This window comes from Chelonia mydas, chromosome 4, assembly GCF_015237465.2.
Source record: "Chelonia mydas isolate rCheMyd1 chromosome 4, rCheMyd1.pri.v2, whole genome shotgun sequence".
Lineage (NCBI taxonomy): Eukaryota > Metazoa > Chordata > Testudines > Cheloniidae > Chelonia > Chelonia mydas.
Genome location: NC_057852.1, coordinates 112,241,218 through 112,529,575, shown reverse-complemented (window position 1 = coordinate 112,529,575; position 288,358 = coordinate 112,241,218). Strand labels below are relative to the sequence as shown.

At 41.2% G+C, this 288,358-nt stretch overlaps 1 protein-coding gene and 1 long non-coding RNA gene across 11 annotated transcripts; one reads left to right on the top strand and one right to left on the bottom strand.

Moving 5' to 3' along the window:
• Positions 1-181,698: 181,698 nt before the first annotated feature.
• LOC114018359 lies at positions 181,699-193,588 on the bottom strand. 2 transcript variants are annotated; one of them, XR_003563730.2, is made up of 3 exons: positions 193,452-193,588; positions 191,459-191,761; positions 181,699-182,132 (listed from the first exon to the last, which is right to left on the bottom strand). It is a non-coding gene; the product is annotated as an uncharacterized LOC114018359 (long non-coding RNA). The 2 variants fall into 2 exon arrangements; XR_005225226.2 differs by lacking the exon at positions 193,452-193,588 and adding an exon at positions 191,856-191,996.
• On the top strand, positions 192,098-279,971 carry CPEB2 (cytoplasmic polyadenylation element binding protein 2). 9 transcript variants are annotated; one of them, XM_037898039.2, is made up of 12 exons: positions 192,258-194,045; positions 197,057-197,338; positions 213,667-213,757; positions 222,649-222,699; positions 237,477-237,500; positions 243,406-243,576; positions 245,966-246,055; positions 256,853-256,971; positions 257,274-257,388; positions 259,180-259,361; positions 261,934-261,981; positions 275,988-279,971. In XM_037898039.2, exons 1-12 carry the CDS (start codon positions 192,894-192,896, stop codon positions 276,213-276,215), a joined length of 2,553 nt encoding a protein of 850 aa, XP_037753967.1. In that variant the 5' UTR covers positions 192,258-192,893; the 3' UTR covers positions 276,216-279,971. The 9 variants fall into 9 exon arrangements, with proteins under 9 accessions (XP_037753972.1, XP_037753971.1, XP_037753967.1 ...); XM_037898038.2 differs by having other exon boundaries at positions 192,747-194,045; positions 197,057-197,347; XM_043544642.1 differs by lacking the exon at positions 237,477-237,500.
• The last annotated feature ends 8,387 nt before the right edge of the window (positions 279,972-288,358 follow it).

The window sequence follows — 288,358 nt, the reverse complement described above, 5'->3', positions numbered from 1 at the left end:
TTAAGTACTGAGAACTGAACACAATATTCCAGGTGCTTTTCTGCTTTTTATAAAGGTTGAATACTATATCTTTAATTTACGTTGAATGAGCCTATATGACATTATATATAACAATATACTTGTTTGATTTGGACACTTCTTTGTGAGAAAAAATGAAAGATCATAAAGGCACCGCATGAAATGTTTGCAGTGAAAACTCAAGAAACTTGGCCAATTTTGGCTTTCAGGGAAAAAAGAAACAATCAGACTATGTTCAAACAGTTCACTAAGGTTCATGAACTTTCTTGTGAATCTATCCAGTTTCAAGGATACCTAGGGTTCATTTAGAATACTGTATAAAAGTGTATAAAATGCATGGCTCCAACACAAAAGCAAGTGAAATTTGGTTTATGTTGGTTCCCTTTTCCTTTGAAATTGAATTTGTTCAAAGCCAAATCTTAGAGGAAAACTCCGGGGGGTGACAACTGACATGGACTGAAACCAAGAAATGTTCTCACAAAGCCAAAGACAATGTACAAGATTCTTCTCTCTTTACGACTTCATAGCAGAATGCCCAGTATTACAAACAAAAGGGTAATACTGAAAGACAATCCAATTCCAATTTATATTATTTAGTTTAAATTCAAGCACATACAGTGTAAGTTTAAAATAACCTCCAGGATTTAAAAACCAAAACCAAAAGAGAGTATTGTTCCCAGAATCCCTTCCCACTTCAGAGCCAGTGTCTAGACAGCAGAGTGAGCACAGTTGTTTCTGGTATCAAGAAAAGGTGAAGGTTTATTCCAGCCCAACAGAAATCCATCAGAGGCAGGTTGAGGCTTGAATGAATGTCATACGTTATCAAGTCCTACCGCCTGTATTAAGTGCAGGAGCTCCTCTAATTATAGTATTCCACTGATATTATGAATATTTATGAATCTAGGACCAAATTCTGCTTTCAGATACATACAAGTAACTCCATGGACATCAGTGGGAGTTATGCACACATAAATGGGATTACAGTTTGAACCACAGTATTTGAACATTACATGCCATATGCTGCTTTCTCTGTGCACTGAAAACTAACTGGTGACTAAGGCGGGCCTGTACTGTGTAATAGATATATAAGCATGATTATTAAAATCCAAAACGTTCTCTCAAAATATGTGCTGTAAACCCATAAAAGCAAGAAAGTCCTGAGCTGAAGTTACAGTAGAGCTTGGATAAAGGTGCTACAGCATGTGCTGCCAGGTCGAACCCCACATGATATTGAGTTTCTCCTGTAACCTCTATTGTCTAGAACTCCCATTGCTTTAGCTCCAGGGTCAGCAGCATGGAAGTAGTCTGGTTGTCAGAGGTGCTGAGCAGTCAACGCACCTACTGAGGGTTTTGATGGTGGTGCAAGGTTCTCTGACCAACAGACCATTACTAAATAGCTTTTTATCTTGAGTGGTTCATTATAAATCTATTGCAGTAACAGGATTCAAATATTGCACACAATAGTTACACACATTCACCTAACATATTCAACCCTTAAAGATGGAACATGCTCATATTGATAGAGTTTAACGTCATTATTTCATCAGTCTTCGGCATAGATATGCATTTACTGTAGCTCATTTGCCTCCATGTTTACATCCCACATAACTTCAAAGGCTTGATTTGACATGCTTTCATGTAGCTGCATTCCAGTGTTGTTTCTGCAGATACATACCGACAAATGTTTTGTTTAATACTGACATCCTAATATCTTCTCCATAAACTGGAAATGAAATCTGGCTGTTCTCTTGACATTTTACCGTAATCTGTACAGATTTACAATGACAATTTTGTTTAATCTTAAACATCATAATGTCCTTTGTCTTCAGTGGACAATGTGGAATAACCAATTAGATTAAGTTCCATTATAGTGAATGAGGGGTAAGAGTGTGTGTGTGTATTTATATATCTTTATTGTGACAAGGTCAGGCCAGATGGCTACAGGAGAGTGACAGAAGACAGATATATTAGCCCCAGGTTAAGGAGGTCCCTTTTCCCTGGGTAAGGTAACAATCAGGAACCTTCTGGAGACAATTAAGACAGACAGGCTGATTAGAACACCTGCAGCCAATCAAGAAGCTGCTAGAATCAATTAAGGCAGGCTAATCAGGGCACCTGGGTTTAAAAACGAGCTCACTTCAGTTTGTGGTGTGCGTGTGAGGAGCTGGGAGCAAGAGGCACTAGCAACTGAGAGTGAGAATGCAGACTGCTGGAGGACTGAGGAGTACAAGCATTATCAGACACCAGGAGGAAGGTCCTATGGTGAGGATAAAGAAGGTGTTGAGAGAAGGCCATGGGGAAGTAGCCCAGGGAGTTGTAGCTGTCGCACAGCTGTTCCAGGAGGCACTCTAGACAGCATTAAACATATATGAGACAGCATTCCACAGGGCCCTGGGCTGGAACCCGGAGTAGAGGGCGGGCCCGGGTTCCCCCCAAATCCTCCCAACTCCTGGTCAGACACAGGAGGAGTCGACCTGGACTGTGAATTCAGAAAAACGGCCAAGCTGAGGGCTGCCGTGAAGCTCCAAGGCGAGCAAATCCGCCAATAAGTGCAAGACCCACCAAGGTAGAGCAGGAACTTTGTCACAATATATATATACACATATACATATATATATACACACACACACACACACACACACAACATGGCTTTCTACATTCCCTTTTATATATATATATATATATATATATAGGAATGTCGAGAGCCATGTAGTATATATACTCTAGGGATCAGGCATGTAGGGCACTCCTCACCTAAGCCATGCCTCTCCATCTACACTACTATTCATACCCATGCTAGCTGAGTGTGCAGTGTCTGTACTCTACATGCCACCGTAAGTGTAGACATATCCACAGTTCAGAGTGTATCAATTGACAAATGTACATATTGCAAGCTAGAAGAAGATAAAATGTGAATAGTAAACCAAATTAACCCCTGATGTAACTTCTCTCATCTCATTGCAGTTACAGCAGGGATGAATTCATCCCAGTGTATTTAAGTTAGGGGTGGGCAAACTTTTTGGGCCAAGGGCCACATCTGGGTGGGGAAATTGTATGTAGGGCCAGGGCAGGAGGGAGGGAGGGAGTGCGGGGTGTGGGAGCACATTTGGTGGGCAAGAACGGGATCAGGGCAAGGGGTTGGGGCAGAGGAGGGGTACGGGGTGTATGAGGGGGCTCAGGGAAGGGGGTTGGAGTGCAGACTGCAAGAGGGAGCTCAGAGCAGGCGGTTGGGGTACACGGGGATGCAGGGTGCAGCAGGGGGCTCAAGGCAGGGAGTTGGGGTGCAGGAGGGGTCCAAGGTGCAGGCAGGGGGCTTAGGGCAGGGAGTTGGGTGACGGGGTGCAGGAGGGGTTCGGGCTCTGGCCCAGCACCACTTACCTAAAGTGGCTCCGGGGTGGCAGCAGCGTGCACCAGGGCCAGGGCAGACTCGCTGCCTGCCTGCCTGCCCTGGCCCCACACTGCGCTGCTCCGGGAAGCAGCCGGAATCACGTCCTTGCGCAGACCCTGGGGGTGGGGCGAGCACAGGGCTCCGCATGCTGCCCTTCCCACGCCTCCAGGTACCTCCCTCGAAGTGCCCATTGGCCGCGGTTCCCCATTCCCGGCCATGGGAGCTGCAGGGGGCGGTGCCTGGAGGTAAGGGCAACGCATGGAGCCCTCTGTCCCCTCCCCACTCCCCCGGGGCCCCAAGGATGTGGTGCCAGCCACTTTTGAGAGTGGCGCAGGGCCTGCGGCACCACGGGGGGCAATCCCATGGGCTGGATCCAAAGCCCCGAGGGGCCAGATCCAGCTCGTGGGCCGAAATTTGCCCACCCCTGATTTAAGTGGAGGGTCCAAAAGTTTCAAACCCAGGGTAACTCCTTTGTGTAACGAGTGATGAATCAGGCTGCTTCTCACATATGTTTAATCTGGATTCTGGGAGGCAATGAATTCTGATTTCAAAATACTGTTTTTAATTTGCTTTTGAAGCCCTTTTAGAATTCCGAAAACGGCTGCATGATCAGGCCGCATCATGACACACTAATGAGCACTGAACTATGCATCTCTGTCAAAACAGGCTAGCTAGAATGTTGGCTGCTGGGTTTTTGCAGCCACCGGCCTAACTTTGGCAACATGAAGAGGGGAGCCTGCAGGGAGGTCCAACAAGCGGTCTGCAAAAATAGGCCGTTAAATCTTAAAAAAAGACAAAGCATTCGTTTTCAATGGCACAACTACAAAATGAGATCTCAAAAGCCTTGCAAAAAGCTTTATTTAAAATGTTTATATTAAAGGTTTCTTTACAAGATGATGAAAAATAGACCTTGAAATGAAATGAAAATGAAGGTTCCTTTGATATTGTTAATCTCTTCAAGCCATAGACCCACCGATTTGCAATCCCTATGCAAAGTAAGGCACTCTAATGCTATCACGATGGGCCTTTTAGAAATCCTTAATTAATTAATTGCCTCTCTGAACTCCTTACTCATCTCTGTATACCCCTGACAATCCCAAACTGTATTTTGCCTGATCATTCTGAACAAGCTGGTAATGATGCTGGTGAGCTGGGAAAAAAAACTGCAAGATACAGCAAAGGTTACACCAGCCCCTCTTAGGCAGGGTATGTGCCCACCATTTGTGGTGGGTATACACAGACTAGGAAACTCGGTGGATTCTCAGCTGCTTCTAGATTATCAGGTAGCAGCAATGATCAGGAGGGCTTTTTAAAATCTATGTCTTGCCAGGAGCTTAGGAGTGTCTCTCTCAGAGGCAGACCTCAACTAGCACCAGGCCTTTGTCACCATTAGGTTAGATAACTGCCATGTTGCACCTTAAATCTGTTAGGAAACTAAAACTGTTACAGAATGTCACACAGCCCACTTGTTAAGTGCATTATCTCGCCTCGAGCATACAACACTAGTTTCCATGAACAATCACTGGTTGCCTCATGGTTCTGGTGTTTAAGGTGTTAGTTTTGACCTACAAAGCTCTAACTGGCTTGGTACCCGTCTGTCCAAAAGACCACTCTCTCCATGCAACACCGCTCCAGTGTCACTGTAAGTTTATATATAAAAAGAGTCAACATTTTTGTTGCAGAATCCATGAACACCATGCATATTCTCCATTACAGAAACACCATGGCCTGAATGTATTAGATTTTCATAGAATCATAGAATATCAGGGTTGGAAGGGACCTCAGGAGGTCATCTAGTCCAACCCCCTGCTCAAAGCAGGACCAATCCCCAATTAAATCATCCCAGCCAGGGCTTTGTCAAGTCTGACCTTAAAAACTTCTAAGGAAGGAGATTCTACCACCTCCCTAGGTAACACATTCCAGTGTTTCACCACCCTCTTGGTGAAAAAGTTTTTCCTAATATCCAACCTAAACCTCCCCCACTGCAACTTGAGACCATTACTCCTTGTCCTGTCCTCTTCTACCACTGAGAATAGTCTAGAACCATCCTCTCTGGAACCACCTCTCAGGTAGTTGAAAGTAGCTATCAAATCCCCCCTCATTCTTCTCTTCTGCAGACTAAACAATCCCAGTTCCCTCAGCCTCTCCTCATAAGTCATGTGTTCCAGTCCCCTAATCATTTTTGTTGCCCTTCGCTGGACTCTCTCCAATTTATCCACATCCTTCTTGTAGTGTGGGGCCCAAAACTGGACACAGTCCTCCAGATGAGGCCTCACCAATGTCGAATAGAGGGGAACGATCACGTCCCTCGATCTGCTCGCTATGCCCCTACTTATACATCCCAAAATGCCACTGGCCTTCTTGGCAACAAGGGCACACTGCTGACTCATATCCAGCTTCTCGTCCACTGTCACCCCTAGGTCCTTTTCCGCAGAACTGCTGCCTAGCCATTCGGTCCCTAGTCTGTAGCGGTGCATTGGGTTCTTCCGTCCTAAGTGCAGGACCCTGAAGCTTCCTGGAGCTTCCCTATGCACTACATCACCACCTGGAATCTCTGTCATTCTGTGCCAGTGCCCTATCCTGACACACCTTTAAAGCCCCTGGTCCCACCCCTCATACACACCCTATTCCAGAGCTTGTGAGGCATAGGGCTGTCTTCCGCAGTGTCTATGCTGGAGGCATTCTCCCATGACCGGATAGGGGATTTTTAGTCCCCTTTCACACCACTCTAGCCCTTTTCCCTTGTGTGAAGGGGCCGGAGTGAAGGTGAGGACCTCACTTTCAAGGCTTTTGCAGTTTTTCTTTACTTTTGAAAAGTATGTCTTTGTTTTTAATTGTAACAGTTCACAGATTTTAACATTTTTGCCTGACTATAGCCTTATTCCTGATAGCTAGGCGGTAAATCATTGATCCCAAGGAGCAGAGTTGGAAGCAAAATCAGGCAAAGATTCTGATTAAGACTAAATATACATCACAAATTAAGGAAGAAAAGTATAATCCTAGCACTTCCTTGTAGAGCAGAACATTTTAAAAAATCATGAAGTGAAACATAAGAACACTAGACAAATTTGGATTGGGGCATAAAATAATATAGAAGACACTGCTAATCTACAGTAAGTGTAAGAATCAATTTGGCTGATAGGCAGTGAATGACTTGTATTTTTTATATTGGAGTCTTTCAATCAGTATTTTCTGAACGTGCTTTTTCATTATGATAATGATGATGGGATTAATTATCACCATGAGAACAAGTGATAATGGTACTTTGAACTGTACTTGTCGCCATATGACACAGAATATCACTTGTTTTTACATTCTCAGGGGTGTGTGTGGGGGGGGGGTTGGAAGTATCTGACTTTCTCATTGAATGACAGAATAACGAGTGAAGGGATGTTGATGGAGGGCTACTGGGCTGTTGTGTTTTTTTTTTTTCAGACTATTCTGATTGGCTAGAATTTTTGAATAATAATTTTGTTTTGTGATCTCTCATCTGGGGGCTAGATTTCATGTTGTGCCTCTCAAGATTCATGCCTATGTACTTTTCCCCAACAAGCTGCTCCTGCCCTTTTACATTTATTTATGCTACAGAATAGCAAAAGGGTATCTGCAGGGGGCAAAATCTGGCCCCACACATCTAACTGACTACTTGCTACAGAGAGACAAGGTGGGTGAGGAAGTATCTTTTATTGGACCAACTTCTGCTGGTGAGAGAGTCAAGCTTCCTGAAGATGAGCTCTGTGTAAGCTCAAAAGCTTGTCTCTCTCTCACCAATAGAAGTTGGTCCAATAAAAGATAATACCTCACTCACCTGGTCTCTTTAATATCCTGGGACCAGCATGGCTACAACAACACTGCATATTTACTACAGAGATTGCCATAGAAAAGATAAGTTTGCCTTGCTCTGTCATGTTGAAAAGTACTCAGATACAGAAGTTAACATCAACGTTTACTTTAAACCAGCAAGAAAAAGTGCCCTTTTATTCAGGAAGGCTACCATCTATATTACCTTGTCCTTGCAATAGCCTGACCTCCTGCATCACTTTGAAAGATATATATCAACTGTCTTTTTTTCAAAATCAAAGCTCCTTATTCTGTAAGTGTAACTGTTTTCAAAGAGCAGTAATAGAAAACTTATATTTTGTTCTAGTATGTAAACATTCCCATTCAGGTGACAGGGAATTTATTGCAGCACTTACAGGGACTGTAATGGCTGTAGTAACCATGCAGTTAAGTGCTGTTTCAAAAAAAGAACTGGCAAAATATTTAATGAGGCACTTGGCTTTCTTTAAGACTAGAGGAGAGTACCCTGCTGTATGCCAAATCAATCTGATTTTGCACAACGTTCCCATTCAGTCAGCAACTGGATGAGGGAGAGCCAAGGGACTAGTTGTTACAGGCTACAGAGGAAATACCACTTCCAGATACAGTATTTGAAGTATTAAGAAGTACCATTTACTGGAAGACATAACAACATGCAGACAGGCACTGGATGGATTCTCTGAAAGTTCTTCTACATTTACTGAAAGGCTGCATGAATTTTGTTCATTGGTACTATTACTATTATTTGTCTTGCTCTATAATATCAATATTTAGCACAGCTAATTCACCATGAAATGGTGTGCTACTGTCCTACTGCGCAAAGTGAAACACCCTGGTCAACTATATGGCTAGGTACCAGCAACTAGCATTACTAAACTTTGAGAGTAGCCATTTTCCCCCCAAGCCAAATACCTCCTCCTTGGCCTATTCCATCTCAACGTCCCATTTCCAAATAATTCTCATGTGAATTTCAAGAGCAAAGATCTTGATATGAGAAATTACAGAGCTGCACTTGTGTCTTCATGGAGGATAGAAAAACATTATTGTCCAGCCTTCAAGAATCTCTTCCATAAAATGTTGTTCTAAGAATCAGTATAATTCTGCTAAAATGTTGCTACATATCTTTATCCCTCGAAACTGAGGTGGCTTTAGGAGCCAATGGATGTGATCAAATCAACCTAAGTTAATAATGGGTCCTTATAAAGCAGTCTCTTCAGCCATCACAGCAAAAGTCTCAATGTCTTCTAGAAAGCAAACTTTTTGTAGAGTGAACAAAATCAGCCCTGACAGGCAGAAAAGAAAACCAACGACATGTGCCTTGCTGAGAGCTGAAGTTACTGTGGTGCCATGCTGACAGCAATTGGGGTTATAAACTGACAGTTTCAGAAATATCACCACTATCATCTGCAGTGTCACCAGCATTTTTATCATCATCAGAGGTCCATGCTGGGCTGAACACTTATCAAATGGCATCACAGGGATGATGTGTTTAGATGGTGAGTGTTTCTATCCCTGTTTGTGATATTGTGATGCCCGCCAATCTTGGCTGACACCAAATGTTGAACTCTGGGGACCTCCAGAGTTAAAAGCTTGAGTCTCTATAGCTTGAACTACCGAGCCAGTTTCTGTAGCTGGGGGCCATAACAGAATCACATCCTCTGTGAACTGGACACAGAGAGGTGTGCGTACCATGCACTGAACAGTGGGTAACAAAATATGCGCAGAGGTCACATCAAGAATCAACTTTATTGCCATACATCACACAGATGATGTGGTGGGAACGCACAGCACCACCTGACATTTCTTTACTAGTCTGGCCCTAATTTGGGACTCATTGTGTCAATGGGAAGAGCCATTACATTTTTACAACCTTTGACACCCATTGTCCCAAGTGAGGATGACACACCAAACATCACAACAGCAGCACAAACCCTTTTTAGAGAAGGCAGCCCCCGAAAGCAATGATGGCACGAGTGGGTGTCATTAAGCGAACCCCTTCTTCCCACTGCACAGCAGCAAACAGCAGGGAAAACAGGTGGCACTGCAAATATGTAGTGGAACCTCCACCCAAAACATAGAAATCACTTAAGTGTACTCTCTTATTAGCCAAGCAAATTGCTAACTTATTAGTTGCAATTCTCTTACTTTCCAGGGCATCAGCTGGCAGAAATAGTACAAGAGATGGCATTAATACATAGCCACCCACAAATGGGAGCCACATGATCCTTTCCAAAGATTTTTAGAGTCGGACACTTGTAATAATAACCAATTATATGCTGCTGTTCAACTTCAAAGCATCAGATGATCATTAACCATGATAACAGGGTTCTGTAGATATTAAGGCAGGACTCTGCAGCAAGTGCAGCACAGAGAATGGCAGGCCACTATAGCCTTGTTTTATGTGACTGTCCTATATAATGGTGGAACAAGGGGTGCCTAATGCAACATTACATTACATGCCTTTTTAAAAAGTTTTAAAAAATGAAAGATTCTGGCACTGCCACCCCCAGCTCTGTTTCAGAACTCCTAGAATCCTTTTTATTTTAATTGGAAAGGATTTTTTTCATAGCCTTGTAACTTTTTTAACTACCCCTGTGTTTAATAATGTCCTCCTTTCTGGTCCACATCCACAAAACCTGTGTTTAATAAAGGCTGTTTCTTCTCCTTTTCTTCCCTCTGCCTTTTGCACAGCCTGTGAGTGTGTGTCTGTGTGTGTTATCAAAGGTTTTTTTTGCTGTCTTCCTCTTTGTTTTTCTCTTTTCTTCCAGATACCTTCAGTACAATTTTTGTCATCCAAGTTGAGAACTTATGTAGACTAGAACTCTTATGAGCAAACAGTTCTCAGATAACTTTTATCTCAAAAAGAAGGACAAACTGTCATTTCACTCCAGGGGGGAACTTGTGTTTTACTTCCTGGTTCAAAGCACAAGCTTTCATCCAAGAATTAGGTGCACACTTGGTCAAGTTTAGGAAAATGTAAGGAATCCAGAAAACCTCAAATATGTGGCCCAATTTGGAAACTATGAGGCCTAGCTGCATTCAGGCAAAATATGTTCACCTATCACTAAAAATAATTCTGGTGGCCCATATTTTATAAACAACATACTAGGATAGCTATAAGAATAAGTCAAAACTTCAAGATCACTTCCATAAGTCTCAGTATCTTGGACCATTTTTGTGGTATTTTCATTCTGGACAGGACAAAGACCAGCAGCAAAAGAGACTCCCTTTAGTGAAAATTTGCAGAAAAATGAAATTGGCTGAGTTCACCCCCAAGAAAAGGGGGGTTTTGACCTTCTTATCCATTATACTGATGTATGTTCCTTGAATGGTACTTTCAATATTTGTAAGACATAATGAAATTAAAAAAGCATAAGAGACAAGCGGAGGACCGACCAGGCAAGGACCTGCCAGACACAATTTTAACAGATAAATTAGATTTATAGTATTACTTTAGACAAATTAAAATAGAAGACATTCCCACTACTAGCACACATGGTACATAAGCTGGATGTTGACCACTGTGGTTAGCAAGACCAAAAAGAAGCAAGATTCAGTAGTAATAACTATTGTAACACTAAAGCTGTTGATCATTCTTTTCTTATGAATAAACTGAAAGATCTGAATGCAATGCAAAACGAAATGAAACAATGCCAACTTTTGCCTCCTGTTGCAACCAAACAATGGCTTAACTTTGGTGGGATTGCCCAGGTATAAATGAAGACTAAATGTGGCCCACCAGGAAGGAAATAATGTATCTGAGGTGTGAGATGTAGTTACCACAAAATTCAAAATGCTCAAAATTTTAGCCTTTGTGTATCTCTGGACAATCCACAACTGGTTCATTTCCATTAAAGTGTCTGACATGTTTCTCAAGCAAAAATAAGCCATTTTCAAGGAAAATTATTTTTACTTTGAAAACATGCACGGTTTTGCAGCCAAGTTACCATTAGCATAACATTTCACCAAAAAATGCAAAACTTCAGTGTGTACAAATATAAGCAAAATCAATTTTCAGAAGAAGTTGTGAGAAATGTCATGAAAAATTATCCACAATCTTTCCTCAGGCTCAAACAATATAGGCCAGATTCTGATATCCTTGCTGAAATCGAATATCACCTTACTCCTGGCATAGCCTCATTGACTGCAACATGAGTAAAAGTATCAGGATCTGCCTGTTTTGCTGCTGGTACTTCACACCCCTTACACTGTCTGCCGTGAACAGAAATTCCTTGCAAATAAAGATCTTGAGAAGTCTGCTTGCTAAGTGAATAAGTTACTATGAAACAAAACAAGTTACTCATTTCCATGTGTTCTCGCATTTTTCTCAATCATCCCTTCAAGAATTGGCAACTCTCTGTTTGAGTCTTATGCTATATTAAATCATCACAAGATAGATCAGGGATTGTTCTAATTTGCAAGTCTGTTTTTCCAAGTTGTCTTCTCCTTCCCACTCAACAGAGATTTTTAAAAATATACTGATTGCAAAAAAGAGTGACAAATATAAATAAGAGATTTAGGGCATTTTCTGTTTGCTCTCACAAACAAATGCAGCCTGATTCTGATTTCAAACTGATTTAACACTTGTATAGCTCCATGATTCCTGATATAGTCTCGTGTGAGATCAAAGCAGGCCTGTAAAAGGTAGCATAGCCAGGTGGACTAGCTACTCTTTAAAAACAAAGTTTTGGTTCCATATTTGCATTATTATTAGCAGCAGTTGTTCTATCACATATAGGGTGACCAGATAGCAAGTGTGAAAAATTGGTATGGGTGTGTGTGTGTGTGGGGGGGTAATAGGAGCCTATGTAAGAAAAAGCCCCAAATATCGGGACTGTCCCTATAACATCAAGGCATTTGGTCACCCTAATCACATATCACATTTCCTACCCTTTGGGTATAGAGCACTGCATCTCTAAATAGCTGCAAGTTACCGGTCTGGACTGTTGAATACAACTGAATGGCTTCTGTGTCTGCTAGGTGACTCTGGGCTAGATCAGGTTAGTTTTAAGTGTTGCAGAGTATGCTATGTTTGAAGTGTTTCCACCTATTTGATGACAAGAGACCGCAAGTATATCAGCTTCAGATATTAAGAGTACTATTACCTTGCACCACAGTTCCAACAGAAGCTCTATTTCATCATAGCCCTTGCAGCTTTGTGGATATCAGACCAAATTTCCAAAGCATTGTGTTCTACAGATGCATTTCATCAGGGGTAGTCAGTAGGCAGACTGATCAAATCCAGGCTGCCAGATGCTTTCGAATGGACTGTGAAATCTTTGTATTTACTTATTATTATCATTATTCTTATTGAGATGTGAAAAATGTTTCTCTGGAGTCTGGACCTTGACTATACCTGACCAAGATTTTTGGACCTTGACAAAAAATAATTGACTATCCCTGCATTATATGATACTACCACCAGTAAAGACATGCTAATAATAAACCTGTCTACCTCACACCTAACAAGCAGTGGATACTCAGGGTTCTTTTCTCAACGGTGAAGCGGGGGAAGCAACATTTTCCATTATCCATTCCCGTTGTGTTCTTGAAAGGAAGAGATATGGAAGGGTTGAGGGGACCGGAAAACACTGGATGTTGGAAAGTCCAGCTAACCAGTGGCCCTTCTAAAAAGGCCTGTCATCCGGTGAGAAGTATGTGTCTGGGAAAAAGGGAGGGGTAATTAAAAAAAAATCAAGTTCAGTTCAACTTTAGGGCAAAGATTTGGGGAGGTACTTAGAAAAGGATCACATTTTATCCAAGCCACTTTGTCCATCCTTAGGCTAAAACATTATTCATCTTATTAAAGATTCACAATTTATCAGGCTAACCAGTAAGTAAAGCACAGTAATTACACACCCATAACCATCAGAATAGTTGTCCAATTCCCAACCTATGGTATCACAAAAGCTAACTTTTTTCCTGCAACTGCCACCAATTTTCTTCCTCAGCAAGAGATGCAAACCCTCTTTCATGTTACCTGAGCACCTGCTATTGCAAACCTTCCCACTAAAGCAGTGGTTCCCAAACTTTAACAACCTGTGAACCCCTTTCACTAAAATGTCAAGTCTCACGAACCCCCTCCTAAAAATGAATATTTCCAGGGATTTTCTCCGTTACCTGAGTATAAATTATAAAAGCAATGATCTTGCAAATACAAAATTTGTTTTTATGACATGCTTATCACACACTATTTATTAATCATTACAGTATTTTTATTACATTATGAAAACAGCAACACTCTTCCAAGATCTCACTTTCGTAGCTTATATCACTTTGAATAAGCCAGTTATAAGACAAGGCTCCTATGTTTCATCAAGGAGTATCAGATGTGAAACATCATGAAGGTATTTAAGAAGCCAACTCAAAGAGTTCCTCCTACACAACCATTCAGGTCTTGAGCAGTCCAGGCAAACAACGCACATTACAACAAAGCTTAAACTTGTTCTTCATAATAATTTTAAAAACAACACTAGCTGCCTATTTAATTTTAAAATCAGCAAAAAATATCCACCTCCCTTTCCATTTCTTATAAGGAGTCTTGAAGTTTCAATCTCCTTACTGTGATAGATATGCTTGCTTTGATCTGCTTAGCTCTTGGAAGTCCAGGGGCTCTGGGCTGCTGGCCCCGTGCTGCCCAGGGTCCCTAGGGACAGCTCTGTCCGCCATTAGAGAATTTTTCCCAAGAACCCCCTGTAACATTTCACGAACCCTAGTTTGGGAACCACAGAACTAAAGGTATTTCTCCTTCCTGATGATACTCTTCTGCACTCACATACTGTACATTCACCTGCTATGCCACAGAAAACCCGGGTTCTAAAATACAACTCCCTGATTCAAAATATACATATTAAATGGAAAAAATCATAGTAACTAAGAGCTAAGGTTGCCCAGGGATAGCTCGTACCCTTCCAGAATGCTGAGATCTGCAAAACTCAGACTTTTGAAAAACCAGAAAATACAGAGTTAAGGTAACCCACCCCAGGCAACCTTAACTCTGACCCCTGGAGATGGCAACAGCCACTGGGAATAATCTGCGTGCACTCTAGCTGCATTTACTGTGGTGGACATAGCTGTATTGAATGACGCAGGAATAAAGTGGAGCAGCTTGGAAGAGTTGTGATTGTGACATGAGGAGATATGGGTCTGAGCCCCCCCATGTGCGTTATCAAAGGAAAGAGGTGCATGTGTACCATAAGGTTCCAGTCTGCATCATTTCAATTGTGTTCGTTGTGTCATTAGCAGGGCACTAGGATCTTTTTGCCATGGGTACTGTCAGTAGTGTAGAGGGATATGAAAGTAGTCCATGCATTTAATGCCAGGTACAGAGCGGATAACTATAGTATACCCTAGGAGCTCAGCAGCTGAGGCACAACTTGCTCAGATTGGCAAAAGGAAGGACACTGGGAGAAGCCTATGGCTTCCTGCAAGACAGTGGGCCAGGAATTGAATAGAGGGTGGAAGCTGACCTAGAGTAGCTGGAGGTGTTTATTCAGATCCAAAACTTTCCAGTTACTGTAGTAGCCTTGCAGAGGGACTCAAAGTTTCTGCCACCTAAGTGAAGGGCAAGGGAGGTCTTTGATTAGCTCCCTGAAGCCCGTTTGGTCAGCTCAACGCAGTCTTGGGTCACAGTCCGCTACTTAAGCGGCTTAGAGGCAAGCAGTGGCCTACTGTCTCTGGGGTGGCATTTTTATCAGAAGAAAAGTTTCCTTTTGGTATTTAATAGCAGATGTCACTGGTACTGCAATCATAGTTGCATGCATCAGATTCGTCAGTTTTGGTGCCTATTTTGCCAAGTTGTGGTGCACTCAATTATAGCCACAGAAATAAGTGGCTAGTGGCTTGACCAGAACTCTAACGGTTAGGGAATTCTGATCTGCCCTTGCAGCAGTGACTTGAAGGTCAGAGACTGTTGGGCAAGAAAATTATTGAATATGGAAATGTCCGGCTCTATAACATTTTGGTGCTTACTGTTTGAAGTATAAATCACCAACAATACTCCAACTTGCAGATTTTGTAAATTTCTACAAAAAAATAAAAATCCTTCCATAGGCTAGTAAGGTGACCTTTTGATTCAATGTGTTCAATAGGGCAGGATAAATGTATTATAATAAAGTCAAGAGCACTTTTAGCTCTCTGTGGAAGGCCCTCTTTGAATTGATTAAAGAATGGCTCTGTGGGATAGCTGACTTTCCACTGAATAGATGGGGAATCCTATTCTGACATCTTTTGAAATGGAACAGCAGCTCTGGTAAATAGATTATAGTTCCAGTAAGAGGTATAAGGCACTATGATTAAATTAATTAAAAAACTGACACACACAAAGTAGCAAACACAAAACAGGATGTGGTTTCAAGGTCTCCCAAGTTCCGTGATGATATCCATTTTTAAATATCAGATTTAAACATATTAGATCTGTTGATACCATTCAGAATAGTCTGACAGCTCATGCAAACAATTTCAGCCTAAGGGTTGTTCACAAAATGTTCAGTTTGACTATTCATTGTTTGTGGTGTCTGACTGGTCACATGGTACTGTTTCTGTTCCCTGACTAGAAGACTGATTTATTTTAAATGAGAATTATTTGTAATGAATAATACTACTTTGCTCTTACATAGCACTTTTCATCCAAGGATCACCAAGCTGTTTGCAAAGACAGGTAAATATCACCATCAATGTTCTAGAGATGGGGAAACCGAGGCCTAGATAGGAGGAAGCCACTTGCTGAAGGTGGTAAATTGCCCTTAGAAAATACTTGTTCACACATGAATATATTCATTCACATGCAAACAGAGCTAGATGCATGGGGCCTGATCCAAAGCCCATTAAGTTCAATGGCAGTCTTTAGAGTTAATAGAAAGCCATTTACTCCAATGGGACTTGGATCAGGCCCAGGAAGAACAGCTTTTCCATGAACACTGGTGTGACCAAAAACTCTATTTGTGGGAATGTTGGCAAATAGTGAATACAACATGTTTGGCCCAAACAGCCATTCAGTATTGGAATGCATGTTTGCTAACTCTGTTTTTGCAGCATAGCACATTCTATGATTTCTTAAGAAGACAGTCATTGCTCAAGTGGGAGGCTCCCCTTCAGGGGGGTGTATCTTTTAATAATTTTCTTTTAATATTTAGATCTCAATGATGTGTGCTAAAGAAACGTCAATAGTGACATAATATCTGTTCTTGTGTCACAAAGTTCCTGCTCTACCTTGGTGGGTCTTGCACTTATTGGCGGATTTCCTCGCCTTGGAGCTTCACAGCAGCCCTCAGCTTGGCCGTTTTTCTGAATTCACAGTCCAGGTCAACTCCTCCTGTGTCTGACCAGGAGTTGGGAGGATTTGGGGGGAACCCGGGCCCGCCCTCTACTCCGGGTTCCAGCCCAGGGCCCTGTGGAATGCAGCTGTCTAGAGTGCCTCCTGGAACAGCTGTGCGACAGCTACAACTCCCTGGGCTACTTCCCCATGGCCTCCTCCCAACACCTTCTTTATCCTCACCATAGGACCTTCCTCCTGGTGTCTGATAATGCTTGTACTCCTCAGTCCTCCAACAGTCTGCGTTCTCACTCTCAGCTCCTAGTGCCTCTTGCTCCCAGCTCCTCACATGCATACCACAAACTGAAGTGAGCTCCGTTTTAAAACCCAGGTGCCCTGATTAGCCTGCCTTAATTGATTCTAGCAGCTTCTTGATTGGCTGCAGGTGTTCTAATCAGCCTGTCTGTCTTAATTGTCTCCAGAAGGTTCCTGATTGTTCTGGAACCTTCCCTGTTACCTTACCCAGGGAAAAGGGACCTACTTAGCCTGGGGCTAATATATCTGCCTCTATTACTCTCCTATAGCCGTCTGGCCCGACTCTGTCACACTTGCCAGAGTCTAAACATGTCACTGCAAGCTATTTTTAATCAATATATTAATCATCTCTGGGTGCTACCATAATATAAAAAACAAATAATAATAATTATCATATGGCTGAAGCAATCTGAACTTCAGTAAAAACTATTTTAAAATACAATTGTATTGGTGCGTTGGAAATAGCAGAATAGAATGATTGTGTTTTCCCACTATTTAGACCCAAAACTTTTCCCCTCTACCCCCACCCGCCTAGGAATACCAAACATAGGAGAAGGGAAATAATGTGAGTTTCAACTCTGATTTTCCCATTCATTTTGCCAAGGGGGGCAGGATTTGCTCCTCCAAAACCCAACAGGTTAGGGGTCCCATTTCCAGAATGCAATGCTCTCTCAAGATCCACTGAAGTTGTGTATAATCCACAAGGATACACCCTTGCATCTTTTCATGGTCTGCCTCACTCCTCCAAATACCACCAGGCTGGAAAGTCCAGCTCCTACAGGATGGTAAGCCCCAGACCCTCTACCCAACAAGGCAGGATTCTGCAGCATTTCTGCCTGCTGTTCCCATTGTTTGGCCTTGGTAAGATTTCTGAGGAGCCCAGCCATCTCCAACACTGTGCTTCCTACAGGCCTTTGAAGCCCATGATCAGGAAGCAAAAGGAAAGCAATCTACAGAGGTTAATCTCTCCCTTCTGAGGGCACAACTCCCTTTCTGCAAAGACATACAGCAGAAGGGACAATGGAGCCCTCTGTTTTTAACTCAGTTCCTATTCAAACAAATGCCCACTGAAAATTGGAGTTTCATAGATTCATGGACTCCAAGGCCAGAAGAGACCATTGGGATTATCCAGTCTGCCCTCCTATATAACTCAGGCCATAGAACTTCCCCAGAATAATTCATAGAGCACATTTTTTAGAAAAACAGCCAATCTTGATTTAAAAATTGCCAGTGATGGAAAGTCCACCATGACCCTTGATAAATTGCTCCAATGGTTAATTACTCCCACTGTTAGCAATTTACACGTTATTTCCAATCTGAATTTGTCTAGCTTCAAATAGCCACACAACATCTGCTAGAAGGGCTAAGAGCTGAACAGGTGAAAAACCCTCTGCGCTGTGATGAGAACAAAGCCCTTTACTTATTAAGGGATGGATTGTGCGATCCTCACTTACTGGCTCACACAAATAATCCCACTGATGTCAATGAGGCCGCTTTTGTGAGTGACTGCTCACTACCATGAGTAAGGTTGTACAGTCTAGCTCTTCTGGCATGAAAATTGTTCACTGTGGTGATAACTCCCCACAGCAGGATGCTCTCCCACAACGCTCTGTTTTTGTTGATTACTATGCAGAAAACACACCTGCCTAGACATTTTAAAGGAATTTCATAGCACTTAATATTATGTTCATATGAGAGGAAGATAGGTAGTATTTGCCATAGTGGCCCAGGATATTGGTCCATTGATCCCAGTATCCTGCCATAAGCTGCCATCGATACATAATGCTATACAGAGGAGATGGAGGAAATTCCTTCTTAGCCCCCATAGGCAATTAGCTTATGCCCTGTAGCAGCAAGATACATATATAACTCAGAACAGTACTTATCACAAAATTATCCAACCCTCTTAATTAATCATTAGAGCCCTAACATTGACTATCCAATTCCAGTACCTGAACTAACATGCTTCCAAGTTCCCCAGGAACCTTTCAGTTGCCTAGCTTGCCCTGCGAGGCTGATTGGAAAAACAAACACAAACAACAGCATTAACATCTGAGTGACAAGTAATTTGTGCATAATGGTGAGATGAAGTCTCTCCAGTAACACAAACTGCTTACAAAATGATCCTGTGAAGATAAGTCAAACATCCAAGATAAATGTTTAATATTTCCTTATTAAGTCTACATCTTTTTCATGACTGACTACAAAGAGATACAGTATTTTAAGTTGATATATCCAATGAGCTCACTCTGCATTTTTCTGCAGGTTCTTTGTATAGTATGCAGTAATTCTAAACTGCATTTTTTTGTTTGTGTGTTTGATCTCCACGTTTTAAGCAAGCAAAGGATCATGAAAGCATTTTCAAGCATTCTTGGCCTTTTATTCAGTCACACTTTCTGCGCTCTGTGGTTTAAATTATTCATAGTAAATTGTGCAGATACAGATGTCAGCAAGTCATCTGCTAAATAACAAATATGAAAGGGCTGCAGGCATTCTCATAATATATCAGAGATGTACTGTACCTAGACAGTAATGATCATTCCTTTTCAAATAACGTTTGCAGCTGAACTCATTTCATTCTTTAATACCTTTAAAGCTACTTGAGGCTTTAAATACACAGGTACCAGGAGAACAGTCTATGTAAAACTGCCCTAAATGCAAAGAAATGACATTAGCAGCAGCAGTGGGCTTAATTGAAGATGCACTGATACATTCACACCCACCTATGCACTCTGTCAAACAGACCCTTCCAAACAGAGTGGCAAAAACTCTTCATGTTGCAATCCAAATGCAAGCATTTTGTTTTTCTTTTTACAAAACTTGACCCCAAACTAAACATGATCTAGATTCTGAGCAGTTCTTGTGTGGCTGCCCAGAGGGAGAACCATGAAGGGAGCCCTCCACTGCATGGTCAATGCAAAAATCACTGATAATAGCAGTCCTCAGCCTCTGATCCCCCTGGCAAACAAATTCTCCAGGAAGGGGGCAGAGAGGAAGTGAAGCCATGTCCCAGAAATTCCCCTCCACACCAGTCCATGAAACAAGGTGATAGAGTGGAACAGCAATCTGTTGCATTCTAATGGATGGAGCAGAGAGTGCACTGACCTTGGAGACACTGTGGTTTTTACAATACTTATGCACGTGCTTAGCTCATCACAGAAAACATGTAAGAAGAGATGCTGTCTACCCAGAAGAACTTATCATGTAAATGAAGGACCTGACAAACATTCCAGAGTATTTCATGCATCTGGGCAGGCTTGGGGATGAGGAAGGACATAGGTTACAAATATATAGTTGTGTCATTCCTTAGTTTAGGAGCATGCAGTTATGCTCATAAATGTGCATGCCTAACATATACCTAATGTGTGCACCCCAATCAGCTATTTGCACTGGGAGCATTGCTGGTTAGGCAACTTAACTGGTCACCCATGCACCCAAGCACGTGATTTGCATGAGTGCATTGGGTATTTGTATGTGTAAATTAGGCACACAGAGATGAAAGTACACAAACAATTGCACATGCCTAAGTTTGAAAATCCAACCCCCAGTTTGTAAAGAGTTTTGAGATTCCTCTGAGTGAAAGAATCTATAAATTTGCAAGTCATTATTACTGTCAGTTTCTGGTTCAGATATATGAGGAAATATGGGGATGCTGGGTATCATGCAAGGTGCTGAATGAATAGAAACTGAAGGAACTCATTGAGTCACAGAAGATGCTTAGCAATTCAGAGAACCAGATCCATAGCATTCAACTCAACACACATTAAAGTGAATAGAAAGACTCCCATTCAATTCAATGATAGCTGGAGCTGGCCCATAAAGAGCATGCACAATGTTTTGTTTTCTATCTTTCCATACCTTATTCTACACTCCACAAAGTCCACACTTTTCCCACAAACTTCTTTAGTCTATAATGAAACACAAAATTATCTTCTAAGATAGACTGACCAACACACGGAAACTATTCTAAGCACTATGACTGTGCTTGAGCTGTGACTGAATGCTCATCCTTATATTTAGCTCAAACCATGTGTAAGCTTCTGATGTCAAACAAATGTTCTACTTTCCACCAGTTTTGCAAAGTGCTACTAAATTTAACTCTGAGTCAACACTATGTAATGGCAAATCAAGTTAACCTGCATAGTCAGTTTATACATTTTTAAGGAGCTTTTGCTAATCCAACAGTGGTTGTAAATGCACGTTGCTGGAACAGTGATACTAATTTACCAATTATAACAACAGATAAAATTTGTTGGCTATTTTTGAGTGTTTGAAATGTGCATTTCCCATTAACATTAATAGGAGATGGGTGACTAAAACTGCATGGGTCCAACAGAGAATAAAACTCTTATGTTGACCTTTGATTACTTACTTCACTTACTCCTTCACTCTACCTGCAAATATGTCTTCTGTGGCCATCAACAGGAGTTTAGCACAAAAGTCGTTATAATTGGAAATTATTTATGGAGCATCATAAGCGTACACAGAGTTTAGAAAAACAAAAGTTGTGATCCTCGCATCGAGAACCTTACTATCCAATACCGAAAGTCAGATACAGGGCAAGAAATAAAAAATGACCAGGGGACAATGGCTATGGGGAAACTTTGGAAGGCTGCACAAAATAAGGGTGATTTAAGAAGGCTGGGAGGTTGCTGATTTAGAAGTGGGAGGCTGTTCCAGACATGTAGGGGCAGCAGGAAAAAGTGCAAATGGGAGACAAAGAGGAAGGCACAATTTAGGAGAGAGATGCCACCTTTGCTCAAAAGCTACTCCACTTTCACTTAAAAGTAAGTACATTTAAAACTTTTTTTTTAAATAGGAGTATTTTCATATTCATAGAAAAATCAGCAAATATATGATCTTGGTAGTTTTCTCCTTTATATTATTATTATTTGTATTGCAGAAGCACCTAGCAGCCCCAGCCAGAGACCAGGGACCATTTGCATCAGGTATTGTGCAGACATATAATAGAAAACATGATCTCTGTCCCAAAGAGTTTGCAGTCAAAGCAGTAAATATTTTGCACTGTCTGACTTCAAAGCTAATGGGTATCTAAAATCAACCACAACCAATTTTCTGAATTCATACATTTCCTGGTCTACTTTCCCAAAGCACCCTTGTGACAGCTAGCTACTATACATACTAAACTCTACCCTAAATATCTTTAAGTTCTATTTTAAACCACATTTTTTCCTGTCAGATACAATAGGCAGATCATTTCTTGAAGCAGGAACATTATCATTCAGCCATCTCTGCCACTCCCCGTCCTTATTTATTGTGTATATTCTTTTACTGAACTCTGCAACCCTGTATTTTAAATTCGCAGTTGCTGTCATAGTTTAATTAGGTTCCTTATTCTAATTATATACACAACCCATGAAAATGTTTTCAATATGAATAGTCTTGATACATGATTAAGACAGAGGTGTGGCCTTCTGCCACCCAAACTGCCCCTTAACACAAGAAAAGGGTAGGCAAGGAAATATAGATGCATACAATAATGCAGAGAAAATGAAGGTCAGAACCCTGCTGTCACAGGAAATAATTTAAAAAAAAGTAACAGTAACAGCTCCAAATGCCTTGGGAAGGTAGGGAGGAGAATTAGACCACTGGCCTATTGGGATTTTAGTCATTCTCTTGAAGGCACTCAGATACTCCAGTTACAGGCATCACTATAAGAATCTAAATTTCCTCCCAGTAAGTGCTATCTGAACCATATGCCCTAAAGAAGACAAGGGGCTCACGTATGTACAAAATGCCCATAAAAGGAACAGCCATAAAAGATGCTTTGCACATGGTTCAACTCAGCAATCCATATAGGAAACTATGGATCCCAGTTATCACATCAGTCTGAAGCAGCATCATACTAGTGCTGGAAAGGCAAACGTTATGATCAACAAACATGCAGCAGAACAGTAGTAGGCATGTAACGACAATGACCACAATCAGCAGAAGCCAACCCGTGGGCCCTGACAGGTTGCAAATAAGTATGGCTCACTTAGTTATCACCTGAACAATCTCTACAGAAGACATAGGTACATAGGAACATACACTAGTGTAGTGGTGGAAGAGAAAGCTGGCAAGTAGGAGGCACTCTCCCTGGGGATTAATCAAGACGCCATATCAGAAACTAAAAGCCATGGTTAAGTCAGTGGTGTAGTGACATTCAGGTGCCAACCAGGCAGTAAATCATAATGTAAACAAAGATATCTAACCAATCGATGCAGCAGCATGGTAGACATCACAATGGTTATTTGAATAGCATACTGATAGCAGCCCATTATTTGTGTAATTACCAAGAGCAGGCCATGGTACTGCTCGGGGACATCCATCAATACAAACAACTATTGGTGCATTCAGTTTTGCAAGATAAAACAGCCCCAACATGCTTTAACTTCCTTTCTTTGTATGTCTTTTCCCCAATCTCACATCTGTTTTGGTAACCACAGCCATGTATTTCCCACTACACATCTCCTGGAGGTGATGTTAGGATATGCAGTTGACATTACTAGTACCTACAGCACACTACTCCTGTGTACATTACAGTACCTATTTTCATGTACCTTGTTCGTGTTTCCTGGGCAAACTTTGTAAATTACACCTGTTAACCTACCACTTAGCACATGGGTCAATCAGGTCCACTGTGTATACAAATACGGACTCAAGATCCAAACCAGGACCCTCATGTTCTTCAGACATTGTTTTTTAATGAGTTAAAAGGTGCCACCTGCAAACCAAGATGGTAAAAACTGGCTAAAATTCTCCAGCTGGAAATCACATTCACAAACATAGGGACTATGCATTAAATGTGCCATTAATAATATGACACCATTAAAGCATCTTACAGAAGATTTAATAATACAATACACAGAAAAAAATAGCACCTTTTACCAGAGACAACACTTTAAATTTATGGCGATGTGCATAGATTCACAAAAGCGGCAAAGAGTCCTGTGGCACCTTATAGACTAACAGACGTATTGGAGCACAAGCTTTCATGGGTGAATACCCACTTATTCTCTTTCAGGCATTGGTTACATTTTTCTCTTTCTTGCTTTTTTTTAATCTGTAGATGGCTAATTTAAAACCTGATCCTGAGAGATGCTGAGTATCTACAAATCTTATGGAAATTAATAGGAGATGCAGGTTATTTTCTCCTTTATGAAGGATGAGGAGAGGTTAAGGGTTTTTGTTTTTTTTAATTCTAGTTTTCTATTTCCCTTACTGGTGGAGCACTCACTCACAAGAGCCAGAGAAGAGAATTGGGAGCTTCCTCAGCTCTCAAATGAAGGATGTGGGGAGGATTAGATTTGAAACAAAGAGATTTTCTTGCAAATGTTTGAAAGACATTAGAATGAAATCACTGACAACACAGAGAATCCAAAAAATTCTAAATAAAAAAATCACTTATTTCAATTAATCAGCTTTAGTCCTGGCTATCTGATGATATAAACCTATTATTTCTCCTATCATCCTCCAGGGAAAAGAGTGGACAAGAATTTCTAACATAAAAAATAGCAGAACTTTATTTTGTCTGGAAATAAAAAAGCCTTTTGGACATTCTTCGTACACCATAATGAAGAAAAGGAAAACAAACTCCAATTTATTACCTCCGCAGGTCACCTTTAAAACGGTAACAAATAATTATATATACTCCATCATACTGACTTCTGCATATCACATTGCTGGTCCCTGGTTCATATATCATTTACTTTGAGGATTCTAACATCCAGCAGACATGTGTCATCTATGATCCTGGGGATGACAGAAATCATTGTCAAGGGAACTCATTGACACTAGTTAATTAAATACCTTGAAATATTGCATATTATTTTGCTGTAACACCACTGAAAACAATGGTAATTACATGGTGACTTGTGAAATGTCAACACAATTATCAGTTCATATATCAACCAGGATTGACATGGAATATCACAAATAGAGCTAGATGAACTATTCATAATTAAACATTTAACAAGTTTAGCCCCTTTTTCTATTTGCAAAGGATTTGTGAAGACTTTAGAGAGACAAGGCGGGTGACATATCATCTTTCATTGGACCAACATCTGCTAGTGAAAGACACAAGCTTTCGAGAAGAGCCCTGTGTAAGCTCGAAAGCCTGTCTGTTTTACCAGCAGAAGTTGGTCCAATAAAAGATATTACCTCACCTACCTTGTCTCTCTAAAATCCTGGGACCAACATGACAACATAGCAAATAGCGAAGACTTTGATTTTTATGAATTTGTTCACTATTCAAAACTTTTCAAACTGTTTACACAAATATTTTTCAGCCAATGAGTGCTTGGAAACTTCCTTGGTATGGCTATTTTGACTGGTCACTACAGTTTCTGCTTCCTGCAGCTGACTCCCAAGCCCACAAAAAGCTTTCAAGATGGCTCACTAAACAATGCTGTCAAAAATACTCAGGGCCACACACAACTCTTTCCAAAAAGACAGATTTGCTCCTACAAACGTTCCCAGGAAGAATATGCATTCCTTGTTCTTCGATACTTTTTCAGTGAGAATTTTCTTTACCTCATTTGACGTCAGGATGACACGAGGCATTGTTCTGTCAGATATGTGTGCTGCTAGCTGTTCCCGGCTCTCATTAGAGATGTTCCCCTCCACGCTTGTGCTTCTCCATTCTCTTGAGGACATAGGAAGTCCTGTAGAACTCTAGAGAAGATCCAACCTCTGGCCTCACATCAATAAGGATGCAATTCCCTTTTTGTCATGGCTGCCCAGTTCCTAAAAAAAGTTTCCATGCAAACCAGCAAGAGTACATTTTACCATGAGGCTTGTGTCCATGGAGCCCTTTTGTAGGATACCATAAGTATGGATACCCTTTTACCTCTAAAAGTCAGTAGACATTCCCAAGAATATCACTTGATTTGTTCATTTCATTTGCAATGCCTGTTTATTTCTGAGAATTATGAATTATCTTTTAATTTCCTCCTGATCATGTGGTCTACTGATATTGGGGTATGTCACTCCAGTATGGATATCACTGAATACTTCCAGAATTTATATCATATAGAAATGAATCATAAAAATATAGAACTGGAAAGGACCTTGGTAGGTCATCTAATCCAGTCCCCTGCATTGAGGCAGGACCAAGCATTACATAGAGCATCCCTGACAGGTGTTTGTCTAACCTGTTCTTAAAAACCTCCAATGATGGAGATTTCACAACCTCCCTAGGCAATTTGTTCCAGTGCTTAGCAGTTAGGAAGTTTTTCCTAATGTCTAACCTAAATCTCCTTTGATGCAATTTAAACCTATTGGTTCTTGGACTCTCACACAACCAGTGTCTCCTAAAAGCTGTATTTCACTGCAGGGAGTGTCATGTACACAGAAGCATTTTCTCATGTGTCATGTTCCAAGATAAAAGCATGCAGCAGTTCAGAGGGATACCATCAGATACAGAAAATGCCCAACGGTGAGGGGGTGTTCACCCGACACCACCTCTGAAGGGGTTAAGGTGGCTCACAAGGGACTAATTAACCTGGAAGGCTGCACTTTGGGGGAAACTTGGGTTTTGCTGACAAGCACTAATTAAAGATGAAACCCATCTGGACAGGAGTAGGCAGGGGCTTGTATAAAGGTAGGAAGTGATAGCAGAAGGGTGCTGCAGTGCAGAGCTCTGCAGTCACTCTCTGGGCATAGTGAGGGAGAAGGAGGAAACCTGATGGGGACACAAGCCCTGGGATCCTAATCCTGATGAAAGAAGTTTACCCAAAGGAGTGATGGAGAAGAAAGCCTGCAGAGGGCAGAGTAGGAAGCCCAGGGAAACAGCAGTAAGGGGGTTGAGATGGTGCAGACCTTGGCTGCTGATTGTAGTGTCCCTGGGCTGGAACCCAAAGTAGCAGGTGGACCTGGGTTCCCCTACCAGCCACTGGGCAAGTGGCACCGTCTTGAAACAGGAAACTGCCTGGAATGGTATCTGGACAGCTGGTCTGGCGAGACTTTTTTTTTACCCCAGAAGGGGAAAACTGTATAGTGACCTAGCCAGAGGTGCAAGCTGCAAAGAGAGAGCATTGTGACTCCTGGAGAGAAAGAAGGGCCACGCACCAAGCGAGTGAAGGAAGTGGGTGTCAGACTGGGCAGAGCTATTGCCCAGATACAGCCACAAGGAGACGCTCCAATGGTAAGTGAACCCCGGTACATCAACCTACTAACAGACCTCTAAAGACCTCTGTTTCTGAAAATTCAAAATCACATTTCTTCTCAATTTTACTAGCTATAATTTCATGACATAAATATACATTAGTGCCCTCCAAGGTCTCCTTTGTACACTTTATTTCCATATGCTCTGAGGCTAATTTCCTCCTTTTTGTTTCTAAACTCTTACTGTCTGTAGCCCGTACTACAGCCTCTGCCATGTTTCAGTGAGCTCCCTGTATGTCTCTGATTCTTTATTTTCTCTGATATGCATCTGGCTTGGGAAACATTCTCTGAATTTCTGTTTCTCTCCCTTTCTCCTACTTTTTCTTTTCTTTTTCATCCTAAACCTTGCTATTCCCCCCACCGTGTTCAACCATCTACATAGTATAGCTGCTGTAGCTTTACCCTCACCTGAGTTCTGTACAGACTTTTCCGTTTTCACCACCTTCACCTACTAGATAGGTCTGTTTCAACTGCTCCTGGCCCCTGTCTAGTCAGAGTACATCGGTATCCCTCCACTCAACACAACATAACCATAACATGCATTTAAAAAAGTCCAATGCCAAATACATATCAAAATCTGCTTGTGCCAGCATTTTAACCAACTATCAGTCCACGAGGCCCTGAGCATGGTTTTGTCTGAGCATTGTCCACACTTGAAGTCTTTAAATCAAGACTTGATCTCTTTCTGAAAAATGTGCTCTCATTCAGCCATAAGTTGTTGGGCCAGATTTGGGAATCACTGGGTAAAATTTTATGGCCTGTGTTATACAGGTTACACAGACTACATGATCATAATGGCCCCTTCTGGCCTTAATCTATCAAGTGTACAGTTTTACTTTACAAACTATACCATATTGTAGCTTTACAAGATACATGTAGAGAACACTATATAGATTCCACATGCACAAGTGAAATCATAATTTTCCCTACCATTCCACACATTCAGGTTGTATAAATTGCAAGGAAATTTTATTTATTAAATCGAATAGCAGAAAGTAGCAAATTACAACGATAAGATTACTGCCAAGTGTGCTGAAAACATCCCAACTTTATCAGCAAATAGTGGGACAGCAGTTGATGATTTATGTCATAGCAGTTGAAATCTCTGAAGTCATACATCATTCATGGCAAAAGAAAAGTCAGTGCTTTGTGTCTTTAAAGAAGAGACATTAAAAAGTACAATGTTAAAAATAGCTGGTGTTCTATTAGAGATCATGATTATTTTAAAAGTTGGCAACTGGACTTTTTAGTTCCTAAAATGACCTTTCAAGATGAAATGAGTAAAAGGAAAGCTAAATTACGAGGAAGCAGCTATGAAAGATCCCTATGCATCAAGAAGGAATTTAGCTTTAGTCTGAGTTTCAATAAACTCTCCAGTGACTACAAGAAAAAAGTAAAATAACCTTACAAATCTTGTGCGTTGGCATTGTAGTTTTGTTGAATGACATAGCAATTTAGAACCTTATTCTGATTGAAACATGTACAGTAAATGTATATTTTGGAAAACCAAATCCTGTGCCAATCCAATAAACCAGAAATACACTGTACACTGAAGAGCATAATTACTGCAACAATGGAATATAATTTACATTTTTTGAGGTTTCTACATATATGATCAGTAAAAAGACTTTGGTTCATCTCCCTTAATCAATGTTCATTCTTCTGCTTAGTTTTCTACTGTGGAAAGTCTGTGCAAAAGTATTAATTGTGTTATATTTTAAATCAGCAGTAACAGTGTAATCAGCACTGGATGAATATTGGGCAAAATTATTCACAAAAGCTTTTACTAATTCTAAATTACCTTTCAATTCAGCCTGTTCATGCCCCTTTTGCTTCACTCATCTGCAAATGTTTATGCAAGTATTATTTGTATTATGGGAGCTCGCTAGAGGTGCCAATCAGGATCAAGGTTGTATTGTGCGAGATGCTGCAAAAACACTCAAGGAATGGCTACACAGCAAATAAAGGTGTGATTGTGGTACAGATTTGCATACCCATGCTAGCTTTATCTAGTTAGCATAAGTAACAATAGCAGTGTGGATGTGATGCCATGGACTGCCAGGCGCATTAGCAACCTGAGTATATACCCATGGTCCCCCGTGGGCTTGTACTGGGGCACCTAGCCAGCAACGAAGCCCGTACTGGCATGTCTTCACTATCATTGTTATCCATGCTAGCTAGATTACAACTATGGCAGGTACGCCTACCCATGCTACAGTTGCACCTTCATTTGCTGTATAGACATACCCTTAGTGACAGTGCCTGGACCAAAGAGCTTACAATCTAAATAAACACAACCCAACAAATGACCATGAAAAAGAAAAGGGAGAGGAGAAAGGAGGAAAAATGGTAATAGAACCATCTCACACAAATGTGGTTTGGTTGGCTTTTGCTGTGGTGGTTGTTTTGGTTTTTTCACTTTAAATATATCAGTGCTCCCTGACTGCTGCACAGCTAAGCCACCATAGGCTGGCTGACTTGTGGTAAGTGTCACAGCAGAGTAGGTTTTGAGGAGCCTTTGGAGGGAAGGTTAGTGTCCTTACACACTAGGAAAGCATCCCTATATCCAGGAAGGGTGTTTAAGCACATGCCTAAATCCTATTGAAGTCAATGCGACTTAAGCAAATGGACCCATTTAAGTGCTTTCTTATATACTGATACACTTAAGTACATGTTTAAGTGCTTTCCTGAACGATGATCTAATTCATGGAGGTCGTTGCCTTGATAAGGGGCAGCATGGAAGAAGGCACAGAGATGGGAAATGGCTGTTCTCTGGGCAAATACCCATATTCACTTACAAACAGAGCTGGCTGCATGCGAATACAGATACTTGTTTTATATTTGATACAGTAATATGAAATTTAATTATGTTAAATTGCCCAGAATATGTAATAGACACTTCCTTGTTTTTGCAAATCCAAATAATACCTTAAATAAATCTTTTCCTCTGAAGTGGTTATTCCATGTTTTTAACGGTCAGCTGTCCAATTAGGCAGTAAGAAAAATACCATCAATAGGCGACTAGCCTCAGAAAGATGGGTTCAGTGAACATCCATAGGTGGAAATATGTCTCTACAAAGCATTTGCCTAAACACAGATAAATGTGGGCAACCATTGTCAGGTAAATCAAAGAGGAAAAAAGGGCTAAATTGTCAGATCTATTATTCGCAATGCCTAGCTCACCAGACTGAGTGTAATGGTCCTAGTGCTGTGCTGGAAAGCATCAAAACAATATTTTTATTCTTGTTTTCAAAGACCAACAAGAATTATATATTTGGTTACTGGTGGTAAGCAGTACACAGAAAGTGATAAACATCACTTTAACAAAACAGTATTGCACCATCAGCTCTTGGTAACAGGTTTAATTTTTACTGAGGAAAGCAACAACAACAAATCAAGCTTCTTGTACCCCTTTAAATTCTTATGGTTACAAATGAGACTTCCAGCAGTTTAAACTCTTGGGTATGCAGGCTGCATGTTGAATCACTAATTACCTAAGTAGGTACCACATTCTAGTCTCCTTCTGTTAGAAAATCATAAATCAGACTGAAACCCTGAGCTGTGATTTGTACCCTTATTTAAATACCCTTGTCAGGTTCCTTTCTAGACCATTCAGAAGTTTCTGAAGAAAATTTAAAAAGCTGGTGCATTATCAGATGGTGGGCTTACCTTACCCTATGTGTCATATTTAGCAATGCACAGCAGTTCTTGCGCTCAAGTTCATCTTGAGTAGAGACTGGCCTAAGCTGCAAAGCTTGAATTTGAATGAGAGCTTTTCAAAAACTTGCAGGTGTTTGGATCCAAGGTACATAAGTTTCATAACACACTAAAATATGGCTAAAAATTCAAGTGGAGTCACACCCCAAACAAGTGGTAGAAGAGAGGCATGGCTATAGCAGGAGGCTTTGGAAGTTCACAGGGCTTGTAAGGCCAAAGCTTTGTTTCTAACTAATCTTAGCACAGGAGAGGAAGAGGTTCGCCTTGCCATTACTATTATTTATAATCTGTATTGCACTAGTGCTAGAGGCCCCAATCAGTGATCAGGGCCCCATTGTGCTAGGTACTGTTCAAACACACAACAGAATGAAAGTCTCTGCCCCAAAGAGTTCACAATCAATGGCCTTCAGCTCCTCTATTCTTACACAGGCATCATAAAGCTCCATCTACTCATTCCGTGCTGAAGAAGCAGTGTCAAACTACATATAGCAAATGGCTTGCTGTGCTTACCATCCTTTTCAAATCACATTCTGTAATTCATAAGGCTAAAGTATAATTTATGCATTTTATCAGACTGTGTATTATTTTAATAACATCTGCAAAGACTGAATTGCAACATGTTCTGGGAGATATAGTAATGCCCCAAGTTAATAAATGTTACGTTTTTCAGTTAGCTCTTCTGCAGTAGTTTCTTTATCATAAGCCTGCAGTTACCAGCAATTTTCTTTCCATCTCATTGGATCTGATTTCTAGTGATAAGAGTTACAAAGATCCTCCATCCCTGTTGCAAATGATCGGGTTATAGCTTTGTCAAGACTTTCTTCAGTCAACCATGAATAAAGGTTTAAACTAGGGCAGAACCAATTGCTGTACAAAATAATAATATGGGCTTTCTAATGGTTTGTATCTCCACCTCAGTCTCAATAGCACATAAATAAGGGATATTGCCAAACTAACGCTCTTCCTGAGTTTTGCCTTTATTCTTTAAGTAACAAAGCCCTAAAGGAGGCCTGCACTCAGGCATAAGCTTTTGTCCCCAAGCATCCTTGTGAACAGATGGAATGGAATTACTCCCTGCACCACTTACTTCCCTGGAGTGTTCTCTTGCCTCAAAGGGTATGTCTTCATTACAGCGTTAACTCAGGTGACTGGCACCCATGTTAGTCTAGCCTGGGTGTGAGCAGCCACACTGCAAAGCCGTACCCGAGTAACCATGCCCTCACTTGTGCTGCACTCTCTTGTGTGTGTCACTAGGACCTCTGAGTTCTCTGTGGTTCTTCATGGTTCTTTGTGTTCCAGTAAATTGAACCACTCAATGATTCTTTCCCATTGAATTATAAGACAACTCCTTTGTCATCCTGGGCACACAGTGGGAACTCTGGGAAGGCACTGGAAGACTATCAGCACTTGAATGGCTCAGCCTGTGTCAACCCTGCAAAGGAGGGAAATTACCAGCCTGAATGAAAGCGGCTAGTCTACACCCACAGCTGGGCCAGCCAGCCTGGGTTTGAAGCATCACCAAACTCGGGTGAGAGGGTTGTGTGTGGACGCGAGGCAACACCCAAGTAAGAACCAGAGTTCTGCAGTGAAGACTTATACTGAGTGAGGCTCTCTGCCTTTTAATTTCTGGGTGCAAGGCTTGAGATCCCCACGGTCTGGCTCCCAGAGGGGTCAACAGAATATCTCAGCATCTCTATATAGGGTCCTCCAGCTGACACTAGTTACAAAGCCATACAGTGGGAGATTTGGGATGTATTTCCTGATTGTTCAAAGGGTTTTGACTCAACAGGTGAAGAGTTAACAGAGCCATAACATAAACAGAGCCTGGTCAGCTAGGATACCATGCCCTGTTAAGGACTTCCCACCCTTTTCTCTGGCCTGGGCTGAACCTTCTGTTAGACTAGGAGAGAAAAAAAAAACCCCACAACAACAAAAAACTGCATTTATGCTCTTAAACATACTATGAATTGCATAGCCTCAAAAGTTTACAAGCCATTTACTCTTATGAGTCTACATTTCCCTTTCCCCACCTCCAATCTATGACTAAAATAACCAGAAACCTGACTCAAGGCATTATATGGGAAAAACTCCATAATATTGTATACACACTGAGTCTGTATACTACAATGAGGGCAGGATTAGCTTCGTAGCTTGCACTGACTACTGAGTGAATACTATGAATAATGTGTTTAATATATGGATAATTATGATGACTGCAATCTTATGTCAATCAGTAAGCAGCAAAATCACAAAAACAAATATAGGAGTCTTCATTGTGTAGCAGGATATTATTTGTATAGTTAATCTTTAAATAACTTTTAAAGATTTTAAAACCCTTAGGAAATTTTCTTGCCTCTAAAAATGTACGTCATAGTGCCATAATTTCTTTAATCTCCATGCATCATAAAATATATAAATATTTATATAAAGTGGCAATCCCACCTCAGGTTTCTGGTGGCCTACAAGCCAAGCAAACTTTGCTCTAGTTGTCCCAGAACCATATCAAATTACAACTGGATGTAATCTCTATGCACAGATTACCATACCTGTGTGGTTAACCCCATGTAACAAGATTGAGGGAAAGGAACATTACTTGTGATACTCCTGCAGTGTAAACAAAGGGTGGAAATGAGCTTATACTATGCACTATGCTACAGTTACCCTTCTTGGCTTTATTGATGGAAACCTGAGGTAAATCTGAAAATTTGCTGTGTGTTTACTGTTAGGGAAGACGAGGTGAAGGATGCACATCCAGTCTGGCTACCCCCAAATATTGACTAAACCTAACTAGAAGTGGGTGGGAAAAGGTAATCCATTTCAGGGGGGATTTACATATTTGGTTTCATGCTGATTCAAAACTAAAAATCAAAAATTTTGAAATTCTCCACTATGAAAGAGAATGAAGCCCCAGCAGGCAGCCTGAGAACTGCCTCAGAGCCATGGATATTCAAAGCCCTGGGGTCCCCAACTTGAAGACAATCTGCGTGGTAGGTTGCTCCAGAGCTGTGAACCCTCAAGACCAGGATTCCCAGCAGTCTGCCAGATGGGCTGCTGAGGAGCCAGGGGGCAAGCTAGCAAGGAAACCAGGCAGTCAGGTTTCTAAACCACCAGCTGCATGTGAGTGATTGGGTAAAAGGACAAATTACTGTAAAATTCTTTAAAACACCCATATGGCCTTGGTTGCTCTTAATGGAGACTAAATCTCTCATACAGAAACTCTACTTGAACTGACTGCAGTAGAAATGAAATTTGTGTCTGCTCAGTGGAGACTGGTGACAACTGAAATTAGATAGGCAAAATGAACAAATGTACTCTGAGAGTCAGTTTCAGGTAGGTCACTTAGGCCAAAATTTTAGAAGTAGGCTTTAATTTTGCATTCTTCAATATTTTGGCATCAAGCTTGAGATGCCCAAAACCAGAGGCACATAAAATTAGCAGACAGTTGAAACCGTTGGTTTATATGCCTCAGTTTCACCATCTGTAAAATGGGGGTAATAATTACACTCTCTCAGTTATGAAGTTTAATCCATTAATAGTATTAGAGCACAGAATTCCTCCAAAAGAAGGCCCTATACAAGTGCCAATCATCATCATACTGTAACCAATCAAAAAGTCATATCCTGCCAATCCTGAATGGCCTCCATTGTTTCTGCTCCAACTTCTTCATCTCAGCATAAAAATTACATGAGATCCAACTAGTACCACAACATTTCCACAAATGTAATAGAGCAGATAGATTAGACACAAAGGGCCAAACATAGGTCTCATACACCCACTGAACCCCCATCTGAAAGTAGAACTTGGCTCAGATTCAGTAGACAAAGTTTGTTCCACTTTCAGAAGAAACCCAAGCATGTAAAGTTTATAGGCACGAGTACGAGAATAAATCAATTTAAGTCCGTGTCACACCATTCTTTACAGTTTTGTAACAAGGTGTACTTTGTTAGATTTTAATCTGCATACATTTGAGACAGCAAAGCTCTTCAAAATCATCTTTTAATGGCATCGCAATTTATAGACAGTAACTAATTTCAAACTTCATAGCACTTGGCTTTTATGATTATTTCAAATCATTTAAATGCAAATGAATTTCCAGAGAGAGAAAACATCAAATGCCCTTGAGTGGCAACATGTAATAGAACTGCGAGCAGAAATCACAGTAGGAATTTGAAGCAGCCTGATAGGGTTTGACGGGAGGTCTGTATAAAAGTGTTTGCCTAAATCCAATTTACATTTCATTTCACATTATATTCTATTTACCCATTTTGTCATTTTAATATGATTTATTTACTTAATCCTACTTAGAAATCCAATCTTCTATCAGGAGCAAATGTGGAATTTTGGTAAAGATAGAACTTACATTTATTTAGCATTTTAGGACAATAGTAATATAGTCTCTAAAATAGCACTACCTCTTTTTTTCTCCCTGCAGTTAATAATGTTAGAGCATCATGCAGCCAAAAACATTCGTGCATGCCTTAAATAATTACATTTCTTTCAAGCTAAGCAATTGTTTGTCTACTGACAGAGTCATATTTCCTGGGAGGCATTGCTAAGCTACAGTACATACAAAATGTTTGGACAGAGGGGACTGAAAAAGATCTGAACTATGCTTAATGTGATTGCACTCAGAAGGATTGGAGCTATCATGGAAATCTCCATTCAGCTGCAGTTACAATGAAATACTGTTCAACAGTGTCTTCGTATTTCCAGCAAGCTGAACTAACATAAGACAACAAAAGCTGGCCAAACTACTCCCTGATGTCTTGGGTGCCTATGAAAGGAGTGGGAGGAAGGACCTATGTACACTTTGTTACTGTAGATTCTGTCTGTCCCATTCTTGAAATTTAGGACTACAATGTGACCTAGTCTATCCTGATCTGCTCCAATCCAGTGCAAGTTAAGACCTACGTTGTGAAGCAAAGTTAAATTGCATCATGTTTATGGAATGTAAGCAAGCAGAGGACATTCTGCTACCTGGACACCTTTCAAAATAACTTGGTTTTAGGGTGATCACCTTTTCAAAACGCAAAAGTGGGACACATGTAGGAGCCCCGGCCCCCTCCATGACCCCACCCCCTATCCCTCCTCTTCCCCCTGAGGCCCCACCCCTTGGCCAGGCCAGAAGCCAGAGCCAGGCCATGGTGATAGCTACCCAGGGGAGCCTGGGTCGCTGCAGGGAGCCCTGGACACTCCACCTGTCTTGGGCAGGGAGTTGGGGTGCCCAAGAGCAGCCCCCAGCCCTTGTCCCCACGCCCCAAGGGCACGCTTCCCAGCACTTGTGGAGGGTCCGGGTCTCCTCACAATGGCCCAGGCTCCACGGGAGCTCTTACTACTTCCTGGCTCCAGCTTCTGGCCTGGCCGGGAGCAGGGCCTCAGAGGGGAGAGAAGGAGCAGGGGGCCTTTTGGTGCTGGGGGGGCTAAGGCCCACCTCAGTCTCCCCTCTCCCACTGGGAAGAGACTGGCACCACCCCTGAGCCTCAGGCAGGTGCGGAGCAGTGCCACAGGGAATCTGGGACAAATGCTATCCCGGAGTCATTCAGCCTGGGACTGGGACTTGAACTCGTCTCACCCTACTTGGCCTTGCTTGACATCTAGAGTCAGATTTTCAAGTGTGTAAGCAGAGTGACATCTTGCACAAGAGTTTGAAGTGCAATAGCAGTGAAATACTGTCATAAGGATATATAGCAGTGGTGGGCAACCTGCGGCCCGCAGGCTGCATGCAGCCAGTCAGGGTAATCCATTGGTGGGCCACAAGACAGGTTGTTTACATTGACCGTCTGCAGGCACGGCCGCCCACAGCTCCCAGTGGCTGCGGTTCACCATTCCCAGTCAATGGCAGCTGCGGACGGTCAATGTAAACAAACTGCCTCGTGGCCTGCTAGCGGATTACCCTGACGGGCCGCAGGTTACCCACCACTGATATAAAGGTTACTAAAACTGTGCTGTCCCACTAAATCAATTTCACAATCAAGATGTCTTTTCTGTTATAAAAGCAATTTGATAAACCTTTTGTGCGTAAATGTCACTATTTTGTTTATTGCCCATTTCTATATTTATCTCATGACTGTTCCCTGCAGAAAGGGAATGTTTGCCCAGTTTGTTTTCTGAAAGCTTGATCTAATATTGTAAGTGCAATGATGTATTGCATTTTTGAAAACTACCAGTATTGCCCAAATCGTTAGACAGCTCATTAGATTTGAGAAAGCTAGCTCAAAGGTTAACCTAAAGGCCATAAGTTCTTAGTTCCACACTCTTTTTGCATTTGGGTAAAAGGATAATCATTCAAATAATCATTCAAACCACATCCTTCTAACTGAGTTGAACATAAATCCTTGACTCTTATCATCAACACAACAATACCTAGAGGTTCCAACTGAGATCAGACCCCACTGTGCTAAGTACTGTAGACATAGGGAAAGACAGTAACCTCTAAAGAACAGGGACTGTCTAAATAGACGAGACAGGCAAATGGAGGGAAAAGCACCTCCTCCAACACTCCCACAGCCTGATTCTGATTCACCTACACTCGTTTAAATAGGAAGCAATTCCAATGAACTCAAACAAGCTACACCAGTTTTACACTAGTATAGCTCCGCCGATTCCAATGGAGTTACTCCAGATATACACCTGTGGAAGTGAGAGCAGAATCAGGCCTCCTATTTTCTAAGTGGGCAGGTAAAATCTGGTCCATGATAAGAAGCTTTTACTGGGGGCTCCTATATATTAGAATCAATAGCAAAACCAGCAATGAGATACCGAATTTACCTTTGTCTATTAAAAGACAATACTGAATTCCCTCTATTTACTTCCTCCTATTAGTCTTTCCAAGCAGGAAAGGATAAGTCAGGTGCCTGCCTCTACAGATCATACTGCTTTGGGGGGAGCTGTTATATCCTGCAGCCAACTTTTGTTTGCCTGAATGTGTCACCGAATGACGAATGTTATCTCATTGAGGCATGCAGGATCCCACAGCCCAAAGAGGACTCCAAAGTCTGGCTGTATCACGCTACATGTCTACCGAGCACCAGAATGCTTCCGATAACACTGTAAGGACCAAATTTGTGGGGGTTTTGTTCTTTGTTTTGTCTAGGGACTTTTTTCTTTGATAGAGGAAAGATCTTTCTCCCTGGAAGAGACTAACATTTTTTAAATTTAAACTTGTATACAATAGTCCACAATGAATGTTTCTATTTTTGCTTTTATCAAAAGGGGGTTATGAAGGCTTTAGGGTTCTTCTATTGAATTAAAAGCCAAGAAACAGTAACATTAAACCAATGAATAGTTGCCTTGCCAACATTTGGTATAATAACTGAGGCTATTGCTTGTTTTTTTCCCCCCCTTCCGGATTTTTTAAATACCCATTGCCCTAGATTGCTCAGTATGCAATAGATCATTTTATTTGAGACATTACCACTTTGTACAAGTTCTGTATTTTAAAGCAAGTACTTTAACAGCTTTTATATTACAGCAAAGAAGAGAAAAATACAATAATGTAATTGCACTATAATCTTCACAAAGTAGTATGGCTGAGGAACAAATCCATTAGTTATGTTTTCATGACTGGACACAATACAATGGGGGAAATATCTATCACGTTTCTATCCTATAGACTAAATATTTTTGTGACGACAACCTAGACTGAATTGGTCCATATTAACCCAAGGCAAGGAAATAAGCAACTGTGCTATCTCAGCATAGTTTTGAGATCTAAATTAATGGACCTCCATAATATACACATACAGGCACTGTACACATTCTATGTCACTGAGACTATATGCATTAACAACTGCAAAATTGTCAAACATTTACTAGCTTGGGGAAAATATCAATTCACGCATCCTTTACCATGGGGATTGATTGTAATGTAACTACTAGTGATATTTTACTATCCCATCAAAGACCGTTCCCGTCACAAAAGTGGACAATTAGGTTTTCTTTAAGATATATCTGTATACGAATCTAGTTCTGTGCATGTATACATGAGAGTTCTGTGCACGTATACATAGATTCAATCATCTATTTAAAGACATTAGGACTTTTCTGCAGGTAAATCACAGTTTTCAGACAAGCTTGTAATTTAAATCAGCTCTATACTGCATCTCATATGGATGTTCCACTGGAAAATAATTAAAATTAACTACACTGCTTGCAACTCTTCCCATCAGAAATAGCCCACCATTGCGCATATACATTGCTAATCTTAGGTAATGAGATCTTGCAGAAAAGACTAGGAAGTGACACAGTAATTACCCACAGCAGGTGATTTCAACAGATGTAATGTAGGGCTGTTCCATCCTCACTCACTCTGCCTTGATCTCACCTGAACCCCTCCTCCTCCATGACTCACTTCCATTTCCTACACCTCCCTTTAGGATAATAACGAAAGTGGATCATAACATGTTTTCTGAAGAGATGGTATCTGTACGTTTTCAACAACAAGATGTTTTGGTTTGTCCATCAAAAAGTCTCAGCTAATTTAATCTCCTTTTTCAGTTCCTATACTTCCCTCTCAGGCTCATAGTCAAAGAATCTCATTCCTAAAATTATCATCCTCCTCTAAGCTAATATAGCACATATTTTTTGCCTTCCATGGGATGCTTTAGTGCCGAGAGAGAGAGAGCGCGCGCATACACATGACAGAGGGAGCGAAACAATCTTGGCACTTGTTCAGGTCAATGTGAAAAAAGCTCACTGCCAATGGGGATTTCCTCAGTAATAAGCCAGATGGCATCATTGGATGCTTGGGGAGATGGATTCTGTCTAATTCTCTTTAATGGCAAAAACTGCCTAGGCAGGTCCTGATTTTGTCAGAAAACCCAATGACTAGCTATTTTGCGTTCTTTTTATTTCTCATGACATGCTGTCCATACCTGTCGCTAATGCCTTTCAGATGCTGAGAGAACCTGACACCAATTTATCATTCCCCTTCCTCCTCCTGTCCACTACTAGATTCCAGCTAGTTCTCTTCCTTCTCGTGTGTATTGTCCCTCTGGCCAAAATGTTTACTTAGCCCCCTTAGGATCTGATTCAATATCTATTTTTTTTAATTATGAAACATTTCCATGTGAAAGTGGGAAAAACACCTGTGCATTTGTGGCGGCAGCCATCTTCGCCAACACACTGGGGACAGAACAAGGGAGCTTCTGGGCTAAAAGCATGAGCTGCTATAGCTCAAGTTATACCCTTTAGCTAGGGCTATAACAGACTCCTATCCTCTGCAGGTTAGGCATAAAGGGGGCCCTATGAACACATACACGTCCAGTGGGTTACACACTGTTTTCACTTGTGCTCACAATTGCACAGTATAACTACCAAGTTCTCAAGTTGTATTGCAAGGAAGAGGCTTCTTTGCTTCTGAAACGGCAATAAAATAGCAACAGTAGAGCCTCTTTTTCTACAAAAAGAAAAGGAGTACTTGTGGCACCTTAGAGACTAACCAATTTATTTGAGCATGAGCTTTCGTGAGCTACAGCTCACTTCATCGGATGCATACTGTGGAAACTGCAGAAGACATTATATACACAGAGACCATGAAACAATACCTCCTCCCACCCCACTCTCCTGCTGGTAATAGCTTATCTAAAGTGATCATCAAGTTGGGCCATTTCCAGCACAAATCCAGGTTTTCTCACCCTCCGCCGCCCCCCCCCCCCAACACACACAAACTCACTCTCCTGCTGGTAATAGCCCATCCAAAGTGACCACTCTCTTCACAATGTGTATGATAATCAAGGTGGGCCATTTCCTGCACAAATCCAGGTTCTCTCACCCCCTCACCCCCCTCCAAAAACCACACACACAAACTCACTCTCCTGCTGGTAATAGCCTATCCAAAGTGACCACTCTCCTTACAAAGTGCATGAAAATCAAGGTGGGCCATTTCCAGCACAAATCCAGGTTTTCTCACCCCCCCACCCCCATACACACACAAACTCACTCTCCTGCTGGTAATAGCTCATCCAAAGTGACCTCTCTCCCTACAATGTGCATGATAATCAAGGTGGGCCATTTCCAGCACAAATCCAGGTTTTCTCACACCCCCCCCCCCCACAAACTCACTCTCCTGCTGGCAATAGCTCATCCAAACTGACCACTCTCCCCACAATGTGCATGACAATCAAGGTGGGCCATTTCCAGCATAAATCCAAGTTTAACCAGAACGTCTGGGGGGGGGGGGGTAGGAAAAAACAAGGGGAAATAGGCTACCTTGCATAATGACCTAGCCACTCCCAGTCTCTATTTAAGCCTAAATTAATAGTATCCAATTTGCAAATGAATTCCAATTCAGCAGTTTCTCGCTGGAGTCTGGATTTGAAGTTTTTTTGTTGTAAGATAGCGACCTTCATGTCTGTGATTGCGTGACCAGAGAGATTGAAGTGTTCTCCGACTGGTTTATGAATGTTATAATTCTTGACATCTGATTTGTGTCCATTTATTCTTTTACCTAGAGACTGTCCAGTTTGACCAATGTACATGGCAGAGGGGCATTGCTGGCACATGATCGCATATATCACATTGGTGGATGTGCAGGTGAACGAGCCTCTGATAGTGTGGCTGATGTTATTAGGCCCTGTGATGGTGTCCCCTGAATAGATATGTGGGCACAGTTGGCAACGGGCTTTGTTGCAAGGATAGGTTCCTGGGTTAGTGGTTCTGTTGTGTGGTATGTGGTTGTTAGTGAGTATTTGCTTCAGGTTGGGGGGCTGTCTGTAGGCAAGGACTGGCCTGTCTCCCAAGATTTGTGAGAGTGTTGGGTCATCCTTCAAGATAGGTTGTAGATCCTTAATAATGAAAAAAATAAAAAAAAAGGGGGGGGGGTGAGAAAACCTGTATTTGTGCTTGAAATGTCCCACCTTGATTTTCATGCACGTTGTAAGGAGAGTGGTCACTTTGGATAGGCTATTACCAGCAGGAGAGTGAGTTTGTGTGTGTGGTTTTTGGAGGGGGGTGAGAGAACCTGGATTTGTGCAGGAAATGGCCCACCTTGATTATCATACACATTGTGAAGAGAGTGGTCACTTTGGATGGGCTATTACCAGCAGGAGAGTGAGTTTGTGGCGGGGGGGGGGGGGGGCGGAGGGTGAGAAAACCTGGATTTGTGCTGGAAATGGCCCAACTTGATGATCACTTTAGATAAGCTATTACCAGCAGGAGAGTGGGGTGGGAGGAGGTATTGTTTCATGGTCTCTGTGTATATAATATCTTCTGCAGTTTCCACAGTATGCATCCGATGAAGTGAGCTGTAGCTCACGAAAGCTCATGCTCAAATAAATTGGTTAGTCTCTAAGGTGCCACAAGTCCTCCTTTTCTTTTTGCGGATACAGACTAACACGGCTGCTACTCTGAAACCTGTCAGTCTATAGACTATTTGCTTACTTGATGAGCAGGAAAAACTTAGTTTTTCTGAGATACAGGATTTCCTGTGGATAAATTGTATGTATTTTTTTTGGGGGGGGGGGGTCTTCCGAGTCAAGCATATAGATTCCTTTACTCAGAAATCTCACTCATTCTGTAGGTGAACAAAGACCTAGATATGGATCTATATTGTTTCTCCTCCACAGAAGCAACCCCATCCATAACTGACATAGAGCAATGAAACTTTGACGACTGATTCTTAGTTCTGAGTAAAGGACTCTCCCCCCACCCCCAGCGTTGCTTCTAGGGATTTCTATCTTTTTCCGGCTCCATTTGTGGCCAATTGAGCCTCTGCTGATATGACACCAACACACTATGATGACTAAAAAAATAATCCAGCTTTTTGTTTGATGGAGCCAATAATCTGATAAAATGCCTATGGGGGTTACAAAACTTAGGATCCCATGGGAGCTGACAACAGAAAAACAACTATATCCGAACCTTGCAATGACAAAGGTGTAGATACCATCAGGCCATTGCTGGTCTCGGTAAGAATGCCTAAAAGAGCCATAAAATTAATATAATTTATAACCTTGTCAGAAACATGCTCATTGAATGTAATATCAATTTGGATAATCTAAAGAGAACCATTCTTTATATTTGCTTCCTCTGATTCACAGCAGCAATAGTAAGCCTTGCAGGATTTTCATAAGACATAATATTTTATTAGTTCTCGGAGGTATAAAGTAAACCCTTAGAGATAACTTTCTCAGCCTGAAAATGATAAGAGTGTCAAGATATAAAAACCATATCTTTTCGTGTAAATGAAATGAAATTGTGACTATAAATGCTCCGCTTTTGGCAAACAAACAAGAGTCCCATATTAGAAACATGCAAAATAAATGGCTTTATTGTTTTGATTTACGACAGGATATTTGAAGGCTCACAAATGGAAAGCATGGACCGAGCACTGCCTCTGGGTGTTTTGCACTGCCCCAGTGGCACAAAACAACCAGAAACCCAGAGGACATGGCCCCACATGAAGGAACCCATGCGAGTCATAGAACCACCACAGCAGCTACTATACTAACCCCCTTCCTGGCGCCCAGCATAGCGTGTCCAAGGTTCTTGTATATCCTGACAATATCTAGCTTCCAGAACACACTGCCTAGGCCACTGGTAGTGGATACAAAGTAGAACAGCCCTAATCTACTCCATTTTATGCTGGTGACCAGCCCAGCAGTTTGTCGGCCACAGAATTGGTGGGGCCTAAAGTTGATTTAACATAACCTTCGCCCAGTCCCTTCTGCTTAGCCCACGTGTTTAAATATGACACACATAGTCCCACTGTACCAATGGCATATTTTCTCACATCTGCATGTTGAATTTTGTTTTCTATTTACAACTAAACTATATTTTTCACAGCTCCATGCATCCACTACTGTCAACTAGGTCTGAGCTAGGACCCATATGAGCAGGAAATGCTTTTGCAAATTCAGGCAGGCAAATTGCCACAGTCAGTCCTCTGTACGTGCCGCTTTCCCTATGTTCTGCTGACTTCAGTGGGCATCCTGGTAGCATCATTGGGAGAAAGGGTATTCTTTTGCCCTGTGACTTTTAACCTCTGGGTTGGTACCTACCACCCTATTTGAAGTCAGGGATTAACTTTCCTTCTGTTCAGTATAGTCCCAAACAGTGTAGTTCCAAAATTATCATAAATCCAGGTTTACTCAAGTTAGAAAACAGAGACTTAAAGGAATGGAAGTTAAAGAAAACAGAACATGCTTGTTTACTCAAAGCCTTGGCTAGTTAGACAGTGGCTACTACCAGATGCTTCAGAGAACAGTGCAAGAAAACCTTGTAAGGACAATTAGGGAATAACCTTCCCATAGGAAGATCTCTTACCATTGATTTAAGCAAAAATACAAGTCTTATATCCTTAGGATTTGTCTGTATGTCCGTTTTAACTTTTAGAACCTCAGGGAGTGAGTCACAGCTCCCTAAGTCAGGGAAGGTCTCCCTGCGCTATTGTTTACATTCTGGACAGCCTTTGAAATAAAGGTGTGAACACCTTATTCACCATTCACCACACACAAACTCAGCTTTTGTATTTGTAGATAGACAATTTATTCTCTTTTTCCTTCAACTCCTTTTAAAGCTAATTATTATGTGTCCTTTGCAGAGCAATTTACAATTATATACAATATTTAATGAAACTCAGCCTTCCTAAATAGATGAGGGTTGGGTTTATTTCCATTTACTATCAACGTCACACTTCAAAGGAATACTTTGAACTTGGTTTTGAGTTTAGGGAGACCAACACCATCTTTTTTGCACACGTCACACTTCTTGACACTTCTTGAAAGACCGCCTGCTAAGACAAAAGTCTAGTTTCATGTTGATAGATGTTCCCTCCTCTTATATTCCCTGACTGATTGCTATTTTGCCTTGCTTAATTGTTAGTTTACCCTAAATACCATATGCATTCATTCTAATGTCTCCCTACAGTTTGTCTTGGATTGCTGTCACTCTGTCACATGGACTGTTCTTCCCTTGGAAAATAATGCCGTTATTTTGGATCAATAGCTGCATATCATAGAATGTCAGGGTTGGAAGGGATCTGAGGAGGTCATCTAGTCCAACCCCCTGCTCAAAGCAGAACCAATCCCCAGTTTTTGCCCCAGGTCCCTAAACGGCCCCCTCAAGGATTGAACTCACAACCCTGGGTTTAGCAGGCCAATGCTCAAACCACTAAAGCATAAGTAGTGGAAGCTACATGAATTGCTTGTGGACTTTTTTTAATACAAAATTAAAGCATCTCCACTAGCCTGCTTACTGTCAGAAAATTTGGGAGTCATAGAAATGTAAGGCTGGAAGGGACCTTGAGGTCATTTAATCCATCCCTCAGCACTGAGGCAAGATTAAGTATGCCTAAACCATGCCAGACAGGTGTTTATCTAACTTGCCACAAATTCCCGTGGAAGCCCATTCAAGAGCTTCACTACACAACTGATCACTGTCCTATTTTAATAGTCATTAATATATTTGAAGACTGTTATTATAGTCTTCTTTTCTCAAGACTAAACATACAGCAGTTTTTTTAACCTTGCTCCAGAGGTCGGATTTTCTGAACCTTTTATCATTTCGGTTGCTCTCCTCTGGATGTCTCCAATTTGTCCACATCAATCCTAAAGAGTGGCACCCAAAACTGGGGACACTAACTCCAGCTGAGTTCTCATTAGTGCCAAGAAGAGCAGCACAATTACCTGCCATGTCTTACATACGACACTCCTCTTAATATACACCAGAACAACATTAGTCTTTTTCACAGCTGCATCTCATTGTTGACTCATATTTAATTTGTGATCCACTATAATTTCCGGTTTCAGAGTAGCAGCCATGTTAGTCAGTATCCGCAAAAAGAAAAGAAGGACTTGTGGCACCTTAGAGACTAACACATTTATTTGAGCATATAATTTCCAGATCCTTTTTAGCAGTACTATCACCTAGCTGCTTATTTCCCATTTTGTAGCTGTGCATTTAAGTTTTCCTTCCTACATATAGAACTTTGCACCTGTCTTTATTGAATTTCATCTTGTTGATTAAAGACCAATTCTCCAGTTTATCAAGACCCTTTTTGAATTCCCATTTTGTACTCCAGAGTGCTTGCAACCCTTACCAGCTTGGTGTCATCCACAAAAGTTATAACCATACTGTCCACCCCATGGAGGAAGGATAGTCCAGTGATTGGGGCACGGGTCTGGTATGTGGGAGACCCAGGTTCATACGCTTTTCCACCATGGAGTTCTTGTGTGACCTTGGGCAAGTCACTTAGCCTCCCTGTGCCTCAGTTCCCCATCCATAAGTGGCCCCAGGATATGGGCAAGGATATGGGCAAGCTTGGATAATACCACCCACTGGAATGACATGAAACAATGCCCCTACAACCTAGCCAGTCATGGAATGCCTGGACTCTCCACCCCATTATCCAAGTCATTAATGAAAATATTGACTAGTGATAGACCCTTACCACCCCCCAAAAAAACTTCCTCCCCCCCCCCAAGTTTGACAGTGAACCATTGATAACTACCGTACTCTGAATACACTTTTTCAACCAGTTGTCCACCCACCTCACAGTGATTTAATCTAGTCCACATTTCCCTAGTTTGTTTATGGTGATGTCTCGGAGCCAGTGGGACTACTTGCAGAGTAAGGTAAAGTGATTCTCACTTCAAGTAAAAGTGACTTCAAGTCAAGAGACAAAGTGCCCTTTGTCTGTAAACTCCTCAGAGCTTGGACTGCATGTGTAAGGGCCCCTGGCTGACTGGGGCCTCTAGGCACTACGTTAATACAAATAATGAATAAAAATGTCTCCTCTGAGGCAGAATTGTGAAGAAGACAGAGATGCAGTTGCATTTTACAGCTTTCAAAATGCAATCCCGCCTGGTCATCCAGGGTGAGTAATTTTGACACGAGTAAATTATCATGAAGTTTTTCATCATCATCAAGGCAGGGCAAGCAAGAAGATTCCATGCCCAGGCTGGTAATTTTCATGATAGTTTTGCAAGCCACATTATCACATGACTAAAAGAGTTCCAAGCTGAACCAAAAATGAAAACAAACTGTTTTAAATTCTGTCCTCAGATGAGCCCCCAACAACCCTACTGAAATCAGTGGCATCCACAAGTATAATAAGTGAGAGCCAAATCTGTCCCTCTGTCTGCAAAAGTTGTTTTTCTGCCAGTTTCCAGACTTTGAGGTTTGCCTCATTTCAGTTTCAGAGAGTGAAAGCAAGAAGGAAAACCACAGAAGATAATACCCAAATGACTGTTTTAGTTCAACTCAGATTAGAGAGGATTTATTTTGATCTGCACAAATGTTCTAGACTAGTCTATTCTAGTCTTCATGACATGCTCAAACTAGCACTCAGTGGAATGGCATTCTAGAATTCCAGATTAATACTTGATTGTCTTAAAAATACATTTGTGAAAATAGGTTTCAGAGTAGCAGCCGCGTTAGTCTGTATCCGCAAAAAGAAAAAGGAGTATTTGTGGCACCTTAGAGACTAACAAATTTATTTGAGCATAAGCTTTCGTGAGCTACAGCTCACTAGCTCACGAAAGCTTATGCTCAAATAGATTTGTTAGTCTCTAAGGTGCCACAAGTATTCCTTTTCTTTTTGTTGAAAATAGTATCTCAAATTTTGTCCAGTGCAGGAAATTGCACATGCTTTTTTCAAAACTATCCAGTGAAAGCTACTCCTTTCTCTCCCATCTCTATACTTTCTCCCACTCCTCCATCATACAGTCTCCTCACTCATGTGGATGGCTACAGGCCCAAAAACTTTTATACATTTTTATCTGAGTACTTAGAACCTTACACTGGAAATATTTTACACTATGAGAGGACTGATTGAGATTAATTTATGCAGCAAAAGAATGACATGTACAATTTAACACAGATAGAGTAAAAAACAGAACTAAAAAGGGTCTGTATCTGAAGTCCCTTTACAAAGAAAGCACCAGAAAGATTCAGAAATAATTTGAAATTTAAACAAGTTTTGCAGAAGCCTCTTAAGATAAGAGTCTAAAACTGCCATAGTGAACTTTCCACATTTCCTCCTAAATCCCCATAGCTGTCAGATTTATTTTTTCAATTGTTTTCTTTAAAAAATTTTATCTTCAATAACTTCCACAGTAGGAATCAAAGGGAAAGATTTGAGCATCCAGCTTTTCTCCCTCTTCCTTTCTTTGCACAAAATGATGAAGATATTTCCTCAGTCATTAATCATATGCAAAGATAACATTTACATTTACTGTACTTGTATGCAGCCAAGGAAAACTGGCCTAGTGGTATGAACTAAAAGCAAGTTCAGGAGGGAGTGATTAAAATAATTAGGAGCAATTACTTCTAAAATTATGGTACTGAATGGGACTGTGTTTAATAATGAGAGGTCACAATTACTGGAATGCTCTTTTGTACACTCATTTGTTCTTTTAGTATTGTAGTCATTTCTGTTTTCCTCCTCCACAGTGGAACCCTCAAGTGAATTTATTTTTCTGTCAAAAGAACTTCATTATATACAAAGGTTCACCATGTTCAGAATGACAATCTGTGCATTCTGAATGCTTGAAGTAATATGGATCTTCAATCCATTTCTCTATAAAAGCAATTTCACTATATCTGACTTTCATTATCTTTGAATTTAGTTTACGCTACAAGTGTACGAGTTTTTAGGGAATGGGCAAACTGATTTGGATAAAGAAAGATTCAGACTTTCACCCAAACTCATACAGAATCAGAACCAAGCTTTCTATTCATTTTCAAATACTTTGACCTTGTTTACACTAGGAGGGTTTCACCAGTATAATTATATTGGTATAACTATACCAGCAAAACCTTGTAGTGTGGATGCGGGGCTATCAGTCTAAAAGTGCATGTAGAATAACACAACTGGAAGGGACCTCAAGAGGTCATATAGTCCAGTCCCCTGCACTCATGGCAGGAGTATTATCTAGATCAGGGGTTGATAACCTTTGACATGTGGCCCATCAGGGTAATCCACTGGCAGGCCGCAAGACATTTTGTTTACGTTGACCGTCTGCAGGAATGGCCCCCCACAACTCCCACTGGCACGGTTCGCCATTCCCAGCCAATGGGAGCTGCGGGAAGCGGCAGCCAGCACACCATTGCGGCCCACGCCGCTTCCCGCAGCTCTTATTGGCTGGGAACCACGAACCGCGGCCACTGGGAGCTGCGGGAGGCCTTGCCTGTGGACGGTCAACGTAATCAAAATGTCTCACAGCCCACCAGCGGAATATCCTGATGGGCCGCGTGCTGAAGGTTGCCAACCCCTGATCTAGACCATCCCTGATAGATGGTTGTCTAACCTGCTCTTAAAAATCTCCAATGATGGAGATTCCACAACCTCCCTGGACAATTTATTCCAGTGCTTAACTACCCTGACAGGAAGTTTTTCCTAATGTCCAACCTAAACCTCCCTTGCTGCAATTTAAGCCCATTGCTATTTGTCCTATCCTCAGAGGTTAAGAACAACAATTTTTCTCCCTCCTCCTTGTAACAACCTTTTATGTATTTGAAAACTTATCGTGTCCCCTCTCAGTCTTCTCTTTTCCAGACTAAACAAACCCAGTTTTTTCAATCTTATTTACTTCAGACCACTTCTCCAGTTTGTCCAGATCCTTTTAAATTATAATCCTATCCTCCAAAGCACTTGCAACATCTCCCAGCGTGGTGTCGTCTGCAAACAGACTGACACCAAGAACTGATCTCTCCGGGACCCCACTCGTTATGCCCTTCCAATATGACTGTGAACCACTGATAACTACTCTCTAGGAATGCTTTTGCAACCAGTTATGCACCACCTCATAGCAGCTCCATTTAGGTTGCATTTCCCTAGTTTGTTTATGAGAAGGTCATGTGAGACAGTATCAAAAGCTTTATTAAAGTCAAGATATACCACGTCTACTGCTTCCCCCCGATCCACACGACTTCTTACCCTGTCAAAGAAAGCTATCAGGTTGGTTTGACATGATTTGTTCTTGACAAATTCAAGCTGTTACTTATCACCTTATTATCTTCTAGATGTTTGAAAACTGGTTGCTTATTTCTTCCATTATCTTTCCAAGTAGAGAAGTTAAGCTGAGTGGTCTGTAATTCCCCGGGTTATCCTTATTTCCCTTTTTATAGATTGCACTATATTTGCCCTTTTCCAGTCTCCTGGAATCTCTCCTGTCTTCCCTGACTTTTCAAAGACAATCGCTAATGGCCCAGATGTCTCCTTAGTCAGCTCCTTCAGTATTCTAAGATGCATTTCATGAGGCCCTGGTGACTTGATGAATCTAACGTGTCTAAGTATTTTTAACTTGTTCTTTCCCTAATTTAGCCTCTGATCCTACCTCATTTTGATAGGCATTCACTATGTTAGATATCCAATCACCACAAACCTTATTGGTGAAAACGGAAACAAATATGTCATTAAGCTGCTCTGCCATTTCCATATTTTCTGTTACTGTTTCCCCCCCGCCTTATTGAGTAAGGGGCCTACCTGGTTCTTGGTCTTCCTCTTGCTTCTAATGTATTGTAGAATGTTTTCTTGTTACCCTTTATGTCTCTAGCTAGTTTAATCTCTTTTTATGCTGTGGTCTTTCTAATTGTTGTCCCTACATACTGGTGTTAATTTGTCTATATACATCCTTTGTAATTTGACCTAGTTTCCACTTTTTGCAGGACTTTTTTTTATTTTTAGATCATTGAAGATCTCCTTGTTAAGCCAGGGTAGTCTCTTTCCATATTTCCTATCTTTCCTACGCAGTGGGATAGTTTGCTCTTGTGCCCTGTGACAAAGTTCCTCCTCTGCCTTGGTGGGTCCTGCGCTTATTGGCGGATTTGCTTGCCTCAGAGATTCACGGCAGCCCTCAGCTTGGCCACTTTTGCTAGTGGCTCAAACCTGCCATTCACTCAGCTAACCACATCACTGGCCAGCATGGGAAAAAGGAAGGAAAACAATCCCCGCAGTCTCTGCTTATCCACCATGTGGGTCGGGGAACACACCAGAGACCTTCCCTTCTGGTGGAACCCACAGTCCAGGTCAACTCCTCCTGTGTCTGATCAGGAGTTGGGAGGTTTGGGGGGAACCCGGGCCTGCCCTCTACTCCGGGTTCCAGCCCAGGGCCCTGTGGAATGCAGCTGTCTAGAGTGCCTCCTGGAACAGCTGCGCGACAACTACAACTCCCTGGGCTACTTCCCCATGGCCTCCTCCCAACACCTTCTTTATCCTCACCACAGGATCTTCCTCCTGGTGTCTGATAATGCTTGTACTCCTCAGTCCTCCAGCAGTACGCCTTATCACTCTCAGCTCCTAGTGCCTCTTGCTCCCAGCTCCTCGCACCAACACCACAAACTGAAGTGAGGTCCTTTTTAAACTCGGGTGCCCTGATTAGCCAGCCTGCCCTAATTGATTCTAGCAGCTTCTTGATTGGCTCCAGGTGTCCTAATTAACCTGCCTGCCCGAATTTCTTCCAGCAAGTTCCTTCTTGTTCTGGAACTTCCCCTGTTACTTTACCCAGGGAAAATGGACCTGCTTAATCTGGGACTAATATATCTGCCTTCTAACACTCTCCTGTAGCTTGGTCAGGCTCAACTGGACCCTGACCGAACCAGTCAGCTTCGGGCAAGGAGTACGGCAGGGGTGCCCCCTCTCGGGCCAGCTGTATGCTCTGGCGATCGAGCCCTTCCTCTGTCTCCTCCGAAGGAGGTTGACAGGGTTGGTGTTGCGGGAGCCGGAGCTGCGGCTGGTCCTGTCAGCGTACGCCGATGACGTGCTCCTCGTGGTCCAGGACCCGGGCGACTTGGCACGGGTGGAGGATTGCCAAGCCATTTATTCGGCAGCCTCCTCCGCCCAAGTCAACTGGGTCAAGAGCTCTGGCTTGGCGGTGGGGGACTGGCGGCAGGTGAGCTCCCTCCCACCCGCGCTTCAGACCATCCAGTGGAGCGTGGATCCACTGCTCTACCTAGGCATTTACCTTTCTGCCACGCACCCTTCTCCGCCGGAGAACTGGCAAAATTTAGAAGGCGGGGTGATAGAGCGGCTCCGGAAATGGACGAGGCTACTCCGATGTCTCTCCCTCCGAGGGAGAGAACTGGTGCTTAACCAACAAATCCTGTCCACGCTCTGGTACCGGCTCAACACCCTGGTCCCGGCACCAGGTTTCCTGACCAACCTCCGGACATAGATTCTAGAGTTCTTTTGGTCAGGAATGCACTGGGCCCCTGTTGGGGTTCTTCATCTACCCCTGAAGAAAGGAGGGCAGGGCCTGAAGTGTCTGCACACTCAGGTCCGTGTCTTCCGCTTCCAGGCCCTGCAGAGGCTCCTTTATAGTGCAGGTAGTTCGACATGGAGCATACTGGCGCACACCTTCCTGCGCCGCTTCCAAGGGCTCCGATATGACCGGAAGCTCTTTTATCTCTGTCCAAGAGGTTTTCCGCGAGACCTCTCCGAGCTGCCGGTCTTCTACCAGGACCTCCTCAGGACCTGGAAACTGTTTTCAACGACCAGGTCCGTGGCGGCCACCGTGGAAGCAGATCTCCTCGCGGAGCCCCTGCTACACAACCCCCAGCTCCGTGTGCAGGTGGCGGAGTCCCGCTCGGTGCGCCAGAGTTTGGTCCTGGTGGAAGTCACAAGAGTCGGAGACCTCCTGGACTACGACCAGGGAGACTGGTGGATCCCCTGACGCTCGCTCGGCGCATGGGGCTCTCCAGACCTCGTACCCCCCGGAGCATACTTCAGGAGGTGAAGGCCGCCTTGACGCCTGCTGCTCGGGCTTATCTCAACCGAGCCCTGCGTGAGGGCGCACCCCGCCCACCCTCTACCCCAGGCCCGCCAGACCTTTCAATTGGGTCCCTACCCCGTAGATCCCAACAAACCCCTCACCCTTTCACTGCGAGCCGGCTGCATGAACTGCAGCCGGTCAGCTTCCAAATCGCGCCACGGAAACATCTATACACACTCATGCTTCACACCCTTCATGCCCACACCCTCGTGTCCCGCCCCGATATGAAGTGGTGGGACCTCCTGCCACCTTTGGAGGGTGAGCAGCCCCGGTGGGCCAGCCTGTATTCCACCTTGGTCCCGAGGCCCGTCGGGGACAATAGTTGGCGGCTCCTTCACGGAGCTGTGAGCACGGGCGTGTTTTTGATGCGGTTCACCCTCATCCCGGATACTTGCCCTTTTTGCAACATGAGGGAAACCCTGGCGCACGTATATTTAGAGTGTGCCAGGCTGCAGCCCCTTTTCTGGCTCCTCACGAATATTTTATTATGCTTTTGGCTACATTTTTCCCCTCACCTTTTTATCTACACACTCCCCATCCGTGGCCCCACAAAATCACGAGATCTCCTGGTTAACCTCCTCCTAGCCCTAGCTAAAACAGCCATTTATAAAACCAGAGAGGGGAGGTTGGCTAATGAAGCGTCCTGCGATTGTAGGGCCGTTTTCCAATCCTCAGTACATTCACATATCCAGGCGGAGTTCCTCTGGGCGGCGTCCACCGACTCCCTTGACGCCTTCGAGGAGCGGTGGGCGCTGTCCGAGGTTCTCTGCTCGGTGACCCTATCCGGTTCCCTCCGTCTGACTCTTTGATTGAGGGGAAGAGCGAGCGACCCCAGCCCCAGCCGTTGCCGCTGTGGATATCATCATCACCGTCACCTAGGAAGGGTCCTATCACACATAGGTGTACGTCCCCCCACCCCCAAACCGACCACCCCGCAGCCGTGCCCATCTTGTCGGGCACTCTCAGGAGAGGAATAATTGGTGACACTGGGCGTGGCACTAAGTAACTCGAGGGGGTGGAAGACCACGAGTGTCGAGGAAGCCCCCCCGCTCTAGGCCACCAGGTAACTCAGGAGGGTGGAAGACCATGAGTGTCGAGGAAGCCCCCCCGCTCTGGGCCCAGGCTAGCCTGAACACTTCTCCCTCCTGAAGGCTGCTGTGTTATACCTTGTGTTTGCTTTTGTTTTGTTGCATAGTTTTGTTTTTTCCTTTTTGGTGATTTTTTGTAAGTGTTATGCAAATAAAATTCTTTTCTGCTTCCAAAAAAAAAAACCAAAACAAAACACTCTCCTGTAGCTTGGTCAGGCTCAACGACCCTGACCAAACCGGTCAGCTTCGGGCGAGGAGTACGGCAGCGTTGCCCCCTCTCAGGCTAGCTGTATGCTCTGGCAATCGAGTCCTTCCTCTGTCTCCTCCATGAGAGGTTGACGGAGTTGGTGCTGCGAGAGCCGGAGCTCCGGTTGGTCCTGTCGGCATACGCCAACAATGTGCTCCTCGTGGTCCAGGACCTGGGTGACTTGGCATGGGTGGAGGCTTGCCAGGCCATCTATTCGGCAGCCTCCTCCGCCCGGGTCAACTGGGTCAAGAGCTCTGGCCTGGTGGTCGGGGACGGGTGGCAGGCGAGCTCCCACCCACCCGCGCTTCAGGCCATCTGGTGGAGCATGCGTCCGCTGGTCTATCTTGGCATTTACCTTTCTGCCACGCATCCGCCTCCGCCGGAGGACTGGCACGGTTTAGAGGGCAGGGTGACAGAGCAGCTCCAGAAATGGATAGGACTACTCTGGTGCCTCTCCCTTCGAGGGAGAGCACTGGTACTTAATCAACTAGTCCTGTCCATGCTCTGGTACCAGCTCAACACCCTGGTCCTGGCACCGGGTTTCCTGGCCAACCCCCAGACATCGATTCTGGAGTTCTTCTGGTCAGGACTGTTCTGAGTCTCTGCGGAGGTCCTCCATCTACCCCTGGAGGAGGGAGGGCAGGGCCTGAAGTGTCTACACTTCAGGTCCATGTCTTCCGATTCCAGCCCCTGCAGAGGCTCCTTTATGGTGCAGGTAGTCCAGCGTGAAGCGTACTGGCGCATGCCTTCCTGCGCCACTTCCGAGGGCTCCGAAATGACCGGCAGTTCCTTTATCTCCATCCGAGAGGTCTTCCACAAGACCTCTCTGGGCTGCCGGTCTTCTACCAGGACTTCCTCCAGACCCGGAAACTGTTCTCAGCGACCAGGTCCGTGGCAGCCATCATGGGGGCAGATCTCCTCGCGGAGCCCCTGCTACATGTGCAGGTGGCGAAGTCCCCCTCGGTGCGCCAGACGTTGGTCCTGGCAGAAGTCACCAGAGTCGGAGACCTCCTGGACTACAACCGGGGAGACTGGCTGGATCCCCTGACGCTCGCTCAGCGCATGGGGCTCTCCCGGACTTGTACTCCCCAACACGTACTTCAGGATGTGAGGGCCGCTTTGCCACCCGCTGCTCGGGTTTACCTCGACCGGGTCCTGTGAGAGGGCACGCCCCGCCCACCCTCCACCCCAGGCCCTCCGGACTTTTTCATCCAGCTCCTACCCCATGGACCCAACCAGCCCCCTCACCTCTTCACCGTGAGCCGGCTGCACGATCTGCAGCTGGTCCGCTTCCAGACCACGCCAAGGAAACATCTGTACACTTGTGTGCTCCATACCCTTCATCTCCTCACCCTGGCGTCCCGACCCTATACAAAGTGGTGGGACCTCCTGCCACCTCTAGAGGGTGAGGAGCCCCAGTGGGCCAGCCTTTACTCCACCTTGGTCCCGAGGCCCGCCGGGGATATCAGTTGGCGGCTCCTTCACGGGGCTGTGAGCACGGGCGTGTACTTGGCATGGTTTACCCCTATCCCGGACACCTGCTCATTTTGTGGCATGAGAGAAACCCTGGCACATATTTACCTGGAGTGCGCTAGGCTGCCGCCCCTATTCCGGCTCCTCTTAGACATTTTGTTAAGATTTTGGTTGCACTTTTCCCCTCACCTTCTTATTTATGCACGCCCTATCCGTGGCCCCACAAAGTCACAGGACCTCTTGGTCAACCTCCTCCTGGCCCTGACTAAAATGGCCATCTATAAAACCAGGGTGAGGAGGTTGGCAGATGGAATCTCCTGTGACTGTGCGGCCTATTTCCGATCTTCCATCCGTTCACGTATCCGGGCAGAGTTCCTCTGGGTGGCATCCCTTGATGCCTTCGAGGAGCAGTGGGCGCTATCTGGGGTTCTCTGCTCGGTGTCCCCCTCTGGTTCCCTTCGTTTGGCCCTTTGACCGCACTCCCGTCCCTGTTATTTCATTAGTTGTCCCCTGTAATCATTTGGTTTCCAGGTCCTGTGGATCCCCCCATTAGGCTGGGGGAGGATCCTTTAGCAGTGGGTGGGCTTTGTCCGCCTACCCCCGGATCCCAACAGGAACACTCTCCTGTAGCCATCTGGCCTGACCCTATCACAGCCCTTAATAATGTCTCTTTGAAAAACTGTCAACTGTCTTCAATATTTTTTCCCCTTAGACTTGTTTCCCAAGTGATCTTACCTACCAACTCCCTGAGTTTGCTAAAGTCTGCCTTCTTGAAATCCATTGGCTTTATTTTGCTATTCTCCCTCCTACCATTCCTTAGACTCATGATCTCTACCATTTCATGATCACTTTCACCCAAGCTGCCTTCCACTTTCAAATTCTCAACCAGTTCCTCCCTATTTGTCAAAATCAAATCTAGAACAGTATCCCTTGGTCAAGGAAGAAGTACTAGTATAAGGACCGTTATATAGCTATAAGTGCATCTACACTAGGACTTTTACCAACATAGCTATGCCAGTAAAAAATTTTATGTGTAGACCAGGCCTTAAGCACTTCTAGACCTGGGAAATTCCACAATGTTTTTATTTGTTTCATTCTAATGCAGAACAAAAACAAATAACTTTTCCTATGAAATAACATTTCTGGATAACAAATCATTTCAGGTCAATTTAAACTCTTTTTGATGGAATCAAAATGCTTTGTTTTGATTTTGGCATTTTTAAAATAAAATGTATTTCAAAACAAGAAGCCATTTTGAAATGAAAAATCAAAACAATGTTTTGAAAAATATCAAAATGGAGCATCCACCTTATCAAAAAGGTATTTTCTCCCCCTTCCCCTGCCAAAACCCAATTTTTTTCCCAAATTAACTATTCCTGGAGAAAGTTTGGATGTCAACAAAATGGCATTTTCAAACTGAAAAACATTCCATCTGAAAATTTTTGGCCAGATCCAGTAATTCCCTTGCTTCAGGTGGAAGCAGACACACCAGAATATCTTAGCATTTATCTTAGTTATTTTTGCCTTTTTTATAACCCAGAGAAAACAAGGAATTACTAGAAGTCTAATGAAAAGCCTGTTTGCAAGATACTCCCAGACAAATTAACGGACTAAAAAGCTCTGGACAAACAGCAGACTTCGATGTTCACTGATCTTCAGGCCTTTCAGAGCCTGATCCAAAGCCACTTAAATAAATGGAAAGACTTCCATTTTCCTTAATGGGCCTTTTATCAGGCCCTTATATCTGTTAGATAATAAAAAAAGATAGGCAAGCCCTGCTCAACCTTCATCTACAAGATAATGCTCTCACAGCACTTCTTCACTGTCCAAAGGTGGCATGGGCACTGTTATGACTGGGTAAACTAGACCATAAGAGAATGTCTTGTTAAAGTCAACATTCATATGGCTGAATCAGTATTAGAAAAACCTAAAACTGTCACTTTGCAGCTTCTGCCACTTCATCATGACTTCAAAGGTCACTAATTCCCGAGGAAGCTGCCATACATACCCTGCCTCTCATACAAGAATGTTCCACCAAAATTTTAACTTGGAACTACCTCAAATTTTCTGCCTGTGTCAGTGATACTTGAGATAATCCGTGCGGAAAGGGACATTCCTCTCTGGCAGGGTGAGGGTGACTAACAACCTCCTCTGGGCCTGTTTAACACCAATGAGACACACCTGCAAGGCTTGTTCTGCCTGGAGGGATGAGGGGAGCTTAAAAAGGAAAACCTGCCAAAGGAAGGGATGGTGAATAGGAAAAGGGCTGCCATGCGTCGCCTCAGACAGCAGAGACAGGCCTGCTGAAAGGGAGACAGCAAGAACCCTCACCACTCCCAAAGCTGCAATCACCCAGCCTCAAAGCAGTACTAGAGTTGCCAGGTGTCCGGTTTTTGACCGGAACACTCAGTTGGAAAGGGACCCTGTCAGTTCTGGTAAGCACCACTGACCAGGCCATTGAAAGTCCGGTCAGTGGCGCAGCAGGGCTAAGGCAGGCTCCCTGCCTGGCCTGGCTCTCTTCAGTTCCCGGAAGTGGCCAGAACATCCCTGCGGCCACCTCTAGGTGCAGGGGCAATCGGGGAAGCTCCGCATGTTACCCCCACCCTGAGCACCTGCTCCACAGCTCCAATTGGCTGGGAACTGCTGCCAATGGGAGCTGCGAGGGCGGCCTCTGTGGGCACGGAGCCACTTGGCCGCCACTTGCCTAGGAGTCGGACATGCTGGCTGCTTCTGGGAGCTGCGTGGAGCCAGGGCAGGCAGGGAGCCTGCCTTAGCCCTGCTACGCTGCTGACTGGGAGCCACCTGAGGTAAGCGCCACCCGGCTGGAGCCCACATCCCAAACCTCCTCCCACACCCCATCCCTTAGCCCACTCCTGCACCCTAACTCCCTCCCAGAGGCCATACTCCATCCCCCTGCCCCAGCCTTGAGCCCTCTCTCAGAGCCCATACCCTGCACTCCCTCCTGCACCCCAACCCTGAACCCTGTCCCTCACCCAAACTCCCTCCTGGAGCCCACACCCCACAACCTATCTCACACCCCAAACTCCTCCCCCATCCCTGAGCCCCCTCCTGCACCCCAAACCCCTCATTCCCTGCCCCACCGAAAGCCCACATGCCCAGACAGAGCCCGCACCCCCTCCCAAACCCCAGCCCTGAGCCGGCTCCTGCACTCCAAACCCCTCATCCCCTGCCCTACCCCAGAGCCCAGACCCCTAGCTGGAGCCCTCACCCCCCTCCCGCACCCCAACCCCCTGCCCCAGCCCAGTGAAAGTGAGTGAGGGTGGGGAAGAGCAAGTGAAGGAGGGAGGGGGGATGGAGTGAGTGAGTGTGGGGCCTCAGAGAAGAGGCGGGGTGGGGTAGAGTCTCCAGGCAGGGGTGGGGCAAGGGTATTCGGTTTTGTGCGATTAGAAAGTTGGCAACCCTACGCAGTATGCCTCATGAGGAGGGGCTGGAGATAGACCCCTTTTAGACTAAAACCAAAGGGCTGACACAGAAAGACTGCCTGAGTTGCAGGTCACCCTTAATTCTTTCTAATTTCCCATGGACTCCCCTCTCCCATGAGGGAAGAAAGAGGGGAGAGGACTTTTCTATTGTTTACTTGCTCCAAGAAATGCCTTGGGTGTCCACCAGGGGGAAGGGAGAGAAAGACAGGGGGGTCTGGAGGAGACTTGGATAAAACGCTCTTTACCCTGTCCCACAAAAAAAAAAAAAAATTAACAATTCCACACTCTCCCCACTCCTGCTAGAAGTGCATGACTTCCACTCAAGCCTAGTCCACACTAGAAAAGGTTTACCACTGTACTTATACCAGTACAGCAATAATGGCAAAACCTCCCAGTGGAAAAGCAGCTTCTACTGGCAAAAATGTACTTCTGCCACTATAGTTTATACCATTTCCCTGACTGAAATAAACTACATCAGCAAAAGAATTTTTTGGTGGTATAGCTGTGTCTACAGTAGGGCTTTTGTTGATATAAAAATGTTATAAAATAAACACCTTTAATCACATTGCTATTCTGGTAAAAGTTTCTGTGGTAGACCTGGCCTCTATGTAGAAGCAGTTTGGCCCTGTCTCCTCTTCTTCTGTTCCTGAATTCCTGGGCGGGGATTAAGTGATGAGTCCCCTATGTGCACTTACAATAGAAAGGGGGCTCCCTTCTCAGCAGCTGATTCAGCCACAGATATACTGGGTACACTCAAGAGACATAGGTGTTGGAACTAGGGTGCTGCTTAACCCCCTAGCTTAAAGTAGTTTCCATCATATACAGGGTTTACAGTTTGGTTCAATGTCTCTCAGCAGCCCCACTATACACATTGTTCCAGCGACCCAGATCAGAGAGCTGTTTGTAGCAAACAGATCTTGGCATGTTGAGTGGACACCGGCATATTTTATACAACCCCAATCATAAAATGTAATCAGTTGTTGAACATGACTGTACACTACACACTGGTCTAGACTAAGGATTTGTGGGAGTGCTAGTGACATGATTCTTTGAAATATACCCAAGCTTTAACTGACTAATTTTACATAAAGTGTGTGAATGTGTTGTAGAGAATGTTGTCTTTAGGTCTCGCCAACCCCTATTACAGAACTGGAGCCTCACTGAATATTCCTCAAAACTGGTAAAACTTTCCTCTATCCCATGGCTGGGTGAATAGCTACAGCTAAAAATAAATATCGATTGGATTCTGTGTATCAGGACTTTCCAATGTTCATGCTCAAAGACAACCCTACAACAGCCAGCACAAAGCTCTGAGGATTATGGAGGGAGCTTTCAAATAAAAAAAAACGGACAGGAAAGTTAAGCCTACTAGATACTGGAAAATATTACTGGACGATATAGTAACTATCTGGGATAAACTCTGCGCCAAAATGCATGAAGGGATTTGCTGCAGGGAAATCACAGGGAAAACAGTAAGAAAACAAGAAAAAGCAGATGAAAAAATAGCTACAAAAGACTGATGATAAAATGTAGACAAGAAATTTAGAGTATAATAAAACAAGAAACTGGAACTTATATCCTTTCCCTCACCCATGATATCATAAAGGAACTACAAATATATCCCTCAAGATTGTAAAACCAGAGGGAAGGGCTCACTGGTTGGGGCATTATCCTCATGGAGGCATTGAAGAAACTTTCTTGAAACTGCTACCATAGTCTTTCAGTACCTGTAAACAACACTTTGCCCCTGGAGCTGGGAGCAACGTAAGCGGAATGAGGATAAATTCAAGAAATTAGTCCTAACACAAACTTCAATTGAGAGGTTAATCTTCCAATTATATAACCCCTGCTCATGTACTGAATAAGGTGTAGCCTACATGAGATCAATAGGAGAACTCAACGTAAGGGGAGCAGAATCTGTCTCTTAATTTCTTTTACATAAATTAAAAGGAGCATTTCAAAGGGGGTCTTCCTTTTCTACAGGATTTCTATGTTACGTATGGCATAATTTGCTTCAGACTTGTTCCTGGATTCCTCAGGTTTCTTTCTCTACAGGCTGGAGGGATGTCCTCAGGTTGGAAGCTTTTGAACTGCTGCCATGAACCATAGCAGTCACCTCAATTCAGTGTGGAAATCAACAGCAATTCAGGTGGAAAGCAAGATGTGACACGAGTACATTATGCAGCTTCTAGCTCCGCACCCACCACCTTAGCAACTGAAAGCTTCCTGCATCCTCACTTCCCCACCACATCACCAGTTACATGTTTGTTTGTTTTTCTTCCAGGAACACAGGCAAGTCATGCAGTGCTCTGAGAGAGAGACCAAGATCAAAGAGGGGAGATTTGCATCTGGTCCTGAATGTGATGAAGTTTGTGTTCATTCTTAGTTACCATGGGAGTGAATTTCACAATCTCAAGCAAGCTACTGAGGAGGTGCCAACTGCTAATTGCAGACTTTCTCCTTGAGGTGGATGGTTCTTATGCTCCTAAGAAACTGAGCTGCTGAAGGTAACTGAAGTCCTGGATAGAGATGGTCAAAAAAATAGGACAAATATTGTAAAAGCTCTTTCAATTTTTTCCCCTTGGGTGTATTTTTGGGGGTTTTTTTAATTAATTACTATTATTCTGAAATTTGAAAAATTTCAACCAGCTCTAGACATAAGCAGGTGGTTATTTAGCTTAGCTGGACAATGTCCATTGAGAGTTTTGAAAATATGGACCAAAACTTTAAGCTTGACCTGAAGTTCACTAGGGAGCCAGTGAAGTGAGCAGCATAGGGGGTGATGTGTTCTTTGTTAGTTGAGTTGCTGAGGAAGCTATCTGCTGTATTGTGTGTCAACTGCAGCTCATTCAAGCTTTGCCTTCACGCCAAGATATATTATGCTGTAACAATCCGCTATGCAGGTAATAAAGACATATATGACTAGTGCCAGGTCATCATTGCAAATGATGGGAGGTAGGCGTCTATGTAGGTAAAGCACACTTTAACAGCAAATGCTATATGAGCATCCAACATCAGGAAGGATTATAGAAAGACACCTAACATGCAGACTACCCTGAAGATCTGTGCACAGATGTCTTTGACTGGAGAAGACATCACTATGGTGGCCAAATTTGTTTCCCTGATTTCCTTGGGTTTAATTCCAGCCAACTCATCCATGTGGTGGTATTGGGCATTCACTGGGGTAAGTGGGTGATGCTGGTTTACATATGATATGAAGGATAGTCACTTTCATTTAAGGTGTTACGTAGTTAATACTGCAAGTAAACTTAAATTCTGGTCGTAGGGTGAGAGGAATGTATTCATTTGGCAGAGAGAATAATACTCCTTAGAGCAGGCAGTAATCTGTTAACATTACTCTAAAACAAACATGGAGAAAGCATAGTACTTTAGCAATTAAAGGTGCAAATTTACAGAATTAATTAGTGTTTCCCACAGCACAGCACTCTACTTATGAACAGCTCTATTGTAAATATACAATGTTCTAATATGAAAAGAGAGTATTCTTATGTTAATTATCTAATTAACTAATCTGGGCACAATTAGCAACTGAAACTGCACAGCATTATACTCTCTTCCCTTTTCCCTTCCAGATTCAATATTGCCTTTTAATATGTACTGTTTAGTGGCAAGGACCCCCAGTAGTATGTCCGTGGGCTGACTCCATCCTGACCAAGGTCATGCGCCAGTGGGGATACCACTGACCTGAAGCGCTGATACAGGAAAAGCTTAGATATTTTATTCAAGGCCTGTGGGCAGGAGGTGTATGTCTACCTAGTTGATATGAACCCCCACATTTGTCCTCCTCTCCAATGAGACAGTCATTGAGACGTCTCAATGAGACGGCTAACCACAACCAACTACTACTATTGTAAACATAATTGCCCTTGTCTACATGGTGTGCTAAATCCTGTCAGTTAACATGTTATAACGTGTCATTTTCACAGTTTAGACAAGCCCTGAACGTCTTTCCAAAACCTACAGCAGTCTCTTCTACTCCCCCAGTAATTACATCTCTTGTTCCATAGATTTGTATCTTCCAGATATCCCTGAAACAGGGAACTGTGGTCTCAGAGGCTCCTCTCACGAGCCACGATGGGCTCAGTGCATGCACCAATTCTCCAGTAGCCTGCAAACAACAAGACCTTCCCTTCTGATGTAAAAGTACAAAAAGATTTTTTCAGACCTTTCTGAGTCATGAAAAGGGACACAAACTCAACAGATCCAACGTGGTGCTTTTCTGGCAGCAGTGGGGAGGGGGGAAGGATGGTGAATTTCTTGCTAAAACTTGTCATGAAAATATTGAAATTAATTCTCTTCTGGGACATCTAAGCGTGAGTGTTTCCAAATTCCTTTTATTAACACATCAACAAAATTTGGTATGAACATTACTGGCTTGTGCCAGAAAGTTCATAACAAGACTCTGGCTGCTTACCAAAGCACTAGCCCTCTAGGATTGGCTAAGGAACACATCAATATGTTATTTAATGGAAGACAGTACATGGCTTATGAAAAGACTGGAAGAATTTTTTAACAACATGGTGTGCTTATTCAATGATCTAGCTTGGCAGTCACATGCTTGCAAAGGGACTCCTCCCAAGCAAACTATGTCAAAAAAATATATGAGCTACTGACTCCCCTATGTGGCTCCAATTGCCATACACTATATTCAGACTCTGATTTTTAAAACTATACCAATAGACGTTTACATTACAATGTAGTATTTTACATTACAATGAAGTACTACTGCTGTGCTTCCAAAAAGCAAATGATTGTGAATAGCTTCAGCTGGGTTTTATTTGTAACCTTACACTTTCTGCTGAGACTTCGCTGTACCTTCATTTTTCATTTTCTAATAACTATTGTAATATCATGCTTTCCACTTGCATAATGCCTTTCATACCACAATGATTCCCATACTTAAACTGATATGTTAAGAGTACTTTCAGGGATCTATTTGCCCACCACAGAAATACAGCAGCCATTGTATATCTACTTTTAACAATCTGCTCTTCAGCTGAACACAGGAAGTGAAGAATATTATAAGTGACTGAAACAACAAAGGTAATTTAAGTAGCCAGGAAAACATGGCTAACACCCTCTCATAAAAAATTCAAGAGGGTCATTAATAACCACAAAGGATCAGGACCAAAAAGCTGGGACCTTCTACACCAAATTGCTTCTTCATATCATAAAAGGGCAATGGTACATTTTGTATTCAAAGGAAAGAGTGCTATCTGCCAATAAAAATATAGGATCTCTTTTTTGTGGTATCTTACTGTCCCTTGACACAGCGTAAGAAAGATCTGATGCTTCAAGTAAGTTAACAATAACATTTCACTTTCAATCTCTATGTTAAATTACTCTATACGTATTTTTCAACAAGTGCTTTAATTTAACTTAGTTCTTAACACTAACACGGTCTGAACATTATCTCATGGCATGAAGAAATACCAGAACTTTGGATATGATGAGAATTTATAATACCATTCATTACTGACGAGTTGTCTGTAATCACCATATGAAAGAGCACATATATTTATTTCCTCTCCCATTTTCTCTCTCGCTTTCTTTCTTTCTTTTTTAAACAAATGGAGTGCCAAGAACAAGCTGGAGCTTGTTTTGAATGACTCAACACAAAGGTGTCCTTGGCTTCTCAAAGATGTCACAGTGCTCTAAAAAGTTGTTCTAGTAATTTTTCTTTAATTGATGTCTCCCACGCTCCTTATGCCAAGGACTTTCCCGATTCTCTGGCCAAAGCTGCCAGGCTCCGAAAGATTTTCTAGATATCTCTTTCAGCTTTTTACATATACATCAGGGACACCATGTTTTGAAATAAGGAGTATAACTAGCACTGTGTCAAGGTATCTGACATATAGAACACGGTAACCTTCAACAGCCAGGGAAGACAATGCCATCCAGCTACCCTAGTTAACAGACATGCAGAATGGTGGTATGTCTGGCTTTCCTCCCTTCTCTAAAATTAATTCATTGCCAAACTTGTGGTTTCACTGGTTCTTTAGACAGCACAAGGATAAATGCCACTTTAAAATCCATATAAAAGTTTGCCAGATACACTACTAGATCTGCCTTTTTATTACTACTTAACATTGTTACACTAATTGCAGCTATCTGTAGATTTGTGTTCTGATTTCCTGCTGTATAAGTTATAAATGGATAACCTGTTGGAACCAAACGCAATAATGATTCAGATGGCACACCTGCTTAGAAAACAATGTTGCACACTATGCTGGGCCAGCCACTGTTTGGAAGTTTTAACTCAAGGAGACGCTCTTTAATCTGATTGCATTACGATATGATCATTAATAAACTATTCAGATGACCCCTCCCTTCCATCCACCTCATATATGTGACATAAATGGCTTTCTATAATATTTAGGAAAAGCATGAGGATAAATATATGATGTCAGTGCAACACCCTTGCCATCTTCTTTGGTTATTTTTGTCATGAGGAAACAACACAGTTATGTAACATTGTCTTAACCTCTTTCAGTGCTGGAGTACTATACAGATCAATGGAAATGACCACTCAGTACAACACCAAAATATACAAGATTTGTCTATTACATCACATAGGGCCAGATTAAGGCATATATAGGCCTATAGGCCCATACCTAAGGACCCAGTTTCTGGAGTCCCATCATTACATCAAAATCTCAGCTTTCATTTTTTTTAAATTATGTTTCTAGCCCTCATGCATGCAAAGAAAATCTTGAACAGGTGAAGCAAGTGTAATTGATGCCTGCCAGAGTCTTCAGAGAGCCTGAGATGTTGAGCAGTGTAATACATTGTTTGTATAAAGCATGATGCATCTTGGATGAATGATACTATATAAGGCCAAAATAAGTAGGTGTATAAGATAAAATAAGTTACGCACCAGTCTTAAAAGAAGTGTGGTTTGCCAAAAAAAAGTCAGACTCATAGCAAAAGCCACAATGTGGAAGCACCTAGAGAATTAACGTATTTGAGCTAGATCTAGTTTGGATCATTTTGATAATTCTTGAGTAACATTGTTATGCTGTAGGTTGGGTGGCTCACAGCCGCATGTCTGATCTAGGGACAAGCATAAATCTCTTTGAAGATGTTGGGTATGCTGGGTGCTTCCTATTCAGGCTAGATGAAGGAACCATGAAATGCCCTTTTATTTAATAATAGTTGAAATGGTGGAAGCCACCACTCAAAGATCAGACTGAATGCAAATGCAGGGGCTGGAGATGATTTTCAGTGAGTGAGTGAGTGAGAGAGAGAGAGAGGAGCAAAAGCCAAGGAGAAAGCAAGAAAAGCACTTGTAGCATGACCCTGAGAAAAAGCAGAGAGCTTTTTGGGCAGAGTGCTGCATGGAAAAAGGCTTGAAACTGTGAATAAGTAAGCCACCTCCTGTTGTTTGATTCCTATTGCGTTCAGGGAAACAGGACTTTGATTACATTGTTTGTTTACAAACAGGATTGTACCAAAGAAATACCTGACTCCATCATATCATCAATTTCTCCTCCTAATGGAAACAACCCAGCAGGCCCCAAATATTGGCTAACTGCTCAAGCTAAAAAGGGGTAACAGTAGTTTAGGATCCAATTCTGCCACTTACTCACATGGAGTAATACCTCATTCCACAAGCAGTTTCAACTATTTCAACACAGAGTAAATTACTACTCAGCATGAGTCACACTATCTGAATCAGGCCCTTCATACAGTAAATTCTTCCTTTTTTAATAAGCAGAAAATAGGAAAAAAGTTTGTTAAAACGTTTGTAGAAAATGATGCACCCGATTGTGCAATCACTGTGCCTGCAAGATTCCCGTTACTAGTGGGAGTTCTTATACCAGAACTATGCAGCATGGTGGCCGTAAGTTAAAGCAGCATGTCACAATTAATGAAACACAGAGTAATAAACACCAACATGAGATGCCACCAAGTAACATGAGTTTCTGTCAAAAAGTGAACACAAGCCTCTTGCCCATTTGCACTTTGGTACTGTCATTGTGTCAATTCAATCACACACATTTCAACCAAGAATACTATCAGGCACTTGCCCAACATGAAATGAGTGGGATACTCTGTTCAGACCAGAATTCATCATGATCAATAGCCTTCAATTGTAATTCTAAGTGAAAACCATTCTGAGTTCTATGATGGTGTTTTTTATGTGGGGAACATGTTAGCCTTTGGGGAAATTCTGGGAAGATATAGCCCCGTGTGATTAAAAATTCTTAACTGTGCAAAGTGTGTGTGTTTCATATAGATCTATATTTCATTCTCTCACTCTCTCTGGATAAGCTTCTAGCTTTTTTTGTTTCTGACTAATCTCTGGCACCTCATTTGTAAGATGCTACAAGCTTCCAAAGACAGATGCAACCAAAAAAAAAAGAGAAAATGCTGAGTTCATCAACATAAATTATTGACGCTGCTTCTACTTAACTTACTCATCAGGATTCATTGTTAATGATGTGTGGATTCTAGCTTTAAATTTGCGATGTAGCACTGCAGGCTTTCAGCTTGAATCAGTGCATTAAAGAGGATTTCTACCAAAGTGTACTTCCAAATCTTCCTGGTTCCAACTGATGTGGTAGGTCTTAGCAAATGTGACTGTCAATCACTGAGTGCATTCACCTACAGTACACCTATTGATAGAGGAGGGTAGTAGATAGATTTTCATGATGCAGCTGATAAAAATACAGAAATGGCTACTGTTACAGTGCTTTGCAGTTTGTTCATCCAAAGGGTTAATTATCTCATGGCATATGCACATGGGCTAAACTGGAATCCATGTGAGTTGCAGTGATCTACCGGCTGGAAGTCCTGGGAACAGGGAAATGATGCATTGTTCAATATCACCTTCTAGTCTGTACCTTCTAGTGTGCTAAATTAGGGCATAATGCTGCTCTCATTGAATCTATTGACATCCATGGGAGCTGCATCAGGCCATTAGTCTACAGCCAGAGCTGTGTTGAGAAGGCACAGACCGAGAAGTATGCTGCCAACTACGAAGATGACAGTACAGCCATTCGCTCTCTCACTCTTGTAATAAGTTGGGCAAACAATTCACAACAAACGTATTTGGCAACCCCAGACCCTTCCATTCCTGAATTACCTACACACAACCTGGGACTTTCACAAATTTGTTTTTTATTCTTATAATAATGTTTTGTGGAAACAAATTTTAGCCTATAAATGGTTTGGGAATGTGGATGGGTCACCGCTCTCCAAAGGCCTCTCTTATTCTCCTCGAGGAGTAGCTTAGTCTATGAATGATGCTATTGAAGTCAATAGGAATGCTCCCAGAGAAAGTTACTAGTCAACTTGAAAATGAGTGACCCAAGGGTCGGTCCTCGGGCCGGTTTTGTTCAATATCTTCATTAATGATCTGGAGGATGGTGTGGATTGCACCCTCAGCAAGTTTGCAGACAACACTAAACTGGGAGGAGTGGTAGATACGCTGGAGGGTAGGGATAGGATACAGAGGGACCTAGACAAATTGGAGGATTGGGCCAAAAGAAATCTGATGAGGTTCAACAAGGACAAGTGCAGAGTCCTGCACTTAGGACGGAAGAACCCCAATCACCGCTACAGACTAGGGACCGAATGGCTCAGCAGCAGTTCTGCAGAAAAGGACCTAGGGGTTACAGTGGACAAGAAGCTGGATATGAGTCAACAGTGTGCCCTTGTTGCCAAGAAGGCCAATGACATTTTGGGATGTATAAGTAGGGGCATTGCCAGCAGATCGAGGGACGTGATTGTTCCCCTCTATTCGACATTGGTGAGGCCTCATCTGGAGTACTGTGTCCAGTTTTGGGCCCCACACTACAAGAAGGATGTAGTGGACTGGAACACATGACTTATGAGGAGAGGCTGAGGGAACTGGGATTGTTTAGTCTACAGAAGAGAAGAATGAGGGGAGATTTGATAGCTGCTTTCAACTACCTGAAAGGTGGTTCCAAAGAGGATGGATCTAGACTATTCTCAGTGGTAGCGGATGACAGGACAAGGAGTAATGGTCTCAAGTTGCAGTGGGGGAGATTTAGGTTGGATATTAGGAAAAACTTTCTCACTAGGAGGGTGGTGAAACACTAGAATGCGTTACCTAGGGAGGTGCTGGAATCTCCTCCCTTAGAAGTTTTTAAGGTCAGGCTTGACAAAGCCCTGGCTGGGATGATTTAACTGGGGATCGGTCCTGCTTTGAGCAGGGGGTTGGACTAGATGACCTCCTGAGGTCCCTTCCAACCCTGATATTTTATGATTCTATGACAGAATTCAGTGCCAGGAATATTCATAATTTGCTATTCACAATAGGCGAGATGGTATCTGTTCGGAACACTCTTGCAATGGGAGCAGTGCGGAGTCAGAGAACCAGAGGCATATATATTGTTGTACATGAATAGCATGGATGCAAAAAAAGGGATTTCAGTTGCTAGGATATGAGTGAGCACATTCTGCTCTATTTGTCCTTCACTAGTTACAGGGTGAAATTTTCAAAAGTGCTCAACCATGGCCTGTTCCCATTGAAATCAGTGAGAGTTTTAGCATTGACTACAAAAGGAGGGCAGTTAGGACAGTGCTGAGCAATTCTGAAAATCCCAACCATTCTATCTACATTTAATCAAAGTTGGTAAATTGGACCAATCCTTCATCAGCATCTGCTAGTCTGGACTTCAGCAGGACTCAACATGGGCTGAGCAGTATGCACTAGTGGGACCTGATGCAGGATCAGGGCCTTGGCTCTGGAATTCCAAATAGATTTCTGTGATTTCTCACAACACCAAAGAAAATATTTGGCAGGCAATGGAGAGGAAGGAAGGCCCAGTGGTCAGAATGCTAGCCTAGAACACAGGATACCCACGTTCAATCTCCTGCTCTGCCACAGACTTCCTGTGTGGCCTTAGGCAAGTCACTTAATCTCTCTGTGCCTCCATTCCTCCTCTGTAAAATGGGGATAATGGCACTTGCCTACCTCACAGAGCTATTGTGAGAATAAACATGCCACAGCTTGGGAGGCACTCTGATAGTATGCTAATAGGGGCCAGATAAGTACCACAGATAAACAGCCTTTCCCAGTTCTGCTCATCCTAGTTCTGGCAAATTAACAATTAAAGTAGCATTTGTCTGTCGCACAGAAGAGAGGAGTAGGAGAAACCCACTTAAAGAGCTGCTCCTAAAAATATCAAATGTATTTTAATTATGAAGGAGAATTAATTTTAGACTGCCTGAGAAAAAATTCCTGGGAGGATCCAGCCAAGCCATCCATCTCCCATCATGAGTGAATTTCATTTTTCCAGACAGACTCAGAACTTTCCGCTTTTCAGGTTCTCCTCTGGATATTGAGCTCATTCGCTTTTCCTCCCCCTACATTATCTCTTCCGATTGTCAGAACCACCAGACAGTCCTATGGAAGTTAAATATGGAAGAAAAACCAACTGGGTCATCCAATCCCATATATTGTTCCCTACATTACCAACCCCTGCCCTTCACCCAAACTCATAACCTTGTCAACTTGCCATTGTTTCTTTCCCCTTTTTTTGCTTCATATTCTATCACTTTCTGCTCTAAGGCCTGATCTACACGAAAATATTTAACAATGTTTGAACACAGTTGCTAGTACCAGTATTAGGTGAATGGGGACTGAATAGAGGTTAGCTGTAAGTGTAGAAAACGGTATGATCACAGTTAGCAGACAGAGTGCTAAACACTACACTGTTTGTCTTGATCTATACGTACAGCTAAACCCTAGCTGGACTGCTGCATGATTATGTTTCACACTGCAGACCAACCGTAAAATGCCTCAGATTCACCCTTTGCATGCTGTCCCAACAGCCAAAACACTAGCCCATTGTGACATTGCACCCCATAATGCTTTACAGAAATATGCTTCTGAATGCAAATATGACATAAATTGAATATGTTTTTTGCTACTGTCAAGGTTCCCTCCCCACTCTGAACTCTAGGGTACAGATGTGGGGACCCGCATGAAAGACCCCCTAAGCTTATTTCTACCAACTTAGGTTAAAAACTTCCCCAAGGTACAAATCCTTCCTTGTCCTTGGATGGGTAGTGCTGCCACCACCAAGTGAGTTAGACAAAGATTCAGGAAAAGGACCACTTCGAGTTCCTGTTTCCCTAAAATATGGCCCCAAGCCCCTTCACCCCTTTCCTGGGCAGCGGCAGATTAATGATTTTGCCTCCCCTAGGCCCTGAAATAATTGCCGCCCCCATATGAACTTGTTTTTAGGGTTTTTTTTTACAAATTGGCGCCATCATTGGTAGTTTCAATACATGCTATGATTGGTAGAATCGCGGCGTCCATAGACGCAGACTCCATGAGTGCTCCGGGCCTGGAGCACCCACGGAGAAAAACTGGTGGGTGCAGAGCACCCACTGGCAGCTCCCCGCCCCAGCTAACCTCCGCTCCACCTCCGCCTCCTCCCCTGAGCGTGCCGCCAGGTCCTGCTTCTCCCCACTCCCTGACAGTGCTTGTGCACGAAACAGCTTTGCGCAGCTGGGAGGGAGGGGGGAACACTGTACACTCAGGGGAGGAGGCGGGGCTGGGGCGGGGATTTGGGGAAGGGGACCAATAGGGGCAGGGAGGGGGCGGAGTTGGGGTGGGGACTTTGGGGAAGGGGTTGGAATGGGGGCAGGGAAGGGGTGGAATTGGGACGGGGGTGGTTCCCACCGGCGCCCGGGGGAAGTTGCCGCCTGTGGCTGCTATTATAAATTTGCCGCCCCTGTAAATTTGTCGGCCTAGGCGATAATACGCCGCTGTTCCTGGGGAGGCTTGAGAATAATTTACCAACCAAATAGGTAAACCAAGTGAGCACAGACCAGACCCTTGGTTTTCTAGGACACTAAAAACCAATCAGATTTAAAAAAAAAAAAACAGAACTTTATTATAAAGAAAAAAAGTAGAAGAAACACCTCTGTAAAATCAGGATGGAAGGTAATTTTACAGGGTAATAAGATTCAAAACACAGAGGCTTCCCCTCTAAGCAACACTTTAAAGATACAAAAAAATGGGGTAAACCTCCCTCTTAGCACAGGGAAAATTCGCAAAGCTAAAACAAAAGATACTCTAACGCAGTGGTTCTCAAAGCCAGTCCGCCACTGGTTCAAGGAAAGCCTCTGGCGGGCTGGACCGGTTTGTTTACCTGCCACGTCCGTAGGTTCGGCTGATCGCGGCTCCCACTGGCCATGGTTCGCCGCTCCAGGCCAATGGGGACTGTGGGAAGGGCGGCCAGCACATTCCTTGGCCCACACCGCTTCCCGGAGCCCCCGTTGGCCTGGAGCAGCGAACCGCGGCCAGTGGGAGCCACGATCGGCCGAACCTGCGGACGCAGCAGGTAAACAAACTGGTCTGGCCCTCCAGGGGCTTTCCCTGAACAAGCGACGGACCGGCTTTGAGAACCACTGCTCTAACACATTTCCTTTCTATTACTTACTATTTCTGTAAGTTAGATGTATCATTCAGTAGGAGCTAGATTTCTTGCTTGGTCTCTCTCTTTGTCTCAGAGAGAACATACACAGAGCACAAAAACAACGCCTTCCCTCCCCCCAGATTTGAAAGTATCTTCTTTCTCCATTGGTCCTTCTAGTCAGGTGCCAACTAGATTAATTGAACTGATTAACCCCTTACAGGTAAGGGGCTTCTGTACCTCTGGCCAAGAGGGATTTTATATTATTGCATACATAAAGGTTGTTGCCCTTCCCTTTATATTTATGACAGCTACATATGCCACGTAACATATCTTTGCAAAGGTTATGTTCTGATGAATGCATTTATCCTATTTGTATGCACGCATCATTTTTATATCTGAAGTTATGAGCGTTGGCTCTATGCTTGTATTTAAAGTGTTTGCTGTAGGAAGCACCTAAGGCAAATCTGGTCAACATAGTATGAAGGGGTTATTCAAATAATTGGGAGTACTTGGCTAACAATGGACTTTGATAGACACCAATCCACATCTGAGCTTTCCTGGAAACATTCAAACTAGCATGTGGACAATGACGTGGGCCTGTAAAGAACTGCGTCATGCATGGACATGTGACTTGCCCATGTGACTCCAAAACTCCATCTTGTAGCTGTAATTCTACACAGGGGGAGAGAGGGGTTTCCACCCACAAGAGAGAGACTATACAAGCCCCTGGGAAACTCCTCCATTCTGTCTTCAGCTGGCTCTCCACCCCAAAGGATGCCTGAAAGAAACTGGAACAAAGGACAGGAGTACTTGTGGCACCTTAGAGACTAACCAATTTATTTGAGCATAAGCTTTCGTGAGCTACAGCTCACTTCATTGGATGAAGCTGTAGCTCACGAAAGCTTATGCTCAAATAAATTGGTTAGTCTCGAAGGTGCCACAAGTACTCCTTTTCTTTTTGCGAATACAGACTAACACGGCTGCTACTCTGAAACCTGGAACAAAGGACAGTAACTACAAGGGTGTGAGTGATTGCTGGATCCAGACTAGAAGGAGGATAGTCTGTCAAAGAAGCTTATTGGAATATCTCTGAGGGTGAGATTTACCTGCATTTAGTTTCCTACTGAATTAGGCTTAGACTTGCATGTTTTATTTTAGTTTGCTTGGTAATTTACTTTGTTCTGTCTGTTATTACTTGGAACCACTTAAATCCTACTTTTTTGTATTTAATAAAATCAATTTTTACTTATTAATTAACCCAGAGTAAGTATTAATACCTGGGGGGGGCGGAACTAGGGTTACCAGATATCCCAATTTTATAGGGACAGTCCAGATTTTGGGGTCTTTTTCTTATATAGGCTCCTATTACCCACCACCCCCCGTCCCAATTTTTCACACTTGCCGTCTGGTCACCCTAGGGCAAACAGCTGTGCATCTCTCTCTCTCTTTCAGTGTTATAGAGGGTGAACAATTTATGAGTTTACCCTGTATAAACTCAGTTTACCCTTTATACAGGGTAAAACAGATTTATTTGGGGTTTGGGCCCCATTGGGAGCTGGGTATCTGAGTGCTGGAGACAAGAGCACTACTTAAGCGGTTTTCAGTTAAGCCTGCAGTTTGTGCGGGACGTGGTTCAGACTTAGATCTGTGTTTGCAGCAGGCAAGCGTGTCTGGCTCAAACAAGGCAAGGTTCTGAAGTCCAAAGCTGGCAGGGAAAATGGGCTCAGAGATAGTCTAGGCACATCAGGTAGCAGTCCCAAAGGGGTTTCTGTGATCCAACCTGTCACACCCATGTTCTGATTACTACCAGATTTGTCTAGTGCGGTATGGCTTAATGGACAGAGCACTGGACTGGGACTCAGAAGACCTGGGTCCTATTCACCTGGGTCCTATTCACCTGTGATCCTCAGCAAGTCACTTCACCTCCCTGTGCCTCAGTTGCTCCAACTATAAAATGGGGATAATGATGCTGACCTCCTTTATAAAATGCTTTGAGATCTACTGATAAAAGCAGATGCTAGGTATTATTAATCATTAGTGCAATCATCTCCCCTCTAGCATAGGCTTCTATTGGTATCTTTCTCTACATCAAATTCCTGGCCGACGAAGCAGAGGACAGCCTAACGTACAACAATCTGCATACTGCCTACAGAGCCATCATGCAACTGGCTGGCAGCGCTAATCAGTCTTTCAGCATCCCCATCACGAAACCAAATGGCTCTCCTTGCTCATCAATGGACGAGGTCCTGGTCAGATGGAAAACACATTATCAGAGGGAGCTGAACCACAGACCTGCTGAAAACTGTCCAGAGCTATGTGACCTGGCAAACCGCAAAGCTGCGGACCCAGGGTAAACACCAATCCTCCGTCGCTTGCAGAAGTATGAAAGGCCATCCAAATGTTACAGAATAGACATGCTGCTGGACCTGATGGTATTCCATCCAAGCTGCTCAAAAGTGCTTTGGAACCAATGCGCACCAGCCTGCATCAACTGTTCTTAAAAGTGGGAGCCCCAGGCAAAGTATCAGCAGAATGGCAAGATGTCAACATAGTATCCCTGATCCAGGGCAAAGAGTAAGTGTGGCAACTACAGGCCGTCTCATTGTTATCTCTCCCTGGAAAAGTCTTCACTCACATTTGGCTTAGTAGGATGCAGCCACTCCTTAAAAGACATCATCATCCACAGCAGTCAGGTTTCACTGTTGGGTGGTCAACAATGGACCCTGTCCTTACCTTCTGACTTCTGGTTGAGCTGCACTGAGAATTTAACCGCCCGAGTCATGTGGCATATATCAACATCCGAGCCGCTTTTGAGTCAATCAACAGGTCAGCACTTTGGCCCATAAGGAAAGGATTTGGCATTCCAGATGCCCCGCACTCGAGGGTCTCCAAGATGTCACCTGCTCTGTGGAGTTGAACATCTTGTGGCAGAAGACCAAGCTCCAGAACCTCAGATGTGGGCCACGTGAACCTCTGATGCAGGTGAGATCGAGTGCCTCGGAAAGTGTTGATGAGTTCATCTACCTAGGGTGCAAGCAGAGTTCAAATGGCTTCAGCAAACCAGACATTCTTAGACTAATTGGTCTCGTTGCCTCCTGCGTGAAATCCACAACTCACCTATAGACACAAAAACTTCTTTGTGCTGAGACGAAAGTTCAGGATCTATCAAACCTGTGTACTACCTGTATTGCTATACAGGTCACAAATATGAGCACTCTCATAGGCAGACTTGGAGCAGCTAGAGGCATTCCAAATGTGTTGTGTAATCCTTAGTATAAAGTGGTTTGACTTTGTGCAAAATGTTATAATTTCACAGAGATCCGGCCTTCCTTCAATTGCTCAATACAGTAAAAGCTGTGTTATCCATCACTTTACCAACCAGAAAGCTCTATAAACCGGTATTTCTGACCTTCATTGAAAGTCCAGTTAAAAGTCCGGTTGGTGTGGGGCTGGCAGGCTCCCTACCTAGCTCCACATGGCTCCCCAGAAGTGCAACCTGTCCCAGCTGCTCCTAGGTGGAGGCATGGCTAGGCAGCTCTGTGTGCTGTCCCCACCCCGAGCACTGTCTCTGCAGCTCCCATTGGCCGGGAACCGCAGCCAATGGGGGCTGTGGGGGCGGTGGCAGTGCACAGAACCACCTAGTCACACCTTCGCCTAGAAGCAGCAGGGACAGGTCACTGCTTGTGGGGAGGCACTCAAGGTGAGCGCCACCCAGATCCGGCACCCCGCACCCCCTCCCACGCCCCAATTCCCTGCCCTGAGCCCACTCCCATACCCAAACTCCCTCAGAGAGCCCGTGCCTCACACCCTCTCCCATGCCCCAACCCCCAGCCTCACACTCCCTCCTGAACCCAAACTCCCTCCATCATAGTTAACCGGAATTTTTCACTTACCAGCACCCATTTCCCCAACATGCCAGATAAAAAGGCTTTTACTGTATATTCAAAAGCAGTATTGCCAACCCTGTTGCCAGGATGGACAAAACCACCCTGCACACCCTGCTCTCAAAGTCTACATTCACATGCGAAGGGGTGCATGCTCTGACCAGACCTGGTGCTGCCTGATGGGGCCACCCCAGATATTCATGGATTCACAGGATTGAGTAAGATCCAGTAACTTCATTACATGATGCCTGGTGTAACACCATCAGTCATGGTCACTAGCTGAGAGAATGGTCCTCAATGGACTATGTGTGTCTGATGATGATGGTATCTTTCTCCCATCCAAAAAATGCTATTGCCAGCATCATCTTCCTGTCCCACTGCTCTTTGTTTTTTCTCTTCCTGAATTTTTGACTTGTCTTCCCATCTCTTTCTGCCTATAGTTCAAGTGTCTCCTTTCATCCAAAACAATCTGTAACTCCACTCCTGCTTACACCTCTGCCCTCATCTCCTCCTCTGTTTCATTTCCATTTCCTTTGTCTACTTCATCTTGTCCAAACTTGTAACACTGACCCCTATGCTTCAAACAGCCTCTAATGTGTGGCTAGCTCCCATCCTCCTTCCTTTAAAATACTTCTGAAAATTCACTTCCTCCAGTTATAAATCCTCACAGCACATTTTTTGTCCCTGTAATGTACTGAATTGTACCCACTAGTGGTTTTAGATTGTGAACTCTTGGGTCAAGGACTACTTTTCTGGGAAAGTTTAACTATTATACTGTGCCATGTACTGCACACTTTTGGTGCCTTCTAAATAGAGTAGTACAATTAATAAATAAATAGTGGAAAGAAAAGCACTCTTGAATAAGAAGCCTGACTTTTTAAGCAGTGGTGTGTGAAATACCAGAGCTGCTGCAGCCATTCAAAAGAGTAGCAAGGCTCAGAGAAATCTTACCTGCTAAATGTAGTTTCTAAATTAAAGAATAACAGTTTTAAAAACTGAGTTGTGGAGAGTATGGGGGGAAGCCTAGACTATTTTGGACATGGAGAACAAAGTTTAAAGCAACAGAAAAACAAACAAAAAGAACAAAAAAAAACAGTTAATTAATAAAGACTGAACCTGAGAAAGATGAATGCTGGGATAAGACACTTAAATCTCTTCTAAAAAAAATGACATTAACTGACCTTCCAAAGGCTTAATTGAATTATGCTTATTTATACAAACAGAGGATCTGGCCCACTGTGTCCCAATCTTTTGCTAAAATTATACTAAGACTGTAAGAGATTAGTTTACTCAGCCAGTCTCAGTGACGTGTGACGTGTGAAATTCCTAGCAAGGGATAATGGCATGGGAAACCATATAAAGACAGGGCAAAGTACTACACTGAGGAAGGAAAAAACAAATGCACAACTCCAAAATGGAAAATAACTGGCTGGGCAGTTGTACTGCTGAAATGGATCTGGGGATTATAGTGGATCACAAACTGAATATGACTCAACAACGTGATGCAGTTGCTAAAAAGGCTAATGTCGTTGTGGGGTGTATTAACAGAAGTATCGTATGTAAGACACGGGAAGTTATTGTCCTTCTCTACTTGGCACTTGTGAGACCTCAGATGGAGTATCATTTCCAGTTCTGGACATCAGACTTTAGTAGGGGTGACATATTTCCCTATGCTGAATACGGGACACCTGGTAAAATTACTTGTATTCAAGCGAGTTCAACAGTAATCAATCAGAATTATGCAGTACAAACGTTCAAATTAACATCAAGTTGACTGAACCCCTGTTAAAAAGAAATACTGAGTATAAGGCTTTAGGGTTCACACGGGGAGGGGTGACAGACACACCCCTACCCCCCATACACACACGGGGAGAGGTGACACACACACGTTCCCATACACCTCTCTCACACAGGGGAGGAAGGTGGCGGGGCAAGGGATGACTTGCCAGTGTCTTTGCAGAGCTCATCTCTACTCTCTCCCCTCCTTCCCCATGTGGCTGGAAGCAGCTTCTCCCATCCTGCCTGCACAGTGTCAAAAGGCATCTAACACCTGCAGGCTGCTGCTGGCAACCGACATAACCCAACCGCCTCCGGCTACAGCGCAGGCAGGAAGGGGTTAAGTCCTAAGGAAGCATTATGCATCAGGGCCCAGGGAACCCAGCCAGAGATGTGCCTCAGCGGGAGGGTGCCTAGGGGATGGAGCAGCCCCACACTGCCTTGGGGCAGGACCCAGGGTGACAGAGGGGCAGTGAAGAGGGTGCTAAGCCCCTGCCCTGGGAGCTGCTGTGCAGCCTGCAGGTTCAGGGAGCGAACAGACTGGAAATCGCTTCCCCCCATCACCACTCCAGAGCTTAGCTGAGGGGCGGAGAGGCTTCCCCGTGCCAGTGCTATGCAAGGCTTTGGCACATGCAGGGCTCAGCACCTTCTGGCCACAGCCATGGGCTGGAGACTCTTGGGCTTTCCTGGGGTACTGGCCCAGCCACAGGCCCTGAGGGGAAGGAAGGAGCCTGCTGGCCAGGCTGTTGGTGAGCTGAGCACCCCAACCAGGGACTGGTTCTCCACAGAGCTCTGGGAGCAGGACGTGCCCCACTGGGGCGGGGGGGAGAATGGAAGAGCGGGGGGGTGGGGAAGGGTGAAGGGGCAAAGCAGTGAGGGGAAGGGAGAGGGGGAGCACATAAAGGGCTGATGGGTGGGCAGCAAAGGCAACACGTAACCAGCCACTGCCTGGCGCCTGCCTGCACTCACCAGCCACCGCAGCTCGCAGCATGTAGCCAGTGCCGGCCGGAAATGGGATGGGGGGAGGGGCCCTGCTGGCCGAGAGCTGGCACGCAGCAGGGGCTGCACTGATAGACCAGGAGGGGGAGCGGACGGCCCCACACACTGCACCTCCGCCCCGCCACCAGCCTTGCACACTCACCCACAACGTTGGCCACTGGACCCCCCAACTCACCACTGGTGGGCGGGTGGCTAGCAAGCAGGACCCGGCCAGCAGCAGGACCCACCAGTGCTGATGGGGTGGGGAAAGACAGAAAATACGGGATTATTTGCCCATTTTTAAGAAAAAGTCGGGACACCTGCAGGAGGGCTTAAATACAGGACTGTCCCTTTAAAAATGGGACATCAGGTCACCCTAGACCAGGGATCTCAAAACTCAATCACCACGAGGGTCACATGAGGACTAGTACCTTGGCCCGAGGGCCACATCACTGAAACCTTTTCATACACCAATACAAAAGGATAGTCAAAAATGAAAAAAATGAAGCGTAATATAGTATGTTATTAAAAGTCAATATATTAACTTTTTTAAAACTGTAATGCGAAGAGGAGTTTTAATAAAATATGAACACCTGTAACTATTCCTTATGTGGTCAGTAACACTGACTATGATCTACACTAACAGTCTATCAATATAACTGTAATGGCAGAAACTTTTTAAAGTAACTATTCATACAAAAATACGTTGCCACTTTTAACAAACATTCTTCCCAACTACTCACCGCAAAGAATCATACCTGCTGAACTTCATACCTCAGACTGCTCGTCTAATCCATGAGGCCCCATCCTGCCCCGCCTCTTTACACCCCTTCCCCACGCCCATTTCAACCCCTTCCCCAAAGTCCCGCCCAACTCCACCCCATTCCAATCCCTTCCCCAAATCCCCGCCCCAGCCCTGCCTCTTCTCTGCCTCCTCCCCTGAGCGTGCCGCGTCCCCGCTCCTCCCCACTCCCTCCTGGAAAGTCCTAAGCGCCTCCAAACAGCTTTTTGGTGGTGGGAAGCGCACGGGGGGTGCAGAGGATGAGGGGAACTTGGCTGCTGGTGGAATATGCGCCTATGGAGGGCCGCAGGAAATAACTCGAAGGGCTGGCAGCATGTTTGAGTCCCCTGCCCTAGACGTTAGGAAAGATGAGGACAAATTGGAGAGAGTCCAAAGGAGAGCAATCAAAATGATAAAAGGTTTAGAAAACCTGATGTATGAGAAAAGATTTAAACAACTGGGCATGTTTAGGTTAGAGAAAAGAAGACTGAGGGGGGACCTGATAAGAGTCTTCAAATATGTTAAGGGCTGTTATAAAGAGGCTGGTGATTAATTCTTCTCTATGTCCACTGAAGGTAGGACAAGAAATAATTATCTTAATCTACAACCAGGGAGATATAGGTTAGACATTAGAAAAAAAACCTTCTAACTATAAGGACAGTTAATTATAAGAACAGGTTATTAAAGGAGGTTGGCAGATCTCATTCATTGGCATCTTTAAGAAGAGTTTAAATGAATATCTATCATGGATGATCTAGGTGTATCTGATCCTGCCTCAGTACTGGGGGATGGACTAGATGACCTCTCAGTGTCCCTTCCAGCCTTCTATGATGAACATGCGAAAGCTGTGAACTGAGGTACACTATGTTGTAAATATTTAATAAATAAGACAAACCAACAGAATGTATATAAAAGACAGATAAATACATTCCCTGGATTGGGAGTTATTCTCTATGTGTAGATAATAGTATTTTTATTAGGTTCCTTAATCTATAATTTATCAATCCTCCTCACAAACATTCCCTGGGATTTTGCTGCACTTCCATCATCGTCTCCTCCAAGATTTTCCTCATGCACCCTTTGTCTGTGATGCTCATAAACCTTAGTCTTCCCCTCAAACCAAAGCATGGTTGGAGGGGTTGAAAATATGCAACAATCATAAAAGCTACATCAACAGCATTAGCAATCCAATAGTCATACTCAGTGATGCACCCTAACTTGGAATTCTATATTCATTTGTGGTCACTTATCTCAAAAAATATAGAGAAGAAATAGAAAGGTTTTAGGGATAGGCAGTGAAGATGGTAGGAGGCATGGAAAGACTGAATACGCTGGGACTATTTAGCTTAGAGGTGAGACCAATAAGAGAGTATATCACAGAAGTATAATGGGTGGTATAGACATCGGGCACTGCTTTTTACATCTCTGTGACTCCAAGAACAAGAAGGCATACAATGAACTGAAAGGCAACAAAATGAACATTCATACAAGGAAGGAATTTTTCATACAGCCCATAATTAATCCCTGGAACTCTTTGACAACAGATGTCATTGAGGCCCAGAGCATTATTTTAAAAAGCACTTAAGGGGTTTAGGAGCCTATTTTAAAAATGGGGCTTTTGAAAATATGGTTTATAATCCTAAATCACTTAGGTAACATTTTCAAAAGTGCCTAATGGCTTTAAAAAGATTAGACATTTGTGATCATTCGCATTTTCACAGCCACATTAGAAAAGAATAAAATTTTTAAACAGGATAGAAAAGCTCATGGTTCAAGGCATAAGCCCTGCACTAATTGATGGGGATAGAAAGAAACATCCCTATGGACAGACTGGCTTATAACTGCTCACTTCAGGGTTTCTTGCACCTTTCTCTGAAGCTCTGTATTATGTTACTGGCCGTTGTTGAAGGGACTGGATATTGCATGTGATGGACCACTGGTCTGATCCTGTGTGGTCATTACTAGTTTCTCTCTCTTCCACATATTACATAGTAATTTGTGGCTCTGCTCCAAAGATATATCCAGGCTGCTAGAACACGACAGTACTGCCTTGCAGAGAGGAATGCAATTTACAAATGTGAATAGACATTGTAAATCCACAGCAACAAATTATTAATTTCCCTCTCCCCCTAGTAGCAGAACCACCACACACTGCTATCTAGGGTGGTTCATTTCAAGTGCTTTAGATCAGTTCATTTCAAAATATTAAAATGTTGCCTTTGTTGTTTGAGGATGGCTGTCAAAACAGCCAATCATGGTATAATGGAGCCCAGAGTTTACTTTTGAGGTTGCATTCGTAGAACTGACAAGTTCAAATACAGTTCCCTAGAGATGAAAATCTGCACAAAAAGAGGAGATTGAGCTCTGTGATATTGTCTGGCTCTCCAAAATGTATAAATATTGATATAGAGAGTTGAGCAATAAGAAGTAGAACTGTGATCAGAAACTGCAGAAAGCTGCTCTGTAGTTGAAATTCTATCTAGGTAATAAATACATTAGAATCAAAAATTCTCCTACTTTCATTTGTCAGTCAGTCATCCTGGTCTGTCAGAGAAATAAATGATATCCCTTGTGAAATCACATCTATTTTAATGTTATCCTGCCGTATTTCAAATCACGCATTATATAAATTAGACACCCTGGCAGAGAGGCAGCAGTTCACACTGTTAGACGGTTCTGCCAGCTTTACTCTCCACCTTCAAAACTCTCTTCAGAACTTAGTCCTTTTGATTAACTTTGCAAGGCTCATCTCCATTTGAACCCTCAGCCTCAAAACTGTTCCCAAAATAAAATATACTTAACATCAATACATAACAATATACCTCACTCAGATTACTCTTACAATGTTTAGTGAAACATTTTGAAAAGAAAATCTAAATTATTGAGAGAAGTAGCAAAATGTCCCAATTTTTCAATAAAAATGAATATTCCAAACTGCAATATTTTTGAATGTTTTTCATCTTTTGTTTCTATATTAATCAGTGAAGAACAGGAGGGTGGGGGAGGGAGAGAGAGGGGAAATGTAACCAAAAACTGAAAAAAATAATTGTTGAGATTTCAATTCTCAGTGTTTTCATTAAAAAAATCCAAACAATTTTCTGTGGACATTTACATTCTTGGGGAAAAAAAGCAGGTTTTTTTTTTTTTTTCAAAAAAGTTTCAAATGCAAAATTTTAGCCAGCTCTTTTTATAACTCTCTTCCTTCTTCTCCCCTCCCTGCCCTTAGTTTACTGCAGTCTCTTGCTGTTTTATGTCTAGTTTGGATTGCAAAGTGCTTGAAGCAAATATCTGTCATTTCATTTGTTTTAGTTGCCAAGCAAAAACCGAGTGCTATAAATATAAATATAGAAATAATAATGGTAGTGGCGATCAAGTGCACTATCAAATGTCACTTCACTTACTGAGACCCAGAGAAACAGAACTGCAAGATCATCCTGTAGGATATCAAGTGCTGAATCAAAAAGGGGTTGCCTGTTTCACCTTTTATGATTAAATGGGGCCTGGAAGGAAGAGAGTTATAAACAGAGCTGATTGAAAATTTTTGTTTGAAATTTTGACAAAAAAAATTGGCTTTTTTCAAAAATGAAAACTTTCACAGAAAAATAATTTATTTTCAATTTTTAAAAAATGAAAACACAGAAAATTGAAATCCCAACAATAGTCTGTCTGTTCTTTGGCTTTGGTTACTTCTTCCCTTTTGCCCCTTTCTTCCTCCTGCCCCCTTTCTTCCATGGCAATATGGATAAAAGAGGCGGGAAAGTAAGGGGGCGAGGGGCAAAAACTGAGAAAATATCTAATATATTTCAGGTTTGGGTATGCAATTTATTAAAATTTCATGTGCAGAAATTGTGCAACTAATTTGTACATGCAGTTGCCATCTAATAGACCTCTTGCATCTGCAAAATACTATTTGCACCTATAGTCCCACTAATCACATATGCAAATTAAATGAGAAATGGAACACACTTGTGTTCAGTTTAAAATATCAAGCCTTGAGAGATTCCAACTCATATGCTGCCATAATTAAAAATAAAAAATCGGACTGATACAAGAAAATGCTGAGTGCATAGTTACTTTTCTTTGATTTTCTTTTACAGATGAATGTAGGACTGTTAATGAAAAGACTCTTAATGAATCAACACTCCTGCAACAGTGCCACTAATGAACTACTGGTAGCTGGAAATGTAGACTAAAAATGCTATGGCTCCCTTTCATGTGGAGTTTATCATCAATATACTACAGCCACAACTGAGTCTGAAAAATGTATTTACTTAACAAAATAACATCATGAGGCAGAACCATGGCAACAACAATACTTCTGTTGCGAGAACACACTTATTGGGTGGGTGGCTTGGATAACTTGAACACTTACAATGAATTTATTGGAAACATACACATAAGACATTAATTTGTACTAATGGCTAAATATCTGCTGAATCACTACCCAGTCTCTTAGGCAACCAGTCTGTATTTTAATAACTTGCAGGACAAAAGACCAACACGCACATACAGTATAGTGAGCATTTGCATTTATAAGTCCCATTTTGGAGCGTGTTATAGTATACAGTACTTGGAACATTAAAATGGGCTGTGTGTAGAAATAAGTCTTCAGCCCAAGTGTGCTTTCTGCCCTTCTAACAAATGCCAACTTACATTCATTTGGATAGCTATTTAATTCGAGGGGGTGGGAGGGAGGAACACTAAAGAAAAAATTTCTTTGGTTTCAAATGCTTTTATGAGCTTCTAGTGTACATTTCAAAATGACTAATACAAAATATCACACTTCATAGGCCACACAAAAACAAATTATAATTGCATCCTGTCAGGATGCCAATGGGAGATCTCCAAGACACATGTAGGTGCTACATGTTCTGGTGATGATGAGTTCATATCCTCCACTCTTTGCACTGTCAGATGAACCAGTGCCCCAGCCTCTTGTTTCTCGGATGGTGGGAAAAGGTGTTTCTAGAGGTGCCATCTTTGGGAGGAGACAAAATTGAACTCCCGACCAGTTATTGGTTATTAAAGATCCCATACACACTTTTTGTGAGAGTTTGAGTATTAATCCCAGTGTCCTAGGCAATTTCCAACTATGGCAAGTCATTACATTCTACTTTCCTGAATTCACCCTCAGTTTCAAATGGATGCAGCAGCCTACGCTTCCTTTTCTGAACTTTTGCAAAGTTTTTCTAAGTGCTCTGCATCATAGTATTCCTACGTGCTCTGCCATATTCCATGCCAGAGATGACTGCTTTTCAGTGGTTTTGCTTATATGTAAAGTTTGTAAAGTCCTTTCTGATGAAAGCTTCTTTATAGCTAACTATATCACTACTATTAACAGGCAAATAATGCATGTCTTAAAACTGCCTAGATACAAATGTACCTTAATGCTTCAATTATCTCTTTTACCAGCAAAAAAAATACAATTGGCTTTGAATTTTCATTATATATATTTAATATATATGAAACATTGTCAATACCTGAATGCAGTTTCATTTTATATACAATTTTCTGTGTTTTAAACATTGAAAGATTTGATTTATGTTTTCAAGACATCCTCAACTTACACAGAAAAATAGCGTTTCAGAGATATTAGGATACTTTTAAATAACTTTTTAAAAGAAAGCAAACAAAAAAGGTTTCTGTACAAAGCCTACGATTTCAGTTGTGTTCCTATACCCTATGAAATAAACTAGGTTTCTGACTTATTCTTGACAGGTTTCTATCATGGTGCCCCCAGCAACCCAGAGCTCTGGAGCAGAGGAGTGATCACCCTGGGTCCTCAAAGAGAGAAGACTACAGAGGTACTTATATAGAGACACTCAAGAGCCTTTTGGTCAATCCCTCCCAGGATTATTAATCATGTCAACAAAACCCTAAATGCAGGTGATAGACACAAAAGAATCAGCATGGGCACTTTATCTTTTTCCACTCTTAAGAGAACAACCATCAATGACATCAATGAAATCTGAGGATCCAGATACTACTTCCCCACAACTTTCTAATCTTCCCCAAAAAGTAAAACTAAAGTCAAGGCAAAGAGCGACAATATTAACAAGCATCAACGGGACTCCTCCCTCAGCAGGGCCTCACAAGTGTTCATCTAGGAGATGTAGAGTCCCTGCCCTCCCTCAAGAGCATTGATTACCTTTGCTAAATTAATATTTGTATTTATAGACTTTCCTATGGCGCTCACCACCATGGTATTTTGCTGCCTCAGAAAGGGGAATGAATTTGTTCTTACAACATGCTTGTGAATGAAGTATCATTATCCTCATTTTATAGACGGAGAACTGAGATACAGAGGGGCTTGATCCCACCCCATTGAAGTCAAAGGGACCTGTACCATTGACTCTCATGGGCAAAGGATTGGATGTTAAGTAACATGACAAAGGTCACACAGGAAATATGTGGCAGCACCAGATTAGAACCAACATCATCTCCTAAATACCAGTCTCATGCGTCAGCCACAGGACTCTTATGGATTTAATATTTCCTCACTAACTTAACCAATGGTGAGGAACATGTGACCAGTTAAGCTGGTCGTAGCCTGAAGTTTGCCAAGCACCTCCAGAATCTCAGTGAGCAAAGTTAGCTGAAACTCTGTATTGAGAAGACATTACTATTTAATACATACCCATCACAGAATTACCATTCAGGTAAGAATCTAGCTGATCATCTAAGATTGCAGTGTATACATATATATATACACATACACACACTCACACTTCACATCTGAGTAAATACTTCCCTTGTTATTTGCTTTGGTAAAGGGATCCCTCATGGTCTTCGACCCAACATTTTGCAAGGTGTTTCCTCCTTCTCCCTTTTACAAAATAGAGAACTTGGTTCATGACTGTATCCTTCAATAATGAACATGAATACTCACAACTTATTTCTTACAGTTCCCAGACTGGTATCATTTCTGTATCAGCACTAAGGCTCAGAAGCTCTACATATATAGGGCAGAGCAGGACTAGTTCCATAAAAAGTAACACACTCAGATTTCATGAGGATCTGAGTACTCAAAACTAAACCTGAATCTTGATGATATGAACCAGAAAAAAAAGTAATTAAAACAAAATGAGTTCTGCCCTTTTGTAGCTTTCTGACTCATGCCTTGTTTTCTACTTCAGAACATAGCAGAGAAAATGTCTATTTCTGTATACATCACCAGAGAGACATCACAGCAAATTAATTAGAGTGCATGACATGAAAGCACAATTTTTGCCTCGAAGTAAAAAGGTTCCTATTCCATTTGTACATTTTCTGTCAGAGGTAGGGAGAGAAGCGTCTTAATACCCGGAAAGGATCCTCTGCTCCCAAAGGTGTTTGAAAATAATGCTACTACTACAGCTTGCAAACTTCAAGATTATAGTTGCCAACCGTGCTGTATTAAAGAGGATACGTCAGACTTGGCTGATCAAGCTTAGTTTAGCCTTATGTTTGCGTTTCTGAAACACGGTAAACAATTTCAGAGCATGTATATGCCCAGTGATTTGCAAACAAGAAGCATTTTTCTTATCCAAATAAAAGTGAAAGCTACAGACTCGTGACCTGTGTATTTGTTATGATTTGTAGATCTTGGAATCTATTTGTTCATAAAAAGGGAAATAAGGACAACCCGAGGACTTACAGACCAGTCAGCTTAACTCCAGTACCCAGAAAGATAATGGAGCAAATAACTAAGCAATCAATTTGCGAACACCTAGAAGATAATAAGGTGATAAGTAACAGTCAGCATGGATTCATTGAGAACAAATCGTGTCAAACCAACCTAACAGCTTTCTTTGACAGAGTAACAAGCCCTGTGGATGGGGGGAAGCAGTAGAGGTGGTATATCTTGACCTTAGTAAGGCTTTTGATACTATCTCGCATGACCATCTCATAAACAAACTAGGGAAATATAACCTAATCTACATGGAGCTACTATAAGATGGGTGCCTAACTGGTTGGAAAACTGTTCCCAGAGAGTAGTTATCAAGAGGTCGACAGTCAAGCAGGAAGGGCATAACGAGTGGGGTCCCGCAGGGATCAGTTCTAGCTCTGGTTCTGTTCAATATCTTCATCAATGATTTAGATAATGGCATAGAGAGAGCACTTATAAAATTTGCAGACAATACCAAGCTGGGAGGGGTTAGAAGTGCTTTGGAGGATAAGATCTGGGAGTCATAGTGGATCACAAGCTAAATATGAGTCAACAGTGCACACTGTTGCAAAAAAGGCAAACATTAATCTGGGGTGTATTAGCAGGAGTGTTGTAAGCAAGACACAAGAAGTAATTCTTCCGCTCTTACTCTGCGCTGATTAGGCCTCAACTGGAGTATTGTGTCCAATTCTGGGCACCACATTTCAGGAAAGATGTGGACAAACTGGAGAAAGTCCAGAGAAGAGTAACAAAAATGATTAAAGGTCTAGAAAACATGACCTACGAGGGAAGATTGAAAAAACTGGGTTTGTTTAGTCTGGAAAAGAGAAGACTGAGAGGGGACAGGATAACAGTTTTCAAGTACACAAAAGGATGTTACAAGAAGGAGGGAGAAAAATTGTTCTTGTTAGTTTCTGAGGGTAGGACAAGAAGCAGTGGGCTTAAATTGCAGCAAGGGAGGTATAGGTTGGACATTAGGAAAACCGTCTTAACTGTCAGGGTGGTTAAGCACTGGATTAAATTGCCTAGGGAGGTTGTGGAATCTGCATCATTGGAGATTTTTAAGAGCAGGTTAGACAAATACCTGTCAGGGATGGTCTAGATAATACTTAGACCTGTCATGAGTGCAGGAGACTGGATTAGGTGACCTCTCCGAGTCCTTTCCAGTCCTACGATTCTATGGGCAGGTCTATACTAGAAGCGCTACTTTGGCGCAGCTGCCTGGTGAAGATGCTCTACGCCGACGGGAGAGCACTCTCCCATTGGTATAATTACTCCACGAGAGACGGGGGAGAGTGTCTCCCACCAACATAGCACAGGTGTGGACAGTGCTTAGGTCGCTGTAACCTGCGTCATTCGGGGGGAAGGAGGGAGGGTAAGTTAGATCAACTTAAGCAGTAGTGTAGACCTGCCCTATGATTCTACTGATAGGCATAAATCCCCATGTTACAGAAGTTAAGAGCTGTATCTTGCCTTTACTCTTGGGATTCATTTTATCACTCAGAAATAGTAGCATTTATCCTCAATTTTATTTTTTAGTGTATTGACATAAGCATAAGAAAACATTAGAGCACGGTAAAATGTAGGTATGAACATTTTCAGAATTGAGATCCAGATTTTTAAGGGATTTAGGCACGTACACAGGCAGACAGGTGCCTAATTCCATCATGTAGGCACCAGTGACATTTTCAAAGCTGCAGCTCAAATGCCTCCTAGTACCCTGGGTGCCTAAGTACCCAGAGGCACCTACGTTTCCTCTGCTCAGCATCTGTAAAGCTGCCTAAGTGCTGCCACCACCCCCTGGGCAGGGAGCCACCTTAAGCCCTACCTCAACCTGAAGCTGCGGAGGCCCTTAAGCAGGGTTTTTAAACTAGGAGGAGGAACACTTATCTCACCAGTGGGGCCTGATCCTTTAGGTATGCTCTGAGCATGCCTTAGACCGGATATCTGTCCGACCCCGCAGAGGAAGGACCAGATGCAGCCCACTGATGGGTGGAGGGCAGCACAGCACCTGCACAATGGAGAGATGGCACAGGGAAATGTAGGTGAGTGTGAGAGAGGTATTGAGCATAAGCAGGAGACAGTTAGAGAGACAGATGGTTTCAGCTGCCTAAGAGGCTGACCTGGCTCAGGTGCTAATCTCCAAGAGAGGGTTCATGGCTGAGGATCCTGAGTGGAGGGAAGCGCCTATCAGCCACTTATGCCCCTCACCTCTCCCTGCCCCTCTCCTTGGCATTTCACTCTTGACTAGCTTACGAAGCTCTCCACTCAGTTGACCAGCTTTTGAAAATCCCTTAAGTGCTTAACGATCCCCATGCATTCTACAGGGAGCCTAAGTGGCATGGAGTTGCCTAAATCGGAGCTGAAGATTTAACAACGTGGTGAGCCACCTTGGGGTTAGGCATTGCTCCGCTCACCCAAGCACCTAAATCCCTCTAAAAATCTGGCCCTGAGTTCCTGAAGTTAGGCACCCAGATAAAGTTGGAATGACATTCAGAGGTGCCTAGTATCTGCAGCTCCCACTGAAATCAGGGAAGTTATGAGCAGGCTATTAATGACTCAGAAAACCAAATCACTAATTTAAAATTGCTAAATATGGATTTATGTGCCCAATTTTAGGTTTAGAGTATGGGAAACAAATAATCTCAAATCGGTTAGTGAAAACATTGTTCAAAAGTAGGTAAAATTAATCTCAGAATTTAGTTATACAAGATTCTCTTTTCCTGACCGCTATTTAACTGTATTTTCCATCTTAAATTGTGAGGGCAGGGCCCTTTCTTTGTGTGTCTGGAAAGCCCCTAACACATTAACAGCAGCACAAACAAGAAATAATCACTAGCCATTTATAAAAGGGAGCTCTGTAACCAGGTGTCGGTCACATGCTTCTTAAGGCTTGTGAATTTTTCCATTGAAATAATGTCCAAGGGACTCAGTTGTGTTTTTCTATTCTGCTGCTATTCTTGCAGTAAAGATGAGTAGTTGAAGAAGAACTTGAACTGTGGCTCCATGGTCTGAATTGTTAGAGACACTAAATCAGAGACAAACTCAGCATAAAGTTCAGGTTAAAATGGCTTCTGTTCCAGAAGTCTCTCCAGCACATAAACTGAAAGATCCATAGTAAAGAAACAATATATTAGGAGGAGCATGTATGACAAATCCCTGCTAAAGTATGACCAGATGAGTAGTAAAAATGGAGTTATAACTAACAAGTTTATGGACTTTCTACAGTACTACTCAGTATCACAGAGTAGCACATAGGTTAATATATGCAAATAACTGCCAAGGGGTAAGGTTAAATAGAAACAAATACAATTTAGAGGCAAAACTTTTAGCAGTGGATGGTGGACAGTTTTTTTTTAATTTGTTCATGCTAAAAAAGTGTGTAATTTTTATATACAACACTCAGTAATATGTATTATTGAATCAAATTCACAAAAGACAACCTTTTATTCATATTTATACATCTCCCAGTTTAGTATTTTTATATATATTTTTCCATAATATAGTTTGGAAAAATGCTGCCAGCTACGAACTCCTACAAGGGAGAGTGGAGCTGTCACTCTGTGGCTCAGGTATATGTTAGACATCTCAGCCATTCAGACAGAAGTCTATATTTACCCTCCAAAGGCAAATTTGGATGTTGGGGCCAGATTCACTACATTTCTCTCCTCCAGACCTTATAAGACTTGTCCTTTTCCATTTTATAAGGCCCTAGAATCAACAGATTGCTATTACTGTGAGTCAGTGGGTCTCAAAGTGTTTCCAATACATTTCTTCCAATGACAATAAAAAAAACTTTCAAATTTCTACTTTATCTACTATGCATACATTTTTTACAAAGACTAGACATGATTCCAGACCACAATCATGAAACAGAAGATCATCCATACTCCCACACTAATGGAAAGCTCTAGATCCAAACTTTGCAACTATGGATCTATATATATTAGGATTTTAAAACCAACAAAGAAAATTAGGCTGTGCAAACTTGGCCTCATTTTTAGGAAGGGAGGACATTGCCCGTTAGCCTTTCTGGCTGTTGAGCTTCACCAGGAAGGAGCTACTTGGGCTCGAACATCACTTCATTCATCTGGCCCCTTTAAACATACAGGGCCAGTTTCTATCACCCTTATTCATTTGGAGCAGTCCCTTACCCTGTGAGTAATCCCAAGGATTCTATTGGCTCTATTCACACAACAAGGTACAACTCTACAAAAGTGAGGGCAGCAGAATCAGGTCTGAGGAAAAGACGTATTGCATTAGCTATGGCCTGACCCAAAGCCCACAAGTTAAAATGGGATAGAACTCACAGACATATTCCTTTTAAACATATTCCTTTTAGAAAGCCATGATCAAAATCCTTTCACTGTCACTGAATATATCCAGCTCGTCCAAAATATTGCTATCTAGGACAATAGTATCATTTTATCTGTTGAAGACAACTATTCTCCAGACTCTTTACTACTCAAGCTAATTTATCTTGAACTTGCCCTTTGATACAGGCAATGTCAGAAGAATGTGTCTTTAGAAGGGATTGCTATGAGGAAAGGAGGTTATTTGGGACGTGAAAGAGGAACATTGTTGTGAGAGTAAGGGACAGCATGGAGGAACACGTAAAGGTGAGTGCACAGAACACAAAGGGGATAGAAAAGCAAGAGTCTTGCGAGTGTAGGAAATAAGGAGAGGCAAGATGTAGACAAGGGCAGGCAAGAGGGAGAAGCAGGCAGACACATTTACTTTTTTCTTTACTGACCTGGGGAGACAAATATAGAGAGTGTGGCATCATATGTTAGCATCAAGCATATGGGATCACACTAGAGGAAAGATCCAATACAGTGGTGAGCACTGTTAAAAACTCAACATTCACTGCCCCATCTACCTGCTAGCTGCAGTAATCGTGGTATCTTTCTATATGTAGATTAGACACCACCATCACAGCCAACTGGCAAACACTGAGATCTTAGCAGCACCCACTCTATTTATCACTCCTCTCTCAAAGCAGGAATATCGAATCTTATGACTTTAAGGCCATCTCTGGAGCTTCTCCCTCAACACCTGGGACTCCATGTGGGCTAGTAGCAAGGAAGGGAGGCCTCTGGAACCTTTTTGTCTCATGTGACTTCTGACTGACTGAGTTGTGGTGGGAGGCTGGTGACCCTGGATTCACCCTGACCTCCTGACCCCAGTTGATATTGCTCTTCACTACTGGCAAGAGCTTAAGGGGCTGGGACTTTAAAGCCACTGAAGCTCCTTCCAGTGCTGCTAGGACCCCCATATAGGTTACATGTTAGAGAGGTGAGTTTGCTAGGATTTGGCCTCCCAGCTGTTCCTGTGAGAGGTGCAAGGAGGTGGGAGCTCAGCCCCTTCCCCAGGCCCTTGTTTTTGTCGGAGGAAATTATACATAGACACATATATAGAGGGCTATGGTCAATACTGCAGATATTCAGGTAAAGTGATCCAGGGCAAAGGACAAGTATGGGTACAGCCGCTGTAGGGTATATATTTATAACAGCAGTTTTAGATGGGGAGGTAATTAAAAAAATGCTGTACCTTTTAATACAGTTAGTTAATTGATTTTATGCAGCTTACTATATCATCTTTAAAGCCCTTGAATATTTTTGCCCCAAGTACATGAAATCAACTTTATGTTTCTAGTAAATAAAGTCTCCTTTGCAAACCACACTTTGGTAAAATAGTTACATCAAGGGGAGGGAAACCAACCAGGACCCTCATTCCTATAGCTCAGAAAGTGCCAACTTTTCTATAGTGAGATTAAACACAGTGTTGTTGTTCTGCCAGCTCTTAACACAAATTAATGACTTGAATTACCTTTCATCTCACCTTATAAATCCCACCCTGAAGTAGCAAAAAGCCCAAGGGCTCTCACATAAACCAATGAAGACAAGTTCACTGCACTGTATCCTTCCCATCTTGCACTACTTTACATCAATTCTTTATAAAAAGGACTCTCAAGGGCTAACAATGAAGCAGGACACACAACAGAAGGTGCAATGGGACTTCCAGAAGTAAAAGCCTACTGCACAGTGACTCTGTGAACTCCATTAGTTCTAGGAAACACAGAGTAGTACTTCCAATGCAGCAGATGTGCCCCCACTTGCTAGGCTTCAGACAAATGCAATCAAATCTATTTTAATCATCTATGAAATGCAAATGCGTTCCACTTGCACACACACACAAGATCCATTGTCTTCCTCACTGAAGCATACTATAATGCTAATTAAACAGAGTTGCTAACTGAATAGGTGTTCTGATTGCCTATTAGAAATTATTTTTTACCTTTTTTTATTTCACATCACAAAGATTTTTAATGTTTTAATAATTGTTTTAGTATTTTATTTGTGTTTTCTTTCGTTTAACACTGTGGTGAACACCCAGATAAACTAAGCAATGAGACCAGTATTTACAGTCAAGGGTACAACACTGCATAATTCTGGCTATTAAAAAATACCAGGCTGTACACAAATGTGGCAATGGGTAATCTCACACACACACACCCCCTTTGTTTTTTCTGTTACAAATGGCTAGGCTGCTGCAATTATGTTTATCCTCATGCCCATGTGAAAAATGTTTATAGAATGTACATAGCCTACAAAGTTAAGAATGATAAGCATTTAAATCATAGTGCCCATGCAAGACCAATATTTCAATATCAGAGGAATTGATTCTTGATCTAGTGCCAGCTCTGTGTTCTAAATGTATTGCAGAAAAATCCTCACCCACCCTTCCTCCCAGAGCTCTGTTATGATGACAAGCATGCGGTTATCTGATCGAGCAGATATTTGTTCCAAAAGACTATTTTCATTTCAAAGACAAAACATGAAAAGAGCTTAGAGTTGAGTAACTGAATACTGTATTCTCCTCTTGTTAAATCAAGCTTTGGAGAACTAAAGCCAAAAAGAACAAGATTCTGAAAAGAACTTCTGTAGTTTTTTGTGTGCTTTTCAGCCATTCAGCCGAGCTTAACTCTGCCAACTAATAACCTCGTGTTTTCCTAAGACGTATTTGAGAAAGAGTTTATTTGTGAATCATTATTTAGTGATAAGGATGGACGTCTGTTGCTTTTAAACAGATCCTAGAAAGCTAATTAGGGGGCTTAAGGCAGAACAGAACATTCTATATGGCTTATACCTTAAACTGCTAATTATGGGATTTTCAACAGCATCCCTTTCCTTTTCTTTGCAGAGAACTAATACACTGTTACTTTACAACAAAGCCATGTTTCAGTGAAAAAGGTGAAATCCTTTTATGTCACAATCTTGTCAGCTCTCCTCATCGCCTGATTTACATAAAAGTAGCCATGTATGTGTAATAACCAGAGGGAGAGGGTAGCATCTTTTTACCCCTTCAAGACTTGATAGCTAACATAATAGTCCTTTTATACTCTTTAAAGACATCTTCATTATTTGGACATAAACCTCCAGATAAACTGTTTAATTCCAGTTACAAAGCAATGTGCCCTTGATATAACACAGAATAAATATAACCTATGCTTGCAAGTGTATTACTGTGGTAGAAACCTGCACTGAGTCTTAACACTTCTAAATGTCTCTGTTACAAAGAAACGTGAGCTTTCTTACCCCAATACAATGGAAAGCAAAGATAATAAATAACATTGCATTTAACCACACTCTGGTTTAGGACTACATCAAGAGAAGATTGATCTCAAAAGTGCTAGTATGTCAATCGAATGTTAATTACTTTAACTAAGGCTTACCTAGTCTTCCATTCTCCCTCCATGCCCAAGATAAATAATTACCTGAGGATTTTATTTCACTGCTGCTTTTTTTTATGCGAGTTCAAACATAGGCTGTGTGCCCAGTTTCGGGAGGGAGGAGGGGGAAGAAAGGTGAATTAATAGAAAGTTTACAGAACCACAAATTAAATTCTACACACTCACACAGTGGAGACTATTAAAAAGCTGCTAAAAATTTCTGTATGTCCCTGCTGGGCTTTATACAAAATTTTGCTCCCTATAATGAACTCTGCAGACATTACAGGTGGGATTTTCCAAAGTATTCAGTGTTAACCTTGCTCTGCTCCCACTGAGGTCAGTGGGAATTCTACCATCTTCAGTGTGTATTTTAAAATCCCTCTCTCCTCCCAACTCCCTGCAGAATTTTGCAGGGAAAGAACTTTTGTTGCATTTACGCTACACCACGGGGAGTTTATTTTGTTTGTGTGTTAAGATAAACATCAGATTGTTCAAGGTAAATAACAAATATTTTGCATTATTATTGATAGGTTGAAAGAGCCAACCAACATTCAAACTAACAAACGATTACTATATGATATATTGGGATGGCTATGCTTTGCTTGTATTTGCATATATAATCCGAAGGACTGAGATATGGTCACCAAACTAGTTCTGTAAATACATAAACTAACAACAACCAGAGTTGTATGTTAAACTTATTAGACAAAAATGCAAATTGAAAATAAAAGGCCATGAACTTCCAAAAATCGCTCTCTCTCTCTCTCCAGCAGGCTGTGGGAAAGCTGAGGGAATAGCAGCACAAATACCAGGCAGGGTGTTGATTCAGAATTCAGAACTAATTATAAATTCACAATTAATTATGAAGTGCTACCCCTTGCTCTGCTTTCCCATGGCCTGAGGAGGAGATGGGTTTTCAAAGGCTCAGAGCCAACTGTAGTTTTATTTTTAGTCCATCTATTAAAAGGTCTTACCTACAACTTGGTGATTAGCCCACAAATGGATGGAATATAGAAGAGCAAAACAGCTAGTGCAGTGATCTGAGACACTTACCAGGAAGGACACATACAAAAAGGAGGAGACAAACTCAAACACCATGTTATTCCCCTCTCTGTTTTTCCTAGTGAGATCTGTCTTCTGTGTGTCTTAGACTGCAAACTCTTCAGGGCCGGGGGCTCTTTTTTTCCATTTTGGGTATATTGCACCGTGCCAAATACATTGTCCCCATCTGAAAACAACAACAATGGGCCAGAACTTCATCTGGGTAGATCCTCTGCACATTTCCTCTCCTCCATGTGAAAGAGGAGCTCAGGAGCCTTAATACTATTCCCTCTGCAGAGGGCTGTCTGGTGTCCACACAGACAGAGCAGGGAGTCAAGATGAGCTGAGAGCCTAACAGGTGGGACAACTGTCCTCCTCTCTCTGGAAGTTAACCAGGAAGGTTAGTGCAATCATAGCCTCACTCCAGCCACGCCTCAGACAGACCCTGGGAGCTACCAGGACCAAGGGAAGTCCCTTGTTAAGGGCAGGGGTGTGGAGAAGGTTGAAAAGAGAAGGGGGGCCAAATCTCTGCAGGGAATAGACAGAGAGCCTCCTACAGCTAACTCTAGTCTCTCCCGTTGATCCCTAGGATCTGCTAAGTTTGGAGATGGCAACCCCCTCCATGGGATACTCTGGAAAACTCTCTAGGAGTTAAACAAAAACAACACTTTACTCACAGGACTGCAGGCTGGGAACTTGCTACTTTATTCAACTGCATCACAACAGACTGGGAGAGGAGAAGGAACTCCCACTGACAAACAGAAAGTAGGGAGGGGTCCCGCATGGCTCCATTTTCTAATACTGTGGTTAACCCCATGATGACCACTCCTCCACAATTCCAAAATGAGGTTTCAAAATAAGAAGTTCCCACTGGGGGCTTTTAATATGGGTAATATGGGACAATCTAGCCCAACAGCTTTGTACAAAAATAGATATTTGCTTCTTCAGAATAAAGTCTTCTGGCATTCCAGAGACAATACAGCATTGTTTTACAAATCCAGGCCTATATTTAATGAGCATCTCTTGGAATTATACTGCTCTGCAACACACAGCTCTGAACACTACAGATATATTGGTGTTTATGTTTTCTAGCTAGGTGTTTAACTCACATTCAGATAGCATGCTGTGGAACACACACTATAAGTGCCTAGGCAGATAGCAAACGGGTCTTAACACCAGTGCATTCTGATCTGGCCAGCACAGATCAGTGCAATTCTACATCCCCTCTCTCTTCCAACTCCCAGTTTTCCAATCAGCAGATGCAGTCACCATTGCATCAATATGCAGAACCTAGCTGTCCACATTTCAGTTTATTTTGCTTGATTTTACCAGCCTTTTGGAAAGACGTTGTAGCCTGTGTTGAGTCGTTATCTCAGAAAGCCGAAGCCAGCATAATTATCATGGCTGATATCTGAACTTTCCCTCACATGCCATTCATTTCTGAATTCCAAAGTTAGCCCAGGGAATCAAACCATAGCTGTGATGCACACAGTTGTCACAGTCCTGAGGAGCTACTGTGCTAGTTCAGTCAAAACTCCTTTTGTCTCAGTTTGCTGAGTTTCAAGTTCTATGAATTTATGACATGATCCATATTAATCCACATTTTGTGTGTTTATTTATTTTTAAGTCTTTCTATTAGCATATAACTTGCTGAAAAGCAGTATCAGAGAGGGAGGGCTTGAACTGTGATGGGTGGCATATATAGCACAGCATAGTGATGCAATATTTTGTTTATTTAAAGCAGCTTGTTGGAGGACAGAGTGGTTACAGCAAAGAGTTCTTGTTTACAATTACAAAATCAACCTATGGTATGTAATTAACCTTTAAAATTTTCAGTGTCCTGTAAACATTGATCCCTAATCCATTATGCTTGTTCATTTCAGGACTGAGCAGCCCTAAATAAAATATAGCTCTATGCATCAGCAAACTTTTGGCAAATGATAGGAAACAAAATGATATTACATTCTGTTCTCAGTTACGCTGATATAAATAGGGAGTAATTCCACTGAAGTTAGAAAGGATGGCCCTGTGGTTATAGCACCAGACTGGGACTGAAGAGATCTGGATTCACTTGTGAATTGTGACACGTGTTTCCTATGTAACACTGGGAAAATCACCATCTCTTTGTGCCTCAGTTCTCCATCTGTAAAATGGGGGTAAAGATACTTCCTTTGTCTATTTAGGTTGTAGATTCCTCCGAGCAGAGATCGTCTCTACTTATGTGTAAATACAGCTTCTAGCACAATGGAGCCCTGGTCTTGGTTGGGGTCCACAGGCACTACTGTAATATAAATAAATTATAAACAGCAGCAATCATGTACTTCAGTGTGAGAACAGAATTTGGCCTATTGTCTAGAAAACTAGAAACAGGCTGGTAATGAGTAGACTTTAATTGAGCCTTCAACTCATAACACCTTTGTCCATTTTCAGTGACTGTCTGTGATCATGAAGGTTAAAAGTCAGGCAGTACTCAAAAGTGAGAGCAAATACTAGTCAAATGTATTGCGGGCTCTCCCGACTTTCCCCCCATTGCCCTATTAGAGAAACAAAACCGTCACAACCAGCTGAAATCACCTTCTGAGCCAGAAGTAGGAGGAGGTAATTTAGTTTCCATGGTAATGCAGTTCTGGACCATTCTTAAGCAGAAGCTGCCAACTATGACAAATGGTAGGTGCTGGGTTTTTTTATGTGAACAGCTATTCACTATGAATTGAAATGAGACTGCCAAACTCAGTTTCCTTGGGACTTGAGCTAGGGTCAAAAGCTAGCATTACATTCAAGCCATAGTCAAAAACTAGCACTTTAGGCACCCATCTCTGAGTGCAATATAGTATTTAAAGTCATAGAATAAAAATGAATGACTCAATATCAGAGTTGTCAAATGGATGAGACAGATTTACATCAAGCAATTCTAAAATGCTTTGTAGCTATGAATTAAGGGAAACATATGACAAATGATTTCTACTCATTCCTTTATGGGGAAGAAATTTTGTTTTAAACACTGCTGCTGGCTATCATGCACTTTCTCTTTATATGTGACCTGCATTAGTATAAATACACAAAATGGCAAGTGTTTGAATTCAATTACTTTTTTTTCCTATGCCATCACTGTGTAATAAACCATGATCAGTATTGCACTCTGCTAATTCAGCCAAATGGTATGTAATTAGTTTTGGAAAATGCTGTAATATAGCAATTAGTAACACAAAAAATAAAAGAGGAAAAGGGGCTTTTATTTTGGCCTTATTTTCACTTAGAATGAAGCAGTGGGAAGGCAGCATTGCCAGCTCAACTGATATTTAACAGCCCATGCTGTCTTAAAAACTGCTCAAAAAGTAACTCAATTTTGCCCTGAGAAAGTCACAGCCATGTGAGGGGGAAAGCGTGCCTACTTCTCTTACCCAGCTGTATGCAAATTAACCACAGCCATTTCAACAGTGAAGTTGATTGGAAGCTCTCAGAGTGGCCGCTATAATACAGCCAATCAGTGCTTGATGGAAGCTCCCTGTAGTTTTTCATAGAATCTAGCAGCCAATCAGTTTTCAGTAAAGACTAATATTTAATCTCCCATGTCTCTATTAAGAGCTACCTGCAGCCTGTTTGTGAACCAGCATAATATGAAAAGGAAATGTATGAAAGAAGAAACTCCTAGAGACAGATGGCTATTTTTATATTAGTAATTCTTTTCATTTAAAAAAATGTTAACTTTTACAAATACAAGGGGGAACAAAACATTACAGTCTATAACATGAGAGATTGCAAAGTCAGACAAAGTGAGTGGAAGAGATGAAGTTCAAGAACATGATACCAAAATAAAATTAAATTAAAATAAAAAAAAAATACTTTGTTCTTATATAGCTCCTTTCATCCGGCTGGAATTCAGTGCACTTTACAAACATTAATTAAGCTGCACAACACTCCTGTGTGTTAAGAAAGTTTAAGTTCTGTGATATATATTATCTTCTTTGTTACTTGTCTGTAAAGTGCCTAGCACAATGAGGCACTCATCCTTGATTTGGGTTCCTTGGCACTACAGTAATATAATTAACAATAGAAGCCATAATAGGTATGTTAACTGAGGTACAGAGAAGTTAAATGACTTCCAAGGTCACATAGTGTGTCAGTTGCAGAGTCAGAACTAGAAACTTAGGCTGCAAGCTATTTTGGGCAAAGACCATCTCTTTGTGATATGTTCATACAGTGCCAAACTACGAGAGTACAAATAACAAAGGAAAAAAAGAAAACAGCTCCTAGCACAATGGGGGTCCTGTTCCACGACCAGGGCTCAAAGGGGCTACAATAAAATAAATAATAAAGGAGCTGCAGCCAGCAATCCTCACCTGCAGTCTTGTACTTTAACCACTAGTCCCCACTGCCTGCATAATATTTATTCTAAAATAATCTCTGTTTCTTTTATTGTGTATGTAATACTTAAATCACTCCAAGCTCGCCCAGGATACACAGGGTGAAATTCTGGCCTCACTCAAATCAATGGCAAAACTCCCATTGACTTCAGTGAGTGAGGTCAGGTTTTCATCCTTAGGATTTCAAGTCAATGCTACTGGACCGTATATCTGATTATACACTATTTTTATTAATACATCTCCTCTCTGTCCCTCACTTGCCTTCTGAATGGAAATCATAAGTGATACTGATACTTAAGCCTATATTTAAAAATGGCTCTATGGCATAAAACAGCTATCACCTGTGCACAAATCTAGATTTAAACAATTTGCATATATACTATGCCTCCCCGGCAATATTTTGCATGAACAAAATTAAATCTAAATTTAATCAAGAAATGACATGAAAAAAATATTTGCATGCCCTATTGGAGGTTTCAACAACAAGCATCTAAGAGTTACATGTGTGAATTTAGTCACAATTTACAGTGTGTTTTTACAGATTAATATAAAACCTCTTTTGTTGTGGTTATAGAATTAATAGCTAACATACTTTCCAGCTACAAAGTGTTGGAAGTTGATTTGTCCTTTCTTCTAAAAAATTTTCAATTTTCATGTAAGATTCAAATAGTCCGCACCTGCTGTTTGAAGATTCCTGTGAAATATAGCTCCCTGGTGTGTCTCAATGAATTGCATTTGCAGTGATATGCAAGATACCAAAGTTAGCTGTTCACGCCTCCTTCTTACTCTGATTAAGTTATAAATTTAATAGATTTTCATTTTGGTCTTAAAACCAAGTTTGAGATTATGTCTTCAGGGTTATAGAAAAATTGCTGTATATCACAATGAAGTAATCCATTTTTGGGTTTACTCAGGAAGCAAAGAGCTGGATAAAATATTATGGGTAAAGAAAAGGCTACCACTCTTCAGTAGGATGATTCCCTGATGCCTAGTAGTCAGACACTGAGAAAATCTCGGAGGTTCCCTCAAAGTCAGAGGGGGTCCGAAGGTGAGGCATTTAATGAATATCCATTCTTATTTTATTTAATACATTCACAGTTGGGCAGTGTCTGGAGGCACTCCAGCCATGGTAAAAGCCAACCAAAGCGAAAAGTTTGGAGGAAGCACATGTACACAGGATCAGGGTTATGTTCTAGCCATGTGGGCAATGGGATTAAAGGCCCCGAGTAGCTTGGGAGAGGAGGAGACGAAGGGAGCGTCAAGGCCAGCAGGTAGAATGTAGGCAACTAAGGATGGGCTGTAGGTAAAGATGGAATTGCAGAGGAGAAAATGAGAAGCTTGAATGTGGTACACAAAAAGGTCAGAAGCTAATGCATGGACTCCAGGGAGCTAGCATATGCCTATGCAAAGGCACAGCTGGAGCAGCTGGCAAGGTAAATGATTTTAGCAACAGCATTTTGGATAGTTTTATTGAGCACAATGTAGGGATTTAGGAAGGCCAATGGCAGGAGAGTTTGCAGTAATCAAGGCAAGGTGAGGTGTGTACACCAAGATTGTGTCACTATGGGTAAAAAGGGAAAGATTTTGGACACATTATGGAGGAAAGCCCATCAGGATCCAGCAACAGTGTGGGTAGGGAGGAAAATGAGAGAAAGTTTTAGAGCCTGAATGACAGAAAAGAAGACAGAAGGGTGTACAACAGAGCTGGTCCAATTAGTCATTTACTTACCTAGCTTCTATCTTTAGATCTCAAAGTGCTGTACAAAAGAGTAGTCTCATTGACTCCATTTCAGAGATGGGGAAACTGAGGCACAGAGCAATGAAGTGATTTACCTGAGGTGACCTAGTAAGCCAGTGGTAGAGCTGGGACTGCAACTCAAGTCTCCTTAATTTCAGTCCACGGTATATTCACCCCTTTTTTCTGTTTGCAAACAGGCTGACTTAAAAATTTATTCACTGTTCATAATTGTTCAATGAATCATTCATGCAAATATATTTCACCCTGTGGGTGGTTTGTTGTTTGTTTGGAGTTTTTTTGCCTTCTGTACCTTTTAACTAGTCACTATTAGTTATTTGTAGTGTGTAATTGGTCATCTAAATCACATTGTATTGTTTCTGCTCACTGATTGGAGGACACACTTTTTGACGAGGAAGTATCCAAACAAAGAACAGCCTTTCCCCAAACATTTGGGTGAACAAAATTCTGTCTGTGGAAATGTTTGTGAATAGTGAGCAAAAGGCAGAATATGAGTGAACTTAATGGCCATTCAGAATTCAAAGAAATGTTTGAGGCTACTTTGCAGTGTCTTACCAGATCTAGTCGATAGTGATAAAGAAGGAATAGACAATAAGATGTGTTTATATATTAAGAAGGGGAATATGGAGATCTTGATGATCACTCTATGACCCTAAGATACTTCGCACTTTTTATATAATGCCAAGAATAAGAATATTCACGACCCTGAGCAATGTCTTTGACTGTAAGAGGATAAACAAAAGTGGTTTTTTAGTTTTCAAAGAATACATTTCCATAACAACAGCTTTCTTGTTGCTCTTCAGGAATTATTTAGAAAAAGCAGAAAACTTAAACTGTAACCTCATATTCTTCTGACATCACACAGCTAATAAAAAAACTCACTGGGCCAGATTCTTCTCTCTTACACTGGTGTAAATCAGAACTAACTCCATGAAAGTCAATCAGTGTGAATGAATTCAGAATAAGACCCTTTATTTTACATACAGACAACGCTGCACTTAGAACGCCTGCTCCAAAACCCACTGAAGTCAATGGGAGTCTTTACAAAGAATTCAAAGGGTTTTGGATTAGGGCCTGAATGAGCATACACTAACACATTCCATCTTTGTTTTACTGTAAATTCCATGTGTGCCATGTCCTCTGGCTAACCTAGAGATTATGAATTGCTGCTTGTAACATTCATATTTTGTCCACAAAATGAATGTTATCTGTCTTCATTGTCTCTACAGAAGAAGTTTTGATACTTCCATTTTTTGTACAAACACAATCAACACATAATTTATGTTTGTGAGCAAAGTTATTTTATGGTCTTTCTCTTTGCTGACAGAATGACTGGAGTAAAATTACATTCTGTTGACAAAAATGTGATGAAATGTCATTTGTGGGCGTTATGAAGTAAGGAGTTTGACAAAATACATTTTGCCATTGGGATGAAACAAAGGTTATAACAAAATAAATTTGTCCATCTGCTATTTGTCCTTTGAATGAAGTGCAAGGTTTTACAAAATTCACTTTGTCAGAATGCATGGTAATAATTTTATCAAAATTAATTTCATCTGCACAGTAAAGGGAAACGTCAAAACAAAACATCTTTTTTAAAAAAGTTTTCATCATTACTGCTACTCCCACTACCTTAGATGAGATCTCACTTTCAGCAGTTTTGCATCTTTTTATAAAAGTATGCTGGATTCATGCTTACTGGGGCACTATCTTAGGGACATTTGAAACATTCACAATAAAGCTGCAAATTCTAGGTTTTCACATTTTGCGGCAAACTCGAAATTGGATTGATTCTGCAGAATTTCATGATTACTAGTTTGTTTAAACATAACAGGTTTTATTCCTGGAAGGAAGCAGACCTCAGCAGCACCAACAGTAGCTAATGAATCTCACTGCTTCAGAACCCGAGAAACAACCAGACACCATCTGGAAAATCTTCACTAAGCTATTTTTTCTTTAGACTTTCATAACTGGAGTCTTCAAAAGGATATGAACCCACATAAGGGTGGGTAAAAAGGGAGGGGTGGATCTCTTTGGAAGGCTCAGGAGAATGAGCTGGGACAAAGGCTGATTTATCCATGGTGAGACAGGGTCCTTATGTTAAAAGAAATGTGATGGCTCTGTTAGGGAATGGGGATTGAAAAACACTAGGGAAAGGCTGATAAGAGAAGCAAGGGTTAATTATATAGGAAGTAGTTAAAAATATAAATGGGGAAAGGGTTGAAAACAAAAACCAAAAAACTAGGAAAGTTAAAATACAAACAGAGAAATCAGGCAAAGGACAAACAATATTATGCAAGGGCTACACACAAGCAAATGGGCACAAGCTAAAAAACACAAAACAAGCAAGGCTGGCTAAAAGCCAGACACAGAAAAGGAATGAAAAACCTTATGGTGCATCTCTTACTTCTTTGGACATCATCTAGTTAGTCCCCAGCATTGCATAGAACAATGGGTGAAGGGATTGCTCCCAAGCATAGTCCCACTGAATAGCACGAGGTACGTCCTCACTGCAGAGGTAGCCCAGGGGATGCACACACACCGAGGGGTTAACCTAGCCCAGATGTGAGTAGCCACAGTAAATGAACCTCAGCTGGATCAAAATGATAAATAATAATAAACACCACCATGAATCCCAAAACACACAAAATTAAATCTCATATTTAAGTTGAAAATGCATAACAAGCCACCTAAGAGTGTTCCACTGGCTTCCAGGTAAAATAGATTGGCAATAGCTGAGTATGTGGACATCACGGAGTCTAGCACTTTTCCTTTTTGGGATTCTACAAAGCACTGCTCAAGGGAGGCTTTTATTTCCCCCCTTTCTTTTTTCCCCTTAACTGGGAGAGGGAAGGTGACTGACATTGGGAATGTCGTTCTGATTTTTTTACTTACAAAAATAAATGACATCAAAAGGTGAGAAATGTTAAAAAGCAATCAATGCACATAGATTTTAAGTAAAGCAGTAAATTAAATGCAAAAACTATGCTAATTCAACATCCCGGTTGAGATTTTAATTGCCCAAAGTCAGGAAACTTAAAATTATGTTTCTCACAGCAGTCATCACTCAGCCCTCTTGAACATATTTAGAAGTTTGTATTTCAGATAGTGTTAACTTGAATGCCATATTGTGTGTGTGTGTGTGTGTGTGTGTGTGTGTGTGTGTGTGTGTCTGCTCTGTGTCATAGTCACAGTTGCTGTGGGAACCATAATTTTGCATTTGCTGTCTTTTGTTCAATTCAGTTCTATTCCTTAATGTTGTACTAGTGAAGTTTTTGCATTTAATTTCCCTGAATTAAAAAATTAAACAAAGTAAAGACACTAGAACTTTCATCACATATTTGTATGCACAGAGAGTCCATTTATGTGAAAGTTCTCTGTCTCATGGCAAATCATGTGTTTAATGTGAAAGCGTAATTATGGAAATAAACAAGCATGCTTCTATCTCGAGCTTCACACCTCTTTGTGAAGCCCGTATGAAAACAGGTAAGAAAACAGATACACTGTGTATGCACCACTGCTGTTTTCAAAGGGCTGTCATCTCTGTCATTGGTAAAGTTAAAGTTTCCTTGAACTCAAGAAAGACGCTGAGCCCCTTTGCCCCCACCCTCCTCCTTCAGTGTCGCCTGTGCAGGTGAACGCTTGTGCGTGCACAGAGCCCCATTTGAGTCAGCAGGGCTCCACACAGGAATAGGAGTCTGAGCCCCTGGAGTTTATTGCTGGATCAGTGCCTAATTATCTTCCAGGACTACGGCCCTAACCCTGCAATCATATTCCTGTGGGAATACCCTTGCATCCACATTGGCTCCTATGGGGCACTGCACAGGAACAAGGGACTAACAATTTCTTCTTGGTTGCAAGATTGGGGCCCAAGTCTATATCAGCTTTTATGTATGACAGGTGAACAAGTGCTTTTCTGTTCAGATTCACATATCTAAATACAGTCAGAGTCCTGTCAATCTTTCCAAAAACATTCACTTTTGACCTAAGAATTTGACATTTCAATTATTTTTTCTCCTGGAAAATGTCATGAGTGCCTGAAAATAAGATCTTAAAATGGAAGTGTCTTCTCCACCATAATTATAGTTTCATGCTAATAAATGTTCCCTCAGTCTCACTTAAAACAACTGATATTTGCCATGCAGCTACTTCCAGGAAAGAGACCTGGATGTCACTGTGGGCAGCTCAGTGATGACTTCTGTGCACTGTGCAGCCGTGGTCGTAAAAGCAAATGATGCTAGGTTGCCTAAAGAATGAGATGGGAGGTAATATTGGAAGTGTTTTACTGGTTTTTACCAGAATAAAAGGGCAACAATCCGACTCCTGGGGCACCTCAGACAAACTTCTAAATGTACACATACAGACACTTCAGTTACTCTGCAACATCAATATAACAAAAATGAATTTACTTCCCTTCAGAATACCAAAGTTCCACCCCATTGCTTCCCAGCCCTACCCATTTCCATATGGGTGAGGGAGGAAAGATGGCTCTTGCAATAATGAAATTATGAAAGTTAACAAACTCAGGCTGTTACAGATCAGGGGCCAGATTTTGATAGTTATGTGGGTACCTAAAGATGCAGAAAGGTGCTTAGCGGGATTGTCAGAAGTACCTAAGCAGGATAGGACCTAACTCACAATGAAATTATTAAATGCTTTTGTAAATCGCACTAACTGCCTATCTGTACCTTTTGGCAACTATATACCTTTGCAAATCTGTCATTAGGAGGAGAAGCCAGGTCCAAAGGGTCCAGTCTCTAATGAACATGTTGCCAGCTCCCCCTTCTCTCTTACACCAGTGGATCTGCAGTAAGGGGTCTCCTCTGACCACAACTGAAGCATAAGGAGAGAGGCAGTCTCTTAGGGATGGGCTACACATAGAAGTTGTATTAATATTAGTCTCCTTAATTGGGTGGGAGCTGGCATGCACCCAAACACAGATTCGTCTCCCACTGATAGATCTCTGTACTTAAATATAATTACTGTGTTTTTAATAGGAGTAGCACTATTTTTGTTGGAGTTCAATCAAATTGATGAAAATGTGGAGGCTTTTCAATTCCAATATAACTGAACCAGTGCAAGCAGTCCATTCATTGCTACTCTATACAGCCCTGGTCACTCCAGAGTTGACCTATATGTTTACCATTCTGCACTCCATTGCTCCAGGGAAATTGTGACCAGAAGTCACCCACTGTTTAAAAAGCTCTGGTAAGCCTGCGTGGGTCCCATCTACAAGTCACTTTTGTAGCAAGCAAATCCCGTTTATCACTTCTCAGATACATAGAACAGGAAACAAGGTTGACATTTTTCAGTAAAAACTTTTTTCAGTGAAAAATGGTCTAAATTCAAAAACCAAAGTTTTTGTAAAGAGTATATGGGGGCATATATAATTTTCTGATTTTTCAACAAAAACCCAAACATTTATTTGTTTTTCAGGTTTCCTTCCCATTTCCATCTCCCACCCTTTCCTCCATTTCCCTCTTGTCCTGTTTACCATTTTGCCACTGAAAAGGGGAGAAATAAAAGAAAGTGGAACAGAATGTAGGGGCTGACAACAGTATGCAGAAAAGAGAGGGGTTTTGTGTTGAGACTGGATTTTCTTCTAAAAGATATGCTCTAGGAATTATTTTGGGGAAGTTCTATGGCCTGTGCGACATAGGAGGTCAGACTAGATGACCACAATGGTCCCTTCTGGCTTTGCAATCTATGAATGGAAAAAGCAGTAAACAGAGAGGTGGAAAAATTTTCAGATGATACTAAACTGCTGAAGATAGTTAAGTCCAAAGCAGACTGCGAAGAGTTCCAAAGGGATCTCACAAAACTGGATGACTGGGCAACTAAATGGCAGATGAAATTCAGTGTTGATAAATGCAAAGTAATGCACATTGGAAAACATAATCCCACCTATACATATAAAACAATTTTTATTATGTTACCACTCAAAAAAGAGATCTTGTGGATAATGGATAGTTCTCTGAAATCATCCACTCAACGTGCAGCGGCAGTAAAAAAAGCTAACAGAATGTTGGGAATCATCAAGAAAGGGATAGACCATAAGACAGAAAATATCATATTGCCTCTATATAAATTCATGGCACATCTTGAATATTGTGTGCAGATGTGGTCGCCCCATCTCAAAAAAGATATATTGGAATTGGAAAAGGTTCAGAAAAGGGCAATAAAAATGATTAGGGGAATGGAACAGCTTCCATATGAGAAGAGATTAATAAGATTGGGACTTTTCAGCTTGGAAAAGAGACGACTAAGAGGGTATATGATAGAGGTCTACAAAATCATGAATGGTATGGACAAAATAAATAAGGAAGTGTTATTTACTCCTTCACATAACACACTAGGGGTCACCAAATTAAATTAATAGGCAACAGGTTTAAAACAAACAAAAGGAAGTATTTTTTCACACAACGCACAGTCAACCTGTAGAACTCTTTGCCAGAGGATGTTGTGAAAGCCAAGACTATAACAGGATTCAAAAAAGAACTAGATAAATTCATGGAGGATAGGTCCATCAATCGCTATTAGCCAAGATGGACGGGGATGGTGTGCCTAGCATCTGTTTGCTAGAAGCTGGGAATGGGTGACAGGGGATGGATCACTTGATGAATACCTGTTCTATTCATTCCCTCTGGGGCACCTGGCATTGGAACCTGTCAGAAGACAGGATACCGGCGCTATATGGACTTGTGGTCTAACCAAGTATGGCCATTCTTATGTTCTTAATCAATCACTGCTCCAAAGTCTACAATTTCTGCATTTTGCTGTGTAAGTGCCTGTTGGAATGGATGACAGCACCTGGCTATTCCAGAGATAAAAACAGCGCCTCCAAAAACGTAAGGAGTTGAGGCAAACCTGCCAGCATGTTGGACAACTCCTCCACATCCAGTAGAACTCCCTTGACCTATCCATTCTATGAAGAGCAGGATATACTTACCTTATGAGACGGGACTTAAAGAGCTTAGCTTGTTTAGTCTAACCACAAGAAGGCCGAGGGGAAATATGACTGCTCTCTAAAAGCACATCAGAGGGATAAATACGAGGGAGGGAGAGAAGTTATTTAAGTTAAGCACCAGTGTGGACACTAGAACAAATGGATATAAGCCAGCCAACAAGTTAAGGTTTGAAATTAAATGAAGGTTTCTAACTATCAGAGAAGTGAAGTTCTGGAACCAGCCTTCCAAGAGGAGCAGTGGGGGCAAAAAAACTAACTGGCTTCAAGACTGAGTTTGATAAGCTTATGGTCAGGATGGTATGATGAAACTGCCTTCACTGGCATGTGGCCAATCTACAACTGCCAGCATCAAATATCTCCAACAGCTGGTGATGGGACACTAGATGGGAAGGGCTCTGAGTTATTACAAAGCATTCTTTCCCAGGCGTCTGGCTGGTGGGTCTTGCCCACATGCTGAGGGTCTAACTGATTGCCTTATTTGGGGTCGGGAAGGAATTTTCCCCCGGGTCAAATTGGCAGAGACCCTAGGGGGGTTTTGCCTTCCTCGGCAGCGTGGGGCACAGCTCAGTTACAGGTTTCAACTAGTGTAAATGGTGGTTCTCTGTAACTTTAAGTCTTTAAACCATTATTTGAGGACTTCAGTAACTCAGCCAGAGGTTAGGGGTCTATTACAGGAGTGGGTGGGCTGCAATGTGCAGGAGTTCAGACTAGATGATCATGATGGTTCCTTCTGACTTTAAAATCTATGAGTCTGTATAAGTAGATCCTAAGCTATTTAGTGCTTTCTAGGTCAAAACAACATCTTAAAATAGACTCAGAAACTGATAGGTAGCTAGTGCAGATCACAGAGTACAGGTTTAAGATGCTTATGAAAAGAAACACTGCTTAACAGTGGGTTGTCAAACCCTGAACCAGCTGTAGTTTCTGGATGGATTTAAGACATCGCCCATGCAGAGCATGTTGCAGTAACCCAGCCTCTAGCTAAAAATGGCATGATGAGGTCCCCACTGGACAGAAATCGGTGCAATTTCCTAGCCATCCACATATGGAAAAAAGGCTAAGTAAGATGTCTAACTAGGTCTCCAGATTGCAAGTTTACTCAAGAAAATGCAGACATACACCCTCATTTAAAGGTGTAGGCTGTACTCCCACCATCTCTTCCAGTTGCTTCCTCCAACAAACAAACCTCAGTCTGCTCTAAATTGAATCTCAGCCACCTTGCCCTCAGCCATACCCCAGTCTCCCCCAGACACTCAGGCCCAGTCTACACCTTAAACTTAGGTCAACTTAGCTACATTGCTCAGGCTGTGAAAAATTTCACACCATGTGAGATGTAATTAGGTCAACTTAATTCCCACTGCAGACAAAGCTATGTCAATGGAAGAATTCTTCTGATGACCTAGCTACCACCTCTTGAGGGAGCTGATTTACTACAGTGACAGAAAAACCCCTTCTGTTGCTGTAGTAAATGTCTATACTACAGCACTGTAGATGCAGCACTGCAGCTGTGCCACTGTAGCATTTGTAGTGTAGACATACCTCTCTAATGTTATCAACCACCCCAACTGGGTCATTAGAGGTGGAGATATAAAGCTGATTGTCATCACCATACTAAATATCCTTCAACCCATGCCTCCTCAGTAACCCCTCCCAACAGCCTCATGAATAAGTTAAGCAAGAGGTTATAGAGGAATGATAGACATCAGTGGTACACTCTCACCTGGAACTCTGTTTGTTCTGGTCACCCTATCTCAAAGAATGATATAGGAGGATATATGTGGATCACAGAAGGGCAACAAAATTAGAGGCATGGAATGACTTCCATACGTGAAGCAATTGAAAAGATTGGAACTTCCTAGTCTCTACAGAGGGGCAGCCGGGCCAAATTTCAGCAAGTAGTGGATGCCCTTCTGTCCAGACAAAGGGGTGGCTGAGCCAAATGGTGTTACGGCCTGGCTCACAAGGAGTTTTTTCCTCTACAGAGGAGTTCTGGGGAGTCCACCAGGAACTCAACCCCTCATGGTATGGCTCATGCACTGTGCGGGTAAGAGAGGGGAGACTCCTGGCTGAGGGAGATCCAGGGTTCCCGAGGGAAGATGGATGAGCAGGGACCAGAATTTGTCCCCACATAAGAAATAACAGAAGCAGCGCTACTGATATCCTATCTCCTCCCTAATTTAATGATCCAGTAAATAAGCCTTGTTTATAACTATTTCTATATTGCTATATTGTATCCAGATGACAATAAGTGAGTATGGTGGTTAGCAAACAAATAAAACTGACAGGGTCTCTGCCCCAGGAGCTTACATTCTAAATGACATGAAACATGGCAAAGGCTGAGAAACCAAAGGAGGGGAAAAGGTTGGGGAAGGAAGGTGACAGTGATACATTGTTAGATATGCTTATTATGTGCACATCTGGGCAGGGCTCTAGCCATCGTTTCCTAGCCACAGAGGCCTGTAAGCAGGGGAAGCAGCCAAAGCCCCCAAATCTAAGAAACTAGTCACCAAGCAGCCAAAGCTAGGCATGCAGATAGCCACACAGCCAGAGTACCCGCCAGCTGATGGCAGGAAGCAGGCTGACCCCTTTGCAGCCCAGGCAAAGCAAGAACCACCGTCAGCATTCCCACCCACTCCAGAACAAGGAGCAGCCAGGGACAGAGCTTCAGGGAGTTGTTAGAATCACCGGGACATAGCAGTTACTATGTTCTTAATGCTTGTACTATGTAGCAGCCTTGTCAGGCTTAAGATTTGGTAATCAGGTCATTTACAGAGATGAGTTGGGTGAGGTAATATCTTTTATTGGACCAACTTCTGATCGTGAGAGAGACATCAAGCTTATTGCATCTCCTCAAAAACTTGTCTCTTTCCCCATCAGAAGCTGATGCAATCAAAGATATTACCTCACCCACCTTTTCTCTCTAATATCCTGGGGCCAACATGACTACAGCACTGAAAAGGACACTTGCTGTCATTTATATAAATGAAATAGTGCATACTAATCATATATGCAAATTGGGTCTTTAAATAAAGCCAACAAAATTGTGAATCTTTGACCTTAACAAGTATGCATTCCACAAAGCTACCATTACCCCCGAAGAAGCGATTACCACACTCTGGCAGCAATATTCATTGCATTCTTGAACAGAGAGGGAAAGGAGCAGCTAATCATTCCCTAGGGAACCTTTCAGTTGCTAACTTTTTTGCATTACTTTTGGAAAAGAATATTCTTACTATGGCCTTGGCCTGGCCCTAGCTATTTTGTCTTTAGGGCACATTTAAACTCAGCACCCTGTACTACATGAAGCCCTTCCCTTGATGGAATTGCATTTTGTTTTTGTAACTTCTTTTGAGGGAGATGGTTTTAACTTGCTTCCTTGCTGTCAATTACAATGCCAGTATAGCCAATAATAATAATACTCATATAGCACTTGATCTCTTTAAATATGAATCAGTCTTCACAACAGCCCTGTGAGGTGGGTGAGTTATTCCATAGGGAGAGGTGGAGACAGATGTCAAGTGACTTGTCCAAGGTCACAGAGGCTCATCTTCAAGAGCTGTAATTAGATCTCAGGAATTCCATGCTCATAGTCATGAGCTCAGATCATGTTACTCTGTGCCCTCCCCAGACAGGAAAATAAGGTGGGAATAATGCATAATGTTTCCATACAACTGCTTTCACAAGACAAGCAAAATCCCATGACAGACTGGTTTTGTGAATAGGAAGAACTAGTGCATGATATGATTTCTTAATTAGATTCTGCTTGGGATAACCAGCTGCTTCAACTGGTGCCCATGTAGTTACCCATCCTGTATCCAGTACACTTGTAAAGGTATATAAAATAAGGACTTGAAGGAGAAACCCAATTATCTAGAGGCATTTGGAAACATGGAGGAGTCAGTCAGCAGGCTCTGAATTCCCAGGGAGCCACCCACCCCAACCCTGATTACCGGCTTCACAGCCTGCTGTCCATCATCTCAACTACGAGCAGCTCCTAGAAGAGGGAAAATCAGTGCAGATTAAAGAATGTTATGGCCCTGTGCACAATGGAAATTTCCATGAGTCATGTTGCGACCTGGTAAAGCCACTTCACTCAAATTTGGCCACTCCTCTGTCATGACCATGAGAGGGGGCCTTGCCAAACCTGAGCAATACTGTAATCCTGCTCTAGCTCTGTTCCAGCTGCTGCCAGCCCTGCACAGCATGAACAGGGGTCACTCAGTGAAGCACCCTCATCCCAAACACTGTCCCCCAAATGCTCTTCTACATAGTTGGGTTTCTCCTGTAAGTCCTTATTTTATATACCTCTACAAGTATACTGGATACAGGCTGGATAAGTACATGGGCACCTGTTGAAGAAGCTGTTAGCCCTAAACCCATCAGCAGCCTTCTCCCTCCCCCTACAATCTTCCACTTCTGATTAACTTTCCAGGACTTACCTGCAAACCCTTTATCCAAAACATTGTCCTGTCCCTAGCTAAAGGAATGGGACATAACCCTGTCTAGAATAACAGGAGATTTTTGGATAAGTGAGTTTAGATAACAGGATGTGCCTGTATCCTTCATCACACTGGGTGTATGACCTCACGCGGTGCATTTAAATGTTAAAAATTAGCACATAGAAAGGATTTAACTAAATACCTTTAAGGAGCTGAAAATGACCTGTGTCAGACCAGAATTCTGGCCAGAGTGCTTTGCACGTGTACCTCTCGAGCCATGTATGAGATATGTAGCCTAACATACCATACTGTACATTCTCTGCAAATGCACTCTTCAAGCCATACTGTACATACAGAAAATCAGAAGAAGGTCCTAGCTGTACAACAAAGACTACAAGAAAAAGAAGTAACTGGAAAAATGAGAAAAAAATCTCAGGCTCTTCCTTGAGTTATTGAGAATTCACAGGTATCTGGCCAGCTGTTATCAAGCTGTTTCCTTTTGTGCCATCTTCTGTTAGATTACCCCAGTGGCGCCAGCTAATAATATGTGAGATTTCACATGTCATTTGAATGGAAGTAACTTAAAAGTAGCCCAGCAGCTCTGACAAAGAGCAAATCACTAAGCCAGTTTACCACCGATGAGCTCTATTAAGTGACTATAATGCAGTTCACAGCCCTGGAGTAGTCTCACTCCCTCACTAATCTAATGGCAGTATTGACTAGGATCATTTATGCAGCTTTCCTTAAAGGTTGCTATTATTTGTCGGAGACTCTCTCTGCTCCTGATCTTCCAAGAATTCTCATTCTGATCACAGACTCCTTCATTGTCATTGAAGAGCTGAGATTCTGGACAGCACTAATAGTCCAAATAGCACAAGGTCACACTGCTGTAGTCAGACACTGGGCTGGAGCATCTTCCAAACCTCTCTTTAGTGTTAATAGGGGACATTGCTAATCTATCCCATAGCATAGGCTGAGGTAGACAGGAGAAATTATAGCAATAGAAATATACTATTGTCAGTAAACCTGCATCCAGCTGTTTCCAGTGGTCAGGTAGGTACGTTCTCTTAAACCGCTGCCCACAACAAAGAATTGTGATTTTGTCTCCCTGACTATTAACCAAGCAAGTGCCTGATTTTACATATTGTATGTAAGAAAAAGCCCCCATCCCTCAGGTGTCATCTCTGTTTATGTACTGGGCTTTACCAAAAAGGAAGTAGCCTCAGGTTTATAAATACAACTTCTCTATTAAAATGCCTATTCCCCATCTCCCGCCCCACACAGCCCTCTAATTATCATAGACTCTGTCCTGAATTACCCAAATGTGACTGGGCTAGAGTTAGTGGAAGTATCATCTTGTCAGCATTCAGCACCCTTCCATAGGATGAAGGCAAACCAAAACAAAAGAACCCCACCCATTGGACATGAAATACAAGGAGAGCAATGGCCAACCATAGAAAAAGCCCACCTCAAAGTGCAGCTACACTAACAATGTAACTAGATACAGGTATGGAAGTTCTATTTGAACCCAAGATGGATCTTGCGCTTTTAAAAATAGTTTAACCTGTTTAAAATAGCCCTGTAGATATTAACTTTTCACCTGACTCCCTAGCTGGAGGCAGATGCCCCACCTGAGTGATGAGGACATGCATCCTGTTGATAGAGCCTCGGCTTTTGGAGGATCAAGGTGATCAAATGTAGGACTGGTCTTTCAATAAGCAGACCCCTGGGTGGGATCCCTAGCTGGGACCAGTGAGAGCAGAAGAGAGGCAGACATTGAGAAAAGCAGACCTCGAACTCTCTCCCAGCCTTTCCCCATTCTTCTATATTGTAAGAATATGTCCACTGGATGGACAACTGGCCTTCAGCACTCAACCAGGTGCACTTGCTATGCCCAACAAAAAGAGACCAGACTTGCCTTGTAATTGTAGCAGCCTCCTGGAGTATCCCTGATCCCAAAACATGGTACAGTCCATTTGTTCCTCCCTCCAATGTGGCTGTAGGTCCCATCTTAGAACCAACGGGCCCGGTGTGCTTTGTGCTGGTTGAGCAGGTCCCACCCTTAGGTTGCTGAAGCTAAACTGGATTCTCAGTGCACAGTGCCTCCACCTAGTGGCCAGGTGAATATACAGCCCCAAGGACCTCTAGGGAGGAAGGAATGAAGGAATGAAATAGACTTTAGCAGAGAAAATGATAAGGCCAAATTAAGGAAGGTATAAAGATAGGAATTGGGACAAGGGAAAAGGCAGGGGAATCAAAGGAACAGATTACTATAAGTAAAGCTCACAGCAATAATCAGATCCTCCTTTGAATAAAAATGTCCCCTCTAAAAATGAAATGTAAACACAATTCCGTGTAGAACACAAAGGCAAGTGGGTAAAACCCCAGAGTCTCTCTGTAGCTCTCCGATGGTGGGGTGCACAGTGTTCTTTGTGCTGGTCTCTTTAGGGGAGACTGAGAGAAGGTAAATTTGTGCAGTAGAACATTAACGTTACAAGATGTTAAGGGGCGTTACAGGCCTGACTATTGCTTGTGCAGTGTCGTACCAACTAAGCCCCTCAACTACAAGGAAGTCTTCACCTGCCTTTCCTTACCTCAGTGAGTGTGGTATTAGGGGCTGTGCCTTCAAGGCCTGAGCTTTCCAGACTGAGAGTGTGGATGGGAGCTGTGAAGCTTTCATTGTAACTTGTTAAACCCAACCAGTTGGAACCAAACACACAATAAACCAGAACTCTTGCAGGCAAGTTAAGTACGGAGTGATCACTAAACACCACACCCAGAACCCTTTCCTAGCTAGCTAGGTGAAATCTCCCCGGAACTCACTGTTAAAGCCACTGCAGGGCAGATTTCTCATTGGCTGGAGCTGGTCTCAGGTGACTCATAGCCCTGCTTCCATCTGGCTTCCAGACAAAGGGAGGCCTAATGGGCGAGACTGGCACACAGTCCTTTCCCTGTGGATATGGAACCTGGGGGCTGCTCCTCACCATGCTGAGTCCAGCTGGTGATTGGCTGGATGGGGCACTCTCTCCTCTGCTTGCCTGATGCTTTTTGATTGCCCAACCAATCAGCAACAGCTCGCTGAGGGAGGACAGGGACTCCCCCTTTGCAGCTGGGCACTTTGGTGAGCTGAGCCTCTCTGGCAAGATGGAGTTCTCTCCCCTAATCTGCAGAGAGGAACTCAGGAGCTGTGTCTGCTGCTGGTGTTGGAAGCCTGTCTTCTGGACACTGAGGCTATCTATGCTCATCCCTAGATAAAGCAAATGGCTTGTAATGTGCAATGATGATTGATTTCTTTTTAAGGCACTACAAAATGAACACTCAAAACTAAGAGGTTGAACTTTGCAATGCACTGTATTATTAACTGGTGGAGCTCACTGTGGCATGATATTACTGAGACTAAAAACATAGTAAGATTCACAATATTATTAGACATTAACATGAATAAGAATAGCCTCTTCAGTTAAACTAGTTGGATTGCAATTAGAAGGGCTATCAGGCTTTATGGTATAAACTCTTCAAAGCAGGAGCCAGGAAGGAATTTTACCTATTCACAGCATGTCGTAGAACTGGTATGTGTGACTAATCCTGTTTGGTAGTAGACTTTTAAGGATGACAGTTTTACATTCAGACGTACTGACCTGGTTTGGTGAAGACAAAAGATAAACAAAATAGATTAAAAGTCTTTGGAACAGATTGTCCTTGGAGGTGCCCAGGTAACAAAAGACATAGCAAGCCTCCACTGCTCGCACATGGGCCAGACACAGCAGTAATCCCTGCAGGCAGATCTCCAGACTGGTCCTTCTGTCCATCCTGCAGAGCCCGGGCCCCGAGTCCTCTGTACTAGCCCACAGAGCCACCCTAGCACACAAGGGAGAGCAGCCACCACCATTGTCCATTCCTTCTATATGCAGAGAAGCTATTTGAAATTATGCTATCTTTTGATAACATGAGCAGCCTCCGTCTCTTCATAGCTAGTGAAAACGCTCCAGGGAGACTGATTGTATTCCTACAGAAAGCTACAGAAATCCACACAGATTGTCAAGTCTAATGACAATCTCTTATTGCCTGACTTTGCTTCCATTGACCTCAGTGGGAGTACTGCCATTGATTTCATTGGGAGCAGAATCACACCATTATAGGGTGGCAATGATTATCCTTTTTGGGGTGGGGGAGGCCATTCCTTCATAAGAGAAAATAGCATGTTCTCCTCTCAGGCAAGCAAAAAAATCTCATGGGAAGCTGAAGATATCCAAGTTAACCCCTTCTCAATACTTACTGAAATGTGGGCTCTCCTCAGCTCTATGCCTCCTATCCCCTTCTCCACATAGGGGGATGTCAGGGGTGGAAAGCTCACAGTACTCCAAAGCTCACAGTACTCCAGCCCGTCTTTAGCTAGCAGAGTAATCTCAATAGGATGGCAGCAGCCTCTATAATTTAGAGTCTTTAGGGGCCTGATAGCCCCAGGATTGGGGAGCAAATATGTGATTTCCCCCACTCTCCTTACCTGCTACAAGCATGAGTTCAGCACATCAGAGGATTCAGCCCTTTGCTTCTAATCTACATGATTTTGGCAACCCATTTCCATTTCCTCATCTGTAAAATGGGGATAATGCTATGTGCCAACCTTCCTCATATAGGTGTTTAGACTATTAGTTTAAGGAACACAGATTAAAACTAAACAAACGAAAAAAAATCTTTGCCTACCTAATACCTCAGTTTATTAAGATTTATATATTATTTAACAAACAACCACCCACACCACTATGTTAAAAGAACAATAAAAAAAGAACATTAAGGTTGCAAAGTCAAGCACTTAAGAGTTAGGGAATGCCAATATTAAGGTTGCTCATGAAACTGGAGATGAATCAGTTGTGTAGTGAAGGAGTCTGTTGTCTGTAGGATACCTGGTTCATTTGTTGCAGAAGTTGGAAGGTATGAAGTGAATAAAAACAGGGGATTGCGGAAGAAAACAGGTCTCATGGTTAAGGCAGTTAAATGACACCCTGAGAACTGGATTCTCTCCCAGCCTCTACCATACAGTTCCTATGCAATGCTGGGCAAATCATTTAATCCAGACTTTTCACAGCTGGCTACTAATTGTGTGTTCCTCAATTTTTGGATGAACAACATGAGATACCTGAGGTCAGATTTGCAAAAGTGCTGATCGCATTGCACAGCACAGCTGCAATCAAAGTTGATTGGAGCCGTGTTTTGAACATATAAAGTGTTATTAAAATTCTAAGTCCTCTGAAAAATCAGGGTATAGGTGTCTCAAATTGGACAACAAAAATTAGTGGACACTTTTGACAATTTTGGCCTTAATCTCTCTGTGACACTGTTCCCCAAACTGTAAAATGGGGATAACAATACCACCTTATTGCACAGTAGAGTTGTAAAGACATATATTCATTAATGTATGTGAAGCGTCTAAATACTATATTGAGAGCGCCATAAAAACACCCAGAAGAAAATTAATACTTTTGTATTGAGTGCAGAATTTGGATGGTGTGCAGTGAATGAGGCTTCAGGCTGCACATTGCATCAAGGTGATAAAAAGAAATATTGAATAAATACCCTGAATGAGGAATGTGTCCTGTGGAAAAAATAAAGTGATAATGTAGTTAAAGACTGTCTCATAATAAATACACACAATGTGGGGGTGGTAAATTTGTGTTGCACAGGTAATCTTAATTCTGGCATTTTCTAACTTCTAAGTGCTTGACTTTGAAACTTTACCATTATTTTAACATATTTTAGATGTCATATATATAAAGCACAAACAGAGCTTAGAGTTTGGACCTAAAATACCTGAGTATCTGTAAAGCAATCTGAAGATGAAAAACACAAAATATGTATTATTTTTTGACAGACAGCTGGATCCCACGCACACTACTTTTTCCTAGTTCATGTTGCAGTTGTTAAAATTCTCAAAATATTAAATATCTATGACTGTTTCCAGGATTGACTATAATGGAATAGAGAGACAAGATGGATGAAGTAGTATCTTCTACATTTATCTCACCCACCTTGTCTCTTGAATATCCTGGAACTAACACGGCTATAGTAACACTGCAAAGAAATAATGGACTAAACATTTCAAATACCCAAACACTAGAGAAGTCTAAGTGTGGATCTGAACTTCACGACTCAAATCTGTTTCTAACGTAAGTAGAAATATTTTTTCTATCTGTTATTAATCATGCTTGTTATGGTAGTAAGCCCAACCAAGAGCGGGATCCCATCTTGCTAGGCACTCTACCAATACAGAGTAATGGACAGTCCTCACCCTGAAGAGCTGACAGTCTGCCTGTACTGGATCAGGGACTTGAACTTGGATCTTGACATCCTAGGACTGAGAGAACCCTAGTCACTGGGCTATTGGCGTGCACGGTCTCCCTCGCTCTCTCATATTATTTTTCAACCAGCCCTAACCACCTACATTCAAGTTAAGGATTTCTATATATGGACAGAATTTAAGTTAGGGGCAACACTCAAGTTAACTCTGCAGTGCAGACAACTCCTTAGAAGGATTGCAGCCTTAGGCCTGATCCTGCAAACACTTACTCATATATGCTTAACTTTACTAGCATGAGTATCCCCATTGATTTCAATTAAGTTTAGTTAAGTTAAGCATGTGCATAAGTGTTTTCAGGATCAGGGTTTTAGACTGTAAGCACTATGAGGTAAGGACCATGCAATCATATGGTTTTGAATTTTTTTTTTCAACACCTAACACATTCAGGACCAGTCTTGATTGTCTCTCTGAGCACTAATGTAAATATTAAATAAAAGAAACAACAAAGGAAAGGATGGTTTAAAAACATGTATGGTCACAGCATCCCTTTCAATTGTTTCCATGTAACATTGTCTCAGATGTATAGGCTAGTGATTGTGAGTTGTGAAGTTGCCCTATAGGACTCTTTTTGCAATTTTGCTTTCCATCTTCCATTTTAGTTCAAAATTCAAATCAGGTTCTCAGTCAATGAATTATTTTGTTCTTCCATGCACCCATTCTGCAGAACAGGTCCAACCACTGAGGGGACTGAAGAGATATTTTCTCCCTCCCTTCACTTTTTATTATCTTACTGATACTCTCAGTGACGCTGCAGGACTCATTTTCATCATGTTCTCTCTGCCCCAAGATTTTTATGTGTGGGGCTGAATCCCTGTTCTGCAGAAGAAAATATAAATAGTTAAAAATATAAATAGCTGCTACTTGTAATCACTGTAAATTACAGTGCTTCACTATTTTACCTTCTTTACTTTTGGTGGAATCTTATATTAAAATACACAGAGTCATTCGTATGGGGAGCTGTTTTGGATTTTAGACTTTACATTATTTTAGGTGATTTTAATTAATTCTGATCTTGGGAGTTTTCATTTAAAGACACTCATTTCCAGGGATTTAAATTGTTTGTAAGGGAACAAAAGAAGCAGCCAGCAACAAGGAATTTGGCATTGACTCAGGCCTTCATTCATAACAAACCTTTTTAAAAAACAACAATGACTCAGCAGAGGCACATTTCACAAACCAGAAAGGCTTGCTTTGCTACATTACAACTGCAGTGGTAGGGTGCTTAATCACAGTAAATAATGTGCTTAACACTTTATTTTTTAAAGCAAGTGCTATGTATGTATTGCTTTAAATTAGTGCATTGCATGCCTCTCAACTAAAATAGCTCTGTAAGATATTATTATCAAAAGTCATCAGAAGACGCAAATGTCCTATAATTAGACCTAGGGTATTAGGCTGAACTGGCTACTTTCACAGTAATACTGCAGGTTTCAGAGTAGCAGCCGTGTTAGTCTGTATTCACAAAAAGAAAAGGAGGACTTGTGGCACCTTAGAGGCTAACAAATTTATTTGAGCATAAGCTTTCGTGAGCTACAGCTCACTTCATCGGATGCATGTATGTACAAAACTGCAGTGTATGGTAGAAAACTGTTCTTCAATCCAAGTACATTACATGACTTCCTTGAAGTAATAACTGTCTGTCTGTCATTATTTCTTGGCAATAATGTATTAAAAATGTGTAGTGTGACCTACTTAGGCCCTTTTGAACCCTGATCTTGCAAACATGTGCGTTACTGCAGAGCCCTGCACCCACACCGAAAACTGACTTCTGCTAGAACATATTTGCAAGATCAGGACCTAAGGCTCAGATCCTAAGCAGGTATTCCAGTTTCTAACTCCCAATGGAGTAATAATAAATAATAATAATAATTAATTAATAGATTGTGTAATAATTAAGGATAGGATGTGTCATGGACGTCACGGATTCTGTGACTTTACTGGACCTCTGGGACATCTTCAACTTCAACTGTCAGCAGCTGTGGAGCTGGGGCTTTGCACTCCTGGCCTGTGGCTGGAGCTGGGATTGCTCACCCCCCATGGTGGAGGGGTTCTAGCAGTCACCCCACCGCCCCCAGTGGGCTCCAGCAGTCATTCCTCTCCCCCACCTCAGACCTCCCCTCCAGTTATTTTTAGTAAAAGTCACAGACAGGTCACGGGCTCCCTGGAATTTTTGTTTATTGCCCTCAACCTGTTGTGACTTTTACTAAAAATAACTGTGACAAAATCTTAACCTTAGTAAGAATGTATAGAAAAAAGGAAATTAACTGAATCAATCAGTACTGTCATAAAGAGGTGTAGCAGGGTGGTCACCCCGCTCCGGCTCTGAAGGGGTTAAAAGCAGCCCTGGAGAGGGCTCCCGAAGGGAAAGGGATTAAGAACAGCTTGGGGAAGTTGTCTGTTTAGCTGATCACAGCTGTGGCCCACTCAATCAGGGCCCAGCTGGCCCTTATAAGAGGTCTGTGGGCCAGAAGCTGAGGAGTCTCACTCTAGTCCTGGAGTGGGAAGGGCTAGCTGCCTGGGAGCAAGGTATCTGAAGTGGAGCAGTGCTTGGGAAGGGCAAAGGGAGCTGGAGAGCTCCAACCTGGTAAACCCTCAAGCTGCAAGTCTTGTTTACAGCCAAAAGGTACTGGGGCTGCAGAGGCGTGGCCTGGGGACAGGCAAAGGCAGCTGGTCCTACTCCCTTGCCAGTGATGAGTGGCCATTTCAGACTTAAGTCTGCCCTGGTGAGCGGGGCCTAGATGATGACTGGCAGTAGCCACTGAGGCAAGGAGGGTTTAGAGGGTTGGGGGTTCCCCTGAGAGAGGAGACCCAGAGTGTGGGGATACTGCTGGGGGCAGGACGCTGAGGTAAAGGGCACCAGGGTCCGGGAGGGACACGGGGCCAGTGGCAGGTGAGACACTGGCCTGCAGAGGGTGCTCCAAAGGCTGGAAAGAGCTAATTCCTGAGACGACCAGCAGGAGGTGCTGCGCTAGTGAGTCATTGCATCGCTACAAGAGGCCACACATAAAGTAAAGCCATCATACTGAATATCACAGGTTAAAGGCACTCTCAGATCCTCAAAGGTATTTAGGGACCTAACTCCAATGGGAATTGTTGTTAATAATAATTTAGTAGCTTCCACAATGTGCTAGGTGCAGTACAAGACAAAAAGAGGTGTAGTCCCTGCTGTCAAAAGTTTACATCCCCAAACAACTAGATAGTAACTAAAAGGGACACAAACAAACGACATAGCTGTGAGGTAACTAACCATGTCTTGATGATACTCCACATAGTGTGTGGAGTTCCAGTTTTTATCTTTAATTAAAGAAAAACAACAATCACCCTGTGATCTTGCCATTAACAGATAGCTAGCTTCTTGTAGGCTTCTCGGTAAAGACAGGCTTGTGTCTCTGTTTTTTGACAGATAGCAATTGTGACAATTCTGACAATTTCTTGCAATATCCTGGACAAACCTTACTGAATTAGTTCAGTATCCTTGGAGTTCATTGTATTAAATTAATGGTTATGTATCCTTATGGACCAGGGATTGTATATAATTCCATGCGGGAGAGGAACCACAGCCTTCCAGGAATTAAGAACAGCAGGGAGTGGTTAGGCAAATTCACTCAGTCATAACACCTCCAGAGAAGCACCATAACTTGGAAAAAGGCTTGCATATACTGGTTCAAACTAGATTCTCCAGGGACCAACAGATAAGGAAAAGGTTTTGGTTAAATAGCCTGAGTTAAAACTGACTCAGGGCCTTCTTTCCAATCCAGCAAATGGACAGGACCTTTGGTTGAAGTGGGGGCCCAATATTTAGGGAAGGGTTGGTGGGACTTTGGCCTGCTGAGTCCCCACAAAACTGAGGGCTCTTGTTCTGAGCAAAGAGTGTTATGAACCACAGGAAAACCCCTGTGTGTGGTTTGGAGGACTAGTCACTGTCCACAGCCCTTGCTGAGTGGGGAGGGGAGTGATCGCTGGTAAGCTTGTTAGCATGAGTTTCTCTGTATGCTTTATACCTTAAAAACAAATGTGCCTCCTTAGAAAGAACTATGTGGTAACTTAGAACTGCTGGCAATTACTCTGTTATTGGTCTCTGAAGTGGAAGCAAAGTGAAGATGCTGACCATTTAGGCCAGTTGTGGGCAACGTGCAGCCCGTCAGGGTAATCTGCTGGTGGGCCATGCACGTTGCCCACAACTGATTTAGGCAGTTTGCTAGTCAGGAAGTGGTTCAGCCTGGAAATTATGGGAAGAGCAATAAGCTATACTGGTATAAAGTACCTCTGTACCAGTATGACTGCATCCACACGAGAGGATGAACAAGTGCAAGAGATGTCAAGAGTAACAAGAAGGGTTTCTTCAGGTATGTTGGCAACAAGAAGAAAGCCAAGGAAAGTGTGGGCCCCTTACTGAATGAGGGAGGCAACCTAGTGACAGAGGATGTGGAAAAAGCTAATGTACTCAATGCTTTTTTTGCCTCTGTTTTCACTAACAAGGTCAGCTCCCAGACTGCTGCGCTGGGCATCACAAAATGGGGAAGAGATGGCCAGCCCTCTGTAGAGATAGAGGTGGTTAGGGACTATTTAGAAAAGCTGGACGTGCACAAGTCCATGGGGCCGGACGAATTGCATCCGAGAGTGCTGAAGGAATTGGCGGCTGTGATTGCAGAGCCCTTGGCCATTATCTTTGAAAACTCATGGCGAACGGGGGAAGTCCCGGATGACTGGAAAAAGGCTAATGTAGTGCCCATCTTTAAAAAAGGAAGAAGGAGGATCCTGGGAACTACAGGCCAGTCAGCCTCACCTCAGTCCCTGGAAAAATCATGGAGCAGGTCCTCAAAGAATCAATCCTGAAGCACTTAGAGGAGAGGAAAGTGATCAGGAACAGTCAGCATGGATTCACCAAGGGAAGGTCATGCCTGACTAATCTAATCGCCTTTTATGATGAGATTACTGGTTCTGTGGATGAAGGGAAAGCAGTGGATGTATTGTTTCTTGACTTTAGCAAAGCTTTTGACACGGTCTCCCACAGCATTCTTGTCAGCAAGTTAAGGACGTATGGGCTGGATGAATGCACTATAAGGTGGGTAGAAAGCTGGCTAGATTGTCGGGCACAACGGGTAGTGATCAATGGCTCCATGTCTAGTTGGCAGCCGGTGTCAAGTGGAGTGCCCCAGGGGTCGGTCCTGGGGCCCGTTTTGTTCAATATCTTCATAAATGATCTGGAGGATGGTGTGGATTGCACTCTGAGCAAATTTGCGGATGATACTAAACTGGGAGGAGTGGTAGATACGCTGGAGGGGAGGGATAGGATACAGAAGGACCTAGACAAATTGGAGGATTGGGCCAAAAGAAATCTGATGAGGTTCAATAAGGATAAGTGCAGGGTCCTGCACTTAGGATGGAAGAATCCAATGCACCGCTACAGACTAGGGACCGAATGGCTAGGCAGCAGTTCTGCGGAAAAGGACCTAGGGGTGACAGTGGACGAGAAGCTGGATATGAGTCAGCAGTGTGCCCTTGTTGCCAAGAAGGCCAATGGCATTTTGGGATGTATAAGTAGGGGCATAGCGAGCAGATCGAGGGACGTGATCGTTCCCCTCTATTCGACACTGGTGAGGCCTCATCTGGAGTACTGTGTCCAGTTTTGGGCCCCACACTACAAGAAGGATGTGGATAAATTGGAAAGAGTCCAGCGAAGGGCAACAAAAATGATTAGGGGTCTAGAGCACATGACTTATGAGGAGAGGCTGAGGGAGCTGGGATTGTTTAGTCTGCAGAAGAGAAGAATGAGGGGGGATTTGATAGCTGCTTTCAACTACCTGAAAGGGGGTTCCAAAGAGGATGGCTCTAGACTGTTCTCAATGGTAGCAGATGACAGAACGAGGAGTAATGGTCTCAAGTTGCAATGGGGGAGGTTTAGATTGGATATTAGGAAAAACTTTTTCACTAAAAGGGTGGTGAAACACTGGAATGCGTTACCTAGGGAGGTGGTAGAATCTCCTTCCTTAGAGGTTTTTAAGGTCAGGCTTGACAAAGCCCTGGCTGGGATGATTTAACTGGGACTTGGTCCTGCTTTGAGCAGGGGGTTGGACTAGATGACCTTCTGGGGTCCCTTCCAACCCTGATATTCTATGATTCTATGAACTATTTCAGGAAAAAAAAAATCAGACCCCTAACTGGCAAGTACAAAAACTGTCTGTCAATTTGGCCTTATAATGCTAAGTAACAAGCCTGCTTATCTAATGGCATTGCTCTCCACTGCTACACAGAAGGTTTAGGCTTGATCCAGGCCCTGCCCATACTAGGGATGACAGCTATTTGCTATCACACTTGTCCAAAGCCAAACATTACTGGGAGTTGCTAACCTGTGCTATTAGAGATACTCTTGCAAGTTATATTTAACTGACTGATGTAGGCCAATAGAACTTGGAGAAATGCCTAGTTTCTGCAATTCTCTTTAGAAGCTGTGGATATCACCACTGAAGTCTGTTTACTGCTTGATGACTGGAACCATATTTAGGTACAGAACTGCTGCCTACAGGTTATACCCAGGCAAATAAACAAAAACGTTACCCGGGGTGAAAATAGGGTTCTCTGGTTTCAGGGAAGGATTAGTTATTTTTAACACAGCTATGCAACAAACTACCTCCCTAGAAAGTCTGTAGCATTCTTTCTTAACACAGTTTGGCTCCCTCTGCACTACAAATAAAACAGAGTCCAGAGACAATTACAACTAGAGCTCAGCAAAATTTGGAATTTCTGTGTCATGCAAAATTGACATATTAATATTTGTTTTCATCCCAAATCAGGACAAACTGCTGAATTTTCATAAAAGCACTCCAGTGGCAAATTCCTGTCTGGCTCCAGTTCCAACACTGTCCTCTCACTCACTCACTTCATGGGTTTCAATTTCAAAGATCATTTTGACATGGCCAGCTGACCTGGCTACATCAGTTTCAGCGTGTTCACACAATAGATGTCCAGGCACACCTATCTTCCAGACATATTTGCATGTCCACACCTAGCACAACTGGCACATCATTAGTGCACTCTGGGACAATCTGAGCAACTTTGCTATACTGCTAATACAGAGTATCATTGATGTTTTTCAAGATGCACTCCGCACACACAAACTTGGTTGCATAGGAATTTTTTTCTCCCCATATTGCCAAACTTGTCCATGGGTAGATGAGTCTGGATAAACTGATGTTGGCCCCCTATCAGGATAAAATTGTGGTTGAGTGAAGTAAATAACTGGCTAATGATCCTATATATGATGAAGCCCACTTTCTACTTAGCAGTGTGGTGCTAGCCCTATTAGCATACCCAAGCCAACCATATGTAAACTATCCTTCTGTGCAAGGGATTTGACACCATACTATGGAGGCTGGGTACAGACTACCACTCCCTGGCCCACATGTTCTATGTGTGAAAGTTAGTTTGTGGTGGGTGAAATGGTGTCAGAAGCGTGTACACTGGTACAAGTCCTGTCTGAATGCTATAGCAATAATCCTGGGGGTTTTGAATGGCTGTGGGTTTTCCCAAAAGTGCTGGGAATATTGCTAGAACTCACCTTTCCATTCTTTGCCACACATCTGACTTCAATAACTTTAAATTAGATTTCCCTGTGCTCATGATGGCCTGGTAAGGTTCACAATGGCAGAACTTTAAAGACTTCTAATATGTATAGGAAGGGACAGGACAGGAACACTTTCCAACCACTTAGCTAGTATTATTAATGGTGTTTCTGAGCTTATTGTGCGACTCTTGGGGATAGAGTCTACCCTTTGTGACTCTGGAATAACGAAGGCATATCCGGATTATGGCAGCTCTTCAGCTATCGCAGGAACAGAATGATAGCCGAATGTGCCTTGGTGAGATTGATGACAGTTATCTGAATTACAATTCCATGATCATTGCATGGTCTATAACTAGCAAATTGTCTTTCATTTTCAAGCCTTCTGCCTTCACATTCTTTCCAACCAACTTGCTGATAATGTTTGTACCCACATTACTGCTGCACGCCAAGAAATCACAGATGAGTTTACAAAGCAGAATTTTTATTCAGAATTGAACCTACCAAACACAGCATGTAACTGGAACACCCACTAATCAAAAGACTACTCCACACAGCCTGAAAGTCCAGCAGCAAATGTAAAGGAACACCAACATTGACACACATCAGAGATCTTTCCAGTGTTTGTCATCTTCACTGTAGTAACCAATGCATGGGCCGTATGTAGGGGTCATAGTAGAGCTAACATGAGTGTGAACCAAAATGTCAGCTCTAAACATCCGAATTTTGAAAAAATTCATCTCCTGATCCAAACACTCTGTCAATCTCTAATTAGATTACCCAGCTCTGATTGGGTAAAGAATTTACCATATTCAAAAAGGGATTGGACATTTATACAGATACCAAGAAATCTAGAGTTATCAGAATTCATGATAATAAATTTGAAAAGGATGTTAAACCTCATGCTTCAGGATTTAAGGCAAATCCTATTAGAGATCAGGATGAGGCCTAATGTAGAGAGCAGATTATGCCCCATTTGGCTCCTGTGGGTTCTTACGCCTTCCTCTGAAGCATCTCATGCTGGCTGCTGTCAGAAACAGGATACTAAACTAGATGCTCCTTATGCCTGAACCAGTCTGGTCAATTCCTATGTTTCTAGGTGCAAAATTTGTTACAAACCCACAGACCATACAAAACAGGCTTGTTTTCAGTATAAACTCAAAACTCAGCGTGTTTTCAAGTGAACCAAGGGACTGGTTTATGACTTCTCATCAAAAGTATATGGAACTCTGTTTTGTACTGTCTCAACCCAATGCCAAATACAACCATGTGCTTTTGACATTTGGGCATGTTCAAATGCAAAAACTTGAAGCAAAATTGAAAGGGTACAAGACCATGCAGAGTGAAACCCAAGAAAAGGTTTTCACAGATCTATGCAAATAGAAGCCACTGAGTTTCTCTTTGCACTATACATAATCGGATATATCTTACTCTCCTTACTCACATGAATAGCAACTTTGCCTTCACTAGGCTGACTCAATATGGCAAACAGGATTAGTCCAACAATCTTCTGTGAGCTCACAGAAATACAAATGGAAAGAAAATTAGGGGCTGATTCTCATTACACCAATTTTACACTGCTGTAACTTCATTGGTCTCAAGGGAATTCCTTCATTTTACACGCAGTTAAGGGAAAGGAAATCAAGCCTATAGTTTTGACTAACAGCAATCATAAAGATCCTATGGGCCTGTTCTAGCCTCAGCTATGATCAGCAGTTTTCTCAGTGACAGAAATTGAGCCTTACCTTATATGAAGAAACAGAAAACTGGAAAACAACAGAGAATTCAGTGTGCCTCCCCACTTTCTGTCTGCCTTTCACACACACGCTCCCTCTCCTACCTACCTCGGCTGTGACAGACTAAGAACATGTAAAACTGAATTTTTAAGTTGAGGGCAGACACTGCAATTTTATATCCACCCAAGCTAACAGTAGTGTAAAAACACATTAAATATTTACTTTTTGATTATGATGAACCAAAGCAGTTCCTGGAAGCTAACAACTCAGCAGTAATATAAGGAAGCAGGGAAATCTAATTAAGGCAATAAGATACTGCAGCCTACATTTACATCGTGCTTTTTATTTTGTGTGGTATGGTGGTTTGCTCTAGAATTCTTTTTACCAAAGCTCATTATGACCCTGATTATGTGCAAAAAAGTAACAATAATCCAGGATTCAGAGTAACAGCCGTGTTAGTCTGTATTCGCAAAAAGAAAAGGAGTACTTGTGGCACCTTAGAGACTAACAAATTTATTTGAGCATAAGCTTTCGTGAGCTATGAAGTGAGCTGTAGCTCACGAAAGCTTATGCTCAAATAAATTGGTTAGTCTCTAAGGTGCCACAAGTACTCCTTTTCTTTTTGCAAATAATCCAGGATGTAATTTATAGTAGTAATAGTAATTACATTCCAATCACTTTGAAAATTAACTAGTTGACTCTCACAATACCCGTGTCACATAGGTAAGTATTATCCCTGAGTTAAAGAAGGAGGAACCAAGACAGAGGTTAAGGGTGAAATACTGGCCCCAATAAAGTCAATGGCAAAACTCCCAGGAGTTGATGTCAGAGCTGGGATTAAAATAGACCATGTCTCTCCTTATAGTCATCTAGGTTTGTCCATTAATCATGCTAGTGTTTTGCATATTCCTCAAATACTTCTTTAAATGTCTTTTTTATTTGAAACAAACTCCTCTCTACTTAAATATTTTACATGGCCTCCCCCTTTGCAGTACCTGAGCATTTTTAAAAGCCCACCCCCCTTTTTTTCCTATTGTAAGTAATTCAGAGCTAGGGATGTGCCAGGGAAAGTTAATCATTTTGCTGGTGTCTCATCTAATGTCTAGTGGCAGGAATTCAACCATTTGGCTCTAGCAGCAGCAGATAACACCCTGTTTCCAAATTCCTTCAATTCTCGTTTGCCACTTCTCTGTTTGTTTGGTACGTGGTCCAGGAACTGAGTAAAGATTCCCTTTCAGCCTGGTCAATTCTAACTTTCTTTTGGTGTCCTCTTTAAAGTTTATGTAGTGAGACTATTTACAACACTTTGAGACTGCAATGCTTGATATGCTATATGTTTAAACTTTTCAGTTGGTTGCTTGTCTGAAGCCTTTTACACTCAGTCACATGGTACTTGCCCTTGGCATACACACTGATATAGTCTCTCACAATTTCTTCAAATAACGACACACATAGTTTTCTTCTAACATCACCGTAAGCTCCCCTGTATTCACACCCTCCACACTATTGTAATAATCTTTTTACAAAATATGCCTTGTGATGCATCATTTCAAAACTAATAATAATGATCATTATTATTCTTGTGTGATGTATGTACGTGCTGGGTATTAAGAGTTATGGATGTGTGACATTACACCCCATATTCTTCATAGAAATATGGTTATGATATGAATATCACATAACTAAAATATATTTTATGCAAGATGGCTCATGTAAGGTATCATTGGAACGGTTATAAATTACTGAATGTGATTATCCAATTTGTATGCATGTACCATTTCAGTATCTAAAGTTAGGAATATGGATTATGTAACAATTACAACTGGGTGTGTATTTGGGAGACACCCACCAGACAACAGGCCATCAGCCTTGTTGGGCCATTAGGAAGAAAAAACAAGACTGTGAAGATACTAATCTCTTCCTTCCTGAGAGGCATCTTGGGATGTAGCTGTGACACTACCAGGTCAGGTGGTCCTGTTACCTGATATAAAATACCACCTTGGACACTGCTGGTACTTTTTCTCTGTAGGGAGATGGGGAGAAAACAAAGGTTTTCCGCCTTAGGTAAATCCTTTTTAAGGGTGGAGGGGGCTAACCTGGACTCTCCTCCATTGCCTACCCAAGAAGAAAGACTGCTGAAAGTACCTGAGGGGAAAGGCAGAGGTGAGTCCGGACCGAGACAGGGGTCCAGTCTGTAAGAAGAGAGAACTGGAACTCTAAGCTACAGAAACTCTGCATCCTGCCTAATTCAACATCTAGGGTGAGAAAAATTACATTTTGTGACCGGTTTCTTTAGTGAATCAAGCTTAGTTTGTGTATTTTGTTTTATTTGCTTAATAATCTGCTTTGTTCTGTTTACTAACCCTAATCATTTAAAAGCTGTCTTTTGTAGTTAATAAACTTATTTCTTGTTTATAACATAACCCAGTTTGTGCAATCCATATCTGGGAGGGCAAGAAGCTGTGTATATCTCTCTTCATGTTGAGGGAGAGGTTGCATTTTTATGAGCGTGCGCTGTGCAGATTTTTCTGTGTAATGCAAGACAATATACCTTTGGGTCTGCACTTCAAGGGAGATGGGCACCTGAATGCTGGGGCAAGTCCCTTAAGCTGATCTCAGTGTCTGTGTCTTTTTGCAGCTGGGTGTGGCCCTGCCTGTGTGTGCTAGAAGAGGCTTAAGAGCCTGGCTCAGCAAGACAGGGTCAAGGGGGCCCAGGCGGGCTTGGTGGCATCCCAGTACATCAGGTGGCACCTTGAAGGGGGGCAACCCATCACAGGATGTATGCTAGAATTATGACTAAAGTGTGTTTAAACTAGGCCTGTCAGGGGGAGTTAGTAAACAGGTCTGCCTTAGATAAAGGAATGTGTATTTGATTCTCTGACCAGCCTGGTCTTCAGGCAAAGACAGTGAAGGTCCTTTTTACATCTTAGGTAAACAAAGCTATTAAGCTAGCAAGTGGAGGAAGAAAGAGTATGGAGCTTCCTTCACCACCAGCTCCATGTCACCTTCATCACAGCTTGAATAAACTTGACTTTGACAGGTAATCCTCAGAAGAAACCATTTAAAAGGTTTACTGATCTATAAATACTGGGGCACTGAACCTCAAGTGATAAGCAATTGAATCAACTGATTGTATTCAATATTACTGTTTTATAAAATTGTATAGAGTGAGGTCTTTTCTGGAAGCTAATCACACACTGGTGATTAATATCATTGTGAAATGTATGTATTAATACTGTATGAGGAAATATGCATACTTAATGATACTATGTTTTAAAGTCTATGGCCAAACAGGTTCCCTCCCAGACAGGAGAGAAGGCAGCTATTTACCTGTCTCCTAAGTAAATTAAGCATGGTGGCATCAAAACAATGGAAACCCTATTTAAATATGGGGGGATGGGAAGACCACAAGAAGGGAAAAACAGCATGAGGTCATCTTGCCTCTTGAAACAAAGAGATTGAATTTTGGGAGATATAAGCAAAGACAGAAGCCATCTTTGGCATCCATCACTAGACAGAAACAAGGGAACAGAGCTCTTGCAAGCTGAGAAAAATGGGTCCTTCAACCAAGGCGGGGCAGAAGTCTCTAGAAACCGAATATAGGTGAGAAACCAACTTGACAAAGCCTATACCTTGCTAGATAAATTTTTAGAATTTTAGATACATATTTTCACATTTCTTTGCCTGTAACCCTTTCTAACTTGATTCCTTTTACTTGGCATCCTATTGTTAATAAATTTGTTAGATGTTTACCATAAACCAACTGAGTGTGGTGTTAAAAGGGAAGGATGTATTTGCTCCAGTTAATAAGCTCTGGTGTGCTTTTGTGTCTTTAAAGGAACAAACAAACATTATTATTTCTCTGAACTGTCCACGGGGGACTGGTCATTGCAGGGCACACAGTTTTGGGAAAATCTGGGACTGAGTGTGTGTCAGGGTCACCCTACTTGTTACCCCAAAAACTGAGATTTGGAGCACTGCTACACTTTTTTTTTTTAATAGCACCTAAAGGCCCCAATCAGGTATCAGGGCCCCATTGTCCCAGGTGCTATACTGCTCCTGCCCCAAAGAGCTTCTAATCAAAGTAAATATATTGAATTTTTTTCCCTCTTCCCACTCTTCTTATATTGCTCATTTTCTTAGATTGTAAGCTCTTTAAGGTAGGGACCTCTTGGTTTGTATAGTTCCATGTAGAACAGGTCCCCAGTTCTCTGGGCACTGCTGTAATGTAAACATTAACAAACTAATAACAAATCTTTCTTGTCATAGGCCAACATTGTCCTTCACTCTTATAAAATGCCTTGGTAATTTCTTTTGTTTTGTGCTCTGTTCCTTTACCAGCATATCCCACAATTCTATTTCTTTCTCCTGACGGCTGCCAGACGTTAAGCTACAACTTTTAAGGTACTTTTCACAAATCTTTTCTGAGCATCATCTTACAGAATCTGACTAGCTAGACAATAGTCATCTCCCCCCATTTTTCAGTCTCATCCTCATATCCCATTACTCTTTGGTAGTGACTACCAGTTTTCCTGGTTTTGTGTTATCTGCGCATCTGTACAGCTCAGCACATATTGCATCCTCCAGCTCGCTGGTGTACTCTGTCTTTAAAATGTTGTGTAAGAAATGATCTTGCTCCATTTTGTGAATATGCTGATGACACACTGCTGTGTATCTAATTTGCCACAAGCTATACCAATGCCATTGCAAGGATGTCACAATTCCTCCAGGATTTGAACATGTGATGAAGAATAGCTGGTCCAAATTCAACACCACCAAGCACAAAGTTACACTCGTCGGAAGAAAAAAATGCTTTGGAGAACTAGCTGGGACACTATCCTCCCTTCAACCAAAGGTGTCTGACCCTTCCCCGCCCCTCCCCCACATTTACCAAAATGGTATGAAGCCTTCAGACCCTGCTCAACTTGTCACTAAATTTGGATGATCAGGTGGCATCACAAGCAAAAAGCACCTGCTTCCACTTCCATTTTGCTAGGAAATTCCATCCCTTGCTCCAACAAGAACCTACCTCAATGATGCATCTTTTCATCACCTCCAGATGTGACTACTGCAACTCACTGTATCTGGGGCTGCATGTGAAAACAATGCCAATGCTCCAGCTTGTGCAGACTCTGGCAGCCCACCACCGCAAAGGGAGGGACTACCATATACATGTCTACCTTTCTGCTCATATCATTCTAGTCTTTCCCCGGTCCAAGGCTTTGAACTGACAATGGAAGTGGACCTTATCTTTAAAACCACCATCAGGTCAGATCCCAGCTATAACAGAGACCACTTCTGCATCCACAACACAGCCAGACAGCTGCGCTTCTCAGTGATCTGGTGCATGTGAAAGCCATAGATAAAGTATTCTTGGGCGAGAGGGTTCAGTTGTTAAACAGATTGCCAGAGGAGACTAGACAAATCCAGAGTCTTTAAGGCAAAATGCCAGACCTACTTCTTTAATAACACTATCACCAGAATAAAATATTATTTAAATTATTATATATATGGCACAGAAAATATAAAATAAAAGAACATTACTAAGTTTGCAAAGTCAAGCACTCAAAAGTTAGGAAATACTAGAATTAAGGCTGCCTGTTTTAAGGAGTTTAAGTATATTAGAAACAAAAGAAATCTTAACAATGGCATTGGTCCATTACTAGATGGAGATAACAGAATTGTCAATCAGAAAAGGGCAGAATTCTTCAATAAATATTTCTGTTCTGTATCTGAAGAAACAGCAAGATGGTGTGGATGATGATGATGAAATACTTTCCATTCCAACAGTAACTCAGGAGGTTGTTAAAGCTACTAAATATAGACACGTTTAAAGCAGCAGGTCTGAATAATGTACCTCAAGAGTTTTAAAGGAGCTGGTTGAGGATTCTCTAAACCGTTGATGTTGATTTTCAATAAGTCTTGGAAAAATAGGGGTATTCCAGAGGACTGGAAGTGAGCTAATGTTGTGCCAATATTTTAACAGGGTAAGTGGAATGACATGGTTAATTATAGGTCTGTCACCTTGACATTTATCCTGGGGAAAATAATGGAGCAACTTATACAGGACTTGATTAATAAAAAATTAAAGAAGGGTAGTATAATTAATGCCAATCAACATGGGCTTATGCAAAATAGATCTTGTCAAACTAAGATCTTTTTTGATGAGATTATATATTTGGTTGGTAAAGGTAATAGTGCTTGAAGTAATAGACTTCTATAAGGCATTTAACTTGGCACCACATGACCTTATGATTAAGAAACTAGAACAATACAAAATCAGTATGGCATACATTAAATGGCTTAAAAAGTGGCTAACTGATACCTCCCTAAATGTAATTGTAAATAGGGAGTCATTGTCAAGTGGGTGTGTTTATGGGGGGTCCTCCAGGGATCAGTTCTTGGCAGTCTGCTATAAAAATGTTTATTAATGACCTGGAAGAACACGCAGAATCATCACTGATAAAGTCTGCAGATAACACAAGGATTGGGGGAGTGGTAAATAAGAAAGAGGATAGGTAATTGATATAGAGCAATCTGGATCTTTGGTAAACTGGGTGCAAATAAATAATATTCATTTTAATATATCCAAATATAAAAGTTATTCATACAGGACAAAGAATGCAGGTCATACCTACAGGATGGGGAACTCTAACCTGAGACACGACTCTGAAATAAACTTGGCGGTCATGGTGTATAAAAAGATGACCACAAGCTCCCAATGTGACACTCTGACCAAAAGGGCAATGCTATCCTTGGATGTATAAACAAGGGAATCTTGAGTAGGTTATTTTATGTCTGTATCTGGCACTGGTGCAACTGCTACTGGGATACTAAGTCCTGGTCTAATGTCCATAATTCAAAACGGATATTGTAAAAGGTTGAGAGAAGAGCCACAAGATTAAGGAACTGGAAACCATGCCTTATAAAGAAAGATTTAAGGAGCTCAATCTGCTTATCTTAACAAAGAGCAGGTTAAGGGGTAACTTGATCATTCTATAGCTACCTCTTGTCATGAGAAGTATTGGGCAAACTTCATAAGAAACTGTGTCACCAGTTGTGTGGGTGGGTAGGTGTATAAGAGACACACACACACACACACCCACTCCAGGCAATGTGTTTTATAACCAGGGAACAGTAAAGTGTAGAAAACTCCATCCACTTCTCGTGGGATCCCACAATATAAATCTAGTTAATAATTCTCTAGTTTACCTGGAGAATGCTTAAACACTATTAATATCTTAGATGTCTGTATACTAATGAGAAGTATGGTGAGTAAGCAGAAGAACTAGAAATGCTAGTTAATAAACACACTCTGACTCAGTTGGCATCATAGACACTTGCTAGGATAATACACATGGTTGGAATATTGGTATAGAAGGGTACAGCTTGCTCAGGAAGAACAGATGGAAAAAAGTGAGGAGGTGTTGCCTTATGTATCAAAAATGTATACACTTGGACTGAGATTGAGATGGAAATAGGAGACAGACTTGCTGAAAGTCTCTGGGTAAGAATAAAAGAAGTAAAAAACAAGGATGATGTCCTGGTAGGGGTCTACTACAGACCATCTAACCAGGAAGAAGAGGTGGATGAGGCTTTTTATAAACAACTAACAAAATCACCCAAAGGACAAGACTTGGTGATGTGGGACTTCAGTTACCCAGACATCTGCTGGAAAAACAAACACAGCAGAACACAGATTATCCAACAAGTTCCTGGAATGTATTGGAGACAATTTTTTATTTCAGAAGGTGGAGAGACTGTTCTAGATTTGATTTTGACAAATAAGAAGGAACTGGTTGAGAATTTGAAAGTGGAAGACCGCTTGGGTGAAAGTGATCACGAAATGGTAGAGTTCATGATTCTAAGGAATGGTAGGAAGTTAAACAGCATAATAAAGATAATGGATTTCAAGAAGGCCAACTTTAGAAAAAACTCAGGGAGTTGGTAGGTAAGATCCCCTGGGAAGCAAGTCTAAGGGGAAAAACAGTTCAAGAAAGTTGGCAGTTTTTCAAAGAGACATTATAAAGGACACAAAAGCAAACTATCCCACTGCGTAGAGAAGGTAAGAAGTCTGGCAAGAGAACTCCCTGGCTTAACCAGGAGATCTTCAATGATCAGAAACTCAAAAAAGAGTCCTACAAAAAGTGGAAACTAGGTCAAATTACAGAAGGAAGAATTTAAACTAACACAAGTATGTATGGACAAATTAGAAAGGCCAAGGCACAAAATGAGATTAAACTAGCTAGAGACATAAAGGGTAACAAGAAAACATTCTACATCACAGAAGCAAGAGAAAGACCAAGGACAGGGTCGGTCTGTTACTCAATGAAAAGGGAAAAACAATAACTGAAAATATAGAAATGGCAAAAGTGCTAAATGAGTTTTTTCTTTCAGTTTTCACCAAAAGGTTTAGTAGCAATTGGATATCTAACTTAATGAATGCCAGGGAAAATGACGTAGGATCAAAGGCTAAAATAAGGAAAGAACAAGTTAAAAATTACAAGACAAGTTAGATGTCTTCTAGTCACCAGGGCCTGATGAAATACATCCTAAAACGGGGGTTCACAGGACAATTTTTTTGGTGGCCTCAGAATACGGCCACCAATTCTTGCTGGTGGCCACTCTCACACTTTTTCCTAAAATACTTAATTAGCTTTAGGAAAACCAAATAAATATGCACATATACATGTCCAAATCATTGTAATTTATTTATTCATAGCTAGTAAGTCTGTTGTGAAAAGTGATAAACACACAAGTATCACTTTTCACAGCAGACTTACTCAGCACTGGCAATCCTGGGGACAAAAAATGGATGGAGTGTTGGGGGAGGCAGTGAGGGCCAGGGGAGATGGGGCTTAGGGGCTGGAGAAGGTAGCAGGGGACTGGACTGTGAAGCCTTGCTGCCAGAGCCTGAAGCCTTGCGGATGGAGGACAGGGCCCAGGGACAGAGCATGAAGCCGTGTGGCTGGAGCCTGGGGTCTGCCATTGCGCAGCCAGAGCCTGGGGGGGGAGCCTGAAGGCCCATGTCCAGAGCCTGCTGCCCTGCTACTCCTGGGCTTTCTTGGACAGGGTTACACCCCTTGTGGATTGGGGGACGGGGGGGAAGCAGTAGATGTGGTATATCTTGACTTTAGTAAGGCTTTTGATACTGTCTCACATGACCTTCTGATAAACAAACTAGGGAAATATAACCTAGATGGAGCTACTATAAGGTGGTTGTCTAACTGGTTGCAAAACCATTCCCATAGAGTAGTTATCAGTCGTTCACAGTCATGCTGGAAGGGCATAATGAGTGGGGTCCTGCAGGGATCGGTTCTGGTTCCGGTTTTGTTCAATATCTTCATCAATTATTTAGATAATGGCAGAGAGAGTACACTTATAAAGTCTGCAGACAACACGAAGCTGGGAGGGGTTGCAAGTGCTTTGGAAGATAAAATTAAAATTCAAAATGATCTGGACAAAACTGGAGAAATGGTCTGAAGTAAACAGGATGAAATTCAATAAGGACAAATGCAAAGTTCTCCACTTAGGAAGGAACAATTAGTTGCACACATACAAAATGGAAAATGACTGCCTAGGAAGAGTACTGAAGAAAGGGATATGAGGGTCATAGTGGATCACAAGCTAAATATGAGTCAGTGTAACACTGTTGTGAAAAAAAGCAAAATATCATTCTGGGATGTATTAGCAGGAGTGTTGTAAGCAAGACACAAGAAGTAATTCTTCTGCTCTACTCTGAGCTGATTAGGCCTCAACTGGAATATTGTGAACAATTTTGGGTGCCACATTTCAGGAAAGATGTGAACAAATTGGAGAAAGACCAGAGAAGAGCAACAAAAATTATTAAAGGTCTAGAAAACATGACCTATCGGGGGAAGATTGAAAGAATTGGGTTTGTTTAGTCTAGAGAAGAGAAGACTGAGGGTGGACATAACAGTTTTCAAGTACACAAAAGGTTGCTACAATGAGGAGGGAGAAAAATTGTTCTCTTTAGCTTCTGAAGATAGGACAAGAAGCATGGGCTTAAATTGCAGCGAGGGAGGTTTAGGTTGGACATTAGGAAAAATGTCTTAACTGTCAGGGTAGTTAAGTCCTGGAATAAATTGCCTAGAGAGGTTGTGGAATCTCCATCCTTGGAGATATTTAAGAGCGGTTTAGACAAACACCTGTCAGGAATGGTCTAGATAATACTTAGTCCTGCGTTGAATGCAGAGGACTGGACTCGATGACCTCTTGAGGTCCCTTCTAGTCCTACAATTCTATGATTCTATGATAATGTTTACTATAAAAAACATTAAAATAGGTAGGTTAAACTAGAAAGGCCACATGTTCTTCTTGGGCATCACCAAGGCAGATGAGAAACAAAACTTTTCTTATAAGTTTCCATAAATCAATACTTAAGATGTGAAATGTGTGTGCCATTTCCTTGGAAGGAAGTACTCTTTTAAAAAGGGTTATTATTAGTATTTAGTTAGGTCAGTACTACCTGATCTGTTTCAGGGATTGGTAGATGCCAGAGGGGAAATGTATAATTTTGCTTTGCTGATGGTTTATCTCCTTTCCAAGAGCAGAAAATTATGTTTACCTCTAGAAGCAGCAGCAGAAGCCAGTACAGCTGCTCCCTCCAGATTGTGTTTGCTCCTTTGGCATTTGATGGCTTGAAAAATGGCTTCAGTGTTTTATTGTCGGAGTATATGATAATTGAGGTGATGCAAAAATGGCCGGAGCACGAGTTTTCCAGAGCAAAAAAAGGAATGGATCATGTGCCTGCTACAGAATATAATTCTCCATTTATTATCCCAGCTTCAGTTCATTTTTACTATGTTCAGTTGTAATTCCATAAAATGCTGAAATTAGATTACATACTAAAACTATTTTGTGCATTTTTTTTTCCATTTCTAGTGTAATTTGTATGAACACCATAAATATATTTAAACGTACACAAAATCTATATATTGGCATCACAGCAAAGGCTCTCATCATAGGGTGGACTGCAACAGAGAGAGATTATGTCATGGGTCTCCTCCACTCCCAGTCATTGTCTTGCGGTCTATACCCACCTTCCACCCACAGATACTTAGTATCCCTGGGGCAACTCCAGTGTTAACTTACATTAAAAACATGATGTTAAGAAAGTGGTCTGCATATATGTAGCTGTCCTTTAGTACAATCTAGTGACTGTAAATAAATAGGTGAGCCAGGACTATCAGACCATCCAACTCTTCACAGACAACTCTTCTATTTAGTATAGTCTATGAGCCACAGTTTGGGAACCTCAGCGCTACATCAACAGTGCTATGTCTTAATGGAGGTATGGTGTAATAGGCAAAGCCCAAGTGGGGGAGTGTGAGGATCCATGGGCCAGGAATCCAGTTCTGCCTGCTCCTGGGTGGCTGCTGTGTCCACACCACCACCTCACAAAACTCTGGTGAAGTGAGGAACAGCAACTTATGAGATTGATAGGTTCAAGCACCACTGGAGGTCCTACCATGTTCCCTGATTGGCCCAGGCATGCTATTTAAGGCTTTGGGAAAACACCTGGCAGCTGCCTGTGCAACTAGACAGATCCCTGGCTAATTGCTGCAGACCCTGCTGTACACTCCTGATACCTTGCCTTGCTCCTAGTTCCCAGCTCCAGCCCTGCTCCTTATACTCAGCCTTGCTCCTGATTTTGATTCCTGATCCCCTGCTCCATTCTTGACACCTCACTCCCCTATTCCACTGACCCTACTTCAGCTGACTCACTTGGATCTGGCCCAGTGTGGCTCATTGACTTTGACTCCAACCTGATCCTATGGCATGACACTAGTATGGCCTGGTGCTTCTGGCCTTGCCCCTCCAGACTAAACTCAGATCATGTTCTTGAGTCCCCTCCAACCCAGGCCTTGGTCTCGACTGGCACCCCTGTAGCCATGTTCTTGGCAGGCAGGGCAAAAGTAATGTTAACCCACCTTTGTGTCCAACTGATTCTGTGTTGCTCCAGGGATATAAAACAGCCCCCCATGTAAGTTATGGAGGTTTGGGGGCTGCTCTAAATTACAGCAGCTTCCCAAGGGGCTCCCCACTTCCCCATGCTATCCTACCATGTCTCCTAACCTCTGAGTGGGGAGATAAGACTAGCATAAGGAGGTTGGGCAATTATTTCAGTTGCTAATGTGAATGCATTCATCATATAGACAGGATACTCTTTCAGTAAATAATTGACTTAATGACTAATCAAGTTTTGTTAAATCCCTGAGAGGAAGTATTTCAGTATGGTCGGAACATGCACATGAAATAGCAGCCGCAGGAGCAGTCACCAGTAGCAACGTGCAGGAGTAAAATTACCACCGGTCACAAATACAGTCTGCTTATGACCTGAAGGACACATTCCCTCAAACAGGATCTCTCTCAGGAACTCGGATGACCTTCCAAGAAAGCAAGCAAACAAAATGCCCTAAGAACTATAAAAGGGGAATGATGATAGTGGCTTCCTTGGTCATTGTTAGCCCTCCTATCCTTTAACAAGCCATGGCTCCATACAGACATCACAGTCAGCTAGTTGCTCACATGTAGCATCAGGCATAGAGCACACAACATTTTGCTCAAAAAAAAAAAAACCTATGGCCCCACTTGAGAAAATAACTTAGCATATGCTTAAAGCGTAAGCATGTGCTTACATGCTGTCCTGAAGAAGGATGTTTTCCTGAAACGGAGCCTATGTCTGCTGAGGTAAAATAATAATAGTTCAAAGTAAACAAAAGGAGCCGTGTTATGTAAACAATTCTATATTTCATCCTCCTGACAGTATGGATCTTCAGCATTTTCATTCTGACATGAACAGCAATTATGCATTTACTTGTGTTAGTTACTTAACCATTCTGTTGCTTATGAAAGGTACCATACTGAAAGGTTTGAGACTATTTACGCATACAATTTACAGCACACACAGCAGTAGCACAAGCCATTTCCAACTAAAAAAGTGGTGGTGCTCAACCTTCGGGGAAAAAGATAGCTCATTCTCTGTGTTTCTCTCTTTTCACCTTAAAGGAAGAAGTGAGGAAACAGATAGGCAGTGGGTGTGGAGAATTGTGTCATCCCATGAGAAAGTGATGAATCTCATAATGCACAAAGGGATAGTTCTTTAGCTGAGCTATAAGAATCTACTCCAGCTTGGGATCTGCTCCAAGGTATATTCTAGGAGCCTAGACACTTTGATACCAATGAAATTTGAGTTGCAATCCTTTCTGGTGAAGGTTTGTATTAATTATTTTAGTTTTAAGTGTATGCTTAAAAAAATCTGGAGCTACAGTATTAAACCTGCTTTTTAATCATATATAATAGCACAGATGCTGTACAAACAGATTTGCCATGGTGATGAAATGATGTGTATGTATAGATAAAATCAGATAATTTTTCACTTAAGTGCCGAAGGTCAAATTGATGATTAAGTACCTTCTGTTCTAGGTGGTTTGTATGTGCTAATATAATAATGTGCATATTATTTATATATAGTGGAATGCAAGACTAAGATATTTAAGGCAAATCTAATGACGAAGAAAAAGGGTGGGACTACTTGGCAATAATTCTAGTCCCTTTGAAGGTTCATACAATTGCGGACTAGGCCCTCCCTGCCCAGGTGGAAGCAACTGACTTCCAACTAACTCCTGACCTCAATATTTTTGTGAGTTGTGGCAACTTGCTTTTTGCTTTGTTTTTTAAATAACCTTTTTTAAAGAATAAATGTAGTGAGGAAGGACACTTCTGGCTTTCAGAGCATGTCTATGTTGCAGTTGGAAATGTGATTGCACCCCAGGTATACATACCACTAACTTTAACGTAGCTAGTGTGGGTATGTCTTTAATCTAGCTAATGTTGCTAAAAATAGCAGTGAAGACACAATGGCATGGACCCTGGTGCAGGCTGGATAAGGCCACCTGGAACCCTGGTATGTACTCATGTTCGTAGCCCACACACCTACATTACTATTTTTAGCTATAGTAGCTAAATTAAAACTAGAGCAGGTATGCCTACCTGAGCTATAGTCATACCTCCGACTGCAGTGAGGACATACCTTCAGACCTGTACCCAACGATAGGAGACTTAGAGCTCCATTCTCCTGCCACAGTATATAATTAACTCCCACTGAAGTCTTTGTAGATTGATGTTAATAGGGAGTTGTTTGTGTCTTGGGTTCTATTTTCAACTAATTCATAGAATTTCTCTATGAGCATGGGCTCATCACTTGCCCTGTCTTTTAAAGTTCATATCAGTTCTAGAGTTGGTCAGAAAAATGCCAATATTTTTTCATTGCAATTTACTGATTTGTCAAAATTGAAACGTATGGCAGAGATGGTTCTATTTTTGAAAAAGCCCTGCCCATCAGTCAGGTTTCTAAACCAGCTTGGTTTACTGCCAGCTTGCTCGCCCGGCTTTGTGGCAGCCTGGTCAATTTTCATCAAGGCAAAAGGGGAATGCCTGACAGTTCTGTATTGGGTCCCATGTTGTTTAATATATTCAAAAATGAACTGGAAAGGAGGTGGGAGCGGCAAGATAGCAAATTTCCAGATGACACAAAGTTACTTAGGTTAGGGAAGACCAGAGATGACTGTGAGGAAAGAACTACAGACAGACCTAAACAAGCTGGGTGAATGGACAATGCAGTGGCAAATGAAATTCAGCGGTGATGAATACAAAGTAATTCACATTGGAGGGAAAAAATTACATTGCTCATACAATTTATAGGTTTGTACATTTACTATAAAAAACCCAAGAGAGGGACATGGGAGTCATTGTGGACGGTTCTATGATCACCTCTGCTCAATGTGCATTGGTGGTCCAAAAAGCAAACAAATGTAAAGTTGCACAAGAAATGGTAGGGTGAATAATACAGAGATTATTATAATGCCTTTATCTAAATCAATGGTGCAGCTTCATAATAGTCACCCCATCTCAGAAAGAATATTGCCGAACTAGAGAGGGTTCAGAGAAAGACGATGAAAGTGATCAAGGGCATGGTTAAGTTCTCATATGGTGAGAGACTGAAAAGACTGGGCTTGTTTAGCTCAGAAGAGAGATCAATGAGAAGGGGCATAAATTAAATTATATAAAATAATGGATGATCTAGAAAAGATAGATCAGGAGCTTTCTGTTCTCCCCGTGTCACAACACAAGGACATTCCATGAAATTAAAAGGGGGGATTCAAAATCAATAAAAAGAAATACAATGTATAATTAAACTGTGGAACTCACTGCCAAAGAAAGTCATTGAGACCAAGAGTTTAACCAGATTCAGAAAGGGACTGGACATGCATATGAATATCAGGAATATCTATAATTATCATCACTGATGATAAAAAAAAAAAAAGAGCTTAAACCAGTCTATTAGACACCAGGATGAGACCTAATGTAGGTGGGGACAGTTTAGCCCATATCTGGCTACTGTCAGTTCTTATATCTTCATCCGAAGCGTCTGGTAGTGACTACTACCAGAGACAGGATACTGGACTAAGTGGACTTCAGGTCTGATCCAGTATGGCAATTCCTTTGTGCCTATACTTTGGGCCTGCTCTTGCAGTCTTTACTCAGGCAAACCTCCAATTGGGAATTATTTCTCTGAGTAAAGTATGCAGGATCAGCAGTTTGTTTTTCCCTCCTTTCATACTTTGTTTCATGCATAACATGGAATTTTCACTCCGTCTGTCTGAACAAATTTGACTATTAGCTGAAATCATTGCCAAGGTTCAAATGACCTGAATATATTGCACCAGGCTTTTCCAGAAATGAAAAAACACAAGCACAGAGAGGTCCATGAAAGTCTCTGACTGCAGCTATAGACTTTTCTTGATGCATGAGGTGGTGCTTACAGTGAATACTTGTCCAGCTATGCACTAACTGCTCACAAATCCTTTCTCCATTAATGACAGCAACATGATACGGGCCATGTCTTTGTATGTGTTTGTGCAGCACTTAAAGACTGCAAGCCTGATTAAGGCATCAGAGTGATATTGTAAAACAGATTGCATATAATGAATAATAATAATTAATAGTAAGCAGCAGTAGGCACTGGACTAGGTTAACCTCATAAGAAATGTTTAACAACAAAAAGTGAACAAATGAACAAAAATGAACAAGCTTGTAAACAAAGCATTAGGGAAAGGAATACTGAGCAGGAAGAGCTGAATGGATGGAGTTCTTTAGAACAGGTTTGACGCACCTGCTTAGTGCCAGCCAAGCACACATCCCAGCATGTGGAGAGAAGTCCAAAAAAGGACTCTTGTACAACCTAAAAAAATAGTAAGGAGCAAACCGGTCCATCCACTTACAAGCTGAAAACAGCCAACCAGCCTGCTGTTACATGCTGTTCTGCAGGAAATCCGGCTACTGTGAAATAAGTGCTTTATACTCTTGGGCTGGATTCTTCTCTCACATATAATGGCTTAAATCAGGAATAACTTCAGTGAAGTCAATGGAGTTACACAGATGCATCCGAAGAAGTGAGCTGTAGCTCACGAAAGCTCATGCTCAGATAAATTGGTTAGTCTCTAAGGTGCCACAAGTCCTCCTTTTCTTTTTGCGAATACAGACTAACCCGGCTGTTACTCGGAAACAGATGTAAGTGATAGAAGAGGCAGGCCCATAATTTCTGAGGTGAGGTTGTGAACTGAACCACTCCCTGCTCCTTCACCTGTAAGACTGGTTTTGCTGTCAGAGGTTTTTTGTGACTAAATTTATCAGTGGACAGGTTTCCATACCTGCCCCAGAAACAAATGTATTGACATGATGTAGCACTTAAGTACTTCTGAAAATCTCACTCACTGTCTTTTTATATATTTACTTATAGACTCCACAATTCATTGAGCAATTGTTTTGCTGTGTACTGGAATCTTTCAAATAAAGAATTAAACCATTTGCCTATTGTGATTTACTTTGATGAGGTACTCAGATATCATAATAATGGGCGCTTTGTTATAACCTGAGCAGATAGTGACAGAAGACACTAGGGCCATGTCTATACTACAAACTGTGGCTGATAAAAGTTACATCGGCATATAGCCTAAAAAGTTTATACATGGCTTGCATTGGTGCTCCATGTATTCACTAGGAATGCTTGTGTTGATGCAAGTGTGGTGCACCACGGGTAGGTAGCCCAGTGTGCCACGTGCCACCATCCATCACACTGCCTTTTGAGAAATTTTCACAATGTGTTGTGGGATAGAAATGCCTTGTTCAGGAATCTGGTTCAAGTTCCTAGCACGCAACTTTCTCCATCCCATAATGCCATCCATATCCCATAATTTTCATGCCTTTTTTTAAAATCTCACAAACCTGCCTCGCACTTTTCCATCTCTGCCAGAAGCATGGGGCCCATAGAGCTCTGCACTAGTCTCATGAACCTTGCAATACAGGATTCACTATTCTCCTGTATTTGGAGACCCATAGGAAGTATTGCAACAATGGGGGACATGAGAATTTCTGCAAGGATAGTTTGTTGAGGGACATAATGAAAAACAATTCAATGTTGTTGGCTGCAGACAGCCGAGTGCTGCTTCTGGCTCTGAGAAACAAGCCCTGAGTGGTGGGATTGCACTGAAATGCAGGTTTGGGATGATGAACAGTGGCTGCAGAAGGTCACATTCCTGTTTCTGTGTGCCGAATTTGCCCCAGGCCTCCAGCATATGGACACCAGAAGGACAGCTGCATTGATAATGGAGAAAAAAGTGGCAATCGCAGTCTGGAAGCTTGCAATGCCAGATTGCTACTGGTCAGTGGAAAATCATTCTGGAGTTGGAAAATCCACAGTGGGGCCATTGTCATGCACGTGTGTAGGGCCATTAATCATCTCTTGCTATGCCAGACTGTGACTCTCAACAATGTGCAGAAAATAATGGATGGATCTGCAGGAATGGGGTTACCATATTGCAGTGGGGTAATAGATGGCACACATATCCCTGTTTTGGCACCAGCCCACCTTGCCACAGAGTACATCAACAGAAATGGCTACTTTTCTATAGTTATGCAAGCATTGGTGAATCACCGGGGATGAATATCAGTGTGGGCTGGTCAGGGAAGGTGCATGACGGTCTCATTTTTAAGAACATTGGGCTGTTCAGAAAGCTGCAAGCGGGGTGTGACGTTATTGACATAATCTGGGACCGTATAGATCATTGTTGAAACCAAGAACCTGTAGTAGCACCAAATCTTGTATAAAGGGAGTCAAATAAGGTGTCAGACAAGGTTATGGTTTGCTGGTTATGATTATGCTGTCTATATGTGTGTATTGTTTTTGTAGTTAAAGTTATGAATATTGGCTCTATACTGTCTGTATTTCAAACTTATGCTACGCTTCTCCGTGACACCCCAGACAAGTTGGTGTCAGCTCTGCCTAACCTGCTTGATGGCCATCAGATATACAACTGACCCATTGAGAGAAGGCAGACACACCTTGGGACTCAGCAAGGTATGCAGGGACATGCCTATGGACAGAACTCTGAGGTTTTTCCATGCCATGTGATGGACAGCTTGTCTTTGGAACAAAGAAAGAAAGACCACATGGCAAGAGAATATAAAAAGCTGCTGCAGCTCATTCATCTTGTCTTCAATCCTGCTTCTTACCTCTGGAGGAACTTTGCTAAGCTGAAGTCTTGAACCAAGGACTGAAAGACCCATCCCAGCTGCGGATGTACTCCAGAGACTTGATTTGAGCCTGCAGTTTATTCTATCACTGCTGCAAGCCTGAACCAAGAACTTTGCCATTACTGTATATAATTGATTCCATTTAACCAATTCTAGCTATCATCTATATCTTTTTCCTTTTATGAATAAGCCTTTAGATTCTAAAGGACTGGCAACAGCGTGATTTGTGGGTAAGATGATTTGTATATTGAGCTGGGTCTGGGGCTTGGTCTTTGGGATCGAGAGAACCATTTTTCTTTTACTGGGGTATTGGTTTTCATAACCATTTGTCCCCATATTGAGTGGCACTAGAGGTGATACTGGGAAATTGGAGTGTCTAAGGGAATTGCTTGTGTGACTTGTGGTTAGACAGTGGGGTAAACCAAAGTCCTCTCTGTCTGGCTGGTTTGGTTTGCCCTAGAGGTGGAAAAACCCCAGCCTTGGGCTGTAACTGCCCTGCTTTAAGCAATATGTCCTGAACTGGCACTCTCAGTTGGGTCCCACCAGAACCAGCATCGTTACACAGGGACTCTCTTTCCCAAGCGGCAGATTACCAATGGTGATATTGAAATGCCAATAGTGATTCTGGGGGATCCAGCCTACCCCTTGTTCCTTTGGCTCCTGAAGCCGTGCATGGCCACCTCAATAGCAACAAAGAAAGAGTTATCTACCAGCTCAGCAGGTGCAGAACGACAGCTGAATGTGTTTTTGGTAGATTGAAGGGATGCTGGCAGTGGTTAGTCACTAAACTGGATCTCTGTGAGAAAAATATCCCATTGGTCGGAGCTGCTTGTTGTGTCCTGCATAATATCTGTCAGGTAAATGTAGAAAAGCTACCACCAGGGTCACAGGCACCAATTTTTATTTTTCTCCAGTGGGTGCTCCACCCTCGCTCTGCCCTGAGTCCCTGCCCCATTCTGCCCCTTCCCCGAAGGCCCCACCCTCATTCTGCCTCATCTAGCCCCTCTCCAACCCCCTGAGGTCCACTGCCCATGACACAGTGCTCTCCATCCTCCCTCCAGAGCCTCCCCCAGTCACCAAACAGCTAATGGGCAACCATGCCAAACAGCTGATGGGTGGACACACCCAACAGCTGATGGGCGGTGGTACCAAACAGCTGATCAGCAGCCCCACAAAACGGCTCTGGCTAGTTGGTGCTGAGCATCCCCTATATTTTTGCCATGGGTACGTGAGCCCCAGAGCACCTACAGAGTTAGCGCCGATGACCAGGGTGGAGAGCAAAGGTGCAGCAGCTGTCTGCAGCAGCTGTCAGCTGACTGAACAGCCAGATACGAGGGCTGTTACAAAAGCCCAATGTGGCATTATATGGTTGAGGGAGGCTTTGAAAGAGCACTTTAACCATCAGCCACAGCAGTGTTCTCAGCTGGAGTTTTCTTTGAGCCTAGAGCCTTGGGTGCTGCTAAGAACTGTGTAGTGCTTGCTGTACATTTAAAATATGACTGGGTGTTTTCCTGAAAGTATGAATCATGGAGGTGCTTGCTGTGCATTTACAAGTACTGTTTGCCTTGACTATCACTCTGCATTCTGCAATATTGTGAATAAATAAAGATAATTTGAACATACGTACATAAGAACAGCCATAGTGGGTCAGACCAAAGGTCCATCTAGCCCAGTATCCTGTCTTCCGACAGTGGCCAATGCCAAGTGCTCCAGAGGGAATTAACAGAGCAGGCAATTACCAAGTGATCCATCCCCTGTCGCTCATTCCCAGCTTCTGGCAAATTTGATTCTTCAAAAATAGAATTTTACTGAGTGGGAAAAAACAGTGCAGAAAATCAATGTTATACAAATTTTTAACATAAATTAATGGGTGAAACCTTAATAATAAGAAAGGGAATAAACATTTATGTCCATTTGAGTCCACAAGTGTAGTCCATTTTGGCTACATATACACTAGCTGTGGTTCTCACAGTCAGTGTATGCTGTTATACCAGCAAAAAAGTCCTTTTGCCAGTTTAGCTTATTTTGTTCAAGGAACTGATGTAATACTCTTTTACCAGTGTAAACAGCATCTCCACACTGAGGGTTGCGTCAGCAAATCTTTTCCAGGGTGGATAAGGTCTAAGTCCCATTGACTTTCGAAACCTAAGTCACTTACCCACTTTTGAAAATATTACCCCTCATGTTTCTAATAGAGAAAATTAAAAATATGAATTTTAAAAGAAACCTTTCATGGTTGATACAGACTCCAAGTTTAAATTACATGAAATTTCAATACTTGCCTGTACCTTTAAAATCCCTCTGTGTTCCTCACCCTAACTACAGCACTTGGGGCAAAAATTTTCACAGCCCTGAGCGATATACCTAGGTCAATCTAATTTAAGTGCAGACCAGGCCTTAGATACTAGAGCAATGGGGCCATATAAGCACATAGTAATTGGGTAGACTCCCTGGTACAGACACGGTTAGATTTATGGAAGAATTATTCCATAGAGCTAGCTACTTCCTCTCAAAGAGATGGATTAACTACAGTAACAGAAAAACCCCTTCCACTGATGTAGAAAGTATCTACACAATGGCACTGCTGCTGTAGTGCCATAGCTGTTCCGCTGTAGTGTAGACATGCCCTAAGTGCCTGCTAGGCAGACCTCCAACAAACACAAGGCCTTGATTTTATCTCTGATCATGGGCAAGGACATATGTGCACGTTACATTGCCTCTCTGCTCAGTCGCCTTTGTTCTTGTGAGTGGGCATGGTGTTTAAGTGCATATGAATCCTGCCTTCTCACAAAAAGAGAGAAGCCAGCCAAAGCAGGGGGCAGCATGATATGCATACAGACACCCCAAAGCCAAAACACAGCTAGGAGATCTAATTTTAAACACTGAAGCCTTGACAGTGTCCCTTTAAAATGTTAAAATAGATCTGCCTTCCCCAGTGCCTTGTGTGCAAACAGGAATTGTTAACTTGGATGGAGGAGAGGACATGCACTCTTTAATTTTCAAACTAAGTGTCATTAAATGCAAGGATGTTCAGCAACAGTAAATAGAGACAATGCTGCATTGAAAACAGGCTGACAATGAGATAATATAAGGTTGTAGGTTAATTGCTCTGGACAAACAAGATTCTGCAACAGTATGATGCTTCATTTCCATAGGGACTTCTACCAGAGGATCTCAAAGTATCTTGCAAAGATTAAAGAATTTTCAGTCCTGAGAAGATATTATCTTCACTTTACATGTGGGGAAACTGAGGCATGGAGCACTTATGGCCCAGACCCATAAAGGTGTTTAGGCTTCTATATACCTTTGATTTCAATGGATGTTAGGATCCTAAATACCTTTGTGCATTTGGGCTTAAGTGACTTGCCCAAGGTCAGCAGTGAGTCTATGGCAGAAAAAGGAATAAACCCTGACTCCTGATCCCATGATTCAACCACAGGATCATATTCACTTTCCCCTGTCCATTTTAATATACCCACATTTTATTTATATTGCTGTGCACTGTAACACTATATGGCACAGGACCCAAACACATAGCAAGACCTCTGTCCTGAAGAGCTCAGCCTTAGGCCTTGATCCTGTAAAGAGAACCAGGAAGAAGAACCCCTTAGCCCATGTGCAGCCCAGTGACCTCTCTGAGGTTCCACACATGCCCAGAGTCCACCCTCAAGATTCAGGGCCTAAATGCATAACAGACAGATCTGAAGCAGAACTCTGCGTAGCTCGAAAGCATTTCTCTCTCACCAACAGAAGTTGGTCCAACAAAAGATGTTACCCCATCCACCAAATAAATCTGTTAGTCTTTAAGGTGCCACTGGACTCCTCACCCACCTTGTCTCTAATATCCTGGGACCTACAAGGCTACAACACTGTAAAGGACAGACAGACAAAGGGAGGTATGCAGCCTGTTTCCTGGAACAGCCCAGCTTTCAGAAGTATATGTAAGATGAGGGAAGGAGACTTCCATTAGCATGAAAGATGGCACAGAGCAGGAGTGGATGAAAGTGACAGACAACAATCAGGAGAAAAACTTGGGTGGATGAGAGGGTGCTGCAGAGAGTGTAGGACGAGATTAGAGAAGAGATGAAGGCAGAGGTGGAGCTATTGCAAGTTCTGAAAATAAAGAGAGGCTTGACTTTAATGAATTACACAAACTGGATAGATAAATACACACACACTCAAGAAGGAGGACCATGAGTACCTAAGTATGAGTAGGAGGAGGAGCATGAATACCTTGGTCTACATACCAAGTAATACTTGTGTAGTTAACTAAAGGAGTGGTTTTAAATTGATCAGAGGCGCCATTTGGGGGTGGAGGTGGGGGGACGTGCTCATCCCCCAACCTGAGTTTCATATCACATTTGGGTGAAGTTTGCAGCAGGAGGGAAGATACTGCCCCTCCTCCCCCTACTGCCCTCCTCCATTGTGTCTGCAGCCTCAGGGCTGCCCCATCAAGGAGCGGCCACTGGCCAAGCTGCTTAGGATTGGGAAGCCAGCCTCCTGACCTGCTGTACTTAGGGCAGGGGCTCATGTTGGAGTGTCTTCCTCTTCCCCACCCCTCGCCCATGTACCTGGTCTCCGCTGAGCTGGGAGCCTGTACTTGTGCCTCTGGCACAGGAGTGGGTGCTGCCGCTTTAGTGAACAAGTTCAGGCTTCTGAGTGCTTGGCTTAAAGAGACACTGCACTGACGCTCAGTCACACAGTCTCCCTCACACATTCCCACGGTGCACACGCTCTCACACTCTGTTATTATTGTTTTTGTTTACTTCTTGGTACTTCCTGTCAAAATGCTCAATGCACATATATTCTCTGGAATTTTATTCTTTCAAAGTTTCTTAAGGACTTTAGTATTGTTAGTTTAACTGGTCTGTGCATTTCATACTTTTATTTCTCTCTTATGCTTAAATATAGTTCTTTGAATACCGAGTTCTAAAATGCCTAACTGTCCTGGGTGGAGTAATTATCATTATTACTTTTATTACCATATTGTGCTTTGTCATTCATTACTTAAAGTGGTATAATCAAATAACTGTATCCTTCTAGAATGTAAATTTAGCTTGTACTCACCTTAGCAGTGCCAGTTTAAAAAAAAACAAAACTAAACACATAACTTTAGACAGTATAAAGATGGTCGTTTATTTTTTATTTGTATTTTTAGTTATATCTGTAAAATAACTTAAAATTCGTACAAAAATAAATACGGTTCCAAGTCTGATACCAACAGTAATGATGGAGTCAAATGTTAGTGAATCATGTACATGTCTGTGACTGGTAAACATAAATGCTGAAATAATTAGAAAAATAAATTCCCTTTCTTAATAAAAGAGAAAATAACTTGATCACATATGTTAAAATTAAGTAAATACATTTTAGCGGAGTGAAAAACAATTGACTAAAACAGAGTAGATAATGGCAGTAACAGAGTATGTCTGCTAGAGAAAGTAAAGCAGATTTAATTTATCTTTATGTCTACTAAACATAGTGTACAATGTATCAAACTTGTGTTTGTGATGTCTGTGTTAAGGTTCCAAAACTGATACCTCAAGGTTTGGAATTAGGAATATATTGCTGTATTATCTCCTGATCTAAATTTACATATAAACTTAAATTATGGCTTTAATTGGTGTTTGTATATATTTTTCCTCTTTCTTTATATACAAATTAGATACAGTGCACCTGTCAGCTAATTTCTAAGTTACCTGCAAAAAACTAGCCTAAGTAGCCCCTGAAATCACAGTTAAACTTGCTCACCCCCACCAAAATCTGAAATGATGCCCCTGAAACTGATTTAGTTAATTTAGCTAGTTAGTTAATTCGCATCCAAAAGCTAAACAGATACAACCAGTTTTAAACTGATGTAAGCATGTCCACGCAGGGATTTGCACAAGTTTAACTACATCCATTTTTAAAAGGCTTTATTTAAACTGGTGCAACTTCTGTGTGTAGGTGAGGACTAACATTGTAGGGGGAAAAAAGGTCTTATCTTGTATTATTTGAGAAAGAGTATGTGAACATGTAATTTGTAACAAATATGCACAAAGGGCAATAATTAAGGCTGCATGAAATTTTAACTGTGTCATTTCCAGACTGGTATGTGTTTAGCTGTGCAGCCTTTACTTTCTCTTAATACAACGTTTTAAAAGAATTTTCTTAGGGTTTGTTGTTCTTTGGGAGAGGGAGGTTTCTTAAGGAAATTGAGATGGAATAGAAGAAATTCCATGATTTGACTGCTCACCACAAGAACTGCCCAGCCCACACACTTGATGAAGCCTGCAGAAAGAAGTCCCTCGTTTGCAAACCACAGAGGCCTTGCAGCTTTTATAGTACCATATAAGATCATCAGTGAATGAGGAAGGAAAGGAAAATGGACCAAAGATAGTGAGCGTGTAAAGAAGGACCAAGTGAAGACATCATGGTGTGGGGGAGGGAGGGAAATAATGTTAAATTGGTGAAGAGGAAATAAGTGGCAACAGGAACAGAATGCAAAGGAGAAAACGGTATGATGTAGAAGAACCATTTGGAACCCTTAAATTGGCCAGTAGCCAGCTCTGTAACCAAGTGGTCTCATTTCCATTATTAGCTTGATCCTTTCTTCCCTCTTTTTAATTTGCCACTCTTGCTTGTCATGCCTTGTCTCCACACTGGATTGGAAACCCTTTGGATCAGGGTCTGTCTTACTGTGTGTTCATATGGTGCTTAGAACTATAAGGCCAATACGAATCACAAATAAATTAATAAACAAATCAGAGATATAAAAATCAAGACAGTTTAATGATTAGGGAGCTGGAGCACGTGATTTATGAGGAGAGGCTGAGGGAACTGGGATTATTTAGTCTGCAGAAAAGAAGAATGAGGAGGGATTTGATAGCTGCTTTCAACTACCTGAAAGGGGGTTCCAAAGAGGATGGATCTAGACTGTTCTCAGTGGTAGGAGATGACAGAACAAGGAGTAACGGTCCCAAGTTGCAGTGGGGGAGGTTTAGGTTGGATATTAGGAAAAACTTTTTCACTAGGACGGTGGTGAAACACTGGAGTGCGTTACCTAGGGAGGTGGTGGAATCTCCTTCCTTAGAGGTTTTTAAGGTCAGGCTTGACAAAGCCCTGGCTGGGATGATTTAGTTGGGGATTGGTCCTGCTTTGAGCAGGGGGTTGGACTAGATGACCTCCTGAGGTCCCTTCCAACCCTGATATTCTAATACATGTTCTTTACAGAAAAAGAGGAGCTTAGTATCACCAAGCATCATGAAGCTGAATGGAAGACGAGTACATTTTGAGCCTGAGGAAGGAACGACTCTTCAGGGCTATAGCAGTCTGATGTGTAAGGGGAAAAAGCACACTAGCACTTAAGAACATAATAATGGCCATACGAGGTCAGACCAAATGTCCATCTAGCCCAGTATCCTGTCTTCCAACAGTGGCCAACACCAGGTGCCCCAGAGGGAATGAACAGAACAGGTAATCATCAAGTGATCCATCCCCTGTCACCCATTCCCAGCTTCTGGCAAACAGAGGCTAGGGACCCCATCCCTGCCCATCCTGGCTAATAGCCATTGATGGACCTATCCTCCATGAATTTAGCTAGTTCTTTTTTGAACCCTCTTATAGTCTTGGCCTTCACAACATCCTTTGGCAAGGAGTTCCACAGGTTGACTGTGCGTTGTGTGAAAAAAAAAAATACTTCCTTTTGTTTGTTTTAAACCTGCTGCCTATTAATTTCATTTGGTGGCCCCTAGTTCTTGTGTTATGAGAAGAAGTAAATAGCACTTCCTTATTTACTTTCTCCACACCAGTCATAATTTTATAGACTTCTATTATATCCCCCCTTAGTCATCTCTTTTCCAAGCTGAAAATACTTAAGTATTTTTCTAGTTCAAGAACTGAGGCTGGCAGCCACTCAACTCAGCACTGACATTTACACTAGTGAATGACTGACACCATACCATAACCCAAATGCAAATGCTTCTGCCGCCTAAATTTGTAAGAGTGACCACACTGCATTTTTTCTTTTGAGGGGGTGAGGTAGAAAGGTAATGAACATCCATTCTTCCTCTGTGACTGGGCTCGTGATTCTGAGTGTTTTATTCAGTCCAAAAGGTCATATGGCCAAACTCATTGGCAACGGATGAGTGACAGGCCTCCCTGGAGGCTGACAAACCCACACTGTGTAACTTAGCTTGAAGGAAGAGAACATTCACAGGAGAAGCAATGTGACCCAGTGGCGACTCTACGGGCTTTGGGTACCTGAAACTCCTGGGTTTAGTCCAGTGCTCCACTATTGATATTGTGTGACATTGGGTGAGTCAGTATACCTCATTTTCCCCATTTTAGGAGCATCAAGAGGCTTAGCATGTTTGTGTAGCCCTTTGAAAATATACAGTTGGAAACCAGACATTAATGTTAAGTATTGTTGTTGCTAACATGACCAGAAGAATTAAAGGACAACAGGGACTGCCTGAGCAGTCACTAGCATTTTTTCATTAGTGAACTGTTCATTGTAAGTGTTACTAGGGAAAACTTAGATATCAGAAAGACCTTCATAATTTTTCCTTCTCTTAGTAAAAGACGTTCAACTACAATAGACACTTCACAATCACTCTCATATGAGTTAGAGTGACTGTATTCCTCTGTGTTTATATCTGAATGGAGTTCTTTACTCATTAACATTTTCTTACCTCCACACCTGTTTAATATTACAGATTCAGTTTTGAAATACTGTCCTTTTTGTCCCTTTTTTCGCCATCTGTTGACACAATCCAATGTGCATCTGGGTAAAGTCCAGCTGGCACAATCAGAAGGTGAACACATTCAGATCCTCTGAAATTGCTGATTCAGGGAGGGGGATACTCAAAAGGCCTGTTTCTGCACACAGATAGCACTGCAGCTGAAACGCCTATCATTGCGATCAGTGATAGTGCCAAACGTTATCAATGCACAGACATCCTTTCACCCCACACTGCTTCCCCCCCTTCCCGTTCGCCCCAGACTTGTATGCTGTAATCACATAAACAATGGGAAATGAAGAATCCCGATCACAAAGACAACAGCTGCACTCCAGGGTCAGGCTTTGCATGCTCATCTAACAATGGTAATGGGTAACCCCATCTCAGCTCCGAATAATTTATTTATAGATGCAATATCTCTTTCTGGTCTAGTTAAGACTATCTTTTCATAAATGCATGGAAATTGAAATTGTCTACTCCTACAAAAGATTAAGGTGATTGTTCTTTACAGATAAAATAGCATAATTTTTAAGGGGGAAAAAGGTGATTGGAATAAATGAAATAAAAGAAAGTAGAAAGTTGGCTCATTTCTAAATTTGCTTTCTCTTTTTAAATGTATTTAAATATCTTTAATTATTAGAAGTTCTGTAATAATGGGAAGGGTTCACATTAAATGCAGGAAAAAAAAAACAAAAATTTAAAAATCCTGAAAGTAGTTAACATTATCCTTTAGTCTTGTGAGAGACTATTGGTGGCCCTCTTTTGTTATAAAACCTTTTTTACCACATAAGCTATAAGTACAAGCATCTGTTCAGCGTAGACAGTTTTGTAACATCCAGGAAACTATGAGTCATATTTCACATCAAAATATTATTTGTTGAGTTTGCTTTTTAGTTCTTTTAAATGCTATTGCTTGCTGGCTGCATATTGTCTAAACACACACTTTCATATAGAATCAGAAGGGAGAAAGACTAAATCAGTGAAGGGAAGTAAAACTCTGCTAAAAAACATTTCTTTGGGGTCCCTTCCCGTTTTTTCTATAAATTCCTATTTACAGTTATTTCAGTTCTGTTTTAATTTGCCAATAATTAATTATTTACAATAATTATGTCTGAGTTTTCCTTATTTCTCACTATCTGCTAAATTAATGGTTTCCAGCTAGCCCTGAATTTTAAAATCCTCCTCTCTGGATGTGGTTGATCAATATCTAACTGATTCTGTCTCCTCGGGAAATCAATTTAAGAATCAACCAAATGCAACTAGAAAACTAATATATATTAAGTGGCAGAACATTCTTCAAATGGAATTGTGATTGGCACAGAGCTTTATGATACTCTGTATTAGAATCACATAAAACCTTCAGGTTTTAACAATTTCTCTTTTGAAAAATACTAACTAAAAGCCATTGGTGTTCCTTTGATGTGAAATGTACTTTTGCAGATTAATTTAATTATAGCATTTTCCTATTGGCAAATGATATGCACAAATATGGGCTATTTTAACTGCTCTCTATAAAGCATGATAGAAAAAATGGGTGGCCTCTTTATAGTCTGCCCCCACCCCCTCCTTCCATCCACCACAATCCACAGGAAAAGTCTCATGACTGGCAGCTGGCTGCCTGCCCTATTATCTGGGTCTGCGTCCAGTCTGGCTAATTACAGTCACTGATTACTAAACACAGAACAGCACCATCACCTGCTTTATCCTGACAGGATTATACCATCTGTGCCACATGGCCGGGGTATGGAAAACTGGTGAAAGGTCACAGAGAGGGGCAAATAGCCCTTAATAGGAGGTAAATGTATGTTTACAGACATGACAGCTGACTGTCATTAGAGTATATATATTCACAGCTGAAGACACTCTCCGGGGAAAAGTGGCATGGCTAGTGTGACTTAATCTGACATCTTTTTACCCCAAACCTAATATCATGCAATTGAGAGAGATGTAGAGAAAGAGAGACTATATATGCATTTATTAGAAACATGTGTCCATTGAAACTGGGCTGAATAAAACTATGGAAGACCTGCTGTAGAGAACCATCGTAGACTGACCAGAGGCTGGAATTGATTAGACAACCAACAGCAATGAATTTTCCATCTCTAATATTTATAAACCTATGATTTATAAAGCCAACAAAGTACTTAGTATGGTATAGAACACTTATGGTGATGCAAGCTTGGCAAAAGAATGAATTTCATACTGAAGGTCCCAAATCACTTGCAGTTTAGAGTCTACTGTCTTCTTCGGCTGGGAGCAAGATTTTTTTTTTAAATTTTGTTTAAAAAAAAGACTATTTGGGATTGCAGGTTTCTGCAGTCTTGCCCCACTCCTATCCATTCAGAATGCTACTGCAAAGATAATTTCCTGTTGCTTTGACCACTTCTCTTTGCATAACTTCACTGTCCGCACATTTTCTAGCGCCTCAAACATAAGCTATTTGTCTTTCCGTTCAATGCCCTTCACAGCCTATCCCCACACTACCTTACCTCTCATTTGCTACTGAATTGTCGACTCCCACCTCCAATTAGTCTTCGAAGCCAGCCTCCATTGCCCACTTTTTACATTTTCAAACAAGCACTTTCATGGTTTCCTCCCATGTTGGCCCTCATGCTTGGGAGGCATTCACCATAAACATCTGCAAAGCTGCCTCATGATCCACCTACAAATGCCTTCTTAAAACTCTCCTTTTCTGTGAGGCCACCAGTCTGCTGAGACCACAGCCTATCAGACAGATCAGTATTGTCTTATTGGTTCCTTGCACTACTCTCTGCTGTCTTTTGTGTCTTACTTAGTTTGTACGATTTTGGGGATATGGACCATCTTTTTGGTCTGTGTTTGTACAGCACCTCGCACAAAGGGTTCTTGAGTAAATACCCAGGGTCCCCCAAGAGGTTTTACAGCCTATGACCAGGACTCCAAGGTGCAACGGTAATACAAATAATTGTGAGTAGTTTAATCATGCTCGTTGATCTGTAAAGGAGAATGATAAAGGCTTTTCCTATCGTTACATTTGAGAGAAGAGGCAAAGTTACATTCTACCCTTATACTTATAAATGGGGACTCCCACAGAGTTCTGTGGGCATCAGGCACCATCGGTCTCAGACCCTAGTCCAGAGGGTACTGAGACACTAACAAGTTCTGACCTACAAACAGTTGCTAGAACTAGAAGCTGGACTCTGACGGAGGACTCCAGTCCTGGGATTGGTTGATGGAATGCTGGGGGGTCCTAACTGGTTCACTTCTATTTGAACCAAACACAAGTCTACGCAACTGAGTTTCCCCTGCATAGGATGGCTTCCCTTACATTACCTGCTCCTACTGCCTGACAACTGGCTCAGGGTTTGCCCTCTGTCCTGGACTCTGATCTTCTGGTATCTAACCTGGCCTGGCTCCCTCTCAGACCACCAGGTCAGACTGCCCGTGTCCCAGTTGTGACACTGGGACCCTATTCATACGCAGGAACGTGGAATTTTTCATTCAAAGTAAATTAGTTTTGAGGAAGTTAGAAGTTGTCTTTAATATAAATGAGAGAGGGCTGCTTCTGTCAGGCTGCAGGTCCTTCAGGTTCCTCCCTCCCCACCTAGCAAGACTGTTCACTTTATCACCACACCAGGAGTGAATGGGAGAAAGCTGAGCTGCACCCCCTTGTCTAATTGAATCCCAAGGCCTGTTTGTCTCCAGGCTCTGCTGAGGCTAAATCTTCTCAGAGATGAGAACCATGAGGCAAGCATTGGGAAGGGGATATCTGGAGTTTAGGCGTATGCTGAGGGGGATGGTTGGTTTGCTTTCCTCTTTGACTGCCAGTTGTCTTCCCTGAAACCCTCCTGCCTGCTTTTGCTGCTCCTGCCTTCCTTCAGGGTCCCCCATCCCTCCTGGCTTCCTTGGCTGCCCATGTCTGGAAGTTTCTGTCAGCACCCCTTCCCATTGCTGTTCCAGGCTGCCTACTGCTTCCCTGCATCTCCATGCCCCAGCCAGCCCATTCCCACCTTCCCTCGTCTCTCTGCCAGCCTTCCCTGCACTCCTTCCCCTCCCAAGTCAACATGCTTTAATATTTAGAAATTGTAGGTACTTAAAAAAAGCAAAATACAACAACACAACTTTAATGATGGGGGGGGGGCGGAAGAGGGATTCAAATCATTCCACAGGAGGCCCTGCCTATCTTAAACCAGCTTTGATAAGAGAAACCATCAAACAATGAGCTGCCACCTTGGTTGTGTGAATTACAACATAGCAGCTATCACCACTGAAATAAACATTGAAGCAGGTCTGTCAGGTAATTTCTATTTGCTTAATCAGATCCTGAAATGTTAATTCAATAGAAATGTATCTTTAGAGCAGTGGTTCCCAAACTAGGGGCGCCGCTTGTTCAGGGAAAGCCCCGACAGGCCGGGCCAGTTTGTTTACCTGCCGTGTCCACAGGTTCAGCCGATCACAGCTCCCAGTGGCCGCAGTTTGTGCCAAACTGTCCTGTGCCCTCTGCCATCTTCTGTAATGCAGTTATGCACTGTTGGTACAAAAAGCCAGACCATATCAAAAACTAAAAGTTCAGACATTAAAATAAATTGAATATCAAAAAAAATACAGGAGCTATTGCACTGATTATATTATTTCATATCTAATTTAAAAACCTCCATTTTATTTCATTTAATTGGAAGTGCTACAGAATTTTCAGCCAGCTACAGCAATTTACTGTAGAATACAGAGACCCTGGCACACAATTTAGGTCCAGCTTTTTGTGGACAGTGTCACTAACTCTTGTGATTTTATTGTGAGTCTTGCAAAATTTTATGTTTTACAGTCCCAGCTCCTAGTGACATGACAGTAAAAAAAGCTAAATAAGAAAGTAAGTTTCTAGTTCTTGTGTTTACAGAGAAAAGATTGAAAATGTGACCCAACTTCACCTTAAAAAGCTCAAAAACCAGAAGGCAAATGAGAAGAACCCAACACTTATTTATTTTAAATCTTTTTATTTAAGCCAATCTCATGATTTTTTGAGTACCTGATTCATGATTTGTGAATGTTTGGGGTTGGTGATACTATGTGGAGTACATGACGGTAGGCAGCCCTCAACTATATTCATACCTTTTATTATTTGTTTAGCATCATAACTGTGCAGGATGCTCTACAGGAATAAGAGACACTGATCCTGACTCAAGGAGCTGACAATCTAAATTAGACAAAGATATCAGAAAGGAAGAGGTTTACATCAAAATACAGTGATTTGTTTATTTTTGTTGCAAATGTAGATTTTTAGTTCTTTAAAAGGATATGGTCAGTCATGAAAAAAAGGAGTAGCTGGAACTGGTAGTGCAGGTTACTGTTGTGGATGTGGTTTGTGAACAGAAAATAATCTTCTATTTTAACTTTTCAGTTTCTTAGACTCTTCTAGTTTTAGTCACTTCCAAAAGGGTAAATATTTTAAAGTTAGCCTGAAAAATGGCTGTACTTCTGCTCCGCATTACCAATGCATATAATATATATATGCATATATAAATAAATAAATAAGATACAGCATGACCAGAGGGCAGCAGGAGACTGTTAGAAGGGAGCCTTATTCCCTGTAGAGGGAAGAAAGTTTGCTATAGATTAATTAAAGCATCTGAAGCCAGTCACCTGATAAAACCTCCCTGCTTCAATCAGAGAAGGGAAGGAGTTGAAGCAGAGTGGATTGGTGCTGGAATACAGAGCAGTTTGGAGGAAAGCAGAGGAGAGTTTGAAGAAGTGCTGTGGTGGGCTAAGACGACCAAGACCCTAGGTAAAGAGACACCTGGTTTGTGCAGAGGGAGGGCAGGAAGCCCCACAAGCTGAAGGGCAGGAGAGGGAAGTAGCCCAGAGGAAGGAACCGCTAGTTCAAGTGGTTTACCGCTATCCCTAGGGCCCCTCCCTCTCCACTCCCCTTCTCTAGGACACTAGTGGGGCAGTTAATACCCACAGTTCAGGGGCGAGAAACGGTGCCCTGAACCCTCCCCAAGAAGAGAAAGTGCGAGACCCATCGAAGTAGTGCTGGCAATTTGCCACATGAGATTATATATATATATATATATATATACACACACACACACACACGCAAGTATTTTTACACCCACACTGTTCTCAAAATCTGATATTTTCATATTTGCCTTGGGGATTGTCTGACCCACTTTTAAATCATGAAAGTGGAAGGGGGGAATTAAAGTGTGTGCTAGTTTACATGGCATACTTTAAATATAATACATCCCATTCCCACCCAATGCCCACATAAAATGTTACATCAAAAGAATAGGGTTTTCTTTTCAGTAGGAAAAGGGGAGGCTACTAGTTCAGGATCTCTTTTTTTACTATTATTTCTAGTTAGTCCAGCAAAAGGTAGACTATCACTTACAACATTGAATTTCCTATTTACAGGCCAAAATTGCACTCTGATGTGCTTCCTTTTTAATCTCAATCTCTCTCTCAATTTAATTTTGAAGTGTGAAATCATAATACTCCCAGTATATCTTCTAGTCCTTGCTCTGATTTTTCTGCCCTGGTTTGCACTTTTAATGGTTCATTATTGGAGCTGGGTGCAAAAGACGACTGATATCTTCAGGGAAGCAATGGTTGCTTTGGTTCCCCAAAGATACTAGCCTTTTTTCCCCCCACCCTACTCCACTAATGAGCTATTAAAAGTGCAAACCATGGAAAAAAATTGGAGCAAGGATTATACAATATACTGTGAGTGTGGAAATCCAGAGGCAGATGCTAATGGAGCTTCCCATTCAAAAACACCAGCTAAAGCAGGCAGCACTTATCCTCTTCATGTATCAAGGGACAGTATCTGCCTATTAAAGAGTGTGCAGTCTAATAACTCGGGATGGACCCTCTGAAAGAAAAGACTAGTTAGAGACATGGGCAGCTGCTTTTAGGTGAGGAACAGTACAGTATGTCTTCCTGCTGAGTTTCAGATCTTATTCTCGTGAAACTTTCTTTCTTTGTATGGAGTGTCCCATAACTCAAAAAATAGATGCTCACTGCTATTTTATTTATGACATTTAATCACCACCAGAGTGGTGGATCTTTGTTAATTCTTTTTTGAGACTGGGCTTACTGGCAACACCTGCTACAAATCAGCCAGAAACTAGATGCTACCATATTTCATGGTCTTCTGGTTTCAGTGGATAAATGAGAGAAACTAGCTAACTTTTTATTTGTTCTGGTGAACTAAGTTGTTATATCATTCCTGTTTTTTCCTGCCTGCTACTATAGCAGACTAATAAAATCATATCAACATTCAGGCAAAACATCTAGTCTTTGCCTACTGTTCAATGCACTTACCACTTTGGCCCTCAGTTACACTAAATCAACCCTTCCGAATATGTTATGTTAGACCCACCGCTAGTGTATACTCACACAAAGTTTGGAGGTATTCCTTTGGTATTGAGATTAGACTGGAAGCAGGTTTATGAGCGATCTACAGTTATCTCAATTTTGGGAAGATCAGAAGTGCAACAAAAAATAGCCTGTATGTATTCAAGAATGTGTGCTTCCATCCTGACCTTTGCACAGACATGAAGTACAGAAGTTGTTGAAAATTCAGAAATTGAAGTTATTCAGTTATTTCAAATGTTCAATTTCACTTTGAGTTTAGGCAGAGGTTTCAGATGGTTCTTTCTTTATCTGAACCAGTTTGGCCATCCCTAGTTTACACATATTAATGTGCAAAGGTAGGTCATAATTTTATCTTTAAGACCCATCTCTGTATTGAAGGTGCACCTGCCTGAGAGATCCTGCAATTGTAATGCCTCACAGGGAGACAATGCATCCCAGAGCTCTGCAGAGTTTAGCTATTGTATCTTTTGACAGGATACAGCAAACTGAAATTGTACTGATACTTTGAAAACTTAAGGATTGCCACTGACTGGCCCATGCTTAGTGATACACCGAAAAGAAGGTTCAGTTGACAATACAACAAAAGTACACAAAAATAGCATTGGTCTTCAGATTTTAGAGAGAGTCCATGTTAAAAAGTAACATGTATGTAAATTGCTGCAGAGTCAATAATTTGTTTCAGTCTGTATGCCAAGTGATATAGGTGCCTGGGTGCATAAATGTCTGCTCATAAAATAAGTTAGTCTTCCATACCTTCAAAAGATATTGAGTTTACCAGATGAGGTAAAATGTGCATTGCTATGAAGTAAATGTGTTTCTGATAGGTTGGAAAGCCTTGCCATGTAGCTGTTGGAGTGCTTCATGAGTAAATTCCTCATGTGGTTGTTGGTATGTAGTATAGGAAACAAGTTGTAAATTATTGTGACTACTAGGTACCAGATTTGTGAGTATGTCTCAGATGCTACTGTATACTGCTATATAGAGTGGACTAAAAAACCTATACTGCTTTCTATTATGTGTGTACGTAATTTTGGAATGACAAATTAGGAAAGAGCTAAATTAATTACTGATTTACTTCCATTGATCCACTGTTACCCTGTTGAACGGCACAGAAGTAGTAAATGCATTAGGCAAAAATTACAAACCAAAAATGTTGTAAAATGCACACACATATGTATGTATTTATATTTAAAATATATCTTGACACAGACAGAATTATGCTTACCAACAGAAGATCTGTAAAGCCACAAATATTAAATTTAGCATTTGTTTTATATTTTTATTTATTTGGATTTAATATGACACAAATACAACTATCCTGTGCTCTAGGCCAGTGGTCTCCAAAGTGGGGTGCGCGCACTGCAGGGGGTGCGCAAGACTATTCCTGGGGGGGGTGCGTGGCAGGAGGAGCGCCGCCGGCCCAGTGGCAGCAGCACTCTTAGACCTTTGATTCTTTGGCGGCATGCCGGCAGCAGCTCTGCTCTCCCCACTCTGTCTTTTTGCTTCCCCAGAGCTGGGTCTGGGGGTGTGCGATCCAAAAAGTTTGGAGACCCCTGCTCTAGGCACCTTTACCATAACTGAAAAATAAATTTCTGAAACAAGATGTACATAAATAAGCAGTCTCACCTCTCCCAACAATATTAGCCAAACACTCTACCCTCTCCCATAAACAAAGTTTTCAGCACCTTTCCCCAAAAGCCCACGATTATAGATGAGATTCAAAGCATGTCCTGAAGTTCAACAGATTCAAGCTATTTCAGACTGTGGGAGGCACTATAAGATTCACATCCAAGGGTAATTCCTGGAGAACACCCAGCTAAGAACCTCCTCTCTTAAATGAAGATGCTCAGACTTGGTGCACCAACTCTGATTGTAAGATTGGTACATTTATATAGGGAGAGAGATGCTCTCTCAAATAGGCAAGTCACAAGCCATTTAGCACTGTATAGGTCAAAAACCACTGGCAATCACTGCAGATCATGCACCCAGTTTCTACCAAACACTGACAGCATAAGGGTGACATCCTGGCCCCATTATAGTCAGTGGGAGCTCTGCCATTGACTTCAGTGGCACCTGGATTTCACCCATGATGTTCAACTGTATCCAGTATGTCTGTAGAAAGAAACATAGATCTGAAAGCCACTGGCATAAAGAAAGCACTGTAGCATGTGTCTCTTTCTAACCTCCAGTAGTGGCCCCATTTATACACAGAAGGATAGACGGACAAGAAGTAACCCTGTGGAGCGCCACACAGAGATCCCACATGGAGAAAGAGCAATTGCCCAAAACAATTCTTCTGAAAAAGCTCATCAGAAAGACAGAAGCTGGCTGGAAGCAGCCCCATCTATTCCTACTCTAGTTCACAAGGGATCAACAGTATCAAAAGCAGCTTGACATAAATTTGTATTTTCAAAACCCTTTACAAATGGTAGTTAATAGAACTCCACTTTCAGAGTTTGCCTAATAAAACTGAGTTTAATCAGTTTTAAAAAATGAATTTTAGGTCCAAAAAATTTTAAAGTTAAATGTTAAAAAACCATATTTGCTTGAGTACGTGGCAGATTTCTTGTAGAGTTCCCAGCTCTAAAAAATTAGACACTAGAGTCTAGGAAAAATGCAGTTTTACATAGGGGTCTGAGTAATTCAGATGAGTGGTATGCATCAGTACATACTGTGACAAAGCTCTGTCCTTGCCTCCATGGGTCCCGCATTTCCTGGTGGATTTCGCTAGCTCAGAGGCTCACCGTGACCCTGCATGTAACCCTTCTCACTCTAGGGAGAAGGGTCACCATCTACAGAGCCATTTTCATCATAAGCCAGCGAGGGAGGTGGGGAGAAGTTATCCTTCCTTGCACAGTCTCTGTTGTCTCCCAGTCTCAGTGATTAATCAGGGGACAAAGTGGGGGGGGGGGGAAGAGCCCAGGCCCACCCTCTACTCCAGGCTCCAGCCCAGGGACCCTAATAGTATCAGCTACGCTAGCTGACCTTTTAGAAACATGACATGTACAATTCCCTCAGCTACTTCCCCCACAGCAGCCCTTGCTTCCTCAAGCTCCTCTTCACCCTTACCTCAGGACCTCCTTCCTTGTGCCTGATATGGTGTGTACTACTCCAACAGCACAACTTCCTTCCACAGCTCCTGACACACACACCCACCTGACTGGCTGGGACGCTTTTAACTAGTTTCAGTCAGCCCCTGATTGGCTTCAGGTGTCCCAATCAACCTAGCCTTCTCCCTGCCTTCTGGAAAGTTCTTAATTGGCTCCAGGTGTCTTAATTAACCTGGAGCAGCTTCCATTTCATTTATCCTGGTATCAGGGATTTGTTTAGCCTGGAGCTAATATATCTGTCTCCCACTACTTTTCTATAGCCGTCTGGCCTTGCCCCATCACAATACCTAAATAAATACCAAATATAAGTATATACCGAAAATAAAAATCTACCCCTTAGCATATATCCACAAACCTAAAAGTAGATTTGACGATGTGTGCTACATGCTATATAAGATTATATCTACACCATATATTTTGTTGATCATATTGTGTTAGTCATTTGCAGCACACAGTAGAAATCTTTGGGCCCTAGGAAATCTAAAATTGCCTCTCGGGTTCTTCCACCCTTGCTCAAAAGACCAACCTGTCTTCCAGGTAGGTGGGCCTGGTATGTAGCCAAAACACACACATTTCCAGGAGATAGGTATTCCAGATAGCTAGATATATTTTCTGATGGATAAACCCTTTTGTATTTAAGTTCCTTTCATGAATTATAGTACAGATCAAAGATTGTAAGAGAGGGTTTGGTTTCTATTAAATTTTGATTTTTTTCCCTTAGTGCACTTATTGTCCATATAATCATTTTGCTTAAAGTTAACAATTCATTAGACGGAACATGATAGCACTGCTGTAATTTAACTGGCTATTGGTTTTAGTCATTATAATTTAGAACTAAACCTGATCCAGTTTTGACTATGCAGTTCGGGCCCACCTCTGATAATTATAATGAATCAGTGTTAAGGAACCAAATAATAGCATGGAACTAATTTAAAGAGGTGCCTCACTTGAAATACAGTTACAAAAATGATGCAGTTTGAAGAACAAGTTATAGTGGAGAATAAACTATACCATTAAATGTTATGTAAAGATTCATATTTCAAAAAATATTTCAATGCAATTTTTAAATTTGCACCTGCAGTCCTTTGTTTCTTGACAATATCTGTTGAATGGAAAAAAGGCAATATACCAAAGCGCTATGAAGAAACTGCCGTGTTAGTCTGTATTCGTAAAAAGAAAAGGAGTACTTGTGGCACCTTAGAGACTAACCAGTTTATTTGAGCATGAGCTTTCGTGAGCTACAGCTCACAGAGCTGTAGCTCACGAAAGCTCATGCTCAAATAAACTGGTTAGTCTCTAAGGTGCCACAAGTACTCCTTTTCTTTTTATGAAGAAACTAGTTGTCTTTTAATGAATTACACATTTTTAGTTATTTACATGCCATGGATACTAGAGGGCTAAGTGGAATCAAATGAAAAGAGGATGAGATTCTGGCCCCACTGAAGTCAATGGCAAAACTCCCATTGATTTCAATGGGGACAGGATTTCACCCACAGCTTTTTGCTTCCAGGTTGTCAGTTCAAATCTGATTCATGTAAGTTATTATCTAAGGGCTGACAGTGGTCTATGGGAACTGAGTTTGGTGGTCAACCCAGTTCCCAATTAACATTGGCACCATAGTTTTCAGTCTCAGTAGAGAGCCAAGAAGTGGTAGCCCTACTGACTGAGGTACCTTTTCACTCCCGAGGGCTGTCCCCTCCCAGTCAGGCTTGAGATGCACAGAAAAGGAAGAGCAGGGAATTTTGCACTGCCATTACCCATGCTGTACCTGTTTTATGAATAAACACAGTACTTTGGTCCCAAGGGCATTATTTCAAGACTTTGTGTAACACCCAAAAAAATGAGGTGGGGGAGAACTTACCCTTCAAAGTGACTAATCACTTGGTGGCCAAATTTTGCCCTATTATGAGCATGCAGCTCCCAATTCAAGTCAATAGCAACTGTGTACATCAAATGTAGACAGAATTTGGCCCAATATTTGCAAAAAAAATTTTAAACAAGTCTAGATTTGCAGTGTTTATGTTTCAAATCTGCTAATTAGTGGCAGATTTTTGCAATATGCAGGAAGTTCATGCCATCTAAGGTATCACCTTAGACTTCATTTCCGTGTTTTCTGTTTTGTGAGGAAGAGAAGAGAGGAAAATGTTGACAACATTTGCAATCAAATTTGTATTGCAAACCATATTGGGTTTTAGTCCCAGCTAAATTAGAACTAACACAGGTTTTACCATAATTTGATAGACCAAAAGAATTGGCTTTGTTCAACATTATCTTGGATATCAATGTGTCTTAAACTGATGAGTATAATTCTGGAAAAGCATAACCTTAATTTTCTTTCATGGATGTTACAACTGAGGCATTACCTGATGATACATAATTAGACCTCCATTTCTTTAAAGCTTTCACAACATTTTTTTCAGGTGTTACAATTGACAGTAATTTTCTTACCAGAAGCATAATAGTCATCAATAGATGAGAAGTACTGGAACATTACTATAATAATTTTTTTATCCCTTTTAATACAAACTATGAAACCAAGAGTCACAGCTTATTCAGAACCAAATTCAAATGAACCACACCCCTATTTTCATAACATCGAGCTCTCACTCTGAAGTGGCTTCTTGGAATGTTGAATAAAAGCTTTGATGATTGGACATAAGTAGAAGGGAATAGAATCACTAAATATTTATCACTAAGAAAAAAAATTGAAGCCAAAAATAATGTATCATATTAGTTTCTTGAAACACATAACATTTGCACCACACCCCATAAAGATCTGAAGATAAGTGAGGAAAGTCTTGCACAATACTGGTTTAGAAAGCAAATAGCAGAAGCTATTCAAATGGAAGTTGTGGGTTCTAAGCACCTCTAAAAATCAGGCTATTAGTGCACAGACAAGCCAGACCCAATTAAACTGAAAGACTTGTGTGCACCTGTCTGTAGGAGCTCATAGTTCTTTCCTGTGTATTTTAAAAATAAACTATAAAAAAACATGAGTTTTCAGGCCCTATGTCTATACTAGAAAACTTGTGCCAGTTACCTATTTTAAATTGATCTTGTTAAACTGGTGTAAAACCCCTAATAGAAGCATGCTTGATCTGATATAGCTTTGAACGAGGTCTTATGCTGTGTGAGACAAAGGAGTAAAGTTGTCTCAAAGGCAACAAATCAATTTCTGAAAGGGAAGAGGAATTTAATTTAACTGATCTAAGGCTTTGTCTTTATACAGAAGCTGTACCTCCTTAACTATACCAGTGTGGTTAAAGTTGTACAACTGCCCTAGTGTTGATACAATTATATTGGTATAAAATTGCTTATACCAGTACACATATTCCTGTAGGGGAAGGGGAATAACTATATTGTTACAAAAAGAAAAGGAGTACTTGTGGCACCTTAGAGACTCCTGCTGGTAATAGCTCATCTTAAGTGATCACTCTCCTTACAGTGTGTATGACAACACCCATTGTTTCATGTTCTGTGTGTATATAAATCTCCCCTCTCTATTTTCCACTGAATGCATCCGATGAAGTGAGCTGTAGCTCATGAAAGCTTATGCTCAAATAAATGCGTTAGTCTCTAAGGTGCCACAAGTACTCCTTTTCTTTTTGCGAATACAGACTAACACGGCTGCTACTCTGAAACCTATATTGGTACAAGGCACACTATTACTAGTTTAACTGCATCCACACTAGGGGTTGAATCAGTATAACTATTTCAATTTAAAAAAATCAAACCCTTAACCAAAATAATTATACCACACGAAACTTGTGTGTAGACCAGGTCTTAGAGAACACTGTGGAACAACAAGCAACAGTTTTTATGAGAGCCACATGGCACCACATCTATCTTTCCCAGCCAAAGGCTGTCACATTGTGGACCGATGTGTGCAGAGGAAACAGAAATGAAAGTTCTCTGCCCTGTCAGGCAGGAAACATTCTCCTAACGGTTCAAGAAGCAATGCAGAAGGTATGGAAAAGAGGGGAATATGTACAGAAACCCTGTCTGAACTCCAAAGTGTATAAATGAATCACTTTCATAGAAAGCATCATTGAGCTATGAACTGGTCTCTGGTGAGGTATAAGAGAGGGCTGACCTACAGTAGAAAATTATACATAAATAAGCTATTTACACATGTATTAAAGTTAAAGTTGCTTAATTTGAGTTTGTTGTTGGCACCTTATCTCTATCCATGTTATCAGGGCATGAAGTTGGCAGCAGTTCTGCAGCCCCAGAAAATACCATGGACTTAAGAAATGGCCTTGAAATATAAATTTGCAGCAATAAGTATTTGACTTGTTTCCCTTCCTCTTGTCTCTCTTCTATGTTTTGGAGACACTAAATAATAAGGTCTTGTCTATGCACAAATTGTACCAGTTCAACTAAATCTGTGTAGCAACTGACATGGTTAAATCAGTGCAACCCTCCCTGTGTGGACACTCTGAAATCTGTTTAAATCAATGTAGCTCAAGCAGGTTCTTTAGGGTTGCTCTACACACAAACTTGCATTAAAATAACACGTTTTAATTCATGTGCTTTGTTATTTTGGTGTAAGTCTATGTGTGGGCACTTTTTTTATTCCAAAATAATGTTTATTTCAATTTTGCTTAAAACTGACTGAAAGAGGATTCTTATTCTGAAATCAAAGTGTCCACATACAGAGCTGGCAACACCAGTTTAGCCACATATGCTTAAAAACATGCCTTCTAAGAGATTTCTCTATGTTGAATTTAATTCAAAGAACATTAACACTGCAAATAACATGACTTCAATTCAAACAGATGTAGTTGAATTTACTGACTCTAAGCAAATCTCAATAAAGAGAGGTTTTCTTACATACTAGTAGTAAAGTCCTTTTAACATTAATGTATTCTGGAGAGTTTGGTGTGGTGAGGTGGAGACTGATGGGATTCTAAATTTACTTCTTTATTTCTAAATGCTGGGGACTCTTACCATCATAAAGTCAAAGATAAATCAAAGAAGAATTCTATATCATATACTTGGTGTTTTCTTTATTCAGTTCTTTTATCGGCTCTATTTCTTAATTTAAATTATTAGAATCAATCTCTCACCATACTGTTACTGTATGTGGCTTCCTCTCTTTTTGATATGATGAATACAGCGAGGTTCTCAGTTGTTTGCCACCAGTTTTCCCAGTCAAGTACTTCCCCCCCCACCCCCCCTTCAACCCCAAACCCATTCTGGTCCACATTTCCAGCCGGCCTTATTTTTGCACGAATGCAATAGCTGTGTACATACCCACTTATGGGCACACTAAACTGTAGTCAGGTGCCCAACCATCCATTACAATTGCACAAATGTCAGCTTACACATACAAATGCAGATTTATGCACACAACAGAAACCAGCTGAAAATGTGGCACTCTGTGGCTCACACAAATTACAAGGTACACACAAGGTATATAATAGGTTGGAGGTCTTCTTGTCTTCACACTCTCAAGCAGAAAACAGGTTCATGTAGGAGAGGGCCTTTAGTAGTTTACTTTGCCCACCCAGACACAGCAGAATTCCAATGGGTGGCTGCTGACATCCCCAACTCTTCTTATGGAAATCAAGACTGTGGTGGTGGTAAGCAACCATTTCCCCACCTCTCCTGAAAACCTGTTATGCAGAGTAGAGCTACCTGCCCTCTTCTCCTTTCAGAGGAGCAGGATCACAAGGGAGAATGCTAAAGACCAGTATACTATACCTTAATGGTATCCAGCCTGGCTTCTTGCCATCGTGTAAGATCCCACTTCCACTCAGCCTCATTTTTTATTTCACCGATCTCAAAATATTTGACAGGTTTCCTAAGAAAATCTTGATTTTTTTTTTTTCTTCATTCAGGGATTGTAGTAGTGGTAAGACTTGCTATTTTTATTTTAGAGGGACTTTTTTTTTTTTTTAACAAAAGGTGGAAGAACACCACAGGATGTAGTCAGAATTTATAAATAACACTGCTGAGAATGTAACAAAGCCTTTGTTAACGATCACACATAAAGCCAGTACACAGTGAGCAGTATGTGAGGAGCTCTGTAATCCCATAAAAATACTGGCCTTACTCAACTGAGTTTTGGGGAAGAAGAAAAAAAAAGCTTTACTGACTCAAAAGTCATTGCAGCAGTATTAAGCTTGCAGAGTCATATATGCCATTCCTTTCTTGACTGAGAGACAAAAGGGCAGACTAGACTAAGTCGAACTCAAAATTCTAAATTTGTGAACTTCTATTTAAGTTTCTGATGTTCCAAAGAACAGTACTATAGATCCAGTACTTTTGCTGTGACTTCCCCACCATACTAAGGCTTTCACTATTTTCTCATTGCTTCCATATCTGCAAGTGCAGTGTACTACAGAAAAGTCACATGCATCATTGTTATTGCCCTATGAACTTATCAGTGTTAATGTCTCTTAATTGTGGTAGCTGAATTCTAAAATAAACCAAATACAGCATTGAATGTTGAAAAACGTTTTAGCACTCAGTTAAACAAATTTTTCTTAAAAAACCCTTCATATTTAGAAAAAAATATTTATTTCACATCCTGACTCCTCTCTGACAAACCAGATAGGTTTCTTAACTCACAATAGCTGTTACTATATTTAAGAGACAAAGATACACAAGTGGAAAAAAAAAAAAAAAAAAAAAAAAAAGATATAAAGGAGTTCCAAACACCCAATAAATTTCACAGTCAATCACAGTGCAATGCATACCTATTGCTTTTTACTAAATCGAGATTGCTCCTACTTATACACCAGCATATACAGGATGGAAGTATTCAAGTCATTACTAAGAATTTAAGTCTAAAAATTTCAGTTCACATTTAGATCACAAAAGGTAGATGTAGAGATGTACTAGATCAGAGACCTCACCTCCTGCAAGTGCAGAGTATAGTCTTCCAGTTCATCTTCAAGAACTTGAGAAGATAATGTTATAAAATATTATTATTGATTCTCAACCAAAGGCAAATTTGGTTGATATCTGTGTTGACATAACACTGTTACCCTTTTGGCAGGCCGTGGGGCTCCTCCAGTCGTGGGGGGGCCCTCAGGGCTCCTCCTGTTATGGGGGTTCTCCAGCATATGGGGAGCAGGGTCTCGGGCAGAAGGGGCACGGCCAGCAGGCTAGTCTCCCCAAAGTGGGAATTCACCTGCTGCCCATGGTAGTCCCACTGGGATCTGTTCTTGGACCAATGCTATTTACTATCTTTATAAATGATTTGGAAGAAAACAATATCATTGCTTAGAATATTTGCAGATGACCCAAAAATTGGTGGAGTGATAAACAATGATAAGAAAACACCCATTCTACAGAGTAATCTGGATCGTGGTAAATCGAATAATTTGAATACTGTGCATTTTAATACAGCCAAATACAAGGTCATATATTTATGAACAAAGAGTGTAGATCACACTCAGAGGGGGGGATGGATTTTGGAAAGCAGTGACTCTTGAAAGGGACTTAGGGGTAATGGTTGATAAACTCAGTATGATCTCAGTGCAACGTAGTCGCTGAGAGAGCAAACATGATCCTTGGAAATATAAAACAGGGGAGTATCAAGTAGAAGTAGGGAAGTGGGATTACTGCCATATACAGTATTAACAAGACCATTACCAATATACTGTGTACAGTTCTGGGATCCATACTTTAAGAAGGATGTTTATGTAATCCTTCTGCCAGGTGATGTCAGCAGCAACAAGGATCAGCTTCAATATGTAGGGGTTCCTCTTAATACTGCAATACAAAGCCATCTCAAGACCCTGTCATAACCATACAGTTAAGGGTAGCCTAGAATTCCTCCTTACCTGTAAGGGGTTAAGAAGCTCAAATAACCTGGTTGGCACCTGACCAAAAGGACCAATGGAGAAAGAAGATACTTTCAAATCTTGGGGGTGGGGGGGAGGGGAAGGCTTTGTGTGTGTTCTCGTGGGAAACAGAGAAGCATCAGGTCAGAAAACTCCTTCTCCTATAAACCATCCTAAAAGTCTCTCATATTACAAAAATTGTAATTAAAAGCCAGTCAAGGCGTGTTAAATTATCTTTTGTTTTGCTTGTGAATTTTTCCTTTGCTGGAGGGAGGTTTATTCCTGATTTTTGTAACTTTGAAACTAAGCCTAGAGGAAGTTCTGCTGTGTTTTTTGAATCTTTTGTTACTCTGTAAAGTTATTTTCCATCCTGATTTTACAGAGGTGATTTTTACTACTTTTTTTTTTTTAAATAAAATCCTTCTTTTAAGAACCTGACTGATTCCTTTATTGTCCTAAGACCCAGGGGTTTGGGTCTGTGATCACTTTGTAACTAGTTGGTTAGGATATTATTCTCAAGCCTCCCCAGGAAAGGGGGTGTAAGGGTTTGGGGAATAAGAACTCCAAGTGGTCCTTTCCCTGATTCTCTGTTAAATCACTTGGTGATGGCAGCATACCCTCCAAGGGCAAAGAATTTGTGCTTTGGGGAAGTTTTAACCTATGCTGGTAGAAATAAGCTTAGAGGGTCTTTCATGCAGCTCCCCACATCTGTACCCTATAGTTCAGAGTAGGGAGGGAACAGACCCCAACAGAAACTTTGGAAAAACTAAACATCACCCATAGGCCCCCTCCTTCCCCATTCACAAGCACTGAGTTTGTATATAACAAAATAAAACTTAAGAAAAGGAAACAGCATTATTTTGGGAAAACAACACAACAAGGATTCAAAAATATGCGAACAATAAGTAAACATGTGCCCCACAGTATCTTGAACAGTAGTCCTTTGCCTCAATTTTCCACCTGGAACTGAGGAAGTCCAACAGAGGAATAAGAACGGCCACGCTTGGTCAGACTGTTTAGGCCATTATCCTATCTTCCATGATAGTGGCCATGACAGTGGCCAGTGCCAAATGCTTCAGAGGGAATGATCTGAACAGAACAATTTATTGAGTGATCCATCCCTGTCGTCCAGTCCCAGCTTCTGGCAGTCAGAGATTCAGGAACACACAGACCATGAGGTTGCATCCCTGACCATCTGGGCTAATAGCCATTGATGGACCTATCCTCCATGAAATTATCTAATTCTTTTTGGAACCCTGTTATACTTTTGGCCTTCATAACATCCCCTGGCAACAAGTTCCAGAGGTTGATTGTGTGTTGTGTAAGAAGTACTTCCTTTTGTTAGTTTTAAAACTGCTGCATGTTAATTTCATTGGATGGCCCTTGGTTCTTGTGTTATGGAAAGGGATAAGTAACGCTTACTTTCTTCACACCATTCAAGATTTTATAACCTCTGTCATATCCCCACTTAGTCATCTCTCTTCTAAGCTGAAGAGTCCCAATCTTCTTCATCTCTCCTCATATGGAAGCTGTTTCCTACCCCTAATAATTGTTGTTGCCCTTTTCTGTACTTTTTCCAATTCTTAAATATATATTTTAGGGCTCTCGATTAATTGCAGTTAACTCACGTGATTAACTCAAAAAAATTAATCGTGATTAATCAGTTTTAACTGCAGTTAAACAATAGAATACCAATTGAAATGTATTAAATATTTTGGATGTTTTTCTACATTTTCAAATATATGGATTTTAATTAAAACACAGAATACAAAGTATACATTGCTTATTTTATATTTTTGATCACAAATATTTGCACTGTAAAAATGATAAAGAAATAGTATTTTTCAATTCTCCTCATACAAGTACTGTAGTGCAATCTCTTTGACATGAAAGGGCAACTTACAAATGTAGATTTTTTTTTAATATATAACTCAAAAAAACCAAAACAATGTAAAACTTTAGAGCCTACAAGTCCACTCAGTCCTATTTCTTGTTCAGCCAATCGTTAAGACAAACAAGTTTGTTTACATTTACGAGAGATAATGCTGCCTACTTTTTATTTATGTCACCAGAAAATGAGAACAGGCATTCACATGGCACTTTTGTAGCCGGCGTTGCAAGGTAATTACATGCCAGATATGCTAAAACATTCGTATGCCCCTTCATGCTTCGGCCACCATTTCAGAGGTCATGCTTCTATGCTAATGACACTTATTAAAAAAAAACATTAATTAAATTTCTGACTGAACTCCTTGAGGGAGAATTGTATGTCTCCTGCTCTGTTTTACCCGCATTCTGCCGTATATTTCATGTTATGGCAGTTTCAGATGATGACCCAGCACATGTTGTTCGTTTTAAGAACGCTTTCACTGCAGATTTGACAAAACACAAAGAAGGTACCAATGTGAGATTTCTAAAGATAACTACAGCACCTGACCCAAGGTTTAACAATCCGAAGTATCTTCCAAAATCTGAGAGAGATGAGGTGTGGAGCATGCTTTCGGAATTCTTAAAAGAGCAACACTCCAATGCGGAAACTAGAGAACCCAAACCACCAAAAAAGAAAATCAACTTTCTGCTGTTGGCATCTGACTCAGATGATGAAAATGAACGTGCGTCAGTCTGCACTGCTTTGGATCATTGTCAAGTCGAACCTGTCATCAGCATGGATGCATGTCCTCTGGAATGGTGGTTGAAGCCTGATGGGACATATGACTCTTTAGTGCCTTTAGCATGTAAATATGTTGCGTCGCTGGCTACAACAGTGCCAAGCAAATGCCTGTTCTCACTTTCAGGTAACACTGTAAACAAGAAGCAGGCAGCATTATCGCCTGCAAATGTAAACAAACTTGTTTGTCTGAGCGACTGGCCAAACAAGACGTAGGACTGAGTGTACCTGTAGGCACTAAAGTTTTTACATTGTTTTATTTTTAAATGCAGTTATTTTGTACATAAGTCTATATTTGTAAGATCCACTTTCATGATAAAGAGATTGTACTATATATACACACAAAATGATGGGGTCTACATTAACTGTTACCACTCAACAAAGATCTTGGAATTATTATGGATCATTCTCTGAGAACATCTGCTCAATGTGAAGCGGCAGTCAAAAAGGTAAAAGAAAGTTAGGAACCATTAGGAAAGGGATAGATCATAAGACACAAAGTATCATAATGCCACTATATAAATCCATAGTATGCCCACACCTTGAATATTGCATTCAGTTCTGGTTGCCCCATCTCAAAAAAATATTAGAACTGTCAAGCGATTAAAAATTAATCATGATTTATCATGCTATTAAGCAATAATAGACTACCATTTATTTAAATATTTTTGGATGTTTTCTACATTTTCAAATATATTGATTTCAATTACAACACAGAATACAAAGTGCATAGTGGTCATTTTATCTGCAAGTACGTACTTGAAGAGAAGATTTCTGATCATAAAGAGCTCTTTAATCTAGAAGGCAGAGGCATAACAAGATCCAATGGCTTGAAACTGAACGTAGACAAATTCAGATAAGAAATAAGGTGCAATTTTTTGACAGTGAGGATAATTAACTTTTGCTATGGATGTACTGGATTCTCCATTACCTGAAGTATTTAAATCAAGACTGGCTGGCTTTCTAGAAGATATGGTCTAGTTCAACTAGGAGTTATGGCCTTGATTCAGAAGTTAGTGGATAATATTCTATGGCATGAGTTATGGTCATAATGGTCCTTTCTAGCCTTAAAGATCTATAAAAGTGAGGCATGTTTATAGTTCACTCTAAGCACATTTTGGAAAACATTGCTTAAGATTTACCTTTATCATCTAACAGAGTCTTATTATTAAAGACTTCGTGAATACTATTTTCATGTAAGTTGGCTATTGATGTACTTTTGACAACTGTCCTGTGGCCCACATATTTAAGGAACCCTAACTGTGATATAGGAGATGGAGAAATTACATAGTTGATGTGCTATGGTACTAGGCTACAAAGGACCTGCTGTAGAGACTAAAAAGCTTTCAAATCATTCCCTAGTGTCATATTTGCTGGAAAACCCAGTTGCATTTTATGAGAGATAATGTTCTACCAATTTTTAGCTATTTGGTATATTAGTTTATGATCCTCAAAGAGAACAAACTTTATTTATTACCCTTTTATTAAACCCAACAGAAATGCAAACGTTGTAGAACAAGGACAATGTAATTTAAAATGAATATTTTCATGAAACAGATATGTTTATTACTGTCTGGTTTCCTGAGAACCTGACAGCCTACTTGATATACACTGAATTCTCACTGTTTTCATTGCCTTGATCCACTCTGTTTTAGTCCAGCACATGAATGAACTGAAATATGGAGAGCCAAAATAAATTGCCAGACAAAGGGAAAGGGCTTGTCAACACAGAGAAATTTACATAAAAACTATACCAGTATAATTATGTTGCTATAGTTATACTGATATAACTCTGCATGTGGACAATCTTATTCCAGTGTAATATATGACATAAGTTAAACTGGAAAAGGGCCCCCTCGTACACTGGAATAATAGTGTCCACATGGGGAGTTATACCAGTCAAACTATAGCAACATAATTATACTGGTATAGTTCTGATGGTAAAAATCCCCATGAAGACAAGTGGTAAAGAGAGAGCAATTATTTCTTAGCCTTCAAACGTTGGTAGGGTTTTTCTCCTCTATAGCTACAACATACTAAATTATGGTAAAGCAGTCACAAAAAGCAATTGTTTAAAAATCTGGAAATTCAGAATTAAAGTTATGCAAACAAGTAACTTTGCCTGATGTCCTGCCAAATTACACACGATCCACTTGATGTACAATGACATCCATAATAACTATCACAATTACTCAAGAAGTTTTTTCAAATGTATTGAGAAATTTTCAAGTCTTAAATCATCTTCCCTTTATCCTCTGTGTGTATGTAACAGAAAAACTGTAGAATAGGTAATCTGTAAATATCGCCTATAGACTTTGTTTTGAGAATGAGGTACTCTGTCACGTATGTCATTGGGTAGGATGGAAATAGATGTTCGGGTCTCAAATCCACAATGAGAGGGAGAATGAGATTATTAAAGTGGCCCTTGTGCTTTCCATACAAGTCTGTCACCTTGCAGCTTTTCAATTTGAATGTGTGACCCTACTTGGAAACCTCTATTCAGAGTTAAATTTTCACTTAAAACCCAAACATGTTAATGTATGGAAATAAACAGTTATGGCATTCAAGCAACCTTAACTCCGCTTTGTAGGGACAACATGCAGTCACCATGCAATTATGACGTAGTCATTTTAGTATTTGTAGTCACAGATTAAAATGATTTTTTTAAAATAGGTTTTTTGCATTGCTATTTCTCTCATTCTGACACTACAGGACAGAATAAGGTTGTTTTGATGTTTAACTTGGCATGTCTTACCTTCACTTGGTTTGGATTTCTTTAAAGAGTAATCTTAGCTCTGAATTTCCTGGGTTTGCAATGCTTGCTTTTGTGGCATCTACAACATCTCTGTAATGTAATTTTCTTGGGTTGTTGTTTTTTTGTTGGTTAAAAAATTTGTACATGAACACACAACAAGAAACCCAAAAAAGAATACACTAATCAATATTTCTTATAATTTAAAGATATGTAATAATGAACAAATCATTTAAAATATTTTAAAGGCAGTTGCTTAAAGCAGATGGAGAGCACTGACCAGTTAAACTGGGTTTTCAGCCAATTTGCATTATCAGAGCAGCACAAAAGCAGCCACAGTGCACTGCTGAAACTGGCCCTTAATTTGCAATTGACTATTGGTTTAGAGATCTGTGTCATGGAGATTGTATTATGTGAAAGGAGTGCTGGAGAGAGCCTTAAGTCCCAACATCTCTGCATTTTAAGGAAGCCCTGTGCTTTTGCTTCAATTCTCCCAGCAGTGATGCCTAAATACACAGTGGAGCTGACACAATAAGGAGCCTTTTCAAACTCTGGTGCCCAAGCCAGTATGCAGCCATGGAATCCAAGAGCAATGGCAGTTGAGTCAAATAATCTATCCGTGAGAATTCTTAACATATGTTTAGTCTCCCTCATATCACTGAGTCATTATAACCAATAGAATTGTTCCATGAAAATTACCTGTAGAGGTGACTGGTTCAGTTATCTCTGATGTCACAATGGCGTTACTTGAGTTACCTGAGCTGTTGTCCCGACCCTAGTGGTAGCCTATATAACAACAATTAGATAAAAGAAAAGGAGTACTTGTGGCACCTTAGAGACTAACTTTGACTAACACTAATGTCTTCTGCAGTTTCCACAGTATGCATCCGATGAAGTGAGCTGTAGCTCACGAAAGCTCATGCTCAAATAAATTGGTTAGTCTCTAAGGTGCCACAAGTACTCCTTTTCTTTTTGTGAATACAGACTAACACGGCTGTTACTCTGAAACCAACAATTAGATACAAAATCATCAATAATGCAGCTTAGTTTCAACATAAATTTCCTCAAATATATATTTCAATTAATTTTCACTATGTGAAAAGTTTGAAGAATATTTTATTTCATTTTTAAGATAATTTAGAAGAAAAGACTTAGACTAAATTTCTTAAAAAGGACTCATTTTAAAATTAATTTTAACTCAAACTAATCAATGGATTTATTTGTAAATCTTCAGAAAATTAATTCTATACCTAGAGAGTAAATGCTGTAGCTATGGGGAGACTGCTGTCATTTATCCATAACAAAGAGGATATGAATCCCTGCTTTAAATGCAAAACAGATGTTACAGTTCTGAGGGTGAAGCTGTACTTTTGCCCCTCCTTCAATATCTCTGTGAGCACTCTTTCCAAGTGACAGACCTATACCTGCACTCCCCTCATAATGGAATCCTGTGATTTGTCCCACTCTTAGACTGGGCTGACTAGGCTACAACACCCCATTTACCAACCATATTCCCTCTTGCAGGCCCAACTGCATTAAAATCCTGCATAGACTTTTCTTCAGGAGCTTGTGACCAGTGTGAAGTTGCAGTGATTCAGAACAGCCTCTTCAAACAAAGTATTATTTATTTATCCACAGGAACATAAACAGAGAGGAAAAGGGTTAAAACAACAAAAGACCTACATGCATACTCTCCTACCTTAACTTAGCCTTTCCACGCCAGTTTAAGTAGGCTCCACATTACCCAGGCAGTCCCAGCACTGGGGTTGAACAAGACAGGCTTTACCCCTACAGCTTCTGCCCCTTTGATGGTCTGGCCCTCCAATCATTGCCTGTGAACTGAGGAGACACATTATTTTTTCCATTTCAAGGTTCCTTTGTTCAAGAGTTCCTTCACCAAGATCTGAGTTTCCCAGCAGAGCTCCTGCACTTGGTCAAACTGGTTTACACATTTCCCCAGAAGGGCTTGCAGTGAGTCTACCAACGGTAGATTCCTGGTATTGTCCATTTGAATTAGAGTCACTGAAGAATTCCTGGAGACCTATGGAGAGTTTCAGCGGAAATTAAACCTTAGGGTTCCATAGAGCCAGCCTCACCACAATACTCAAACAATCAGAGATGCGCTATTTCTTCACTATGGAATTCAAAACTTAATTATGGTGTCGCAACCAACACTTCCATACTAATAGTAAATACTGGCAGATGTTTATGAGAGTTATACATAGGAAGTAAGATGGGAAAATATTGTGTTTGGACAAATGTGGGGCAGGAGAGCAGGAGACAAACTGTTAGCCAGAGCTTGCAAAGCACAGGTTGCCACGTTGGTAGGTTTGTGGAGCAAGAACTGATGTTGGAAATCAGTGGTGAAGCCTAACAGGATCTTTTTTCCCCTCTTATGGCAATAGCCCTATTTTAAATATCAGTCATGTGAGCGAAATAACCAATGGTATTGTAAGGGATAACAGTCAGGCAATTTTAAACACACATTCACAAACTTTAAGTGCTACGAGGAGTAAGCAGAAGTTGACAGTGTCTATAATTTAGAATGCCATCTTCTCAGACACTCTATATTGTCACGAAATATATTACACTGTTGCCAGAGTTCCCACTCAGAATTGGGGCACATTGCGGTAGTCACTATACAAACACAAAGGCAGGCACAGTCTCTTCCTCAAAGAGCTTACAATATATTTGCTGCACCAATGCTTTTGTTTAGTCTTCGATAAAAGTTGGTAAATGTCAATTTCACCATACATACACAAACCAACAAAAGGATTTTCCTCAATAATAACTGAAATGTATTAAGGAATTAGTAGATAGGGAAAGAAAGAAAAGTGCTGCTTGAGAACTTAGAGTTTGATTTAAAGATATTTACTTTGTATATTTGGACATATGGTGGTGAAAACTTGTGTTTTAACAGTTATAAAGCTTCAACTTTTTGAATTTCAGTGTCATTAAATAATTGTCTGACCCACCACATAATTTCCTGCAACTGTGAAAATTTAAATTGATGAAACTCCCTTACCTGGAGTTATTCTATCACTTTTTTTTAGTACCTTAAACTTACATTACATCTACAGAGTTATAGCCAGATGAGATAGTCACCATTTACGCCTTTAAACAATCTATGCTGCAAATCTGTCAGCCTCCTGTTCCTCTGAATGTTTAATCTCAGCTAAAAATTATCAATGAACGTAGATAAGAGCAGAGAGATATACTGCTGGCAGTAATGCATTCCACCGGACAGGTTTTATGAATTTTTCAGCTGAACATTCATAGTATCTAGCTGTGACAAAGTCTTTGTTGTTCTTCCCAACCACACGCAGAACATTTTAGAGACAATAGCAATTCCTTTAAGTTTCCCAAGCAAAAGCTCTATCCAACTTCAAAAAATAAAATAAAAAAAAAATCATAGGCTAAATAAGGTTTGACACCAAACTTGATCTTTTCCCAGGAGCGGATTAACCATAAAACAAACCCTTTGGTAGCACAGGGCCCTCAAACAACGGGGGGGGCCCAAAATGCAGGACAGACATCTGACAACCTGCCCCTGAGTCCCAGCCGGTGGAGCAGTGGGGCTCAGGCAGGCAGGCTGCCTGAATGCCGTGGCCAGTGGCCCCATGCCGCTCCTGGAAGCGGCTGGCTGCTGGCATGTCTCTGCGTGCCCTTGGCAGGTGGGGGGAGATGGCTCTGCGTGCTGCTCCCGCCCCAGGCAGCACACAGAAACCTGCTGCCCCCCTCCCTCCAAGGGGTGCGCAGAGATGTGCCAGCAACAGCACAGCAGGGCTAAGGTGGCTCCCTGCCCACTCTGCCTGCCTGCCTCCCTCCCTCCATGCCACTTTGCTCCCAGAAGTGGCTGGCATGTCCCTGCGGCCCCTGGGGGGGGTCTCCATGCATCACCCTGGCGCTGAGAGCCAACTCCGCAGCTTTGATTGTCCAGGAACTGTGGCCAATGGGAGCTACAGGGGTGGCGCCTGTGGGCAGTGACGCACAGAGACCTCCTGACCCCCCCGCCTAGGAGCTGCTGCCGGATGGGGGTAGGCACCACGCCGCCCGACGTATGTGCCACCCCCCTACCCAGAGCATGCACCCCGCACCCAAACTTCCTCCCAGAGCCTGCACCCCTCACCCACTCCCAGCCCCCTGCCCCATTCAAGTTACCTCACTTTATTTTCATTTACTTCCCATTACTTATTATACAGGTGGAGGAGGATGAAGAAAAAATGAATGAAAAACAGCGGGGTGATAGAGAGAATGTTCTTTTTCTTGGCTGGGTCCCGAGGGGGCCCCCAAAAAATGCAGCTGCCAACAAGGCTCCACTAACTCTAAATCTACCACTGCCTTTTCCCTAAATAATAATTAACATCAAGAACGTGTGCTATATAACTGAAAAACTAAGATGTCCATGTATCCCAGATAAGTGGTTGTACTCACTTATCACACCAGGAGAGGCAAACTGAAGGAATAAATCAATAAATTTTAAGGGAAATAGGACCCCCTTCACTTTGGTCCTCATAAACAGCTTTTTGTAAGGCATAGAATTTTGTATCCCAGGCATGCATTTTTACTTTCTTTCATGGAGAGGTTTGTTTACTTTGGCAGCATTGTGTGTGATGCTTTTGGGAGAAATTCTAATCATCTTCTCTACCAAAAAACAAACAAAGGGGGACGGGGGGAGCAAGAAGCATACAAGAAAATATTAATGTAATGGGCTGATCAAGCTGCATTGTTAAAAGATGAAAACAGAGTAAGACTACTGACTTGTCCTGTGGTACCAAGGATCCCAATCATGCAATTTACAACATACAGGTAGCCCCCCCACTGACATGAGTAGGCCTCATGGGAGAGGGCACAGGGGTCTGCCCACGTATTGTACACTGTAAGACTGGGAACTGGATTCAGATTTATTTTTTTTAATTACATACAAACTGCTCTATTCTCTATTTTACCATGCATAATATATATCTATTTGTGGTAGTTCTAACCAAATTTAAAATTTGTGTTCTACCTATTCTGAATCTGAATTAATCTGACCAACAGAGGAAGGTTTACTTCCCAATTTCTCAAGGTCTGGATCTTTAATAGACTTTAAAAAAAAATATGAAAGATATGAAAAAAAGAGGAAAGGCACTGAATTAGTAGGCCGAGCATTAAAATTAAGATAGGCCAGTCCTATCTACCTCAGAAGGATGTGAGGATTAATTAATATTTGTACAGTGCTTTGAAAAAGTGCAATAAAAATACTAAGTAAAATATATGCCAGCATAACATTATGGCTCATGTTTTACTGTGAAAAGCAAAATCCTTGTTTTCCTCTGCTCTACACCAACACTGTATATCAATGACCTACAGTCCCAGCCAGCCTTTTGCTGATAGCCAAAACCCATTTTTATTTATTTAAAACACACACAAGTTAATTTTCAGATTAAAGGGAAGCAAAACTACCAAACAGTATTGATTCAGAAATGTTTGTAACCAGATATAATGGTGTGCTGCTCATAAGGTGTGCATGCCTTATGGGGCGGAGGGATAGCTCAGTGGTTTGAGCATTGGCCTTGCTAAACCCAGGGTTGTGAGCTCAATCCTTGAGGGGGCCATTTGGGATCTGGGGTAAAAATTGGGAATTGGTCCTGCTTTGAGCAGGGGGTTGGACTAGATGATCTCCTGAGGTCCCTTCCAACCCTGATATTCTGTGATACAGCACCCCATTTCAAGATTTGGGGTGGTGGATAAGTAAGATGACCCAGGGTCACGTGCCAGTAGTGTGGAGGTGGTGTTTCCTCTAAGAAGACTAGAGCATGGGAAAGACTGAGGTTGGTCTTTCCATAGAGGTGTTTCAGCTGGTGTGGGACTGGCAGAACTCCCTACCCAAAGAAAGCTGGGATAAGAGCCCAGGAAGGTACTGGTGGGTGAGCCAGAGGACAGGAGGTGAGACAATTGGCATCTGAAGGTAGCTGTCAAGCCCTGGGGAAAGGGTAAAATGGAATGGTGAAGCCCTGACACAACAGTACTTGGGAAGGACTGTGGAAAAAACCCTATTCTAAGGGTGCACCCGGTGAAAAATGGAATACGTTTTTGTTGTGTTTCACTAAGCAGCCCCAAAGAAAGGGAACCTTAATTCCACCTCTGTGGAGTGTGTATGCTTCATGGGACTGAGAGAACATACAGAGGTTGGGGTGACTGTCCTGGGAGGTGGCCTGCACATGACAGCACCCTACAATACCAAAACTACTAGTCAGCTACCACTGATTAGCTATGTCTGCTTTTACCAATGCAAGAATTTGCTGTAAAAGTAACCTTTTTGCACAGAAGTGCAAGCAAAATCAATCAGTTACCATTTTATGTGCCACCCATATTTAAAATTTTAAGTGTGATTTCCCAAGTAACTAATGAGAGGGATAAAACCGTGTATGACAACTGTTGGCGAGTTATTTTCTTATTTATATGCAGTACTACTGCAGTATTTCAATTCTAGTACACATAACGAGGAAGCACTGATGTAATTCTGCATGTACACTAAAATCCACACACAGTGTCTACATTTTATTTATACCATTTGTATTATTAAATTTCCAGTAGTGCCAACTACTGAAAAAAGAGAGAGACAAAGAGTTCCTGACTCAAAGAACTTAAAAGACAAAAACAAACTGTTCTGAGGCAGTTCCCATCTCAGCACAGTCCTTCACAACCCTCACTACTGAGCAGGCCTTTGTAGCCTAGGAGGCAAGCAATGGTCATTCTTTCCTACCCTCTCCCCATTTTACAGATGGGATATGTTGTATTAATTTAGATGGAATGAACAGGACCCTGGGACTATCACTGTCCAACATTAAAGAGTTGGAAACATGGAAATTGGAAACATGGAGTTGGAAATATGCTTTATGTACCCAATATACACATGATTTATAATTTTATTATGTACACCTCTATCTGATACACACTATAGATGTACCATTTCTGGTACTGCTATCTCAAAGACAGAGCACAAAGAGAGAGGGACTTGGCTTGATCACTTGTTTAGGACAACTGACACCTACTTTTATTGAGTGGTTTTATATATATATATATATATATATATATATATATATAAATAATAGTCCAATTATTTATGGGTTTACATTTAACACTATTGTCACAGCCAATCCCAGTCAGGGACAAGAGGGACCAGTGTGTTTTAAGAGCTCACTATCCAGCACATATCCCACAACTGGATTACATGCCCTGCAACCTCCATTGTGCATAAGCCACCCCCAGCCCACTTCTTAGGCTGTATCACAGGTTCAACCTGAACTCTAACATGAGCTGTCTAGGTCGCAAGTCCCCAGCTAGTTTCCTGTTTTGGGGCATGGAGAGAGGAGTGTGCAATGCCTGCACCCACCCGGGAAGATGCCTGCCCTTACCTCTCCTAGGGGCCTGTGCAATCTTCCGTCCTACAGTCACAGAGCATTTAAACTGAGTAGATGGGTCCCATTTTGAATTCTCACCACTCCAGGAGTGTAGAGATATGTTTGTAGAAGATTATAATTTAGATATGCTTCCTCATAAGGGACAGTATTATGAACTGTGACAAAGCTCTGTCCTTGCCTCCGTGGGTCCCGCGTTTCCTGGCAGATTTCGCTAGCTCAGAGGCTCACTGTGACCCTCCATGTAACCCTTCTTTCTCTAGGGACAAGAGTCACAGTCTACTGAGCCATTTTCATCATAAGCCAGCAAGGGAGGTGAGAAGTTATCCTTCCTTGCACAGTCTCTGTTGTCTCCCAGTCTCAGTGATTAATCAGGGGACAAAGGTGGGGGGGAGGGGGGGAAGGGAGGGAGAGAGCCCAGGCCCACCCTCTACTCCAAGCTCCAGCCCATGGACCCTAATAGTATCAGCTATGCTAGCTGACCTTTTAGAAACATGACATGTACAATTCCCTCAGCTACTTCCCCCACAGCAGCCCTCGCTTCCTCAAGCTCCACTTCACCCTTACCTCAGGACCTCCTTCCTTGTGCCTGATATGGTGTGTACTACTCAGCCTCTCCAACAGCACAACTTCCTTCCACAGCTCCTGACATGCACACCCACCTGACTGGCTGGGAGGCTTTTAACTAGTTTCAGCCAGCCCCTGATTGGCTTCAGGTGTCCCAATCAACCTAGCCTTCTCCCTGCCTTCTGGAAAGTTCTTAATTGGCCCCAGGTGTCTTAATTGACCTGGAGCAACTTCCATTTCACTTAACCTGGTCCTATTGGGATTTGTTTAGCCTGGAGCTAATATATCTATCTCCCACTACTTTTCTATAGCCATCTGGCCTTGCCCCGTCACAGAACATAGGAATTTGGAGATGCGTCCTGGAGGCAGGGATTGAGAACACCACATTGTGGTCAGCAGTTCACCAGAGATGCTCTCTAGTTTGTTTTATTAAAGTTTTATTCCTTTCTCATTCAATGGTTTGTTATTTAATGAACCCCAAGATCATTACATGGTGTCAGAAGTGCTGAATGAGGAGGAAACGGCAGTGATTTTGAAGGTAACGCCTATATTTGCAACTGAAAGCAGAGATAAAGGGGGGCATGAGAGAATCATGTGGAGCACCAGGCACAGGAGCTTTTGCATGTATTTGGTGAGCACAATAGTAGCTTGACTAGTTTAAAAAGTGTGTGGGGGGAATAAAAATAAATGGTATTGGGGTTCAGAACAGGAGGAATCATGGCTTAAACATGGGAAGGTTTAAACTGATACAAGAACCAATGCTGAAGTTCTATGCATCAGGAAGACCTATTAAAATTTCAGCAGATGCTTCAGAGTCTGGGTTAGGTGCAGTGATTTTACAGAAATGTGAGGATTGTTGGCAACCAGTGGCATATACATCCAAATCACTGACTGAGGCAGAAACCAGACTGAGAAGGAGCTTTTAGGCATATTGTTTACCTGGGAGAGATTCAATCAGTATATTATTTATGGCCGGACACTGGAAGTTGAAACGGACTACAAGCCCCTCATAGTGCTAGTTAGCAAACGGCTAAATGACTACATCTTAAGGATGATGATGATGAAGGTGCAAAAGTATGATTTGGTTGTGACCAACACGCCTTGTAAATTCATGATCACTGAAGATGCACTTTCCAGAGCAGTGGCTCCCACGACATCAGAGAAGACTTTAAAGACAGAGATGCAAGCCTATGTAGATTTGATTGTAAAGTCAATTCCCATAGTTACAGGAAACTGCAACAAATAAGAGAAGAAACAAAGAAAGATGAATCCTTGGGAATCCTTAAAGAAGTGATAATTAAAGGGTGGCCTGAAGAAATAAGGAGTTGCTGTCCAAGTATGAGAGACTATTGGAACTGCAGACATGAACTTACGGTGATAGATGGGGTGATTTTCAAGGGCAGTAAGGTTGTAATTCCAATGAGCCTCCGGAAAGAAATGCTACAGAAGATCCACGAGGGTCATTTAAGAATTGAGAAGTACAAACAACGAGCATGAGAGGTGCTGTATTGGCCGCAGATCAATCACAACACTGCTAATGTGGTAAGAAACTGCTTTTCATGTTTGAAATACATGCCATGCCAATAGACAGAGCCACGGAGACATCATCCAGTTCCACAAAGGCCTTAGAAGGTCAACACTGACTTATTTACCTTGCAATCAAAGCATTATTTAATAGTCACAGCTTATTATTCTCTGTATCCAGAAATTTGCACACTGCACAGTACTAATAGAAAGTCAGTGACAGCTGGCATGAAGGGAATCTTCTTCAGACATCGGAATTACAGATGAAGTCTTTAGCAATAATGGGCTGCAATTTTCCAGTACAGATTTTAGATAATTTTCCATAGTTCGGGATTTTCATTACAAAACTTCCAGTCCAAATTACCCCCAAATCAAATGGACTTGTGGAAAGGACTAAACAGACAGTAAAGAACCTTATGAAAAAGACTTTTGACAGTAGGGGTGATTTGTATAAAGTGTTACTGAAATACACCCCTGGAGATTGGCTTTTCTCCATCTCAGCTCTTAATGGGAAGAAGGATCAGAACTAATTACCATTTACTGATACTTACTGAAATCTCATAACAATGAAAGACTAAAGAAAATCAGAAGCGGAAGCAGAAATATTATTTTGACAAAAGGGTCCATGAACTCCTCTCTCTTAACCCAGGTGATAAGAGTGTGCCTGAGGAATCACACCTCCAATACTTTGGGACACAGGGTACCATTAAAGAACAGCTGCATCCAAGGTTTTATGTAGTCCAGACAGACCAGGGGGACACATTTAGATGTAATCAAAGGGATCTACGAATAATCCCAAAAAGGTTCTACACATTGACAGTAGATATGGAGTCTAGCATTTCCCATCAATGCACAAAGGAGAAAGAGTCAAGGCACATGAGAACTCAGACTCTAAGGAAAGGCTGTTTCTGAGATCAGCGCTGGAGACTAAACATCCTGAAAGACTCGTAGAGACTTGCTAACCTGCCTGGAGACGGGGCATTTGAGGAAAGTGAGTGGTAAAGACTCGAGAGTGATGTGCTGATAACCTCTCCTCTCTAGAGAGTTGATACCTTAGGTTTATGGCAATGTATTACATGGGTTGAAAATTTAATGCATGTGCTATTAGATAGCTGTTATCTGTTTATATATGTATAAAAAAGTCCATTTTTTTCTTTAAGAGGGAAGACAGAGATATGTTTGAAAAAGATTGTAATTTACAGACACTCCCTCATAAGGGGCAGTATTATGAACATAGGAATTTGGGGAGTGGGGGAGGCAAGCGTTGGGAACACTGCATGACTGTGGGCAGCAGTTCACCAGTGATGCTCTCTGGTTATTTTGATTAAAGTGTTAGTCCCTTCTCATTCACTGATTTGTTATTTAATGAACCCCTAGACCATTACAAGGCGGAATCGGGATCACAGCCAAAAGCTTCTGGTAGAGTGACCAGATATCCTGATTTTATAGGGACAGTCCCGATATTTGAGGCTTTTTCTTACATAGGTGCCTATTACCCCCACCCACCCCAATTTTTCACACTTGCTCTCTGGTCACCCTAGCTTCTGGTGGCCTCCCAATCTCCTGCTCACCATTGCTTTAAAGCCACCGCAGGCTAATTGGGCTCATTCTCACCACGCCCCAGGGGCCCAGCAACCGCCTGCAAGGAGCCAGCCCAGGAAGCTCACGCGCTGATGAGGCGGAGCGGGCGGTAGCCACCAGAGGCTGGACGGGTGCAGGGACAGGCTGCCCGAAAGCAAGGACTGAGGGGAGTAGGTACCCTAAGGCACTGGCAGCTGTAGCGAGGCTTTGCACAAGGCCCACAAGACCCGGGGCGAGCAGAGCGTCACGCTCCCCAGGCTAGGCTCCCTCCCCGCAGCGTTGCCCCACCCACCTCCACGTCTCTCTCCTCCCAACCGGCTTCATTTTTCCCACGCCCAGCGGCGCTTGCGTCCTTGCCCCTCCTGCGGCGGGCGGCTGCGTCAATGCAAATAAGCTTGGTAGGAGGGGTCTGGGAGGCGAGAGCAGTGACGATAGTTCTCTCCTTCTAGCTCCGGAGAAACAGTCCTTGGCAGGATCCACGGCAGTGGAAGAAACCATTTTTCAGCCTCTGCCACCCTCGCCGGGGGAAATCATCTCGCGTTTTGTTCCCCTCCGGCAAAATATTTTCTTTAAGGAGCTGTATTCAAGTGCACATCTGCGGACCACACAAATAAATATGTTCTTGGTTAAAGAAGCAGGCAGGTAATACAGTGAATTACAATGTGGGGGGGCGAATCGCATTTATCTACCCCTTATTGAAGTGGTAACGCCCGCCCTTTTGGTTGGTGCCGTCGCCCGCCCGGGCCTGCCCGTTCTCGCGCTCTGGCAGTTGGAGCAGCGCGAGAGCAGCCGGCAGGACGGTATCGAACCCTCAGTGGAGCCGGCGATTAATGATTAACGAAGACTAGTAGCGTGCGCTCATGAATTAGTAATAAGGGGGCGGGACTCATGATTTATTAAAGAGGTCCACCCGCCAGAAGGTGGGGATTGTGACGGGATCGTGACGAACGTTCCGGAGTTCTTAAGGGTGGTGCAGCCGGCTAGGAGCCGGTACTGGGAGTGGGGGAGAAGGATAAGGGGGAGGGGAAGAGCTGTACCCAGCCTCAGAAACAGGCCTATTTGATAGACATGTAAGAGAGGACGGTGACAGCCTCTCTTCACTCAGTGCCCAAGCTAGGGACCCCCCCCCCACCCCGTACAGGGGATTATAGAGAGGGGTTACTACGGCGGGTGACCGTTCGGGGTGCTGCTGATTATTATATGCAGGATTGTTAGAGGCGAAGGTCTAGACTATAGGGATTTAGTTTGAGGCTCTTTTAACCCGATGAGGAGGAGTATATAATGTGGGAAAGTTTACCCCACAGTGGCGATTATTGTGATTGGGAAAGAGGGATTTTATGCTGGAGGTGGAGGATTTTTTTTTAATCCCAGGAGGAGTTTTTTTACCCCATAAAGTGGATTGTCGGGGCAGGGTTGTTCCTTCCCCCTGCAAGGGTGGGTATTTACCCCTACCCGGGGCCGGTGTGGGTAAGGGGCTTTCCTGAACGGGGGGCTCGCAGATCTTTAAGCCACTGCCTACAACGACTGGCAGCAGCAGCCCCCATCTACGGCTTGGTGTAGGAGGCGCTGCCTACACGAGTCCTTCTCCTCCCTGGCAGCAGCAGCTCCTCACTCCGTCCTGCCCCTCCTCACCCACCCGAACCGGTTCCTCCCTCAGCAGCGTGTCCGGTGTGTCGCCACCGCCCTCTCTGTTGCTGTCGGCGGCGGCTGCTGCGTAGCATCAAAACATGCAGGATGAGCTGCTCCTGGGGGTGACACAGCAGCAGCCAGGGAGCGAGAGGCTGGGCAGCGGCCCCGCAGCAGGACACCCCCCTCTCAGCCACCCCTCCTCTGACTTTAAACCCAGTCTCAGCCCCCACCACCAGGATTTAAACAAGCAGCAGCCGCCACCGCCTGCTCCTCAGCTGAGCCAGAAGAGGAAAGAGTTCAAGCAGCAGCAGCTCAGCAGCCCAGCCCAGCTCGGCAGCAGCCACCCCCTGACTAACCACCACCACCCCGACTATCATCGCCACCCCCTTCAGCAGCAGCACTTCAGCCACCCCGCTGACAAGTACCAGGAGCACAGGCAGCCGCGCCAGCTCCTCAGCGCTCACCCCCCGGAGCAGCCGCAGACAGGGGACTATCCGCCCTACCAGCCGCTCAGCCCTGCCGAGCAGAAGGGCGGCGCGGAGAGGGGGGGCTTGGAGCGGCTCCCCCCTTCCTGCCCGGGGGCACAGGCAGCAGCGGACCCCAATGTGGGGGTGGCTGTCTCCTCCTGTGTGAATCCGCCTCCGTCTCCTCCTCACCTGCAGGCTACAGCCCAGTTGCCCCCCATGGAGTCCCCCCCGAACAGCCACTTGCTGGGCAGCCCCGGGACCCTCTTGCCCGGCGGGCTCGGCTCCGGCTTCAGCAGCCTGCAGAGCTCGGAGATCCCCAGCCCCCATCACCAGAGCGGGGGCGGCTCCTCCTCGGCGGCTTCCCCTCCTCCGCCGCCGCTGCCCGGCTTCGGCACCCCTTGGTCGGTGCAGACCTCGTCGCCGCCTCCGCCGCAAACGCAGCAGCCTCCGGTCTCCAGCAGCAGCGGCGGCGGGAGCCAGATCAGCGCGATGCCTCCGCCGAGCCCGGACTCCGAGACCAGCTTCTACCCGGGGATCCCGTCTTCGATCAACCCCGCTTTCTTCCAGAGCTTCTCGCCGGTGTCGCCTCACAACCCCTGCGCCGGGCCCTTCAGCAGCCCCTTCTCGGCCGCCGCCCCGCCGCCGCCGATGAATTTACCTCAGCAGCAGCAGCAGCAGCAGAACCGGAGATCCCCTGTGAGCCCCCAGCTCCAGCACCAACACCAGGCGGCGGCGGCCGCGGCCGCCTTCCTGCAGCAGAGGAACTCCTACAACCACCACCAGGTGCGGGGCCCGGGAGCTTCGGGGCGGCCGCCAGCGGGGAGCCCCTCCGCATGGGGGAGAGCGCTGGGGAAGCCACTCGGACCCTGGGAGTGGGGCGGGGGGCCCGGGACCTTCCCCCCCCCCCCCGAGCGGTGAAAGCAGCGGAGGTTTTATTTGAGCCCCCCCCCCGGCTGAAGTTACCCGGCAGCAGGGACAGCACGGCTAGAGCCGGTTGGTGGAAGCAGGGCGGGGCTGCCACAGCCCAGGCTCGGTCTCGGTACTGCAGCGAGCGCCCTTTGGCGGAGCGGGGGGCCTCGGCCCCGTTTCTCTCCAGCTCTCTCCCGCTCCCTGCGCTGCAGAGCTCGCTCGGTGGGTGGAGGGGATCTGGACCCCGTTCCTCCGGCCGGGGTGCCGCAGAGCTCCCGTGGCCCGGGCGGGGGGAGGGGAAAGAGGTGTAAATTAATTCGGTTCGGGTTAGAGTTCTGTTGACTGCCCCCTTCTTCCCGACCCTCTGCCTCTTCTACTGGTGTAGGTGTCAGGTGAGAAAAAAGCGGATTAAGTAATATGACAGGCCCATTGATTCTTAGTGTCAGTTATGTCCCCCAGACTTCGATCGATACTTACTGGGTTGTTATAGCTGCCGTCTACAGGCGTCCTTTCCTTAGCTGTCAACAATTTTTTGTTTAGTTTTGTTTGTAATTGCATCTGGTCCCACTAGTGAAAAGGTCACAATTTCAATGTGAAAAGGAACAGGTTTCCCTCCAAGAAAACATGTTTGTTGACCTATTAGCCTCCCTGCTTCAGACAAACAGCTTTCCTTGTCTTTGGTTTTGTTTTAAGACGATTCTGGTTTTAATGGACTTTTTAAATATACTTTAAAATTGAGAACATATAAATTGACTTGTATAGGCAGGTTTGGTGTTAAGTGAGCTTTTTGATTCATCTGAGAACTGCCAACATGAATAACTTTTATTTAGAGTTACTTGTGTATGTGGCGATATAGGCAAACAGCAGCTTCATTACTGTATTTCAGGTTGTCCCAATTCTCCTGCCTACAGCACCTACTAGTTTAATGGGTGGCATGGAATCCTCATCTCCTATTGGCTAAAAAGGTTGCTTTTCTTCCTGGTTCTGTATGTTGAGAATAAGATAACGTGTCATATTTTGTTCCATGGAGCTGTTCTGCTCTCTCCAGTTAACATATCATACATAGTGTGTGACATTTGCACCATGTTAAGGTTTTTTAGGCCCTTCATGGCTGAGTATACCATATAGGCCCCATAGTCAGTTTAATTTCTGCTTAATTCTAGTATTAAACCGTGTGGCATTTTACCAAGTAGGTATGATTGGGATTCTATGAAGTAGTGTTTATTTTTTTGGTAATTGGCATTCAAAAATTGTGTTATGAGAAAATGTATATTGTTTATATGTTCATCTGTGGTGAACATGTTTTTAACATGGATCTTATCACTTAGTTTGCTCTGTTTTTAAACAAATTCCAAAGCAATTAAGAGATAAGACAGCAGTTCTCTCTACCATTAAAATTTGTGAGGAAATCTTTTCACCTCTCACTTCCCTGGCCATAATCCAGTTATGACTATGTCAGTGGTAGGTAGTAAACCTAAAACAGTGATGTGAAAGCATAGTTAGCAAGATTAAAGACCTGTTTTAACACTTGACATTATCTCCAAAGTTTGTTTCTCAATAGAGTGCCTGCCTCTCCCAAAATTCCAACACAAAGCATTCAAGTTTTACAACATAATTATCTATAATTATATAGAACAGGGGTATCTGTCTGAGTATCTGACCACAATGGCTTTAACATACTTTCAGGATTATTTTTAATTTTTATGTCTGTACAGCTCCATCAATACTTATCATATTTAACCTTTTTTAGTATTTGTCATTAGAATTACATTATCTTTGAGATAGAGGTGTTACATTTGGATTTCAGATTGGAATTGGATTTATAGACCCTCTATTTCATCAAAGAGTGTCTAAAAAATATCCTTTCCAAGAACAGTCAAGTTTTAAATACTTTTATTTTGCTAACTAGAGAAACACAGCTCTTTATTATCACCACAGTTCAGTGGGTCCACCTCTTGGTAGTATGACAACCATTTCAGTTCACGCATTGGTTTTTAGCATAGATTATTATGTATTGAAGGCAGCAATAGTGTTTTACCCATTTTCATCCTGAAAAGATATTTTCATTTTTCCTCTGGGGTTAGTCTGAATATGTAAATTTTATTTTGTATAATAGCAGTAAGTCCATTGGATATCAAAACAATCCCTTTCTGAAATAATCAAAAAGCCAGATTCCTCAGGCGGGGCAAAACACTTTTTTGGTTCGCTGACTTCTGCACAGCTATGTCAGTTTACACCAGCTGAGGATCTGGTCTAGTTTGTTACACCAGAAGTTCAAGCTGTAGCCTTTAAAGGCTATTATAATACATTTATATTTTTAGATACACATCCAGGATAGTTACTTTGAACAAATAATTTTGGGTTATCCAGATCGTCTGTAGGATAATCAGTCTTTGTCTTTGTTACTTGAAAACATTTTCCTCTTTATGTAATATTTTAGAATGACCTATGAATTTTTTTTTATCCTGCAACTCACTACTTTCTCCTTTACTCACAAAAAAAACAAGTGACCTTCATGAAACCATCTAATGCTAGTCTACAGAGACATATCAAATGGGCCTGCCTATGTGACAGATTAGTTATGTAATGAAAGTGTGGCAGCTTTTATTGTATTTAAATAACTGTAGGAATGTTCTACCAAGAAATGAATGAAAATCCTAATTTATCATTTTGGCAAATCAGTCATTTTGGTAAAGCAGTCTTGTTTTATGGTTACTTGTATTCAGTTTTCTCCTTTGCCATGGATGTCAGTTTATAGGCAAATGGGAACTCCCAGTTTTTGTACTCTTTACAAAAGCCATCTGAGCGTTTTTTGAGGTAACAAGCAAACTAGGAATGTTTCCCAAAAAAAAACTAATCAAATCTTCTTCTTTTTTTTTTTTTAGCCTCTTCTGAAGCAGTCGCCCTGGAGCAACCATCAGAGTAGTGGCTGGAGCACAGGAAATATGTCCTGGGGAGGAATGCATGGCAGAGATCATCGTAGAACTGGAAACATGGGAATTCCAGGAACTATGAACCAAATTTCTCCTTTGAAGAAGCCCTTTTCTGGTAATGTCATAGCTCCCCCTAAATTTACTCGCTCTACTCCATCGCTGACACCAAAATCATGGATTGAAGATAATGTTTTCCGAACCGACAACAACAGTAATACTCTCTTACCCTTACAGGTAAGAATGGTATGTAACTGGAAACTTCTTAATATTTGTCTTTAATTTTGTCTAACATTGTAAATAGATCTATGTAACATATTAAGTGAAACTGACAATGTTCATGGTGATTTTTGTGAAAAAGTTGTACCTTCTATTGTTACAAGTGTATTGAAAGTGACAATTAACCAAAATATTTTCCAGTTTATATAAAATGCCTGCAGTAGCCAGAATTATTTTACTGACTACATGAGGAAAAAAGGAGGAAACTGAAATAACTCTTGCACAGCAACAAGGGAGCAGAAATGCTTTTTAAACTATCAGAAAGCATTTTTAACATTTGTCAATTTAAAACGCTCAAGGCTCCTTTTAAATCTGGGCTGCTTTATCCATTAGTTTTTAATATAGATTAATTTTAGATATCAAACTGTTCTTGTGGACAAGCCTTTTTAGACTATATTTGTGGACAGCTCTGACTCTTTTTTTTTAAATTCACCTTTTCATCTTATTAGCATCCTTGCCAATGCCACTCTGCATATGGGTTTTAGTTTTCCTCTATTGGCAACTTCTTGAGGGATGTCCATAGTTATTTAATGATTGGAACATAGAAGCCCTTTGATTTAGAGATGTTAAATGCGAAGAGGAAGAATGGTTTTGGACTGAGGGGATCTGGGTTCAATTTTTGCATCAGACTTCCTGTGTATCTTTAGGCCAGTCACCTAATCTCTATGCCTCAGGTTCCTGTCTGTAAAATGGAGATAATATTTTTTTCTTGAGCCTCCATCAGGTTTTGTCTAGTTAGTTTGTAAATTCTTGGGGGCAAGGACTGTCGCTTGCTATCAGGCTCCAACCTCAGTTGGTGATATAGCAGCTTGTGCATTTAGTTTTTTGTTTCAAGGAATCTACATTTAAGATAATCCTTCTACCTTAGAAACTAGCCATTCCAAGTAAGTAGCAGATTACTTTAAGAATAATTCTCTATTTTACACCTTCTTTAGGTCTTCTTTAACTTTAGTACTTTGTCTTGACTTGGGCTTGTAATTTGGGCTAGTATATTAACAAAATAAGGTAAGCTGCAGGAAAGAGTAGTTACAATACTTGTTGTTCCCTGCATAGGGCTGTCATGCTCTTTTATTTAGAATGCAGTTATTCTAAACTAGGTCTTATTTTGTCATAATTTTGATCGCTCAACTTTGAACAGCTGCATTTGTGTCAAAAAGATTAATTTTAGTGTAGCTGTGATAATAGCAAAAAATTCAGTCTGGGATTTTTGCATAGATCTCCTGGTTTTTGTCATTTTGGCGGTGAGTGGATTTCCTATTAGCTTAACAAGCCATATACCTCTACTTACAAATGGGGCCTGATAGTTACAATACTGGACTTAGTGCCACTATTGATTTCATATGCTTTTGAAGTTTGCTGGGATTGCATCCAATAATGCATTTCTTTTATGGGAAATCCTGCTATCATCTTCTAAAGTCCTATCTCATTGAATGGGCTTGCTGACTGGGCTTAAACAGCAGGGTTTGTATAATTTTCTTGTTGCTTGTTTGGGTGGGATGATGGAAAGGATGCCACTTCTATACCAAACTACAACTTGACTCATTAAAGATAGAGTTTAGAGTTGCCAGCTTGAGACAGCTGGTGCTCTGCAGTGGAAATATCTTTTAAAAACCCCATTCTGAAGTAGACACCTGTAAAATAATCAATTTCATGATTTGGGTTAGGAATATTAGTGTTGTATTAATCTGTTTGAACAGCATTGCCGCAATATGTTAGAGTGCGTATCCTGCCAAGCACAACAAACTTGCATATACTTCAAATATAATTCAATATGTCTAATAAGTTTGCAAGTGTGTGTGTGTGTGTGTGTGTATATATATATATATATATATATATGCGTATATGTATAGCTTGCTGAAACTTTTAGAGGAAGTCCTCTAATATAAAGCAGCTTGTTTTCAGATCTAAACAAAGTTTGTTTGTTTTTTTTCTTTTTACTCATAGCATATAGAAAGCTAATAAAATTTCCATTAACTTAAACAATCATAGGTAGCAGAGTAGAAAAATGTATCTGAAGTTCAACCGTATTTATAATAATTTGTGCTGATGTTTTTGTTCTTGGTGTTCATAACTTCAAAGCAGAATTATAGACGTACTTAAATACAGTACCTACAATTGAACTGGCTGCTGAACTGCTTTATGAAAGACAAAGAATTTTGTTTTGTCCAGTAATAAACTAGTGTTTAAATCTCACTTGTTTGCTTTTATAAGAATAGTCAAAGGACACAGTGTGATCTGAACTCTTTCAGTGTTAACCACTTTTATTGCAGAAACATTAAATAGATGTTTTCTATATCCTTATTAAGATGCATTGAATTACTGTGTTCATAATTTTCAATTTTTATTAAATTCTGCCCTACATGGGGTCACTTCCCCACTACGTTGTCTGATGCATGGATTTTAGGCATCATAATGAAACGGTTAAAAAGAAGCTGAACTTCAGTTTAGTTAGAACTGGTGATGGTGATGCTATCTAGGCTTGTGCTGGCAGTTGTGACACAGTCAAATATCAGTCTACTTAATTTGTACTGTGCTTGCCTCGTTCCATAAAAGGTTGAGGTATTCAGATTGATGATTCTTAAAGATACAGTATCAATTTTAGCAGATGGTGAATAAATGCTTTTATATTACTAAATTTATGCCATCTGCTAAATGTAACTATATTGAACAGATGTATAAAACCTGCCTGTAGTCCTCCTAACCAATGTTTCTCAATCTTAGTAAAGACTCTTGTTGCCCATGTTCTCCCGCATTTACAATTTGCAGACCTTTTTCACTACTATTTGTGATCACAACACTGTGTCGCAACTACTAAAATAGTTTATATAGAAATAGTTAAAATACATGTTTACATCTTGCTTTTAGATATAAACATGATTATGAGCCAGCACCATGAGATTTGCTAGCTCATTGCAGACCACTAGTGGATCACAGGTTGGAAGTCACTTTTGTAAAGAATTTTCAGGCCTTGTTTACAGTGGAGACTTGCCATAATTGTAGCCATCGGTGTGCCGTAGCCCATGTAGCTGCACTTGTGCAAACCACTAGCATAGACAAGATAAGTCACAATTTGAACAGTTGCAACTTATTCCCTATCTGAAACTTTGCTTTATTCTCAGAGTCTCCACTGGTGCAGCTACACTGGTGGCTGAGATAAGAGCATGTCCCCAGTGTACACAAAGGTCAGGGAGTTGATGTTATTTCTAATACATAATATTACTTGGTATTGAGCATCTGTTCAGTTAACAGTGTATATTAATGACTATTAAAATGTTATATTTTGATCATGTAGCTTACAAAAAGGAGGGGAATGAAGATCAAACTTTTTCACTGTTGGTATTCTTTAAGTATAAGACTGAGGCATAAGTTTCCTATATGCACAAACTGTATAGAACTTCATTGACTGCAGTGAAGTTGAATTCACTAATGGTGAATTGCATCGCTAAGATAGGATTTTGAAAAGTGCTCAATTTTGGCCTAACTACTCACATTAGCCTTAGAGGTAACACTCCAGTGGTAAAGTTAGGCCATCATTGAGCGCTTTTGACAATCCCACCTTTTGGCCTGCTCTGCACTACGGCAGTACGGCTATGGTAGGTAATCTACCTCTCCAAGAGGCAGTAGCTAGGTCAATGGAAGAATTTTTCCATCAGCCTAGCTGCATCTGTAGTGGAGGTTAGATCGACCCAACTGTCATGCAGGGTGTGAAATCTTTCATGGCCCTGAGCAGTGTAGTTAGGTTGATCTAATATTTTAGAGTAGACCAGACCTTAAGTTTTACTGGCATAACTATGGCTCTAAGGGGTGTAATTTTTTGCTCTTACACTGGCAAAATTATGCTGGTAAAAGCCCTATCCTAGACACAATTATACTGACATAAGGCACATTATACCGCCATAGTTCATTTTACTTTGACAAACCAGAATAAGCTATACCAGTAAAACTCCTCTACATTGGGGTTTTTGTAGCTTTAAGTATTGTTTACTGGTATAGTTAAAAACTTAAATATAAACAAGGCCTTCGTGTTTATAATTTTTGATCTGAATATCGATAGTACATTATTTTATTTCTAAACTCTTAAACCTTTTTACAAACATTTTTTTAAACTAGTGTAGTACTTCTTCTTAAAAGGTCAATAGTGTTTGACTGTATGCTCTTGGAAAGAACAAATGTAAATAAAACTTCATTCTGCCAAAATGAATCTGAATTCTGTTCCTGTATCTTTGAGTTCAGGAAATACATTGCGTGTCTGGGTGTCTTTCACGTTGATTTGTCCTTCCTGTTTGTTTGGACTGTGCATACAGTATCAGTTGTCCTTGAAGCTGAGCTGTGTTGTTCACTACTGAAACCTATTGCTGTAATTTGGGATTCTGTACAGTAAGATATAACCTAAATAACTGCAGATGCTTCTTCTGGTTGCCTTGGTTGTCCGTCTGAATTAAAAAAAAAAAAAAAAAAAAAAGAGTCTAAAATGTCAAATATTCAGTGAAATAAAGCACAGTTTCAGGTGTTTTCAGATAAGTTTGAGTTGTTCTTCACACCAGATGTTAAGTTAAAATATTATTTTAATATTCTAGAGACAGAATAATTTATCAGAGTTTGTTCAAGTCAAAGAGGGTTAACTTAATTTTGGATTCTCAAGATATCAGTTTTTCAATATTTGTAATTGATAATATTTGATAACAAAATCCATGTTAAAAGTGCTGAGCACCTAGCAGCTCTCATAAAAGTCTGTGGGAGAGTTAAAATTTCAGCACTTTTAGAATTCAGATAGCTTATTTAGGTGTTTAAAACATGGATTTAGGAGCCCAGCTTTAGGCAATTATTTTTTGGAGAAAAGTTGCCTGCATTCAGATTGTATTGCACTTTAGATCAGTTACCTGGGCCTAGTGCATTTAGGCCCCAATCTTTTGCAGATGGACTGCTGCCCTGTAAGGAGAACCCTTCACTGCAGCTCTGCTTGGTGCAGCAGTCCACCTACAAGCTGTCAATTGCAGGATCAAGGCCTTTGGATGGACAATATTTCAATTTTAAACTTGTTCAGAATACTGAACAAAATCAATGGACCAAGTCTGTTAGACTTAAAGCCACAAATGTATTAACAAGTTTTTGCTGAACTAAAATACCTATGTTTAACTTACACAGGTTATAAAATATTGGAAGAATATATTTAAACCAAATTCTTTGTTTTATTAACATATGCAAGAACTTATGTAAGGGCTATCTCTTGTTGCACAGCAAAATGTTTGTCAACCAGGCTAATGGAGCAATACTGTATACATTATGACAGGTTTCAGAGTAACAGCCATGTTAGTGTGTATTCGCAAAAAGAAAAGGAGTACTTGTGGCACCTTAGAGACTAACAAATTTATTTGAGCATAAGCTTTCGTGAGCTACAGCTCACTTCATCGGCTGCATGAATGCATGTATGTATGTATGCAACCGATGAAGTGAGCTATAGCTCACGAAAGCTTATGCTCAAATAAATTTGTTAGTCTCTAAGGTGCCACAAATACTCCTTTTCTTTTTGTGTATACATTATGGTTCTAGTTACCTAAGAGTTAGCAATGAAAGAAGTTTTATATTGTCCAACCCATCTCATTGCCAAACCATAATTGTTCTCTGAGATTATGAGCTTTTCCAGGTTTAAATAACTAGATTTTACTGCCGCATTTGAAAGACTATTTTATAGGTGATGGTTAGAAAACTTTTCCTGATGATGATCGGTCTAAATTTTGCTTTTCTCAGTTTCAAACAACTATTCTTAGTTATTTTTTTAAACTCCTGAACAACTTCCCCCTTCATGCTGACACCCTCCAAATGTCTAGTTTGTTGTCCTTTTTAGTTATTTTGACCACACTATGCATACACAGGTTTTTTTTTTTTAGGCTTTCCTCATGCGTCAATCCTGCCAAGCCTTTAATCATCTTTGTAGTCTGTCTGGATTGCTTCCAGTGTTTCAAAGTCTTTTCTTAACCTGGACCACTTGGGGGTGGATGCAGTGAATGCTATATGTCTGCGTAGGTAAATATTTCAGCAAAAATGACTTGTATAGTTGGGTAGCAGAACTGTCATTTTGTTGTTGGACCTTTTCTGTAAATATATGCAGTAATGTGATCTTAACTTGAAAACATGTTTGGTGTTCTCAGGATGACTGCCCCTAGATATCTGCTAAATGTTACATTTGTTAGCTACTTTATGTGGTGTGGGTAGTGGTAACCTACTTTCCTTCCTGAGGTAATTTTTTGTTTCTACTTTTTGTAAGACTTCTGTCCAATTTCCATAAAGCTAAACTGTAATGAGCCATAGGCTTTACAGTTGCAAGTTCTCAGTATGTACTGAAAAGCTATGTTATGGATCCTTAATGTCTTTAAGTCTTCAATTATTTTTATTTTTCTAGTTAGGATATACATTTGTTGTTTTTATAATATATGCTTAACCGATATGATTATGATGGGGAGTCCTCTACCAATGTACATGTATAGAAATACTTTCCTAAAAATGTACTGTTTGTAAGTTGGACATTTCACTTTATTGGTAATCACCCATTGTATTCAAGCTTTAACAGAATGTAATAGAAACATACATATGGTTTATTGGAAGTCACTAATTATTTTGTGTATAGAAACTAAGATCTTTTTGAGCTTAAGGCTTGTTAGGAAGAGGATGAAACAGATGGGACAAGGTTAGCTTAAAATAATCATTTAAATTAATGTTTTTGTGTAGCAAGAGTTGAATTCACTATAAAATCTTGCTCTTCACCAAAAGATCTTACTCTTAATATAATGAAAAAGACAATGATCTTATGTTTGCTTTATTATGAAGCAGATCATGGTAGCTTCCTCAGAACGTCAAGATTTGTTTGAATAAGGTTTTCTGAAAGGATTTTTGTATTTTAGTGTATTTTTAACTCATTTGAAATGCTTTTAAAGGCGAAGATTTTAGAACATGTTCCTAAAATTAAATGGGAGCCTAACTTTAATCATCCATTTTTGAGAGCCTTGGCCAAAGATTAGCAAAGGCTGCTTATGATAGTTTAGATTTTTTTCCATGGTTTCCTAGACTAATTGCATTGTGCCTAATAGTGACAACTAAAGAGCACTGTGGCATGTGCCTGCAGTGTGTATTGAACTTCTCTAAGTTATTAATTACTCCGATAAGTGCAAAGCCAAGATAGTTTTTGTATAACTTGTGTGTGGATTTATTTAGAAGTCTTAAATACATTCTGCCAAGAACAATGGCTCTCGAAAAGAGGGTTTAAATTGTATATGATACCATGAGAACTCCACATCTCTTCCACCCATTTTTAAAATGATCTGGAGAATTCTAGGACAAAATTGCAAATGTGATGGTGTACATAGCATTTTCCTAGCATCAGTTCTTATCAGTTTTGCTGGTGCTAGTGGGAACGTATCAGAAATTGAAAGGAACAGAGGCCCTTGTTTTGAAGTCATGTATTATTTGGGAATCAAATATGGTCCTTCACTTCCTGGACCATTAGTGATATGAGAGGCAGCACACTGCCTCCAAAGTAAGGTTGCACATTATGCTAGCAGTATTATATGGGTGACTGAAGAAAGGGCCTTGTTTAACTCCACTCTAGAAGTAGTAACATTCAGATCTCTTCAGCCAGGAAGACCACACCTGAAACATTCTTTTTAAATGTGAGAAGTTGGAGGAAACTAAGAGGTAAACAAAGTGTGAAAGAGAGATTAGTAGAAATAGGGTTGAGTTTGGTAGAATCAATAAATGCATGAAATCCAAGGGGTAGGTAAAAATGAAGTGGCTAATTTGTATATGCTTTTTCAGTTAGTAGTGAAATTGGTGCCTTAGAGAAAGCATAAAGTCCTGTCCCCTTAACTTTAAATCTCCTGAAAAATTTAACCCCTGAAAATGTATTCTGTTAGTGTACTACTTTGTGCTAAATTGACTGACAGGACCTCTAGTGACATATTGCATCTGATGGTTAGAATACGTAATGCTTCTATGACAGGTTTCAGAATGGTAGCCGTGTTAGTCTGTATCAGCAAAAAAAAACCCAAAAACAAAAACGAGGAGTACTTGTGGCACCTTAGAGTCTAACAAATTTATTTGGGCATAAGCTTTAGTGGTCTAAAACCCACTTCATCGGATGCATGCAGTGGAAAATACAGTAGGAAGATATAATATACACAGAGAACGTGAAAAAATGGGTGTTGCCATACCAACTGTAACGAGACCAATCAATTAAGGTGGGCTGTTATCAGCAGGAGGGGAAAAAAAACTTTTGTAGTGATGATCAGGATGGCTCATTTCAAACAGTTGACAAGAAGGTGTGAATAACAGTGTGTGGGGGGGGGGCAATTAGGATGGGGAAATAGTTTTTAGTTTGTGTAATGACCCATCCATTCCCAGTCTTTATTCAAGCCTAATTTAATGGTGTCCAGTTTGCCAATTAATTCCAATTCTGCAGTTTCTCATTGGAGTCTGTTTTTGAAGGGGTTTTTTTTTTTTGTTGGAGATTTGAGACTTTTAGGTCTAAAGAAAAGAAGTACTAATGGCACCTTAGAGACTAACCAATAGGTCTGAAATTGAGTGACCAGGGAGGTTGAAGTGTTCTCTGACTGGTTTTTGAATGTTATAATTCTTGACATCTGATTTGAGTGCATTTATTCTTTTGCATAGAGATTGTCTGGTTTGGCCAATGTACATGGCGGAGGGGCATTGTTGGCACATGATGGCATACATCACATTGGTAGATGTGCAGGTGAACGAGCCTCTTATGGTGTGGCTGATGTGATTAGGTCTTATGATGGTGTCCCTTGAATAGATATGTGGACACAGTTGGCAACGGGCTTTGTTGCAAGGATAGGTTCCTGGGTTAGTGTTTTTGGTGTGTGGTTGCTGGTGAGTATTCAGCTGTTTGAAATGAGCCCTCCTGATTATCACTACAAAAGTTTTTTTTTTCTCCTGCTGATAATAGCCCACCTTAATTGATTGGTCTCATTACAGTTGGTATGGCAACACCCATTTTTTCATGTTCTCTGTGTGTATATATATCTTCCTACTGTATTTTCCACTGCATGCATCTGATGAAGTGGGTTTTAGCCCACGAAAGCTTATGCCCAAATACATTGGTTAGTCTCTAAGATGCCACAAGTACTCCTCATTTTTTTTTGTTGATGCTTCTACTGTGTGAAACACTTGTAAACATAGCTTCTGAAAAGTCAGCTGACAGATCAAGTTTTCTCTAAAATATTTTCCTTATTGTAAGAGCCTTAAAATGAACCAAATTATAGCTTGTAGGGGAATTGAGGGTATCTTTGAGACTAAGTAGATTTGTTGTAAACTTTCAGTTTCAGTTCATTGTGTTGTATTTTGAAACTGCAAAGCTATTGAAGCACCAGAAGATTAGATCAAGCAGGATTCAAGCACTTCTGTATTCAAAACAATGAAAAGCTAATAAGAGAATCTGGCAACTAATTCACTGTGCAATTTTTTTGTAATACAAGAAACTCATTACAATGCTCATGAAAAATTCTTGGCCACCCAAAGTAGTTTATGTAATTATCTTTTATTGAATCATAGAATCATAGAATCATAGAATATCAGGGTTGGAAGGGACCCCAGAAGGTCATCTAGTCCAACCCCCTGCTCAAAGCAGGACCAAGTCCCAGTTAAATCATCCCAGCCAGGGCTTTGTCAAGCCTGACCTTAAAAACCTGTAAGGAAGGAGATTCTACCACCTCCCTAGGTAACGCATTCCAGTGTTTCACCACCCTCTTAGTGAAAAAGTTTTTCCTAATATCCAATCTAAACCTCCCCCATTGCAACTTGAGACCATTACTCCTCGTTCTGTCATCTGCTACCATTGAGAACAGTCTAGAGCCATCCTCTTTGGAACCCCCTTTCAGGTAGTTGAAAGCAGCTATCAAATCCCCCCTCATTCTTCTCTTCTGCAGACTAAACAATCCCAGCTCCCTCAGCCTCTCTTCATAAGTCATGTGCTCTAGACCCCTAATCATTTTTGTTGCCCTTCGCTGGACTCTTTCCAATTTATCCACATCCTTCTTGTAGTGTGGGGCCCAAAACTGGACACAGTACTCCAGATGAGGCCTCACCAGTGTCGAATAGAGGGGAACGATCACGTCCCTCGATCTGCTCGCTATGCCCCTACTTATACATCCCAAAATGCCATTGGCCTTCTTGGCAACAAGGGCACACTGCTGACTCATATCCAGCTTCTCGTCCACTGTCACCCCTAGGTCCTTTTCCGCAGAACTGCTGCCTAGCCATTCGGTCCCTAGTCTGTAGCGGTGCATTGGGTTCTTCCGTCCTAAGTGCAGGACCCTGCACTTATCCTTATTGAACCTCATCAGATTTCTTTTGGCCCAATCCTCCAATTTGTCTAGGTCCTTCTGTATCCTATCCCTCCCCTCCAGCGTATCTACCACTCCTCCCAGTTTAGTATCATCCGCAAATTTGCTGAGAGTGCAATCCACACCATCCTCCAGATCATTTATGAAGATATTGAACAAAACCGGCCCCAGGACCGACCCCTGGGGCACTCCACTTGACACCGGCTGCCAACTAGACATGGAGCCATTGATCACTACCCGTTGAGCCCGACAATCTAGCCAGCTTTCTACCCACCTTATAGTGCATTCATCCAGCCCATACTTCCTTAACTTGCTGACAAGAATGCTGTGGGAGACCGTGTCAAAAGCTTTGCTAAAGTCAAGAAACAATACATCCACTGCTTTCCCTTCATCCACAGAACCAGTAATCTCATCATAAAAGGCGATTAGATTAGTCAGGCATGACCTTCCCTTGGTGAATCCATGCTGACTGTTCCTGATCACTTTCCTCTCCTCTAAGTGCTTCAGGATTGATTCTTTGAGGACCTGCTCCATGATTTTTCCAGGGACTGAGGTGAGGCTGACTGGCCTGTAGTTCCCAGGATCCTCCTTCTTCCCTTTTTTAAAGATGGGCACTACATTAGCCTTTTTCCAGTCATCCGGGACTTCTCCCGTTCGCCACGAGTTTTCAAAGATAATGGCCAAGGGCTCTGCAATCACAGCCGCCAATTCCTTCAGCACTCTCGGATGCAATTCGTCCGGCCCCATGGACTTGTGCACGTCCAGCTTTTCTAAATAGTCCCTAACCACCTCTATCTCTACAGAGGGCTGGCCATCTCTTCCCCATTTTGTGATGCCCAGCGCAGCAGTCTGGGAGCTGACCTTGTTAGTGAAAACAGAGGCCCAACTTATGTTGGTGGAAGGTACAAGCTTTTGAGAGATCTTCTTCAGGACTCGGGAAGGAAGCAGAGTGTCTGAGCTAAATACAAATTGGGGCAGATTGACTCCTAAGGGATAACACACAGTAGGTGGTCACTTGAAGTGGGCAACTGAGTGATAGATTGTTATGCATCAGGGGTTAAAATTGGGCAATTAAAGGTAGCAGGAGGTGTGGGGGGTTACAGATTGTAATGAGCCATAAAACCAATGTCCCCTTTGAGTCAGTGGTTTTTGGTGCCTAGCGGTTATGAATGTATGTTCCCAGGATCACCTTTTGAAGGTGTTGTGCAAGTTTCCTTGGAGGATGAGTATTGAAAGATCAGATATAAAGTGATTGCTTTGTGAAAAGTTTTCTCCAGTGGGTGATATGGTGTTTTTGTGTGTTATCATTTTCCTGTGTGAATTCATTTGTTGGGACATTTAATGCACTTGATGAGGTACACCACAAGTTGTGATAAGCATATGCAGGACCCACGAATCTTGAAAGGTGTGTTGTGACAGGGTATTGATCATTTTAGCAGTGGAGATGTGTTTGCAGATTTTTTCATCTGTTGTTCTGGCAGGGTCTGGTGCCACTTGGAGTTGGTGGTGTGGTCTGTGGGAAGCTTGTATCTGATGATGACCTTGATGAGGGTGGTTTGAAGGCCAGTGGAGGGGGTTTGGGAAAGATTTCTTTCAGGATGTAATTCCCATCAAATATGGATTGTAATTGTTTGATTCCCCCATATGGGTTCCAGTGTGAGGTGATAGTGACTATTGGGGTGCGCTGTCAATGCGTTTTTTCTTTTCTGTATTGAAGTAGGCTTTTCGAGGGTATTTGCGTGGCCCATTCCATGATGCAATCTACTTCTCTGGTGGAGAAAAATTTGTTAGTCTCTAAGGTGCCACAAGTACTCCTTTTTCTTTTCTCTGGTGGAGTGTCCTGGTTTAGTGAAGGTGGCTTTAAGAGTGTTTAGATGTGTATCCTGGACTTTCTCTTCAGAGCAAATTCTGAGATATATGAGTGCATGTCTGTAGATAAAAGTTTTTGGTATGTCCTGGGGTGGCGGTAAATGTGGTGATTGGTGGGTTCTTGATATGGTTGTTAGTAGGGTTCCATTGTTTAAGCTAATTGTGATGTCCAAGAAATTGATGCTGGTGTGGCAGTGTTCTAGATAGTTTGATGGAAGGGTGGTGATAGTTGAAGTTGTGATAGAAATCTATGAGAGAGCTTAGGTCTTCTGTCAAGAGGATGAAAACAACATTGATGCAGGTGTATTGCTGCTTTCGTGGTGCATTTTTCCAGAACTTCTTTTCTAATTCTTGTATAATTATCAGCTTCTTGAGACGTCTCGATAGTATATTAATGTTCAAATGAACGTATTCTGCCATTTTCTACAAGCACAGTATTGTTTACTCCATTTTATTCTCTGTTGATCAGTCTTAGTCTCAAAGTCACCTTTGTCAAAGTTTTTTTACAAAAACATGAGGCTAACACAAAGTATTATACTTGCAAGGTATCATTCTCTCCATATGACTGATTCAGTCTGTATTGTCACTACTTCAGCAAATTGATGAATGGATACACGAAGATTTGTAACATGAGTCACTTAACTAAGCTAAACTTGTGTTAGTGGTCAGAACAATCCCCTTTCAAAGAGCTAGTTGTGACCTTTCCTTCTGGACATTGAGCTTAATGTGGTGACGTACACACAGACTTCTTCTTATAGCAACACTTTTTGGTGTTCCCTTAGAAAGCAAAGGCCTACACTTGATATCTGCACTCTGTAAAGCTGCATTGGCTGCCTATTTAGGGAGTATGCTTCAAACTTTTACTCCGATAAGTCTTACTTGACCAAAGACTTAAAATTGGGCTCCGTACCCAAAGACATTTCTACTTTTCTTGAGATCGTTAAGTTTGGACTAGCTGATTACACTGTATAGTTGAGTGTATGGCTAGGAGTGATCTGTCAATTTTGAATGCTTACTCCCTAGATGTCTGCCAAAGCTCATTGGTTGCATCTTTCAAGGCAAGGCTAAAGACTTGTGTATTTTGTAGGCTTTATTACTTTGTATTAGGTTAGGATTTGGCCAGATTAGATATCTAGCTATTTATTTTGGTGTACTAGCTAGTGTTATATGTTTTTTGTGCAGTGCTTAGGTGCTTTTTGCTTTCAGGTGTTTTAAAAATGAACGATAAACATTTCAAGACCACATTGTGGCTGGTCTTGCTCAGGGGCATAGTGGACACAGTGGTACAACGGTCCTTTCGTCCTTCCTCCCACACTTTTTAAACTTCCTTGCAGGGGCAAGACATGCTTAGGGTAGGTACCCAAAAGGGAGTGATATAAGGGCAGGACTATGCCCCCTGTATATTCACCATTGGATATGTTTACAAATGGGATACCAAGGGTAGTAGAGCCCCTATTCTACAGTATTCTTTCCTATCTTCCTTAGGGGACTTCTAGTCAAGTCAGTCAGAATTCCTTCTGGGATTAACAGCTTTTCACCACCCCAAAAAGAGCTAGTGTCACAATCTCCCCTTTAACAGGAAGAATTTATTCCTTCTGTCACCTCTATAGTCATGTGGCAATAGTCTAACCAAAAGAATCTAAACTGTAAGACACTTGAACTAGAACTTTGTTACATAGATGTATTAAATGCCCCAAGCCACAAATACTTGAATAACTGCAACTAGTTGCATAGTCAGTAATACTGGTTATGAATTTCAAAATCTTACTGGTGTTTTCAGATATGTTTAAGTATAGTATTCTATCTGTAGCTTCCTAGCCAGTAAATCAGAAGTTGTATGTTAGGTTAGATCAAAAAAAGTCTTTATTTCGCTATCACTGACCATACAATTCCTATCGTTTTCCTGTTGAAAAACATTGCTGGGGAAAATTTCCAACCAGCTCTAATATGCTAAAAGTTGTAAAGCTAGAGGCTGCACACATTTTGCTTCTGTAGGACAAGCTCATTGCCTGTGCAGGCTTAACCTGTTCCTTTTGTACATTTGCAATAACATCGTCTTCATGAAATTATTAAACTTTCTTTCTTGCTTCATTCAGTGCACAAAACAAATGGTGGTCACTTACTGAGCAGCTATTCAGTATTCTCCTTTTTCACATTGTTCACTGAGTGGACCTGTGCCTTATTTACTGCACGCTATTCAAACCCTACTCTGAAGATGGAATTATTAATTTCCTCAGGGTTTTTTCTGTGGCGCTCATCACTATGGTATCTGGTTCACAAATAGCAATGAATTAATTTTGTAACACCCCTGTGAATTGAGGGGGTATTCTTATCCCCATTTTACAAATGGGGAACTGAAGCACAGAGATTAAGGTAAAAATTATACACTAACATTGCTCAATTTGAGACACCTAAGACCTGATTTTTTTTTCAGTCTACTTAGCATAATAAAGAACTTCATATACTCAAAACACAACTCTCCAGACTTCAGTTGCAGCTATGAGCATTTAACACTTCTCCAAATGAAGACCCAGGGTTTTGAGTCACATACCCAAAAAGGAGAGGCGCATAGTTAATGGCCACCTGTGAAATGTTTGCTTTAAGTGACTTGCCCAACGTAACACAGGAACTCTGTGGCAGAGGCAGGGAGGAAAGCCAATTCTCAGGGCAGCATTCAACCTCTAATTATGACACTATCCTTCTTCTTCATAATCCTCTGCCTCATTCAATATACACCTTCCAACTTTTGCAGCAAATGAAGTGAGAGTCTGTGTTGGGATGTCTACCCCACACAAGGCTTGACTAGGTAAAAAGGGCTAATTAACCCTGTGACAGGCTGCACCTGGAGGAGAGTTAGGGCTGGTATGGCTGATGGAACCCAAGTGCAGAGGAGCTGGGACAGTCCTAAAGAGAGGAAGATGGTGATAAGAGAGAGCTGTAAGAAGGATCTCTGCAGTCGCTCCCCAGAGAAGAGGGGAGCTGGTTAGAGACGACGAGGAGGTCTAGGAGGAGAGTAAGCCCTGGGATCCTGATTTGGATTATAGACTCTGGCAAGAACCCGAGGCGGGGCGGGGGACAAAATAGCCACAGGGAGATGGGAATGCTCCAGTGGTAACCTAAGGGTAGGCCAGAAGATAAGGAAAAGTAGGAAGGAGACCAGGAAAACAACAGAGTCTGGGAGTTCATATGTCATGGTTGCTAGTGATAGGGTCTCTGAGCTGGAACCCAAAGTGGTAGGCGTGCCAGACAGACTTCGAAATCCTGGAAAGCAAAAAGTATTGTGGCATGGCCAGAGGGCTAAGCTACAAAGAGGGGAGTGTCTCCCTGAGGATTTGGGTGCAGAGACACCAGTCCGTCGCCTCACAAACAGCCGTGAAACTCGTGGAGGGGTTTGAGTCCCTAACAAAGTGTGTGTGTGTGTGTGTGAGAGAGACAGCATATGTATGTATTTATATAAAAGCCACGAGGAGGTGTCCCAGATGTAAGTGGTGAACTCTGTGATAGGATCCTATAGACAAGTCTTCACTATATACACCTGATTCGTCCCCAGAGCAGGTCCATCCTGTGCACTGAATGAGGCAGGGGGCCCATGGAAAAAATTTTATGTGGTCATGTAATTAAATGTTTATCATTATGCATACACAAAAGGGCTTTGAATTAAGGCTGTACGATCTTAATTGTGGCATTTAAGTTTTGAGTGTTTGATTTTTGCAGACTTGATAAAGTTCTTTAAATGTGTATGTATGTCTGTATAATGTGTATATAACTTGACGTGTGAAGGAAAATATGTTGAACTATACCTTTTCCAGATTCAAAGTGTATCTCTGGTTTTATATTTGGATGGCATAAAAGCTACTTTCAGGAAAGTTATATTCAGACTAACAGGCAATAGTGTTCAATTGCGAGACCATTTTCACCACCTTCGTCTTTTATGCTTCCATCCATCACCACATTATGAGTGCACTACCTCAGAGTAATCTCAGTCTTCCTGTCAAGTTTCCCTGTTTTAAAAAGTACAATTTTTGTACTCCAGTACTGAAAAATTTTGTTCCCTTTTAGGATCGAAATAGAATGTATGACAGTCTGAATATGCACTCATTGGAAAACTCTCTTATTGACATCATGAGAGCAGAGCACGATCCGCTTAAAGGTATGTGACTATGCTAACTAAAGAAAATGTCACCCATTCTTTGTTAATTTAGAACTCTGATTCATTGCTTCTTCAACCCGTAGCAAGCACTGTTTCAAATATATATTATAATCTGTATTATATGCTAAATATATTTACGGTTGCATAACATTTGTAATATTGGGATGTCTATAGTTTTTACTAGAAATAAAGTAGTTTACTTCAAAAACCTTGCTGACTCAAAAAGTCACTCTTCACGTGTAACATATTTCTGCCTTCAAGCATTTACAGTGTTGGTATATCCGTGTTGGTCCCAAAATATTAGTAAGACAAGATGGATGAGGGTAATATCTTTTATTGGACCAACTTTTATTGGAGAAAGACAGGTTTCAGAGTAACAGCCGTGTTAGTCTGTATTCGCAAAAAGAAAAGGAGTACTTGTGGCACCTTAGAGACTAACCAATTTATTTGAGCATGAGCTTTCGTGAGCTACAGCTCACTTCATCGGATGCATACTGAGGAAACTTCAGAATACATTATATACACAGAGACCATGAAACAATATCTCCTCCCACCCCACTCTCCTGCTGGTAATAGCTTATAATAAATTGGTTAGTCTCTAAGGTGCCGCAAGTACTCCTTTTCTTTTTGGAGAAAGACCAAGCTTTCAAGCTTACAAAGAGCTCTTCTTGAGGTCTGGAAAAGGTACTCAGAGTATCACAGATTACAAGGTAGAACAGATAAGGAGTTAACACATGTTGCAAAAGGCCATTCAAGGTGAAGTGGGAAATTAACACCTTTACCTCGCTCACCTTCTCTCTCTTGGTATGTTTAGACATTTTTTGTCCTTTTTTTTTTTTTTTTTTTTTTTTTTTGAAGATAATTCCAAATTGAGTGAAATGTGAAGACACATTCTTGGCTACTGGTACTAGTGCAGTGGTTCCCAAACTGGGGTTCATGAACCCCTGGGGGTTCATGAAATGTTACAGGGAGTTCTTGGTGGTGGTGGGGGGGGGGAGGGGGAATTCCCTAATGGCAGACAGAGCTGTCCCTAGGGATCCTGGGCAGCACGGGGCCAGCAGACCCCGGGACTTCCAAGAGCTAAGCAGATCAAAGCAAGCATATCTATCACACTGAAGAGATTTAAACTTCCAGACTCCTTATAAGAAATGGAAAAGGAGGTGGATATTTTTTACTGATTTTAAAATTAAATAGGCAGCTAGTATTGTTTATAAATTTATTATGAAGAACAAGTTTAAGTTTAGTTGTAATGTGCATTGTTTGCCTGGACTGCTCAAGACCTGAGTGGTTGTGTAAGTTGGCTTCTTAAATACCTTCATGCTGTTTCACATCTGATACTCCTTGATGAAACATAGGAGCTTTGTCTTATAACTGGCTTATTCAAAGTGATACAAGCTATGAAAGTGAGATCTTGGAAGAGTGTTGCCATTTTCATAATGTAATAAAAATACTGTAATGATTTAATAATAATGTGTGATAAGCATGTCATAAAAACAAATTTTATATTTGCAAGATCATTGCTTTTATAATTTATACTCAGGTAAAGGAGAAGATCCCTGGAAATATTCATTTTTAGGAGGGGGTTCGCAAGACTTGACATTTTAGTGAAAGGGGTTCACAGGTTGTTAAAGTTTGGGAACCACTGTACTAATGCACACATAAATTATTCTTAATCGAAAGTTAAAATTCCTCAGACTTGTAAGAAATAACTCTAGTTGCATACTGTTGATAGTATAAAAGTATTTGAACTGTGCCGTAATTATAGCTTAACTACATGTTTGTTTTTAACACAAATAACTCAATTCTGTCCTGTAAACTTTTATTTCCAAAACAGGTGAGATATGTACTAGTTGTACAAGTAACCTGTTTCTTTGAGGTTAAAAGTGCAGCTGGTTCATTTCTGAACTTTTGGAAAGTGGTTTCCTCTCCTCAGGTGTGCTTAATTGAAATCATGGGGCTACAGCAGTGACCTTATAGTTAATGTTTATGGACTTCCATTTTAATTCCTGTTTTCATTGTGTAATGATTTAAAAATTAAGCACCAAAGAATTTTAACAGTCTTAATCTAAGCCCAAAGGACTTTAAAAATAAGTTTTGAATAAACCCAAGCCATCTGAGTTGTGCAAATGAAATGTTTCTTTTTTTATGCTATGTTTAAACTATTTGTCCTCCAATTTAGACTGGTTTAAAGACTTCAAACTTGCTATGCATTTAGTACTCACTACAAAACAAGTGCCTTTTCTCATTCAAAGAAATTAGGTTCAGAACTAGGTATGGTTAGAAGTAATTACTGTTCATGTATGGTAGTCTGTGCTCATCCACTCATTTTCTACCCCCAGAAATTCCTAATTATTATTTATCTTACATTAACACGGAGGCCTCAGTTTTGATAAGGCTCACATTGTGCTAGGTACCGTACAAACACATATTAAGAGATAGGCAATGTCTACGGTCTTTTGGGCAGCAACTATCTTTAGGCAACCACAAATTGCCACATTTCTACTTTTTAGGTGACAAATCCTCTGTTTCTCAATAAATCATGTTGCATCTTAGCTACCTGTTATGTTGGAAGTTTTCAAAACCTACCTAGAAGTCTAGTCTACATTAAAAAAATTATTTCAGTTTCAATCAAAATAACTTGATTGTTCAAACTCCAGCTGGGGATGTGCACTTTGGAAGTGCTGCTGCAGTATAACAACCCTCAGTTTGCCCCACATCTACACTGTCATGGTACTGTGCTGCACTGATTGTGGCACGTCGCCCTCTGGGTGCATATCCCAGAATTCCCCAAATGTCCGACATATTACATGCTGGGCAATTTTCAGTCTTGATTCTGAGATACGTTGAGGGAGCCCGGGGAAATTGGGTCCACATTTGAATGGGAATAAGTTTTTTTAAACCTACCATGATGTTCAGTTTTTCCAGGATGTAAAATGGGGTTTTATTTATTCTACCTAGCCATATCTTAAAGCAAACCCATAACTTTTTGGAATAATCGTCATCAAATTTGCATCTACACTAAGACTAAAGACAAAATTTTAAAATCAGTGTGCTTAAAGTTAACACTTCGAATTTAAGAACTTCTGAAAACCTGATGAATTCAATGGGAGGTGTAGACATTCTGTGCTTCTAAAAATTAGGTCAGTGGAGGCCTAAATATAGATGTAGGTGTTTAAATCTCTGATCCTAAAGTTTTGGCCTACACATTGCTATCTATATTATGGCGTTTTCATAATATGGCTGCTGATGTTCGTAAGTGTACTAAAACTGATTAATACCTGAGCATGCTTTCTGAAAGTCAAATATAAAGTTGGATTAAAAGGAAAAGCTTTTATTTGAGAGGCAGAGAATAATCCACACTCACCAACTGAACTTAAATTGAGTAGTTGAGTACATCTGTTTGAAGTAAATATTTTGATCAAGATACTGCTTCTCTTTGGGAAATATATTATTTGTTCAAAGTGAAAGGGATAAATTATTAACATAGAGCGTTCCTCAATTATATTCGTTGAGAGTAAATGGGAGAAAAAGTGACATCCACTAGAGTAGCTTAAAACTTGTCTTCCACCCCCTTTACTTGTTGCAGTCTCTATGTCATTCCTTTGATTTTTGGCAGGATGCAAGAAGCTACAAAACCTTAGTTTTTGTTAGTTCAGGCCCTACTACAGTGTCTTGGTAGCCAAATTCTCTTTGAGAGTCTTGCCCATCACAATATTTCTCAAGTTAACTGACAAACCCGGCGTGTTTATTTGTAGAATGTGCCTACTTAATAAAATCTCTTGGTAAATAGTATGGTTTGTTATAACAAGAATGTTTGTTTTTATAGCAAGTTTTTTTAATTGTAAATTTAAACAAAACAATGCATCTTTTATGTAGTACTGCAGTGGTAAAATGAAAGTCCTTGGAATTTTAAGCACGTGTTTCAAATTTAGCTGCTTACAGTGTCTGGAGTATGACTAAGCATCTTGTTTTCGATTAGTGGAATGCAGAACAAACTTTGTATGTACTAGTTTACAGCATTTCTCTTTATATTTTATATTTGAAAATCCATTTGTTAGAAAATGAGGATTTCACTGTTTTTGCTCTCGTTAATTTACAGAACTATGGATTTTATCTAATCTACTTTCTACTGTAAGATAAATTTATATATGTTCTAAGAACTAGCATATGTTTATAAATATGCAGTTCTAGACTTTATTTACTCTAAATTTAATCTGTGTAAAGTCTCTGATCAAAGAAAGATGTAATTCTTATGTAAATCTAAGTCTTTGAAAATTGGATGTTAAACTTTGTAAATTTTTATAACGGTCTTAATTCTATAGAAAAATAAGATTGTAACATTTAACATCTGGATTGATCTTTTATCCATATTGCTTTCTCACCAGGGCATTTCAGAACAAATTATTAGTAAATAGCATTTAAGTTAGACGTGACTTTAAGATCAGTAGAATCTGAGCTGAAGACAGTGCGGTCATACACCAAAATTATAAAGCTATTTCTTACTGATTCTTCTATTAACATGTGACTCAAATTGTTTTGAGGAGCACTAGAGAACCTGAGAGAAAAGCTAAGCTGAAGTACCTGAACATTGGTCCCCATGCTGCCTCTTTTAGAAATGGTCTTTTGTGGGGGGTTTTGTTGGGTTCCCCCCCCCCCCCCAACTGCTTCTTGCTCATGCCAAAAACACACGGAGAAGACTTAGTTTATAGGTATTGCAACAGCGGGCGATTCAGTGTACTTACGCTAGACTAGCTCATGTTGATAGGCAATTGGGGAAGTAACTATGCTTCTCGTGGAAGTGCATTAGAACTGAGAAGCTAGTGGCTTATGGTGTTGCTTTGGGGTTTATTTTTATTTTTGTTGAAGAGCCTGAATTGTCTCCACTGTGGATAGGCTGGAGTCTTCCCCCCCCCCCCCCCTTTGTGTGTTTAACGTGTCCTGTGTTGAAAGGAAGCAATATTAGTCTTAGGCCTGATTCACCACTACTTGCTTTCTTGTAGCCACTTACACCTGTGCAAAATATTACCAAATCAGAAGTAGCCACTCATTTACATAAGTGGTAATATTTTACACCCATTTTGTAAGGTAGTTGTAAACAGGCATTACACATTTTTCTCTATGCTCCTCTGTAAGGGGAAAACAAACTTGGGGAAATCGTTAGGAATATTACAATAGTAGATTATTGTAATAGACACTAGGAGATAGTGAGGAAAAGAAAATTACAATATAGGTTTACCTATGGAAAAAAGAGTTTGATATAACTGGAAGCTTCTCTGTATCTGCATTTCTTATTTGTGGTTTCCATTTCTAGCATCTTACTTAGGAGTCTCAACACACCAGAAGAACTTGTTTTTGAAAGCCACCAGCTGGACCATGCTCACTGGAATGGAGGAGGTGGGGGTGGGCGGCGGGGAGGACTGCAGATTTGTAACTGTTTACAGATATATTTATTTTTTCCACCATAACGGAAATGGAATTTAGGAAATGAAATGCAAAAAAATTTAGCATTAGTGCAACAATAAGGTTGCAAGTTCAAATATTAATGTCTCTACTAAAAGTTAATGTTGCTGTAGTAACAGTAGCAGTGTTGTGTTGCACATTTTATATTTCATAAAATACACAAAATGCACAACATACCACAAAATTATGTTGTTGAGTAGTCGTAAGGCGATATCAACTTTAAAATTGCACTTTTACCTGCATATTTTTTTTTGTTTGTTTTTTTTCATATTATCACTGAAAGAGACTTGAAAAAATATTTTTTCACTTTATATATTTGACAGCACTTTGTGTGAAGTTGGGTTCACAGTTTCCCTACCTCTGGTTTATGTGAATCTTTCATGTATCATTCGGGTAAAGATAAACTTTTGAAAATAGGAATATATGGTTGAAAGTACAACAAAAGTTAATAAAGAGACTCGGGAAAATGTAGTACTTGAATCTTCTCTTAGCCTTTTTTAATTGACTGATTTCAGATTGACAGTGTCTCTTTAAACTTTCTTTGACTTTTTAGTGTGCTTGACCACTCAAACTTGCATTTAATAAGAACATAATTGTATTTTATTAACATCCACTTTCCAAAAAATTGAAAAGAAATTGGAGAAGGGTTTTAAAAAAACCCTGATCTTGCAACTGACTCCATGCGGGAAAAACTGTACATCCACACATAATCCCATTAAACCAGTTGCATTCCCTGTGAGTGCCAAGGTTTGCCCACACAAGAACTTACAAAAGTCAAACTATCATAATAATATGTATGCAAAAATGCTATGTTAAAAATGTTCTTAGGGTTGCAAAGTCAAGCATTCCAAAGATAGGAAATGCCACAACTAAGGTTGCCTGTGCAGCCAATGCACAAGATGAATGGGGCTTGGTGAATGAGATAACTGTTCTATATTTTTTTTATCCTTCAAACAAACACCATCCCAACCCTACACAAAAGATGAAGTTACTCCTTTCTTCATTAGCTTGTCTGTGGGGCTTAGCAACATAGTATCTTAAATTCTATCTCTCAGTTCTATCTCAAGGAAAGTATTATTCCTGTTTTACAAAGGGATAACTGAGGTTCAGGAACATTAAGAGTAAATTTGCAAAACTCTCCGCTAATTTTGAGTACCCAGATAGACATACCCGGGGACCTGATTTTGTTATAGCACTTGATATGTTCAAAGTACTGTACAGATATTAATTAATCAGTCCTCACAACAACCCTGTGGCTGAGCATGAATGAGTATTATCCCCCTCTTACAGACTAGTACTAGAGAACTGAGACAGAAAGGCCAAGTGACTTTCCCAATTTCACACAGTGAATCAGTAGCAGATCCAAAATTAGAATTTGGACTGCCTGACTTTCAATTCTGTGCTCACTTTTCCAGAACTTACTGCCAGAGGGGCTGACCAGCCACAGCTCCCACTGACTTTGATTGTTGTGAATGCCCAACACAACTGAAAAGTGGACCTCAGTTGTCTCAGATTTGGAGCCCAGAAAATGAGGAACATAAAGTGCATCTGGAAAATTTTTTAGTTATTTAAGTGCCTTGCTCATGATTATGTAGGAAGTCTGTCAAACCTAGGGATAGAACAGAGCTCGGGGCGGGGGTTGTTAATCAGCTGCCTTAACCACAAGACCATCCTTTTTCTTTCTGCGGTCATCTGCCTTATTTACAACACACCTTCAACTTCTAACGTAAATGAGTCAGGGATCCTATGGAATCCTGATTCATTCACTTAAGCACCATGCATTCTGTACACTGAATGAGGAGGGGAACCTGTGGAAAAAGTAGTCTGTAGTAATGTCATTAAAAACTGTATCATAATGCACATAAACAAGGAAGCCTTAATTCTGGTATTTTCTCATTTTTGAGTACTTGACTTTACAATCAACATTCTTTTTTGTAGTTTTTTTGGTATGTAATTTTCACGTTTGTTTTCTTTTTCTTAAAGAAAAAGGCCAAAACCAAATTCTATTTGAACAGATTTTCAGCAAAAAGCTTTTCTGGGACACAAAAAGATATCCTGTCGGGCATCAGGAGTATCCCCCTGCTAAATTTCAAAGTCCTGCAGCAAACCATAGAGGCTTTTAGTTTTCCAAAGGAAAAAAGTCTGAATTTTTCTTATAATGGGAAGTGTTAGGCATCTTTAATGTGAGGATGGCTACTGGTTTGTGTATGTGTGCATGCATGCTTAAAAGGTACAAGTATGCACAAAATCTTTTAATAATAGTTACTCAATAATTGAGTCCTATCCTGCAAGTTCTCTGTATGCACAAGTCCCACTGAAATCAGTGTGAGTTCCACATACACAAGGCTGCAGGATTGGATCCTTCATTATGTCTCGGCAATCATCTGGTTGCAGTATAATAATATTGAATGTTCTAATTAAAAATATTATATGATTTGAGATTATAGTTAAGCAAGGCTGTTTTAATATCAATAAAATGTATGGATATGTTGGGATTTTTTTTTTTTACTTGTGCTCTAAGGCATGTTGCAGTGAAACAGAGCAGCTATTGTAAGTTTCTGTGTAGGTCAGTTTGCAGTACTGTCATGTTTGCAGCTTCCTGTGAACAGAAAACTTCTCCTTTTTAATAAAAAGGAGATTGGAATGAGGAGACGTTTTTCTATGCACTTTAAACATCAAGTTTAACTGACAAGACCCTATTTGCTGCAATAAATATATTAAAATCCTGGTGTGAGTACATGAGGATTTCCTGTAATTTTTACTTTAACACATTTTTGTATTTTATAGTTTTACATTTTTAATCCATAAACTAGCTAATAGGAATCTCCAAGGAACTTTAAAGAATGTTTGCATTCTAAAGGCTTTTAAAAAATTCAATAATTGAAACATTCTTGTTTTGGTTTGGTTTTGTCAAACTACCTTAGTGGAAGAACAGTATATGCAGAAATTATATGAAGTACAACAAGATGCAATTATAAATCAGTTAAAAGCAAGTAAAATGTTTTAATCTGAACTCATAACAGGATTTTTGATACATTGGTTCAATGGAGAAATTCCAAACTACAACAGTTAAACTCTGCTAAATAATGTGCATATTAACAAGTTTTCACAGTGAGTATGAAAGAGAATACTAGAGCAGCCAGCACTATTTCTGGGTTGCATGAAACAAAAAGTGGCTTTATCCTATTGGAGCTGATCCCAAAAGCACACTGCAGATCTTATGACCAGAGAATTAAGGTTAAGAAGTTTGTTCTTGTCAACTTTAACTTGGGTCAAGGGTATTGTTGCTAATGTGCTTGGAGTTAAATATTAGCTCTTTATGTCCCCTAGGCAAAATGGAAATACAGTATATATTTTAACTGTAGGCAATGATTTTTCTTTATTCTTTTTTAAGCGTAATAGCTAAAATCACGGTACCTTTTTTTTTTAAGGTCGCTTGAGTTATCCACATCCAGGGACTGACAATCTTCTGATGTTAAATGGTAAGCAATAATCTTTTAACAGTTTTTAATTATTTCTAGCTTAGCTTAAATCTGAAATGTTAATGTAAAAATGGAATATTGTATTCTTTTACTGAGTTAACTGTATCCAGAGACTGTGACAATCTTCCAGGGACTGTCACCATCTTTCAGCATTAAATGGTAAGAGTTAATCTTACAACAGCTTTTAATTAGATATAGCTTACTTTAAATTTGAAATTCTCATATGAAAATATACTCTTATTTTCTGTTCCCAAGGAAGTCAATATTCTGTTCACCAGAAAACATGTAGTATTATAGAAAGCAAAAACTAAAATGATAGAAACTATGGATTTCTGACATGGTATATTTTGTGTGAATTATGCAACTAAGCCTGTGTTCGTCTGAAGTAACACTTCTTTTGTGTGTGTGAGAGGATTTGGAATTAGTTCAAGTTCCTGTGCATATAGCTCCCACTTAGTGTGCTTGTTTTCCCCCCAGCATCCAGGAATTCAGAAGTTTTATCACTAGTGTCCAGAAGGGGTTGTGTATGCACCCCGCCATCACACACACACACACACACACCATGAGGGCATAAAGGGCAGAGCAACCCCACCTACCTCACAATTCCTTCTAACTGCTCCTCAGCAGAGATTCGGAACAGCTTAGTGGCCTCCGTATGCAATTTGTGATCTACTATAACCCCCAGTTCCTCTTCAGCAGAACTACCACCTAGCCAGCTATTCTCCATTTTGTTGTTGTGCATTTAATTTTTCCTTCCTAAGTGAAATACTTTGTACCTGTCATTATTGAATTTCATCTTGTGGATTTCAGACCAATTCTGTAATTTTTAAAGGTCATTTTAAATTCTAATCGTGTTCTTCAAAGTGCTTTCAACCCGTCCCAGCTTGGTGTCATCTGTAATTTATAAATATACTCTCCACTCCATTATCCAAGTTATTAATGAAAATATTGAATAATACTGGATACAGACTGACCCTTGTGGGACTCCATTAGATATGTCCACCCAGTTTGACTGTGAATTCCTCCAGGAGTTCTTGAACAGAATTGCTACCTGTTCTGATATTGCTTCATCTTACGTAACCTAGAATGAATTTCACTAAGGCCTGCCATCTTGAATGGCCTCAGGTACTCTCATGACACCTTTCTCCAGACTGAGACCTCTTCAGTCCTGGATCAGATCAGTTTATCATCCAAACATCCGTGGTATGAACCGACAAGTAACAATCCCTTGGATGATCCTGTTGTCTCTTCCCTGGTAGTTGGATCGAAACAATGTTTGCTGAGGATTGTCTTTCATTCTGATAATGCACATGAAGACCGTTAATTGCTGACACATGTAGTAAGGGCTGGGGTGCACATCTAAACCAATTCCACGTTTGTGGTCTATGGACATCTGCAGATTTGTCAGCTCACGTAAACATCCTAGAATTTAGGGTGATTCAGCTGGCTTGCAAATCATTTCTACCTCTTTTAAAGCACCAAGCAGTACACATGCTGATGGACAGCTCTATAGCAATGTATTACTTAAATAGGCAAGAGGCAGCAAAATCAGACCTCCTGTGTCAAAAGGCTGTTTCACTGTTGGAATGGTGCATTCTTCACCGTATAGCTCTGACATCTTCCAGGGGAATTGAACCCCCTGACAGATCAGCTAAGCAAAAAGAATTCATCTTCCCACGAATGGTCTTTAAAAGATGCAATACTAGCAGGGTATTCAGGACACAGGGGTTTCTGCAAATAGATCTCTTCAGGACCAGAGATTGGAGAGTGCCCTCTGTTTTGTTGTTGAGGGGGCCAGTCAGGGTGCTTCAGCAGACACGTTTCATATTCCATGGTCAGATTATCTAGTCTATGCATTTCTCCTGTTCCTGTTAATGCCCAGGATACTAAGGAAAGTGAGACAAGACAGGGCTCAGATGATCCTGGTGGGGCCATCATGGCCTCACCAATTCTGCTATCCAGAACTACTACATCTCTCCAGTCACGAGTTCATAACTCTCCCACTCCTGATAGACATAATCTCTCAAGATTCTGGGCACATACTCCATCTGAACCAAACCTCTCTTCATCTGACAGCATGGAGACTGTCTGGCTAACGTCAACAAATAGGGAGAGTTCTGCCAAGGTCCAGGAGATCCTCATGGAATGTAGAAAATCTTCAACCAGGAAAACATACACAGCTAAGTGGAAGCATTTTTCTTTCTGGGTGGGTGAGGCAGCTTGGTCCTCTACTGTTAATCCTGTTGATCATATTCCATCCATTCTAGACTCTCTACTGCTTTAAAAACAGTAATCAGGCCTGGAATTTAGCTCAATTTAAAATTCACTGCACTGCAATTATTACCTTTCATCCTCCTGTTCAGGGTTCCTCAGTGTTTTCCCATTGAACCATCACAAAGATTCTGAAGGGACTTTTGCAGATGTTTCCACCAGTAAGAGAGATACCACTTTCGTGAAACTTGAGCTTAGCCCTTTCTTCACTAATGGGACCTCCACCTGATTCCCTTTCATTTTGCTCCCTCCATCATTAAGGGTGAATTTTTTGGTGGCAGTCAGTTCTGGGTGCAGAGTAAGTGAGATCCAAGCACTCATGTCAAATCCCCATCTGTTTTTTTTATGCAGATAGAGTAGCTATGAGGCCTCACCCTAAATTTATCCCAAAAGTAATGTGAAAGTCACAAATAAGTCAGTATATACACTTACTGTATTTCTTCCAAAGCCTTATTCGTCCCTTGATGAGGGAAGGTTAGATACCTTAGATAACCCGGGGGGGTGGGTCTCTTGTATGAGCATGAGACTGTTCTGGAGATCTCCTAGACTTTTTATCATGTATGGCAATTTATCAAAGGTTAGACCAGTCCCCGCTCAAAAATTATCTAAATGGATTATGGACCGTATAAAGATTTCATACCTTGTTAATAAGCTACAACATCCAGTTCCAGTGTCTGCTCATTCTACTAGATCCCAAGCTACATCAGCAGTGTGCTTCAGTAGTGTTCCAATAGTTGAAATTTGTAGACCAGCCACACGGTCTTCAATGCCTACATTTAGCCACAATTATACTCTGGTGTCAATATCTAGAGCTAATACTTGGGCTGGAAGAGAAGATCTTTAGTCTTTTTCAAATAACCACTTAGCTCCCACCACCTGGAACACTGAACTGCTAGTTAAACACCATAAGTGGGATTCACATGCACAGGAACTCAAAGAAAAAGGAATGGTTACGTATCTTATAGTAGCTATTTGTTCTTTGAGGTGTTCTGCATTTGGATCCCGTGACCAGTCCTCCATCCGTGTAGCTCGGGGACTATTCATGGGACTCTGGGCAGCAAAGGAACTACTGAACAGTGGGCAAGCTCGTTCTGCCCTTTATGCCCTCAGAGTGCAAGGATATGATGGATGCATACATAACCCCTAGTAGACACCTCTGATAAAACTTCTTAACTTGCGTGGCGGGTGGAGGGTGACAGCACTCCGTAAATTAAATCCACATGTACAGAACATATCAAAGAACAACTATTACTATAAGGTAAGCAACTATTCCTTCTTTGAGTACAGGTCTAACTCTCCCTGAGCCATGCTGAAGTTAGAGAGTTCATGTTCATATGTCAAAACTTCATGAACATCTGCTTCTCAATGGAGGCATGCTTCTGTAATGTTATGAACGTTGGTTACATTGCTTTTTATGCCTACAGAAAGAGGCAGAGCTAGAGGATCATGTAAGTGCAATAATAAATTAGAGATTTTACACACAGGTCTTGTGGACACTAAAAAAAAAGTAGACCTGTAATTCTCCATTAGTGCAGCTGCACCAGAACTGACAACAATGGAAGTTGCAGTGTAGACTTGGTATAGCTATTTTTGCTACTATGGCCTTGTCTACGCTGACAGCCATGTGTAGGGTATGTGTAGCTACACACAGCAGTGAAAAGCAGGTAGTTAAAAGCTCTGGCATGGGAGAGGCAGCAGGCAAACTTTCCCTGCTGCTGGAGTCTTTCACTGGAGCAGGGAAAGGGTCTGGTGGCAATGAGCTTCCATAGTCTTTCCCTGCTGCTTCCCCCCTGCCAGAACCTTTTGCTGCTGCTGGAGCCTTTTTGCTGTGGCACAGAGAGGCTCCAGCAGCTCCCCATTTCTGGAGCCTTTCCCCACTGCCTCCCTGCTGCCAGAGCCTTTCTCCGTGACGGGGAAAATTTCCAACAGTGGAGAGGCAGCAGGACTCTACACTGCTAAAAATAGCACTGTAGGGCCGGGGGAACTGCTTGGAGATGTAGACATCTGTGTAGGGTATATACCCTAATGTTCTGGCATGTCTATGTTGCTTAACAGGTAAAGACAGTGAGGCAGTGCTTTTTATACCTGTGCTAAGGGGGCGTGCCTTGTATATATTTTACATGCTGCTGCTTAGTGTAGACACAGCGTGTGTTGATGCCATTGGAGAATTATGAGTCAAAGCTTTGCTGGTGAAAACACAATCATAGTAAGAAGACTTTGTATCAAGATTAGAGGCCTTGGGCATGATTTAATTTTTTTCCAGTTTCTTGCACCTTGTGTAGTTGTTGGTACCTGTGCAAAATGTGTATAAAATGCTGCAAAATCAGAATTCTCTAGTATAGTATTTTAAGAGAGTGGAGTATTCTGCTTTGGTACTGTTAAACCAGAAAAAGTTGAGTATTATACATGGGGCTAGTCTGGAGAATCGGGCTGTTTGGGTAATGGTCTGCCCCTTTTAGAGATGATTACAAACCCTAGTGGATGACAAACAGCTGCTTACTGTTGAAATAAAATTTACCACATGGCAGTACAGACCTAGATTACATATAGATGTCCTTGATGTTAAGAAACTTAAACTCCAGCAATAACTTAGCTTTGTGGTTGTAGTTGTTACTGTTGTAACTAAGTGACAGCCTGAGGATTCTAGGGCCCCCTGTTCATTTCAGGTCTTCACTTTTTAAACAGTGATTTGTTCCAGTGGCTTAAAAATAGCAGTGGACAGACCAGAAACTTGCACACTAGATATGCCAATTCTGGAAGCTGCTCTGTGCAGATGTCCATTGATTTAAATGAAACTGAGCAGGTGTAAGGGAAATCTCTCCTTCTACTTTGAGCTACTGTCAAATATTTCAATATAATCCAATGTAGGAGATTCATATTTTTTTTATTCAACTTTGAACCTGTTATCATCTTTAGAATTTTGAGGCTTCTCTCTTCCCACTATGCTTGCTCTTTTACCATATAAGACATTAGGTTATGCAATAGTATATTTTGTGGATTCTCTGCTCCAATCAATGATCTTGGGAGAATAGACCTTTATACTTTTGGCCTACTCGAACAAAGTAACCTTGTCATAAAGAGAGAGAATCTACATTTGGAGACTGATCTTGTTGTCGATTAAATTAATGCAATTTTGCTATTGATTCCAGTAGAATTAGAATTGGTTCCCCAATGCTATTTGGAAGTTAGCAGTCAGCATAATAGCTATACTTCTTTAAAAGCATCAAATATATGTAAATTTTATTGCTCTTATTAAAAATCATTTAAAAGCCTGATTCCATAGATTGCTTTTTAACGGATTTTGATCTTTTTAATAGAAGGACACTCCTGTCAGGTATTCTAGGTTCTTCTTTGTGTGGCTCTGCATATTCCCAGTTGTGGGTAAAAGGCTCCAGCGATCGGCACAACGGTAGAACTTTCTCCAAACAGCGCTCGTTACAGTACACATGGGTTCACTCTTGTCCCTCCTCTCAGCATCTTTGAACATGCCAAGGGCAAGACTATTTAAGGGGATGCTGCACACTCTACCACATCAGTTCCTTCCAATTACTTGTGCCAGATGGAAGTGAACCACTCTGGCCTTCAGATCTGAGGGGTTTTTTTCTTCTTATACTAGTGTTTTAGATAATTGTTGATAACTTGAAATGTTAGTTTAATTAGGGTTTGTGGTTATAGTTAGTATAGTTGTTTGTTTCCATGTGACAGTGAAATGGAAGAAGAAAAATTCAGTATTTAATAGACTCTTTCCAGCACCAAATGACCACATTGATTACCTTAAGGATATGTCTAAATTGCAGATAAAAACCTGCAGCTGGCCTGTGTCAGCTGACTTGGGGTCAAGCTAAGGGGTTGCTCAGTGGTTTGAGCATTGGCCTACTAAACCCAGGGTTCTGAGTTCAATCCTTGAGGGGGCCATTTAGGGATCTGGGGCAAAAATTGGGGATTGGTCCTGCTTTGAGCAGGGGGTTGGACTAGATGACCTCCTGAGGTCCCTTCCAACCCTGATATTCTGTAATTCTATGAAAAAAGTCTGCAGGTGTTCCAGTCTAAGGAAGCTGCCAAGCCTCTGGGAGATTGTCTGATCTGAAGACTGAGGCTTGTTTCAGATCTGACCGCCTCATCTAGTAAGGTTAAGGTGCCTAAAGGATTCCGTGATCTGTCTCTTTGCTGGTTCAGGCTTCTGTCTGTTTTATCAGAGCCTCCTGTTAAAGCTGGTAAGGTGTTTGGAGGCACAGTCAGGTCAATTGGCAATGAAGGAACCTATAATTAAGCCTCGATTCCAACTATGTTGGTTCAGAAAAAGGTGAGGGAGAAGACAGCCACTGTTGGCTGTGCCAGATCCCATGAGTCAGATTTATTGGATCCATCAATATGGATGTGTCTTCTGCGATTCCTACTCTGAGACCAAAGTCAGTTTTGCAATTGGCTTCACGTTCCAGGGTAATGGAATGGAGTCTCTTCAGATCCAGTGATGCCTAAGCCTGTCAGAGTGGCATCATTGCCCACTCCTACTCTGGTGCTGATACCAGATCCAAAAGACAACTATTGCTGTGGTGGCAGATGAGTGTTACCATTCAGCATCTGAGTGTGCATCAGATCTGAGGTGGGGGAGAGGAAAAAGAGACTTCATTGGTTCTGATATCTAAATTTCCTTCACCTGAAAGGAGGGGTAGAGAGGAAGATATTATGAGCCTTTCTCCAGATCCCTCTTTGCCTCCTCCTAAGACTCCTACAGGATCTCCAGACAAAACTTCCTCACTTTTTATGTCTCTGCATCCTCCAGTGCCATTGCTCTCTCTGGTAAAATTCATAGTGGAACTGAAGTTGGTGCCACAGTTAGAAGAGGATGGAGAAAGAGTTAAAAAGATCTGAACCATCCAGATGTATGCCACCTACTTCTAGCTTTCCTCAATCTTTTGGACAATGTGTCTTCTAATCCTATAGGTATATTCCCAGATCCCATCAATTGGAGAGACTGGCCTTCCTGGGCTCAGTGACCTTATTGGGCTACGCCATGAGAGTTCTTGACTCATCCACCTTATTGATGAAGTAGTGATGTCCTTTTTGAAAAGGATCCAGCTGCTGAGGAATCTTTGGATCCAATTTGACCAGATGCATCTGCAGCTCAGATTGGTGGCCCTTAAAACTTTTTCTGAGGAAGAGGCTGAGTAGTTAGTTCCCTTTTTGAGCAGGATCAGGTGAATACAGAATTTGTTGCCTGATAAGCATATGGCATTGATTCTGTGTTGTCTCCTTGTGAGGATGTTTTACAATTCCATGAATTATTGGATCATATTGTATTGACTTTGAACTTCCTTTCAGTTGTTGTGGAAGAGGCATCACATCCAGTATTTGACATTTTTTGGTGCTCCTTCCAGGAATAGAATGTCTTTACCAAATTGGATGGTCTCTTGTAACCTGCTAAAGCTGTTAGGCTAACAAGAAGCAGGGATAACCCGATCTCTAAAAAGCAGACAAACTTTATCAAATACTGCATGAGGGGTTTTAGTATTTACGTACTCGCTCCATATCAAATTCTCTGATGGTTGCAGCAGCCAGTAATAGATTTAGGCCTGGTCAAGCCCATTTGACTCCAGATTATAGAGAGAGGGTTTTTTCTTTCTTCTCTGGGGATTAGGGTGGCTAATTAGCAGGCAATGATGGCCCATTATCGGTTTCACTTGTGGGAGAAAATAGCTTTGTTTGTGCAGAAGTGACGAGATGATCAGAGAAGACTGGCCAGTGAAATATCGGCAGAGGAACAAAATGTGGCAAAACATGTTCTCAGGCCTTCTTTTGATGTTCCTGCCTCTTCATTCAGAGCTTTGGCATCTGCTGTTACCTTGAGAAAGCACGCATGGACTGGATACTAAATGTAAAGATAAGCATCTCCCCTTTGAGGGTGATGGTCCTTTTGGTAGTAAAACGGACAAATTACTAGAAAAGTTAAGAGACCGGGTCTGCTGTTCACTTGATTTATATCCCGTTCCTAGAAGGAGACCTCCTACCTCCTTCTTTTCATTACTAGAGACAGATTTATCCTCAGTCTTTGACTTATTTTTCATCTCAGAGATGTTACCTACATCATCAGACTACATCATCTTTTCAGTCTCAACATAAAAAGAAATAATTCAGATCTAGGCCTAAATTGAAGCAATCTGCTCTTCCTGTTTCGTCTTCACTGACTAAATGGCCCCGGATTTGACATGAGGCTCAAGGGTCCTTCTCTCCCTTTGTTTGGGGACAGATTAATCCATTTTATCAGCAACTGGAGGTTTATTACATTGGACAAGTGGGTCCTAGAAATAATAGTAAAGGGCTATGCAATATAGTTAGAACAGTTCCCTCTTTTCAGTTCCCCTCTCCTTCCCTTTTCAGGATTACGAGGTTATTCTTTTGTCAAAAGTTCAGAAATTGCTTCTGATATGTGCTGTGAAAAAAGTACCCAAGTATCTATGGGGTGAGAGGTTTTAGTCAATATTTCCTGATCTAGAAAAATGATGGGGGTTTATGTCAAATTATAGATTTAAGGAAATGCAACAGGTTTGTTTAGAAGTTTCATTTTGGAGTGCTAACCCTAGCCTCCATAATTGCCTCACCTTCAATTATGGACTTGTTCACAACTCTCAGTTTAAAAGATGTTTCTATTCAGCCCAATCATTGGAAATGCTTCCATTTGATTATGGCACAAAATCCTGCCATTTGAGCTCTGTACAGCGCTCAGAGTCTTTTCTGTATTAACAGTGCATCTCAGAAGATAGGGTATTTGTTTAATACTATTTAGAAAACTGGCTGCTGAAGTCATCTAGTTTCCCACCTCCCTTTTTACGGATTTTAGATTCTTTCTGAATGTAAGAAAGTAAAATCTATGCTCATCTCAAGAAATCTGGTTTTATATGGTCTATAATACAGTAGTAGGAAAAGTTTTCCTCACAGAGGAAAGACTTCTGAAGATAGTGTGCAGTCTATTTTAGAGATTTGTCATTGATCCCAGGCAGTGATTTTCTTGTTGGGTCTGACGGGTCTTATGGCAATGATTACTTATCTTATTCTGTTTGCATGCCTCAGGATAAGGCCAAAGCAGCATGGTTGGCTCAAGCTTACAAGCCAAATCTGGACAGTCTTCATATGTTAGTTGTCATGCCTCAGGACATTTTTTGATTCTTTGTGGTGGACAAATTGTGAATTAATCTTTTCAAGGAGGTCCTGTTTCATCTCCCCTTGCCGTCCAGCACATAAAATCTGTTGCATCTAACAATGGATAGGGAGCTCATCTGGACTCTTTTATAGTTCACAGTCACTTGGTGTCTCAGGAAAAGAATTTTGTACTTCAACGTTTTAGAAGTACGTGTCATTCTTCTGGTTGTCAGATCATTTCTTCATCATGTAAATGGGAAGACGGTTCAGTTAGCGACAGACAATACAATGACTATGAGCAATGTCAACGAATCAAGAGGCACCCATTCTTCTCTGCTAGGTCCTGAGGCAGTCAGTCTATGATAGTGGTGCATTCTTCACAGTGTCTATCCAGGCGAACTGCATCTAGCAGGGGAGAGCAGTGTGTTCACAGATGAGCTCAGCAGAGGTGGTTCTCAGATGCATGAGAGATCACTAAAGGATCAGGTGGTGCAAGAGGTTTTCTCCAGCCCCGTGTTAGACCTGCCTGTGACAAGGTTCAACAAAAAGTCTCTTTTCTGATCAAGAGTGGGAAAGGGCAGTCACTTGACTTGGATGATTTCCTAATGCACTAAGGGAGAGCCTTCTGTATACTTTCCCCTCCTTTCCATTAATTCAGAAGATAAGGGGAAAATAAGACAAGACAGGGCAAGAGTGATCCCGATGGCTCCAGCTTGACTGAGACAGCAGTGGACAAGTTCCAGCAATCAGAGGGAGTCTGTATCCGCCTTCTCTTTTCCCCCCCGCCCCCATTTCTAGACCTGTTGTCACAGCAGCGGGAAAGGACTCTTCATCCAGTCTCTCCATCTGACCGCCTGTAATGTCAGACTTTGACTAATCTAAAATACTCTTGTTCCTTGTTGGTTCAAAATGGGTTGCTTAATTCTAGAAAATAATCTAACAGGAAAGATTATTACTTGAAATGAGTTAGATTTGCTCCTTGGATGCAAGGCAAATCTGACTCACCAGTTACAGCTTCTATTCCCTGTATATTGGAGTATTTTGTTGTATTTAAAGTCTGAGGGTCTCTAATTCTTCTTTAAGAGCTCATTTAATGGCTTTCTCATCTTATCATGCTTTGATGGCAGATCATTACTTGTGCACAATACAGCTAAAAGGTTTACAAAGGGGTTATCTAACTTGTACCTCCCCTTGAGAGATCTGTTTCCAACATGGGATCTTAATTGGTTTTAGTGAGGCTTATGAAGCGCCTTTTGAACCTTGGGGAGTGTGTTCCTTATTTTAACTATTAAAACTATGTTTATTGTTGCTATAACATAAGTCAGAAGGGTGACCAAATTACAGGCATATCTGCCATTTGCTATTTTTCATAAAGACAAGGTGATTCTTAGACCTGATCCCAGGTTTTTACCAAAAACAGTATCCGAGTTTCACATCAGTTAGACAACTAATTTACCAGTGTTTTTTCCAAAGCCATGTGCTAATAAAGGGGAATCTAGCCTCAAAAGTATGTAAACCAGAAGAGTTTGAGCGTGTTGTTTAAACAGAACTAAAGAGTTTAGGAACTCATATAGGTTATTTGTTTCTTATGCTAAGAATCATATGGGTTACAGTGTATCTGCTCAGCCTATTTCCAGATTGGTTAAACAATGTATTCTTGAATATTACAAGTTAACGGCAGTCCCAGTGCCTACTACTGTGAGATCTCATTCCATGAGGGCAGTGGTAGCATCTTTAGCGTACCTTAAACATGTTCCTAATGGGAAATTTCTAAAGCTGCTGTTTGGAAGCTAGTCCGTACATTATGCTTTGTATCTGGTTTCAAGAGCAGATGCTAGATTTGGTAAAGTAGTGTTTTGATTGTTATTTAATTAGAACTCTACCTCCTGAGTGTTTTCAGCAATACTAGTCAAACTACCCACAAGTGGTAATATGCAGGGCCACTTGAAGTGAAGGTTACCTACTTGTAACTGGGGTTCATTGAGATGACTGCATATTCACACTTCCCACTGACCTTCCCCCTGCCCCTTTCTCAAACCCCTATCTTGGTTTCTCTTTTCCATTTGCAACAGTTGCTATTCACCTTGTCAACTGTTGGAAATGGGCCACATCCACCCTACTTGAATTGGCCTCGTTAGCACTGACCTCCCAACTTGGTAACTCCCATCTTTTCATGTGCTGTGTATTTGTACCTGCCTACTGTATTTTCCACTCCGTGCATCTGATGAAGTGGGTTATAGCTCATGAAAGCTTATGCCCAAATAAATTTGTTAGTCTCTAATGTGCCACAAGGACTCCTTGTTGTTTTTGCTGATACAGACTAACACAGCTACCCCTCTGAAACTTCTCAAAGGAGGAGATCAGTTTGGTCTAGCATGATCTACTTTTTTTTGTAAAACCATGTTGTATTTTATCCCAATTACGGTTCACTTCTATGTCCTTAACTACTTTCTCTGGCAAAATTTTGTTCCAAGACTTTGCATGCTATTGAGGTCAAACTAACAGACTTGTAGTTTCCTACATCAGTTTTTCCCCCTTTCTTAAAAATAGCAAATCTCCAGTCACAGGGAACAACCCCCGAGTTTATGGATTCATTAAAAATCCTTGCTATTAGGCTTGCAATTTCATATACAAGTTCCCTTAATATTCTTGAATGGAGATTATCTGGGCCCCCAATTTGGTCCCATTAAACTGTTTGAATTTGACTTCCAACTTGGATGTGGTCATTTGTACTTCGATATTCTCATTTCCGGTAGCCACCCTGCCACTGCCCCTAACCTTCTCATTGCCTCAGTTTCTTAATAAGAGTAAAGTATTCATTTAGGTGTTGGACCATGCCTAGATTATTTTTTAATATCCACCTCATCCTCAGTGCTTAGTGCTCCCATTTCTTCTTTTCTTTTTTATATATGTGGTTATAGAGCCTTTTTACTATTGTTTTTAATTTCCTTTGCAAGGCCCAGCTCTGCTTGGCTTTTGGCAGTTCTCATTTTTCCCCTATGCTTTCTCTCCTCCAAGAGATATTTTTCCTTGCTGATCCATCCCATCTTCCATTCCATGCAGGCTTTCTGGTTTGCTTTAACCTGTTAGATACACTTGCTCATCCAGTTTGATCTACAACCCTTTCCTATGAAATTTCTACCCTTGCTTCGGATGCAGGCTTCAGATAGCTTCTGCATCTTGACTTAAAGAAATTCCAAGTCTCCTCCACATTCAGATCCTTGAGTTCTTCAGTCCAATCCATATTCCTAACTAATTCCCTTAATTTTTTAAAGTTTGCCCTTTTGAAATCAAGGACTGTAGTTGCAGATCTCCACAAGGAGAGTAAACAATGTGATGGCAGCAAATGTGTCATGTTAGTGCCATGTTTTGTTTTCTTTGTTTTCTCCTGGCTGGGCAAAGTACTCAGACTTTTTTGGGGATATTTTGGCACATTAATGTAACATTAATACATGTATATTAAATATTCTAGCAGATGCACCATTTTCTTGCAACTACATCATTGTTTTTTTAAATAGCGGTTTTTTTTCCACTTCTAGTTTTATTTTTGTTTCCAAGGATTCACATAAAACATAAGGATGTTGTGTGCTACCAAAACGTCTTTCATGAGAAGCGAAAAGATTGTCTTAACAATATGAAAATTTGGGAACACAGCTGATCTGGTTTGGATGACAGAGGGAAGCAAAACTGGATGAACAGAGCAGAGATAATATTAGCACTTGTGCCTAAAGGGGCTTATTAGTATATATTAGGCCAAGATACTATTTTTATATTACCCGTGTGTGTGTGTGCGCGTGCCACTACAGTCATGCTAAAATTTGACTCATCACTATGGGCTTGATGCATTTGGATTTTCCCTTACTGATGTAGCTGTATTTGTAAAAGGCAGGGGGAAATACATAATTCTTCCAGGTGACACTAAAATTATTAACTTCAGAATGAGTCCGGTACAATATAGCTAGGGAAAAAATGTCTGAGGATTCAAGAGTAATAGGGTTAAATTAGAGGAAAAAGTATAGGGGGAGGCTTTTCAGAGTTCTGTAAATAACCTGGTAAATCTCTTATAGGAAAGGGCCTGTAGAAGAAAAGGAGTGTGATGCTAAATAAAATTAAAGACAATGTTTGTGCAAATGGGCATTACTATAATATGTATGTTAGATAATATCAAAGTGGGGAGAAGAATAAATCAGAGGAGGTTATTTGGTTTCTGAGATCATCTGCATATCTACGGCACTGATCTTGCATTCTGTGGGTGGATCTGTGCACATAGTCCCATTGAACTCAAAGGAGCTCTGAATGGGCACAGAGGGTTCATAAAAATGTTTTCTGTTTAAATAATTACTGTAGTTAGAAAATTTTAATATATTCCCATCTTGTCGTTAAAGAAACTCTGCTCAAGTACTAAATCTGTGAAGAAGGAACTGAAAATATTTTTATAAAAGCATAGTGCTGAAAGACAAATTATATGTAATTTATTAGTTATCATTCACTTCTTTACATGTTAGTAGTTTGCTTTTTTTACTAAAAGGCTAGAATGCTGAAAAATAGCGTCAGTGTGTTGTGTGAAGTTTTCTGAATTGTAACCATTACCACAATCTCTTCATGAGTCCTGTAACACTCAAAAATGAGGAAAATCTTGATTTAGTGGTAGTTTATTTGACTTCGTTGCCTTGGCTTTATGCAAGTGTTATGCAATGTTTATAATACAATGTCGTTTCTTGTGACTTGCGCTCTGATTTTGTTTAGTACCACAAGGAGTCTTTTGTTTAAAACAAAACCTTGTGCTTAATTTTCTGCTAGCTCTTTTCATGGAAAAGGAAGGTCATGGCTTATAGCATTTGTATTGTCACTGCAAAGAACTGTACAAACTGTTCCATGGACCAGGATGTTTCTCTAATTCATTTAACTCTTACTACACAGCTTTAAAGCAACATTTTCTCTTTATTAGCAAAACCTTGTACATTATTTAAATTCTATCATAGAGTCTGAGGCAATGAGCTGAGAAAGACAGAAGCTAAATTAAAGAGGTTATATTAAATGTAATAATACAGAGAGAGAATATAATTAAGAAGAATATTGCAAAATTATGTAAATTTTTAAAGAAATTATCCAAAATTATTTTGATATATGTAAAGCATACTCTTTTATAGCCAGTACTTGGTGCATAGGCAACAAAAAAGTAAAACAACACAATATTTGAAAAATGGCTTTAGTTTAATGGGATCACATATAGGTATATCAGTAGCAACTTCTTATGCGGATTAGTGCAATTCATCAATTACCCACACAGTTCTTCGTATAATTATTTTTATATGTGGGCATGGTACAGTTCTTTGACATTTTACAATTTGTCCTTTGTTTACATGCAGCAAGGAGTTATGGGCGAAGACGAGGTAATTCATTTATGTTTGCTACAGTACAATTATTCTGATTGGACTGATATTGATCATTGTGATTAATTACTCCAGATTATTGATTTTAGATTTGTTTTGTCTGCATGTTTAATCAGATTTTGCAAAAAAGTGGTCTGTTTTGGTCATTGATTTCTTGTGTTAGTGAGTTTGAATCACAGATCTTTTAATCAATTAAAACATATTGTAGCACTAATCATAATTTCACTAATGCTTAAAGTAAATATTCTCTGTGCTGTCTTTATTAAAAGTATACATAACTCTGATTTGTTTTTCCACAATTCTTCTTCCCTTAACACTTCATATAAGTGATGGTATACACAGCTCTGTTAAAAGAATTGTCACAGGCTTAGTAAAGAATTGTGGAAAAAATTCTGAGAAACCACACACAGGGGACAAGTCAGCTGATGCAAATTGGCATAGCTCCCTGGATTTCAGAGGAGCTACTCTAATTTAACCACATGAGAATCTGGCCCTTTTTCTCTATATAAGCTACATTGAGCGTAATATGTGAATCTCAAGATTTTTTTGATAGATCCAGATATTAACAAGATGCAGATATTTTCATGTCTAAGTCACTGGTTCACATCGGTCCTAAGTCAGTACAGACCATTATCTGATAGCCGCTCCTTAGTCCCCCTTTAGAGAAATGAATTGATGATCCAGTCCCTACTGTTCAGGTATCCATATAATAAAATACCACCGTGTTTCACAATTTCTGGAAGTTTCAGCACAGGCCAATTATTATTTAGTGGCATTAGGAATTGAATTACCTTTTTGCTGCTAGTGTAGCATTCAGTAGTCAAGTATTATTGCTAAAGCTGTGTAGAAAAGCTCGCAGTTCCACTAATTGTTTTTTGATTAGAGAACTAAAGTGTCCTTTGCTAACAGTACAGTACTTTTTTACAGTTGTGGCATTGCATTATTTATTTTAATTCTATGTATTGTGCTAATTCTTTAAAATTTCCAAAATAAATTTTAATATTGAATTTAGTGGAGTTGTTAAATGCATATTCTTGATATATATTTAATTACTTTTTGATAGCCGCACTATATACATGAATGATAGAGGTATCTAAACCCCTGGTTTGTTAACAATTACAGCTGTATTTTGAGTTTCTTAGTTTTCATTGTAGATATAAGATATGAAAAAGCAGGGGTAAGGAATGGGAGGAAGCTTTTCATACTCTCCTGCATCAAAACTCAGGGGTGGGGGCAGAAGGCATAGGAAACTTAAGAGCGGACCCTCCTGTGAATGTTCCTCTTAGGTCAGAGGGGCTTGGAGAAGGGGAGGAAGAGACAAGGAGTTCAGCCTCCAAATCTAGAATATCCCTTGACTCCACAGGGGAAAAAAATGTACCACTGCATATGTGTCTTGCCTAAACTCAAACTCACTTTCCTCAGTGTCAGCTTGACTGTCTGAGAAGCCATGCTTGCCATTTACTGTCAACTCCACTTCTACTTCAAAGATGCCAGCCTTCAGTGTCCGCTAGTCAAATTTTCCCAGAAATGCTTTTTGTGCTTTCTCCTTCACCACTTTATTATGCATGGAAGGAGTTCCATGCAAATATCTTCAGTCATTATATTATGTCCCTTCAAATATCTCCTTAAAAATCACCTCTGTGCAGTGCCAGCATAATGTTCGACAGTAGCTAAGCCAGTAGTGTGCTGTGACTGCTGCTAAATATATTTACCTTAATAGTCTGTGCTACCTTATGCTCCCCTTGTCTTTTCGTTGTATCTGCTGGTATCTCTTCTTATACTTAGATTTATAATCTGTTTGGGGGCAAGGATCATCTTTTTGTTATGTATGCATGCAGTGCCTTTCGTAATATGGCTCTGATTCCTGATTGGGGCTTCTAATGGGGTTCCTCAGCCACCTCCCCCAAATCCAGATTCCCTATTATCCTCTGGAGAGGAATGGCTTCTGTGTGGTTGCCTGGCCCCACCAGTCTCCAGTGGTCCCTGAATTCCTCCAAGAATTATGCTCAGGGTCCATTTTGGTCAATTTCATGGACATCGTATTTTAAAAATCATAAATTCCATGATTTCGGATATTTAAATCTGAAATGTCATGGTGTTGTAATTGTAGGGGTCCTGACACAAAAAGAGGTTGTGGGGGGGGCCACAAGGTTATTGTAGGGGGGTCGCGGTACTGCTACCCTTACTTTTGCGCTGCTTCTGGTGGCAGCACTGCCTTCAGAGCTGGGTGGCCAGAGAGCAGCGGCTGCTGGCCAGGATCCCAGCTCTAAATGCAGAGCCACTGCCAGCAGCAGCACAGAAGTACGGATGGCATGGTATGGTATTGCCACCCTTACTTCTGTGCTGCTGCTGGCGGGGTGGTGCCTTCAGAGCAGGGCCCCTGGCCAACAGCCGCCGCCCAGGTCTGAAGGCAGCACAGAAGTAAGGGTGGCAATACTGCAATCCCCTAAAATAACCTTGCAAACCCCCCTCCCCCAATCACCTTTTGGGTCAGGACCCCCAGTTTGAGAAACGGTGGTTTCTCCCCATGAAATCTGTATAGTATAGGGTACAAGCACACAAAAGACCAGATTTCACTGTCCGAGATGTATTTGTCATGGCTGTGAATTTGGTAGGGCCCTAATTATGCTGAAAGGGCCTTTGCTAACAGCCAGACTTCTTAAGGTTGAAGGTTCCAAATTGCAGTGTGGGCAGCAGCTTAGTTTCTACAGACTTCCATGTTCAGTATTGTGTTCTTCTCCAGCCTGTGGCTTTGGAGTGGGAAAATCTGGCAGAACTGGCTATTGCCCCTCCAGATCCATTGAGTATGGGATCCTTGTATATCTGTTGAACCTCTGCAAAGGGGCTTTTAAGATGAAGGAGGAACTTGCTTTCCATAAAGTTGTCACTTCCTTCTTCCAAAAAAATTATTTAAATAAATAATTATAAAAATGAAATGGAAAAAAAGAGTGATCAAGCAATACTTTTATGCAGGGCTTGACAAATCCACTCACCACTAGCAAAGTAGGAAACTTCTGAGAAACTTAGGACTTACCCTAAAGTTAAGCTTTCATTTTACAAAAAGGAAATTTCTGGCCTTTATCACTGCAAAGAAAACTTTCTGAATAGTAATCAAATATAAATCTCTATGCAGATAGTTCATGTTTTCAGGTTGTGTAAGAGAGAAATCCTGGCCTTAGTGCACTGTCTGAGAAGTTGAGCTGATGCTGAGGAGTTCTCTGAAACGTAATAGAAGGAATCATTCCTTGCTTCCTCCCTCTTCCTCTCCCTCCTCCTTATTCTTCCTGATCACTTTTGTAGCAGCATTCTTATTATATGGCTGCATTTCTAGCCTAATGGTGGAAGAGGCATCCATTCTGTTTGAGTATGCTCTATATGGGAAGGAGAGTGGAATTGCATTACCTTGAAATCCCTGCCTCCATTTGTCCTCATGAGGTGTTAACTCTGAAACCTCTCTCTCACCCCTCAAAATTGCTTTATCAGAAACTTTCAGAGGTTTCAGCTATTCCCAAACCCTACCGTATACTTTGAGTACTCATAACAAGTAGGATAGATCTGATTAATGACTTCCTAGATAATCTGTCAAGAGTTGTTTATACATGCTAATTACAAAATCATTCTGCTTTCTTAGAATTGAAACCTATGCCCAGTTCACCAGCATCATTTTATTTTTTCAAAAATGACATTTGTATTTTTAAAATTTGTTACTGAGCATACATTTTTTTTCTTCTCCCTCAGCCTAATCAAACTATAAGCAATTGTAATATACAATGTATTCATTCACTGGATAGACCCTATCACCACAACTTGAAGATGAGCCCAGTGATGCATGAGAACATAAGAATAGCCATACTGGGTCAGAACAATGGTCCATCTAGCCCATTATTCTGCCTGCTGACAGTGGCCAATGCCAGATGCTTCAAAGGGAATGAACAGAACAGAGCAATTATCAAGTGATTCATTCTCTATCGTCCAGTCCTAGCATCTGGCAGTCAGAGGCTTAGGGACACCCAGAGCATGGGGTTCATCCCTGACCATCTTGGCTAGTAACCATTGATGGACCTGTCCTCCATGAACTTATCTAATTCTGTTTTGAACCCAGTTATAGTTTGGGCCTTCGACTTCCCCTGGCAACGAGTTTCACGGGTTGACCTGTGCGTTGTGTGAAGTTCTTCCTTTTGTATGTTTAAACCTGCTGCCTATTAATTTAACTGGGTGACCCAGGGTTCTTCTGTTATATGAAGGGGTAAATAATATTTCTTTATTCATTTTCTCACACCATTCATAATTTTATAGACCTCTATCATATCTTCTCCCCTTAGTTGTCTCTCTTCCAAGTTGAACAGTCCCAGTTTTTTAATATCTCTTCATATGTAAGCTCTTCCATAGCCTTAATCATTTTTGGTTGTCCTTCTCTGTTCCTTTTTACATTTTTAATATATCTTTTTTTTTGAGATGGGGTGACCAGAACTGCTTGTAGTGTTCAAGGTGTGGGCATGCCATGAATTTATATAGTGGCATTACAATATTTACTGTCGTCTTATCTATCCCTTTTCTAATGGTTCCTAAAGTTCTTTTAGCTTTTTTGACTGCCACAGCAAATTGAGCAGATATTTTCAAAGAACTATCAATGACTCCAAGATACCTTTCTTCTGTGGTAATAGCTAATTTAGACTCCATAATTTTGTATGTCTAGTTGGGATTATGTTTTCCAATATATATCGTTGATAAAAGCAAAGTAATGAATTTCATCTGCCATTTCGTTGCCCAGTCACCCAGTTTTGTGAGATTCCTTTGTAATTCTTTGCAGTCCGCTTTGGACTTAACTATCTAAAATAATTTTGTTATCGTCTGCAAACTTTGCCACCTCACTGTTTGCCCCCTTTTTCTAGGTCATTTTATGAGTATGTTGAATAGCACTGTTCCCAGTACAGATCCTTGGGGAACACCACTCTTTACCTCTGTTTTGAAAACTGACCATGTATTCCTGCCTTTTGTTTCCTATCTCTTAACAAGTTACTGATCCATGAGAGGACTTTCTCTCTTCTTCTGTGACTGCTTACTTTGCTTAAGAGCCTTTGGTGAGGGACCTTGTCAAAAGCTTTCTGAAAGTCCAAGTATGCTATATCCACTAGATCATTCCCATCCACATGTTTGTTGACCACCTTTAAATAATTCTAATAGATTGGTAAGGCATGATTTCTCTTCACAAAAGCTGTGTTGACTCTTCCCCCAACAAATCATGTTCATCTATGCGTCTGATAATTCTGTTCTTTGCTATAGTTTCAACCAGTTTGCCTGGTACTGAAGTTATGCTTACTGGCCTGTAGTTGCCAGCATCACCTTTTGGATCCTCTTTTAAAAATTGGTGTCACATTAGCTCTCCTCTTGTCATCTGGTACAGAAGCTGATTTAAGTAATAGGTTACATACCACAGTTAGTAGTTCTGCAGTTTCATGTCCGAGTTCCTTCAGAACTGTTGGGTGAATACCATCTGGTTCTGGTGACTTATTACTGGTTAGTTTATCAATTTGTTCAAAAATGCCTCTATTCACAGCTCAGTCTGGGATAGTTCTCGGATTTGTCATCTAAGAGAATTTTAGCTTGCATATTCTTTAAGTCTTAACATGGTCACTTAATAAAGAAGATACTTTATTTAAAAACAAACTAATGGTTTACTGTTGGTTTAGAGTAAAGAAACTAAAAAATGTAATGTAATATTAAATGTTCTATCTATAAGCATGGCATCTGGTGATTCTGAATTTCCTTTCTCATTTTGTTTTTTCTTTATACTAATAATATTTTTTTGCCTTCCACATTGTTTTTTCCCCTTTTCTTGGGTTACATGAAGATCATAACCAACTACAAAATTATTCTTTTAATATTCATTCTTCTTGTGTTTTAGGTCGTTCTTCCCTCTTCCCAATAGATGATGGTTTGCTGGACGATGGCCACAGTGATCAAGTTGGTGTCTTGAATTCACCTGCGTGCTATTCAGCTCATCAGAATGGAGAACGGATAGAACGTTTCTCTCGGAAAGTATTTGTTGGTGGCCTTCCACCAGATATTGATGAAGGTGAGCTGGCTGAAACTGAATAGAATTTGGTCTGGGGCGGGAAGAAAGGCCGCTTATTCTCTTTAAAGTTAGATGAATGAATTGAAGTGACACACAGGACCAAATAGATCCTGGTGTAAGTAGGCACAATTCTAATTGACTTCAGTGGGAATTGCACTTCTTATGCTGAATTAGGTCCTGAATGTGACCTGCCTTCAAATGATATTTCTTTATGAAAATTATATACATTGTTTTCAGAGAATAAAAGCAATAATGCTAAGGTATAAATCTTATGTACATGTTGAAGGCAGAGAACTTTTTTCTTGAGTCAACTTGTCATAGCTGCTCAGTGTTTCTATTGTTGTATCTTCACCTGAATTAATCAGAATGATAGTTCAGCATAGAACATTACTCATAAGTGGCCTGTCAAGTTACTATCAGAATGAACTGTTGTACCTCAGACTCATGATATTGGTGGCTACCTTGTAATTTTTTTTACTTTGACTTCTTTAACTTCAATTCTTCCTCTCTGGCCCACCTCCCTACATGGCATACTATTAAAGTGTGTCTTTCCTGATATCATGAAGTGTAGTTTGAGTAGGTGCCATCCAGAAGTTTTGGTGTTGATATGGTTGTTTCCGCTCATGCTTTTGGTCCTGTAGGTTGTGTAGTTCATGTTCCACACCAGGGGTTGGGTTTCTTGTTAGAGGGTAGGCTGTTCATTTGAATGATATATTCCAAATTAGGCAGGTCTCTTCTGCCCATCTCTAGTGGCTTTCCGCTAGGTAAATAAGGTAAATTAGGTAAATAACATATTCTTATAGTGAATGGGAAAGAACTCTGGTTTACAGGAGTCCATTTTTTTCAATTAAAAAAGGCTGTCAAGTCCAAAGTTTAAGAGCTATGGCTAAATGTATAATAGTATATACATTTGTTCACACTCATTGTTCTACTAGAATACATCTAAATATTAATAATTGTACTTTACACTTTTATATAATACTTTTGAACCAAGCATCTTAAAAGATAGGAGTTATCCACTTGTATCTGTAGGGAAACTGAGGCACAGAAAAGCAAAGTGACTTTTCCAGTGCAGATAGCAAGTGATTTGACAGAACATGTTCTAATATGTTGAATATAAAATGAATTGTTTTCTGTTGTATTTGGAACAGCTTCACTAATGTACCTTAGTCCTGATCTGTGGTATTCCTACTATTCTAGTACTGAGACTCTCCTGAGCAGATATGCACAATTTAGCTCTTATTGACTTTGTTTTGTAATGTAGACAAATGTCTATTGACTAGGTTAAAATTAAATCATAGATTGGATCACAAACAAAATGAGTTGAAGGTGTCTGAGATGATAATTTGCTGAGGGAGGGGGAAATTTCTTCTGCATTGCCCCCTGTAATACTTTTGGACCATCCACCAGTACTGGTACAAAATTATTCATAAACCTTAACAGATTAAAACAATCTTTCACGCTTTCTCTTACTCACACTCTCTCACACACAAATAAACAATTAACTAAAGCAAGATTCAGAACTTCTGTTGAGGTTATTCATTTGTCAAGCTTTGTGTACAATCCTAAATAAGGCCACACCGAAAGATCCTTTTCCTCTTCTTCCTGTTGATATGCTAACAAGGAGATTCAGAAACTGTAGGCCAAACAATCCCATTATGTGCCTATTAAAGACTGTCACCCTTATTTTTTTTACTGCCCTCTTGTGTAAGCCCTTCAAGGGCAATGGCAGATGGGAAGGCGTTACTGGGGTAGGAAGCCATACCAAAGTTCTGCAGTGTGTTGTAGAATGGCCTGCAGCACCTAACTCCTTGCCAATATATTGATGGGGGGGGGGGGGGAAAGACAGGTCTGTCCACTGTTATGGAGGGACCACTTCTAAGTATGAAAAGGCAGTTTAGTCTCCATGCTCCAAGTCTGCACTTAGCCTCTGCTGAGTCTGCTAATAAAAGTGCCAGTAGTTGTGGTGGTTTTTATGTGGACACCTACCCACTAGGATCTGGACTACAGGTCACTGAACACTAAACACCTTGGATCATGACCTCGAGTCAGAGAAAATTAAAATTACTGATCCCCTGTAGCCATCCATATTGCTCTAAAATATTCCTTTTATTAAATGATGCAAAGAAATTTGATTAAACTAAAATTAGGTCTAAACATGATTTGAGGCATGCTTTGTATATAATGTTTCCAATTTTAGGGACTTATCTTTATATTTTTATGTCATGTTTATTTTATATATTATGTTTTGCAAAAAACTGTCAATTTATATGGAAGAAAGGAATAAAGCATCAGCTCTTCATTTGTTTGACAGTTCAAGAGAGCAGTGAAAAACACTGTCACCTGTTTTAATTGCAACTACTGTACCTGGTTTGTTTGGTTTTTTTAGATGAAATTACTGCTAGCTTCAGACGATTCGGGCCTCTGGTAGTAGACTGGCCTCACAAAGCAGAAAGCAAGTCCTACTTTCCACCTAAAGGTAATACAATGAGAAATTTTTCTCTTTTTGTTTTTTTTTTGTTCTGATTGTGTAAATCTTCTTAATCTTGGACACCTATTTAACCTCTTCATGCCTTTTTCTCTTCTGAAGGGTTTACTTTTGCAGCCTTTTAGGCTGTTTCTACACTGCTCTACAGGTTGGATTATGGAGGTGTAAATAGCAGTGCACACCGAAGTGCTGTGCTGTATCTCCCGTTGGTGGACACTACAGGCACAAACTGTAAGGTTCCTTGCATTAATGTAGTCCTGTTTGAAGAGAACTATGTTAACATGAAGTAGGAATCTTTTAGTTTGTGCCCGCAGCATCCACATTGGGGACTTACAGCACAGCACTTTCATACAGACTGCTGTTCACACACTCCTAGTCTGAACTGCAGGGCAATGTAGACAACCCCTTAGATGCTTAACAGTTAATGCTGCTGTATAAGTAGGGGTGCAGACACAGCTCCTTTTCATACCAAAACTAGAAACTGAGGGTGTTGCCTCACTGCTGGTTCCTGTTCTTTATCAGTTCAATGCAGGACTTCTGAAGTAACTTTCATATCTGGCTCTTCCAAATAGCAGCTCAGTGCACTGCAGCCATGTTGCAGGGCATGGCCTGTAGGGTTTAACTTTGCATGTAACAAATTTGTTATCCCTGGTCTACACTTACCTTTCTTAAGTTGATCTAGGTACAGCAGATGGGGGGCGGAGTGAAAAATTCATACCATTGAGCACTGTAGCTATCCCAGCCTAATCCCTGGTATAGACACAGCTAGGTCAACAGAAGAATGCTTCTGTCAAGCTAGCTACCACTCTTCAGGGAGGTGGATTAACTACAGTGACAGAAAAAACTGCTTCCATCACTGTGGGAAGTACTACACAGTGGTGCTATAGCGCCTGTAGTGTAGATATGGCCTTAGTGTGTTTTCTTAGTTTCTCAACTTGAAATTTTCAAGTGGGTATATGTTTAAAATTAATGCCTGTGTGTGCATTTTGTATTTTATTGGCAAACTAGAGTCAAACCTTTCAAAATTAAGAGAGAGAAAACTTCATGGCAAACCAGACAATGCACAGTCAAAAGACTGCTTTAGTGCAAGTCAGAGCATTGTAAATCTGAAGGGCCGAGGAAAAAATACTTAACTCTCACTTCTAAATCTATTCAGATTTTAGAACAGAGATTTTAAGTATATTTATAGGCTGATAACAGGTATTTCAAAGTGCATGCTTTTACTATCTGTATGTGATCCCATTGAATAAGCTAAACACAGACAGGCTTCTTTCAGCTCTGTTACAAGCATCCTACTCAAGCAATGCCGCCTCATTTGTTTTAGAGCTAATACAATGATATTTGTATTCATTATCACTACCAAATATCCAAATTGTGGTTTGGATGATACTCAGTAACATGGCCAAGATTATGGGTGTAATGTTACGAATTTATATGAGGGTTGATTTAGGGTACAATATATAGAGTCTACATTTTGCAGCATGGCTCTTTGAGTTCATCAGCACCCACACAGTGAATTCTACAGCTAACTGGACATTTTGCATTAGCTTGAAGTGGTGGATGGGGAATCCAGAATATAAGGTTTTGTGTGTCTGTCTGTCTGTAGATGCACACAATATAAAAATCTGATCCAACTAGGAAAACCATGCAAAGATTCCAGCTTGCACAGAATGCCGTTACCCATCTCCTTCATGTGAGAGGCGTTGGTTAGCACATCACTCTCTTGTACTCTGATTCCTACACTGGCTCCCAGCCTGCCTCTGCTGGCAGAAAGAAATAAAGGAAGGAATTTATCCCAAGAAGAACCTCCTCCACCAAGGAAGGGAGAAGAGCAGAAACCTCCTGAAATCCACTAGGAATCTGGACTTTACTTGGGAAGCACTCAAATACTGTAGGGATTTTTTTTCCCCCATATAATATCCAGGGTAAACAGATCTTGGCCTCGGGTTTTTTTTCTGTCTTGGTATACAAAGCCACTATCATATCAGGTACCAGCTACATTGAAAACTGTATCTCCATTCACAACCCACCAAGTCAGCTGTGGCTCTTTGGGGCAATGCCCATGAGAAGGCATATAAGAGCTGGAGATGTAAAGCATTCTCAACTGAAGGGAATTAACTCTAGAATGAGCCTCCAGAGGAGGTTGGCCTAACTCGGAGTCTAAACACCTTTAAGTCATATATGTGTTCAGTGAAGTTTTTTCACCATAACTGGAATATTTGCAACTACTACACACGCACAAAAATCACAACCCCAGCCAGGGCTTCCTATATTCAGAGAAGATAGAAGAGGAGAAAATTGCATGAAGTCCATTAGGACCTCAGTATATTTACCTAATTAACTTGGGAATCACTTGGATACGATCATACTGGGTACTCAAACTCTAGATAGGGAAATGGTACATATTATATTATTCATTTGATATTCAATAACACTTGTCTGACTGTTTTTCCACCTATTAAGGTTTCTGTGTAACTTTCTGTTTACTGCAGTACTCAGTATTGTGTTGCCACAGAATTCAGGGAACCTTACGGCAGAATTTAGTATTGATGTGCCTTCTGGGTTCTGGAAGCAATTTGCAACATGTTAATACTCCAGCACACTTAAAATGTAGTCTTGTCTTGTCGATGTAGACAGGACCAAACCACATTACCAATCATTCTACAGCCCTGTAAGGTTCAGTGCTGTACACAGTTTGGTAAAATAGTTCAGTCCTGACTAGAAATGCATGTTTTAATTATGTTTGGGCACTATTGTTATAACTGGTTCCTTCAACATGGCAGATTTTATAGAATAGATAGGCCCTTTGGCTGCTGAGTGGTGTAATTTCAGTAGAGATATTTCTTAAGTACGATAAGTGTACTTATTCACCCCTGTCAGTTTTCTCACCCACGGGTGCTTGCTAAGTTATCTAAACCATTAAATATAAGCTAAATACTATATCGGAGAACCACAGAATTACAAACACTTCAGGAATGGAGGTTGTTCGTAACTCTGAAGTGTTCATAACTTTGCTAGCAAGGGATGTGAAGGGTAACAAGAAGGGTTTTTCTACAGGTATTAGCAACAAGAAGAAGGTCAGGGAAAGTGTGGGACCCTTACTGAATGGGAGAGGCAACCTAGTGACAGATGATGTAGAAAAAGCTGAAGTACTCAATGTGTTTTTTGCCTCGGTCTTCACAGACAAAGTCAGCTCCCAGACTGCCGCACTGGGCAGCACAGTATGGGGAGGAGGTGAGCAGTCCTCAGTGGTGAAAACAGGTTAAGGACTATTTAGAAAAGCTGGACATGCACAAGTCCATGGGGCCGGATGCAATGCATCCGAGGGAGTTGGCTGATGTGATTGCAGAGCCATTGGCCAATACCTCTGAAAACTTGTGGCGAATGGGGGAGGTCCTGGACGATTGGAACAAGGTAAATATAGTGCCCATCTTTTTAAAAAAAAAAAAAAAAGGGAAGAAGGAGAATCCAGGGAACTACAGACCAGTCAGCCTCACCTCAGTCCCTGGGGAGAGGAAGGTGATCGGGAACAGTCAACACGGATTCACCAAGGGCAAGTCATGTCTGATCAACCAGATTGCCTCCTTTGAGATAACTGGCTCTGTGGATGTGGGGAAAGCAGTGGACATGATGTACCTTGACTTTAACTTGCTGGCAAGAATACTGTGGGAGACCGTATCAAAAGCTTTGCTACAGTAGTATGGATTTGGATTAATGGACTACGAGGTGGATAGAAAGCTGGCTAGATCATCGGGCTCAACAGGTAGTGATCAAAGACCCGATGTCTAGTTGGCAGCCGATATCAAGCGGACTGTCCCAGGGGTCAGTCCTGGGGCCAGTTTTGTTCAACATCTTCATTAATGATCTGGATGATGTGATGGATTGCATCATCAGCAAGTTCGTGGATGACACTAAACTGCGGGGAGAGGTAGATATTCTGGAGGGTAGGGATAGGGTTCAGAATGACCTAGACAAATTGGAGGGTTGGGCCAAAACAAATCTGAGGTTCAACAAGGACAAGTGCAGAGTCCTGCACTTAGGACGGAAGAATCCCATGCACTACTACAGCTGCAGACCGAATGGCTAAGTGGCAGTTCTGCAGAAAAGGACCTGGGGATTACAGTGGACAAGAAGCTGGATACGAGTCAATAGTGTGCCCTTGTTGCCAAGAAGGCTTACGGCATATTGGGCTGCATTAGTAGGAGCGTTGTCAGGAGATCGAGGGAAGAGATTATTCCTCTCTATTTGGTGCTGGTGAGGACACATCTGGAGTATTGTGCCCAGTTTTGGGCCCCCCTGCACTACAGAAAGGATGTGGACAAATAGGAGAGAGTCCAGCGGAGGGCAACGAAAATGATTAGGGGGCTGAGGCACATGACTTATGAGGAGGGGCTGAGGGAACTGGGCTTATTTAGTCTGCAGAAGAGAGGAGTGAGGGGGGGATTTGATAGCAGCCTTCAACTACCTGAAGGGGAGTTCCAAAGAGGATGGAGCTAGGCTGTTCTCAGTTGTGGCAGATGACAGAATAGGGAGCAATGGTCTTAAGTTGCAGTTGGGGAGGTCTAGGTTGGATATTAGGAAAAACTATTTCACTAGGAGGGTGGTGAAACACTGAAATGGGTAACTAAAGAGGTGGTGGAGGTTTTTAAGGCCCGGCTTGACAAAGCCCTGGCTGGGATGATTTAGTTGGGGTTGGTCCTGCTTTGAGGACTAGATGACCTCCTGAGGTCTCTTCCAACCCTAATCTTCTATGAGTCTATGAACAAAACGTCATGGTGGTTGTTTCAAAAGTTTACAACTGAACATTGATTTAATACTGCTTTGAAACTTCACCATGCAAAAGAAAAATGCTGCTTTTAACCATCTTAATTGTAATGAAACAAGGACAGAAACAGTTCCCTTACCTTGTCAAATCTTTTTTTAACTTCCCCTGTATTTTTTTAGTAGTTTGTTTGTTTAACACAGTAATGTACTTGGTGGGGTTTTTGGTTTTTTTTTTTTGGTTTTTGGCTGGGTTTTTGGAGGGGGTGTTGGGTCTCTGCTGCTGCCTGATTGTATATTTCCAGTTCCAAATGAGGTGTGTGCTTAAGAATGGCCATACTGGGTCAGACCAAAGGTCCATCCAGCCCAGTATCCTGTCTACCGACAGTGGCCAGTGCCAGGTGCCCCAGAGGGTGTGAACCTAACAGGTAATGATCTAATGATCTCTCTCCTGCCATCCATCTCCACCCTCTGACAAACAGAGGCTAGGGACACCATTCCTTACCCATTCTGGCTAATAGCCGTTAATGGACTTAACCTCCATGAATTTTAAACCCTGTTATAGTCCTAGCCTTCACAACCTCCTCAGGCAAGGAGTTCCACAGGTTGACTGTGCGCTGAGTGAAGAAGAACTTCCTTTTATTTGTTTTAAACCTGCTACCCATTAATTTCATTGACCAATAAGATCGTAACTCTAGTGTTTGTAATGCTGAGGTTCTACTGTCTGATCTAGTGGTGGTTTTAGCTGGGGTCCGTGGTTGCAGTTGCACTCACAGAAATCATGGTGGAGGGGTGGTTGGGCAAATTTGAGGGAATGGCATTGTGACCTAGTGAATGGGGTTACACTACCACTTAGATTTGTCCCAGCTGCCCCTTTATCACGACAGAGGGGCAGCCAGGCCAAACCTGAGTGGCACTGCAGTCCCTTGTGCCAGGCCACAATGCCACTCACTCAAATTTGGCCCAGGCACCCGTCCATGATGGTGGAGGGGCAGCTGGGCCAAACCTGAGTGGTATTGTGACCGCACGCTCTAAGTCACAATGCCCAGAGCAGGGAGCTGGGCCCAGCCCCACAGGACAGGAGGGTTGCTGCACTGCAAGTGTGGGATGGGCTTGCTGTCTAGCCCCACACCCTAAGGCCTTCCCTTCACACCGGGCCAGGATTAGGGTTGCAGTGTGATGGGGCAGAGGGTACCTGCAGCTGGTTTCTATGGTTTTATTTGCCTATAAATTATTACTAGGTAAATGATGAATGTTGCTGTTAAAGCTTTATCTGACCCAAGCTTTATAAACAACATAGTTCTTCAAAGGGAAATATTATCTGTGGATCCACCCTTCAGAGTTTAGGGGAATCCTTGGAGCAACTTCAGTTTGGTTAGCTTTACTTGGAGACAAAATTGTAGTCCTAGCATTCATTAGCTTTCTGTCTGTGTCAACTCTAAATTTCAAATAACCTTTGATAGGATTAATTTAATTACGTATTATTGTTTATTCACTCTTATTAGAGAGTGGTGATGGATATTTTAAGCTGTTTGAACCTGGGCCGATTAAGTTAGTAGTCTCTGTGGTGGTGAAGTCCAGCTTGTCAGCATTGGAGTCCTATTTAATTTTCCAAGCTACGTTTCCTTCTTTCCTTCCAAGCTCTCTGTTTAAAGAAAGCCTTATGGGAGGCCAAGTTCTGTAGCAAAGATTTCCTTGCTTGAAGAGAGTACACAAAAGCCCTCATCCTTTCAAAGTGCTGAGTGCCTGCTGAGAGATGCTGAGCACCCTTTACTCCCAGTTACATCAATAAGAGATGATGTCAGTCAGCATTTAATAGTAGGCATTCAGCACCTCAGATGATTAGGCCCAAATCTCAGCACGTCTTGGAGTAACTAGGCTTCTTTGAAGTAGAGAGATGTCTCCTATTAAAATAAGGGTTCAAAGTCCATAAGTGATCTATTAACTGCTGTATAGTGGGAATTTGCTTTCCTGCTATCCTATATTTATTCACCAAGAGCTCCTATTGTGCTTTAGTTGGCAGATATCCTTATTTATGAAACAGTACCCAAGTTCAAGTCACACAGGCTGACATGAAGATTCTGGTTCCATTGTCATTCAAATGAAGTTCAAAAATACCTTGCACAATCCATGTCAATCCATATGAGGCATCTCAATATAGGCAGGGTTGTGTGTCACTGAGTGTTCTATCTTGTTTACAGTTTGATGCCAAACAGGGAAAAAAATCAAGTGTGTTGTATAGGAGAGAGTATATCAAACCCTCTTTAAACTATCATCACCATTCATCTCAGTGGTGTATGGCAACCTAGTTACCAAAAATCTTCACTGCTCAAAAGGAATCCATTAAACAGAGGAATATAAAATGTTCTTTGTTTCCGGTTGGAGGGAACAAAAGCCCCAAATGCATCTAGACTTTTGTTACATTTGTAACTCTTATCTAATACCTATATTATTATATCAGCTTGAATTTCTTGAATACAAACAGGAATATTTTGGGGGGTTAGGTCAAAAGTTGTGCAAGTATTTATAGCCAACCTAAGGTCAGGAAGAAAAGATTAAATTTGTATGGAAAGAACTACAGGGCCTATTTAAAGGAACCAACACTTCAAATCTTCTTTATCTCCCAAATATCCAGTTATTCCGAACTTAAATTTTTGATAGGCTAAATTTACCTCTTAACGTAAGAACATAAGAAAGGCCATACTGGATCAGACCAAAGGTCCATCTAGCCCAGTATTCTGTCTTTTGACAGTGGCCAGTGCTGGGTGCCCCAGAGGGAATAAACAGAACAGGTAATCATCAAGTAATCCATCCTCTGTTGTCCATTTCCAGCTTCTGGCAAACAAAGGCCAGGGACACCATTCCTGCCCATCTTGACTAATAGCCATCGATGGATCTATCCTCCATTTAACTAGTTTATCTAGTTCTTTTTGGAGTCCTGTTATAGTCTTAAACCAGGGTCCTGGTGACAAGAAATGTGCCAGGATGGGAAATATGCCTCTTCTGATTTGGGAGAGAAGGTTAGATCATAGGAAGCCACCACAGACCCAAAAATAGGAAAGCAAGCACGACACCAATATGGCAGCATTAGAAGCTCATGAATGTCCTGAAATTAAAAAAATAAAAATAAAAAAATAAATCCAACTGAAAGTGGAAACATGGACAAATTGCTAAGGATGAGTACAAAAGAATAATGAAAGCATATTGAGACAAAATGAAAAAGGCTAGGGCACAAAATGAGTAATACCTACAAGGGACAAATAAGAAGAGGCTCTATAAATACATTAGGAGAAAGATGAAGTATAAGTCCTCTACTTAACAGGGAAGGAGAGCTAATAATAGATTACATCAAGAAGGCTGAAGTGTATAATGCCTATTTTGCTTCAGACTTCACTGACAAGGTTCACTGCGACCAGAACCAGATATATTAACAAAAAGAGGGAAGGGACACAAGCCAGAAGAGGGAAAGAACAGTGTAAAGAATAGTTAGGTAAGTTAAATGTATTCAATTGAGCAGGACCTGATGAAATTCACCCTAGGGCACTTAAGAAATTAGCTGAAGCAATTGTGAAACCGTTAACAATTATCTTTGAGAACTCATGGAGGCTGGGTGATGTCACAGAGGCCTGGAAAAGCGTAAACGTCTTTAAAGGGGGGACAAAGAGGACTCAGGGAATTATAGACCAGTGAGCCTAATTTTGATATCTGCAAAGATAATGGAACAAATTTATTAAACAATCAGTTTATTATCACTTGCAGAATAATAGAGTGATAAGTAATAGCCAATATGGATTTGTCAAGAACCAGATCATGCCAGACCAACCTAATTTCTTTCTTTGACATGGTTACTGTGGTAGTGTATGGCAAATTGGAGGATTGGTCTGTAATCAACAAGATGAAATTCAGTAAAGACCAGTGCAAAGTACTATATTTATGAAGGAATAATCAAATGTAGAACTACAAAATAGGGAATAACTGGCTAGGGAGTAGTAGCGCAGAAAAGAATCTGGGGGTTATAATGGATCACAAATGGAATATGAGCCAACAATGTGATGCAGTTTGCAAAAAAGCAAATATCGTTCAGGAGTGTCACATGTAAGACACAGGCGATAATTGTCCTGTTCTACTTGGCACTGGTGAGGCCTCAGTTGGAATACTGTATCCAGTTTTCCGTGCCACACTGTAAGAAAAATGGGGACAAAATTGGATAGTCCAGGGAAGAGCTACAAAAATGATAAGACTTGACATATGAGGAAAGGTTAAAAAAAATTGAATATGTTTAATCTTGAAAAAAGAAGACTGAGTGGGACACCAGAAAATAGTCTTCAAATATGCTAAGGGGTGTTATAAAGAGGAAGGTGATCAGTTGTTCTTCATATACACTGAAGGTAGGAAAAGAAATAATTGGCTTAATCGGCAACAAGGGAGATTTAGGTTAGATATTCAGAAAGACACATTCTAACTATAAGTTATTCTGTAATAGGCTTCCAAGGAAGGTTTTGGAATCCCGGTCACTGGAGGTTTTTAAGAATAGGATAAACAAACACCTGATAAGGATGGTCTAGAGATATACATGGTCCTGTCTCAGTGCAGGAAGGTGGGGGAAGGACTAGATAACCATTTGAGGACCCTTCCAGCCCTACATTTCTATGATTCTGTCAGAGGGTAGTGCAGATCTGTCATAGGTGCAGTTGCTGACAGCATATTTTATCCATCAGCAGCAGTGCTTGAACTCTCCTTCTCTGTTGTAGGATGAAGTATTACAGAAAAGTAGCACCTACAAAGAAGATTTTACATTCACCTGAGTCCCCTCAATCAGCCCTGAGCACCCAGTTCTCCCCCAAATATTCAGACTTGTGTGTGTGTGTGTGTGTGTGTGCGTGCGCGCGCGTTCGTGTCCCTAAAGCACCAAGCTTCTCACCCACCCAGGCAAGCAGGATTATGTGCACCTGTTCCCCAAGCAGGCAAGCAAAGAAGTTTGTGTGAACCTAGCCTGTCATACAATCCAGTTTCTATGTGCTCAGGCGAACAGTCAACCGTTTGTGTGCACAGCGCATAAATTGTCAATTTAGTACATGATTACTAATAATTATCTTAAATCCTGTCACTTTTATAAAAAGAAAATCTTTTCAGGTTGCACCTGATTTACACAGGATCCACTTCTCTATCAAGTTTTGTGTAAAAAGAAAAAATGTTTTTAAAGAGTATCGCTCAACAAGGAACTGAGAAGGAAATATTTCAGCCAGAGCCCATTTTCAAAGAAATCCTGTTTAAAAATTTACAGAGTGAAAGTAACTAAAACTGCATAGAAAATGTATGGCATAAAAACGAACTAAAATTTTCACACTGAATTGTTAATGCATTTCACAGAAAAACACTCTACTTTAGAGAAAAACTAGACATTTTTGTGTTTCTAAATATATTTTAGAACAAAACCCTAACTGTGGAGTTGCTCTAGTTTAAAAAAAAAAAAAAAAAAAAAAAAAAAGTAGTTATTAAACCAGAACCATTAAAATGCTTTTCTAGTGGCTCCCCCCCATCCCCCGCCATAGCATTAATTATGCATTTAAATTCCTATTTGTATAGTGTTTGGGAGGCTTGGTAGGTCATTTATGCAACAGAGTACTTTGCTCTGATCTCTTGAATTGAGATTAGCCTTTTTGTGCCAAATCAGATTTTCATCATATAATGTCTACTGCTAGCAGTGAAATGTGTTTTTGGGTCTTAAGTAAAATGTTGTCTTAAACTTCGTAGTGTGTGATTGATAGTCTTTTAGAAGAACACTAAGGATTGAGCTATTGATGAAGAATTTTGTTACAAAGAGATTTCAGGTTGGTATTAAAGTAATTGGCCATGGAGGTTATTTACATAGATGAAGATGCTGTCTGACTTATAAACAGAAAATTAGTTCAACATTGAACCTTGCTTTGCAAATAAATACGTTCACATGGAGAAGAAACTTCTTGTGAAGAACGTAGGAGAAAAGATTGCACACTTTCAGCTAATTTTTTGTTGTTGTTGCTTCAGGATATGCGTTCCTCCTTTTCCAAGAGGAGAGCTCTGTTCAGGCACTGATTGATGCCTGCATTGAAGAAGATGGAAAGCTCTATCTATGTGTTTCCAGTCCTACTATCAAGGACAAGCCAGTAAGTAAACAGTAGATGTCCTCCAGGCTATAGCTGCAATCTGTCTAAAGCTGCTCCTGAGATGATGATGATGGTGAAAATAATGAAAAGCAAACTACCGTTGTCAGAGTTCAACATCTGGGACAACTGAATGACTTAAAAAACCGCAGTATATTGAATTAATAGGATTAAAACAGAGCAACTAGACATGTTCAGTTAATGAGACTGTGACTAGCTGACAGTTTATATAGACTGATGAACATGCTAAGACCGTAATGTGATGAGACTTAAAGTAGCATGCAATTTTCTTTTTTATTAAATAGGTTCAGATTCGTCCCTGGAACTTAAGTGATAGTGACTTTGTGATGGATGGTTCACAGCCGCTTGATCCTCGAAAAACAATTTTCGTTGGAGGTGTCCCTAGGCCATTAAGAGCTGGTAAGTATAAAACTGGTATTGTAATGTGGCAATTTTTAAAGGTATACTATTGTCTGTAATAAATTGAAAGCTACATATTGTGTAAGATTGATACACAAGAATATTTGGATGGTAGACTGTGAAATATCTCCCTGTATTTACACACACTCTCCTGTAAATTCTCCAGGTGGGCTTTGGCCACAAAGCACTACTCATCATTTATATCTACTTAAAATCAGAACTCATCAAGAACTTCATGGTTGTATCCAAGTTAAAGCTATAGGAAATTCCTTGATATTACTTGGCACTTGGCAAAGTTTTAATATAAAATGTATCACTCAAAGGTTGGTTTTGTTTATATATATATAAAAAAAAGTGTAGGTTGGAGGGTCCATGCCCCCATTACTGCACTCGAACTTGCTCAGAATTTTAGTACTGCTGTTCCAGTCTTACTAGTAGTCTATTAGAGCATCCCATGGCATCCATCCAGTCAACAGTTTGTATGAAATGGATTCATAGTGCAATGTGCTAGAAATCCCAGCACCTACTAGAGGGACTGCAGGAGTGCCACTTATGATACCAGAACTTGTAATGTAGCATAACTCCATCACAGAAAGAACAGTAGTCAGAAGGAAGATACATGACCTCCACTAATCCATCAGGAAACTGAGAGCCAAAAAAGTGACAATCTAAGATCTGGGTGTAAAAAATCTTCTTCAGTTTTTAATTCTTGGGCCTAGAATTTCCTGGCCTCATGGAATTTTTTCATTTGCAAAAAACAATTATCTTTAGCCATAATATAAACACTGTGCTTGTTGTCACTGCAGCAAAAATATAGTATGGCCTTTTTCTTCTTCCAAACAGTGCTGTGATTCTTTTTCATCACTTCAGTCGAAATGCTTCCAGTTACTTGGTCAAAGTTCATTGTTTGAGTAAACTAAACAAACACTCTACTGCTTGTCATATTAATATCATCTGCTGAAACTGAGCTGCTGTCGCATTAATGTGATGACTATCTTGTCTTCACTAAAGTAGTAAGACTTTTAGCTCACTTTACTGTATTTGCCAACAGACGTGTTTATTTAAAATAAACACTATTATTTAACAATACCATCAGCTGACAGCTTCATACCCTATTTCCACGTGCATCAACTATGTCCTGAAAGTAAAATTTCAATACATACAGATTAAATTACCTGCAGTAACTGAACTGGACATTTAACTGCTGTGAATGGTTTGCCAAAATATCTGATTTGTACATTTGAAATTAATTCTTATGAAATTCTGTTCCCACTCACAAAGTCCAGATAAGCAGGCTTTGTATGGGGGTTTGAAGAATAGAAGCCCCTACACCAAATGGAGGCAGGATGTGGAGCATTTATACAGCCAAATAATAGTGGCCTGCTACAACATGTACACAAGGATTTTGTAGGAATTCTACCCAGTTCACAGTCCATGCATTCATTAGCCCCTGAGTCTGCCCAAAAATCCTCTTTCATATCCCATGAAGGAAATCCTCTTGGAGTTCAGCCCCAGGGCACACCGGGCTGCAGTGACTCATGGTTCTACTGAGTTTTGACTTTATAAAGTCACTTGAGAGGGATGTGGCCACTCCTGTGAAAATTGATATTTTAAGTATTCTTATGAAATATTCCATATACACTTCCTAGATTATTGGTTTGTATTTTACAGTACATATGACATAATAAATGACTAATTTTTCTTTTCTATTATTTTTCAAATAAAAATACATTTAACAGCATTTACATTGCTTATTTTAAAATACTGTTGTATTCTTTTGTTCCTCCATAGTGGAATTGGCTATGATAATGGACCGTCTCTATGGTGGAGTTTGTTATGCAGGAATTGATACTGACCCTGAGCTCAAATACCCCAAAGGTGCTGGGCGTGTTGCATTTTCCAATCAGCAGAGTTATATTGCTGCCATTAGTGCTCGGTTTGTTCAACTTCAGCATGGCGATATCGATAAACGAGTAAGTTGTACAGAATTAGTTGTTTAAAACATTTATTATGTGTCTCTGCAAATGAGTGGCAAGGTATAAAACACACCTCTCAGAATTCACTGAAGTTGCATTTGGTTTGGCTTTGATACTAACTTCTTAGTTACACTTTTTTTTAATAGTCATGTAACTGCTGAAGTTCTAGAAATTAAAACCTTAATGGGCAATATATATTCAGCAAAGCAGCAGTTTGTTCTTGTGACTTACTCTATACCATATATTCTTCTTCTAGAGACATAGCTCTTTTTTTGACATCAAGGTCAAAGGACTTGAAAAATACACTTAGTTTTTCTTCCTTTTATTCAAAGTAAACTAGCACGGTGATTGGAATCTTCTACCATTCTGACACTTTTTTACACTGAGACGCCTTAGGTTTGATTTTCAGAGCAGCTTAGTGTCTGCAGTTTCCATTGGTTGTAGGTGCTCAAAACTTGTGAAAATCTGGCCCAATGGACCTCAAGCTGGACACCCAAAATCAGATATTGCCAACTCTTAACATTGTAGAGACAGCTTTTTAAATGTGCACCGGTGAAGTGCTGTCTTCCTGAGTTTGCAGATGGACAATTCCTGTGTATCCAGGGCAGCTCATAGCTTCCCAAAGCAAAAATCAAAATGATACTGATAAGATTGGTCAGTTTCACTACTGCTATTTAGAAGCATGTGGGCAGCAAGGAAACTGACATAAATGATGTCAGTTTAAGTACAATATGTTGCTGCTTTGGAAAACTATTGGTAGTGGCAGTTGTTGGAGCTTTATTACGGAGAGGGTGTTCCCAAAAAGGAATCTGGTAAAGAGGAGGAAGGTTAGAGTAGTGGAGATTCCCTCTCCGTTATAGCAAGCCAAAGACTAAGAGAAAAATAGTACCTCTCATTAGAACCTCCTGGCTGTTGTGGGGAGAGAGAATGCCTTATTCCTTTAATCCAGGGGTTCTCAAACTGGGGGTCGGGACCGCTCAGGGGGTTGCGAGGTTATTACATGGGGGGTCACAAGCTGTCAGCCTCCACCCCAAACCTCACTTTGCATCCAGCATTTATAATGGTGGTAAATATATTCAAGTATTTTTGATTTATAAGGTTGCACTCAGAGGCTTGCTATGTGAAAGGGGTCACCAATACAAAAGTTTGAGAACCACTGCTTTAAGCAAACAGAGAAGACTGAGGAATAGCTTCACATTTTTCATACATCTATTAACTAGAGGATGAAGTAGAAGTTGAAGCCCTCAGGTAGGGTCCTGTGACTGAATCCTCCTTCCCAGCAATTCTGTGTGTGGGGCAAGAGAGTGGACTGGACTTTTCATGAAGGCATTAATTTTATTGGTGAGACCTCCCCTTCTCATCCTCCGTATCCGTCTCTGGCTAATAGGTTTTTAGTCCTTTGGCTAATAGATATTTATGTGGGAAGAAGGATAACCTTGTGGTTTAGGTTGTGGGCTGAGACTCTAAAGTCCAGGGTTCAGTTCCTGCTCTGCCACAGATATCCTTTGTGATCTTGGACAAGTCACTTAATCTGTGTCTGCCTCAGTTCCTATCCCCAAAATGGGAATAATAGCACTTCACTACCCCACAAGGGTGTTGTGAGGATAAATACATGAATAATTATGAGGAACTTTGATATTATGGTGATGCTGGCCATAAATGGGTAGACAGTAAATTTGTCATGCCATGGTGATAAATAATAGTCATTTAATTTTTCTAAAGGAACATTGAAGGCATACTGTCAGATTATGAATCCTGTTTAAATATTCTTTAGCTGTGTTACTGGGAAACTGAAACAGGAATTTCTGAATGGCTCTACTGGATCAGACCAATGGTCCATCTAGTCCAGTATCTTGTCTTCTGTAATGGCCAGTGCTAAATGCTTCAGAGGAAGATGCGAGAATCCCACATGAGGCAGATCTGATATAATATGCCCCATGAAGTTCTCTTCCTAATCCCCAACAGGGATGGCTCTAAACACTGAAGAGAGAGTGTGTGTGTGTGTATGTGTTCCAAAACACTTTGCTTGCATTAACTGATATAACTTTGGATATTCTTGTTATCCGTATAAATGTCCATGCCCTCTAAGTTCTCCGCTTCCGTGACATACTGTGGTAGTCTAATTCCACAGTTGAATTACACCGTGAGTGGAAAAAGTATTTCTTTTTGCCAATCTTGAATTTACTGCTTTTCAGTTTCATTGAATGTCACCCGGTTCTTGTGTTGTGAGCCAGGGAGAACCAAAGCACCAGTCTATCTTCCCTGTGCCATTCTTTCTTTCATGTACTTTTATTTTGGGTCCTTTTTTATTCCTTGCCTTTCTAAGGTAAACAATCCCAAACTTTTCAATATCTCTTTATATGAATTTTTCCATGCCCCTGACATTTTAATTTCCCTTCTCTGAATCCTCTCTAATTCTGCTATACACTTTTTGAGGTGGATATTCCACTCAGTATTCCAAATGAGGAGTACAGCATTGATTTATAAAATGGTACTATAATATTTTCTGTATTATTCTTCATCCTGTTCCTTATGCATCCTAACACCTTGTTTGCTTTTGTGACTGCAGCTGTGTCATGCACAGAAGTCTTCATTGATCTGTCACAATGATGCCCAGGTACCTTTACTGAGTTAATAAAGTAATTTACAACCCTGTAAGGTGGATGCATAATTCAAATTTTTCCTTCCACTATGTGTTTGCTTTGCATTTATTTACCTGGAACTTTGTCTGCCACTGTGTTACCCATTCACCTAGTTTGGTTAGGTCCCTCTGAAGTTCCTCACATTATTCTTTGGATTTGACTAACTTAAATAACTTTCTCATCTGCAAATTTTGCCACTTCTCTGCTTAGCCACATCATTAATAAATATTAAAGAATGTTTCTAGTATGGAACCCTAAGGCACCCTCTGTTAGCCTTTTGCCATGATGATAATTGACCATTTATTTCTATTCTTTGTTCCTTATTTTTTAGCCAGTTTTCAGTCCAAGACAATATGCTCCCTTATATTTCCATGGCTACTTAGCTTCTTTAGTAGCCTTTTGTGAGGGACCGTTTTGGTAGTCTAAATAAATGTCAGCAGTTTCTCCTTTATCTATTACTATATTGATCCATTCAAAGAATTCTAATAGATTAGTGAGACATTATTTCTCTTTCCAGAAACCATGCTGGTTAGACTATATCATATCATATGATCTTCTAGGTGTTCTATTATTCTGGTTTTAATTGTAATTTCAATGAATTTACAAGATACAGAAGTAAGGCGTACTGGTCTGTACCTGGATCACCCCTGGAACCTTTTTTATGTATTGGTACAATTTTTGCTACCCTTCAGTCCTTAAGCCTACTTTTAATGAGAAGAATGCATGTTTTTTGCTTCCAGCTCAGCCACTTCATCCTTGAGCTTCTTCAGTACTCTTGGATGTATACCATCCTGACATAGTGACTTACTGCTTTTTAGATTATCCGCTTGTTTCGACGACACTTCTTCTGATTTCTCAATGTCTGATAGTACCTTATCTTTTATTTCCAGAAAAAAAGGAGTTCTGGTGTAGTTAACTTCCTAACATCATCTGAGGTGAAAACTGATGCAGAGAAATTATTTAGCTAGTCAGCAATGTTCTTATCTTCTTCTAATTGCCTCCTTTGTCCCTTGGCGATACAGAAGATCCACTGATTTGTGTGCCGGCTTTATGCTTCTGATATACTTGAAAAATATCTTGGGATTTTTTTATATTTCAGCTATTTCCTCTTCAAAATCTGTTAGTCCTCCTAAATTCCATTTTACATATTACTTACTGCAATTTAGTCTCTGAATAATTGGAACCTTGAATTTACCTATTAAACGCTTATGTTTGGTTTTTTTGCATTTTAGTCTTCTGGATCAATGAGAATAGATTAGTAAATTTCAATTTTGTTTCCTAGTCAGTTTCACTTTCAGATTGTTGTTGTGAAACCTTTCAGAAGTGGTGTGCGAGTCTTCATGTATTCACTTTACTTTAGGATTCGCATGCCAGTAATACATTTTAACGTTTTTTAGAAGGTCTCTCTCTATAAGTCTATATATTATATAACTAAACTATTCTCATATGTAAAGTAAACAAGGTTTTCAAAATGTTCAAGAAGCTTCATTTAAAATGCTGATCTTACGCTGAGCGGGGCCTGCGGCCGGGACCCCGGCTGGCAAAGGGCTGGCAGCCAGAACCCCAGACTGGCAGCGGGCTGAGCGGGGCTGGCGGCTGGGACCCCAGACTGGCAGTGGGCTGAGCGGCTCAGCCCGCTGCTGGTCTGGAGTTCCATTTGCCGGGGTTCCGGCTGCCGGCCCCGCTTAGCCCACAGCCAGTCTGGGATCCCGGCCCTGCCCACATAGAGTGGGTACCTACCTTCTCCCTGGTTCTATCCCATTCTCTTTCTCTCTCTCTCTCTCTCTCTCTCTCTCTCTCTCTCTGCACTGAGCATGGGGGTTGGGGTGTAGGGTCTGGCCAGGAGCTAGAATGAGGGAGGGGGCTCAGGGTTGGGGCAGGAGGTTTAGGTGTGGAGTGCTTACCTGGGCAGCTCCCATTTGGTGCAAGTGGGAATGTAGGGGGGGATGCAGGAGCTCCTGTTTGGTGCTCACATTGGGGGTGGGAATGTGGGGGGTGCAAGAGTCAGTCACATGCTGGGGGCATGTGAGGAGGGTTCAGGAGTCTGGGCATGGGGTTTGGGGGGGCTGGGTATGTGTGGGTGGGTGCTGGAGTCAGGGCTGGGGTCATGGGGGGTGCAGGGGTCAGGACAGGAGGCTGGGGTATGGGGATGCAAGGGTAAGGGCAGAGGGCTGGGAGTGTGTGAGGGGGGTGCAGGAGTCAGGGCAGAGGGCTGGGAGCGTGGGCTAGGGTCGTGGGGCTGCTCCCAGTGCCCTGCCCAGAGTGGCTCACGGCAAGGGGCTGGAGGGGATATGCCCTGATTCCATTCCCACAGCCCCATCCCCACCTCTTTTCCGCCTCCTCCCCAGAGCAGCGAGCATGCTGTGGCTCCACTTCTCCCCCTCCCTCGCAAGTGCCATCAGCTGATTGGTGGCACAGAGGGAGAGGAGGAAGGGCAAGAACCCAGCATGCTGGGGGAAGATGCGGGGGAGTGGGGGAAGCTTGCCTGCCCTGCAGCAGCAGCCGGCAGAACCAAGCTTCTTCACCCTGCCCCCTGCAGGGCAGGGGGGCGGAGAAGAGTGGGCCGGGGCGGGCAGGATTTTTAATGGTGCACTGCTGCCTGCCGGGGTCCTGGCCGCCAGCCCCGCTCAGCCCACTACCAGCCTGGGTTTGGCAGTGGGCTGAGCGGGGCAGGCGGCTGGGACCCGGCAGGCAGCAGCGTGCCATTAAAAATCAGCTTGCGGGCCATCTTTGGCACACGTGCCATAGGTTACCAACCCCTGTGTTATAGTATTGGGGTGTAAACACTGCAGAAGAATGTTTAAATTCTAACATGATGCTAACATTTTTCTTCTTCTCTATTAGAACATATTTATTGTTAATATTAGATTTTGGGAAATCTAAAATATGGACCTAATCTTTCAGACATGTCTTTAAAATGAAACAAATTTTAAGCAAGATAGCTGCTTTGATTATGCGACTTGAATTTGATAAATCTGGTATCAGACCCATAGAGCTATTGTAAAATAATTTATATTGAAATGCTATATTTGTACAGAAAATCATGAAGCTAGTGATGGCCACGTTGATCAGTAGTCTAAGATAGCTTCTCATTTTTTCTAAAGGAAAACAATATTCTAGAACGATCAAATTATATACATAGTGTGACAGGGTCAGGCCAGATGGCTACAGGAGAGTGGTTTTTTTTCCTGTATGATTGATTTTAAGTCATTAACTCTACATATATTAACAGAAGACAAATGTTCATCTGATTCACATCCTTATCCCAACATTTTTATACCCGATACAAAATTTTCCATAAAAGGTGTTGAACAGCCTACAACAGATCAGATGGTAGACCACTGCAAATATGCCAAAAGTGAATAGATATGATTTAAGAGTGTCCATTTTTTAGTCACATTCAAGTGGTTCAAATGATCCGCAACATATCTATGTTCAGGAAATTTAGATATCAACTGGCGTTTAAAGGCCTCTCATTTGGCAAGTCTCGGCTCTGCATTGTGTTTATATTCCTGGTCTGGTGTCATGATGGTCGACTCAGCCAATATAGAAGGCAGATATGTTAGTCCCAGATTAAGCAGGTCCATTTTCCCTGGGTAAAGGTAACAGGGGCAGTTCCAGAATAAGAAGGAACTTGCTGGAACAAATTCAGGCTGGCAGGCTAATTAGGACACCTGGAGCCAATTAAGAAGCTGCTAGAATCAATTAGGGCAGGCTGGCTAATCAGGACACCTGAGTTTAAAAAGGACCTCACTTCAGTTTGTGGTGTTGGTGCGAGGAGCTGGGAGCAAGAGGCACTAGGAGGTGAGAGTGATAAGGCGTACTGCTGGAGGACTGAGGAGTACAAGCATTATCAGACACCAGGAGGAAGATCCTGTGGTGAGGATAAAGAAGGTGTTGGGAGGAGGCCATGGGGAAGTAGCCCAAGGAGTTGTAGTTGTCGCGCAGCTGTTCCAGGAGGCACTCTAGACAGCTGCATTCCACAGGGCCCTGGGCTGGAACCCGGAGTAGAGGGCAGGCCCGGGTTACCCCCAAACCTCCCAACTCCTGATCCGACACAGGAGGAGTTGACCTGGACTGTGGGTTCCACCAGAAGGGAAGGTCTCTGGTCTGTTCCTCTACCCACATGGTGGATCAGCAGAGACTGCAGGGATTGTTCTCCTTCCTTTTTCCCATGCTGGCCAGTGATGAGGTTAGCTGAGTGAATGGCAGGTTTGAGCCACTAGCAAAAGTGGCCAAACTGAGGGCTGCCGTGAATTGCTGAGGCAAGCAAATTCGCCAATAAGCGCAGGACCCACCAAGGCAGAGGAGGAACTTTGTCACAATAGCTAAATTATGTAATCTGACCTTATTATTTTATCCTGCTGATTCTACTGTTCATTACACTCAATTATTCCTTCATTTCAAATTAGTTACATTCCCATGTGTTTGTACATTCCCCTGCATAATGGGATCCCAGTTAGTTTGTTTTGTTTGTTTGGGGCTTTTATATTGTGCTTTCGCCCAAATACTGATATATAGAAAAGAGTACTACTTCTAAATACATAAAGGGGATTAAATCTCATACTTTCGACAGATGCTTGTGTATACAATTTTCTGAAGGTAATAAAATGTAGTATAAAAACTGGATAATACTGGATCACAGTTTCTGAAAGCTTTGAAACACTTATGTTTTACGTAAGTAGTACACTGACACTGAGGTTAAGTAAGTTTTTGGACCAGGGTGTATTTGAGAGATATCAAAAGGCAAAGAACTTAATGTCTTTGTTTTAAATTCAGTGTCCTGTATGAAGAGTGTCAGATGCATAAAACATTGCCTATTTGTTTGCCACGTTAACACCTGGTTAATTATGGCTGTTGGACTGTTAATTTCTGGCATTACATTTCACATAAGAAATCCCTATTTCTAACTGTAAGGTTCTTGTAGCTGTTAAATGTTTCAAATATATAAATTCTCCATGCTGTGGCTTTGATTAGTTTTTTCACTGTAACTATGGTAAATGAAAGTGTAATGAAGCTGTTAAACTAATTCACTAAACTAGGAAGCAGAAATCTCCTGAGGTTTTCATTTTTTTAAATGAAAGATAAATTAGGCCACTAGAAATTAGTTGTCCAGAACAGATCATCGTATGTCCTCAGTGTCTTTTATTGTTCATTGGGTATGTATCTGAATGCAACTTGAATGCAATTTTAATTAAAGGGAGGTTTTCTGTCTTTCTCCTCCTTATATCTTTCTCTTCCGCCTGTTTGTTACCAGATGATTTAGCTTAGGAACGTCACTTGCAGGAGCATAGGGGTAGCAATACAGGATCAGACCAGTGGGCCATCTAGTCTGGTGTCCTGTCTCTGCCACCAAGAGAAGGTCCTGAGGAGGGTGTGGGCACAATTATGGAATAAATGGCTGTCATAAATATAAAGGGAAGGGTAAACCCCTTCAAAAATCCCTCCTGGCCAGAGGAAATCTCCTCTCACCTGTAAAGGGTTAAGAAGCTAAAGGTAACCTCGCTGGCACCTGACCAAAATGACCAATGAGGAGACAAGATACTTTCAAAAGCTGGGAGGAGGGAGAGAAACAAAGGGTCTGTGTGTCTGTCTATATTCTGTCTTTGCCGGGGATAGACCAGGAATGGAGTCTTAGAACTTTTAGTAAGTAATCTAGCTAGGTACGTGTTAGATTATGATTTCTTTAAATGGCTGAGAAAAGAACTGTGCTGAATAGAATAACTATTTCTGTCTGTGTATCTTTTTTGTAACTTAAGGTTTTGCCTAGAGGGGTTCTCTATGTTTTGAATCTAATTACCCTGTAAGGTATCTACCATCCTGATTTTACAGGGGGGATTTCTTTATCTCTATTTATTTCTATTTTTATTAAAAGTCTTCTTGTAAGAAAACTGAATGCTTTTTTCATTGTTCTCAGATCCAAGGGTTTGGGTCTGTGGTCACCTATGCAAATTGGTGAGACTTTTTATCCAACATTTCCCAGGAAAGGGGGGGTGCAAGTGTTGGGAGGATTGTTCATTGTTCTTAAGATCCAAGGGTCTGGGTCTGTAGTCACCTAGGCAAATTGGTGAGGCTTTTTACCAAACCTTGTCCAGGAAGTGGGGTGCAAGGTTTTGGGAAGTATTTTGGGGGGAAAGACGTGTCCAAACAACTCTTCCCCAGTAACCAGTATTAGTTTGGTGGTGGTAGCGGCCAATCCAAGGACAAAGGGTGGAATATTTTGTACCTTGGGGAAGTTTTGACCTAAGCTGGTAAAGATAAGCTTAGGAGGTTTTTCATGCAGGTCCCCACATCTGTACCCTAGAGTTCAGAGTGGGGGAGGAACCCTGACAATGGCACATAAAGGAAATATTACCTAACCCCTGTCAATTTAGAGGTTGACTTCTGCATTGAAACATGAGGGGTTTTATATCCCTTTTGACTTCAAACAAAAGGTCTGCTTTATTGCTTTTCATTTTCATTGATTTGTTACTTTGTTCTTTTGTTATGAGAGAAGGTAAATCCAAGCATCCAAGATACCTTCTGTGTTTTGTATACTGCTGTCATAATCCCTCTCGTTTTTTGTCTCATCCTTACACTAAACATTGAGGGAAACAAGGTTGTGTGGATGTAATCCAGAGGCACAATTTGGGCCTCTCTTCTGCTATTGCTTCTGAATAGGCAAACCCTTATATCTATGCTGAGTTCTATTAAAAGTAATGGCTCTGTGCACACCCATTTCTAATAGAAAGATTGGAACTTTAACCAGCAAATCTTGTTTGTGGTGTTGATACATGAGCCAAAAAGAATACAGCTTGACTTTAAGACCTTATGATGAGTTTGCACGGCTTGTAGTTAGAAGAAAAATCCTTTGATATGTATAGTGAACGAACTTAATTTGAGACACTGAAATAAAAATAATGCTCCTCAAAATGCCATTTTTACTGAATAGTTTTTCAAAGTAGGGCTTTTTAAAGATTTTTTTTTTTCTTCACGATGTAGTTTTTACCCAATCCAATAAGCTGCTTTTGAGAGAATTAATATTTTCAGTTCTACATTTACTGTTTCCAAATTGACAGAAGTATAAAACTTCATGAGGATGACTTTTTGTTAGGTTTGGCCATTTGTTAATGCTTTCCTTATCTGATTCTTTGCCCCATAGACTTGTGAGATGTATCAAAGGTAATTTGGGTTGTTGTGGGGTTGGTTTTTTTTGGTTGAATTATTCATATAAAATAGTGCATGGAAATAATGGTCAAGCCAAAGAAATGCAATATTTTTTATAATAGCCACTGACCTTATAAAGGAAATTTAAATGTACACTTAGATTTTAATTTTTTCTTGTGTTGCTCTCTCTTGCAAGGCTGCATGGCCTAGTCGCAAGAGTCAATATGGCTGCTCTTCCTCACAGGGCTGCTGGTCCACCTCCCGTGGGGGGGAGAGGGGGTGGCCAGGGGAGGGAGCCCGGACCCTCCCAACTCCACTGGGTCCTAGTCCAAGGCCCTGTCAGCAGCAAGTGTATTTGCCTCTGAGTCAGTGGGGATCCGTCCGAACCACACTGACTTAACACCCGGTCCTACAACCAGATCAATGTCTAGCTCCCCTGGGCTACTTCCTACTGTGTCTTCCAGTGGTGTGGTCTCTGGCCTGTGAAGCTCCCGACGGTTCCAGTGTCACCTGGGTGTCTACAGATGGCTGTCCTGATCTCGGCAGGCTTGGCCTCCACAGTCTTAGGCTCCAGCAGCTCCTGGGCAGGAGCCTGGAGCGTGCATCCTCTCACTTTGGTGGTCAGCCTTGACTGAGCTGGGGTGCTCCCTTTTATACTGACGCTCCAATTGGAGTATTCCCAGCAGAGGAGTGGGGGCGTGGCTTCCTCTCCCAAAGTACGAGGTTAACCCCGACTTGTCCAGTGCAGGACAAGAGCACCCTGTCACAGTGAGCAATATTTAAATGTAATTAATTATTTTCTGTTAGCTTCAAATTAGATGACTTTTCTTAAGACATTAAATAGTTGCTGATAAGGCTGCTCATAAGGACTGATACCTATGTTTTTTGGAAAAAGGAAAAGGAGGACTTGTGGCACCTTAGAGACTAACCAATTTATTTGAGCATGAGCTTTCGTGAGCTACAGCTCACTTCATCGGATGCATACTGTGGAAATCGCAGAAGACATTATATACACAGACACCATGAAACAATACCTTTTTGGAAAAGGGAAAAGGAATAGTGGGAAAGAATCCTAAAATAAATGAAAAGCTTGACAAAGAACATCATTTTGCTCATGAGTCCTGTTTGTACACTTGTGAAAAGAAGCTTTAACTTCTGAATAGACTGTTCTCTTTCATGGCATTTAGGTCACCAGAAATTTTGAAGGGCCTCTGGGTGCCAAGAAGGCAATTGGAATAGCAGAGATCCCTCTGTGTGTGCGTGTGATTTTATATATATATTATATAATATATGAAGGAAGTGCGTATGTTTAGCTTGGAAAAGAGGAGATTAAGGGGGAACATGATCGTTGTCTTCAAATACTTGAAAGGCTGCCATAAAAAAGATGGAGAAAAGTTGTTCTCTTTTGCCACAGAAGACAGGACAGGAGGCAATGGGTTCAAACTAAAACATAGATTTAGATTAAATCTCAGGAAAAACTTCCTAACTGTAAGAACAGTAGGACAATGGAACAGATTGCCTAGGGAGGTTGTGGAAACTCCTTCACTGGAAGTTTTCAAAAAGAGAATGGATAGCTATCTGTCTTGGATGGTTTAACCCCAACAAATCTTGTATTTTTGTAGGGGGTAAGAGTAGATGACCCTTGAGGTCCCGTCTAATGCTATGATTCTATGAAGTGATATAATTTAGGGGGAAGGAGTTAAATACTTGAAGGGAAAAATGAAAATCTAAGGTAAAAATGATGTGGGCATGTGCTCACAGATTTCTAAACAGTGGGGGCAGAGAACAACAAATACCTAGATCAAAATCACAGTATTTGGATACAGTGTACACCCACAAGATTTCAGCTTCCCAAACATCATTTGGATATAACTACAATTAATCAAGACTCAACATAAAAGTTTTTAGAACATGAGGGCAATCATGGGGAAGCTTGTTACTAAACAACAAATAACCTGCTTGGGTTTTTTACCTCTAGCTATTTGGTCTTCAAATTCCATTTGATCCCTCTTAATTTTCTTCTGACATAGTATCTGATGTAGTCTTTGGTCTTTCATTAACGTTGATTTTCCATTTTCTGAAGGTTTATCTGTGTTATTTAAGTAACCTCTTGAAACTTGCCATTTAGCCATACTGATTTACTTTCTGGCTTCCTGCTTTCCTTTTTCGTTTAAATCTGCATTTTTCTGAGTCTCTTTTTCTTTTGTAAGTAGTATCTGTGCTAAATGTTAGGATTGTAACTTTTTTAGCTTTGACTTTAGGGTCTTTTTGAAGTCCCCTTTTTCAGCTTGTGATACCTTTCTCCCCTCAGTTATGTTGCATTTAATTTTATTGTTTGTACTGTTACTTACTGGTTCAACTGTAGATGTTTCTTGGACGAACTCCTGTGTGTTACTGAGGACTAAGTTGAGATGAGCTTCTCTTGTTTACTCAGTAACCCTAGCAGTTCCACAAACCAATTGTTTAAGAAGATGTTGATGATTTTTTTTCTTGTCCCACACAGATATTTGACAAGTTTATATGAAGGTAGTTGAAGTCTTCATTTAATATAATTTTATTAGACTTTATTATGGTCTTTGAGTTCAGAACATTGAGAGAGATCAATTTCCTCCTTCTGGTCTGTAGTAGTACAGACCCTGCTTTGTATTCTTATAACTTGGAGTTATAACTTTTGAGTGGTGAGGACTATCTGAATAGATTCTATGGAATATTTTAGATGTGCACTCCTCTCCTGTTTCTGCAATCTAATATGTATTTCTTATATGGTTTATACCCAGGAATTATAGTATCCATGTTTGGTATCGGTTTTTGCATTCATCCATGTTTCTGTAATTCTGTTATGCCAAGGTCCTCTTCCGTTGGCAGACGTTCTAGTTCACGTAATTGTGGTCTTCATCTTGCATTCTTGCATTTGAATATAAATATTTATAGTTTTTGACCACGTGCCTATTTTTATTTAACTCCTCAGTCTGACGTCATGTTGATTTTAACAGAAATTACCTCTGTGAACTTGACTTCTGCCTGACCCAGTTTAGCTGTTGTTTCTGTTCTATCCTTTACTTGATACAGAGATGCCTTTTGTTTTCCTTAGCCCCTACCCCAAGCTCTACTTTGAACAATCCCCCAAAATATCATTTTATGTGCCAGCAGGCTAATTTCACTTTGATTAAGGTGAAGCCCATCCCTTCTGTATAGGCTCTCCTTTCTCTAAAATGCTCCTCAGGACCTAGTAAATTTAAAGCCTTCTTCTTTACACCATCTTCTCATCCATGAACTTCAGGGTCTCAGTGCTCCCTGTTTAGCTGGCCCTGCATGTGGAACTGGAGGCATTGCATAGAAAGCTATAACAGTGGCTCTGGACCTATGCATACTTCCTAGCAATCTAAATTTAGCTTCCAGGTCCTTACTCATACGCTTTCCTACATCATTGGTATCAATATGTACAGGTATTATGACCACAAGCTTGTTACCAGTATTCTCTAGATGTTTCATGAGATTTTCCACCTTTGCATTCAGTAGGCAGATAACCAGATGTCACAATTACCATATACCCAACTATCTATGAGATTGTTTACACAGCAAGGGAGTGCTTGGCAAGCGAGGGTTTGTGACTCTCCAGTGCACTAGCTATCCATGTACTAAATGCTGTGTGATCCCTGCTACAATGCACCAAAATGTTGCATCAGCGTGCACTGTGGAACTTTTAGTACACTGTACTGGGGTTCAACCTGCAGATAGTGCGCAGCAAACTAGTGCTTTATAAATTATACCATGGCTTGCTGCACGCTAACTCAGAGTATAGACAATCCCTAAATTTCTAATGGTTGAATCCCCTATGACCAGAGTTTCTTCATTTCAGCTGTGTAATCCCATCCCCAGGAGTGATCCTCTCTGTACATGAGGAATGATCAGCCTCTTCTATCTCAGTTGGAAGATGCGTCCTACCTAAAGCAGTGTATTTTCCTACCACCTAAGTTGCATCCCATCAGGAAATTTGGGGGAATCCTAGTGAGATGGTCCACTATGGAATGCATCTCTACATCTCTAGATACAGTTTTGTGTCTCTCTGACATTCCGTTTCTGTAACTCTGGCTTGAAGATGGTCGGTTGGTCTCTCTCTGAGGTATGGGCTATCTTTACTGGTTGGATACATATACCGTACTTGCCATACATTCTTCATTTATGCAGTAAACCAGGTAACATCCATCCAGTCTTGTACATCCATAGTTACATGGGTTTGTATTCTAACTTGGTACTAGATTATGTTAGGTGTGATCTTTCATTGATTAGAAGGTGATTATTTTAATGGGCTTTTTTCCTAATTATTTGAGTCATCTTTTTTTTTAATTATGCACTATTTTCTTGCTTGTCTCAGTTTTTTAAAAAGCCCAAACTCATATTAATAGGCATGGAGATGAGGAAAAGGAGAAGAGAGAAAGTGCAAACGGTTAAAAAGAAATGCTCTCAAATTCTATAAGTTAATACACTGATTCAGTATTTTCATGGTTGAACTGAAACCACTGAAGGGTTTGGGGTTCTTTCAGAGTTTAAGGAGCCATAGGCACGCATCTGATGACAGCACTCTCCCTAACAATAGATAGTCAGAGATCCTTGAATTTTGAAGTTCAGCCCACACACACTTATTCTTACTGAAATACACAGTGCTTCACTTGTTGCTTTAAATTGTAAAGATAACTATTGCATGAGGTACCTATTCATATTAAAAGCTTTGAGTTTAACTCCTAGAAAAGCGACTTGTTGCAGTGATACAGACTGTAGAGCTTGCATTAAAAGTACAGGTTAGCGCAGTGAGTATACTTCCTATTTTTTTCCACAACATTTTTTTAATGTGCTGTAGACCAGTCAGGAATGATGATCACTCGTGGATCACTTTGGGAAAAAAAAGACTTTTGATGTTAAACATTTGGGGATTAACTTTAAGGATTGCTGGTTCCCCTTTTCTTTTAATTTGATTAGCATTTGTTGTAAGAATAGTGCGTTTGTGACTTAAAATTAACTTCATTTTCAAGAGTTTACATCGATTACTCACATCAAGTGATATAATAACTTTAGCTGTCTTGCAACAGAAATACTTTTGTCTACTTACTAGAACACATTTTTTAAAGGTAAGTGGTGTGCTGATTAATATTATGCATCTGAGTGGCAGCTTTTTGTCCATGCTGCATCCAGTTTTCTCATACGTTTAAGGATACATTTTAAATACTTTTTTTTTAATTCAAGTTTTTACTGTTTCATTCAGCAGTGTGCAACTAGTGGGGTAAGGGTGACTGCTTAGCTCCAGAACGGATACCATCTTTGTGTAGCTTCTTACTAATGTTGAAGTATATAGATAAACAATCCTTTTATCGCAATCACTTTGTGAGTATGAACTGCGGCAACACTGCGTTTTGACAGACAAACAACAAGCAGTATGTCTTCTTTATAAAGTGAGGAAAATGTGGAAAACAATGCTTTTTTTTTTTAAAGATGTGGTCAATTTCTTTGTATTTTGTTTTGAAATTCTTTTTCCTCTGTGTTACAGTTCAGTTACACAGACCTAATGCAAATTAACCATTGGACACTTGCCACTTTTCCACTCTGACAGTCAGATGTGTTTGGGAGTGGGGAAACTGTCTATACAAAACAGGTGTCTGGTAGTCTGAGAGTTGCAAAGATGGCATTTTAAATGTTTTCCAAAAAAAAACCCACCTAGAAATACAGTGTATTAACAATCTATTGTGTAAAAGTTAAAATAGTTATAGAAGGAGTTAAAGGAATGTATCACCAAGGCTGGTGGCCACAAATTTGATGTCTTATTCCTGAAATGGCTATTAATTTGCACAAATGATCTGTGAAAACAATCATTTGTGTTTCTAAAACAGGATGTGAGCAAGCTGGTAAGTGTAACTCTGGTTTGCATACAACCTAGATTCTTGCATGATCAAATAATTGTGTGCAAAATTATGTGTGCATAGTTAATGTATGTCTATGCTGCAGTTAAACACCCACAGCTGGCCACTGTCAGCTGACTCAGGCTATTTAATTGTAGGGTAGCTGTTTGGGCTCGGGCTGGAGCCTGGGCTCTGGGATCCTCTCCGCTTGTGGGGTCCTGGAGCCTGTGCTCCAGCCTAAGCCCAGATATTTACACGACAGTTAAAAAGCCCAGTAGTTCGAGTCAGCTCACATGGGCCAGCAGTGGGTGTTTAACTGCAGTGTAGACATACCCGTAGAGGTCATGTTGAGGTCCCTTTTGAACACTGATATTTTTCACAACCAGTGCTTCTGTATTAACCTTTATCAACAATATAGATTAGCCGGATACTCTCAAGCAGTCCTTTATAACAAACTTAGTATTGTTCAAAGTGTATGCTCCTTGAAGCATGTTTGAAAGCACTGAGCACAACATTTGCTCAATAAATAGTAGAAAGTAGTGTGTCTTGTAGGAGTGAATTTAGTAAAGACAACTGGAAGCAAAACAAAGTGTGTGTAAAATGATTTACACACACAATCTTTTTGCTCCCAGTGAATGCTACTGGGCAATGTGAAAGTGACCAAGGCTTCCATTTCCTTTTCTCCTCCTGGTTTAATTTACACTTCACCATGTAAGGGCTAGACTGCAATCTCCACTTGTCTACAAAAACATTTGTGTATTTCTAACATTATGATCTGGATATGTGTGGCATATCTCCACTGTAACATTGATTTTTGCACTTTTTTGTTTTGTTTTTGTTGTGCAACCATAAAACAAATTGAAAATGCTTAATCTTTTCTGATGCAGAAATACAAGACATTAACTAGGGTTGGTTGTTTTTTGCGTTTGTTTTTTTCCCAACAGGTGGAGGTAAAGCCATATGTGTTGGATGACCAGATGTGTGATGAATGCCAGGGTGCACGATGTGGTGGAAAGTTTGCTCCTTTCTTTTGTGCCAATGTCACTTGCCTGCAGTATTACTGTGAGTTTTGCTGGGCAAACATCCACTCTCGTGCAGGACGTGAATTCCATAAGCCATTGGTAAAAGAGGGGGCTGACCGCCCACGTCAGATCCACTTCCGCTGGAACTAAGCATGGTGAACCAGCGTCTACATAAGGAAAGAAGGGTGCATGTGGCTTACTGTGTTTGAAGATACTGACATGCAGAAGAAATAAGTGCATTCTTCTGCTTTTCACCCCAGCTATCAATACATGCATCTTTATCAGCAGCCAAAACACTACAAGCCTCTTGTTTTTCACCAAAACCCTACATCTCAGGCTTACTAATTTTTGTGATATTTTCATGTTAAAATAAAATGTTCTTTTGTATTTTCTCCAAGTTATTTTTATATGTAAAGTTAAAATTAGATATGAGAAAATGTTTTTGCGTAGGGGCACAAAGTCTGCTGCTATATTTAGTGGGTGAAGCGTGCACTTATTTCTAAACATGGGTTTTTAACTTCAAGATCTGCCCCAGTAATTTACCAAAGGTAGCAAAATAGTGAAGATGGAATATGTCTGCTACAAAAAGCTTATTTTTATTGTTGTTGCTATTTTCAGTGTATACATAAACTAAAAATTAGGGTTGATTTTTGCTCTCCATTTTGACTTGCAAGAAATAATACCTCAAGATAATCTGATTTATTAGCTATTTTTAAACACTTTTAATCACAAGCTGTATTAGCTATGCTGCTATATAGGTGTTATGTGTAATGCCACCTATTAATACGGGATTGAAACATTTAAGAGACACTGCATTACAGATAAAATGCAGGCAGCACAATATGGCCTAAACTGCCATAGTTTTAGAATGTGAAAAAACTGCATGTTTACTTACCTGTATACACCATATGCATGCACTAGAACTGTTAATTGCAAATGTTCAAAAAAGGCTCTCTTGAATCTAGGTAGCATGAGCAAATTACAAAATTTGTTACAAAAAACAAACTTGCATGCATTATTGTGACTCAAGTAAAAAAAAATGTCCATGTGTACAATATGCAAATTAGTTTTAGATTAGAAAGTGCAGCCATTTTGTGACCTGGTCGGTAGTGGAATTCGATTTATGCAGACTGGATGTAATATTGTAATCCCTGTGCAATTTTGTGATGTGTGGTTCTAATTAATGTGAGTGATGTAGTATAGACATGAGTTTGAGTAAAAAGCTAGAATTTTACAAAAAAAAAAAAAGTTAATTTAAACCCCCTTGATTGTTCATGGTTAAGATTTCCTCTACAAACCAAAGATGGCCAGCACACTGCTAACCAGTCACCAAATGTAAAACCCATGCAAAATACATTTTTAAAAAGTATGCTTATATAAGAATGCATTATGCTTTAGTAATTAAATCTAGGTAAAGTCAAAATGGAGATGGTATAATATACAGTCGGCTAGTTGCATAACAAACTAAATTTTACCTTTAAGACAACAGTGAAATCTGACTTAAAAACTTGCTTACATGTGTGACCTGTGTGCATTGTGGTCTTCTGTCAAACTGGGGTCACTGTTGCATGAAACGTAGCTACTTGACAGGCAAGTACAGTGTTTTTATTTTGATGAAGGAGTTCTAGTAATGAACTCCTTCATCAAAGTAACTTGCTTGCAGATTTTGAAAAAAAGTTTGGACAAAGGCAATATTTAATACATTTCTTTGGTACTGAACCCTAATGGACAAAAACACTGCTAATGATTCTTCTATCTGAGAGCATTTTTAATGCAACTAGCCCCTACATTTTAATGGAACAAAGAGATGTTCTGCAGTCTAAGCAAGCACCCAACAATGGTAAATGTTAAAATGCAGAATTAAGAGTCTGACTCTAAAGAGATGAAATTACAAGGGTATTGCTCTTTGCAATCCCTTGGGACAATCTTTCTTGTAAGCAAAGTGTTGATCTTATATTGGTTGTCTACGATGTGCTTTTTTTGTACTGTACAATATGTGGTTCATGTCTAATTCTGCTGTTTTATTGTGGTTGTGGTTCAAGTTTTTAATGTTTAAAATTGATGCTGTTTTAAGAAGAGCTTTTTACTAATTTATTTGTCAGTGTTCCCTATTTGTTACTTAACCATGATCCTCCAGATTTTTGGAGTATTCTTTTCTAACCTAAACCCTGCCAAACCTTGATCCATTTTTGACATTTGTTATGCACTATTTTTATATCTCTGTGAGAGATTTTTCCAACAGTCAGCTATTTTAAGGCACACTTTTTTTGACTGATGACATCTCCTTTGCTATACCTCAATTTTTGGAATTTAGAAAAGAAATCAGTAGTTTTGCAATGTTAATTACTTAGGTATAATTTAATTCTGCAGATTTTTTTAACTTTATTTTCATATTTTCTGCTTAATGTTTAAAATTTGAAGAGCCTTTAAGTATATTAAATAATGAACATTCATATGAAAATAGTACAAAATTGAAATGATTGGAGATGTTGGAAAATAACTTTCCCTGTTAAATAGAACTATTTAAGCTGTAGGGGAACAAAAAAGGCTACCCTTTTTGGCATGGGTAAAAGTAATTGAAATGTGTGGTTTTACTTGTCTCTTCGTTTCTGGAGCAACTAAAGTTACAATTATCGTATCCTGCACCACAACCTTTCTTTTTCTTTTCTTTTCTTTTTTCCTTTTTTTTATCTACCAAGTTCTTATTTTCTAACTGTTGAACACTGTATTTGATTTTTTTACAGATCATATTTATTTTACTATTTTTGTAGAAGATTGTTAGTTAATTTTGATTGTATTTTTGTAATTTTGAAGCTTCTTCACTTTTGTTCCCCAAATGTGCATAGTGCTGCCCACGAGCATGACTGTGGAGGAAAAAAATAAACTTAAAAAATCCACACTTTTTGTTAAGAAGGAAACATTTAGCATTTATATATTTGTGTATGGAAAACACTTGATATTTTATCCCTGTTGCATCTGGCTGCACAAAGCCTCTCCTCAAAGATGCTACAAAACTTGAATATAACACATTTTGGAAGGCTGACTAACCTCGATTCTGTGTTGTGATGTGCAATACTGTTTCTAATGTTTGTATAAAAAAAATAACAGTGTAAACCTTTTTAATGCAAATTTATTTTTTTCATTGCATATTTTGCAGATTTTATCCACAGTGTCATTTTTTACTGTCAGAAAAGATACCCCTTTTGTCATTGCAACTATTTTTTAAATCCAGAAATCTTTGTACTGATGTAAATGATTGTAGTTATTTTGGATAGTGTTTTGCTAACAAAAGGAGAGACTTTTTTCATGCATATTTCTATTTTGTTTTTTTGGTTTTTATTTTATTTTAATAGTAGTAAAATACTTGGAATAATTTTTCATATTCTTGTCATTAATATTATTTTGTATTTTTATGTGGAAATATATAATTTTATGATGCTAATTGCTAAAGTTTATTTTATGTTGAATTATTTTTGGAGCTGAAATCTTTGTAATATTAAAGCAACTAGTTTCTAATTCCGAGTTTCTGTATAGAATCGCACAAGTGGTTTATGGAGTGTTTGGATTGTAATTATAAATGGTTCTTTGATATGCAAATTAATATTTTCAGTTGATTTTATTTTATATTCCTATTGGGGTGTTAAAGCAGTTTTTTATTTTTTTCTAAATAAAAAGAGAACCCATGCTTTTATGGACACTAGGTAATCGCCTTCAGCTTAAAAAATTTTTGTTTAAATATTTAGTTTGTTTTACTGTTATCTTCCAGGTGTCTAAATCTCCAGTCTGTCTGTTGTACTGGTAATTTAACTCTGTAATGGAATAGTTTGCTGCCAACTATTTATATTAAGTAATTTTTAAATATTTGTAATATTGTTGACTGACTAATAAACTATTAAGTTATTGGCACTTTTCTTTTTGTGATTTTTGTCTTGTAAAACTCGAACAAAAAGGTATTAGCAATTTATTATTGTATTAGAGTTGTTAGGACTTGTGAAAAGAATATTTACGCATGTTTTAATGGCAAGTTGAAGTCTATTCCCTGTTTTCCCGCTACCAGGGTAAATTTTTTTTAATCCTGCCGATGTGTTCCAAACTTCATTCATTCATCATAAAACAACATAGTAAACAGAGCTTCATATCATAACATGGATTTGTAAGCAGAACTGCCCACTGGTTTTCATGAGGAATTTTGCTTAAAATCCTATTGCCAAATATAGCCCCGATAGCAATGTGAGAATTACACATATAAAACAAAATATTAAGTTTCTCTAAAATAATGTGTAATTCTGCCACCGATGAACTGACTTAGCTAGGGGAGAGCAGAACGTAGTTAAAATGGCCTAATGTTTTCAGCTGGTTTCTCTCAGAAAATTGATACATCCAATACACTTACAAAGCTTGTTTTTAGAGGAGACCAATATTTGTCTAGCATTGTGTGGCTTAATATTAAATTGCAAAATTTGTCAGCATTTATATAAATGAACAAAAGAACCATGGTCTGTGGGGCTCATTTGTCCAATCTATCCAAAGGCATAAAAGAGGCTGCAGCTTCATAATTTAGAGCCACTCTGCTTCACCTCATCCTCTAACTCCCACCTGTGCCTCCCACCCCAAGAACAACCCTGTCATGACCTCTCCATCTACTGACCTCTAGAATGAGGGGAAATGACCACAGGAGACAACGGAGTTGCCTTCCCCAGATCCAACAGTGGAGAGTTCTCCCGCAGATGTGGAATTCCGTGCTGACTTTCGTCAATTGATTTAAAACCACTTTGTGCAACATACATGACACGCAGAGACTTTAGCCAATTGGATAATCTATCCCTTTATCTGTATCTGCAACCATATAATTGAACCATAGATAAACTTTCTAAACTGGATTCTTTTTCTCATTGCATATTATTATTTTATGGGTTTTGAACTTTAAAAGTGCACTCTCCAAATCCATTGATTGACTTCTCCCCAAGGTCGATTGATATCAAAATTTTGGTTTTGTTATAAGTTTCTCCCCTTCCTTACTTCACTCACATAACCATGAACATTTTTATTCTTGCCCTCAACTGTCTCCTTCACCACCTTCCCCTTCTTCCATGTCTCCTTTCAATGTTTTTAAATTAACTAGTACTACCATAATGCTTAGAAAACCTAGTGATGGAGTAGGACCCCATTGCTGTAGGTTCTGTTGCTTGTTTTTTTTTTGTTCTTTGGGAATTTTCTTTGGAATCGTTTGTAAACAGTTCCAGAGCTAGTAGCACCTATGTCCCCTTTCTGATCTCTCTGAGTGAATCCCCTCAGGCTTTGTCAGGATTTATCCTTTTTACATATCTTGAGGTGGAATTCTATAATTCTTCCACTCTTAGACCAGGCACTGGGCTACAGTACCCTGTGTAACAACCATGCCTATCCAGCAGGTCCAACTGAGTTCAGCTACCTACGGTTCTTCTGAGAGTCTGTGACCAGTGGAAATAAGTGACAAAACAGTCTTCTTAACAATACTTTTGTTTAATAATATGAGTAAAGCATTTAGCAAAAAAAGATTTTAAAACAGCAATCTACACACTTCATCTTGGCTAAAGACTTAAAAGATGCCTTTTAAAACACCACTACAGTTCTTTTGATCTTTTGTGTTTGAGTCTTTTACTATCCAGGCATTGTCTCTTAACAATTCTCAAGTGTTTGCTGAGAAGTGGCTTATCAGGAGCCATTCTTCCTTTCCCTGCATGCTTTTTCTCACAACACCCTATTAAACTAAACCAATATATCAATACAGTAAACATACCAAAAATCAGATCAGTGTATAGTATTAATTACTTATTTACAGAGTAGCTCCAAATCCATCCCAGCATCTTAACTCATGGATAAAGGGAATGCCATAAACAGAGGAGATGAATGGCAGTTATCTTGCTTCCTATTTCTAGTTTTTGTTGTCATATGAGTAAAGGATTTATTTTCCATAGGAAGAATAGACTACCATTGCCATAATTATTTTCACTTGATTTCTGTTGCCCGCAGTAGGTTTTTAAAGGAAGCCATCATTTGTTCTGTTAGCACTTAATTGTTGCCATAAATCCACAGATCTTACTACTTGTTATATTGTGATGCTATATATGTAAAAAATTAGCTCAATGCTGTGTTCATCTTTCTCCAGTTGTGTAATGGTCAGTTGTATACAGTATTACTCACTTTGTATTATTGAGGTGCTGGTTGCAATTCCATAATTACGGTTGAGATCTGGTTTTCACTCAAAGCATGAATTCAACCTTTGTGTGACAAATACAGTGTATCCTTCCCAAACTTCTAGCATTTATTGGGTACAGAATGAATTTTCTGAGAATTTACAGGTAAATCTGTGAATTAGGGACACCCAGAGCTTGGGGTGGTGCCCCGGATCATCTTGACTAATAGCCAATGATGGACCTCTCCTCCATGAATTTATCCAATTCTTTTTTTAACCCAGTTATATTTTTGGTTTTCACAACATCACCTGGCAACAAGTTTTACAGGTTGACTGTGCATTGTGTAGAAAAAGTACTTCCTTATGTTTGTTTTAAACCTGCTGCTAATTCAGTTCATTGGGTGGCCCCTGCTTGTGTTATGTGAAGGGCTAAATGACATTTCCCTGTCCACTTTCTCCTCCCTGCTCATGATTTCATAAACCTCTATCGTATCCTGCCTTAGTCATCTGTTTTCCAAGCTGAACAGTCCTAGTCTTTTTAATTTCTCCTCATATGAAAGCTCTTCCACACCCCTAATAAATGTTGTTGCCTTTCTGTGCATTTTTTCCAATTCTAACATATCATTTTTGAGATGGAGAACCAGAACTGCACACCATATTCAAGTTGTGGGCGTGCCATAGATTTATATTGTGGCATTGATATTTTCTGTTTCATCTATCCTTTTTCTAATGGTTCCTAACATTCTGTTAGTTTTGACTGCTGCTTCTCTCTGATAGGATTTTTTTAGGGAAGTATCCACAAAGCCTTTGGAGCGGGACGTTGTCCCAGGCTCTCTGAAAGTCCAAGTACTCTATATGCACTTGCTCTGCCTTATTCACATGGTTGTTGACCCCCCCCCCGCCCCAAAGAATTCTAATAGGTTAGTGAGGCACGATTTCTTTTCTTTATAAAAACAGTGTTGACTCTTCTCCAACATATCGTATTCATCTGTGTGTCTGACAATTCTGTTCTTTACTATAGCTTCAACCAAATTGCCTGGTACTAAAATGAGGCTTACTGACCTATAATTGCTACGATTGCCTCTGAAGACTTTTTTTAAAAATCAGCATCACATCAGTTATCTGCCAGTCATTTGGTACAGAGTCTGGTTTAAGCTATAGGTTACATATCACAGTTAATAGGTCAGCAATTTCTTATCTGAGTTCCTTCAGAAGGCTTGGGGGAAAATCATCTGGTCCTGGTGACTTTTATTAATATTTAATTTATCAATTTGTTCCAAAACCTCCTCTACTGACATCTTAACCGGGGACAGTTCCTCAGATTTGTCACCCAAAAAAATGGATCAGGTGTAGTAATTTTCCTCTCACATCCTCTGCAGTGAAGATCAATGCAAAGAATTCATTTAGCTGCTCTGCAATGGCCTTGTCTTCACCGAATGCTCTTAGAGCACCTCGATCCTCCAGCAGCCCCATCGGTTGTTTGGCAGGCTTCCTGCTTCCAATATACTTTAAAAAAATTGCTGTTAGTTTTTGTGTCTTTTGCTAGTTTCTCTTCAAATTCTTTCTTGACCTGCTTTATTATACTTTTATACTTGACCTGCAAAAGATTATCCTCACTAGGATTTGAGTTCCAATTTTAAAGGATGTCTTTTTTGTCTCTGGCTGCCATTTTTATTCTGTTGCTTAACCATGGTGGCATGCTTTTGGGGAGAGCGGTTTGGTCCTCTCACTGTTTTTTATTACTTTGTATCTACATATAGTTTGAGCCTTCTATTATGGCATTCTTAAATAGTTTCCATGCAACTTGCAGGCACTTCACTTATGTGACTGTTCCTTTTAATTTCCATTTAACTAGACCAGGAGTGGGCAAACTACAGCCCATGGGCCGTTTTAAGCCATCCGCTAGCTCCCGCTGGGGAGCAGGATCTGTGGCTTGCCCCACTCCATCCGGGGCACTGGGTTGGGGGCTGCACCACGCGGCTCAGCCCCACTCCAGCCGGGGCGCTGGGTTGGGGCCGCAGCATGCGGCTTGGCCCTGCTACAGCACTCTGGCCAGGGCGCTGGGCCAGGGGCCACACCAATGGGAGCTGCAGGGGCGGTGCCTGTGGATGACTCAGCATGTAAAGCTTCCTGGCTGCGCCTCTGCCTAGGAGCCAGAGAAGGGACATGCCACTACTTTCGGGAGCCACTTGAGGTAAGCACCATTTGGAGCCTGCCCCCCTGAGCCTGTCCCCATGCCCCAATTCCTACCCCAACCCTGATCCCCCTCCCACTCTCCAAACCCCTTGTTCCCAGCCTGGAGCACCTTCCTGTTCCCCAAACCTCTCATCCCCAGCCCCACCCCAGAGCCTGCACCCCCAGCCAGAACCTGCACCCCTTCCCCAGCCCTGAGCCCTCTCCCACCCTCCAAACCCCTCTGTCCCAGCCCAAAGCACCTTCCTACACCCCAAATTCCTTATCCCCAGTCTCACCCCAGAGCCTGCACCCCCTCCCGCACCGCAACCCCAATTTTGTGAGCATTCATGGCTCACCATACAATTTCTATTCCACGATGTGGTCCTCAGGCCAGAAAGTTTGCCCACCCCTGAAATAGACTCGTCATTTTTGTGTAGTTTCCCTTTTTATTTTTCCCCTACAAGGATGTTAAATTTAATTACATTATTGTTGCTATTGCTCAGTGGTTCAGCTATATTCTTGGACCAGATCCTGTGCTCCACTGAGGACTAAATTAAGAATTGCCTCTCCCCTTGTGAGTTCCAGCACTAGCTGCTCCAAAAGGCAGTCATTAATGGTGTCTAGAAATTTTATCTCTTCAGCCCATCCTGAGGTGACATGTATCCAGTCAATTTGGGAATAACTGAAATTCCCCATTATTATAGGGTTTTCTGGTTTTGTAGGCTCTCTAATCCTCCTGAGCATTTCACAATGAAGTAACTCATCCAATCACCACTCTTCCTTGTTAGCTAATTTACATGCAAGAATTTATGATGACTGACTCGGTGGTATGAGAGACACTGGGCACATGTCAAGAGTTCTTATTGGTTGCTTACTTGGCCCAGTTGTCATTGCTCTTAAAGATCTGGGTCTGCATAGTAGTTTGGTCATCCGGGCTTGAAAGGCTCCCTATAGTTCTGCTCCTTGTCTCCATGGTGCATTGAGGCAGCACTCCTGAGGCAACTGAGAAAGTAGTACAGGTGAAACCCTTAAAGCAGAGACCATAGGATTTGGGCCTCTCCCTGCCCACTCTTCACAAAGTCACCAATGCAGCCTTTTAAACCAATAAATCAATTATAAATTAAGTCCACGTTCACCAGTACTCTAGTTGCTTTGTGCTGCCCTGGTGACAAAAAGTAACTGTATGCCTGGTTTAATTGGCGAGGACACCAATCTGGTTTGTGCTACACTGATGTATCTGTCCTTAAAAGTTGCAATTAAAAAAAAAAAAAGATTCATATCTGATACTACATGTTTTCAAATCATTAAGAATATCACACAGTAAGATTCTCTTTGGGTTTTTTTCTTTAATGTTCATGTAGTAATTTTTTTCAATTTAAGGATATTTAAACTTTAAGGAAATTCCCAGACAAAAACTATGTTAAAGATGGAATAAAGTTGAAAGTAAATATCAGTAATTTAAGGGTAAAAACATTATAGGGATGTTGTGCCTAAATATGTGATGCCAGCCAAAAACTATATTATTGTGATTAAGGTATTTTAATACTAGTGATCCTAAATTAGGTGAAATTAACTTTTGAAGACTGATTTTTTTTTCATATTTCTCTTTCCCCTTATGACATCACTGCAGGACATAGTAAATGCTGTTTGGGTGCTCTAACGCTGCATTTCTCCCCTTAATGTTTGGGTTTCTAGTAACCTTAGCTCTGAATGTCCTGTATTTTTTTAATGCTTGGCCTTCTGGTAATTACAGCATTCTTTACACAGTGTTTTTGTTTTTTTGTTTTTTTGCCCTTCAATTATTGATAGATACTCTCAACCTTAACCCCATATTAACACAGCTTTTTGTCTGAGAATATGCTGAGGAAAGATTTCATTCACCACTCTAAATTTAACCCCTGTTGTAAAATCATTCTGGCATAGGGAAGAACTAGAAACAACATTTGTGAAGTTTTATTGGCAGAAGTGAGAAAAAAGTTAAGGACTTGGCAAGACAGACCCTACTGCTTGTGTTGCTTATCCCCTTAACTGCAGCAGGCAATAGCCCAAAAGCCAGTCTAGCTATTTTAATGATCATTGTTCCCAGTGAAAGGTGTATATACACAGTTCTATGTTTTTAGAGTACAGAGCATTAGACTTTCTCCTGCAGCACTTCTCAATTCACACCGGACTGAATTATTTGGTCTTCAGGGCTGTATTATTTCATCCTGGAAACTGCCAAAAATGTTGGGAGATGTACAGTAGTGTTTGCCTAGATATGAATGTATCACACAGCGTTGGCTGGCCTAAGAAGTAAGTGTGTGTCGGGGGGGGGAGAGGGGCTATAATTTTTTTACCAACAAGAGATGCCAGATTGTTAGAGATAAGCCCACACATACACTGGTAGACATATAAACCCATGCACTAGCTATGTGATTGTGAGGATATAGGACGTTAGGTACTAACGGACAACTTTGAAAATGTGTATAGATATTAGTATTTGTGTTATGGTGGCTTGGAAAGTTGTGCAAGGTTAATGGAGAAAAATGAATGGCAGTGGTCTCTTCCTACACAGTAAGTGTGCTGAGCATGAACTTGTCATTACGAACACAATCTTCAGGGAAGCCTGAAAATATAAAACTTTGCAGATACGTCTGAATTTAAAGCACTGGCACCTGATCTACCATGACATTGTACAGCAATGGGACATCAAGATCACCAAAGCAATGTGAGGAGCAACCTGTTGGACCCAACCACAAGATGCACAGAACTGTTTTCATTTTACATGCCCCCTCAGTGAAACAATGCTGAACAGATTAAACAGAAATTGAACATAGCAAAGTTGAAACATCCATTTCATCAAGAAAAACTGAGGGCAAACATAGAGGAAAATTTTTAAAACATTACATCATCAGCCAATAACACTCAAAAAGTGAAATATATTCAAATCGGCCATCCTTCAAGCCTTAGAAGAAACTCTAGTCAAAAAGTAACAATGATACCAAGATGGGTTTGATGAAAATGTTGATGAAATCAAAAAGATCTTCAACAAAAAGAAAAGTGTGTTTGTCCTGGCAAAATGAGAATCAAGCAACATCAGAGAGAGACAAATTCAAGTACCGGCAAGCAAGGCTCAAATATGGCTTCATATTCTGTATGATAACTGGTGGGGAAAAGAAAGCAGAAGTAGTACAGCATTATGCCAATACTAACAACAGAGTTTTATGACTCCCTAAAGGCCATTTATGGCCCACTGTAATCAGGACCAGTTCCATGGAAGTGTTCAGATGGCATTACCTTAATCAAGGACAGGAGAGGCATATCTGAAAGAGCTACCGAACCATCCCTCTACTGTTAATCCATAAGTGCTAAAGTAACAAATACATTATCCCATATCTGAAGAAAATTGCCCAGTTACTTATCATTGAGGAAGTGCAAAAAGTTGTCCAACAAATGAAGCCAGGTAAATCACCACACAAATACAGTATACCACCTGAAATCTTTAAATTTGAAGGCCCCAAAACTCAACTATCTATATGAAATTAAGGATAATTGGAAACCTGAGAAAATTCCTCAGGATTTCAAAGATCCAGTCATACTTACACTTTTCAATAACAAAGGCAATAAACCTGACTGTGGCAACTACTGGGATATCTCCCTGGTATTTGTAGATGGTAAAATCCTCACTTGTATTTTGCTCAATAGGCTTGTCAAAGCGGTATCAGAGAAGTGTCTACCAGAGACCCAGTGTGGATTTAGATCAGGTTAGAGCACCACAGGCATGATTTTCATTTTGAGACAGATTCAGGAAAAACAGATTGAACAAAACATGGAACTGTATCCTCTCTTCGTTGATCTAAAAAAAGGGTTTGACACTGAGCAGAAATGACCTCTGGAGAATTTTAGAAAAGTTTGGCTGGCCCACCAAATTTGTGAACATCAGACATCACTTCTGTGAAGACAT

Bases quoted from the DNA above. Each gene is read 5' to 3' on its own strand.
- CPEB2 (XM_037898038.2), top strand. From the start codon at position 192,894: ATGCAGGATGAGCTGCTCCTGGGGGTGACACAGCAGCAGCCAGGGAGC. The intron at 222,700-237,476 runs GTAAGCAATAAT...GTTTACATGCAG, and splicing joins CAATCTTCTGATGTTAAATG to CAAGGAGTTATGGGCGAAGA. The intron at 243,577-245,965 runs GTGAGCTGGCTG...TGGTTTTTTTAG, and splicing joins TCCACCAGATATTGATGAAG to ATGAAATTACTGCTAGCTTC.